This window comes from Lutra lutra, chromosome 2 (assembly GCF_902655055.1).
Source record: "Lutra lutra chromosome 2, mLutLut1.2, whole genome shotgun sequence".
Classification (NCBI taxonomy): Eukaryota; Metazoa; Chordata; class Mammalia; order Carnivora; family Mustelidae; genus Lutra; species Lutra lutra.
The window spans coordinates 119,544,719-119,833,076 of record NC_062279.1 but is presented as its reverse complement, the minus strand read 5'-3'; the positions used below and the strand labels follow the sequence as shown (position 1 = coordinate 119,833,076).

General features: G+C 37.9%; 1 protein-coding gene and 1 non-coding gene across 5 annotated transcripts; one reads left to right on the top strand and one right to left on the bottom strand.

Moving 5' to 3' along the window:
• Positions 1–55,949: 55,949 nt before the first annotated feature.
• On the top strand, positions 55,950–285,845 carry PRDM5 (PR/SET domain 5). 4 transcript variants are annotated; one of them, XM_047718339.1, is made up of 16 exons: positions 55,958–56,618; positions 91,022–91,105; positions 144,841–144,963; positions 171,496–171,670; positions 174,154–174,328; positions 175,914–176,006; positions 176,273–176,394; positions 180,043–180,122; positions 184,606–184,690; positions 185,931–186,088; positions 206,068–206,161; positions 210,501–210,661; positions 214,442–214,535; positions 242,335–242,420; positions 276,124–276,228; positions 285,091–285,845. In XM_047718339.1, exons 1-16 carry the CDS (start codon positions 56,526–56,528, stop codon positions 285,253–285,255), a joined length of 1,893 nt encoding a protein of 630 aa, XP_047574295.1. In that variant the 5' UTR covers positions 55,958–56,525; the 3' UTR covers positions 285,256–285,845. The 4 variants fall into 4 exon arrangements, with proteins under 4 accessions (XP_047574297.1, XP_047574298.1, XP_047574299.1 ...); XM_047718341.1 differs by lacking the exons at positions 242,335–242,420; positions 276,124–276,228; positions 285,091–285,845 and adding exons at positions 215,112–215,163; positions 216,880–217,068 and having other exon boundaries at positions 55,950–56,618; XM_047718342.1 differs by lacking the exons at positions 242,335–242,420; positions 276,124–276,228; positions 285,091–285,845 and adding an exon at positions 218,686–219,397 and having other exon boundaries at positions 55,952–56,618.
• Positions 181,385–181,488, bottom strand: LOC125094574 (U6 spliceosomal RNA). The gene has a single exon (XR_007125589.1). It is a non-coding gene; the product is annotated as a U6 spliceosomal RNA (small nuclear RNA).
• Positions 285,846–288,358: the final 2,513 nt, after the last annotated feature.

The window sequence follows — 288,358 nt, the reverse complement described above, 5'->3', positions numbered from 1 at the left end:
GGTGGGGTGGGAATGAGAGCTTACTGAGTATAAAGTTTCGGTTTTGCAAGATGAAAACATTCTAGAGATCTGTTGCACAACAATATGAATGTACTTAACACTACTGAATGTACACAAAACGATCAAAACGGCAAATTTAATGTCTTTTGTCATCTCAGTACAACATTAAAAATAAAACAAGCAAAAAGCAAAACAGATGAAATTTTGTACCCCACGTGAAAATGTAATCACATTTTAATATAATCACCAACCTCACAGGACATCCTGCTAGTCAGCTCTATTGACGATACTATTACAATAGGCCATCACGAGCAGGAAATAGCAGACGTTCTAAACACCTTAGTAAAATAGTTATGTGCCCAAAAGATACATAACCTGGGAAAGTGCAGTCTCTCTACCCCACCGATTTTTTTTTTTTTCCTGGAGTCTGAGACATAGCAGAGTATGATCTCTAAAATGAAAGTATGAAATATAAATTGTTGCGCCTTGCCCTATCTCCACTATCACCAATAAGGAAAGACAAAACTTGAAGGGCCTTTATAAAGAATTTAGGTTTTGAAAAAGCATATATCACATTTGTGATGACTGTGTGTATGCATATGTATACATACATGTGTGTATATATACATACACACACATACATACAAATATACATGTTTCTCTCTACCAGAGAAGTCATAAAGCTGCCAGCTTTAATTGGCCCTGGGCATGAGAAGTCTTTCCAGCTGGTTCAATGTAAGCATTTTCAAAATCAATGACTGCATACCATATGCTAGGAGGGATATTGTAAATAGAGCACATCTGGAGCAGCGATTACAATTCGAGTCACCACCTTATTAATTTCTAAGAAATCCCCTTTTATTCTCCGAAACTAAAAGCCAAGTTAAAAGGGAATTTGATAGGAAGCACCACCTCTACTTATTTCAAGTGTTCAAAGATGACACTAACATCTGTAATCCTTCCAGAAAAGGGACACTGCAACACTGCGTTGGGTTAACAATTTGATGTGGAAGGATGGTTACAAATGCTTCCTCTTGGCATTTTCATTAGAATAGCCTTACTTCGTAAGTTAGTGAGCCAGTCTTATATTCTGCTAATTGCCAATTATTCCTGTTTAAAATCTACGTAAATAAAGGGAAGAGGATTTGCTCAGTAGGTTGAGCTAGCGACTTGGTTTTGGCTCAGGTCGTGATCTCTGGGTTGTGAGATCTAGCCCTGAGTCAGGCTCTGTACTCAGCATGGAATCAACTTAATATTCTCTCTCCCTTTCTCTCTGCCCCTTCCTCCCCACCTTTTACCCCTCTCTCTAAAATAAATAAATGAATCTTTAAAAAAAATAATAAAGCCATTATGTCACTATAAGACAGTCTTAAGCCCATATTCTTTCTATCACCTGAGCTTCATGCACTGATTTCCAACCAACTGTGATTAGTAGAACACAGTGCTATTTAAGTGACAAGCCTTAGCAACAGAGTAGAGCCCAGCAATCTCTGAAAAAGTCTAGGTACACAGCAGCTTCAGTAAATGGTCACAGGTCCCTTTAGTGATGTGTCACATAAATATCTGCAAACCAAACTTTAGGCCTTATCGGTGTGCCCTCTTCAGTGATGGGCCTCTGGAAATTGCATGAGAAATCATACCTATCTACTGTAATCATTCAAATCACACTGTTGTGTTTGCTAGATGTTGGATATTCTAAAACTTTAGTTAGTTGCTCTTTTTTTTTTTTTTTCAGTTTGATGATCCCCATTTATCCAGTAGCTATCACCAAAGTTCTCTAGAGGAAAGGTCAAAACCTTCTGATTACCATTCCTACCCTCCCACCTACTTTGATAACCAAGCCTGTCTTTGCTCCGGTGATTGAGAGTGGCATTCAGCTGTAAGCCCATTTCAATAGCAATATTTCCTACCTTTATCTCTCAGGGAAAAGAGGTGAGTCACCTCTGGTCTTGACAAGCAAGGTGCAGTGAAGCTTGGGCTCTGGGTGCTATGATTCATCTAAATCCCTACAAATGTCTTCATTCCAATTCTCAGCTTCCCTCACTCCCAATCAACATTCCAAATTCCATATGAGAGACCAAGAAAACCTATGAATGAACTGCCCTTCAGTGAACTAAGAAGGTAAAACCCTGAAGTTTACAGTTCTTCCTTACATTTCTGTAGAATTTGGAAGAAAACATGTTGCCCTCCGTCCTTGTACTCGCCACATAATAGCCCATCACAACAGCCCCAGCCTACCCAAGCCTTGCCTTCAAAGGCTTTTATTCGAGGGAATAATTTAAATAACTATTTTGCTCTTGCCATTTCCCATTTTCCACTGATAACTGGATTGTATCTAATCAAATCCAAGTAAGTCAGATAACCAAGCTGGTTTCCCATGCCATTAAGTGGCTTCAACTCTTTGGAAACTAACAACTGGCTGAGTCAAGATTCAACTGCAAGAAATTAAAACTGCTCTAGCATTCATAAAGAGAAAGCAATCTAGTTGTTTAAAAGTCTTAAACAAAACAACACAAAACTCCAGAAGGACCGGGTAAGAACACTTCAGAGCAACGTTGCTGAACCAGCCTGCCAAACTCTTAGCATTGGCCAGATTGGTTGGAACCAGGGGCTATCAGTGGAACTGTTGACTTTAAAAGCACACAGACTACCCCAGGTTCACAGCAGCATCATTCACAGTGGCCAAGAGATAGAAGCAATGCAAATGTCCATCAGCAGATGAATAGCTACAGAAAATGTGGTTTATACATGTAATGTAATATTATTCAACATTCAAAAGGAAGGAAATTCTGACACATGCCACATGGATGAATCCCAAGGACATTATGCTAAGTGAAATAAAGCAATCACAAAAAGACAAGTAATGCAGGCCTCTGTATGAGCCATTGAGAATAATTCAATTAATAGAAACAGAAAATGTAATGGTGGTTGGTAGGGGCTATGGGGCTGCAGAAATAGAGCATTGCTGTTTAATGAGTGTAGGGTTTCAGATTTACAAGATGAAACAGTTCTGGAGATTGGTTACACAACAATGCAAATATGCTTATTGCTATCAAAGTGTATACCTAGAAATGGTTAAGATGATGAATTTTATGTCATGAATATTTTATAACAATTAAAAATAAAAATTTTTAAATAGCAGATTGCCGTAGCTGAGACCCAGGGATGAGGTTTTGACGCTGTTACTGCCATCACTGCATTGGCTACTAACCAAGGATGTGACTGGATACTTACCGCTGATGAAGAAAAATCCCCGTCTCAAAGATTGTACTTCATAGCAGAAAAGCTGAATAGCAGGCAGATGGTTTTGTCCCCATGGTCCTCAAAACCCTGCATGATTATCACCAACAGCCGGGACCTCCAGCTAGTTTCTGGACACTCTTGCATGGAGTGTAAGAAGGAAGAGTCACCAGAAGGAGGTTCAGTGGATGCTAGGTGCCAATCCACTATCCACCGAAGAAAAATGTTGTTCTACAAAGAAAAAATACTTAAAATACATTTTCAGGACTATTGGTTCTACTAAGAGCATGGTCAATTTAGGTCTGAAATTTCCCACTTTTCCTGAAACCTTACAAAGAAATAAGGGAGAAAAATGAGGGGGACCCTAAAAATTCCCACAAACTGCATTTTCTATAAAACTACAAAATGTAGACACCCCCTAAACCACAGATTATGTGGAAAAGGTGTTACCACAGGCAAAGGCAGGAAAACTGCAAGGCCCAAGAACAGAGTGCTAGGAAGCTAGTAGGGACAGATTTCTGAGTCTCTAGAAAATATCGTCTCCCAGGAGAAAACAGTGTCATAAGAAGAAGCTGCAGAGAGCAGTGTGGAGATTAAACAGAGTTCAATGCTGAATAATGCTCATATCCTGCCCAAGAATGGGGAAAGAGACAGGAAAAACAGGTGAAGACCAGAGCCAAAGGAGCCTATAGGTGGCAGAGCTTTAAAAGATCTAGCACAGGGGTGCCTGGGTGGCTCAGTGGGTTGAGCCTCTGCCTTCAGCTCGGGTCATGATCCCAGGGTCCTGGGATCGAGCCCCACGTCGGGCTATCTGCTCAGTGGGGAGCCTGCTTCCTCCTCTCTCTCCGCCTGCCTCTCTGCCTACTTGTGATCTCTCTCTTTCTCTGTCAAATAAATAAATAAAATCTTAAAAAAAAAAAAGAGAGAGAGAGAGATCTAGCACCATACAGATCTGAGACCAAATGCATTCTCAGAAGGCAGTGATATCTCTTGATGATGGTCAGGAGGAGGCCTCTGGATGGGGAGAAGAGAGAAGGCAAAAGCCCTCCTGAATCAGATATGATGCTGGCTATCGGAGGAGGTATGATTACACAGATTAAAGAAAAAGTCTTTCACTCAAGCACAGTGATTTTTCAACCCAGGGTGACTTGGACAAATCAGGAGCCATTTTGGTTGTCACACTAGAAAACCTCCTGCAATGCACAGAACAACCCCACAAGAAAGAGTTACCAAGCCCCAAATGTCAATAGTTCCAAGGTTGAAAAACTCTGCTCTAGTAACAGAGAAGGGAGCTCTTGAGCTATGAATTTTAGAATGCTACTTTGGGTCACCTCTTCCTCCATTGGAACCTCCTGCTAATGGCCCAGGAAAATCAAATAAATTCAAACATTTTTTGAAAGAAGCAGCACAGATCCTATGAATTATACTATAAAGGGAACTGAAGCAAAGAGGCTCAATTTTTTCCAGAGATAATGAAAATTCTCCTAAAAATATTGTCACAAAAGCGGTGAACATTGTAACCCAACTGTCCTACAGAAATTTTGAAAGCTGATAGAAGACCACACAGAACATATATACCATAATTAAGGGAGGAGACAGACACATGAAGGCATTAGACTACGACTAAAGTGGACCTGGAGACTATAGGTGATTCAGAAAACGCAAGAACTCAAGAAACCACTACAACAAAAATACAAAGTTTCTAAGACTTGAAACTATACTTTTTACAAGAACAAAGAGGGTCACCTAGGTGGCTCAGTTGGTAAAGTGTCCAACTCTTGATTTCAGCTCAGGTCATGATCTCAGGGTTGTGAAATTGAGCCCCACGGTGGGTTTTGCACTGGGCATGGAACCTACCTAAGATTCTCTCTCTCCTCCTTCTGCCCCTCTCCTTCCACTCTGTCTCTCCCCTCTCTCATTAATAAATAAATAAATAAATAAGCAAAGAGATCACATGGTGAAAAACATTTATTGACAGAGAAAGTAATACAAAACTGAGGGCACCTGGGTGGCTCAGTGGATTAAGCCTCTGCCCTCAACTCAGGTCATGACCTCGGCTCAGGTCCTGAGATCTAGCCCCTCATTGGGCTCTCTGCTCATCAGGGAGCCTGCTTCCCCCTCTCTCTCTGCCTGCCTGTCTGCCTGCTTGTGATCTCTCTCTCTCTGTCACCTAAATAAACAAAATTAAAAAAAAAAAAGACTAAGATGAGACATATAAGTATAAATGTTTATTCTCACTTTTTTTGTAGTATTTAACAACTGATTCACAAAACTGATGCAGAAAAACTAAACAAAAATAATCAGCAAAGGTTAAAAAGGCAAATACAAATCAAAATAAATTAAGAGCTAAGATACTGTTATTTGAAGAAAGTTTTACAAGACTCTTGAAGGACACAAAGTAGATCTGAATAAGTGTAAAGACATGTGTTTTTGAGTAAGAAATTTTTATGTTATAAATATGTGATTTTTTTCCACCGGTTAATTTATAAAGTCAACAAAACCTCAATTAAGTTACAAATGTTTGCAACCAAATAAGTTAATCCTAAAGTTATTCTGTAAAAATAAGTAAAAATATCTCAGAAAACTGAAAAATAAGTAAGTGTAATGAGAATGGACTAGACCTGTTAGTCATTTAAATGAAGTGTAATGTCTTAATAAATAAAGTAACATGAGACTGGGGCCAAGATGGTGGAGGAGTGGCAGACTGAAATGATATCAGGTCCCAGGAGTTCAGCTAGATAGTTTCAAACCATTCCAAACACTTACAAACTTAACAGGAGATAGAAGAGAAGAAGAGCAGCAATTCCAGGAACAGAAAATAAACCACTTTCTGAAAAGTAGGATATGTGGAGAAGTGACTCCGAAGTGAACAAAGATAAACCACAAGGGGAGGGGCCAGCTCTCGCAAGTGGTGGAGCAGCAGAGCGCAAAATCAGAACTTTTGGAAGTCTGCTCCACTGAGGAAGTTGCTCCAGAGGCTAAGCAGGGGTGGAATCTTCATGGGGACAGTATGGTCTCAAGTCCCATGGGGTCACAGAAAGATTTGGGGGGGTATCTGAGTGTGGCAAAGCTCCCAGGTATCAGAGTGGGGAAGCCTGCTATAGAGAGCTGAAGAGTGCGCTCTCAGCTTGGGGTTACCTTAACCCATGATCCAAGGCACAGTTAGACCACTGCTCTTCGAGCAGGGACCCCAAAAGTGGCAGATCCAGAGAGAACCCCACCTTCCTCCTCTAGAAGGAGTGGCACAGGATCATGTGACAGGAATCTGCTGGGTTTGGAGACTCCAAATGGGGCTGTGCGCCAGAGATAGAAACACTCGGTCACAGACTGGGTGAGCACAGAGTTCACCAGAGACCAGGGAGACAGGAGGGATGGACTGCTTTTCTCTGAGGGCTCACTGAGGAGTGGGGCCCCAAGCTCTTGACTATTCCAGGCCAGAGATTGGGAGGCCGCCATCTTCATTCCCATCCTCCAAAGTTGTATGGAAAGCATTCAGGGAACAAAAGCTCCCAAGAGCGAACCCGTGAACTCAAGCAGATCACTCAGCCTGGCCCCCAGCAAGGGCAGTGCAATTCCACCTCAGGCAAAGACTTTGAGAATCACCACAAAGGCTCCTCTCCCAGAAGATCAGCAAGAACATCCAGCCAAGACCAAGTTCACCAATTAATGAAAACTGCAGAACTCCAGAGTTAGGAGGAAGCAATGCATAGAATTTATGGCTTTTCCCCCCATGATCTTTTAGTCTCTCAAAGTTAAATTTTTTTTTAATTTTATTTTTTTCTTGTTATATTTTTTTAGCTTTTCCTCTTCCCTCTTTTTAATGTTTTTTAACTACTTTATCTTAACAATAACGTTCTAAAAAAATCTTTTTAAACTTTCATCGTTCTAGTCATATTATAATCCTTTCGTTGTATTTAACCTTATTTTTTTGTATATATATATAGGTTTTTTTTCTTTAAAATTTTGAGATACAATTTCTTCTAATAGATCAAAATATACCCTAAATCTAGCACATGGCTATGTTTTAGTATCCAACCTGAGCACATTCTCATTCTCTCTTCTGTTTTTTTTCTTTTTCCAACCAACGTACCAATTCCTTTCTAGGATTTTTTTAAACTTTCATCTTCATAGTCATAGTCCATCCCCTCATCATGTTTATCCTTATTTGTGTGTGTGTGTGTGTGTGTGTGTGTGTGTGTGTGTGTGTGTGTATATATATATATATATATATATATATATATATATAAAGTTTTTCTTTCTTTAAAATTTTGGGAGGTAGTTTCATCTAAGAGACCAGAAATACACCCAAAATCAAGTGGGTGGCTCTGCTCTATTCACCAATCTAATACATATTTTTTTTTAATTTTTATTTCTTTTTCCCCCTTTCTTCTCCCCCCAGTTTTGGGTCTCTTCTGAATTGGTTAGCACACATTGTTCTGGGGTCTTTGCACCATTTAAGTATTTTATTCTTTCCTTCATATACTCTTATCTGGATAAGATGACAAAGCAGAAAAACTCACCACAAAAAAAAAAAAAAAAAAAAAGAACAAGAGGCAGTACCAATGGCGAGGGACCTAATCAATATGGACATTGATGTCAGAACTAGAGTTCAGAATGATGATTCTCAAGTTGCTACCTGGGCTTGAAAAAAGCATGGAAGATATGAGAGAATCCCTTTCTGGAGAAATAAAATCCCTTTCTGGAAAAATAAAAGAACAAAAATCTAACCAAGTCAAAATTTAAAAAGCTATTAATGAGGTTCAATAAAAAAAAAAATGGAGGCTCTTACTGATAGGATAAATGAGGTAAAAGAGAGAATTAGTGATATAGAAGACCAAATGATGGAGAATAAAGAAGCTGAGCAAAAGAGAGACAAACAACTATTGGACCATGAGGAAGAATTTGAGAGATAAGTGATACCATAAGACAAAACAATATTAGAATAATTGGGATTCCAGAAGAAGAAAAAAGAGAGAGAGGGGCAGAAGGTATACTGGAGTGAATTATAGTAGAGAATTTCCTTAATATGGCAAAGGAAACAAGCATCAAAATCCAGGAGGCACAGAGAACCCCCCTCAAAATCAACAAAATATATCCACACCCCATCCTCTAATAGTAAAACTTACAAGTCTTAGTGGCAAAGAGAAAATCATGCAAGAAGCTTAGGATAGAAGTCTATAGCATACAATGGTAGAAATATTAGATTGGCAGCAGACTTATCCACAGAGACCTGGCAGGCCAGAAAGAACTGGCATGATATATTCAGAGCACTAAATGAGAAAAATATGCAGCCAAGAATACTACATCCAGCTAGACTATCATTGAACATAGAAGGAGAGATAAAAAGCTTCCAGGACAAACAAAAACTGAGGGTTGCTGCGGGGAGGGGGGTATGGAGAGGGTGGTTGGATTATGGTCATTGGGGAGGGTATGTGGTATGGTGAGTGCTGTGACATGTAAGCCTGACTATTCACAGATCTGTAACCCTGGGGCAAAAAATACATTATATATTAATAAATGTAATTAATAATAAAATAAAATAAAATAAAATACTAAAGTAACATGACACTTGGGCAGGAACAGATGGACAGAACAATACTGCAAAGTAGAAAAACCCAAAATAGACTCAGATATGTACAGATGTTTAGGATGTGTCAAAGGACATATCTTTAATTAATGGCATAAAGACAGACATGGTTTGGAACAACTGGATAGCCATCTGAAAAAAAAAAAAGCAAGATTGAATTTTCTTCATAGGATTCTATGGAATAAATTTCACATGGATTTTAAGCATGATATATGAAACTTGAAAGTATCCTATATAGCAAAATATAGGATAAGTGAAGAGAGGAGAGGAGAGGAGAGGAGAGGAGAGGAGAGGAGAGGAGAGGAGAGGATGGGATGGGAGGGGAGGGGAGAGGAGGGGAAGGGAGAGGAGGGGAGAGACAGGAGAGAAAAGAGAAGAGTATGGTCACTTGCTTTTTACATATATGCAAAGATTTCTAAGATATATTGTTAAGTGAAAAGAGTAAGATAAGGAACCAAGCACTAGTGTGCTACCTTTTATACAGGAAAGAGGGAAAATAAGAATATATATGCATAACTACTAAAAGGATATATAGAACATATAAGTAACCAAAAATGATTAGCACTAGGGAATTATGTGAACTGAGAGCATGGGAGATAGACTTATCTACATAAATCTTTTTATAGTATTCTGATTTTGAAACTTGTGAATATAGTACCTGTTCATAAAATAAATGAAAACTGTTAAAAGAATAGGGAAAACACTCATTGGTGTCATCTATAAAACACCAGCCTATACAAATCTTCCAAATTTACTCTAGATCCCAATTCATACAAAGAAGGAAAGAACTCATGGTCACTCTCTACAAATAGTCATAGTTCAGGTGTCAGGAGGATTGTTTAAGTAATGTATATGCAAAGAAAACCAATATTTCAAGAGAAAACAACCAAGTTGAATTTATTTTTTAAATATTTAGTTATTTATTTAGAAAGAGAACACAAGTGGGTGAGGGGCCAAGGGAGAGGGAGAGAGAGAATTTCAAGCAGACTCCATGCTTGCACTCACGACAAGACGCTCAGTCTCACGACCCTGAGATTACCACCTGAGCTGAAATCAAGAGTCAGACACTTGGACTGACTGAGCCACCAAGGCAGCCCTCAAACTGAATTTATAATTATGCCCTGAGGACCTGCTGTGTGTAATTGTCTGCGGTGCATTGAAATGGAACTAAAGGTGTTCTCTTGGTGAGGAAAAATATTTAGTATACCAAAACATACATACAAAATCTCACCTTCCATAGAAAGGCAGCAAGAGGATTGAAGTGGTATACCTACTGAACAGGAATAAAAATGGTAGGCAAATCAGGCCAAATCAAGTTAGAGATAATCATAAGATAGTTTCATGATTAACTATGAAGGGAAACTAGAGTCTGTGGGTCACAGAAAACCCTGAGTTGGGAGTCAGGCTTGAAGAGAAATTCACACTTAATCTACTTCACTCTTTTATATTTGAAGTATTTGTAAGTTAAATTTGATTGGAAAGAAAGACTAATATTATCAAACTTAGATGAGAAAGAGACCTTCAAAGGGGATAACTCAGAAGGGCAGCCCCCCATCTAAGGGTAGGAGACATAGACAAAGCTTTGTAAATGGGACACTTTATGTTTTATGTGCTGACCGTATGGACATCAGTCCCTAAGGTCTTCTGTTAACACCAGCTGCTCGTTCACTTACTTTCTTCCCATGTAGTGTCTGGCTTGTTTCTATAGCAGCCTTGCTTCCCATGTCTAGCAAAGAGTACATGACCTGGGCAGTTGCCTCAATTTATCAAACGTTAAGCACAGAGCCATCTAAGTAAATCTTGAACCTTTCATGGACCACCCTAAGAAGAAACTTGACCTTCTGGGGCATACGCATTATTTCTTCTCTAAGGAATGGGCTAAAATATTAGCTGCAGCATTTTCAAAATGGTTTTATATTCTATATAAGTCAAAACAGCATCTTGTGTATCTTAGAAATTTGGATGCCATCAATGCATATGTGAAAATGTATCATTTTGCTGTAGGTATAGATGCCAGAGACATAATTTCCAAAGAGGGACCAGATTTCAGCATCAAGTAATTGGCTTTTACTGAGATATGGTAGCTTCTTGGACACAATCTCACGTGAGAGGGCAGTAGAGAACCCAGGGATTAATACCATTAATGATGAAATGATTTAAGATAACATTTCACCCTGATTTGGAAAGGGGATTGTGTACTTGTTTCACATTTGTTTTAATTCTGATTTCCTCAAATGGACTTCCACAAAGGGGGACCTTCTGCTTTCAAATCTTACAGCAAAAGAGATCTGGTGATCATCCTTCTTCTTCTCCTTCTCCTTCTTCTTCTTCTACCAATAAAGATGGTTTAAAATAAACTAGTTTGCCTGCAGTGATAGGTCTGGCTGTGAAAGGTTTTCAAAAACTGCAAATTAGCACCAATTTTCTAGCCCAAAGCCCAAAGCCATCCCACCTATGAAAAACCTAAATATTTATAGTCATTGCAGGGATGGGGCCCACTCAGCCTGGCACCATTGGGTTCTTCTATACTAGATTTGTTCTAGGTCCTTGGGAAGCTAATGTTCTTTCTGGGTGAGGAAGGGGATGAAACTTTATGTAGAGCCAACTAGAAGTAACTTTTCACAAAGGGCCATTCAGATATATATAATCAATTACATACACGTGTGAAGCAGGCCAAATGTGAGAGAAGAATGGTAACAATATGTATTTTAGAAGGAGGAAGATAAAGTGTTTCAAGCATGGACACAGCAGTGTGAGCAAAGATCCTGGGGTAGGAAAATCTTCAATTTAGGTGCTGAAAGAAGGCCAATATGAACTAGAGCAGGGATTGGCTAGGGACTGACTTTGCACTATGACTGAAGAGTGAGCAATTGCAAAAGAGACTGTATGGCCTGGAAAGCCTAAAATATTTATTATCTGGCCCGTTAGAGAAAAAGCATGCTGACTCATGACATAGAGAATGGAGATGCCATAGCCAGGACATGACTGATGAACTAGAACCTGAATCTGAATTAAACTAGTTGATTTTAAGTTATAGGCCATGGGAAGCCACTGATGTGTTTTAAACAGAGAGTACAATAACCAGGTAAATATTTTCAAAAGAGCACACTGGCTTTTATGTATGGGAAAGGTAGACAGAGACAGAAATGGGAATGAGGAGACTGGCTAGGCAGCTTTTGTGGTAAGGCAGAGATGAGGGTACATGGGGCTGGGGTGGTATCAGTGAAATGTAGTCTCAGAAGAACTAAAGGAGTGCCTGAGTGGCTCAGTCAGTTACACATCTGCCTTCAGCTCAGGTCATGATCCCAGGGTCCTTGGATCAAACCCCATATCAGGTTCCCTGCTCAAGTGGGAGTCCACTTCTTCCTCTCTGTCTGCCCCTCCTCCCTCCACACCCCCTCCCATTTGTGTTTGCTCACTCTCTCTCAAAATAAATAAAATCTTGAAGAAGAAGAAGAAGAAGAAGAAGGAGGAGGAGGAGGAGGAGGAGGAGAAGAAGAAGAAGAAGGGGGAGAAGGAGAAGGGGGAGAAAGAGAAGAAGAAGGACAAGGACAAGAAGGAGAAGAAGAAACAACTAAGGGAACTCATACATACAGAGAACAAACTAGTGGGTGCCAGAGAGGAGGAGGATGGGACAACAGGTGGAATGGGTGAGGGGGATTAAAAGATACGAACTTCCAGTTACAAAATAAATGTTATGGAGATAAAAAGCACAGCACAGGGAATATAGTCAATAATATTGTAAAAGGTTGCATGGTGACAAATCATAACTACTCTTATCATGGTGAACATCTCATCATGTATAGAAATGTCAATTCACTATGTTTACACCTGAAAGTAATGTAACATCATATGTTGACTATATTTCAAAATTTAAGAAGATGGGAGGGACACCTGCCTGACTCAGTCGGAAGAGCATGCAACTCTTGATCTCACGGTTTTGAGTTCAATCCCCATTTTGAATGTAGAGATTACTTAAATAAATAAATAAACTTTAAAAAATAAAAGGTGGGAAGGAAAAAGTATTAAGGGGGTAGGATACCCAGAATTTAGGGATTGATTTGATGTGAGGATGGGGTTAGAAAGAGATATATAATTTTTTTCCTCTTCCCAGTTATCTTGCCTCAAGAATGTCAACTGAAATTAGGAAAAATGGAACCACAGATCCTTGAGGTCTCAGTTCCAAATGTTCTACTTTTGAGGTGTTAGGTTTACACACTGCTAACTTTGTTAGTTCTGGTTATTATTATTATTTTGAACTTACAATTTAGGGTATGTTAAATATAATTATCAGTTTATAATTATACTCTTAGTCAAACATAAAATGAACATGTATCAAATATATTATTTAACTCATTAATAAATGAAGGACCAATAAAGAGTTGTTACTGGCTCAAAGGACATTTAAGAAATATCTATCTGAAATTTCACAAAGAAATGTTGGAAGAAAATTGCTACATTAGATACTCAACGGGTGATTATCTTACAGGGTAATTAATGTCTGTGGTTATCAGTTCCACCAGACAGAAAATGTTTGTATCTCTAATGGACAAAAATCTGTAAATTCACCTTTGCTTCTACAGAGTTGTAATATACCCCAGACAATCAAACATATCAAGCCCAGTACTACAACAAAAGAACACTCAATAATCTCTTTTCAAGTCTCATATAACTTTTCTGTTATGTACATTATGTTGTTCATAGTGAAATAAATGGCATTGCTCATTTCAACATAATTTAGATTCAGAATAATTCTACTTCTGCTCTGATTTCTGTCATATTCAGATCCAAGTAAAGGATAATCAAGACATCTTGACCATAAGAACAATAGCAGGTGAAAAGTTGAGTTTTATGTAGAATGATGGTTAGAAGACTTCTTTCTGACTTTAAGTAAAAGTTTTCCATTTCTGGGATAGTCACTAAAATCTTAAGTCCAAGAGTCTAACTTCAAGTACATAAACTTGAATTTGTAGTAAGGAAAAAAAAAACCCACCAAACCTCTTCTTAAGACTTAGAGCAGAATTAATGATAACTTATTGCAGCCAAAAACAAGATTTAAGGATATTTTCCTTACTTATTTCATATGACCTTGGCTTGCCTCATTGGCAACTTCATAAATTGAACATGGCTGACTGTGAACCAAAAAACTGACCGGAGTTTTTTGAAGAGAAGATTATCAGGATTGCAGTTTCTAGCACTTATATGGAAGCTTCCTGTTCTTCTCACCTAATACTTGTGGAATGATTTTCCTTCATAGGACTAATTATGAAGCATATATAACTAAATGCTTTAATACTCCTCCATATTTATTTTAATCATGTATGTTTTCTCAAAGCAAATCTTTATGGACAGTAACTTGTACCATTATTCATCTCACTTGCCAGTGGGAAGTCTGAGCCATGAGAAGGAACCATCATGCCTGTGATGTCCCACTAAACAATTTGGAGAAACTAAGAATGTGTTTTCCTGGGAAGTTGAAGGAATCAAATCATGAGGATTTAGAATTGGCCTGGAAATGTATTTTGAATGTCAAAAATAAAAATTCTTAGATGAATAATTTTATAGAGGAATTCTAAGAATCTTTGGCTTTTTAATAGGTGTTGTTCATGACTTATGAGGTGTTCTATTGTGAACTTGGATAAGGTAACTCCCAAAGGTGCTTTCATGCAATAAGGTGGGAAGGAGGCCATATCACTTGTAGGATCAGACTTGGGAAATGAAAATGGAATTGCTCCCAGGGCTAGGATTTGTCTGTCATTTAGTACTAAGTAAGCTCAAAGGCCCAATTCCCTTTCTATTCTTGGTAAAACTAATGCAAAAGGCAGGAGAAAAGCTGTGTCTTACTGAATTCAGACAGTTCTAGAAATAATCCAAATGGTCGTATGATTTCTTTAGCTTGTGGCATGCGTATCAGTTGCCTTCACAAGTTCATTCATTGGGTTATAGTCCTTTGTCTCCCTCATTTTCCACTGGCCATTTAGGAAAACAAAATGGGGCTTTTTCACAAGTGCTTGGGAGACCAGGCAATTTGGAACAATTCTGTCCTGGCCAGGAGGATTCGTGCTGCTTTATACCTATCACAAAGGTAAAAAGTAGAGTTTTCAGTAAAAAGCATTTCCATTATCTAAAACTAATTTAAATTCTTCATTCAAATGTCAAAGGTGCTGATTAAATAAATAAGATACCTTCAAAACAATTTGTTTTAAAATGCCATGGATTTTTTTCAAAGACTAGAGATACCTATGGAATTTAATTTCATATCTAAGGAGGAACTTCAAAAGCAACTTAGCTTTCTTCAACAATATCCATAACACACATATGTAAATATTTTAGCGTTAAGGTATGCATACTTTCAGACAACAGTCACACGTGTTAACTTGACTTCATTTTCCTGGATATATTTACTAGGGAAAGTTCTCTTTCTGTTCTGAGGGGTTAAGAAAATACATACTTGGATCTTTCCAAGTTTAGCATGAAGATATACCACCTATTGTGGTATAGTAAAATCCTATTTATTCCCATTTTCTTCATCTTAAACAGTTGTGAGGTATTCTAAGAAGTGAATAGCAAATCTCAAAGAGAATGAAAACTTCCCTCAAAGGAGACTGAGGAATGACCAAATCTAACATGCTAAAATCTGCCTTGGAATTACTTTTTTCTACTTTGAGAATGATAGTGATAGCAAAGATGATGATGATGATGATGATGATGATAAAATTAATAGTAGTAACAGCAACAGTGACTAAACTTAACCAGGCAGAGTACTAAATACTAAGCATTACCTCATTTATTCTTAGCTGTCATCTCTCTGTGAGATCTGCCTACATAAAAGAACACTCAGGTAAGCACAAGTTATCAAAAAGCAAACAAACAAACAAACAAACAAACAAACATGTTAGGGAGACTTATAGACATACTCCAAAGTGGTTCACTATGTTACAAAAAATTTTTTATGTCGTTTCATCATAATCATATAGGTTAATTTTACAATCTACTTCATAATATATATGCTTTTTTTTACTATTAAAGTAATACATTTTTAAAAGTTAACAATAGAAAATTTACATATGTAAGTACATGTATAAATAGAAGATTTATATATATATATAACCTATAATCAATTTTGCTAATTTGATATTTGAACCTCACTTTCATTGAAGCAGTCTTGCTTATGAAGTTAAATATCATCAGAGATTTTTTTTAATGATGTTACATCAGCTTAATAAGCTAGCCATTATTGTTCAGACAACAGCGAATTAATTCAACTGACCCAAGATTTTTGCCCTTTTCTTCTACCCTTGAAGCTTTCCCCATAAGCTCAAAAACTTTTGATCAGTACCTTCCACAGTTGAATCAAGAGAGTATCCCAAGGCTAACAAAGCAGCAAAGGATTTAAGGCCAGTTCTCCATCTTCTTCCAAGTACAGTTCTTCGGGTCATCTACTGTCTGAGTCTGTTTGGTTAATTCCTCTCTCAGGCCCTGCAAATAGAATCATCCTGGACACGAAACAATTTTGGTTGTTCTGACATTCACCTTTTATTGCCCTCAGTTTAGATGAGTGGAAAGAAAGTGAGACTGCAAGACAAAGGCTGTGCATATCCAATTTTAAAGTTCATTGTCTTCATTTATGTATTCACAAAAGTAAGTCTTCAGGTCCACGCCGCAGAGCCCAGGAAGGGAAAAAAAGTAGATGTGCTTGTATTAAAATTTCTTGGGAGTCTCTAACATCAAAACAGTTTTTCTTCAAACCTTTCAATGAAAGTGACACTACAGAAGGATCTGGCATGACTTCTTGTATCCCAGCGCATTGCTGCAGTGTCTTGAAGGTTCTAACATGCAAATTAAGAAGTCTTAGTCCAAATTTTGTTCAGAAAATTGTCAAAAACAGCTGCCAAGCCTGGGTCAGTTGGAAGGTAAGGATATGTAGTATTTAGTCTACGGCCATACCACCTTGAATGCACCCGATCTCGTCTGATCTCTAAAGCTAAGCAGGGTCAGGCCTGGTTAGTACTTGGATGGGAGGATATGTTGTAGAAAGAAAGAAAGAAAGAAAGAAAGAAAGAAAGAAAGAAAGAAAGAAAGAAAGAAAGAAAGAAAGAAAGAAAAGGAGGTACTTCAAGAGAATTCAATGGAATAAGAGCATTTACATTGTTGAACTATTTCTTCCTAGGACTTAGGACAAACTCAGCCACTTAACAAAGTGAGGGCCTTAGAGATGGCCACCTTAAAGCCTTTCATTCTCTTGCTGCTGGTATGCTATAGAGGACTATAAGAGGAACTTACACTATGTTGACTTGTTGTCATATGTGAACTTCCTGCCTTCAGAGACAGATCAGATAATAATTAGTGAGGTGACAGCCCCTGGAGTGCTTTGGAAAAAGTGGCTCTAGTAAAGAAGAGTAGAAGGAAAGACAGAGTAGGGTGTCCTATAAAAGGCCCCTATATGTTCAGTCAGGGTCAATGACTTCTCAGTCAGGTCAAAGCAGAAGGAACCTATGTGAGATGAGAACCATTGTCATTCCACCAAGATGGTTTTCCACTGTTTGGAAACATTCCTAGCCTTCCTGGTGGGTGAAAAATTTTCCCTGTTGTCATGGAAAGAGGGAGAAGAATGACCCAAGGAAAATAGAGGCAATGTGACTTTAAGCTGTGCTTGGTGATTGATCAAGTTTGTGAGCAAAGCTAGAGCAGAATATAACTATTTCCCCAGTCTCTCCTTTCTCCTCACTCCTCCTCCCATTGACTGACAATTTTTTTTAAAGATTTATTTATTTATTTGACAGAGAGAGATCACAAGTAGAGAGAGAGGCAGGCGGAGAGAGAGGAGAGGAGGGAGCAGGCTCCCTGCTGAGCAGAGAGCCCGATGCGGGACTCGATCTCAGGACCCTGAGATCATGACCTGAGCCGAAGGCAGCGGCTTAACCCACTGAGCCACCCAGGCGCCCCCCATTGACTGACAATTTTGAAGTCTGTGCTCCAAGCACATGGACTGGACATCCTGGTCAAAGGATTCATTACGACTAGTTTTGCTGGCATAATGCGACTATTCCTGCCACTGTACGTTTGTCTTGTTAGCTCTGTCTTTTGAACTTTATAAATAATGAATAAGACATGCACAAGATGGTTTAGAGGAAAGTTGCAGAATAAATTTGTGTAGCCATGGGTTTTAAGGCACACCATCCCAGCTGAAGACGTATTCCATGCAGATCCAGAACAATGAAAAGCTGTCCTCAACTCTGTGCAACTGATAAGCTTCCTTTTCAGTTTCAATTCTTTTTAGAATTAACAACCACTCCAAGGTTGATATGGAATTATGTACAGTGTTTTCAAAGAATTTCATTTTGTCAGGATGCAGTAACTCTACACTTCATCTATCATCAGGAGAAATCTGTCTTGGGGTCCATTTTGCATGACACTCTTCATCATGTGTAGACGGGAATGCAAAGTTGTGAGGTAATATTTTTATATATAGAGTACATCCTTGAAATATTTCTCCCAATGTACTGTTAGTTCTGAAAACACTCAGAATGTGTCCATTCTTCTGCCAGTAAGAATATTACCTCCCTGGCAATTACTGACTATTCTTAAGTCTCTTAAGAGTTCTAGCTATCCTCTGTAGCTATCCATCAACATTCAAATATAATTTAATAAATGTTGTGTTGATTGAAATACTTAACACTTCACATCGAACATAGGTCAATTGGCAATTACCCATTAGGAAAGCTTCAGTTATTAAAATCAACCCACTTCTCCGGGAAATTACCAGCATGGAATTTAAACTTCCATGTCCTGTTCAACAGCATTACAAAAACACTTATGACTGTTAAAGCTCTTTCAAGAGTTCATAATTAATTTATTGTACAGTTATGCTGCTAAAAGTAGAGAGTTAATTGATAGACCAAAGTAGTCCCCTACATCAGAACCTAATTTATGGAGTTTTGCAAAAGGACACTCCTGCATAGGGGGAAATAAACCAAGGCTTCGAAAACACACTGGAGCCACTTAATCACTTGGTTAACTCTCCTACACAGTGAATAACTTCTCTGACTTTCAAGATCGCATGCGCTCTTTTTGTGACTTTTATCGCCTTGCCTGCACCTGCACTTCTGTTGTGCTTGGATGACAGAGCAGACAGCTCTGATTCAAATCATCAAGAGCTCTGTGCAGTTTGGAGTTCTCTTGTTTTCTTTTCTACTCAGTTTTGTTTGGCCTCAGTGACCCAGATGTAAGGTAACACCAGATTTAACGTACTTTATCAAAATTCAGTTCAACTGAAAGAATAACCCTGCTAAGCTTGACTCCTACAGATGTATTAAGAATTTGAATAACCTCTGATCATTGCTCATCACCCTCAAAGTTATTGTATGGGAACTGTTCATTTTTTAAAAGATTTTATTTATTTTTTGACAAAAAGAGAGCACAAGCAGGGAGAGTGGCAGGCGGAGGGAGAGGGAGAAGCAGGCTCCCCTGCTGAGCAGGGACCCTGATGCGGGCCTCCATCCCAGGACCCTGGGATCATGACCTGAGCCGAAGGCAGATGCTTACCCACTGAGCCACCCAGGCGCCCCTATATGGGAACTATTATAGCCTCTGTTAGAGCACTTACTTTCAAATCTCATTCTAAAATACTACCCATCCATTTATCCCTCTATCCATCCATCATACATTGGTGAGGCATTGCTTCTGTTTAAGCCATGGTGTTAGGTGTTATGGGTTCTACTATAATGTGGAAGATAACCGAAGAGAGTATGAGTCTCAGTTCACAAACTCAAGTAAGCAAAATCCAAAATTGTATTTCTTTATTTTCTTTAAAGCCCTCATCCCTCATCCCGTCAAACTGGAAGATAATTCAGCTTCAGTCATTATTAGGTTCCCTGTGCAAAGGTCTTGGGGTTTTATAGATGCTCTGATATCTCAGAGAGATCCTTTGGTTACAGCGGGTTATCTTTTCACACAGGTCACTGAGAAGACACTGACGGTTATGGCCTAAATAGACCCCAAAAGACTGCTCATTCTGTCGCTGCTATTCTACCCTTGGCCATGGACATTCTAGTGGCTCAAAACTGACCTCTTTCAGCATACCATGCACCCATTGCTTTCAAGGGCTGTGTCAGGGAGCAAGTGCTGTTCCCCCGTGCCCCACAGATCCCCATTTTCCCTCAGTCTAGAAGGATCACTTGCTCTACTCTCCACTTCTCCAAGACACTGTTTGTTGGCTTAAGTTTTAGGAAAGCGGAGCCACAAAAGGAAGCATTGAGTGGATATCTGCTTTTTTGCCTTATGACATCAATCACAGTCCCTAGGCAAGGAGAGATGCCAGAATCCCCAGAAATTTTCCTGACTTTTGTGCCGATGAGACCATCCTTGAAATAATCTCCAGAGCCAGGCAAATGTCCCACATTCGGCTGGGCTGAACACAAGTTACCTGCTCTTTGGCAAAAGAGATCAGGAATTAACCTGATTGATTTAGGAATTAAGATTCACTGCTGGAGTTTGGAGGTAAGCCCCCCTTAAACTGAACAGCTACTGCGTAGAGAAGTTGCGGAGAGTGTCTTAATATGTTTCATTACATGGTTTAACAAATTATTTTTATCTTCAAACCTCATATTATTTTCTGGTGACTCTGTATCTAGAACATTTCAATGTCAGTTTCAAATTTGGTAGTTATCCTAGGATACTAAATGAAGTGCAGGAGACATCAGACCTAAAAATCAAAGCTCTGATTACCAACTGCTCCATTACTGACCATGCCCATTGCATTCATTCGCCATTCACTGGACACCCCACAGGTGTCATGTTCTGTGCTGTACACAGAAAATAAAAAAATAAAATAAATAATCCCTGCCCTCAAAGAACCTGAGGTTGTTTTCTTCTCACTGATGGCCTCATATTTAGCATACTGATTAAAAATATTCCCTACGTACCTCTCTCTGAGCCTCTTGCACTTGAAGCAAATAAAAATGTGAAAAGGGTAGTACATTTGAAGACTAGGAGGATATTTAAAAGCTTGCATAACATCCCTAACATAACTTCTGGCAAATGCATTTTCAAATCCCTTTATTCTCAGTGCTTAAAAGCCCAGCATTGCAACAGTTCTGACCACTTTTTAAAATAATTCGAATGTCTGTCTCTCAGTCTCCATCTCTGATTCTTGTTAGGCATTTGGGTCTTCGGACCACTTGGACTTTCTTGAAATTTTTTGTGCCTTGCCTTGGCTTCCAGTTCTCACCATCTGAATTTCTCCTTTGTAATCATTCTTGGTCTTCTCTCCTCTTTACTGACACTTCCTCCCCACCATTGCCAGCTCTGGTTCTGCCTCCCGTCCTGGCTTTGTACCCTCTCATACCTGGAAACATCTCTCCATCTTTCTGGAACCTCCCAAACTTGATGAACTCAGCTAATGCAGGGGTTCAACCATTATTTCTTCACATAATTCCTAAATGAATATCACATTGCCTGTTCTTAGCCTATACTCCAGGTCCCTAGTTCCTGAGCACTGATGGGACACCTCTCCCGAATAGTTTCAGTATTGCCCGGACATTACCACAGCTCGAGAGCTGACAACTACTCTTACCATTTGATAACTTTGAATAAGTCATTCCACCTTCTAGGTCTCAGTATCCCTCCACTACAGCCTGAGGAGGTTGGGCCAGATGATCTCAAACACTTCATGCAATTCCAAAGACGTCATGCAAATTCATTTCCGAATCTCTACCTCAAACTGATCTCTACCTCAAAAAGCACATTTTTTATTCCACTGTCTAGTTTCTGTCCCATTTTACTTTCGAATTCTTTTCTGCCTTTCATATTAACTGTCAACAACATTTTTCTCTCTTCAAAATGTGTCTTTCTTTTGACTCCTACTGTCCTCTCCTCTGCCACTTCAACTACACTTTCATTTAGCCTTGTTTTTTTTTCCCCAAACTTCCTTACACCTTTCCTAAAACAACATTTTTATAGATTTTACTTATTTATTTATTTGACAGAGAGAGAGAGAGAGCAAGAGCAAGCATGCACAAGCAGGAGGAGCGAGCGGCAGGCAGAGAGAGAGAGAGAGAGAAGCAGGCTCCCAGCAGAGCAAGGAGCCTGATGCAGGACTTGATCCCAGGACCCCGGGATCATGACCTGAGCCAAAGGCAGACACTTAACAACAGAGCCACCCAAGCGCCCTTCCTAAAACAGTATTTTTATCATGTCATTCCCTGTGCAAAAATCCTCAGTGCTTTTATAGTCAATGTCCAGTTCCATAGATAAAAATAGTGTGTGCTTACCATTTACAAGAGATCTAAGCACCAACTCTAAGCATTCTCTGTAAGTACAAAAATTCTTTTAAAATATTTTAAAGTGGATTTGTGGTTTACTTCATAATATTTCCACATAATAACCATGTATGATGTAAGAATATTGTGTGTGGTGGTTGCTGCTGAAGGTGTCAAGTGTGTGGACCCTATAGAGAGACGTGCATTTGAATCCCACTCCACTTCTAACCAGCTGGGGGACCTTGGACAGATGACAATCTCGTTGCTTCTTGATTATCCCCATCTGCCAAATGGGGATAATAGCAATACCTATAATATAATCTTGTTCTAAGGATTAAGTAGTGAATGTAAGTGCTCGGTGTAGCTCCTGGCCCATGACGAACTGTCAGTTTTGTGTTTGAGCTCCACACTCAACAATTAGGATTAAATTCTGGTTCCACTTCTTGCTAGCTCTGTGACTCTGTGCAAGTTTCTTCATCTTTCTGAATTCCCTCATCTGGAGGTAAAGATAGTACTTACTCTGTAGGACTGGCCTATAGATAAATAATCTGAAGTGGATTTACCATGAAACTAATGAAGCTTAAGCTTCAGAGCCTCTTAGGTTCCCAGGTTCCTTCCAAAACCTTAATACTTTTAGCAGAGTAGATAGGGGTTGGTGGGGAGGGTTGGTGGCTAGAAATCTACTTGTATGGTTATATGTTCTTATAAAATTTACAAAAATAAGATCCACACTTGGTTATGACTTGTGGTGCTTTCTACTTCAGCTTCACTTCCATCACAGTTCCCCTCTGGGTGGGTCAGGTTGGAGTGACCAATGGCATTTTGGGGATGTAGCCAAGGTAAAACTGAGTTGGTGGGGATTCATTTAGTCTAGGTTTATGGGGATATTTTTGTTTGATTCACACAACTTCTTGTATAGTTAAGTTACTTCTAGTTAAGTTACTTCATGTAGACGTGATTTCCAGAAACACTGCTGTCCCAACCTGTGGCATGACTAAACACTGCAGGGTCAGAGGTCATGGTCTGAGCATGCTCAACAGTGTCCAGTGCTGACGTGTGTGGATAATGGTGGAGAAACTAGATGTAAAATGCACAGAGCCAGGAATTGATGCTTACATTTTGTTTCGGATGCCTATGGCATATTCAATGAAGTTCTAATACATCATTTTAGCTGTAAGTTGGAAAGACACTTCAGAATATTTCAATAGAATAAGTGAAAAATTGTAGACTTTTGATTTGGTCATATCTTTTGTTGTCTTTAAATCTACTTATTAAGGAACTCAGTGAAAATTCTGTAAAAATTAATGAAATTTGAAGGGAAAGTATTAAGGTAAGTGATGAAATCAATGTAAATTATTTTGCTGTTAGAAGAAAATTATAATAAAAAACAGATTATTTCAAAGGCTGCAATTAAAAGGAAGAGACAAGTTTTGAAAACAACAATAAATAGGCTCTTGGATTGTTTGATAATCAGTTCATGAAGAGAAGTGAATCATTTCCATGCTAGAAAAAGATTTGTGTATTTTTTTTAAGATTTTATTTATTTATTTCAGAGAGAGAGAGAGCATGAGGGAGAGAGGGAGAAGCAGACTCCTCACCGAGCAGGGAGTCTGACACAGAGATCGATCCCAGGAACCCTGGGACCATGATGCTTGTGAAGGCAGTTGCTTAACCCACTGAGCCACCAAGGTGCCCCAATATTTGCATTTCTTCATGATTGCATGTTAAATAATGACAGTGACAAGTATATATAAAACACTCATAACCACCGTGGCAATCAAAGATAGAAATTAAAAACTGACTAATTATCAATTTAATGAGTGTGATCTCTCCCTGCATGCACACCTACCCCCACCACACACATAGAATTTGAAATGCCCCAAAGTCTTACAGTTTATTAAAAAAAAAAAAAGAAAATAGTAGGAACCTTAACTGAACTTGACAAAAATCTGGACTATTTCTGTAACTTTACCATTAATGACCTGTGAAGCTACAAAATGCTTTTGTAAACTGTTAGTAACAAAAATAAATCTTAAGTAGGGCTACATTTAAATTAACTTCCTCTTCTCTTTGGAAAATGATATCACTAAATCTTTATCATCGGAAATGCAATCAAAAGGAATACACCAAAAATGAGGCAACAAAGCTATTACAGAAGTGTGTCCAACATATTATATATTTCTCCCCTGAATTTTGGAATGTTTGTGGTTTCATTACCTTTTCAAAATTTGTTTTGGGGTCTAATTTATATACTGCACAATGTGCTTATCTGTTTCTCAGCTATTAAAAATTTATAACCTATTATGCATTTTTTTCATTCTAAGCAAATTTTCGCTTTCATATTCAGTCTTGTGTCTTATCTTTATTCTTTTTCTTTCATGTATCACCACCCCCCACCCCCGCCAAAACACACACACAAACAACTGCCTAAGCTGGATATCCCACAAACCTGGATCCTCTCCTGGCATTTTTTGGAGGAGGCCTCACACAGAGGAAGCGCTCAGTCAGTGTTCACTGTGATTGCTGTCTCTCGTGTTTTTCCTTCTGAGCTTTGGGAGACATCATGCACTAAGAGATGGGGGCATTCAGGTTTGTGACTGACAGTTTCGCTTATCAAACTCAGATTCCTTTGCCCTATATTCAAAGCCTTCATTTCCTTGGTTCTCAACTATCTCTTATGAAAACATTTGCTATTGTCCTCAGGTTGTATCCTTGGTTCTATTGTGATTATTTTCTGTTTATTAATGACACTTTGCCTTTGCTTTAATTGAGGAAAAAATTAAGCTGACGTGAATATGTTGTGTATATACTGTATATTTTCGTGAAAAACCATTTGTAAATCTCAACTCAAGCATACTCGTAACTGTGAAATGAAAGTAAATTTATGTACAGAAAACATACATCTACCCACAATTATTCTACTGGCTATCTCTGAGTTGCATGTGGTTATTATTTTATTCTTTATATATTTCTGTAAATGCTGACTGTTCTATAATAAACATTTATTCAGAAAGACTTACTTAAAATGAAGTGAATGAAATAGATTTTATTCAGTTATTTTTAAAGGGAAGAAAGTGTCTTGAGTAAAATGTGCCTTTATTCAGACTTTTCAATAGGCCATTCTTATGAACGTGGTATTCTAATTGGAGCTTAAAGGCAGGAACCTGGCATTCCTGTGATCTACTCCCAGAAATGGTATTAACTTATTCAGTAGCCTTAAGCTCTTCACTTAACCTTTTAGTTTACCCCTTTATAAAGAGAGGATAATAGCCATTCTTGGCGAATTACAATGGCAAATTAGCTTAGGTTTGTAAAGGGTTTTAAAAACGAGTCTCTGTATTAAATTGCTTTGTAATTTTTGGAATTAGTCAAAGAAATAATGATGATGGTAATTAATTATCTTAAGTGTCTACGTTCCCATGGTAAAAGAAAACAGAACTTTATAATAACGTATAGCGTAAAAGCTTGGGATGGAGGCAAAATGGCTTGCGGAATGAAAGCAGGCAGTCTGGACAATAAAAGTCAGGCAAAAGCATTAGTGTGTGTCCTTTCTCCAGGACCCACAGAATTGGTTCTTTTTAAAATGTTATTTATTTATGTACCTTTGAGTCTGAGTGGTAATCAGGAAATCTGCGTTGAAAGACAACATTCTTGGCAATATTATTTTGATATATGAATAGAATGGAGGGAAAAAAACTCTATAAAATTGACAAATGATTTTAATGAAAGCCTCTTCCATGTGAGGTAGCAAACTGAGAGCATAATGTCACTTTCCTAAGCTGCTTTCTGCTGATCAGAAATAAAATTCTTCAAAGCTGACTCAACCTAAACTTAACTTAGTGGGGGGTGATGATATTCCTGTAATTTCTGAGGTTTAAGAAATTAATGGACTAGATTGAAATACTGATTAAAGTCAAACGGTTTTGAAATAACTTCTAGAGGCAAATGTTACCAATTTTTATCTTTATAAATCATTTACTCATAGCAAGTCAAAATACGTTAGAGGAGAAAAAACATGTTTTTTACAACATCGAAAGTGTAGGCAAAGAAAACAACATTATGGAATTGGGGAGGAGGAGGGGTAGCATTTTCCCTAAGGGTGGAAGGGCCTTCTTAAATACTGACAAAAGGCCTGTTTAATTGTTTAAGAAAGTAGATTATGTCTTTGATTTCTTTTGAGGAACACAAGTTTGAAATCAGTAGTGAACATGTGGTTTGTGTTGAGTTCATGTCAATGCGATTTGTTCCAGGTCTTATATCTCTAACTGTCCTGGTCCTATCAACACCAGACTGTGAAGGGAAAAAGGAGTCATGAGGCTCGATCTTTCAGGAGCAGAACGTAGTACAGGAGAAATTATATGACCTTGCCCAATCCCCTGCAGTGAGACCACATCCTTGCCTTAATCCTTGTCCCTCCCACCAGTGTGGCCAGGGGAGGCCCCCCACCAACCCCCCCCTCCACTGGCCTGCCCTGTGCGGAGCTTTGCTGTGCAAGTACAAAAGCTGTCAAAGGCAATTTTTATAAAGTAAGGTGTCACCTTCCAGACCCGAACCCTAAGACCCAGCCAAAAACTGGCCAAGCCGTTTTCCATACTCTCAGCAGCACCCAAGGAAACTTGTCGCCCATTATAAAAGCTTGTGGGGGTTGGCCTTCCAAGTTATGGCTCTAATTTTGTTCTTTTGAACATTATCTTAAACCTTCCAGGAGTTCCTTGCAGGTTTACAGTTTTCTGATTTTATTTGCTTTGCAGTTCTGACAAACATGAGTAAAAACCTAACTCAGCGCTGGGAAGTATTATTCATGGATTTGTTGAAGTCGTTATTTACGTTGTTCTTTTAGGTGTCAGGAAAAGAACAGTGTTTCAAAAGTCATGGGCTTTTTGTTGTGTTGTGAAAGAAACACACATGTCTAAGGGTCTCTGCCTCTGTTTCAAGGATATGAATCAGATACTCCTTGTCTGATTTTCTGTCTGTAATGTCTCAATCACTAAAATAAAAGGAAAACCTAAGTATGGAAGGAAGGTTTGATTCTGAAATTTCTTATGGTTCCTGCCACTAAATGCTTTGTCTCTGGGGTAGATTTGTGGTGAGTCAACAAAGAGTCATTATTATATGAGGAATATTAATAGTAGTAAAAGATTACATGTTGTAAGTTAAGATGTATATTTTAATAACCTAACATCTTCCACAGTTTGGCATTTATACTAAAGATCTTCATCTGAGATTTTGATATTATCATTTTCAGAGTAATTTTTATGTGTTTTGCATAAACAAACAAATTTGAATATCAATTTAAATTTGAAGTGAACTCTAGAAATGCTTCACAGTTTTCTTTCATCACTAATTTGCATTTACTAATAGACTCCCTAAGAACTTGGTTGGGAAGTTAAGGAATTAGAATGATTGAGTTGCCTGAATAGAATTCAGCAAGAGAGGGCATCAAGAGCCCTTGGTTTTAACATGAACTCTCTCAGTTTACTTTTGAAACAGGGGGGCTGGGTCTGACAACCCACGGGAGGGTCCCATAGGACCAGCTCAAGGGTCTTTGGCTTCTTGCAGGAAAGAAATCAAACATGAGCTGGAGAAAGTGAAAACAGAGTTATTTAATAGCATGAGTGACAGACAGAATAGCAGGCACTGGGAGACTCGGAAAGGAGAATGAGTCTCACCATCATTTGGGGCTAGGAGTGTATATTAGAAAGAGGTCTAGGGTTTGTGTTCCTTCAGGAGTCCAGGGTAGGGTCCAATCACAAGTGAGTGTTCAGTGAACAGTGAATGTTAATCCATAATTTACCCAAGGCAGGGCTATTAATGCGAGCATCAGTTTTGTTTGAAGCTGAGTTTTGTTTGAGGCTAATGTCCTGGAACATGTTCGGAATCTGGCTCTTCTTAGGTGATAGCAGGTGTTTGGAGCCTAAAACGTAACTCAGAGAAGGATTAACTTTCTCACTCCCTTCTTGAGGTGGGAACACAGCTCCTTTGGCTTATTCAGGGGCAAACTATGGGGCATGAGTAAATGGGGCCTAGCAGAAAAACAGTAGAGACGGAGCCCTTCTCTCAGCTTCCCCATCTCACTTTCCCTGGATCAAAGATGCGATCCTGAGACTCTTCCCTCTACCTTATTAATTCCCTTAATGTCATTGTCACATATTCATATAAATGCACTCCATTGGCCATAGATCCTAAAAGGAGAAAGAAAGTTGAGATTCTAGGAGTTTTCATTTAATTCAGCTTCAAGAAACATCTTTTGAAGATAGACATTAAGTATTGTGCCTTATTGATCCTGAGCACACTTTTCAAAGTGTTGACCACAAGTTTGGAGACCATATGCTTCTTCTAATTGTCTTCTGCAAAAGAGGGATCAGCATATACCCATCACACTTTCATCTACACCTAAGTAAAGCTGGGCTTTCCAAGGGAAAATTACACATAGTTTTACATTTTTCATTTTGTTTCTCATTTACCTAGGTAGGGTATTAATGATTACCCATATCTCCGTTGAGTTCCAGCCAGTCACACTCCTGTCCTCTTCCCTGTGTAACTTGCAGTGGACACTGTAAGTAAAACGATGGGCCACTCATGATTAAAGTCCTTGAGATTTTTCTCAAGTAAATAATATAAATCACTTTTGAAAAGAGTACAACGCTGTCACAATCATACATTCTTAGCTGAAATACGAATCTTGACCACTGATTTGCCTTATACTTATAAGTGTTCCTTGGGTAACTGCATTTTAGGAAATAATAATAAATAGCATTTATTGAACACTTAGTACACTTAGTACATACTAAGCTCTTCCTTTCTGTTTCACATTCGTCATCTCAAATGCTTTCTACCACAGCCTCAATAAGTAAAATTTAGGTTAAAGAGTTTAACATTCTACTTGATAATCAGAGTTTACTATGAAGTAAAACAATAATATGGAAACTCCAAGCAATAACAAGATAATTAAGGCAAAATTTTGTATTTTATTACTATTTTGTACTTTATTAAATTATGTAAATCTAGGTAAAATAAATTATTTTCTATGTAGATGTATGCGTACACCTTTAGAAGTGTTTAGATCGTTCAGGTAGTGTTCCGGTTCAATTTTTTGTATCTGAAGAGCTTTTTCTAAGTAATCTAAAAGTTTCTTGCCTTCGTTAGGATTAGTGAGAAAGTCCCTATAGGAATTCAACCAGTGTTTTTCTATTAAGTGCTTCATAAATATTAGCCTCTCTTGTTGCTGTTGTTTTGTTATTCATTCACAAATTTATTCAATAGTACTTACGGAGGACTTTTATGTACCAAATACTGTTCTAAGCAGTAAGAGTACAACAGCAAGCAAAACAAACAAAAATTCCTGTCTGGCCATGAATAATGAGAAAAGATTTTGTAAGATAGGACTAGGCTGGAACTGAGTTTTATAGTAATAGCAACTTCTAAATAATGCTTATTGTTATATCTTACTATTATATTCCTCTCCTGGGCATTGTGATAGTTACTGAGATGTCTGTAATTTTAGCCAATTTGACACTCCTTTTAAAATTTTTACTTTTTAAAAAAAAATTCATTTGGCTACGGGTGCCTGAGTGGCTCAGTGGGTTAAGCGTCTGCCTTCTGCTCAGGCCATGATCCCAGGGTTCTAGGATCAACCCCCATGTCAGGCTCCCTGCTTGGCAGGGAGTCTGCTTCTCCCTCTCCCACTCTCCCTCCTTGTGCTCGCTCTCTCGCTCTCTCTCTCACTGTGTTTCTCTGTGTCAAATAAATAAATAAAATCTTTTTTTAAAATATTTTATTTATTTATTTGACTAGCAGCAATCACAAGTAGGAGAGAGGCAGGCAGAGGCGGGGTGGTGGGGGTGGCAGGCTCCCTGCTGAGCAGAGAGCCCCATGTGGGGCTCGATCCCAGGACCCTGAGATCATGACCTGAGCCAAAGGCAGAGGCTTAACCCACTGAGCCACCCAGGCACCCCAATAAGTAAAATCTTTAAAAAAATATTCATTTGGCTATATTTATAGAGTGCCTCTTATGAGATAGCTATTCCTCTGGAAAGGTAACTAAGAGACATTTAGCACTGAAGTGCTGAAGGTTTGCATTCTCCATTCTTAAATACAGAAAAATCTTGCATAGACACACAAGTAAAATATGTAGTAAGGGGAAAGTATCCAAAATGTTAATACTAACAAGTTACCATCAAAGACAGAGATGGTGACAGCTTTTCACATTTGTCACCTATTGTGGGTGAGATAGTAGCTTAGGTCAGGTATTTATCCATCCAGGAATTGCAAGGAGTCAAGTAGAACTCCTGGGGAATCTGTGGTGCTGCCTTCTTTTGGACCACTGAGCAATGCCTGTTGACCCCCATCCTTCTGTTCTTGAAGGAGCAAAGTTCAGAAAAAGCATCTTACAGATTTTGACAAAGACTCTGAGCCTAAATACCTTGATTTATAGATTCGTGGCCTGAGGTGTGGAAAGAGGTGCATTAGATGCCAGGACAACTGATAAGGGAGCTAGGAGAGGAAGGAGAGGGCAGAACCAGACCTACTTCATGATGGGCATTGAGTGGTGATTGGTGGTAAAGGGGCATACCCACTGGGTGACACTACACAGGACTGTCCCCACAACTGATGAAAGAAAGATTTTGGATAAATGAATCATTCATCCATTTTTATTCTTGGAAGAGCATTTTTCTTTTGTTTAAACTTTTTTGGGGGTGATAAAATTGTATCATTATATTAAGATACTAAAATTCAATTTGAAATTGAGTGGCTTAAAGAGAAAGTATAAAACTCAGCCATGGAAAATAGCCATCAGTTAGAGAAGAGGGAGTGAATTATCTTTCTTAAAATAAAATTTCTCATCACTTAAAATTATAGCCAAAGTGATGTTGGGTTTCAAACATATGAGACATTTGAGAAATTGTTTACATGCTATAGTAACTTATCATGGTATGAACTTCCTTTTAGAAGGTATGTGAAAAATATGTGAGTCAATATGAATAGAAGTGCAGTACTTAAGTAAATGGGGGGCTTGATAATTTTCTTAAATGTTAATATGTACCATACATAAATATCATGTTGCATCAGGAAGCCAACCACTAGCTTTGTAGACAGCAGGGTCAAAAACTAATTAAAGAAGCAAATTTTCAGTTATAGTACACTGTTTCTCAGAGACCTCTATAATTTCCTTTATTTGAAAAATTGTGCAATATCCATATACATATAAAATACTTAAAATCAAGATGTTATTTGCTCATGGAAATCAATAGTAGAACTATAGTAGTGATACCATGTCCATATCTCAGCAATTGTTTTGATATTAAAATAACTTGTGTGTAAGGAAGGGGATATGGTCTGATGAATTAAGGAAACTTCAAGGTTTGGACTGGCAAAAAGAAATGGACAGATTGTTCTAGTTGGGTGGATTTAAATGAAGAAGAAAAAAAGGAATACATACATGACCATAAGAAGATGGGTTTAAGGAAGACAAGAGAAGAAATGGCAAGTGGGTTGTTGAGAATCAATTATAGGAGGGCTATACCTCCTATCATATTAATGTATGAATCCTTTGAAGTATTAATATTTAATATTTATAATTACTGTTTGTAAGAGTTTAATTGAAGAAGGATGGATTGAGTACTCACCATTGATTGAATAAAAAGGTTGTTATAACAGATGAATTCACTTTTGCAGTTAATTTTCTGCAAAATTCTTATACTCAACTATGGTGGAAGCTGTGCTCTCCTCAGGTTCTGGGAAGTTTGTTGAATATCACTGAGTATGAAAGCAATGTACAGCTCCAGAAGACCTGTGCTTCCTAGGGGAAATAACCTAGAATGGTACACCATGATGTAAGCCTTAAGGAGAACCCTTTGGGTGAATGCTTAGACACACAGCCATTAAGTCCTGTATTTATTGAAATTGTTTCCTTTTGCCTGGAAGGAAAATGAGGAAGAATTTAGCTTTAAAATGATAAACTCTTGTGTAAATCTAGTTTAAATGACCTAACCTAATGACTAATTTACTTCTAAAAGAAGACCTTTTATATTTGCTCACTGTAGAATCAAACGCAACAAAAATTTAATCATGGCTTTTGTACATTACTGAGCAATATTTATTTTATTGAAGTAAACATAGAACAACACATATCTATAAACAGTTACTATAAACATATCTAGAAACAGTTACTCTCTACAGTGTACCACTTCATCTAGGGGTGGGCAGTTTCTGTAGTTGAATAGTAAGAAAAAGTTGACTCTTGCGTTCTTCTGGAAGGGGAAGGTACAATTTTGTGTTTTACCACTTCTGGTAATAAGAAGAAAAGAAGTTTGAAGATGAGTAGAAGAGAAAGCGAGAAAAATTATGGGTAGATTTACATGTAATTAATAGAATTGGCAATCACTTTTAAGTCCTCTCTTTACCAATGCAGAATGGAAATGAATTTTAAAATTGTTTCGCATTATGTATTTTGCAAGGTTTTAATTAGCAAAGAAAATCAGCCTTAAACTTGTCTTCAGCAAGTTAAGTGTATCATTAATTAACAACTTGAAAATAGATTTGGACAATGATCTTTAAAAGTCTAGTTGATACATTTCATAAATACTGTAATTTTTATAATTTAATATTAAAATAAAATACATTTGCTGGAAATACAGCAATTTGAAAAAAGCATATGTTTTGTTTTGTTTTACGATTTTATTTATTTGACAGAGAGAGACAGAGAAAAAGCAACAAGCAGGGGGAGTGGCAGGCAAAGGAAGAAGCAGGCTTCCTGCTGAGCAGGGAGCCTGATGTGGGGCTTGATCTCAGGACCCTGGGATCAGGACCTGAGCAGAAGGCAGAGAGGCTTAACCGACTGAGCCTTCCAAATGCTGTAAAAGCCTATGCCTTTTTACATTTTTAGTTACTCCAAGTAATGGGTCACTTTTACACCATTTCAAAAGATCAATACATATTTAGTTGGCTAGTAAAATTGAAATGCTGAGTTACATATTTGTGCATGTGCGAGTATGTATTTTATTTTTTTTTTTTTAAGATTTTATTTATTTGTTTGACACAGAGAGAGATCGCAAGCAGACAGAGAGGTGAGGAAGCAGGCTCTCTGTCGAGCAGAGAGCCCGATGTGGGGCTCAATCCCAGGACCCTGGGATCATGACCTGAGCCGAAGGCAGAAGCTTAACCCACTGAGCCACCCACGCGCCCCGTATTTTATTTTTTATGAACATCTTTGAATCCAGGGCAAAATGATTTAACAAGGACAGCCTGAGGAATACTGACATCTTGGCCAACCAGCGAGAGGATAGAACTTAACTTGTGTGGAGTTTGACAAGAAAGCACCTCTTCGTTTTCTGTGGGAAAGTAAAGAATGGGGGTGGGAGGTAGGGTGGGAGGTAGGGTGGGATGTGTGATGAGGGGCAGGATTCAAGGAAAGCGCAACCCTGAGTCACAAGTTAGACCGTCAAGGTCTGGACCCATGCTAGTCCAAATTTGTGGAGCCCAGCAACCTCTCACTGGTCTTATCTAGTCTCTCCGGCACCTCAGAATTCCTGAGGAAATTTTCAGAATTGGACTATTTGATTCAAAACGCAGATTCCCCCCTCCCCTCCCTTTAGGAAATACAGGCAAGCTGTGCAGGCTTCAGTAAGAGTTTCATGCCACTTCCTGAATTTGACATCAGAATTTGCCTGCGTTGTTACAAAGGTTGAGGGCTGTAGGAGCGCTGGCAGACACCGGTATGAGTCTTGGCTAGGTTTTAGAACTTAATGTGGATTTATTAAATCTGCAATCTCAGAGATAGGCTTGAATGATTTAGGAAGGAGATGAAAGACAGAAACCATAGTATTCTGACAATAAGTTTATTAAAAATCCATCAATGTTACATTTATTACATGAGAAATGTACTTCATATTTGGTTTAAATCCACTCTCCAATCTTCATCACCAGATTAGCTCCAAAAGATATTGCATTTTACAAATTCCAAGAGATTAAAAGGGAGCAATCAACTTGGAAAGAGAAATGCAATAACTTGACACTTGCTTTTCATAGAGGATCAGATTTTCAAAGGGATTTTGTTATTAAGTATCATTAGGGTTAGGCTTAATATCAGGATCCATATAACGAGCCCATGTTACATCCACATTATTATGGTCTGAAAGGGCCAATATGTTTTTGAAATGTTAATAGTTTAGCTCCTGTTTATTGGTAGGGCCTGATAAATAGCCCCCAATGTGTTTTAAAATCTTTCTTATTATATTGTTTTCATGACTTTTTTTGAGTCGGGAGATTACGACCAACTGTCAATTACACTAAGGTGATAGAAGGCAAAGGTAGCAGAAAATTGTGGTACGTTGTTATGACAGCCCTGCTAACTTAAAAACAAAGAGTAAAGAATATGAAATCAGGAAATAAAAACTTATAGAGCCAGGTATCAATATTTAGAATTCAAAGGTGTCTTAGAGATTCATGGGCCCAATTCCCTTGCTCTGCAACTGAAGAAATTGAGTTACAGAGAGAACTTTGTAGCTCCTAGAATGTGAATAAGACAGACCCCTTCCATAAGACCCCCATTCCTGGTCCTCTTCTCGCAATTGCTTGCCATGCTTGGAGAGAAAGGACCTATAACCAAAGTCCAAAAAGCTGAAGGAAAAGAGACCATAGGGACGAGTGCACCTGATGTTCAGATTACACAAACATCATTTTTTCTGAGATGATCAAGGAGGGCCTCAAAGAGGAGGTGAGGGATATATGTGTGTGTATGTGTCTGTGATGTTGTCTGTGTTTTAATTTTTAGGTTTGAAGGATAAGCAAACTGGAAGGCAGGGCGGTGAATGGAGAAGTTGTAGTCAAAGCAAGTAGGCGCACACCCCAGGTGTAGCATGAATGCAGTGGGTGTGTTTGGACAAGGTGAAGGATAAGTTTGATTGTTGGAATTAAAAAAAAAAAAAAAGTAGAACAAGGGTTCCTGTGGAGGTTTAGTAGCAAATAAAATTGGAGAGCTGGCAGAGGCCACGCAGCCAAGAGTCAGCATGGAGAAGGAAGGCCATTCTGTAGGGACAGAGACATTAGGCCTTGCTGGGGGAGGGAATTTGCTTTGATTTGGGGCCCAGGTGTCCCATCTGTCAGGATTCATTACTCTTCTCCCTGGCAGGAGGTCCTTGCTGATGGGTAATTCAGATCTGATTATAACAGCATCTGGAAACTAATATAATTTTCTTCCTGCTTTTGATTCCTCAAACCTGCTCATTTGAGTAAATGCATGTGTGCTTTCTGTATATATGCACAAGAGAGGGACCCCCAGTTGAAGCCCCAAACTATTACACATTTGTTCAAAAAGCATCAGTCTATTCTAGCTGATCTCATGCTTCTCGGGCATTAGAATGCCATGAAAATCCCCACAAGAAAGTGAACCAAAGCCCTTAAGCCCATATGTTTCTTGAGATAGAAGGTTTGTAACTTGCACTATTCCCAAGACGTAGATTGTGTCTTGAGGGGGATTAAATCTATTTATTCCTGTACTTCTCTGAGGGGAAAAGTGTTAAAAGAAATTTTATATTGTGCAAATACTCATTAATTACCATTTTTATTACACATGTATTATGAATTCTTGCAATGTCGATGGACAAATTTGTATATTTAGTGTATTATTCTTGCAAACATTCCTTACAAGCCATTTACATCATGTGCCAGTTACTGCAGAAAGATGGTACCTTATTTTTTCATATTTATATAGGTTGTCACAGGGTGAAGTGTTAATGACTTTATGATACCTTAAGTTGTTGTATAAGGCAAATGACTAATTCTTGAATCAAGGACAAAGCAAATTCAAGGTGATACAATAACACTTCATCTTTATAAGTAACACCTCTGTCCCGCTTCCTCCCTCTGACCCCAAATTGTCAAAGATTTTACAAATATCAACTTATGCTCATTCTTTTCAGACTATTATCCTTTTGTAAAAGAAAATATACAGGTTGACTTAAACCATTTTTTTAAAAAAAATCTTGCAAATGTAATTGCATTTGGACACACAGTTCTTAAGGCCAAGTATTTTTTTTAGACATATTATCACCATTGCTACTTGGGCACTGGCACATTATATTTTAAAGGTAGATTTTATTACTCTGTGGAATTAGGCACCTCTGTGCTTGCATCTAATTCACCTTAAAATAGGTCACAAATAACTAAGAATCTATTTAGTCCCAAATGTTTATTTTTGAGTTACAGATGTTTTCTTTCTTCATTTTTCTACATTAGGTGCATTAGATTCCTTTTTAACTTCATAAACGAAGTTAAATAAATAAATGTTTCCATTGGGAAAATTGGAGAAAAGAATTTCATCAGCTGCAAGCTTCACTGCATTGGTAAATTTATGTTTATTCTGTAGTAAAACAATAATGCATGGCCCTGGCCTGAATTCACAGCTAAAATTTAATCTGTTTAATTGGGTGAGTTCAGTCTGAGGTCCTTCTGTCCTTCATAAAACTGTACTCTGGCAGTTTACGATTCTAACAAACCTCGAAGAGTGAGTTACGGTTTGGTGCTCAAACTGGGAATATCCACAGGATTATTCGGAAAGTAATATCCCAATTGGGGGCACTTTATCTTTTTACAATGGGATATTTAATTTTACTGTGCCCAGAAATATTTGTCAAAGAGGCAAAAAAAAAAAAAAAAAGTTTTTTCAAAGACCTTTGGTTCTTTTCCCTCATTTTCTAAAGTAATTAGTGTAATAATGTTTTAGTTCCTTTGGGGAAAATAAAGTGTTTCAAAGCTGTCAAATGAGTTTTAAAGAGAAGTCAAGGCTGTATACAGGTTAATGAATCATGTCTGAATTTAGGGCTTGAGTTCTCTCCCATCCCCTTGGTCAAGTGTTTTTCAGATAGATTAAATATGGACTGTGAGCCCACAAATTAGGTGCACCCTTATGAAAAACTTTAGCACCATGTGCATGCTCCATTGTCATTTAATGGAAAGAAAATTGGCATTTTTTGAGTACCGACTATAAACACGTTGCTCTGCGTGTTATAAACATTAAATCATCCAATACCCCTCATACATATATCTTTATAGACTTTACATATGTATCTATATATATAGTAGTATCCCCTTTTAGTGAAAAAGGAAACTGATTTTCAGACATTAGATAATTTTTCCACATGGACCTGGAAACTAAAGCATCATTTTTCAGTCTCCAAAGTGTATTCTCTTTTTAACTTCATTTTTATTTTTGAAAATTAAATGAGTATTGCAAAGATCCATTTTCTTTGTAAAAAACTAGAACACTGTGTTTAAAACTAAAATACCTTTAAAACCACCTCTGATCCCAGTTTCCCCCCACTCTGCTGAGACAAACCATTTTATGCATTTGTAATGTGTGTTGTTCAGAACCTCAGTATCTTTTACTTACATACATATAAGTATCCGTAAAAATGTATAGCATAGCTTAGTATGTTGTTATTTTTATGTAAATAATACTGCATAAAGGTTATACAGTTTGCTTTTATTGCTGAAAATTATGTATTTGAGACCCACCCATCTTGAGACACACAGATCTAGCTGATTCACTGTAACTGCTCTGTGACTGTATCATATTTGAATTTATCATTACAATTACAATGAATATTGTGACAACAGTCTTTTACAACTCTCCCTGAACATATGGGCTAGTATTTCTGTAAGAGTGGGAACTTCCCTAGAAGTAGCATTGCTGAGTAACAGAGTATGCACATACTTAGGTTTAACACATACTATTCAATTTCTCCCCAAAGTGGATCTCATACTTTATCTTTGTACAGTGTGAGAGCACCCATTTCCCCACACCTCGCCAACTTTGGGGGCCTTGTTCAGCTTTTAGAGTTTTGCCTCACTGATGGGACTAAAAATATGATCTCACTGTGGCTTCAATTTGTCTTTCCCTTAGGACTATAGAAGTTCACCATCTTTTCAATGGCCATGTACATTTCACTTTTATTTACTTTTTCATTTTTGCCCACTTTTCCTTTAGGTATTTGTCTTTTTCTGCCAGTATGTTGTGTTGACTGTATTGCAAATGTTTTTCTGAGTCCACAACCTTTGACTTTGAATATTATAATGGTTTCTTGAATGGTTCAGAAGTTTTACATTCTGATGTGCTCCATAGTTCCAGTGTTTTACATTAAAAAAATATTCTTTCAGAAGTTTTCTCCACTCTAAAGTCATGGAGATAGTCTTCTATTTTTTCCTCTTGCAATTTTAATGTTTCCATTTTTATGCATAGTTATGTTAGATGATTAAAATCTATCCTGTCTCGCTGAGGGTTTCCAAGTAGTGTAAGGCTAACAGTGGAGACAGATCTCTAAGGAGAACAAAGTTACTAATTTCTCCGAGGTCGAGTTTAAAGGGATCCTTGGCAGAAGATTCCCAGTCTGACCCTAGATGCCAGTAAGGTTACCCTGCTTTGACAGTCTTTACCAATGAGAGAAACAGGGAATTTGGAAACAAAGGGTACTTGTTGGAAAGTGTTCCATATGCTTATAAGTCCACCATTCTGTTCTCATTCCTAAAGGTTGGGGGTAGTGAAAAAGATGTACATCTATAGAAACTTAAGCATGTGCTTAAACATAAAGACTAGAGCCAAATTCTTGTCTGAAGATTTCTGAAGAGGGGATAGCTATAATTGTAACTCATCCTTGCTGGTCATGTGGGGACCAGAGTTAGTCTGTATGAGTCCAAGGTTATATTCTAGAAAAGCCACACCGACACCCTATTTCCCTATAAGCCTTTGAGTATCTGGAAGAGGACTCCAGGGGTTCTCTGTGACTTCACCTAGAAGAGCATGGAGAATAGCAAAGGGAAACTGAGGCCCTGGGACTGTCCAGCTGGTCCTGCAGCTGAGCTGTTGAGCATTACACCTGGAGATCTCTATTGGCATTTGAATGCTGCAGGGCATAAAGTTGCCCCTCAGTAGGGAGAGATTTGTCTGTGACAGAGGTAATTCAGGTAACGAAGAATCAGTCCTTGAGAAAACCAACCCCAAAACAGGCAAGTCAGAGTACAGACACATGGATGGAATTTCTGCTCCCTCCTCTCCTCATTTGCTATATGGAAAGAGGCTATTGTGAGAATTTAGAGTGAGAGTAGGGAGAAAAGAAGGGTATTCAACTAGAGAAAGAAAAGGAGAGAGTAAGGAAGATGATCACATCCATTGTTTCCCTCCCTGATGTCCAAGATGCAAATCCAACAGCTAGGAAATGGGGCTGTTGGGTTCAAATTCCGGTAGGCAGACTTCAACATTGACCTCTTAATGACTCTGCTAATGTTTCTTCTCAGGTATGGTATTTGCTCCTAATTTCTGTTTTATGTCCATTTTTAGATTCTGGACTTTTCTTTTGAGTTCTAATTTGCCAATAATTTTCTTTTTAGAGATTAATATAGATGGGACACCTGGGTGGCTTAGTCATTTAAGCAGCTGTCTTCAGTTCAGGTCATCATCCCAGGGTCCTGGGATCTAGCCCCACAGGGTCCCTGCTCAGTGAGGAATCTGCTTCTCCCTCTGCCTCTGCTGCTCCCCCTGCTTGTGCTCTCTCTCTCTCTCTCTGACAGATAAATAAAATCTTTTAAAAAAAAGATTAATATATGTAAAACTATTTGAAAACTTCAGGCCAACTGTTAAATTATTTTTCTGTTAACTTGATAATATAGGGAATCAAAACAATAGATTTTCTAATACTGAATCACCCTTGCAGCCTATTTTAAATCTGGCATGTTGTTAGGTATTTTCTTAGTACACTGTGGAATTTTATTTGCTAATGTATTAACATATCATGAAAGCCTTTTTAATTCATGTTCAAAAGTGAAATAAAACTATTCTTTTCTTGTGGCATTCTTTGTCCACTTTTTAATTCAGAGTATTATAGACTATGAGATTAGATGGCTAGATTTAGACTTAGACTAAATTATGTATCTGTTCATACAAACGAAGGATTGTGGGCTCCCTGATCTTAAATTTGTCTTGAGCCAGGTGCCTTTTGTAAATTATCTATTGAGCTTATGTTATTGTTGTTCTATTGGGTTTTCCATTATTTCCAGTTTAGGTGATTTATAGCTTCCCAGAAAAATGATCCAATCCATGTAGAGGATGTCCAAATTCGCTGGTGCAAGATTACTGATGGTAGTAACTGCAATCTGGTAATTTTATAAAACTCTTTGAATCCCTAATGGTCCCTTTTATGGCCCAATTATTATTAGTTGCATCCTCACATCTTCCTTGATTATAATTGCCCTTAATTTGTCTTTTTTATTAGTTTTTTTCAAATACCACTTTTTGTTTTAATCAATTTATTCATTCTTTTGTTGTTTTCTCTTTTATTAATTTATTGTTTTACTATGGTTGTATCTGTCCTTCCACTTCTTGGGCTTGTCTTGCTTTTTCCACCCTATTGTTTTTTGATTAAAAGATATAGTTCATTTATTTTTAATACTTCTTATTTTTTTTATATATTCAAGGCTGTATATCTTTTCAATTAAGTACCACTGTGTTTATACCCTGTGGTTTTTTGTTGTGTAGGGCTTTCTTTCTTGCTGGCAAATTTCTAAATACTTGGTTATTACTCATTTTTAATTTTATTGTTCTATTCAGTATGTTCAGTCTTTGTGACATAATTTCAATTTTGTTTTTTTTTCTTAATTAGTATATATTCTAGTCAACTTAGCTTGTGTGTCCTTGCAAGAGGGATTCTGGGAAGTTGTGCTGTAGAGGACTCTGCTTTGGCTTTTATTTTTTGAGTCCAATCAGTGCCTTTATCTCATAGTTTTTTCTTCTTTTTAATAATTAAAAAAATTAATTGTGATAAAAACACATAACATAAAGTTTACCATCTTAATTATTTATAAATCTATAGTTCAGTGATGTTAAGAATATTTACATTATTGTACAACAAATCTGTTGAATTTTTTGATTTTGCAAAATGAAATCCTACACCTATTGAACAAAAACTCCCCATTTCTCCCTCCTCCTAGTCCCTGACAACCGCCTTCAATCTCTAGAATTCAACTATTTTAGTTAGGTCATATGAGTAGAATCATATAGTATCAATCTTCCTGTGACTGGCGTATTTCATTTAACATAATGTCCTCAAGGTTCACTTATGTAGCAGTTGTCAGAATGTCTTTCCTTTTTAAGGCTGCATGGTATTCCATTATATGTTTATACCACATTTTGTTTAAACATCATCTTTTGGACATCTGCGTTGCTTCCACATCTTACAGTTAATTTAAACCCATTTATATTGATGGTGATTATGTCTATGTTTTGACTTTTTCCTCTTATTTTGTGTTTTCTCTTTATTATTATTCTGTGCTTCTTTTTTATTATTATTATTTTTTTACTTTTTCTACTTTTTCAAAATATCCTGAAAATTTTAACACATATACTTAGCTTTTTCTATGACAATATCTAGAGCCAATTAATCAAAATTAGGTCCAAACCTTAACATGCTGTCACTCACCTCTGCTTTCCTCTGCATTCTCCCCATGCCTATGTATACTTCTTATTTGCTGTGTCAACAATGTTGAGAATTATAGGTCTAGGTTGATATATTAACTGATTTTTGAAGTTTTACAATCCAAAATGATGTAATTTTACTTATTTTTTGCTCATCACTGTTAATTATATCATTGCCTCCACTTATTTTCCTTTCTCTTCTTGCTGGATCACATCTTTCAGAGTCTTTCAGTTTTGGAGGAAATCAATGTTGTGAATCCATCTGTATTTGAAAATGTCGTTATTTGCCTTTAGGTTTGAATGGCAACTTGGTTGGCTATAAAATTCTAGGTTCGGTTCTCTTTTCCTTCATTAGTTACCTGTTTTAAGGTTTTGAACATTATTTCTTGGTGTGTGATATTAATAAGAGGACTCATGAGAATCTGATTCTTGTTCCTTCCTGAGCTTTGTATTCTGTTCCTTTTTTATTATTATTTCTTCATTCCTTCCTTCTGAATTTAACTATGATGGTTGCAAGTACTCAGAGGACCTTTTGATGTGAGATTCTGTGGCTTTACAAGATCATCCTGTTAGCTACTGAAAAATCAACTCAACTCAGCCTTATGCTTTTTCTAAGAGTCATATAAGGGTGGAGATCTTGCAGATTTCATTTAAAAATTTTAGTCATCAGACAGGTACAATAATAAAAAATACTCACTAGTTTATAAATAAAGCATAATTAGATCCAAATTGTCTTTCTGGCGAATTAATTAAGTTGAAATTACCTGCCAAAGTTGAAATTACCAGCTAAAGCTTTTTACAGTATTTGTGGAGACTTTGATTTTCCATTTATTTAGTTTCCAAATAGCCCTTTCCTTTTTTCCCTCCAATGTGAACCATCTCCCTAAAGTTTGCGTTTCCTAGAGATGGTTTTCAAGTCCTAGAGAAGACAGTAGGGAATTTATTTCAAAGGCACAGAGAAAGGATGTCGTTTCCTCCAAAAAGGAGTTTTGGGGCATATTAGCCCATTATCTGAGTTTTGGGTAATTACTATGTAAATTTTCCTTCTTTTTCTCACATGTTGGACAGTTCTATTTCCAGTGTCCTGTTCTTCTACAATATCTGCAGTCTGAATAGTATCAAAAGACTGACTCACCCACTCAACTACATTTTCTTCAGTTTCCTTCTTTTATAGGGCCAAAGATTTCCAACTAAGATGGAAATCAAAAGATTCTTATTGTAGGGACCAATTTTATATTTTTATATTTTAGCAAGAAGCTTTCATTGAGGTTAAACAAAAACCTTGTTGCTTAACCCTTCAACTGTCCATGCTCCCCTTCCCTCAGGGGATTCACTTAAAAACAAGTCCCAGAAACCAGCTCCAGGTAACAAAGCCCAGATACAAGGGTGGGTCAGGCCAGGTGGAGACAACAATCAGTGGGGGGATGCATACTGTCTCCCTGGTTACCAAGGAGTATGGGCCCCGCCCTTTGGGAGCCTTTTGGGCTCCAATCCCAACCAAGGTGATAGGCTGGGTCAAATGTCTACTAGGGTAAATTGTAACTCAATTGGTCACCTAGCATCACTGTGGAGTTTCCTGTGTGTGTTACAATCTCATTGGTCACCTGTGCGTGGCCTTTGCCCTTAAAAACTAGACTGTGAAACAGAGAAGGGTCGCCCTCTCTTGTCAGAGGTGCGTCCCTGAACGATCAGTTAGATTCTTGATGCTTGGCACGAAATAAAGCTTTGCTTGACCTTCGCTTTATATCAGTCTCACTCCTTTAATCACGGACCCGTTATTGAGGCATAACACTTATGTTTTAGATTTAGAATTGTGTGTCTTCGAAATATTTCAATAAATCATTCCACAAAAACTTCAGACTGTTCTCTTTCCTTCAGTTCCATTTCCACTTGTAAGAGAAGCCCCCTTTCTACTTCCCCAAAAATTCCTATCAGGCTCCAGTTAGGCCAACTTCTAACCATAGAGCTTCTTATAAAAAATCCTTTCAAACATTTTATTATCAATAAACAAGGCCCCTGGGTGGCTCAATGGGTCAAGCCTCTGCCTTCGGCTCAGGATGTGATCTCAGGGTCCTGGGATGGAGTCCCATATCCGGCTTTCTGCTCAGCAGGGGCCTGCTTCCCTCTCTCTATGCCTGTCTCTCTGCCTACTTATGATTTCTCTCTGTCAAATAAATAAATAAAATCTTAAAAAAAAATTACTGATTAGCCAAGACAAACAATAAATATTCCTGATAGCACTGAACCCCTTTTAAAAGTTTTTTTTTCTTTTATCTTTTAAAACAGAAGTATACATACAGGTTACTCAAAATCAAAACCAACAATCTTTTTATGACTTAACCATGGATGCAAGAGGCCTTCCCAAAGAAGGTATACAAAAGATGCAGTCCTCCCATGATCCAGGGCTACTCTCAAGGACAGCCAAAAGAAAGCAAGAAAATTTCTGAGCTGTTAACAGTTGGGAGGACACAAACCTAAACAAACAGGAAACCAATAGCAATCCCTGGGAGAGAAAGGAGCAATAACCACTGGTCACCCCAAAACCAAATTCAGAAGACTCACAATTCACAGAGCTAATTCTTACACGTTTTTCTCCTGCTAATTAGAATTTGAAAAAGAAAATTCAAAATTAAATGTAACCTTTCTCTGTGGACAGCACCCTACAGACAGCGATCTCCAAGAGCTGACTTTGGTAAGAATTCTTATCCTTCACGGACTTCTGCTGGTTTCCCAGGATTGCATTGTTAAATTAGTTAAGCAAGGAGATCATTAGACTTAATGTGGCTCCAGTGCTGTGGTGGCCTCCATAAGCAAACCAAACTCTAAGTCTGTAAATGCCTCAAGCTTATGAAGTCAAAACACCAAGGACAAGCAATCATGAGCAGCCAAATGGGCTTTAAGCTATTGCCAATCAATGATTTCTTTACTTTGGATCCACCTTTTCTCCATAAAAAGTTTCTCTCTACCTCCCACCATTGAAGAGCTGCTCACTACTTCCCATTAGAGATTGCCCAATTTGAATCGATTTTTGGCCAAATAATGTCTTAATAATTTTAGTATGTTTCAGTTTATTTATTTATTTTTTAAGATTTTATTTATTTATTTGACAGACAGAGATCACAAGTAGGCAGAGAAGCATACAGAGAGAGAGAGGAGGAAGCAGGCTCCCCACTGAGCAGAGAGCCTGATGCAGGGCTCGATCCCAGGACCCTGGGATCATGACCCAAGCTGAAGGCAGAGGCTATAACCCACTGAGCCACCCAGGTACCCCTCAGTTTATTTTTTAATACTATCTGGAGGCTTTGGAACAAGTGGGCTATACACTTCCTTGTCACCAGAATTGTAGTGGAGGAAAAATAATATTTTTCTGAGTTCTTGCCTGAGACTCCCCAGTAATAAAAGATTAATAAAAGAAAAACAAATAAAAGTTTATTAACATAGAAGTATCTCACATGTGCATGTGGCCCAAGCCACCAATCTTTTTATTTTTTAATTCACTTTTATTTATTTTTATTTTTATTTTTCCAAACCACCATCTTAAATACCATCTTCAGCTTAAGACAGAAGATGTTGAGGGAAGAGGAAGAGGGAAGAAGCCAGTTAAATGGGAGGTTAGCAGGAAAAGCATGTTAAGGAGTAAGGTTCCTTATGTGGATTTTAGTCACTGCTTCTCCATAAATGAGCTTCCTGTGACTTAAAATTACCTTTGTCCTCCTGGCACCTAAAAGAAGACATCTTACAAATGAAGATTTCCTTTATAAATGTAAATTTCCCTCGTAGAGAATAACTTCTCTATTTTCAGATCTTCGTCTGGGTCTGCTGTTTCTCAAAAACAATCAGCTCTTAATAATCTTTTATGCTCAAAACACATATTTTGAGATTACTTATTCTGCTATTCCTCAATAGTAAGAAGTCAAAGGAGTCCATCAACTCTTGAGAAACTTTTGTTATAAAGAATTAGAGAAATGACACAAGAAAGGTAGGAAAACATGTGTAAAGCTTATGTGTATTCTGTATACCCGCCAGGTGTTCATAGCCACACAAGTTGCGCAAGACACAGCCCCAAAGGGAGCCATTGTCACCGACTCTGCTCCAACCAAAGCCCTTAGAGGCATGTCATGTATGATGTGGCTCCTCTGTACGCTAGCACTACCTTTAAAGTGGGTGTGCCTGGGTGTTCAGTTGGTTGGGCTTTGGCTCCTGTAGTGGTCCTGGAGTCCCAGGATTGAGCTCTGCATCCGAGCATCAAGCTACCTGCTCGGTGGAGAGTCTGCTTCTCCCTCTCCCCTCTCATGCTTTCTCTCTCTCTCTCTCTCAAATAAATACATAAAAACCTTAAAGGAAAAATAAGTGGGATGCTAGACAAATAAGGATAGAAAATGTAAGACACAGTATCCACCTTTGGAGACCTTAAAATTGGATTAGGTAGATATGAGAAAGAACCCTCCCCCCACCCCCGACACACACCATACACACCTAACAATGTAAGACAGTGATTTTTAAATGCCAAATTGAAAATGAACAGACAGCAAAAACTATGGCTCTATAAAAGTGGGAGAGATCACTTCCAATCTGGGTGATCAGAGATGGTTTCATGGAGAAGATGAAACATAAATTGGACTGGGAAGGATGGCTGAAGTTAAACAAGAAGTTTATAATGAAAGAACATTTCAGGCGATGGAAAAAAGGTAAGCACAGCATTGAGCTAGGGGTGATAAAACTTGAGGAAAGAGACAATAAGTGAATTTGATTGAATGAGGAGTCTAGAAGAATAGTGGGAGTTCATGTTGGAAGGGTGAGACAGAACAAGGCTGTGAACAACCTTTTGACTTCAGGATAAGGATTTTTGGAATATCCAGTTGGTATGTGGAACTATTCAAGTTATTGAAGAAAGAAAACATCAAGATAATATTTAAGGAATATAGCAGTGATGTCTACAAGGCATTCAAACAAAGAGAAGCGAGAGTAGCAAAATCAAATGTAGAGATTTGAAGGTCTAAGCTATGGATAGTGCCAGCCCTATGGGAAGAGGCAAGACAAGAAAGAATGAAATAAATCTGAATCGAAAGCATCTGTTCATCAGGGAGTCAGTATTTCAAGTGCAGATGCTGGCAGAACTGCTTCCAGAGTAGGAAAATCAGTGATAAACATATTGAGGTCGTGTCACTAAAGGTCTAAAACAAACAAGCAAACAAACAAAAATAAAGCCAGTTTGTTTTGGTTATTTAGTTATTTTAGCTATTTACTGTTTGTCACTGTCTATTCTTCCAAGAACCAGTGTTTGACTCCTATGATTGCAACTAAATATCTTATATGGATCAAAAATGTTCTTTCTTAATAAAGTCAGTACTTAGAAATTTTTCAGATTTTACATTGGAGCTAATTGTCGTATGTAATATTGGGATAAGAAATATTTATCCTTTGAAAGAGGTGATAGTATGAATGAATATTTTTTTAAAAGATTTTTAAAATTTATTTATTTGACAGACAGAGATCACACGCAGGCAGAGAGGCAAGCAGAGAGAGAGAGAGGGAGAAGCAGGCTCCCCGCCGAGCAGAGAGCCCGATGTGGGGCTCGATCCCAGGACCCTGGGATCATGACATGAGCCGAAGGCAGAGGCTTTAACCCATTGAGCCACCCAAGTGCCCCTGAATGAATATTTTTAAATGAATGAAAAAGCCCTCTTTATTCAGGGTGTTCTTTAAAATAAGTTAAAACTCTTCAAAGCTAGTTAAATTAACAATTTCTTTTTCAGTAGGCTCCACACCCAGCATGGAGCTCAATGCAGGACTTGAACACATGACCCTGAGATTGAGACCTGAGCTGAGATTGAGTCAGATACTTAAACAACTGAGCCACCCGAAAACTTATTAATTAAATTGCTGTATTATGCTATATTTTAAATTAACTTTATTTAATTATATTATGCTAGGTAGTTAATATAAAATTGCTATGTTTTAAATTAAATTTGTTGTATTATGGATTTTTAATGTCTTCCTTTTGGAAGTTACACAGCTACTATATAACCATAAGCATAAGAAATATTGTACTTACCCTACAATCATTTTAAGTTTCCTGGGCCAAATTCTTCCCTCAGATGTACTTTTTATAACTCACCCTAAAGTGAGTGGAAATTTAGCTAGACTATCTGAGGGCAAAATTTGGAATCACATTTGCAAAGATATTGACTTTTCCCGATTCATGTTTTATTGAGAAATTGGACATTTAAATTGGCTAGGATTATCTGTAATAAAGTATTTGAACTTGATGTCATTTAGACATATTGGGAAAAGAAGAAAAATAGTGTTTTACTGCAAGTTGCTACTTTTCAGATTTTGACTTTCATTTCCCATGAAAAAAAAATATAAAACTGGAGAATTAAACACCTCCATATTTTTCCCTACTGAGCTTGAAAGTTAAAAAGCATTGCGATTGCATGAGTAAAATATTTTTTATAGCATACAATAACACTGGAGCTGCAGGAGACTGTAGGAAAGAAAATAGAAGCGTGGAAGAGGAGCGTACATGTGCAATATTGGACCCAGGAATCCAGATAAGTGAACCAAATGGCTTTAAGATTAACTCATATTATTTCATCTCTACGTTCTCATTGTGCGATCATTACAAAGATCTCATATGGTTCCGGTTTTTTGGGTGTTGACCTTAATTATCTTGGCTAAATATTAGAGGGATGCAGTGTACCCAGACAAAAGTCAGTCCTGTGTAGACAGAATTCTGCCAGGGATTGGCTTCTTATGCCTTTGCCCACTCTGGGCACCAGACTTTTGAGGGCAAAGCACAGAGAGAAGTCATTCAGTTCTACCATTGATATTTAGTTAATTTGGGAGTAACTTTTTCAGTTCTTAATGAAAGATTTGTTTAAGATGATCGTGATCATCCCTTTTATGGGAACGACCTGCAGTTTATTCCTCACACCAATTTATAATTTGCTATGTGCACAGTTTACTACATGTACTCTCTGCATGTGCTGGGTGTCACTATTTGGGCTGTGTCTCTCCATTTCCCAACCTTGTGTGTAAAGAATCACTTCAGGCCTTGCAAATCCTCTTCTGTGTCTACCATGCTTACTATGTCCCCACAATTGTTCTTCCAGGTTAAAGGGTCGTATCAAGTTGTACCTTCAGGAACCTTTCTGCTGGGGTTCATATTCACTTCTGCACTTCCTCAAACATTTTGTCCATAGATTATCAACTGTCATTAACTGATGTCTAGAAGAGGCTTTCTTTTCTCCCATGAGCTCAGCAAGATGATTTGTGTGTTCGTGCAGGACCATAGCACTCTGTCTCTAAAGGGACTGCTTCATATCTCTGTTCCCTTCCTATTTGTAATATACATGCTAGCGTGACAGAAATACGATTAAGTCCTCCTTGTAAGAAATACTTCATTTAAAAAAAAAAAGAAATACTTCATTTCTCCACAAATTACTCAGCCTCCAACTGGGCAAAAACACAGGTTGTGGGACAACCTTCGAAATGCATTAAATAGACTCCTTTTCTCTTCTTCCCATCCCAAAGTAGTAGTATTGGCCACTACATTATTTTCATGCGCTGTTGAGTTTTCAAAGTCCCATTACTTGTATTGCTTATTCTTTGTGCTTGACACATCATGAGTTCTATAAACCCTTCTTGCCAGGAGTCTGTATTTTGAGTTAAAAATTGAAGATCTTGGGGTGCCTGGGTGGCTCAGTGGGTTGAGCCTCTGCCATCGGCTCGGGTCATGATCCCAGGGTCCTGGGATTGAGCCCCACATCGGGCTCTCTGCCCGGCGGGGAGCCTGCTTCTCCCTCTCTGCCTGCCTCTCTGCCTGCTTCTGCCTACTTGTGATTTCTCTCTCTGTCAAATAAATAAATAAATCTTAAAAAAAAATTGAAGACCTTCTACAAAGTTTTAAGTAAATGGGGAGTATAATCAAGGACTTCAAACTGATAAAATTAATATCCTGTAACTTCTGGAAGGTTTATTTCCTCCCTCATTGGGAGACACACGTGGTCTATGAGCCCAGAGAAGAACAGTTTCCTTCAAGTTCTCACTGGAAAATTTTAGTATCCTGCTTATCTCTATGGAAGTATCCTTGTCCTATAGCCAGCATCATGCAGACATTAAGGACACTCTTCTTGTCCAGGAAGGATGATCAGGGGCTGCCATGTGCCATGGTGCAGATTAATAGACTCACTTCTGGGTAATTAGAGCAAAGCCTAGAATGCATGGTGAAGAACACTAGAGTACAGCAATGAGACATAGTCCTAATCCAAGGTAATAATAACAGTAACAATAATTTCTGTTGCTTTTGAACCTGTCTTGTGTCCAGGGTTCTGCAAACTTGGCAGTGTGATACTCACTATAGTTGTAGAGTGGCTATTAACCTTTCCTATGGTCTCATGTTAATACTTCTCAGCTCTGTGACTCAAACTCATACTCTGATTCCCAGAACCTTACTGTTTCCCTGACTCCCTACCACTCCAACAGAGACTGGGAAGCACTCCCAACAGAGAGGAGTTCCCCATGGTAGAAACAAAGGAGGGAGACTATTTTGGCAGTTGTGTCTGGGGAAGAGATTTCCAGAAGCTATTTTTGTGGGTAGCCTATATAATTTACCACAGACTCTAATATGGTCTGGGGGATTTTTTTTTTTTTTAAGATTTTATGTATTTATTTGACAGGCAGAGATCACAAGTAGGCAGAGAGGCAGGCAGAGAGCAAGGAAGGGAAGCAAGCTCCCTGCCGAGCAGAGAACCCGATGTGGGGCTCAATCCCAGGACCCTGGGATCATGACCTGAGCCTAAGGCAGAGGCTTTAACCCACTGAGCCACCCAGGCACCCCTGTGGGATTTAAAAAAAAAAAAAAAAAAAAACTCTGTTTGCTTCCTTCAGGCCTAAGATTTCTTATGGTAAAATTTTGCAGAAATATTCAGAACTGATAACTTGAAGAATCAGCATAATGCCAATTTTTTTTTTTTCCACAGCTGCATAGTGACCTTCAATAAAGAGAGACTTATAGTAACTGAATTCCTCAGGCAAAGAGAAGAGCAAGGCAAAGTCTGGCTGGATTATAATTCACAGAGGAAACATTGGACCCAATGGTATAAGAGGATGTGTTATTTTTGCCATATTTGATTATTTAAATTTTTTGGTATCTTCTCTCCAGAGAATATGCCTGTCACATAGCCAGAAGTCTTCCAATTTGGTTTTCCATATGTTGACAAGTTTCTTAAAACAATAGGTTTAAGTTACCTTCAGGGCAAGCAGTATTGGTAACTTTCAGAATAATATATTGTTTCTTATTATTATTGTCATGTATACAACTTAAATACTTCTCAAATTAAGTTTGGATATAAAAGCTTAAGAGCTATAGACCCACCTTAGCACAGAAAATTTTGTTGGTGTGTTAGAAGTAAGGGACATTAATATATTGTGCCCTAATTACAAAGACTTTTTAAAACACAGGAAAATAATGTTAATGAACTCTACTGTCTTGAACTCGCCTGTTGGACTAAATAAAAATATTCTTCGTCCACATGTAAAATATGTTAATATAGTCCTTGGTTACAATTGGAAACAACTGAAAGAAATTTTAATATTAGTGATAACCAGTGTTAATTTGTTATGATCACACACTCAGCCAGAGAGGATGGAGTTAGATTACCTTTCTAATGATGAAATACTATGTGAAACTTCAAGTTGTTGAACATGAGAAAGAAGCGGTAGAGAGGAGGCCAGATAGAGACTCTGATTCGTTGGGAATTACATCGTTGGTTGTGTATGTGCCCCTTGTGATAGAGAAATCACCAAGAGATTAGCACTCAACTGTGATGTTTATTTAAAATAACATTTTCTAAGGAAAAGGTTGGTTCATGCCTCTCTGTGATAAATAATTAGTAAGATATTACTACAATAATTATTATTTCACTCTCTATATAGTTTCAGAGAGTTTACAGAAAATGATTACTTTAAGATTTCTCATGTCTCATTTTGAATGGTATGCTATGAGGTGCCCCCCCGACAACCCACTGTCCCCTTCATGATACTTTAGCTCTGAAATCACCATTTTATTTCAATAAGGGAAAAGGGAAATCAGTAGAACAAACTGTGAGGTTCTGACAAACATGGGAGAATTGGTATTGCTTTTTGGTTAATTACTGATTCTTTTTAAAATTATCACTTCTGTGGATTAGAAATGTATGAATGAACTAGGCTATGGTTTTAAATAGGCCAAGCCTCAAAATATGTATCAGGTTCAGGGAAACTTTCTTTAAAACCAGTGTCTTATCTGACAGTCATTCTCTGCAGAGGAAATGTCCTTGGAGAATCACAGGACTTGATCTTCTCTTCAGCACAGTTGATTGAACCCAACTGGAGCATCTGACAACAGAGTAAGTATTTTATGGACTTTGGCCAATCAGATTTTCTGCCCAGTTCTAAGGGAGGAGATGGATGGGGCACTGGGGAGGTGGGGTGAGATGAAAGAGGAAAAGAGAGAGAGAGATAAGTGGAGTGTTCCTTCTCTCCTAAAGCCTCATAGGAAGTGTAACTGGAAAGTGAACAAAACTGAATCAGCAGGAGACAGAATCAAGGACATAGGAATCAGCCAGTCCTGGGTTTGAATTACCTCCAGCACTTCACTGAATGTGTGAAATTCATTTATGATTGATCACTTCTCTTGGATTCAGTTTCCTGGTGTGTAAAATGGGTCTAATAAAATTTACTTTGCCAGACTGTTTACAGTAGGACTGTTAGGACTTTAAAATAATGGTTACCAAGAACCTAGTTTCACTTCTGGTATATACTAAACTCAATGCATGGAAACCATTATCCTTGGTTTTCTCCTTGGTTTCCTTGCCTTAGTTTCGTTCTGCTTCCTTCTACCCTTCCACATGCCGCTCCATGAACAGCATTGACTTTTGAGGCTATGACCACTCATTTATCCTTTGGCTTATCTTTTTACAACATTACTCACTCTAGTCCCAATAGCTTCTAGGTTTTTCAAGGTTTTTGTTGTTTGTTTGTTTGTTTGTTTTTGTAATCTCTACACCTATGTGGGGCTCAAACTCATGACCTTGAAATTAAGCATTGCATGCTGTACCGACTGAGCCAGACAGGTGCCCCTAGGTTTTTTCTGGTTAAAGGATTTTATGATTATGTTCTGGTACTGCATCCATGTCTTTGCTATCATCACTTAAAACCAGGAGATTAAAGAAAATTAAATATGCAGACTTTTTCAGGTTTCAGGGTCATCTTTTCATGGTGGTGTTGCTATTGTAGAATCTAAGAATAAATGATTCTAGAGCAAGAATCTAACAACCACACTATAGATTTTATTTTCAGATTTTTTTTTTTTTTTTTGAGTCACACCAAGTAAATCTTTATTCTTTTCTTCTCAGGAAACTTGGCTTCATATTCGTTCACTACAAAATCCTTCTGACTCTAAAGAAACTAAAGACAAATAACCCTCAGTGATTTTTTTTTTTTCCTATCAGGCTTTTATTCTATCATGGCAGTTGGAAACGTCATTAATAACCAAGACACAATCAGAAGAATTCTGGTAAAGTAATTAATTAATATAGAATCATCATTCAAGTCTTTCCTTGTAATAAAAAACAAGGCCTGCATCAGCACAGAAGTTTGAATTCAATAAGTAGAGAGTGCTTTAGGCATATCAATGAAAAGAATTTCCTCCAGAAGCAAATTTGAAAATAAGGAGAAATGTTTATAGAGTCATTTCTCTTGCATCAAAATAGTGCAAAATTTTCTAGAATAAGTAAATCAGGTGCATGGTAGTACTTTGATGTCAATATTTTGATTTTCTTATTTATTTTTTAAAGACTGGATTTAAACTCATGATATAAAGCAGACTTTTAATTTCCCGTTTTTCAAAGATAATATTGAAAGGTCACTTTCTAGCTTTTAAAGTTCTAAGAAGTGACTCATTGTACGACTACTGTCTTACAGGCTTCAAAAGCAAATTTCCGGTCAGTATTATGCATTTTGATTTGGCAAACGTGTATCCTTTTTTATGTGTTGTAATAGGGATTATTATTAAGAGCTTTTTATTACTGTTTTCCATCTTTTAGGCAGATCTTCTGAACATTCCCATCATATAGGTAAAAAGAACATTGTAGTCTTTGATGAAATCTACTATTTGTGCCAGTTGTAACAAAACCCCTGACAGAGATTCATAAAAGATCTGGAAAGTTTCTCATTTTATTACTTTCAGACTTATCTTTACAAACTTTTTTTTTTTTTTTTTTACTATTTATTAATAAAGATACGTACATTCAGAAAGATGAGCATTCTCAAGCTGACAACTTTGCTCCCCAGAAACATAACATGCAACAAAAAGGGAGATATGCCAAACAAGGGTCATCAGTGAATGAGGGTTGTGTCAGACCAAAACCAGAAAACATTTCTTTTCTAATAATCAAAAGCTGTGGAAACTTTTGTGCCCAAACAGACACGGCAGAGCATTTGACTGAAAAGCCAGTGTTGCTTCAGGGCCAGAACTGAAAGGCTGTGTCTGACAAAGGACTGAGTGCTCTGGGGTAAACGCCATGGCCACCCTCTGGATTGTGATCTGGTTCTATCTGCACTCAGGGGACCTGGTCTGGCTTGGGTATAGCACTGGCTTAAAGGACCCCCGGAAAACCGATTTAGTCCAGATTCTTTGGAGGCACTAGTGAAATTTAGGCATATCATTCATTCACTGGTTTGAAAATCTCAGATTAGCCTTAGAATTGACTTTTAATTAAGAAATATTTGCTAAATACCTATTACATTATGTAGATTTACATAGTATGTATTACATAGATGTTATGATTGAATGGAATTCCATTCAAATGAGCTGTATTTACTACTTAGAAGATTGTATTTATTTTAGAGAGAGACACTGTGCGCATGCATGTGAGCAGGGGAGCAGCAAAGGGATAAGCAGACTCCACGCTGAGTACGGAGCCCAACAACAGGCTTGATTTCAAGACCATGAGATCACAACCTGAGCTGAAACTAAGAGTCTGATGCTTAACTGCCTGAGCCACCCAGGTGCCCCAAACTGTATTTATTGATTCATTTCCTCCCTATAGAAGGTTAGATAGCATTTTCAGTGATGGGTTTAAAGCAATGGAAACTCCAGGAATAATTAAGGCATCGTCTTGTCACCCCTGACAAAGCTGCCCTTACATTTTCCAAAAAGAGAATAATTTATTCTATTCTTTGAAATCTCCAAATATTGTTATTATGTGATTTTAATAAAATTCTTCTACTTAAGAAATGAGGAGCTATTTTCATCCCAAGGTTTTTCTAAGTCAAGAAATAGAAATCATTTCCATGATGTGTGTGTGTGTTGCTGAAAGCAAGACAACAGGCTCAAAATGGAGTCACTTATGCTAAGCTCCATGTTACCAAACTGAGATTCAACTTAAATACTTTTGGCTCTTGTAGAAATGTAATTTTAAACCAGTCAATCAGAGTTGCCTGATGAGAACTAGACAGGTAATCTGCCAGATGGATACCTGCCATCCCCTAAAAGAAAGTAACCTTCAACAGCCAATCTGCTTTTTTGTCGAGTATAATTTCCTTGTTTTTGCTTTTTTCTGCCCCAAAGTCTTTCATTTAGTGTAGCTCCTCAATGCTCTTTTCTCTTTGCCAGATTGCATGGTGCCCCATTTATGGATTGTTGAATGCAACCAATAAAATCTTTAAAATTTATTTAGTTGAATTATATTTTTTAACAGTGTGGTCTTTAATGTTGTCAGAATTACTATTTTTAATGGTTTATAAGGAACATCAAATGTTTATAGGGCCATCAAATTAATTCCAAAAGACCTCAGAGTAGAAAATTATCAAGAATATCAGGAGACATGAATAGAAAGCTCCTAGCTTGTCTTAAAGGAGAAAACAGCCTTTTAAAATTTCTTCTGAGCAGTACCAAACTTTATTAAAACGACTAAAACAAGACTTCTGTTGTTTCATTGCTGTGATACAAGATTCTATTTTTCAGGCGTTCCCTCCCAACTCCCCCACCTCTCTTGCTTATGTCTGGTGATCTATGACAGGTCTGGTGATTTTCAAGCAAAAAAGAACTCAGAAATGGTGTTATCTTGGGAACTGTAAGAACTTTACCTGAGTTACAGCACCATCCAAAAATTAGTTTCTGCTGGATTTAAATAATAAATTGTTCGCCACAAATTTTGAATTAAAACGATTATTTGCAGACTGTGTACACCCCCCCTTCACTGATCCTCTATGAATTCAAATCCCTGAAACAAGCATTGTTAAAAAAAAAAAAAAAAAAAAAAAAAAGACGCATAACTTAGATGTGAGAAGCACCCAAAGTTCCGAGATCTCAGGGTTGGCTTTCAGTGGCGGGGCAGTAAAAATACTTTCAGAGTCTGGAATTCCATAAGATTGTTTTGGAGGATGCCCCCAGCTGTGTTACGGCCCCTTTCGTTTTGCATCTAAAAAGACTAAAATTTCCCGCCTAGGAATACTGCTAGTTTAGCGGGCCAAAACCCTAAACGGGAGTAGGGCGGGTCCGTAAACTGCCGCGCGGGGCACGGGGAGCAGGCTGGTCTTCTCCTCCAGCCGGCCTCTAGGTTTGAGGCCCCGAGGTCAGCTCCGCTCCCGGCACCGCGCCCGGCGCGGGTCCGAGCCGCCAACTTCGGGCCAATCAGCGCGCGGCGTCTCTGCGCCCGCAGCGCCCCGGCCCGCGCCCCCCGCGCCCCCGCGGCAGCAATGGCAGCAGCGGCCGCCGCGGCTCCGGGTTGAGCCAGACCCGGGACTAGGAGGGGCTGAGCCGCGGGGGATCCTGGAATCGCCGGGGAGGTGGGGATTCTGGGAGGAAAACTCCATTTCCTCCTTTCCCGCCGGCCTCTCCCCTCCACCCAGCACCCCAAATTTCGATGTGTCGCCGCCCGGGCGCAGGGAGCTGGTGCTGAGCGAGGCGGCGGCGGCCGCGGCCGGGAAAATGCTGGGCATGTACGTGCCGGACAGGTTCTCCCTGAAGTCCTCCCGGGTTCAGGACGGGATGGGGCTCTACACGGCCCGCAGAGTGAGAAAGGTGGGTGACCCGGTGGCAGCCTGCGCGCCCCTGCTCCTGCCGCGCTCTGTGCGCCTCCCGGGGTCCCCCCTCCGCCGGGCTGGGGGCTCCGCGGGCGCCGTCTATAGCCGGGGTTGGCCGGGGGTCCCGCGGGGAGGCCCGGGCTGGCGGGGAGGCCTTTGCCTGCCCGCGCCTCCTGAGCGGGCTGCGCCACGTAAGTGCCTGCGGGGCGCGCTCCGCTGCCGGCTGGTTCGGGGGCGGAACTGTCGCGGGCCGCCCTGCGGCAAGATGTCTTTCCTTTCCCCTGCAGGAAGTGAGTCCGGATGGAGCCTCCCTCTTCCTCGGTTCTGGGAGGGAGCTGCGTCTTTGCGTTGGCGGAGCCGCGCGTGGGCGGGTGTCTTCCTAGGCGCGCACACAGCCCCGTCGCCGCTTTTCCTCCTTTAGGATGAGGAAATGTGGCCAGAAGCGCCCCGCTCTCCCTGTAGGGATTGGAGGCGGCGCCCGGAGCGCAGTTCTGCACAGGCCTTAGGATCTCATTCAGGCCTGCAGAACTGCTTTTCCTCCTTTCAGAATGTGTTTTGTGGATTCTGGGAGGTGCCAACGAGACAATCTTAGACTCTCTCATCTTTTTTTCTCTGCCTTAGGATTTTCTCTTGCTAGATCGCTCCTTCCAGAAATTTAGCGGCAAATGAGCAAGGCAGGCACATTGCACTGTACATACGGAAACGGCCAGGAAACGTTGGATGTTGAAAGCAAAGGCTTAGGAGGAGAGATTGCTGGAAAATTCCAGACCTTTGGAGTTGATGAGACCTGTGTTACAGTTGCGTCACAGAATATGTAAAATTTGGAACCAGGAAGGCAGTGGTGAAATACTCAGGGTAGTGAGAGCCACCGTTTATTGAGCAGATACTTTGGGCCAAGGTCAGTACTTGGAACTTGACCTACATTAAGTAACGTCACCCCTGCAACTCCCTTGAGAACAGTAATCCTCGTGTAAGAGATGAAAAAACAGAAGTACTGCAAGGTTGAATATCCTGACGAGTTAGTGAGTTAGGCTTCAAATCCATGGCTTTTGGTTCCAAAGCGCATGTTCTTTTAAGATCTATCCCTGCCCGGTACTCCCTCCTTGGGCCCTCTCCCGTCCTCTCCCCACAACAGGGATTTTGAAAAATGGAAGTTTGGCGGCAAGAGCAGGTTTGTTTAGGAAAGGTATGCTAGCAAGAGGTTCACAGAATGCACTCAGAGACACTAGGATGCCTTTCCTCTGGGTATAAATCTCCGTCCACCCCCTCACCTGAAGAGCAGGGGGAGGAAGATCGACAGGTGCTGTAGGACTTTCTTGACAACATGACCTATAAGTATCTCCTAGGATAAGAGTGGAAAAAACAAACCCCATATTTACCTTTTAAATGGGAATTTGGACAAATGCTCAAAGGTGAAAACCAGGAATAAACACTTTATCTGAATTTGAGATAAACCTATGAATAGGTGTTTTTGCCAAAGAAGAAAATGTCAAAGTCAACATTCTTTCAAAGTAGAAGTTGAAATTCTGCTTTTAATCTTTTCTCACAGAATATGAAAACTCCCAGATGGGTTTTCTTGAAGGTCTCAGGTCTAAGTGTACTGCTTAAAAAGCAAACACAGTCCTTAAACACAGTTCTTATTTATTGTTATTAATAGTTATAATTAAAAAGTTATACAGCTATTAGAATTATTACATAATCCCTAGTTTTTGTCTTATATTACTGTCAAGTTTTTTAGAAACAGCTGGTCAATGTATTTTCTTTTGATACGTTTATGAATTCAACTAATTTTTCCATGTACTTGATTATTTGGAAGTTTTAAAATTATTTTGGGTATTGAATGAACTGCTTCCAAAATCACCATATATTATTCTGTTTTATTATTGCAGTACTAAATAGACACTTATCTTTTCCTGGCTCTTGTAACTTCAACTTATAGAACACATAGAGATTTTAATCCAGAATGCTTACTTATATTTAAGATGAATATGTAGATGTTTGCATTGAATTCAGATGACACACTAGTAGTGACATAATTTAGTTATGATAACAGGATACTCAGTCATAAGGTTATTGATCATGGACAGGTTCATTGATGCCAGAAAGGACGTGGAGTTAGGCTTTAACTCCTTTGCCTTCCAAAGGCCAAGGTCCATGCTGAAGCTGAGGAATAGATTTTACCTGAGTGGTCAGCCTGAAGCTAAATGGACATGCATCCCTTACCTGTTTGCATGTAGTTTCTTGATTCTTAAATATTTTCCAAGTTACCTTTAATAGGCCTACTGGCCATAAATCAAGGATCAAGGGGCCTGAGAAGACAGTATTTCAGCAGTTAAATTAAAGACCTTACTTTAAAGTTTTCATATTTTCTATTCTAAATAATTTTGGAATATATCACATTATATATATATATATATATATATACTCACACATTGGAATTTACAAATTTGTGTCACATTTTAACACATAATCTCATATAACATTTCTATTAAAAAAAAAATAATTGCAATGCAAGTCATCTATTGATTTCAAATTCAGAGAATCTAATCCGGACTGGTACTGATCTTTCTAGATACTCCACTCTCAGTATATTGATCAGGTCCATTTGAGATGTCCTTAACAACGGGACCCCTTAATCCTTTTTTTCATCCACGTCCTCCCCCCTTTTTTGCAGTGATTCCTAGAGTGGGTTCCCTGCAGCAGAATCACCTAATGTCCTGGCTCCACCTCAGCCCTACTAGGTTTTTCTTTGGCCATTATCTTTTTTTTTTTTTGCAGGCCTGCTGCCTCTCTTGTGTTCTCTTTCTCTCTCTTTCTTTTTTTCTTTTTTCTTTTTTTTTTTTTTTTTTTTGGTAGAAAGTCTGCATAGTGACAATAAAGTGAAAAGGAAAGGATGTCCTTTCCTTTTCTTGCCATTATAAAAATTAGAGGTTAGATGAGGAGAAGGTCCTTTGGTAGCGATTTCTGTGTAAGCCATGAACTGTCCTTGGAGAAAGAATGGATGAGATTGTTGGAAGGCCCTTGAGTAGAAGAAGGACACCTGAGTTTCTTAATGGTTATATACATTGCGGTGCTAATGATAAGGATAGGGTGGACACTTTTGCCTGCCATGTGCCAGACCCCGTTCTAAGTGTCTCTTATGTGTTATCTCATGAGCACAGTTTTTTTTTTTTTTAATAATTTTATTTATTGGTTTGACAGAGATTACAAGTAGGCAGAGAGGCAGGCAGAGAGCGAGAGAGGAGGAGGAAGCAGGCTCCCTGCTGAGCAGGGAGCGATATGTGGGGCTCAATCCCAGGACCCTGGGACCAAGACCTGAGCCGAAGGCAGAGGCTTTAACCCACTGAGCCACCCAGGTGCCCCTCATGAGCAGTTTTAATGCTTCAATGAAGATGTGGAATTTTAGATTTTAAAGTACTATGCAGATTAAAATTAATATTATTACTCAAAGGTAATACATTAAATATACATACAAAAAAAGTTAAGCAAACAAATACCTTATGACATTACATTTTTAATATCATGACCATTATTTATTTCCCCTCATGGCTAATGAGATTAATCAGTGGGTGGTGGTGGTTGACATGCTTGGAACCCAAAATGTGGAAAGGTGAACCACCAGGTTCCTTCAAGCTCTCAAATTCTCTGATTTTATGGAAAGGATTAAGGCAGGAAATACAGTACTGCCAGTCTTCTTTTCCTTTAGGTATGTTGCAGGCAGTTGGTTTTTCTTCTCAGACTTAGTCCTTTAGCCATTCATATGTAGCAGGCACTTTTCTAGGCTCTGAGGGTACACAGGTGAGCAAGACAGACATGGTCTTCTTCCACAAGGAGCTTTTTTTTCTTGTGCAGGGAGATAAGCAGTAAACAAGTAAAAAAGTGCAAGTTATCATGAAGATTATTACGATAATTTCAGCCTGTTTCTCTGGATTGATTCTCCCAGACATTGTATTAGGCAATGGAATTGCTGAATCAGAGTAGTGTTTAGTCTGGTCAAGGAGACAGCGAAGGAAATAGTTTCCATCCGATCTCACTGGCGCTATGATAGTCAACCAAATGAGGCGTGAAACTGTGGGTAAGAGGTGCTGCAAAAGTTCAGAAGGAGAGACCTCCCCCCTGTCCCCCCCCGCCCCTTCATCATTACAGTAAAGTGATCAGAAAATGCAGAGAGAATCAAAGACGGCTTCATGGAGGGGTTGAATTTCTTGGGGTCAGTCAAATTATTATTGTTAAAATATCTGTATTACTGAGCATTTTAAGTCACACATCTGTTGGTGTGACTCTTCCAGAATTACCTGGGTGACACCAGACTAAGAGGTGGACCCATGATCTACTGATTCCTGTGAGTCTGATGAGATTTTGTGCTCTTAATCCATTTGGATGGAGTTGAACAGTTTGTAGGTAGACTTGTTGGGAGTAAAACAGAAGTGGTGTGTTAAGGGCTAGTAACCCTTGTGACAGACTGTATTGCAGACAAGAGGAGTTGTTGAAACATTTCCACTGAAGTACCGTCTTGGAAACTGTGGCAGCCTGAAAGGGTCGCACACAGTCACCCCTTATGAAGTCTGGGTTTTCTGTTCACTGTGTACTTATATACGTTTTCTCATTTTATTGTACAGTGGTCTTCGAAGGTTTATTATTACCCCCATTTTGCAGATTAAATACTTGCTGGATCATTACTTTTTGTCAGAAATTTTGCATTTGTCTTTAGGCTGACCTTTAAAAGTTTTTTTCCTTTCCAATTCATTCTTTACTAGCAGGCTTAAAGCCTTACCTGATCAGATGTGTAGTTATTTTCCCTTCTATCTAGAAGTTCTTTAACTTGCCCAAGCTGAGCTGGGTTTATATTTTTATTTATTTATTTATAAAAGATTTTATTTATTTATTTGACAGAGATCACAAGTAGGCAGAGAGGCAGGCAGGGGTTGGGGGGAAGCAGGCTCCCTGCTGAGCAGAGAGCCCAATGATGTGGGGCTTGATCCCAGGACCCTGGGATTACGACCTGAGCCGAAGGCAGAGGCCTTAACCCACTGAGCCACCCAGGCGCCCCTGGGTTTGTATTTTTATGAAGAACCAAAGACCAGCAGGAAAGCTGAAGCTGCAAAGGAAATAACTAAGTCTAAATGAAATAAAATTATGTCTCTCCCAGATTTTTTGTCCCCCAGTTCCAGAAGAAGCAGTAAAGAGTATTGCCGAGGCCTATTTCTACACCACCTGTAGTGAATTGGCCCCACTGGGGTAGTGCTGTTCCTGGCCCCATTCCCTCTCAACCTTGTGTTTTATTGCCCAAGTGGCTCCTAAGTGGCATCCTGTGCCCATGAACCCTAGGGCAGTGTCCCACTCTACTTTGCCTTTCTCATGGACAAATGTAGGTTCCTAGTTCAAACTTTGTCCAGATATCCTGGGATTTTATACACAGCTACTTTTCAGTGCAAAATTTATTAACAGTGAAGGGTATGAGTTTCCTGTTATTACTGTGACAAATTATCACACATTTCGTGGCTTAAAGCAATACAAGTTTATTATTTTATGGTTCTGGAAAATATAAATCTAAAACGAGTGGGCAGAGCTGATACCTCCTGGAGGCTCTAGAGTCTACCTCCTTGTCTTCTGCAGTTTTCCAGAGGCTGCCCACGTTCCTGTGCTCATTCCTTTACCCCATATCATTCTGACCTCTGGTTTTGTGGTCATATTTCCTTCTCTGACTCTGACGCTTCTTGCTTCTCTTACAAGGACCAAGTGGTTAGATCGGCAGACCCAGGTAATTCAGGGTACTCTCCCCATCTCAAGATCCCTAATGTAATTACATCTGCACAGTCTCTTTTTATCAGGTAAAGTACCATACAGATTCTGGGGATGAGAATGTAAACATTTTTGGTGAGCCATTTTTATCCAACCTGGGCTCCAAAGTATAATTGTTCCCTGCCTAGTTTTTGTGGAACATTATATGATGGCTAGTGAATGGGTCCTTCCCCACATACTGGTCCTGATAAAAAGTACCCATTGCAAATCTGCCACATTGATGAATATTCTGCTGCCTCTTTTCAGTATTTATTCTGGAGAAGATCTTTGAAATTGTCATTCTTGCAATAAAACCTGGATGAGTGGTTCCCTTATAAGGGGGAGGAAAAAGTATATTCATAGAAGTAGAAAAAGAACTTCAGAAGTAATTAAATTTATCCATTCTTATTTTACAAATAATGACACCGAAGCCCAGAGAAGCTTTGCAGGGAGCCTTGCAGCTAACAGCTTCCTCTCAAGCTCCTGTGCCTTCCATAATGCCAACTCCCTCTCTTGCAAATCAAGGCAAACACCTTGCTTCTCTTTGAGGGATTTGCAGTAAAGACATTTAGTGAGGTCAAATCCCGTGAAAAATACCTGAAAGAAAGGTTCAAATCTGAGTTTATGAAAAGAAAATAAGCGGAAAAAAAAAAAAACGCAAGTTGTGTAGAGTTAGAAAAACATATGGGAGAGAGGTACCAGAAAAACATATGGGAGAGAGGTACCCTGAAAGGAAAAATAAGTAAAAGCATAGAGGAAAAATCACCATGCATAAATGTTAATATAAAGAGACTGGATTTTGTGGAATAAAGTGTTTTGTTGATCAGCTTGGAAGGTGAATCTAGTGAAGAAACAATGGATCTTTATGCTAGGGCTAAAATTCTGCCAATGAACGTTTGCTTAGATTTCCTGGTGGCTGATGATAACTAATCTGGAAACATAATCAGTGGGAAAATCATCACCATTGATGCCTGCCATATGTGCTATCTCTTTCTTTGTTTGCACACTGACACTCTAGGATAGTGACTCAGTGCAGCTTTGTATTCCCTGGTGTTATTATAGATTTTAAACTGTGTAACTAATCCACTTAAACTATTTTTTTTTTCTCAGAAACTTCGTATTTTGTTTTGTTGTATGTGATAATAATAGCAACTGTTAATTTTTTCAACAAATATTTATTGAGCATCTGAAGTTGTTAGGCACGGGCCTAGTTGCTAGTGACAGAAGGGGGAACGACTGACCCCACAGTCACTGAATGCGTCCCACAGTTCATATGCAAGTCCTACAACAAGCCTACAAAGTGGCCATTATTATCCTTGTTTTATAGTTGAGGGAACGGATTTTGAGAAAGGTTGTATCAATAATAAGTGGATTAATCAGAATTGAACTCAGATCATTCCAGGGGCGCCTGGGTGGCTCAGTGGGTTAAGCCACTGCCTTTGGCTCAGGTCATGATCTCGGGGTCCTGGGATCGAGTCCCACATCGGGCTCTCTGCTCAGCAAGAAGCCTGCTTCCCTCTCTCTCTCTCTCTCTGCCTTCCTCTCCGTCTACTTGTGATCTCTCTCTGTCAAATAAATAAATAAAATCTTTAAAAAAAAAAAAAAAAAAAAAAAAAAAAAAGAACTCAGATCATTCCATATAATTCCTTCTCACAGAAAAAAAGTTTTTTTCCCTCTATACTGATAAACTTTGTTCATGCTCATAAAACACAATATGGACACACATCCACTTGTACACTTTGAAGAAATTTCTTTTTTTTTTTTTTTTTACAAAATGAGGACATTTTTTGAGTTTTGAACAAAAATGAGAAAAGAGTAAACTGATTTCATCATGGAGCATTTCCCCTTCAATAGTATCTTATGGGAGTCCCTTCAAATCATCTACTTTGGCTGTAATTTATTATTTTTAATGACTAAATATATTTTATGCTCTCAGTATGCCATAATTTCCATTTATGCAGATCGTATTTTACATAGTTATTTGTGATCAAAGTCTGTACTGTTCATTATGAGTACAGTAGTGGACAAAATAGAAATTATGGCTCTTGTGGAGCCTGCATTCTACTGAGAAGAGGCAGAAACTAAACAGCGAACATATTAGATGAATTTTATACTATGTTACAATGTGATAAGTGCTACGGAAAAAAGAAAAGGTAGAGCCAGGTATGGAAGACTTGGCAGAGTGCGTGTATGTGGGTTTGGGGATGTTAGTATGAATAGATGGTCCGGTGAGTCCTCACTAAGCAAGGGAGGTTTGGTTAGTGACTTAGAGGATGGGAGGAAAGTAGACTTCTAGGGGAAGTGCATTCTAGGCAGCAGCCAGAACAAAGGCCCTGAGGTGGGATTTTGCTTGTTGTGGACAAGGATGCTAGTGAGGCCAATGAGGCTGGAAGGGAGTGAGCAGAGACCACGTGCTAGGGGGGAGGTCAGAGAATTAGTGAAGGGAGGTATACTAAGCCATGTTTCTTTCTTTCAGCCATCGTGACGATGTCAACTTTTCTTTGAGTGAAAACAGGGAGCCACTGCAGGCCTTTGAGCAGAGGAGTGACATGATCTGGCTTGAGTTTATCAGGGGTCCCTCTGACTGCTATGTTGAGAATAGCCGGCCACAGGGCAAGTGTGTACCTGCAAGACTTGGTAGGATTCTGTTGCAGTGATCTGGCTGAAAGAAGATGGTGGCTTAGACCAAGACAGTGCCTGTTCTGGGAGGGTAGTTTGAAGATAGCAGTGACAGAATATGCTGATGAGTGAGGGAGACAGAATGGGAAGGATCGAAGATGAGTCTAAGGATTTTATTTTATTTTATTTTATTTCTTTTTAGCATAACAGAATTCATTGTTTTTGCACCACACCCAGTGCTCCATGCAATACGTGCCCTCCCTAATACCCACCACCTGGCTCCCCCAACCTCCCACCCTCCGCCCCTTCAAAACCCTCAGATTGTTTTTCAGAGTCCATAGTCTTTCATGGTTCACCTCCCCTTCCAATTTACCTCAACTCCCTTCTCCTTTCCATCTCCCTATGTCTTCCATGTTATTTGTTATGCTCCACAAATAAGTGAAACCATATGATACTTGACTCTCTCTGCTTGACTTATTTCACTCAGCATAATCTCTTCCAGTCCCGTCCATGTTGCTACAAAAGTTGGGTATTCATCCTTTCTGATGGAGGCATAATACTCCATATGTATATGGACCACATCTTCCTTATCCATTTGTCCGTTGAAGGGCATCTTGGTTCTTTCCACAGTTTGGCGACCGTGGCCATTGCTGCTATAAACATTGGGGCACAGATGGCCCTTCTTTTCACTACATCTGTATCTTTGGGGTAAAATCCCAGTAGTGCAATTGCAGGGTCATAGGGAAGCTCTATTTTTAATTTCTTAAGGAATCTCCACACTGTACTCCAAAGTGGCTGCACCAACTTGCATTCCCACCAATAGTGTAAGAGGGTTCCCCTTTCTCCACATCCTCTCCAACACATGTTGTTTCCTGTCTTGCTAATTTTGGCCATTCTAACTGGTGTAAGGTGATATCTCAATGTGGTTTTAATTTGAATCTCCCTAATGGCTAGTGATGATGGACATTTTTTCATGTGTCTGATAGCCATTTGTATGTCTTCATTGGAGAAGTGTCTGTTCATATCTTCTGCCCATTTTTTGATATGATTATCTGTTTTGTGTGTTTTGAGTTTGAGAAGTTCTTTATAGATCCTGGGTATCAGCCTTTTGTCTGTACTGTCATTTGCAAATATCTTCTCCCATTCCGTGGGTTGCCTCTTTTTTGTTGACTGTTTCCTTTGCTGTGCAGAAGCTTTTGATCTTGATGAAGTCCCAAAAGTTCATTTTCACTTTTGTTTCCTTTGCCTTTGGAGACATATCTTGAAAGAAGTTGCTGTGGCTGATATCGAAGAAGTTACTGTGTATGTTCTCCTCTAGGATTCTGATTGATTCCTGTCTCACGTTGAGGTCTTTTATCCATTTCGAGTTTATCTTTGTGTGTACGGTGTAAGAGAATGGTTGAGTTTCATTCTTCTACATACAGTTGTCCAATTTTCCCAGCACCATTTATTGAAGAGACTGTCTTTTTTCCACTGTATATTTTTTCCTGCTTTGTCGAAGATTATTTGACCATAGCGCTGAGGGTCCATATCTGGGCTCTCTACTCTGTTCCACTGGTCTATGTGTTTGTTTTTATGCCGGTACCATGCTTTCTTGGTGATCACAGCTTTGTAGTAAAGCTTGAAATCAGGTAACGTGATCTGCCAGTTTTATTTTTGTTTTTCAACATTTCCTTAGCGATTCGGGTTCTCTTCTGATTCCATACAAATTTTAGGATTATTTGCTCCAGCTCTTTGAAAAATACCGGTGGAATTTTGATCGGAATGGCATTAAAAGTATAGATTGCTCTAGGCAGTATAGACGTTTTAACAATGTTTATTCTTCCGATTCAAGAGCCTGGAATGGTCTTCCATCTTTTTGTGTCTTCTTCAATTTCTTTCATGAGTGTTCTGTAGTTCCTCGAGTACATATCCTTTACCTCTTTGGTTAGGTTTATTCCCAGGTATCTTATAGTTCTTGGTGCTATAGTAAATGGAATCAATTCTCTAATTTCCCTTTCTGTATGTTCATTGTTAGTGTATAAGGAAGCCACTGATTTCTGTACATGGACTTTGTATCCTGCCACGTTACTGAATTGCTGTATGAGTTCTAGTAGTTTGGGGGTGGAGTCTTTTGGGTTTTCCATATAAAGTATCCTGTCATTTGCGAAGAGAGAGAGTTTGACTTCTTCATTGCCAATTTGGAAACCTTTTATTTCTCTTTGTTGTCTGATTGCTGTTGCTAGGACTTCTAATACTATGTTGAGCAAGAGTGGTGAGAGTGGGCATCCTTGTCGTGTTCCCGATCTCAACAGAAAGGCTGTGAGCTTTTTCTCTTTGAGGATGATATTTGCTTTGGGTCTTTCATAGATAGATTTTATGAAGTTCAGGAATGTTCCCTATATCCCTATACTTTGAAGCGTTTTAATCAGGAACGGATGCTGGATTTTGTCAAATGTTTTTTTCTGCATCAATTGAGAGGACCATGTGGTTCTTCTCTCTTCTCTTACTGATTTGTTCTATCACATTGATTGATTTGCGAATGTTGAACCATCCTTGTAACCCAGGGATGAATCCCACCTGGTCATGATGGATAATCTTTTTAATGTGCTGTTGGATCCTGTTTGCTAGGATCTTGTTGAGAATCTTAGCATTCATATTCATCAGTGATATTAGTCTGAAATTCTCCTTTTTGGTGTGGTCTTTGCCTGGTTTGGGGATCAGGGTAATGCTGGCTTCATAAAAAGAGTCTGGAAGTTTTCCTTCTGCTTCAGTTTTTTGAAGCAGCTTCAGGAGAATAGGCATTATTTCTTCTTTGAAAGTTTGGTAGAATTCCCCAGGGAATCCGTCAGGTCCTGGGCTCTTGTTTTTTGGGAGGTTTTTGATCACTGCTTCAATCTCGTTACTGGATATCGGTCTATTCAGGTTATCAATTTCTTCCTGGTTCAATTTTGGGAGTTTATAGTTTCCCAGGAATGCATCCATTTCTTCTAGGTTGCTTAACTTATTGGCATATAACTGTTGATAATAACTTCTGGTGATTGTTTTACTTCCTTGGTGTTAGTTGTGATCTCTCCCTTTTCATTCATAATTTTATTAATTTGAGCTTTCTCTCATTTCTTTTGGATTAGTGTGGCCAATGGTTTATCGATCTTATTGATTCTTTCAAAAAACCAGCTTCTAGGATATCTACTGTATCTCTAGTTTCTACCTCATTGATCTCTGTTCTAATCTTGATTATTTCCCTTCTTAAGTGTGGAGTTGGTTTAATTTGTTGTTGATTCTCCAGTTCTTTAAAGTGTAGAGACAGCTGATGTATTCTGGATTTTTCAGTTTTTTTGAGGGAGGCTTGGATGGCTATGTATTTCGCCTTAGGACCGCCTTTGCTGTACCCCATAGGTTTTGGACTGAGGTGTCTTCATTCTCATTGGTTTCCATGAATTAAGTTCTTCTTTGATCTCCTGGTTGATCTACGCATTCTTAAGCAAGGTGGTCTTTAGCTTCCAGGTGTTTGAGTTCCTTCCAAACTTTTCCTTGTGATTGAGCTTCAGTTTCAAAGCATTGTGATCTGAGAATATGCAGGGAATAATCTCAGTCTTTTGGTATCGGTTGAGTCCTGATTTGTGACCCAGTATGTGGTCTATTCTTGAGAAGGTTCCATGTGCACTTGAGAAGAATGCATATTCTGTTGTTTTAGGGTGGAATGTTCTGTATATATCCATGAGGTCCATCTGGTCCAATGTGTCATTCAATGCTCTTGTTTCTTTATTGATTTTCTGCTTGGATGATCTGTCTATTACTGAGAGAGGCGTGTTAAGATCTCCTCCTATTAATGTATTCATATCAATATGACTCTTTGTCTTGATTAATAGTTTTCTTATGTAATTGGCTGCTCCCATATTGGGGGCATAGATATTTACAATTGTTAGATCATCTTGGTGGATAGTCCCTTTAAGAATTATGTAGTGTCCTTCTGTATCTCTGACTACAGTCTTTAGTTTAAAATCTAATTTATCTGATATGAGAATCAGTACCCCAGCCTTCTTTTGAGGCCCATTGGCATGAAAGATGCTTCTCCATCCCTTCACTTTCAGTCTGGGTGTATCTTTAGGTTCAAAATGGGTCTCTTGTAGACAACATATCGATGGGTCCTGTCCTTTTATCCAATCTGCAACCCTGTGTCATTTTATGGGCACATTTAGGCTATTCACATTGAGAGTGATTATTGATAGATACTTTTTTATTGACATAGTGTTTCCTTTGGAGTCATTCTTTCTGTAGATTGTCTCTATATTTCTGTTCAATGATATTCTTAGGATTTTTCCTCTTTTATAGAACCCCCCTTAATATTTCCTGCAGTGTTGGCTTGGTGGTTGCATACCCTTTAAAGCCTTGCCAGTCTTGGAAACTCTTTATCTCTCCATCTATTTTGACTGTCAGTTTTGCTGGATAAAGTATTCTTGGCTGCATGTTCTTCTCATTTAGTGCCCTGAATATATCTTGCCAGCCCTTTCTGGCTTGCCAGGTTTCTGTGGACAGATCTGACATTATTCTGATGGGCTTTCCTCTGTATATAAGGAGCTTCTTTATCCTAGTTGCCTTCAAAAGGGCCTGCCTACAATTATAATTCTTCATTCTTACAATTAGTTGTCTCGAGGACTTTCAAGAATCTATAATCTTGGGGGGAGACCGTTCTGCCTTTAGTACATGAACGTGGGTTGCATTCATGAGATTGGGAAAATTTTCATGGAGAACTTGTTCCACTATATTTTCTAGACTTCTTTCTTTCTCCTCCCCTTCAGGGATTCCAATCATTCTGATGTTGGAACGTTTCATGGCATCATTTATTTCCATGATTCTGTTTTCGTGGCTTCTAAGCTGTTTGTTCCAGGCTTCCTCCTGATCCTTTCTCTCTATCTGTTTGTCCTCCAGATCACTAATTCTATCTTCTGTCTCAGTTACCCTAGCTTTTAGAGTTTAGATTAGATTGGAACTCATTGAGAGCATTGTGAGCATCATCCCCAATGGCTTTCAGTTTTGCCCTAACATTGTGAACACTCCAACCTAGCTATTGCTTGGATAATTGTTAGCCTGAATTCCCTTTCTGACATATTGTCTATGTCAAAAGCCATTAGCTCTGTTGCAGAAGGCCCATCCTCTGTATTTTCCTTCTGTTGGCATTCCTCCTCTTAGTCATTTTGGTGAGAGATGGCTGAACGGATGTAGCTGGATGTATTGACCATGGTGCAGTCAGGGTGCACCCTGGAATGCTTCTGAGCAATCAAGAGTCCCCACCCAAATGAAAGAAAAAAGAAAGAGAGAAAGAAAAAAAGAAAAAGAAAAAAGAGAGAGAGAGAGAGGAAAAGAAAGATAAAAGAGAAGGCTCTGCCCAAATGGGCCCCAAGGTAAGATTTATGACGTATACAAACAAAAACAGACAAACAAAAAGACTGATAAAATTATATGACAAGAGAGAGAAAAATATATATATATATTAAAGCAAAAAAAAAAAGGGAACTTGTCAAAAAGAACCCCAAGTATAAGATTTTTTTTTAAATTTTTTTATTTTTTCAGCATAACAGTATTCATTATTTTTGCACCACACCCAGTGCTCCATGCAATCCGTGCCCTCTACAATACCCACCACCTGGTGCCCCCAACCTCCCACCCCCCACCCCTTCAAAATTCTCAGATCGTTTTTCAGAGTCCATAGTCTCTCATGGTTCACCTCCCCTTCCAATTTCCCTCAACTCCCTTATCCTCTCCATCTCCCCTTGTCCTCCACGCTATTTGTTATGCTCCACAAATAAGTGAAACCATATGATAATTGACTCTCTCTGCTTGACTTATTTCACTCAGCATAATCTCTTACAGTCCCGTCCATGTTGCTACAAAACTTGGGTATTCATCCTTTCTTTTTTCTTTTTTTTTTTTTTTTTTTACAGCTTTATAAACATATATTTTTATCCCCAGGGGTACAGGTCTGCGAATCGCCAGGTTTACACACTTCACAGCACTCACCATAGCACATACCCTCCCCAGTATCCATAACCCCACCCCCCTCTCCCAACCCCCTCCCCCCATCAACCCTCAGTTTGTTTTGTGAGATTAAGAGTCACTTAAGGTTTGTCTCCCTCCCAATCCCATCTGTTTCATTTATTCTTCTCCTACCCCCTCAACCCCCCATGTTGCATCTCCTCTCCCTCATATCAGGGAGATCATATGATAGTTGTCTTTCTCCGATTGACTTATTTCGCTAAGCATGATACCCTCTAGTTCCATCCACGTCGTCGCAAATGGCAAGATTTCATTTCTTTTGATGGCTGCATAGTATTCCATTGTGTATATATACCACATCTTCTTTATCCATTCGTCTGTAGATGGACATCTAGGTTCTTTCCATAGTTTGGCTATTGTAGACATTGCTGCTATAAACATTCGGGTGCACGTGCCCCTTCGGATCACTACGTTTGTATCTTTAGGGTAAATACCCAGCAGTGCAATTGCTGGGTCATAGGGTAGTTCTATTTTCAACATTTTGAGGAACCTCCATGCTGTTTTCCAGAGTGGTTGCACCAGCTTGCATTCCCACCAACAGTGTAGGAGGGTTCCCCTTTCTCTGGATCCTCGCCAGCATCTGTCATTTCCTGACTTGTTCATTTTAGCCATTCTGACTGGTGTGAGGTGATACCTCATGGTGGTTTTGATTTGTATTTCCCTGATGCCGAGTGATATGGAGCACTTTTTCATGTGTCTGTTGGCCATCTGGATGTCTTCTTTGCAGAAATGTCTGTTCATGTCCTCTGCCCATTTCTTGATTGGATTCTTTGTTCTTTGGGTGTTGAGTTTGCTAAGTTCTTTATAGATTTTGGACACTAGCCCTTTATCTGATATGTCATTTGCAAATATCTTCTCCCATTCTGTCAGTTGTCTTTTGGTTTTGTTCACTGTTTCCTTTGCTGTGCAAAAGCTTTTGATCTTGATAAAATCCCAATAGTTCATTTTTGCCCTTGCTTCCCTTGCCTTTGGTGATGTTCCTAGGAAGATGTTGCTGCGGCTGACGTCGAAGAGGTTGCTGCCTGTGTTCTCCTCGAGGATTTTGATGGATTCCTTTCTCACATTGAGATCCTTCATCCATTTTGAGTCTATTTTCGTGTGTGGTGTAAGGAAATGGTCCAGTTTCATTTTTCTGCATGTGGCTGTCCAATTTTCCCAACACCATTTATTGAAGAGGCTGTCTTTGTTCCATTGGTCATTCTTTCCTGCTTTGTCGAAGATGAGTTGACCACAGAGTTGAGGGTCCAATTCTGGGCTCTCTATTCTGTTCCATTGATCTATGTGTCTGTTTTTGTGCCAGTACCATGCTGTCTTGATGATGACAGCTTTGTAATAGAGCTTGAAGTCCGGAATTGTGATGCCACCAACTTTGGCTTTCTTTTGCAATATTCCTTTGGCTATTCGAGGTCTTTTCTGGTTCCATATAAATTTTAGGATTATTTGTTCCATTTCTTTGAAAAAAATGGATGGTACTTTGATAGGAATTGCATTAAATGTGTAGATTGCTTTTGGTAGCATAGACATTTTCACAATATTTATTCTTCCAATCCAGGAGCATGGAACATTTTTCCATTTCTTTGTGTCTTCCTCAATTTCTTTCATGAGTACTTGATAGTTTTCTGAGTATAGATTCTTAGTCTCTTTGGTTAGGTTTATTCCTAGGTATCTTATAGTTTTGGGTGCAATTGTAAATGGGATGGACTCCTTAATTTCTCTTTCTTCTGTCTTGTTGTTGGTGTAGAGAAATGCAACTGATTTCTGTGCATTGATTTTATATCCTGACACTTTACTGAATTCCTGTACAAGTTCTAGCAGTTTTGGAGTGGAGTCTTTTGGGTTTTCCACATATAGTATCATATCATCTGCAAAGAGTGATAGTTTGACTTCTTCTTTGCCGATTTGGATGCCTTTAATTTCCTTTTGTTGTCTGATTGCTGAGGCTAGGACTTCTAGTACTATGTTGAATAGCAGTGGTGATAATGGACATCCCTGCCGTGTTCCTGACCTTAGCGGAAAAGCTTTCAGTTTTTCTTCATTGAGAGTGATATTTGCGGTGGGTTTTTCATAGATGGCTTTGATAATATTGAGGTATGTGCCGTCTATCCCTACACTTTGAAGAGTTTTGATCAGGAAGGGATGCTGTACTTTGTCAAATGCTTTTTCAGCATCTATGGAGAGTATCATATGGTTCTTGTTCTTTCTTTTATTAATGTGTTGTATCACATTGATTGATTTGCGGATGTTGAACCAACCTTGCAGCTCTGGAATAAATCCTACTTGGTCGTGGTGAATAATCCTTTTAATGTACTGTTGAATCCTATTGACTAGTATTTTGGCGAGAATTTTTGCATCTGTGTTCATCAAGGATATTGGTCTGTAGTTTTCTTTTTTGTTGGGATCCTTGTCTGGTTTTGGGATCAAGGTGATGCTGGCCTCATAAAATGAGTTTGGAAGTTTTCCTTCTATTTCTATTTTTTGGAACAGTTTCAGGAGAATAGGAATTAGTTCTTCTTTAAATGTTTGGTAGAATTCCCCCGGGAAGCCGTCTGGCCCTGGGCTTTTGTTTGTTTGGAGATTTTTGATGACTGTTTCAATCTCCTTACTGGTTATGGGTCTGTTCAGGCTTTCTATTTCTTCCTGGTTCAGTTGTGGTAGTTTATATGTCTCTAGGAATGCATCCATTTCTTCCAGATTGTCAAATTTGTTGGCGTAGAGTTGCTCATAGTATGTTCTTATAATTGTCTGTATTTCTTTGGTGTTCGTTGTGATCTCTCCTCTTTCATTCATGATTTTATTTATTTGGGTCCTTTCTCTTTTCTTTTTGATAAGTCTGGCCAGGGGTTTATCAATCTTATTAATTCTTTCAAAGAACCAGCCCCTCGTTTCGTTGACTTGTTCTATTATTTTTTTGGTTTCTATTTCATTGATTTCTGCTCTAATCTTTATGATTTCTCTTCTCCTGCTGGGTTTAGGGTTTCTTTCTTGTTCTTTCTCCAGCTCCTTTAGGTGTAGGGTTAGCTTGTGTACCTGAGACCTTTCTTGTTTCTTGAGAAAGGCTTGTACCGCTATATATTTTCCTCTCAGGACTGCCTTTGTTGTGTCCCACAGATTCTGAACTGTTGTGTTTTTATTATCATTTGTTTCCATAAATTTTTTCAATTCTTCTTTAATTTCCTGGTTGACCCATTCATTCTTTAGAAGGATGCTGTTTAGTCTCCATGTATTTGGGTTCTTTCCAAATTTCCTCTTGTGATTGAGTTCTAGCTTTAGAGCAGTGTGGTCTGAAAATATGGAGGGAATGATCCCAATCTTTTGATACCGGTTGAGCCTTGAATTAGGATCAAGAATGTGATCTATTCTGGAGAATGTTCCATGTGCACTAGAGAAGAATGTGTATTCTGTTGCTTTGGGATGAAATGTCTGAATATATCTGTGATGTCCATCTGGTCCAGTGTGTCATTTAAGGCCTTTATTTCCTTGTTGATCTTTTGCTTGGATGATCTGTCCATTTCAGTGAGGGGAGTGTTAAAATCCCCTACTATTATTGTATTCTTGTCGATGTGTTTCTTTGATTTTGTTATTAATTGGTTTATATAGTTGGCTGCTCCCACGTTAGGGGCATAGATATTTAAAATTGTTAGATCTTCTTGTTGGACAGTTCCTTTGAGTATGATATAGTGTCCTTCCTCATCTCTTATTATAGTCTTTGGCTTAAAATCTAATTGATCTGATATAAGGATTGCCACTCGTGCTTTCTTCTGATGTCCATTAGCATGATAAATTCTTTTCCATCCCCTCACTTTAAACCTGGAGGTGTCTTCGGGTTTAAGATGAGTTTCTTGTAGGCAACATATAGATGGGTTTTGTTTTTTTATCCATTCTGATACCCTGTGTCTTTTGATTGAGGCATTTAGCCCATTAACATTCAGGGTAAGTATTGAGAGATATGAATTTAGTGCCATTGTATTGCCTGTAAGGTGACTGTTATTGTATATTGTCTCTGTTTCTTTCTGATCTACTACTTTTAGTGTCTCTCTTTGCTTAGAGGACCCCTTTCAATATTTCCTGTAGAGCTGGTTTGGTATTTGCAAATTCTTTCAGTTTTTGTTTGTCCTGGAAGCTTTTAATCTCTCCTTCTATTTTCAATGATAGCCTAGCTGGATATAGTATTCTTGGCTGCATGTTTTTCTCATTTAGTACTCTGAATATATCATGCCAGCTCTTTCTGGCCTGCCAGGTCTCTGTGGATAAGTCTGCTGCCAATCTAAGATTTTTACCATTGTACGTTACAGACTTCTTTTCCCGGGCTGCTTTCAGGATCTTTTCTTTGTCACTAAGACTTGTCAATTTTACTATTAGGTGACGGGGTGTGGACCTATTCTTATTGATTTTGAGGGGGGTTCTCTGAACCTCCTGAATTTTGATGCTTGTTCCCTTTGCCATATTGGGGAAATTCTCTCCAATAATTCTCTCCAATAATTCTCTCCAATATACCTTCTGCTCCCCTCTCTGTTTTCTCTTCTTCTGGAATCCCAATTATTCTAATGTTGTTTTGTCTTATGGTGTCACTTATCTCTCGAATTCTCCCCTCGTGGTCCAGTAGCTCTTTGTCCCTCTTTTGCTCAGCTTCTTTATTCTCTGTCATTTGGTCTTCTATATCGCTAATTCTTTTTTCTGCCTCATTTATCCTAGCAGTGAGAGCCTCCATTTTTGATTGCACCTCATTAATAGCTTTTTTGATTTCAGCCTGGTTAGATTTTAGTTCTTTTATTTCTCCAGAAAGGGCTTTTATATCTCCCGAGAGGGTTGCTTTAATATCTTCCATGCCTTTTTCAAGCCCGGCTAGAACCTTGAGAATCGTCAGTCTGAACTCTATATCTGACATATTACCAATGTCTGTATTGATTAGGTCCCTAGCCTTTGGTACTGCCTCTTGTTCTTTTTTTTGTTGTGAATTTTTCCGCCTTGTCATTTTGTCCAGATAAGAGTTTATGAAGGAGCAAGTAAAATACTAAAAGGGTGGCAACAACCCCAGGAAAATATGCTTTAGCCAAATCAGAAGAGATCCCAAATTGTGAGGGGGGAGAAATGGGATAAAAAGGGGTTCAGAAAGAAAAAAAAAAAAGAAACTATTAAAAAAATGAAAGCCGATAAAGAAAAAATATAAAAAGAAGAAAAACAAATATATATATATTAGATAAACTATTTAAAAAACGTTAAAAAAGAAAATGGTAAAAGTTAAAAATTTAGCAGAAGAAGAGAAAAAGAAAAAAAAATTGAAAAAGAAAAAAAAATAAATTAACTGCAAGGCTAAAAAAATCATGGGGAGAAAGCCATGAGTTCCGTGCTTTGCTTTCTTCTCCTCTGGAATTCCTCCGCTCTCCTTGGTATTGAAACTGCACTCCTTGGTTGGTGAACTTGGTCCTGGCTGGGTTTCCCGTTGATCTTCTGGGGGAGGGGCCTGTTGTAGTGATTCTCAAGCGTCTTTGCCCCAGGTGGAGTTGCACCGCCCTTACCCGGGGCCGCACTGAGTAATCCGCTTGGGTTTGCTTGCTTTCGGAGCTTTTGTTCCCTGAGCGCTTTCCGTAGAGTTCCGGAGGACGGGAATGAAGATGGCAGCCTCCCGGTCTCCGGCCCCGAGGAGCCGAGAGCCCGGGGCCCCACTCCTCAGTGCGCCCTCAGAGAACAGCGCCCAATGACTCCCGTCACCCTGGCCTCCGGCCGCGCTCCGAGCTGACCGAGCCTGCGACCGGTTCAAGGCAACCCCGAGCTGAGAGTCACTCCTCGGCTCTATCTCTGTAGCCGGCTTCCCCGTTCTAATACCGGTAAGCTCTGCGACACTCAGACACCCCCGATCCTTCTGCGACCCTGCGGGACCTGAGGCCGCGCTGACCCCGCCTGGGCTTCACCCCAGTTAAGTCTCTGGAGCGATGTCCCTCAGCGGAACAGACTTTTAAAAGTCCTGATTTTGCTCCGTTGCTCCGCCGCTTGCCGGGAGCCGGCCCCTCCCCCCTCAGTCTATCTTCCCATCGCTTTGGATTCACTTCTCTGCCAGTCCTACCTTTCAGATAGTGGTTGATTTTCTGTTTCTAGAATTGCTGTTCTTCTTCTCTTCAATCTCCCGTTGGATTTGTAGGTGTTTGCAATCTTTAGATAAGCTATTTAGCTGATCTCCTGCTACCCGAAGTAGTCTCAGCCTGCTACTTCTCCGCCATCTTGACTCCTCCCTCCCAAGTATAAGATTTATATACTATCAGGAAAAATACAAATACACAGAAACACTGGCAGAAGAAAAAGATGGGAGAGTGGTTATAAATTCTCAGTGTGGGCGAGGAAGGTTATTTTGATTCTTCCTGGATGTATCTTGATATCTTTGTTAAAGGACTCAACTTTCCTAAGTTAAAGGGGGATTAAAAATTGGTTTTCCTATAGGGGTAGCATTGATTCGGGAAAGGGGATTATCTTGAAGTTTAACTCTATATGAATATTAAAAAATAAAAATAAAAAAACTAAACTAAACTAAAATTAAAAAAAAATCAAAAAATAGAAAAACAAAAGAAAAACATGGGTATATGTATTCAGGGTAAAAGGTTATTATGGAATTTGATGTACTGGACATCTTATTGTGATGGTAAATAGGTTAAAAAATTATCTTTATAAAAAACAATGAACCAGAATAGTGGGAAGGAATTAAAAATAAAAGTTGTATCTATGAAGTAGTGATGGTGGTTCTCTTGTTGTCTTTTTTTTTTTCTTCCTTTTTTTCCTGGTTGGCTTTCTGTGGGAGGGGCCTACCACGTGGGTTTTCAGGCAATGTTCCTTGAGTTAAGTACTCCCATTCCCTCAAGCGGGTGGGCTCTGAGGAAACTGGTTTTTTAGGCTTTTGTTCTCTGGAAGTTTTTTTTTTTTTTTTAAGATTTTATTTATTTATTTGACAGAGGAAGATTAGAAGTAGGCAGAGAGGCAGGCAGAGAGAGAGAGAGAGAGAGAGAGAAGCAGGCTCCCTGCTGAGCAGAGAGCCCGATGCGGGGCTTGATCCCACGACCCCAAGATCATGACCTGAGCTGAAGGCAGTGGCTTAACCCAGTGAGCCACCCAGGCGCCCCTCTCTGGAGGTTTTTATGTTTGTTTGTTCGTTTTTTTTTTTTTTTTTTTTTTTCCTCTCCTTGGCAGCTTTTGATGGTTTTTGGAGGTTTAGAGGAAAGCAAACTGCACCCCGACCTCCCTCTCAGAGAGAAGCCTCAGTCTATTCCCCTCTGGGTGCCTCAGAGCACATAAGTTCCCCCTCGGCTGCTGGCAGAGCACGTTCCGAGTCGTGGTCCCTGGGGACGCAGGAACTCCTGCTTGTACCCAAAACCACGACAGTGGTGCCTGTCTGGGCAGCTCCGGACCGCCAGAGAGGTTCCAAGCATGATCGCACACTGAGATTTTCCCACTGGCCCTGGGCTGGGAGTACCTGGTCTTTCCGGATCTGAGAGTGCTGGGCTGGCGCCTGTGCACACCTCTCTCGGGAGGACGCGGGGTGCGACTCGGACTCTGATAGCACAGCACGGCACTTGCGTGGGGACTGCAAAAAGGCTCCCAGACTGGCGAGGCTCCCAGCCCCTCACGGGAGCTAGACCCCATGCACTCTCAGGCGCGCTGGTGGCTCAGGGACCAAGACCTGGTTTCTCCGCTGCACTCTCTCTGGCTCATTGCCAGGGGTGGCTGTCCTGGGTCTGGGGACTTAAGCTCCTGTCCCTAACCACCCCGATTCCCACAATTTTCCCCCGCAATCCTTTGCTCTTTTTGAGTGCTTTCAACCAGACTCCAAGTTAATGCTGGTCCCCAGATGCAGGGCACTCTCTTATTAGGGGTATTACTTTCCAGTGGGTCGCCTTTGGTGGCTCCCTCCCCTTTTTGTTTATCTTCCGATATCAGTCCGACGTTCCCACTCTGCTTTACCTTCCCACTGGAGTCTTCTGCCCCCGTAGAGATCCAGAAGTGTTTAATTTTGATCTCAGGCTGATTTCATGGGTGATCGGAGTTCTTTGGTAGGTAATCAGCTCACTTTAGGGTACAGGTTGAAATGGCACCTTCTCCTACTTCCCTGCCATCTTGTCTCCCTCCAAGTCTAAGGATTTTAACTTGAGAAGTTTGAAGGGTTGGATTGTCCATCAGCAGCTGAGACTGATCTTGATTGTGGGTGGAGCAGACTTGAAGGGGGAGGATCAGGAACTCAGATGAAGGCAAATGAATTTTAAGGTTTCTGTTAGACCACAGGCAGACGTGTCAAAGAGGAGGCGAGATACAGTAGTTAAACTTGCAAATCCTCCTTCCTATCCCTTATGCCATTATTTTCATCTATTTTATTGTATGTTATAAACCTTACATTTTTACTATATTCCCTTTAGCTCATCAGTCGACTTTCAGAGCAATTAAAAAATAAGAGAAAGTGTCTTCCTTATTTATCTATATATAAATTTTAACATTTCTGGAGCTCTTAACTATTTTGTTTTGAAATAAGTTTCTGTCTGGTATCATATTCCTTATGCCTGATCCATATTCTTTGAACATTTCTTTTTTTTTTTTTAAAGATTTTATTTATTTATTTGATAGAGATCACAAGCAGGCAGAAAGGCAGGCAGAGAGAGAGAGAGAGGAGGAAGCAGGCTTGCTGCTGAGCAGAGAGCCCGACGCGGGGCTCGATCCCAGGACCCTGAGACCATGACCTGAGCCGAAGGCAGAGGCTTTAACCCACTGAGCCACCCAGGCGCCCCTCTTTGAACATTTCTAATATCACAGTTTGCTGGCAATTAATTTTCTCAGTTTTTGGTTGTCTGAAAAAGTATTTTCCTATGTTCCCAAGGTTGACAGTTTTTTTTTTTTTCCCCATTACATTATAGATGTTGCTTATTTCTTTTTGTTTGTTTGTTTGTTTTGGCTTACATAGTGTCTGATTAGAATTCTGCTCTAAGTCTTACTTTGCACATAATGTCTTTTTTTTCCCCTCACTTTCAAGATTTTTCTAGTTTTCTTTGTATTTTAGAAGTTTAAATATGACGTGTCTGTGATTAAAAAACTTCTTTAATATGTGGTTTGATGTCTTTTATCATTTTGTAGTTTATTGGCCTTTTGTATTATAGTTTAGGAAAGATACTCTTTTTAAATTCTTGCTGGATATTTAACTTTTAAAGTTTTCAAAAGAATGGCTTTTTTTTTTTAAGATTTATTTTTAAATAAATAAGAGGGAGAGGGAGAGAGAATCTTAAGCAGGCTCCGCACTGAGCATTGAGATACACATGGCGCTCAATCCCACCACCCTGAGATTATGACCTGAGCTGAAACCAAGAGCTGGAGGTTTACCCACCTTTGTCACCCAGGTGCTCTAAAATTAATGGCATTTAAAAAATATTTTTACTTTTATTTTTATTTTATTTTGCTTTATTTCAAGTTTTTACTTAAATTCTAGTTAGTGAACATGTGGTAAAATCGGTTTCAGGTGTAGAACTTGGTAATTCATCACTTATATATAACACCCAGTGCTCTACACAAGTGCCCTCTGTAACAGCCATCACCCATTTAGGCTCTCTCCTGCCCATCTCCCCCCATCAACCCTCAGTTTTTTCTCCATAATTAAGAGTCTCTTACGGTTTGCTTCCCTCTCTCTCTTTCTTTTCTTTTCCCTTCCCTTATGTTCATCTGTTTTGTTTCTTAAATTCCACAGTAAGTGACATCATATGGTATTTGTCTTCCTCTGACTTATTTCGCTTACCATAATGCTTTCTACTTCCATCCATGTCATTGCAAAATGGCAAGATTTCATTCTTTTTGGTGATGGAGTAATATTCTGCTGCGTATATATGTTTATACATATATGTATATATACACATATATATACCACATCTTCTTTATCTATTCGTCAATCGATAGAAATTTGGACTCTTTCCATAGTTCGGCTATTGTTAATAAGGGTGTTGTAAATATCAGGATGCATGTTCCCCTTTGAATGTTGAAAACCCAAAAGATTCCACTTACTATTTATATTACTTAATCTGTCCAGTTTTGAAAGAGAGATTTTAAAGTCTCCCACTTTAGTTCTTCGTATGTATGTAATATACATATGTATTATATAGTAGATATATATCTTTTTTGGTGAAAAGTTGGCTAATTTTTAAATTATTTTGATAAAATATACATAGCTTAAAATTGGCCATTTTAACCATTTTTTTATTGAACTATAATTAGCATACAGCCTTTTATTAGTTTAAGGTATACAACAGATTGATTCAACCACTCTGTACATTACTCAGTACTCACCACAATAAGTGTAATCATGTCAGTTACCATACATCATTATTACAGTATTATTGACTGTAATACCCGTGCTGTATTTTTTACCTTCATGACTTATTTTATAACTGAAAGTTTGGGCATATTTAGTATTTTTTAAATTTTTTTTTAAATTTATTTATTTGACAGACAGAGATCACAAGTAGGCAGAGAAGCAGGCAGAGAGAGAGGGGGAAGCAAGCTCCCTGCTGAGCGGAGAGCCTGATGTGGGGCTCGATCCCAGGACCCTGAGATCATGACCTGAGCCGAAGGCAGAGGCTTAAACCACTGAGCCACCCAGGTGCCCCCCATATTTAGTATTTTTATACTTCTGTTTTCTTACTCTTTTATCTTCTTCATAAAAATGTTTTTTTATTACTGTATAATAATTACTATATAATTCTGTTTACTGCATTCAGCAATTAACTTAATTCTTGTCTGAAAGCGACACTGTTGCCTTTTTTTTTGTATCTCTATCTATTCATTTAAATTCACTTTTATCATTTTCTTTTATATTTTATAATCGTGTAGCTAGATTATATTTCATAATTCAGTATTACAGTCTCATTTAATAAGAGAATTTAACTCCTTCATATTTAGGTTAATGGCTGCAATAGCTGATTTCATTCTTGTCATCTTTCTTTATGCTCTTTACTTATTTTATATTGTAACTTATTTTATAATTTTCCTTATTTTGCTGTCTGTTCAAGTCACTGTTCATTCTTTTTTTGCCTCTAATTACTTTGTTAATTCTACTCCTTTAATGATTTACTTACTCTTTCCCTGTTTCACAGTCAGATGGATGATTTTTTTGTCTGATAGGTAGAGCTTAGCTATTTTCCCCACAAAAACACAGTTTCTTCTATGAGGTGTTCTGTTGCCCTCTCTCTTCCCTCTTCTTCTTCCCTCCCCTGCTACCCCACATGGTGTGCAACTTTTGGGGATGGTTTTGCCTTCTTGCTGTTCTTCCCAAACAATCCTTAGGTTCCCATGAAATGGTGTGTTACTTAATAAAATATCTTTGAAAAGTATATCCCTGTTGTTTCAGGAGTTGTTAGTTAACCCTACATAGTCTAAATACTCTCTTAATTGTCATTCATTTGTATGCCTATGCCAGCTACTCATTTTTTTTTTCCTTGCCATTTTTTTTCCTTTGTTCTGGTTCATTTGTTTAGTTGGAGACTTTTTGTGATTCTTTTTCTCATCATCATGTGGCTAATATTCTCTCTGAATCTGTGTATATCATCAAGTAGCTCTTCCTCCACCTGACTATAAAGGATTTCCTGACTGGGTGAGTGATTTTCAGGTTAGTCTATTTCTCTTTCAGCTCATTCTCTAAAAATATTTAGTTGGAAAATCATGGCTTTTGTTTGTTTTTTTCCCTGTTAAAAGTGTGTGTGTGTGTGTGTGTGTTTGAATACTCTACTTGAATCTCTTTAAATTCCCTTCTTCTCTTGAGGTATTTTTTTTTTTAAGATTTTATTTATTTTTTTGACAGACAGAGATCACAAGTAGACAGAGGGGTGGGCAGAGAGAGAGGAGGAAGCAGGCTCCCTGCTGAGCAGAGAGCCCCATTCGGGGCTCCATCCCAGCACCCTGGGATCATGACTTGAGCTGAAGGCAGAGGCTTTAACCCACTGAGCCACCCAGGTGCCCCTTGAGGTGTTCCTTTTAATTAAAGTATTCTGTCTCCTGCAGAAGTTCTATTTTACAGAGTGTGGTTCTCATTCTTCCTTTCTCTCTCAGGAAGCTGGGCCTCTTTGTATAGGCAGTCTGCCTTGGTTGTTTTTTTTTATTTTTGTTTTTGTTTTTTTTTTTAAAGATTTTATTTATTTATTTGACAGAGAGAGATCACAAGTAGACGGAGAGGAAGGCAGAGAGAGAGAGAGAGAGAGAGAGGGAAGGAGGCTTCCTGCTGAGCAGAGAGCCAGATGTGGGACTCGATCCCAGGACCCTGAGATCATGACCTGAGCCGAAGGCAGCGGCTTAACCCACTGAGCCACCCAGGCGCCCCTGCCTTGGTTGTTTTACTGAAGCCCAAGATCAGGGGTTAGAAAACCCTCTGTGGTGTCAGTCCTTCCTTATATGCAAAGGGGTCTGTATTGCCATGAACCTGCTGTCATTTCCCTGTTCCTTGGCTGTCTGGTCTCCTTGTACTTTCCTGCACTGCAAGCCTGGAGAAGACTGGGCTGTGGCCCCCTCCCCCATCTCTGCATTCTCTAGTTTCCAGCCCTCAGTGCTGGCTCTCCTGCTGTTTTCCAGTTTATTACTTAGTCCACTGGAGAAAATGCCTCACACATGTTCTTTGCCAGAACCTAAGGCTTCACTTAGGTTCGGTTGACCAGACATGCTAGTAGCAGTTGTTTTGCTCAGGAGAAGCAAGTAGCTTAGGGTTGGAGTTAACAGGAAGGTGCTCTATGCAAGGCACCATATACCCAGGATCTCTTCTTCCTCACAATTCTCTGGCATTTCCCATTTCATTTTTATTTTATAAGGGACTCGTTTCATAAAGAATGATTCTGTTATGTCTTGGGTACTAGTGCATTTCTTTTCCTTGACATTTGTTCTATCAGCTGAGAGTGATAGAGACAACTACAGTAATCTAAACCTTGGGGTTATGTTCTCCCTATTACAAGAAGTTGGCATGTAGGCATTTACTGCTATCAGTTCAGTGGCTTAAGATGTTGGGGTGGAACTGTTTGCATTCTCTTAGCCTCCAGGTGGCTGCTTTAGCTCCAGCTATCATGCTTTTATTCCAGGTGGGGAGAAAGAGGTAGTAACCATGGCCCTAAGTTATGCTTGCCAGCTGACTTAGCTCTTTTGTTAAGAGCTTTTGTGGTGGCTCATATAATGGTTTCTGCTTGCATGTTGTTAGCTCTCTTCCCTATTTAAGTGGGAAGCTGGTAAATGTAGTTTTTCTACCTATATACATTAGTACCTTCAACAAGGTCAGCATTGCCGTACTAAGGAGTATGGATATAGTGAGGCGATTTGTCTCTGCCCTGATAGTCATAGTAGAGAAAAAAGATTGGCTATTTTTCATACTGAACTTTTTAGAAACACACTTTGCTGAAGGCCTAATTGTACTGCAAGAGCAACACATGCATAGTAGTTTAACACTGAAATATAATTATGTTCCAAGTGGGACCCTAGACTTCTTCTGTGAAAAATTACCGTTATTTCACATATGAATGATTCAACTGCAATTGATTCACTTTAATATAATTTATTTCATTTTTAGGTATATTTTTTTAATTCGCTGAGCCAGTTCAAAGTAATTACAGACATTACGATAATTTTTTCCCTCAATATTTCTGTATGAGGACATTCTCCTAAATAGCCATAATATCATTTTAACATCCAACAAAAATAACAGTAATTTCCTAACGTCTTCTAATTCCAGCCCATATTCAAATTACTCCAGTTGCCTCCAAAATGTTTTTATAGCTGTTTGGTTTTTGAACCAGGATCAAATCAGGGACCACCGATTACTTTTGGTTATGTCCATCAGATCTCTTAACTGTCTCTCTTTTCCTGTTCCCCTTTTTAATAATAGTGGCTTTCTGAGGAGATCAGGCTAATTGTAGAGTATCTCACAATCTGGATTTATCTGATTGTTTTCCCAGGGCTTTATTTAATGTAAATATTTCTCTTTCTTCTGTATTTTGTCAAATCTGGAAGTTAGGTATAGATTATTTTACTTTTTTTTTTTTTTTTTAAATGCACTGATGTTGTATATTAAGCACTTCTCCCTATCCTCAGGAAACTTTTTACATTGCAATAAACAATGCAGTTTTATCAGTAGGCATCATCGGAAGCATCCACCTCACTCTCATATGTGTTTTATCCATGTGTTCTCTTGCTGGCTGGCTCAGATCTCCCCAGCTGCTGGGTGAGAGACAGGACAAGGGGGAAGAGGTCTGCGGGTGTTCACTTGCCCTTTTGCCTCTGGAGGTGCCTGGAGAGTTCAGCAAACACCCCTCTTACGTTCCTATGTCCACACTGGGGAATGAAGGGCTAGAATGGTTTACTTAAGACTGCATTCTAGCAGGGGGTATATAATGTCTTGTTTTTCCCACTGTTAGTAATGCCGACACTGGGGTAACGTAATTTTTCCATTTAAAGGGACCTTGTGCTTAAACTAGTAATCTGTGAGCTGATACTAGATAATCATCTATTTCACCATCAACCTTTTACCTAATGGTCTTAGCATCCGTTGATGACCCTTGCCTGAATCAGTTAAATTTTTAGGGATTTCAAAATGGTGATTGCATTCAAATAAATGGTGCTTCTTTATTTATAAATTAGCATTCCTCTGTAAAGAAGAGCTTTCCCTCTATTTGCTGTTGTCTGCTTCTCACGAACTAGGATATTATTGGGAAGGTAGGACAAAATGTTAGTTCTTTTTTCCTCTACTAATTTTTAAAAAGGATTTCATTTATTTATTTGAGAGAGAGCCTGAGGGTATGTACTAAAGGGCTGAGGGAGAGGGAGAAGCAGGCCCCCCACTGAGCAGGGACCCCCCCCCCCCCCAACATAGGGCTCCATCCCAGGGCGTTGGGATCATGACCTTAGCTGAAGGCAGACACTCAACCAACGGATTCACCCAGGAGCCCCTTTCCCTCTAATAATTTTAACAAGTTGTTACCTTCCAATGATGGCACATGATGTTTAAATTTTTTTCTTTCTCAGAAAATCATTAAGAATTAATGTGTTAATGTGTTTCAGTCAATTACTGTTTTGTTCTCTTTGATTTCTCAGATTGTTTTATTTGGGCCTGGGGAAGCTCTTTCTAATAGTATTTAAGAGCTGGAAGGAATCTTAAAAATCAGGTGCTCTAAATCCCTACCTTTTATAGGTGAGGAAACCAAAGCTTAGAAGTTCGTGACATCCTAATGTGTCACAGCTGATTAGCTGTGCAGAGCAGGGATCAGGGTCCAGATCTCTGGAAGCCTCAGCTAGTGCTTTTCTCACTGTTCTGAGACAGAGATCTGCAGTAAATCTTGCTTTCAACTTCTTACCAATATTAAACAAAATGAGAGAAAATGGCTCATGTATAATCATACATTTTTTGTTTATTAAAAGTTATTGTCTAGTCCAGTGGGTGGCCTATTGGGTAGATCCATTAACTGCCTTGTTTAGAAACAGCAGAGAAGACCATTGCAGGCTGGGAACTGGGCAGGTCTGAGATGTGTTTGCCTTGACCATTTCACTGTCTACAGGTTGAATTTGTCTTGTGGTCACACTTTGATCTGCAGAGTTTTGAAAACTTGGAATTCATTGCCAACTTAGAAAAGTAGTGATTTCGTGTACATGTTTGAGTTGTCAGCGTCTCCAAAATACTTGTAGATACCTAGCAGCATTGTGATACAGCAATATTTGATTACAGTAGAAAAGCTTGAGTGGTCCTGTCTTCCCAGCTTGCCTCCCAGTCCTTTCCTTTTTTTTTTTTTTTTAAAGATTTTATTTATTTATTTGAGAGAGAATGAGTGAGAGAGAACATGAGAGAGAAGAAGGTCAGAGGGAGAAGCAGACTCCCCAAGGAGCCGGGAGCCTGATGCGGGACTCGATCCTGGAAGTCCGGGATCATGACCTGAGCCGAAGGCAGCCGCTCAACCAACTGAGCCACCCAGGCGCCCTCCCAGTCCTTTCCTAACATGTCCTTTACATGTTCGTTATTGGATGACAGATCCTGCGCTGCTCTCGGGCCTGACCTTGTAAGCATTTGAGATAGTGACCCCTTAGAGAGTGACCTCTTGACATAAAGAATCCTAGGAAAATTCTTGGCAATGAAGGTAACGTCAATAATGTTAAAATCACACATGAACAGCAAGAAGACAGTACAGCTGACAGTCTTCCTGCTGCTAATAGATCAACAGCTTAGTTAAAGAGACTAAAACCAATGATCTCAGCCAAAATTTTTTGAATTTTCAAGAAGATATAGTTTGAAATACTGGTTTTCTTCCTGTCATTGGTTGTAAACCTACCTTTGGTGTTAGTTATGCTAATGCATATGTATATATAATTTTTATTATAATGAATCATATGAAAAATTTTCATTTTGTAGGTTGAAAATGTCAAATATTGGTAATTTCATATTGTTCAACTAAAAAAACGTAATCACATATAGATGGGGTGTGTACCCCAAATCTTCTTTTTACAGGTGGGTTACCCAAGCAGATTTGAAGCCCACTGAGGTAGAAGAGGCTTACTCTTAGGTTAGACTTTGCATGGGAAATGGTTAGTGAATAAAGCAGAATATGCAATAAAATTACAATAAGAAGAAAGTGCAGTTTGTATGGCAGAAACAAGGATGAACAAGGAGTTAGAAAAGGGGTGGATAGCATGGTAGGATCCTTAGGGAGATCTTCAGAGTGAGAGTGGGTCCAGTAAGTACAAAATTTCCTCTAAAGTCAAATATAAATTGTTTTAATTATTTGTACTTTTTTCATATCATAAGCACTAAGGATAATTAAGAGTTGGCTATTTACATTTTTGTAGTCTTGCAGCTACAGAAACTCAAGTTTAGTTGATCAGATCATGCTAATATGCTCACTGGCCTACTTAGAAATTTGCCTTCTCTTTGTATGTTTTTTTTTTTCTTTGTATGTTTTTATGTCAGTGTTTCTCAAACTGGATAGCAAGCTATTAATGAGTCGTGAAGTTAACTTATTGGGTCAGAGCTGGTATTTTTGAAAAAGTGAAGTGAAAGTGCATAGCATACTGGAAGAGTAAGGGTAGTATTGTTTCAAGAAATTTATATTTTAGCTTTATGTGTGTGTTTCAGTGTGTTCATGTGACTGTGCCAAGTTGCGATACAAAATGTATTTCTTACTGTGGGTTGAAGAAAAAAGTTGAAAACCATTTTATTCTAGTTTGGTATTTTGAGTTTAGGATAGAATGCTTGTTCACTGTTAATAGTGAGGCTTTAAAATCAAGAGTCCTGATTCGTATTTTGAATTTTCAGATCTGTAATTCTTTTAATAATCTTGCTAGACACCTAACCAAGCAGTCTTTTTAACCGATTCCAGTGCCTTTATTTGGGTTCCCATCCCTCATCTTCAGTCCTTTGAACACTGCTGACTTGATTTTTTTTTTTTCCCCTTCCCAATTTGTACTGCAGGGAGAAACTGACTGGCATGGGTAGATCAGTTGCATTAGAAAGTGTGCACTTAGATTATTATCTTCTGTAATGATTGAGAAACTCTAAATATGTGGTTAGGTGGAGTGAAAAGGTGAACTACCTGCATTAATACCAAATCCTCAGATTTATAACCAAAAACACACCTTATTTTTTGGTCTGTCTTCCACATTGGCTTTAACAGCAGTCCGTCAGTTTCTTCACAAGAGTCCATGTATTGAGTGACTACTATGAGCAAGGCAAGGATGGCCCACGTAGTTGTTAAAGGTTGTAGTTAATGGAAAGTGAGAAGAGAGGGGTGAGCTGCCTGGGCACTGGGTCATCCAGTTATTGTGAGGGTTTTGAGTGGTGGTGTGGTGAAGCAGACAGTGCCTGAGCAGAACAAACCAGTGGTTCCTAAGCTTTTCTCTGATCTTTGCTGGGTGGTTGACCTTATCAAGTAGGTTATTTAAACTGTTTGATTCTCCATGTCCTTCACTGTTAAATGGGGAAATTCCCACATAGAGTTATTTGGAGTGTGACCCATAGTAGTTCACGTATTATGTATTAATTATATTAAATGTATTAATTCCCCTCCCCTAGTCTTTCATTTCTTTTTTTTTTTTTTTAAAGATTTTATTGATTGATTGAGAGAGCACTTGAGCCCACGCAAGTGTGCCTATGTGCGAGGTGGGGATGCAAATGTCAGGGGGTAGAGAGAGGGAGAAAGAATCTCAAGCTGACTCTACTCGGAGTGCAGAGCCTGACACAGAGCTCTATCTCACGACCCAGAGAATGTGACCCGAGCCTAAATGGGGAGTCAGATGCTTAACAGACTGAGCCACATAGGTGCCTCGTTTCTTCAATTACTTATACAGCTTTCCTTAACTGCCATTAAATAGTGATAAGGTCCCATGTTGAGGTGAAAAATGACTGCTTTTAAAAGGAAAGCATCTTTGGGGCCATGGTAGCTGCCTGAGAATTGATGCCTAGTGCTTAGTCTTAGCATGAAGTGGCTAGTGAGGCAGGAAGAATGGAAGAAGCAGAGCTAGCTTCCAGCCTCTGAAATTTGCTTGCTAAACTTTGTATTAATAACTCCATGTTACTATAAATAGCAGTCTTTCTGTTTCTTTGGTCTGCTTGTGCCTGGGCTATTTAGGATTATAATCTTGATTTGGGGAATCTCTATAGCTATTTTTTGGCCCTAAATTAACATTAAAGAATGCATTTTCTGGGTGCTGCCATTTTGATAGCTTCTCAGGACCCCTTATCTTTATTTGTAGAATGAAGGGCTGGGTTAGTTAGCTGTAATTCCTTTAAGCTTTAACATGTTACTATTTCCAGGGGTTAGGTTTTCTATTGTTCATTAAGTTCATTCCTGAAAGCATTGCTTTGGTTGGTGGTTGCTTTTCCCTCCAACAGTATTTATCAAGTTCCCCGGAGATTTTTTTTTTTTTAAGATTATTTATTTATTTATTTGACAGAGATCACAAGTAGGCAGAGAGGCAGGCAGAGAGAGAGAGAGAAAGGAGGAAGCAGGCTCCCCGCTAAGCAGAGAGCCCGATGTGTGGGGCTCGATCCCAGGACCCTGGGATCATAACCTGAGCCAAAGGCAGAGGCTTTAACCCACTGAGCCACCCAGGTGCCCCACTGTGGAGATTTTGTTGGAGTTTTCTTCGTCTTAGGAAGGGAAGGGTTCCACTGAAGACTAGCATAGGCGGGTTTGGAGGACTCTCAGGAAGGCACACATGGCTCTGTGTTCTCTGCACACATTTTGCAGAAGGTGTGGCTGGACAAACCCAGCCCCACTCCGTGGCTCTCCAAACTCTGCTTTGGTTGCCTTTGTTGAGAATACAGTGTCTCTTGCCCTGGAACTTGACTCACAAGCAACTGCAGGAGCCAGCCCCTGGTGCTTCTCACCTGGGAAACTGAAAATGCAGCTCCCCATGCCCTACTCGAGCGAGTCTGATTCTAATAAGCCCAGGATTCTGAATTTGAAATAAGTGTCCATGTTGATTCTCATGCCAAGTGGGCTCTAAAGCCTGCCTTTTGAGAACCTCTGGTTTCCAGTGTGCTGCCTTGGCTGTTGGAAAGATTGACAGGGGAATTTAAACTTTATTTATGAATAGTCTTCCTCTGAGAATGGCAAGCCTACTTCTTTCTTGTTCATAATTGGGATGAATTTGTGATTTTTATGGAAACCAGGTGATTTTCTGCCTGGTGGGCTTGTCTCTCAAGTCAGGCAAAACTCAATGCTTGTCATTTTAAGACCACTTGCCAGAGGCCTTGTCAGAATTTGAATGTTATACAATTTAACCCTTTTATGTTGGCTCCTGTATTGTGGATTCAGGCTCTTAAGCTAAAAACAGATTAAGTTGGATTTTAATATGTAAATATTTTGTGTTGTATAAATTAGGTAATACTTTAAATGTGTCTCACTCATTGGGCATGCAGATTTGGAGGAAAAAAATAAGTTTATTTTAGTAACTTGATTATTGCACTAATCCCTTTTTAATGTAATCATCACTACTCAGGGTGAGAAGTTTGGACCCTTCGCTGGAGAGAAGAGAATGCCTGAAGACTTGGATGAAAATATGGATTACAGGTTGATGTGGGAGGTAAGGATGACCTTGTTATTTTAAATATTTAATGTTTTTCTTTATACTATTCAGTGCATTTACAAGGCTAAGTTAATGGGTATTGATTCCAGTCAACTATTTAAACACGGGAATGTTTCACTTTTAAGGGACCCGAGTAACTTTAAAGTTTAGCATTGAAAAAATGCTGTTGAAATATCTTACTAGACAATTCTTCTAGAACTCTGAAGTTTACAGTTCATCATTGAAAAAGAAGTTTTCCATGCATAAGGATGTTTGGATTATAAAATAAGCATGTTCTTGGACTGGATTAAGAATTCAATTTCTGTAAATGAAATTAGACCTTTTCTTTAGCTTTTATTTCCCAGTTGTAGTTCTGATTTCTTAGAAACAGTTTCTGAGCTCTGTGTTGGAATGAAAACACCACTATATTTCAAGAACTGTGATTTTGTGGACAGTCCTTTGCAATCTGAAATTTCTCTAATGTAGGGATCTGTATATGCAAATGTACATCTGTATAAGAATTTTCATCTTAGTTTATGCCAAGTATATTTGTTGCTGTTCTTTTCTAGTCATTAGAAAAAGAAGGGCCTGAGGGATAGAAATAGAGAAGTAAAGGTATAGAGATTGTTGAAGCAAACACTTGGAAAAAACTCATTTCCAAGAATTGTATTTGGTGTGTTCCATGAGTAGGGTAGGGCTGAGAAGTAGGATCAGTAAATCGGAAAGGGATAGAATCAAGAGGTAGAGACTTAGACATAAAAAGTGAAATTAAGTCAAGCAGAGAGTCAATTATCATATGGTTTCACTTACTTGTGGAGCATAAGGAATAACATGGAGGACTTTGGGAGATGGAGAGGAGAAGTGAGTTGGGGGAAATCGGAGGGGGAGACAAACCATGAGAGACTGTGGACTCTGAGAGAGGAACTGAGGGTTTTGGAGGGGAGGAGGGAGAATGGGTAAGCCTGGTGGTGGGTATTAAGGAGGGAATGTATTGCATGGTTCACTGGGTGTGGTGCATAAACAATGAATTTTGGAACACACACACATATACAAATAAAATTAAATTAAAAAAAGTCTTTGTGTATTTATCAGTTTGAGTCTGCAGAGCAACAGAACCAATAGGTTGGAGATATATAGATATAGATATAGATATATAGATTTTTTTTTTTTTTCTAAAGGATTGGCTCACATGATTTTTAGGGTAGCAAGTTGGAATCTATAGGGCAGGCTTTCAGGCTGGAAACTCAGATAGGAGTTGACTTTGCAGTCTTGAGGCAGGTCTCAGTTGACAATTAAGGCCTTTGACTGATTGGATGAGGGCCCGCCATATGCAGCATTGGTGATAATCTCCTTTACTTACAGTCAACTAATTGTAGGTCTTAACCACATCTGCAGAATACCTTTACAGCTACAATTAGGGTAATAGTTGATAAATAACTGGTTACTATAGCCTAGCCAGTTTGACACAGAAAGCCATCGTAGTGTATTACCTGCAAACAAAATGTATATATGTTTTTTAAAGATTTTATTTATTTGACAGAGAGAAAAAGACCGCAAGTAGGCAGAGAGGCAGGCAGAGAGAGAGGGAAGCAGGCCCCCTGCTGAGCAGGGAGCCCATGTGGGGCTTGATCCCAGGACCCTGGGATCATGACCTGAGCCGAAGGCAGAGGCTTAACCCACTGAGCCATCCAGGCGCCCACAAAATATATTTTTAATCATCATCCATATTGCTGAAACTGCTGGTGGTGGGGACGGTGTTTGAGGAAGAGATTCTTGAAAGATTTCTACAGTGCAGGTGATGGAAAATGGAAATTCATACTATAGTCCTCACTAGAAGTGGAAAATGTTTTTGATTTGCCTAATTTAACAAGCTGTTTTAGTTGTTTATTTTATAAATATAAACATATTTTTGGCGTCTTTCACTATTTTTCTATAAGGTCTTAAAATTTTCTCAGTAGTTAATTTTTTTTTATTGTGACGGTTTTCAGAAATCAAACATCTATGTGACAAAAAGATTGCCTAAATAAGTCATAAACATACAAATAGCAGTTACTTAAGAGGTTGTTAATGGCTTTTGATGTTTGTTCTGAAAATTTTAGTGTGATGAGTTCATGTTTTGCACAGCTAGTTATGAATTGTGAAGCAGATAATGATTGTAATTTTTATTTTGAAAGAAATCCTTGCCTATAGGAAATGCAGGCAGGCTGTTTGTGAACTGGTCCGTAGCTGACAGTGCAGCAGCGGATCACCTAGTTTTATATGACCTATTCTCCTGGGCCTTTAATGATTTTACATTAGTACTTGTTTTCACACACCCCTATCCCTGTCCTCTCACTCTGCTGCCCAAAGAACTATTGATTTTATACATTGTAGGTTCAGGTAATGTTACATTCACTTAGTGATTGCTCTTCTCTGTTTTATTTTACTTGCTATTTAATATCTGGATTTTGAATAAGTAATATTTGTACTTTTTATGCAACTCAGAAGAGTATTGATAAGAGTCTCCTCTGGTGAGCCTGTTCTTTCACCTAAGACCTTTGATTCCTTTAAGCCCTTAGTTCACATGGCCTTCTACTCCTTCCTCTAGTTCTTCCTCTTCCTAGTCTGGTTTTCCGTTTGGATAGTCAGCCAGTCTTTGCTCTGCTTCTGGTGGCGGGGAGGGGGTGGGGGGGTGGGGAGCTGGTGGGTCTGGGGGCAGGACAAGGGAAAACCTCTCAGTAGTTTGCCTTCTGGGGGGAACATTTAAAAAACAATTAACATCTTTTGAATTCCTAGCCTTAATACTATTACTTTTAAGTTAACCGAAGGAGCTGCTTCTCAGCCTTGCGTTTTACGAGTGAAGTCCATCGTTGTTATTTGGCTTTGGAGGTGCCAGACTCAGAAGGAGCAGAGAGAAAGGAGAATAACTGGTCCTTCTTCAGTCTTCCCCTCATGGAGCCATTCGAGTCTTCTAAGAGGGAAGTAGTGAGCTTACCCTCTCCGGTGGGTGCTTTGGGACTGGTTATTTAAGTCATTTCTAATTTGGCAGATAGCTACGAAGTGAACCACCTGGTGTTCTCAGACAGGTTGTCCTTCTCCAGCCAGTAGTTAACCTTGTCTAGTTTGGTTATGGGACATGAACCAGATCCTTATGACAGTCTAGAAAATGGTGTCATGTGAGAGAGCATGTAGCATAGCCCTTCCTCAGTCTCTCTCTCTCTCTCTTTAAAAAAAAAAAAAATTAATTAATTAATTAATTTTTAAAAGATTTTATTCATTTATTTGACAGAGAGAGATCACCAGTAGATAGAGAGGCAGGCAGAGAGAGAGAGACGGGGGAAGCAGGCTCCCTGCTGAGCAGAGAGCCCGATGCGGGGCTCGATCCCAGGACCCTGAGATCATGACCTGAGCTGAAGGCAGAGGCTTTAACCCACTGAGCTACCCAGGCGCCCCCCTCAGTCTCTCTTTACACTTGGCTTATGGCCAGCAGTTCTGGTGGAGAAGGCCAGGAACCCTTAGGTGGCCATTTCATGCCAAGAACTTGGAAGGCCCAGTTAGGAATGAGCCTACATGTGTGTGCGAGCCCCCGTGGGCTCGGGACAGGATATAAAGGGATCGAATGGGATCAGTTGATACTGTCTGCTGCAACCTCCTTCTCTTCCTCCAAAAGTACAGGTAGGAAATTTATTGATGCCCACTGCTTCAGAGAATTCACCAGCACCTCAGCCTCGTTCTGTGTTGGCCACCAGAACTTGAAATTCAGGTCTGAAGAGACTCAGTCTCATCTGTCCTTAAGGCTTGTTGGTAACCTCAGAATTTTGCTTTTCATTTAGAATTAAGTGCCTTGGTAGAAGATTTCTTTCTTTCTTGGGCCTGAGGGCAATCACAGAGCTTGAGGTTGGAAACCAGTGCCTGATAGTAAATACTTCCTTCCCATGGACAGTATAGTGGCATGAGCCCAGGTGTCTGTATTGCATTCTATTCTGTAGAACAGTCTTTTCGTCTACTTCTTTCCAGGTCATTTGGAGCTTGAGGTATATTTCCTTCCAGTCTGTACCTGCTCCAACTTGCTCTAAGACCAAAATCCAATCATGTACTGTGGCTAAAACGCAATCATCCTTTGTTTTGTAAATCTCCAAGAGCCCTTTTTCTATAATACCTTCTTCAGTATTTCAAGGCATAGTGCAAATACTTCCTCTTTAGGCTCTGGGTTATTATGCTTCTTGCACATACATACCTTTATATTTTGGTACCTGTAGAATACAATACAGATTGTACTTTTTCCTCACCTGCCTGTTATTTAGGTATTCCAAAGTGGCTGCTGGTAAATCCAGTGTCTGCTTGAATCCTCCACAAACACCTGTGTTCTGTTTTCAGTGGGTCTTCCTTTCCTTTTCCAAGGCATCCCTTTGCATAGCCTGTAAGAATTTTTTGTTTAGAAACTGGTCTGGTAAGTTCTCAAAACTCGGTGTCCTCCTTACATTTCTGGTGGAGTCATTCATTCCTATACTTTGTATCTAGTGTGAGATCACAAAGGACTCAATCTCATCCCCTTTCTCCCACTCATGCTGGGTGCATGTTCCTGTCAGTCTTTGAACAGTTCAGCAGGTGTAGTCGGGTACTCAGTGGTGTGATCTGATGCAGGTTGAGCCAGAATACGTGCTACAGTTTAGTAATACTGATGGGTAGTAATACAGAGGATGTGCCTCTGGACAAAACGTTCTTGCTGTTAGCTAGTTAAGAACTCACATGCAGAATCCCAGAGAACCAGGTAAAGCCTGGAGAGTCAAGTGAAATATCTAAATTCTGGGTGATGTTTTTATAGGAAAATATAAAATCTCTCTGACTTAGATACGGGTTGATTTCTTCCTATTAAGTCTTAGAAGAAAAGTGTCTACAATTTGGTAGAAAAGTAATCTCTATGCGTTAAGGAGACAAGCAATGCAAGACTTAAACTTTGCTTTTTGAGAAGTCTGTGCTCCTACTCTTCAGGAGCTTGTGGTTTTGTAAGGATTCCAGAAGTAACACATTGTAGGGTGCTAGTATGAGCATACCCTAAAGTATGAGAGGAATCAGCTTTACCTGTATGATTGTGACTTAATGACATTTTAAAAATTTTACATTTGTTTACATTTCTAAATCTATTGCCTTGAGGATTGATGAGGAAAACTACATTTTTTACATCTGAGGCTAGCGGAATTACCAGGGCTATTAGTCATTACATTCTGCTTGGTAGTGGTATATTACAAAATGCAAAATATCAAATAATCGTAGTTTTATTTATTTTTGTCAGCAGAAAAGATTTTGTACCTCTGGGTAAATAACATGCTTTCAAAAATACAGCTAGGGAAATATGATTACAAGATTTGTAAGTGTTTATAAGAATTGTTGATGTCCGGGGCGCCTGGGTGGCTCAGTGGGTTAAAGCCTCTGCCTTCGGCTCAGGTCATGATCTCAGGGTCCTGGGATCGAGCCCCGCATCGGGCTCCCTGCTTGGCAGGAAGTCTGCTTCCCCCTCTCTCTCTGCCTGCCTCTCTGCCTACTTGTGATCTCTCTCTCTGTCAAATAAATAAATAAAATCTTTAAAAAAAAAAAAGAATTGTTGATGTCCTACAGTTAGAGTAAATTATTATTTCAAAATAAATGTATATACCAGGTGAACTGGGGCCCCTTCAGTGATTGCTCTTTAAATATGGTTTGTTTTGGGGAACTTCTTTCCCAACCCCCAGACCTTACACACTGGTGATGTGTCCTAATTAATAACCCTTATGTCTCTCTTTGGTTCTAGCCAAGGAAGAATAGATAGGAGCAAGTTGAAGATTAAAATATCTACCTCATTACTGAGCATTGAGTAACTTCTAAGTTCTTGGCTCCAGAAGACCTGGATTGGAGAATATGACTGGAACCCACGGTCAGAGTGGGGACTTTATATTCTGCTTCTTAAATCCTGGTCTTTGCAGGCAAGAGGGGCCTGCGGAGTAGATTCTGAATATATTTGCCCTTCAACTGCGATGAGAAGTGTGGCCTGACTCCCAGGCGCTGTTTGTAGCAGAGTCAGAATGTGGGAGACCAGAGAGCCTGGATAGAGACAGACAGGTCTGCAGCCTGCTGTAGAAGGCACATCCTGTGACTGAGGGTAGGTCTCCTTACTACAGTAGAGAGTCAGGCATAGAGAGGAATGACCATCAAGGTCTCAACAGTCAAATGAAGGCAAGGAACCATGGAGGAGAGAAACCCAAGGAAATATAGCTCTAATTCCTCTCTCTTATAGAGGAGAAAGTAAGGAAACATGAAGAGAGGGGAGTAAGAGTTTTTGACTAAGAATATGTAAATGTAGAATTAGTTTTTTTCTTCTCTCATACTGAAAAACAATAAGGACATTTGGAATATTTACAGAGAAAAATATAAGCATTATCTTTTTTTTTTTTTTTAAGATTTTATCTGTTTTTTGACAGACCACAAGTAGGCAGAAAGGCAGGCAGAGAGAGAGATGGGGAAGCAGGCTCCCCGCCGAACAGAGAGCCTGACTCAGGGCTTGATCCAGGACCCTGGGATCATGACCTGAGCTGAAGACGGAGGCCTTAACCCACTGAGTCACCCAGGCACCCTGGCATTGTCTTTAGATGACAAAAGTAGTCATGATAAGTGAAGTATGATAGGATGAGTAAGAATACCAGGGTCAGTCAATATTCAGCCTGATTTTACCCTGAGGATTCAGTAAAGCCCTTGTTCTCTTGGGACTTACGTTTTAGTAGGGAAAGTTAAACATAAAACATCCTTAATATGTAATACGAGAGAAGTAGTGATGTGATATAAAGAAAATAAATGATACCGAAGAAATGAAATGATATAAAGAAAATAAAATAGGGCAAGAAAATGCATGTCAGATAGGAACTTGAACACATCAATATTACTGCTGAGATCTATGAAGACAGATTCAATACAAAAATGATTTGCATAACATCAGAGTTATTGTAGCAGGGAATAGCAGAATGTTTAAGGTTCTAGAGGGAAAACGTGGAGAGGTAAAATGACAACCTACAGCCTCTTTTCACTTGGGAAATTGGATTCCGGATTATAAACAAGAGTCTGAACATCTCGTGTCAGCCCATGTAGAGCTGAGTTGTTTGAGCATAGACAAACAGGTAGAGATTGGAGCTAAAAACATTGCTGATTCCCCTTCAAGACATTTGCAGAATTATGAAACTGCACAGCAGAATGCTAAAGTTCAGTCACACACTTTCAAAAAGTGGAGTGTATCGGTGCCTTGGTGGTTTAGCGGTAGAATTCTCACCCGCCAAGAAGTGGAGTGTCCTGCAGTTTCATTTTGCTGAGGAGGGGCTCTCTGCACAGCGCTTTCAGTTGGAAGCACTGCAGTTCTGTGCTGTAGGAATGTCCTTGACTGAGAGTGGCTAAAGCCCGTCACACCTGCAACTCAGCCTCCAGTGAACTCACTCCCTAATTAGTTTGTGATGAATGCTTTCTACTCTGCCTGGCAGAAGTCAGAGTAGACCTACTCTGGAGAAACATATTACCTGGATTCTCCAAAGTTTCTTAATATACAGCATCCAGCACTTAATTAAAAATGACTCAGTGCTAAGAGGGATGTGCCTGGGTGGCTCAGGCACCCCTGAGCCCAATCTGACTCTTGGTTTCAGCTCAGGTTATGATCTGAGGTCATGAGATTGAGCCCTGTGTTAGGCTCCATGCACAGCACAGAGTCTTCTTGAGATTCTCTCCCCCTCCCTTTGCCTCTCGCTCTGCTCTTTCTCTGTCTGAAATAAATAAAGCTTTTAAAAAAATGACTTGATGCTAAGAGATGGGATCATATGACTAAATCTGAAAGAAAAGCTGGACAATGGAAACTGGCTTAAATAACATATTTCAGATATTGTATTCAGATATTGATTAGAATTAGCAAATGAGGCCTTCAGAATGATCATGATTGATATGTTCTAGCAAATGAAGGAAAGATGAAACAGATGAAATAATGAGATAGGGAATTTTGCCAAAAAAATTAAGATGTATAGATGTCAAGTGGACATTCTAAGAGAGAAAAAAATATAATAACTGAAGCTGAGAACTCAGTATTTGAATTAGATATTAGATATGACAGAGCAAAAGATAGGTTTAATGAGTAGAAAAAAAGTCAATAGAAAATAATGAAAATGATGCACAGGGACTAAAAATAAATACATGAGACAGTGAACATATCTAATATATCTGTAATGTTACGACTTTGTAGCATTTGAAGGGCCATAGGAAGAAAATGGGACAGAAGCAAATTTGATGAGATAATGGCTGAGAATTTTCCAGAACTCTTTAAAAACCTTACCTGAAGAAGCTCTGTTAGTCTCAAGCAGCATCAGTGAATAAAAGCAAAACAAAAAAAAAAACAATCTACCTAGATGTATCTTAGTAAAACTGTTGAAAACTAAGTCAATCTTAAAGGCAGCCAGGAAAAAAAAAAAAAGAGAGAGAGAGAGAGAGAGACCTTACCTTCGAAACACCAATAAATAAACCAAAAGATGATTTTTAACAGAAAAGATAAAATGGTGATAAATATGATGAACAACTGTATAATATCTTTAGGGTGATAAAAAATAGTTGCCAATCTAGAATTATATACCCAGCAAAAATATTAAAAAGTGAAGGCATGGGATGCCTGGGTGGCTCAGTTGGTTAAGCAGCTGCCTTCGGCTCAGGTCATGATCCCAGCGTCCTGGGATCGAGTCCCGCATCGGGCTCCTTGCTCAGCAGGGAGCCTGCTTCTCCCTCTGCCTCTGCCTGCCATTCTGTCTGTCTGTGCTTGCTCTCTCTCTGACAAATAAATAAAATCTTTAAAAAAAAAAAAAAAGTGAAGGCATAGTTATTTGAGCATCTTCAAATATAAACATCTCCCTGTGTGACTGGTGTTTTGGATTTATCTCACAGCATTAGTCTTAACCTTAAGTCTTTCTTTACCGTCTCTTCAAATGAGCAACCCAAGACCACTTCCAGATCCTGGCCAGGGGAAAAATTTGCCACTCTAGACTCACTGAAGAGAGGGAAAAAACAATGGTAGGCATTTATATACACAGATGTGTAAATTGAAATAGACTTTACAAACAAGCCAGTGAGAAAACTTTCAAAGTAAAACGAAAGTGTAATGAACTTTGCAGACAGTTAATAAGAGGCCATAACTGATTTCCCTAATCCCAAATTTTGGGGCAATGTTTGTCAACTGTGTGCAAAGGACTACCTTGCTCAGGGATAAGAAGGAAGAAATACTGAACTATTTCTGAAAACTGAAGTGACAGAATTTGAAGATTTTGAATCATAAATTTTTTTTTAAATTTTGCTGAAAATCTTTACTTTAAAATACATTCATCTCAGTAAGAGTGGGGACCCATTTTCAGTGTTGACTGAGATCAAATGGGAATCTAGGAAGTACTTGATGAAATATTCATGTCAGATACAAAATAAAGTTTTTTTGAAGAGGTACCATGAAAAATCTCCAACTTTCTTCACCTTGTTCACCAGTGATTTGGATTCAGGAGCAGGTGAATTAGGAGACTTCATAAAAAGTGCTACTTGGTCAGATCTATTAAAGTACAGTTTAGCTTCTTATATGGATGATAGAGAAAGGGAGGGAGAAGAAGCTGATTTTCATAATAATAAATAAAACTTGTAACATATTGATGATGAAGGGGATGAGGATAAAGGGAGAAGGAGGTGAAAATGGCGATGATGTGGAAGAACGAGAAAGACTAAATAGGAAGACTGGAAGTGGGTTAACAGAATACTAATAGATTCCAGCCTTTTATTTCTCAAAATTTTATATTTTCTGGGAGCAAGTTACCATCTTCTATATTTTTTGCTTTTGTGTTTGATTGCTTTGTTTTAATGAGTTGTTTTTTTTTTCTTAATGTTTTTCTTCTCTTTATGATATGACTCTCTACTTATGGGAGACTATCTTGAGCAAATATAACGGGAAAAAGTGTCTATCCATTTCTGATCCAAGTTACTTGTTATCCCTTTTTGTCTCAAAAATGTGAATGCACTGGTGTGGAAATAACGTATTATCATGCGCTGTGGGAAAGAAGAAAATTTTCTCTGTTTGCTCTCCTGAGATCTGGGGAGTGTTCATCCTTGTGCTTAAAAATCCTTGACTTCTACTTCTTTCTCCAAAGGGCTAGGAGTGTATACTGTGTCTCTATATAAATATGGACATTTAGCATTATCACAGTATATCCTATACCACCATTATCACTTTGCTAAATAAAAAAAAATCCAATGAAATGGAATTATATTAAACAGGGAAAGGCTAAGTTTGAGATGTTTGGGTATTTAGTGTTAAAAAAAGGGGAGAGAGGATGGGCAGCTGCAAATTTGAAAAGATAATGGCATTAAGTGGGTATTTAGACAACATGACTTGTCTTTGGGCATGCCTAATTAAATTTATCATTGTACCTTTAAAATAAAATTTTTTTCTAATGATGACGAGTTCTGCCACTTGATGAAGAATCATCCAAATTGTGTAAGATTTTTTAGAATTGACATTTTCTGTTGTAAATTTCTTCCTGTTTATTTTTAAATTGTGTTTTTCTTTCATGGAAAAGGAAAGAAAATAGCTCTAAATCTTAAAAGTGTGTATAGATTGCTTTGTTAGAGTAAAACTAATGTATATATAAAGGATTTGAAGCTTTTTCCTTAGCCAATTTAAGACCTTCCAGATTTGATTTGCTTAATAAGTAGTTTTGATTTCCAAATTTGATTTTCGTAATAAGTAGTTTTTGTCAAAAAATTAAAGGCAAATAAAGATGTATTCAGATAGGCAAAACCCAACTTAGCCACACCAAAGAAATCCTAGAAAATGAATTCTGATGGAAGCATGGAAATGCAGAATAGAGTAAATAGCAACAGAGGGTAAATATTTGGGTGAATAAATATAAATGTTGGTGGTACTAAACAATTATAATATTTTATGGGTTTAAAAATATGTACAGTTTATATAATGATAAGAAAAAAATTGAAAGGCAAAGGGAAACAGGGAATTTAAGAGTTAAAAAGTTCTGGCATCATCAAGTAGATTTAACTAAATTTTCTAAAATAAAAGTAAAAGATTATTTAACTAACAAGTAAATTAAAGGAAAAAATTGGATAATAAAAGAATTTTCTTAATGCAGAAATCAGGCAAGAAGTGAGAAAAAAGAAACAATTGGGTCATATAGAAAGTAAACACTAATATGGTAGCTATCCAACTAGATCAATAATTATGTTAAATTTAAATGGACTAAATATTTCAATTAAGAGACCATTATTAGTGGATTGAATGCAAAAACCAACGTGATATTCCTTAATGGACAATTTTAAAATATAAAGGCACAGAAAGCCTGTAAATAAAAACATGAAAAAAGTTATATCATGCAAATGAAAAGAAATCAGATGTAACTTCATGAGTATTTGACAAGTAGACTTTAAGGAAGTGAACATTACTAGAAATGAAGAGGGTCAGTATACTAAAAGATATATATATATATATATATATATATATATATATATATATAATATATAATATATAACATACATATAATCAAATGGGAAAGCAAAAACTGAAAGAACTAGCAAAAGACATAGACAAACACAATCCTAATGGGAGACTTAAACATATCTGACTCAACTGCTGAGAGAATAAGCAAGAAGATAAAACTGGAAAGGGCAGAGAAGTAATCTGGTCAATGTAATTAATAGACATGCCCTAACTGACATATGTAGAATACTATCCTATGACAGTTGATCAAATGCACATGGAATGTTTACCACAATTAACCATATACATAAAGCACAAGTCAGTAGATTTCAAAAGATGCAGTCCCATTAAAAATCCTAACAAGTTTTATTTGGTTGGTTGGTTGTTTTGGTGGAAACCATTTGTAAAATTGATATGAAAATCTGAAGGGATATGAATTACCAAAGCAGCCTTGAAGTGAAAGATCAAAACTGGAGGACTTACACTATCAGATATCAAGACTTAATATAAAGGCATTCTAGTTTAATACTGTAGTATTGGCACAAGGATAAGACAAGTAGACACTGTTTTTCACAAAGATGTTATCAGTACGGTAAGGAAAGGATGGAATTTTCAATAACAGTGTGGGGTCAGAATGATATCCTTATGGAAAAAGAGTTATCCCCTAACTCATGTTTTATATGAAAAATCAATTTAATGTGATTATAAATGTGAACCTATAAGGTAAAAACAATCAACCTTTGGAAGAAAATGTAGGAGAATGCCTTTATGATCTTAGGGTAGGTGGTGGTTTCTTAAATTAACAATAAACACTGTAAAGGGGAAAATGACACATTGGATAGCGTGAAATTAAGAGCTGTTCATCAGAACATACGGTAAAGAGAATGAAAAAGCAAATCACAAAGGGGGAGAAATTTATAATGCATATGCCTGAAAAAGGATTTGTATCCTGAATATATTAAGAACTACAACTTGATTTTAAAAAAAATTAAAAATGGGCAAACACTTGAATAGGTACTTCACACAATAAGTTATCCAAATGGCCAATAAACATGAAGTGATGGTCAGCTTCATTTGCCATCTAGGAAATGCAATCCAAAAGCATAATGAGATGCCATGATATATTCACCAGAATGACTAAAATTAAAAAGACAGATCATGTCAAATATTTGCAAGGATTATCTGAAATTCATTTACACTGATTCTGGTTTATTTATTTATTTATTTATTTATTTTAAAGATTTTATTTATTTATTTGACAGACAGAGATCACAAGTAGGCAGAGAGGCAGGCAGAGAGAGAGGGGGAAGCAGGCTCCCTGCTGAGCAGAGAGCCTGATGTGGGACTCGATCCCAGGACCCCTGGGATCATGACCTGAACTGAAGGCAGAGGCCTTAACCCACTGAACCACCCAGGCGCCCCAAGATTCTAGGTTTTTTAAACCAATACGATCACTTTGGAAAACTATTTAGTGGTATTACTAGAGCTGAATATGATACAATGTGGCAATTCCATTAAGTGTATTCCCAGTAGAAATATATTGATACATTTACTAGAAGCCATGTGCAGGAATTTTCCTGGCAGCATGATGAGAGGTTGTCCCAAACTGGAAATAACCCAAATGTCCACTTGTCAATAAATGGTCAAATGCAGTGTATTGTAAAGGTTTGTATTACAACTGTGCTTAAACAACATGGGTGAATCTCAAAAACATAACGTTGCGTGAAAGAAGCTGGAGACAAAGAGTCTACATGATTTTGTTTATATAAATTTCAAAAAGTAAGGCTAATTTATGAAATTATAGATCGAGATTGCTGTTACCTCATTGTGAGGATATTGACTTCGGAGCAGGACCTGGAAGGTCTTCTGGGTGCTGTTTCTTGATCTGTCTGCTAGTTATGTTGGTGTTTCCTTTGAGAGATTCGTTTATCTATACACTTAATGTTTCTGCATTTTTTTTTTGGTAATTATGTTACATTTCAACAAAAAGTTTACTTTAAAAAGTAGAACAGAACAGTGAGCTAAAATGCTCAGCACATGAATTTCTACTTTCTCACTCTAGCAGGGCTGACAAGTTGTGAGGAAACCTAAACACTGAGAGCACAGCTGTATGAAGAATACCTAGATCAGGAGCCCGGGGAGGAGCAGAGATGTCAATAAATTTGGGCTGTTTCAAGGCCAGAAACAAAGCCAGCATGGCTAGTGGTTAGTGCATTAGGGGCCCCATGTAGGGCATGGGGTTTGAGAGGTAGCTATAGGTCAGATCACAAGGTTTATTCCAGCAGCTGAAGGACTGGACCAGGAGAATGATGTGGTCCTCTTCATGCCCTTAGAAGAATACTGTGTCTGCTGGGTGGTGAACAGGCTCCGGGAGGGCGAGGCAAGAGTGGAGCAGGGACACTGGGTCTGGGACTGTGGTCCAGGAGTGATTTGCTGGCGGCAGTGACCTGGACCTTAACAGTCGGAGTTGGTGAGAGGTGATAGGCTTCTGGGGTATGTTGTTGGAGGTAACTAACACTGATAAGGCTTGCTGATTGATTGTGTGTTGAAAGGGAAGAATTCAGAATGACTTTTGAGTGTTTAGCCTGAACCATATGGATGGAAGGTGGTGACGGATGTGAGATCAGGCATGTGGAGAGTGAGAGTGAGGGCATGGGGGATGGGGAGATTACTACATTGTAAACTTTGGAAGACCTGGCATTGTCGTATTAATCTGTACCCCTTAGGTCTTAGCACAGATCTAGGACATTAGTATTATTGAGTAAAAGTTAAAGTCATTTAATAATATGGAATAAATCATTCATATTCCATAAATATTTTTTATTGAGGTATAATTGATATATAACTTTATACTAGATCGAGGTGTATGGCATAATGATTTGATATTTTTATAGAATGCAAAATGATTACCACAATAATTTTGGCTAACATCGATATTCAGAAATATATTGAATAAATGTATACACAATTTTACCATTGGCATTCTTAGAAAAGATGTAATTTAAAGGTTAAAAAAGAAGAAACTTCTTTATTTCTCTGGTCTTTTACTGTGTTGGGTTTGCCTACTTTGTAGATATTTTTATTTTCACTGTTGTGAAGATGATGATTTGACCAAAATACGGTTTTTAAAGGAGTTGATTGGTTGGATATTAAATTGGACTTTCTGTTTAGATGTTTTTTTCTTTCTTTGCAGTTATTTTGTGATTACAGCTGTTCTGATGTTTGGGAACTTGATTCAGCCCCAGCTTTCCAATGTGTTTCAGTTTTTTGAAAAAATGTTTTCAATCTTTTAAAATCTTTTATTTTTCTTTAATGTTTATAGAAGTCCTTTTAGGTGCTTGGAACAAAGAAGTCTCTTTACCAAATGTTTTTCTTTTGTGGATGATAACATTTTGTTTTAGGTTCCAAATGGAACCACTTAGTGTAGACATTAGTGGGAGGATACCACCTAGGAAGCCTTGTAGAATGCTGGAATCCTAAAACAAATGTTACAGTGCATCCCTCCTGACACTAGTCCTCTAATAAGGGATAAAGCAAAGCAATTGAATGTTACATATCTTTTGGAAATTTTACTTCTGGAAGTTTGTTTTGTGGTTGTTTTTTTTTTTTTTTTTAAGAATTTTTTTTTTTTTTTTTTAATAAAATTGTCAGAGAGAGAGCACAAGCAGGCAGAGTTGCAGGCAGAGGCAGAGAGAGAAAGCAGGCTTCCCGCTGGACAAGGAGCCCGATGTGGGACTCGATCCCAGGACTCTGGGATCATGACCTGAGCCGAAGGCAGCAGCTTAACCGACTGAGCCGCCCAGGCGTCCCTTGTGGTTGTCTTTCATCTGTTCTTCACAAGCTGATTCCTACCTGAGTTTGTCAACCAACTTATGGTCATTCAGCCAAACCTGAAGTATTATTAGAACAATATTGGGAATCTAGGCAGAGTAGTTTGGTTAAAAAAACAAAACAAAACAAAAACAACTCAATATCTGTATTGGGGTATTTTCACCGTATTTGTGATTCTGATCAACTTAGAGCACCAAATGGATACATTTGGCTGTAAACAACAGCAACTCCAACTTATTTGAATAAAGAGGGCATTTCCTCAAATAAGAGGAAATTCAATAATTAAGCAGTCTTTGGGGATGGTTGATTAATTAGCTTACTGATGTTACCCAAGTTCTTTCCACCTCTTGGCTCTCTACTTGCAGACCTTCATAGTGGCTTAATTCTCAAGCTGATGGCAGGTACCAAGCAGGTTTCAGACGAGATAGCGTCCGTAAGAAGCAAGTACACCTTTTCAAGAACCTGCTTCCTAACATGTCACATGCCCATTCTTGAATAGGCAAAAATGCTCTTACCAAGTCAGATATAACCTGGAGCTGTTGTAGGTCAGCTTTTTGATAGACTTTATAGGTGAGGGTGGATATTGGAACAAGTTTAGTGTTCTTTGAGGGAGGAGGGTGGATAGATTGTATACTCCCCATGAGAGTGATGTTATTGGTTCACTCAACAACTCTGTCTCAATGCTTATTCTGTTCCAGATGATATATTAGGTGGTGGGTTTACCAAGAGATACCAAAAATACCTGACAGAGAAGGTAGAGCTCAATATCTGGTAAGGAGTACAGTATATGTATTTTCTACTATTTCTATATTCTCTAAATTTTTTTTTAAGATTTTATTTATTTATTGGAGAGAGAGACTGAGAGAGAGAGAGAGAGAGAGCAGAAGAGGGGGGTGGGTCAGAGGGAGAAGCAGACTCCCCGCTGAGCAGGGAGCCTGATACGGGACTCGATTCTGGGATTTCAGGATCATGACCTAAGCAGAAGGCAGTTTTCAACCAACTGAGCCACCCAGGCACCGTCTCTAAGTGTTTTGATTGGGGAGCATAGAAAGCATACTAATTTAAAGTCTTTGGTTATTAGGACTTTAGAGTCTTTGGTAATCAGGTTAAAAGTATAATTCTAGATTTTAGGGCAAGTATTTCAAGTAGAAAGTGTACAGGAAGGGAGGGATAGTGTAAATGAAGAGAAATGCATGTATCAACCAGATTATTATGTTTTTAAAACATTTATTATTCATTACACAAGTCACATATGACTACATGATATAAAAAATTAGAGCAATATACATGCAGCTAAAGTCCCACATTTTCTTTTTTCTGTGTCTTCTCTTATAAATCATTTTGTGTGCATTTCTATACATATGTAATAGTAGTAGGAATTACATGAATTTTTTATTTCTGTCTTATTTCATCATATGCAGCAGCGAATATTGCACATCTGAGATGTGATTACTGAGAAAGCCTTGTCTTCTTCACTAATAGTTTACATATAAAATGTAGGACGCATTTGTGAATGCTTTTATATAGCAGCTTTATTGAGATATAATTCACATATCATAAAAGTCACCATTTAAAATATACAATCCAGTAGTTTAAAGTATGTTGATAGAATGTAGAGTCATCAGCACTATTTGACTTTAGAATATTTTCATCACCCCAAAAAGAAACCGTGTACCTATTAGCAATCATTTTTGAATATTTTTGTACCCATCAGTATCTTATATAAAATTACATTTTAAAGAGCCATATTTCTCTAAATAATTTATTGAACACTTTAAGTCCTTATAGTGAATGTTCCATTAACTTCTTAGGACTAGTTTCAGGGAAAATATTTCAGATCCTTAGAAAGATCTCTGAGCAATGAATATATGCATTTTTTGGAAGTAGAACCTGTAGCAGTCCTGGGAATTTTATTGGGACTTGTTAATATGTTTTGGTTTTTATTGCATAAGTAAAAATAAAGAAATTACATGAAATTAGTGGTAATCACATTTCCTGTGTTTTTAGATTTCTAGCTGCATGATAGAAAAAGAAGACATTTAAAAAAATAAGAGAAAATCAGTTTGAAGAAAGTACAGTGTTAGGGCATTAGAGTAACTGGTATTTGTTACCTCCTAACCCTGTAATAGTTAATAACTTTGTTTCTTTGTACTGAGAGCTAAAAGGATGAGGGCCAAGGGGGACAACCTGAGTGAGTATGTATTGACATTAAAAGATTTTAAAAGATCTTCTAAAATAACACTTTAGTAATACATATTTTTATAACATATATATATATATTTAATAATAAATATTCTAAAATAACACTTTAAAAGCACCTTATTTAACCTTAAGTGTACAAACCTCCACTGTCCAGTATGATAGCAACTGACTACATGGGTGGGGCTGTGAGCACTTGATATCTTGCTAGTATAACTGATAAACTGAATTTTTAATTTTATTTCCTTTTAAATAATTAAAATTTAACTTAAAAAACTAAAGCAGTGTAAAATATTTTTCAGTTAAGCAGTGCTTTATTTTTTGGTAAGACTGCATTTTACTTTTTTGTTGCATCATGTGAGATATCATTGTACTGTGGGTGTGTGTCAAGCCTGTGCATTGTTTTTTAATATTTTATAGAAAGCACCAGTTTATTTGGTGTCAGCAGAATAATTCAAATGGTTTTCTGAAACTAAATCAAATGATTATATTTTACTCACCCATGCAACATTATAATGTGTTTATTTTAATATTTTATGTAAACAGTATGAGTTACAATACTTTTTTGATTGGTAACTTTATAGAACTATTTGTTATACGTTATGTGGTGTATGTATTTTATATGTATTTATAGACATTACAGTGGTTTAGTTACTATATCATTAGCTTTCTAGTGTAAAAATGTACAGAAAAATATTTAAGCATATGAAATATACAACTGATGCAAAATTGAGTAGAGATGTAGAAACTAGAACACGAAAAGATAGAACAAGAATGGGAGAACATATGCCACAAATTTCACAATAATGACAGTTTTATTTTCTGGGATTGAGTAAAAAAAGCTATTTTCTTATTAAAAAAAGAAACAAAGGTAGTAAGGATGACTATACGAAGAAGAATTTTCAGCAATTACAGAGTGAATTTGATAAGTTTCTTCTCAATATTAGAAAAAGAACTTATGAAATTGGTTGCCAGAAATCAGATTTAAATGTATGATAAAAACATATTTGATTTCAGCAGTTGGCAGAATATAATTCTGGCCACCTTTGTTCTCACTCTAAGGAAAAAGAAAAACATTTTCAGTTGGGGAGATTATAGGAGAAATTATTTCAGTTATCATATTTTTTTGGGAAAATTACAAGGAAAAGCCTAACAGTGAAAGCTCGAGCAATTGCCTGTAGAATACATGGTCATTCTGACAATAAACATCAAATTGAGCCAAAGTTTGAAAAATTGCACATATTTTTCTTTGGCTTTAGATGAGTCATGTGACGTGAGGTACCACCCAGTTAATACTTTCCACATAGTTTGTTTCAAAGGATTTCCAAATTTACAAAGAACTATCAATATGTGGCCTAAATAAGTGAACTTGGGGTGTAGATTAAAAAAAAAAATGTTTATATGGTTAGTTTTTCATAGAGGATGGTACTTCAGGTATGATAGATCAAAATATCATGATTTATGGAATTTTTTAAAAAGATGTTTCCCGGGGCGCCTGGGTGGCTCAGCGGGTTAAAGCCTCTGCCTTCGGCTCGGGTCGTGATCCCAGGGTCCTGGGATCGAGCCCCGCGTCGGGCTCTCTGCTCAGCAGGGAGCCTGCTTCCCTTCCTCTCTCTGCCTGCCTCTCTGCCTGCCTGTGATCTCTGTCTGTCGAGTGAATAAATGGGATCTTTGAGAAAAAAAAAAAAAAAAAGATGTTTCCCATATGACCTAATTCTACTATATGATACCTACTGAAAATATTTGCATTCAGTTTTCTGAAATAGAGTGTATGAAGAGTATTATGGATTCAGTTACTAATTTCATTCATTTATGTGCAAATGATTTTAATCATTGCCAGTTTGGAATTATTAAAAACAGTAGAAGACAATGAATTTAATGATTTTGTACTCTTTACCAGTACTCAGTTGTTGAGTTATGGAAGAGTTTTACAAAGAGGACTGTACTTCTAACTCTTGAAAAAAGAAGAGTTAACAAATACTCAATAATCAAAGACAAAGAATAATTTCATTGTGATTTACATTTTCTCACCAATATCACACTGCATATAAGTGAGCTAAATTCGAAGCTCCAAGGAAAAGAAAAGCATTTTTATAACCTAACTGGTCATTGAAATTGAAAATTTCAATACAGATCAATAACAGTGTCTTTATATGTCTTAAAAATGGATAATTATATAGATCATTTTAATTATAATATACACTATTAGTAGAGTTGCTGTAAAAAACTACAAGAACAATCTGATGAATGGTTTGTTAATAATGATAAATGTAGACTTTTCCATTTGTATAGTCTCTCTGAATTCAATTTAATGAATACTTTGTTGATATAAAAGATAATTAATTTACATAACTTGGATAGATGTAGTTTTGAAACTGATATGCATTTTCTTCATAGTCCAATTCTTATAAAAATGTTGAACCAGTTGTCAGTGTGGATGTGCACATATAATTTCATTATTGGGAAAATTTTAAGTATCTTTCGAACAATTTCATGAACTTTTTTTAAATTATAAATTTTATGAAATCTAAATGGAGATAAAGTATTTCTGATTTAAAATATAGCATACAAATTATTGTGTGGTGTGCTGTAAGTGTAAAATACACCCAGATTCCAACGAGTTTCAATGAAAAAGCATGTAAAATGTCTTATTAATGACTTTTATGTTGATTACATGTTGAAATAATATTGTGAAATTTTAGGTTAAATAATATATTATTGCAATTAATTTAATCTTACATTGTTATAATGTGACTACTATTAAAATTGTATATGTGGCTTATAGTATATTCTGTTGGATAGTACTGGTGTAGACCATGTCAGGAGTAACCTGAGCTCCTCCTTGGGGCTTACTTCATGACAGAATTGGATAGCAGCAAAGGTCATATTTTTGAAGAAAACCTCAATATTTTAGTTTGTGTATCCTTTACTTTAGGATATACATTTGGTGCTTGATCTTAGCTTCAGCTTATTTCTTTTTCTTTGTGTGTGTGTATGTGTGTGTTTAAATAATAGACCTTACTTTTTAAGGAAGTTTTAGATTATAGTGAAATGGTCAGGAAAGTACAGAGAGTTCTTATGTAGTCTCCCTTGCCCTGCCACACACATAGTTTCCTTTATTATTCACATCTTGCATTAGTGTGGTTCATTTGTTACAGTTGATGAACGAATATTGATACTTATTATTGAGCTCTGTAGTTTAAATTTGATTTCTTTGTACATTCTATAAATGTTCTGACAAAGATGTATATCTTTGTATTGTACATTCTTTGTGTTGACAAATGTATACTGATGTGTCCACCATTACAGTGTCATATAGAATAGTGGCATTGCTCTAAAAATCCTCTATGTTCTACTTATTCACCCCTCTCTTCCTTCACTCAGTCATAATAGTTTTACTGTATCCAGAGTTTTGCTTTTTCCAGAATGTCATACAGTTGGAATAATATGGTAAGTAGCCTTTTCATACTGGCTTCCTTCATTTGATAATGTGAATTTTAAGCTTCCTTCATTTCTTTCTGTGGCTTGATAGCTCATTTATTTTTTATTACTGAATAGTATTCCATTGTATAAATGAACCATAGTTTATCCATTTACCTCTCAAAGCAACTTCTTAGGTTGCTTCCAAATTTTTGCAATTATAAATAAAATTGCTATAAATATTTGTGTGCAGATTTTTGTGTGGACATAAATTTTTGACTCATTTGAGTAAACACCTGGTAGCATGATTCCTGATTGTATGATGAATATATTTAGTTTTTTTAAAAGCTTTCAAACTGTTTTCTAAAGTAGGTGTACAATTTTGCATTGCTGTCATCAATGAGTGAGAGTCCCTGTTGCTCCACATCCTTCCAGCATTTGATATTGTCAGTGTTTTGGATTTTGGCCAATTCTAATATGTAGTCCTATCTCATTGGTGTCTTAATTTTCAATTCCCTAATGACATATGATGTTGATTATTTTTTCATATGCTTATTTGCAAATTGTACATCTTCTTAGGTAAGACATCCATTGAATCTTTTGCTCATTTTGTTTCTTATTGTTAAAGTTTTAAGAATTCTTTGTATCTTTTATATACCAGCAAGGAATTTCTCCCAGTCCATAGTTTATTTTTTAATTTTCTTCACAGTATCTTTTCAGTGCAGGAATTTTTTTTTTAATTTTAATAAACTTTACTCAGAATTTCCTTTCATGGGTTGATACTTTTAATATTGTATTTAAGAAAGCCATCACCAAACCCAAGGTCACTTAGGTTTTCTCCTATGTTATCTTCTAGGAGCTTTATAGTTTGCTTTTATATTTAGCCTGTAATTCATTTCCAAAAATTATTTTTCTGGAAGGTGCAAGGTCTATGTCTATTTTTCTTGAGTGTATGTCCAGTTGTTCCAGCACCATTTGTTGAAAAGAGTATCATTCTTTTCCATTGACTTACTTTTGCTCCTTTTTAAACAACTTATTTTTTTAATGAAAAAATAAGGGTTTTTTGGAAAGATTTTGACACAGAAAGAACATGAGTGGTGGGGCAGAGGGAGAGAGACAAGTGGACTACCTGCTAAGCAGGGAGCCCGATGCGGGACTCGATCCCAGGACCCTGAGATCATGACCTGAGCTGAAGGCAGCGGCTTAACCCACTGAGCCACCCAGATGCCCCCAGACTGCTTTTTAAATCAAGAAGTGACTTCAATGAATTTGTTTCTTACAGAATCATAGATACAGTAAAGTACAGAGATAAAGTTTTGTTGATGATAGCTGCTCAAAAATCAAGTTACTTTTGCTGAAAAAAATTATACTACTCTCTATGGAATGCTTAGTTACCATTATGGGAAATATAAATAATAATAATATAATATAATATGGCTTAATATAATATGATTTATATTATATATTATATATATTATAATATGATACAATAATATAATTATTGACAATAGGTAATATTTATTTGAGATTTCAAATTTACCTGGGTGACTTCACTGACATCTGATCTGAAAGCAAAGTTGTCAGTTTTTAAAAAATATTTAAAAACTATTTCCTTATTTTATACTCTGTCTTGTCATGTGGCCAGAGATCTGTACATACCACATTTTATGACTTCCTGGGCATTAAACATGAAGTTAGTATAAAGATAAGGCCATTTTAATTGAAATAATTCAGACAGCCTGGAATTAACTTTGGTACCAGGAGTGGAAAAACAACTGAATTGCTGAATTGGAAAGTTATCCCAGGAACAGAATATGGTTATCACAGCAGCTGGCCGCATAAATGTCTGCTAAGCTAAACAAATGTTAACTTGATTAGTTCACTGGCAATTCCAACTTGAATGATGTGGCACATGAAAGAAGCCATGATCAGAAATATGGGTGTTTGGGGGAGAATACTGTTTGCTATTTGTAAAGGTCATATGTGTTTCAAGAACAGAGTCTTCTGTTTATTTGGTGCTATAAAAATATAGGTGAACTCACCTCATGCTCTTTTATTTATTAAGCTTATGATTCTGCACTCCGACTTGTGGAACCTACCTTGTCTCAGTTAGGATTGGAGTCATTTTCAGCAAGCAAGTCTTTATGCTTCTTATAAAATATTTTTCATTTATAATAAATTATATGTGATACTTCTCAGATGAGGTTTTTCTGGATAAGTCTCAATGACACAACTCTTTTGAGTCTTAAAATGAATGCCATATAAGAGTTTGTTTTGTTTTTAAGGATTCCTGTGGATTTGACTGATTCTATATGACATTATAAATTTCTCTCCAGTATTTTACTTAAGTTACATAAAACAGAATACATCCTAGTTCCTGTAGCAATAGAGAATGAAGGTGGTTTTTATTTTTCTAAAATTTTACACGCATTCCTTTGTGTCCTGGGGATTCCGAAGACTTGTTGTAAGTAGAATACTTGGATTCTTCATCAGATGTATCTCCACTAAATAAAGCTTATAAAATTTTAATTTTTTTCCTGAAATATACATCAGACCTGGGATTTATTTCATGGTCAGTTTTTTTTTTTCCCCCAACTTTTTTACTCTGTAGGGTCTTTATGTTTTTGGATCTTGTTTCTCTTCAGCTATTTGGCTGTATAGTCAGGCCTGCTATAATGTGATATGTGTGTTCCCAGAATTCAGTGTGCTGTGCAAAATTGCTCAGTAAAATCTATGAGATTTATGGGAAAAATGGGGTTAGGGACCTGATGTGAAAAAATTCTCCAGTGACATATAAAATAAAATATAAGAATCTAGTAAAAATGGTAGTAGTTTTACACATATTAAATGGTTAAGCAATATGTAAATACTATAATAAATATGTCATTTTGCTTTTAAAAAGACCTGAACTGTGTTTGTGGAAGTATATGTCAGGAGGGTTGCAACTTGTGAGTTCCAAAGAGGTGGTGGAGGGAGGATTATCTGAGATTGGATGGAAAGTTGTAAAACCCAAAATGGGTGGGTATGTCTCATAACACAGATGGTAAACTGAGGTAGGTGGTAGATATTTGAGGTGGATGTGTTTCGTGTATTTCTTTGTGGCTCAGTTCAACTAGGTGCAGTTTTCTTCATCCACTTAGTGTTTCTGGGGGACAAAATTTGCACAAGCAGTTGCAAAATTTGTGTTATGCTGAAATTTTTCCGTAGTCACACTGGACCCCAACTGATACTTTCTGAACAAACATCATAGCAGAGCAAACTGTATACACTTGAAATACTGATGGTTTTATAGCTTCATAAAAATGTTTTAGAAATGACTTTACTTAAATTACTTATCCAGTCCAACATGGTACCTACTGTTTAAACAGCTATTCGCTGTAAAAAGAAATACCTGGAAGCATTTTCTTGTTTAAGGAGTAGCTACCAAAACGCTCACCCATTTGTACTTTGCTCCTTGTTTATTGCTTTTGACTGAATCTGTCACTAATTTCATTGCTCTGTCCACATTACACTTTCCCCTTGCCCTTAGATTAATGATTTCCCAGCATATTTCCTTTGACATTTAACTCTGGCTTAGTCTTTCTGTATGGCCAGTTTTCTCATAGACACTGGGGTGAGTCCCATGCTAACTTGGCCTCGCCCCGAGAAACCATGCTCAACCTTTTTCGTTGCTTGACCTCCTGGGCACAAGTGAAACCTATGGCTTCAGGGTTGTCCCTGAGTTATTTGAAGTGTTGGGACTGACCGACACTGGCTGGGGAAGAAACCCCTGACCTATATTTCTAATTCTGCGTCTGGTGAAGGCAGCCTGGCTGCCTTCTCTCCGGATCATCATCAGCACAGCACTCCAGGCAGGCACCGTGGAGCAGCTGGAATTGGCATGCAAGCTGAAAGCTTTCCCTATCTTTGTTTCAGTCTGTTTTCCGTGTTTGTGTGGCACAGGCTTTGACTTCCAGGGTGGCCTGAACCAGGGTCCTGGCTTGGTTAATAGGGAGATGCAGAAGGTTTGGCCACATTCCTTCAGTCACCTGATTTGGCCACACAGTCCCCTTCGGGTGTCCCAGTCAGTTCTTCAGGGGGTGCCTCTTGACATCACCATAGGCAAAGAGCACTGTCGATCCACTGCCTTCTAGAGTAGAGAGCCCATCCACAGTCCCATGTTGTGACCTGCTGCCTGAGAGCAAGACAGATGATTCTCCTGCCTGCTCCACAGGCCACACTTACGTCAGGAGCCGCCTTCTTCCTCTTCCTTACAAGGCACTGCCATTGCCTCTCGTCTCAGGCCCTAGGCAGTAGGCCCGGAGGCTCTCGTGCTTCAGAAAGACATAGAAACCTATAGCCAGGGACTAGCTTTCTCAGATGTACCTACAAATGCTTCAGTACTGGACAAGAAAAAGGAAGACATTTTCGGAACAGTGTTAACTAATGGTGGTGTGATAAGTAATCTTGTCTTATTCCTGATTTTAATGTCAACCTTTATGTGTTTTACCATTAGGTACATTGGCTGTGATTTAACTTGGCTCTTATTTTCATATTGAAATAATATCCTTTATTGTTAGGAAGGCAGTGACAACTGAGACCAGTCAAATGGAGTTAAATCAGATGTTTCATTTTTAAAATCTTCTCTTGAGATTTTGAAGCAGACATCCCATTTTAAATTCTACATATTTATCTCTTTTTCATCTAACAAGTAAAGACAAAGAAAAGATAACATTTTACTACCTCCACTTCCTATTCCCGCTTTCCAAGTTTTGTTGTTCTGGGATGAAAGTCATTAGTATGGACTTCATATATTAATCTTCTGATTCAAATAATGGAATTTTTACTGTTGGATTTTTGAGTTCCTGATTTTGATTACTTGATCAGTTGGGAAAATCTTTAATGACAATAGCTCCAAATCTGGATAAACATTTTATAAAATGTAGATAATATCCCAAGATGCATGAGGAGCTAGTAAGAAAGCACCTGTTTAAATTAAATTCTCTCTGCAGTTCCAGAAAAAATAATATACTTGGTGCTGAAAGAAAAGCTGTTCTTGAAGAAACTGTTTATTATTTTTTGAGAAGTCATGGAGAATAGGCGAAGAAGTCCCCACTGGGGAAAAGGTAAATTTTGGAAATGATCAGGTCTTCAACTATAGAGTTTTGGAATGAAATACCAGACACATTGCTTGGAAGTAGTTAAGTTAGGAAAGTGGCAAACACTAGAAAGGGGTAGGGTATGATAGAGCTTGAGTTAGGTCAAATATTTAATGTTTAATGGTTATGTAAACCCAGAAGAGGCTTGCAAATCTGAAACTCTGTACCCATTAAACAGCTCCTATATCCTCCTCTCCCCAGCCCCTGGTAACTGTCATTCTACTTTCTGTTTCTATGAGTTTGGTTACTTTAGATACCTCATGTAAGTGGAATCATACAGTGTTTGTCTTTCTGTGGCTGTCTTCTTTCAGTTTGCTTAATGTTTTCAAGATTCATCCATGTTGTAGCATGTGATGGGATTTCCTAATTTTTAAAGCTGAATTTTATTTCATTGTGCGTGTACACCCTATTTTGTTTATCCATTCATCTGTTGATGGACATTTGGGTTATTTCCACTTAGTTATTGTGAATTGTGCTGTTATGAACATGGACGTGCAAACCTTTTTTTTTTTTTTTTTTTTGAGATCCTGCTTTCTATTCTTTTGGGTATATACCTAGAAGTGAGTTTACTGAATCATACTACTGGATTTATTATTTTTTTAAATCTTTTTAAGGAACCTCTATAGTATTTTCCACAGTGGTTGTGCCATTTTACCCACCAGTGTTGCACAAAGGTTCCAATTTTTCTACATCCTTGCCAAAACTTGTTAGTGTTTTCTTTAGTAGTAGCCATCCAAGTGGGTATGAGAGGTAGACAGTGTTTTAAGATATATAGTTGATATTCAAAGGCTGTTATTAAGTAGAATGATAGACCAAAAGCTTATGTGATGAAGTATGGCTAAATGTAAAGTCAATTTTTGAAGTCTAAGATGGGGATACCAGACTTGATATTGACTCAGATGTAAGTGTCTTAAGGGTTTACTTGATTTATATGGACATTTTGGTTAGCAGTATTACTTAGCAGCTAGATCAAAAACCTAGGCTGCAATAAAAGAAGTAGAGTGTTGAGATCATGGCAGAGAATAGTGCTTTTGTACTATGCACTGGTCAGACTGTATCAGGAGTGTTGTGTCATATTCTGCGTGTTAGCTGTGGATCCAGAAATTGATAAACAGCTGACGTTCAACAAAGAGCAGCCATACACGGGGTTTGGAAACTGTGACCTCTCAGTCAGTTGAGAGAACTGGGGCTCTCATCATACCTGTCTTCTTGTGATTTAATATGTTGTCATGAGGAAGATGGTGGTGGTTTAGCTTTCCTGTTGAGGACAGAGCTAAAAAACAAAACAAAACAATACAACACATGTGGGACTGGAGGGAAGTATGTTTCTAATGAACATGAGATAAACTTTTCTGTCAGAGGAGTAGAGTTCCCCTTTGATGGAAGGGGAGGGAACTTAGGCCAGGAGGAGGAGGAGGCAGCTGTGCAGGATAGTCCTCTGCTAGATAGAAACCTGGCAAGATGGAGCTATACAAAAACTCTTTGTGCCTTCTCCTATGAGCAAAAGAGACTGAGAAGCTAGAAAAATACCAGTACCAGCCACAAAAAGCCCGAAATCTAGTAGTGTCCATTTTTGCCTGCCCAGTCTGAACCCTGCCTAGAACTCTGAGCTAATAAATTTTTCCATTAGGAAGAGTCTGGACTGCCAAGAGTCTACTCTGGGTTGATGGTGAGCTACATACACTCTTTTTCCAAAGTGCATCCAAGTGCCATACAGAGCCCAAGAACTGGCCCACCACTAACCTCTCTACACTTGTCCTTAATATTTCCTGCTTCTCACTGAACTCTTTCATTATACTTTTTAGTGCTTTAACCCCCTGCCACCTATCTGTGCCTTTGCTAGTCTCTTTACTTGGACCTTGCCCTTTTTTCCCTCCTTTCCTGCCCCTTATTGCTGTCTAAGAGCCTCTCCTTACTGCTCTCTGAATACCTCAGGCAGGTTACGGTTCCTGACTTTACTGCACTTTGGAATATCTGTCTCCACATGCTGGACTGTGGAATAATAGAAGAATATATGTATTTTTTTCAGTTTTAGTCATAACATCCTATTGTTCTAGAAACCTCAACCTTAATCTGGTTGAAATGTGTAGGCTGAATCTAGGAGTCAGAGGCTAGCTATATCCTCTCACCTCTTCTCTCTTTCTTCTCCTCCTCTTGCTTCACTTTCTTCCCCTTTGCTCCTCTACCTACTCCTTGTTCATCCTCTCCACTTCTTCCTTCCTCTTTTGTCTTTCCTTCCTCCCTCCTCTTTGTTTTTAAAAGATGTACCGTCTCCTTACACGGTGTTCTCAGGTAGAGTTTGGCAGGCTTTTTCTGTTCTGTAATTCACACACCCCTTAACCATGCCTGTGTATTTCCAAGACCTCAGATGTGTAGATCCTAACAGAGATTCCAGATCACTTTTGTGTTGACATGAGAGTTTTTTTTTTTTTTCAATATGGCAAATGAGGTTCAGACATACCTTGTTCAATTTCTACACATTTGTCTTTTTATTTACTTGTCTTTCCAGTTTTTTGTATTTGTGCCAGTCTCCTGATGCCAACCATCTGTTGATTCTTTAATATTATGGTGACACAGGCTCTGTTTGTATTCAGGATAGTTTACATTTTTGTGTTTGCCAAGACATTTTGCTGTTACTATGTGGTAAATTAAACGTGAGAACAACAGGCAGGCTAGGAGTCTCTATTAGCAGCTTGATGGATTTGTATCTGAGTATATAAGCTCTTGTGTGGTTACTCAGTTTTTGGTCTGTTTTAGTTAACAAATTATGGCTCTAATTTATGTTTAATATAAAAAAGTAGACAATGAATTTTTCCTTAAGTTAGGTGTGGTATTTTCTACAAGTCAAGAATACTAGCTTTCATGTAACTTCTTTACATACAGTGGAGGCTCTCCAAACATCGTTGAAGGTTTGCATAAAATTCTACCTGAGGAATTCCATGTTTTCTTTTTATATAAAGAAAATTAATGTTCATGGAATAGAGTAAATTTCATCTAATCATTTGGCCTATAATTTCTTTACTGTATGATAAATGACTATTCTGAAAATGCTTTGTTCTTTGAAGAATTTTTAGGACAGCTTAGATAATTAATGCTTTGATGTGCATATTTGTTACTTTTTAACTTTTGATTAACAAATCATGTTTTTCCAAAATCTTCCCTTCGGTTAGGCCCTAGAGATCAGTCGAAACACGTATTCTTTTGTCCACACTTAAGATGGTTTTGTATTTTATGAATCTCATAGAAATTTCGAAACCCAAAAGAAGGCTATGTTGACATATCACCAGGATTTGGAAGTTGTCTCCAATTTGCATATTAATAAGTAGATTGCAGGGGACCGGGAGAGGAGTATGTGCTCTTGTTTGGAAGAGACTGGATCTTAGTATTATGTCCTATTTTTTGTCTATGGACACTCCTTTCTAGATGAAAGGGAGTATGGGAGTAGTCCTCCACAAAGAAAATCTGTTTTCTTAAGAGTCGTAGTGCTAAACAGTGCTAAACAGCGCTATTATAGGGTACCTACTATCCATACAATCATGTACAGATTTAGCATGTTCAGATTCTCTGTTCCCACATTTCTTTAATTCTGTGGCATTGCATTTTCCTTTGGTACCATTGCCAGATCACCTGCCATCATTCTGATAAATTTATCATATCTCTCTAGAGAAAAAGGACTCTAATGGGTTGTCTAAACACTCTTTTTTACCTCTAGGTTTGTAGACCTTTATTTGGAAATCTGAACTCCAAAAAGCTCTGAAAACCAAATTCCTGAAAACCAAATATAAGTAAGATATCTATCTTATTTAGCAGCAAAACCTGACTTGAACTCATGTAAGGCTAAGCCTTTTGTTTTTATCCTATTTAGCATGACTGTTCATACATTTAGTGCAGAGATGTGAATGTGTCTGATTATGGGACGCTGCTCCAAACTCTGTAGAAAATGTTATGTAAACAGTATATGCACTATATTATCTTTCTAAGATAAATTTAAAAAAAATCAGCTTTCTGAAACATCTGGTTAAAGAGCTGTGATGTTGGATAGGAATATTTCCAATTTTTGTGTAGGTAAAAGCTCAAGAGCTATAGGTATTTCTATAGGAGAAAACCATTAAAGGTAAGTATAGTAGGCTAACAATATTGAGTAAAGCAGTAGATTTTAGAGTTAGTAAGGGACTCTTTGTTACTGAAAATAAAATGTTATGTATATTCGTGAGATAAAACATGATATAAAACATGTTATGTATATTCGTGAGATAAAACATGACCTACATGTATAAGGAGTTCTGTTTGCGGGAGTTCATTGCTTCCGACGTTCTGATGTTGTTGTTGTCTTCCCCAGTGAACAAATTTGGAAGGCGATGTCATGGGTCTAGTGAGCTGATCACTAGAGTTTAATATTAGAGCTTTTGTGTATGCATAGAACAAGTTTTTCTCACTTTGTGTTAACAGCTGCAGGTGAAGTGATATTTCTGGACAAAGAAGGTGTTGTTACCACTTTGTAATTTTAGGTGACTTACCCTTAAAGGTCGTTTGTTGCAAACTTAAAAACACTCCCTCAAGGAAAGCCCTAGATTTGTAAGCACATGTTTAAAAACCTCAAACCAAGATTATATAGTACCCTTTGAGCATCAATTTCCCCAACTTCTTTTCTTTTCTTTTTTTTTTTTAAAGATTTTATTTATTTATTTGACAGAGAGAGAGAGAGAGATCACAAGTAAGGCAGGCAGAGGAGGAAGCAGGCTCCCCGCTGAGCAGGGAGCCCAGTGCGGGGCTCGATCCCAGGACTCTGGGATCATGACCTGAGCCGAAGGCAGAGGCTTTAACCCACTGAGCCACCCAGGTGCCCCCCCAACTTCTTTTCTTTATTGTGTTTTACATCTGTATTTTTAATGGTTTAGTATGTCTTTATAAGGTGTAAATATAATAGAAAAATATTTATGGTAAGTGGTTTCCTTATGTATTAAATTCTTAATGCAAGTTTGATATCTGTTATACTAATGAAAGTATACTGGCAGCTGTATAATAAATGTAAAAAAACATAATTGAAGGTTTCATATTTGGGAAAAACTGATGAAATGGGAAATGTAGAAACTTTTTTTTTTCAATTTTATAAGAGAAACTGATTATCTCTGTAACCCAAGAATTAGTGTTAAAATTTATAAATAATATGTAGTAGGTCCCTTCTCTATTCTTTTCCTCCCTTCCTTCATTTAATATAAGACTAAATCCCTTACATTAAACATTTATATTCTGCTTAAAGGCATTTGCATTATTTTTATGTAGCTAATATAATGTAGATTGTAAATCACCATTTATCATCTCATCTGAAGTGAAAAAAGCAAGACAGTGAGGATCTTCCTTGGTCATATAGCTTCAAGGAGCTGGAATTTGGCCAACATCTTGAAGGGGCTTGGAAGCCGATCTCTACAGTCTTCCCCAAAACTCCAAGCAGAGAATCCAGCCATACCCACTGAGACTTCTAACCTACAGAACTATGAGACAAGATATGAGTATTGTTTTAAGCTTTTCTGTTTGTGGTAATCTTGGTGCAGCAGTAGAAAATGAATGCAAGGTTTGGTACCAGGAGTTGGGTATTAGTTTTTTGCTTTTGCCCCTAACAAATCACCATATCCTTAGTGGTTTAAGACAGCACCCTTTTTTAAGTTTTACTGTTCTGTAGGTGAGAAGTCTGCATTGAGTTCTCTGCTTAAGTGTCTTATGAAGGCATATCAAGGTGTTGCAAGGCTGGGCTCTCGTCTGGAGGTTTCAGTGATCAGTTTGCTTCAAGCTCATTCAGGTTCCTGACTGAATTCAGTTCCTTGGGGTTCTAGGACTGAGGTGTTTGTTCTGTTGCTGGCTGCGTTAGAGGCAGCTTTCAATCCCTAGATCTCTTAAGGTTCCCTATCAGGCAGCCTTGGAAGATGGAAAATCCTTATCATGTCAAATCCTTCTCATGCTTCCTGGCTCTCTGACTTCTCTGCTTACCAGCCAGAGAAAATCTGAGGGTTTTAAATAGCTATGTGACCAGTGAGGCTCCCCAGGAGTATTCTCCCTTTTGTGAGATAGCATGATCATAGCAGTGATATCTCACTGCCCTCACAGGTTCCACCTCCACGCAAACTGGAAGGTGTTCTCGACGGTCATGAGGAGTGATTCTTAGAATTCTGCTTACCAGTTGGCAACTAGGGACCAAGGTTGTAAGGATATTGAGTTAGTATAACGTGATGGGATCTGGAATCAAACTGTCCCTGTTTGAAACTGAACGTCAATATTTAATGAGCTGTGAAAACTTAGATAAGTTATTCTGATCATGTCTCAGTTTCGTTATCTTTTAAGTGTGGTTAATATGTCGCACCTACCTCATGGGCTCGTTTTGAGAAATGTATATTATGTGTAAAGGTGCTTATTAACCAAGTGTGTGACACATAATAAACACTCAATAACTGTTAGCTATTACTACTTTTTTGTTTGTTCTTTATTATTTGTTCTTTAAAGCAGGATCCTTTTATGTTTCAGTTTTCAGAGAATGAATTTGACTAAATACAAAGCATGTGTTCGGTAGAAGTAACATGATACTCATCCAAATGGGAGACTTTCATCATTATGAAATCTGACTCACGTGAGCATCTCAGATGGAAACGTGAGTGCCATTCCCTGCTCCAGACAAGGGGATGTGTGCTTTTAGAAAGCCTGGGACAGGGTGTGTGGGTGTGTGCTTGTGTTTAGGTCAGTCTCAGCCTATGGATAGTAGTGCTGGGTATCCCGGAGGAATTCCTGGGGGCATTCACCTGGGTCCATGCTACTTTTTGGCTAGCCTGTAGAGACATTTCCCCAGCTGGGGACAATGTTGTGGCTGGACTGGTCCTTACGGTTCTTATTATGATCACAAGATGAACCTCAGCAACAACCATCAGGGAACTTTGAAAAAATGTTTATTACTTGTGGGTCCTGGGGGTACATGGCATACCTAGGACCACACAGTGAGGTCTTGGGAGAGAGATATTGGGTATGAAAGTACATGGAAACTGGGGTTCTGCCTTTTTTGGAGTTAAGGGTGGGGTGTCCAGGGTTTTGTGGGTCCACTCTTTATGAATTTAAAATATAAGAGTGGGTGGGGAATAAAGCATGGGAAGGGAAAAACAAGTGGTCAGAAGGTCAGTTATCTATGTCTACCAGAGCTCTCTAAAAAGAGAACTTTATGAATGGGGCAGCCAGGCTCTTACACTGTGTGGTGGTCAATGTCGTCATTCAAGATGGAGGTCTTTGAAATAGATGTTGGGGCAGTCAAATCTTTTTTTTTTTTTTTAAACTTACTGAATGTGCTTTATTTTATCTTTAATGACAAACATCTATCATTCTTATAAAAACAGTATATCTCTTTAAATAAGTAAATCAATAATTTATAATTAATAAAGATATATTTGAAGTAAGTGAATAATTACTATTTTGTCTTAGATACAGAGTAAAAGTTAGGTTTTACTGAAGAGGTCATGAACCCTCATCCTCCCAGTTATGAAGCCTTCAACATAGTGTGATATTTACTCTTCCATATTATAGAACTACTACTAATGCTGCAGGAAATACCTATAGAGTTAATACCCCTCCCTAATCTCCTGGCAGAGGTCCAGGAAGTATACTGGAGAGCACAGCCTTTTTTTTCTTTTAAATTTTGCTTTATTTATTTATTTATTTTTTCCAGTGTTCCAAAATTCATTGTTTCTGCACCATACCCAGCGCTCCATGCAATACATGTTGGGGCATTCAAATCTTAATGTCAGGTATTTACATTACAGTCAGAAAAACTAATTATCAGGTGCTCACACTGAGTCGTCAGTGCAGTGGGAAGAGGGTAGAGTGGCTTGAGCTGAGAAGAGACAAGTCAGCATGTGAAGGCCTTGTATGTCATGCTAAGGAGTTTGGACATTTGATGGGCAATGGGCAGTTTTTAAACAGGCAATGGTATGAGGAGATGTGTGAATTACAAAGAGAGCTCTGAAGGCAGGGTGAAGAAACTGAAGATAGATTTTGAATCAATGTGGAAGAATACTCAATTATGAAAATACTATAAGAAAAGTTTAGGAAGCTTTCCTGGAGGTGAGAAGGTTCAGACTAGGGAAGTTTGGACCAGGTGGTGGTCCTGGTGGATGCTGTTGGCCAGGAGATGTGAACATCTGAACCAGAAACAGGTCCAGGTTTGAGTAAGATTTGAGTTCAAGGGTAGATGAGAATCCAGGAGATTGGTCTATGAGTAGGGTCTAAATTGATGTGTGGGGAGTATAATCCACCATTCTGGTTACACACCCCAGAGAAGTGGGACCAGTGGCATGTAGAGGACCAAGGAATTCCAGCTGGCAGGGCAGCATTGACCTTCATTTTCTGTCCTGGGGCAAATCCAACAGTGGGGCTGCAACCCTGTCAAAAAAAAAAAAAAAAAAAAAAAAAAAAAAAAAAAAAAAGGTTGGGATTGAGGAAAAGGAATCCAGTGACTAGAAGGACTACACAGGCTATAAAGCAAGCAGGGTAAGAGCCCAGTCATTTAGGGACTAGATTGATAATGAGAGATTGTGCCACGAGAAAAATAAAAAATGTAATTTTAGGAATTTACGATAGAGAGTCAAAGCAGGGTTGAATGTCAAGGTTGAATCTGCAACAGCAGACTGAAAATTTCAGTGTCCATGTTCGTAAACAGTCCATGAACTGGCCTCAGGCGTGAGGGGATTGAAGAGTGAGCACTGAGGGGCTCGGAGTAGAGTACGTAAGTAGAGTCAGAGGGCCCACCCAGGTGGCCCAGTTATAGGCCTGCATCTCTGGAAGTGACCACACTTCCTGAAAGATCCCCTCGAGTGGCCAAGAGTCCTTTTCTGAAGGGCTTCCCTCCAGGATGAGTTCTTAGTTCCATTGACTCTCTGGTTCCCTGGATATATAAGACCAGCTGCAAGAAAATCCGATCAACGGAAAAGCCCCAGTTTTTTTTTTTTTTTTTTTTTTTAAAGTCAGAAACCATCCTCAACTGCAATATTTGTGTCCAACGTTTGGATGGCATTCCTTGCCAGGCCTTTTGTTGCCAGAGCAGTTATGGGTGCCAGACGCAGTTTGGTCTGTAACAGGGAGATATCCCAATTCCAGTGATCCTGCCTCCTGGCAACATGAGACTTTTGGCAGAATTCTTGAAAGTGAGCTACAGTAAGACAGAAGCATGTACAACATAGATGTGTGGCCCCTTTTGAGCCAATTCTTCTGTTTATGTTTGATGGTAGGAAGTAAGAGCCTTGGCTAGAAATTTTGAGTGAGGAACCTAAATGTTTCAGGAACAAGTAGAGATCAGCTTCTTGGAGAAGACTTCTTTTTCTGAACACAACTTAACTCAGGTGGCATGCTGCAAATTACCCTTACTGGTACTGTTCCGTGTCATGTAAGGGCCTTCTGTGACTTATACGTGAGGGTCATAGTTTGCCATCTTTCCACTGTGTCATTATATGACTTAAAGATGGAGAGTTGTGAACTGTTGGCCAACCAACCCAATGGGCTAGATGTGTGGAAGGAAGATGTGAGAATTACCTACTTTCTTCTTTGTTGCATGTAATGTGTACATTATTTAAATTCTGTATTTGTATTCCTTCCTGTAATTACCTGAAATATGCCTGTCTCTATGGTTTTGTCTGCTTTGGGAACCAAAGCTTCTAGAGTGTTAGTTTGTCAGATTTTCTCCTTCTATACTCTATTTTTTGGATATTAGGTACCAACATTCAGGGCTTCCAAATCAACACTTAGCCACTCATCTTTCATTCTCTCCTTAACTCTGGTTTTTAATTCCAAAGGGACATTTTTTTTCAGGTCTCCTTTTTGTATGTGAAAGTTACCAAGTTGGTTTACAGTTTCCTTCATGTAGACATTGGCTTTTCAGTTCTTGTTAGTATCCGTAAGACTGATCACTCAGGCTTACAGTTTTGGAGTATTTGCAACTTTCCTTGGGTTCTACCTCACATCAATTTCATAAGTAGATTATACCCAGATATTTATTTTGCAGTTACTCATTGCTTTTATTTTTATTTATTTATTTATTTACTATGATTATTTTAAAAATTTTTATATATTTGACAGAGAGAGAGACAGCAAGAGAGGGAACACAAACAGAGGGAGAGGCAGAAGCAGGCTCCCCATTGAGCAGGGAGCCTGATGCGGGACTCAGTCCCAGGATCCCTGAGCCTATTGATTCACATGAGAATCAATCATGGGGGGGGGGGTCAAGATGGTGGAGAAGTAGCCAGCTGAGAGGACATCAGGTAGCAGGAGGTCAGCTAGATCGCTTATCTAACCATTGCAAACACCTACAAATCCAACAGGAGATTGAATAGAAGAAGAGCAACAATTCTAGAAACAGAAAATTGACCACTTTCTGAAAGATAGGACCGGCGGAGAAGTGAATCCAAAGTGACGGGAAAATAGACTGTGAGGGGGAGAGACCGGCCCCCAGCAAGCGGCGGAGCAACAGAGCACAAAATCAGGACTTTTAAAAGTCTGCTCCACTGAGGGACATCGCTCCAGAAGCTAAACCAGGGTGAAGCCCACGTGGGGTCAGCATAGCCCCAGGTCCCATGGGGTCACACAAGGATCGGGGGTGTCTGAGTGTTGCAGAGTTCACAGGTATTAGAGCAGGGAAGCCGGCTACAGAGCCAGAGCCGAGGAGTGAGCTCTTAGCTCGGGGTTACCTTGAACCGGTCGCAGTCTGGGTGAGCTCAGAGCGCAGCCAGAGGCCAGGAAGATGGGAGTCATTGAGCGCTTTTCACCGAGGGCTCACTGAGGAGTGGGGCCCCAAACTCTCTGCCCCTCCTGGCCAGAGTTTGGGAGGCCGCCATTTTCATTGCTGTCCTCCAGACTCTACGGAAAGCGTTCAGGGAACAAAAGCTCCCCAAAACGAACCTGAGCAGATTACTTAGACTGGCCCCTGGTAAGGGTGGTGCATTTCTGCCTCTGGCAAAGACACTTGAGAGTCACTACAACAGACCCCTCCCCCAGAAGATCACAAGAAATCCAGCAAAGACCATGTTCACTTACCAAGGAGAACAGCGGAATTCCAGAGGAGGAGAAAGCAAAGCATGGAATTCATGGCTTTCTCCCCATGATTCTTTAGTCTGGCAGTTAATTTAATTTTTTTAATTTTATTTTTTTTTCTTCTGCTAAATTTTTTTTAAAACTTTTACCCTTTCCTCTTTTAATGTTTTTAAACTAGTTTATCTTAACAATACCTTTCCTAAAAAAAATATAATAATCTTTTTTGAACCTTCATTATTATAATCATATTTATCCTTCATTGTATTTAACTTTATTTTTTGTATACACATAGGGTTTTTTCATCTAAAAAATTTGGGGTACAACTTCTTCTAATAGACCAAAATATACCCTAAATCGAGCTCCAGGCTTGTTCTAGTCTCCAGCCCAAGCAAATTCTCTCCACTTTCTTTTCCTTTATTCTCCCAACCAACTTACTTTATCAGCTCCTTTTTCAGAAATTAAAAATAAATTTTTTTTTCATCTTTATAGGCATATTCCATCCCTTCATTGTGTTTAACCTTATATATGTTTTTCATTCTTTAAAATTTTGGGAGGTAGTTTCTTCTAAGAGACCAAAATACTCCCAAAATTAGGTGGGTGACCCTGTGCTAGTCACCAGTCACCAGTCACCATATATATGTGTGTGTGTGTGTGTGTGTGTGTGTGTGTGTGTGTGTGTGTGTGTATATATATATATATATATATATATATATATATATATATATATTCTTTTTTATATTTTTTCTTTATTTGTTTTCATTTTTTAATTTTTTTTTTCTGAACTTCTCTTTACCACCTTTCTCCCCCTCCCCAAGATTTGGGGTCTCTTCTGATTTGGTTAAAGCGCATTTTCCTGGGGTATTGGCCACCCTTTTAATATTTTATTTGCTCCTTCATATATTCTTATCTGGACAAAATGACAAGGCAGAAAAACTCACCACAAAAAAAAGAACAAGAGGCAGTACCAAAGGCTAGGGACCTAATCAATATGGACATTGGTAATATGTCAGATCTAGAGTTCAGAATGACGATTCTCAAGGTTCTAGCTGGGCTCAAAAAAGGCATGGAAAGTATTAGAGAAACCCTCTCTGGAGAGATAAAAGCCCTTTTGGAGAAATAAAAGAACTAAAATCTAACCAAGTTGAAATAAAAAAAGCTATTAATGAGGTGCAATAAAAAATGGAGCCTCTTACTGCTAGGATAAAAGAGGCAGAAGAAAGAATTAGTGATATAGAAGACCAAATGATGGAGAATAAAGAAGATGAGCAAAAGAGAGACAAACAAATACTGGACCACAAGGGGAGAATTCGAGAGATAAGTGACACCATAAGATGAAACAACTTTAGAATAATTGGGATTCCAGAAGAAGAAAAAAGAGAGAGGGGAGCAGAAGGTATATGGGAGAGGATTATGGTAGAGAATTTCCCTAATATGGCAAAGGGAACAAGCATCAAAATCCAGGAGGTGCAGAGAACCCCCCCCTCAAAATCAACAAGAATAGGTCCACACCCTGTCATCTAATAGTAAAATTTACAAGTGTCAGTGGCAAAGAAAATCCTGAAAGCAGTCCGGGACAAGAAGTCTGTAACATACAATGGTAAAAATTTTAGATTGGCAGCAGGCTTATCCACAGAGACCTGGCAGGCCAGAAAGAACTGGCATGATATATTCAGAGTACTAAATGAGAAAAACATACCGCCAAGAATACTATATCCAGCTAGGCTATCATTGAAAATAGAAGGAGAGATTAAAAGCTTCCAGGACAAACAAAAACTGAAAGAATTTGCAAACACCAAACCAGCTCTACAGGAAATATTGAAAGGGGTCCTCTAAGCAAAGAGAGAACCTAAAAGTAGTAGATCAGAAAGGAACAGAGACAATATACAGTAACAGTCATCTTACAGGCAATACAATGGCACTAAACTCATATCTCTCAATAGTTACCCTGAATGTTAATGGGGCAAATGCCCCAATCAAAAGACTCAGGGTATCAGAATGGATAAAAAAACAAAACCCATCCATATGCTGCCTACAAGAAACTCATTTTAGACCCAAAGACACCTCCAGATTTAAAGTGAGGGGGTGGAAAAGAATTTACCATGCTAATGGACATCAGAAGAAAGCTGGGGTGGCAATCCTTATAGCAGATCAATTAGATTTTAAGCCAAAGACTATAATAAGAAATGAGGAAGGACACTATATCATACTCAAAGGGTCTGTCCAACAAGAAGCTCTAACAATTTTAAATATCTATGCCCCTAACATGGGAGCAGCCAATTATATAAACCAATTAATAACAAAATCAAAGAAACACATCGACATTAATACAATAATAGTAGGGGACTTTAACACTTCTCTCATTGAAATGGACAGATCATCCAAGCAAAAGATCAACAAGGAAATAAAGGCCTTAAATGACACACTTGGCCAGATGGACGTCACAGATATATTCAGAACATTTCATCCCAAAGCAACAGAATACACATTGTTCTCTAGTGCACATGGAACATTCTCCAGAATAGATCACATACTGGGTCATAAATCAGGTCTCAACCGGTATCAAGGGAATGGGATCATTCTGCATATTTTCAGACCACAATGCTCTGAAGCTGGAACTCAATCACAAGAGGAAATTTGGAAAGAACCAAAATACATAGAGACTAAACAGCATCCTTCTAAAGAATGAATGGGTCAACCAGGAAATTAAAGAATTGAAAAAATTCATGGAAACAAATGATAATGAAAACACAATGATTCAAAATTTGTGGGACACAGCAAAGGCAGTCCTGAGAGGAAAATATATAGCGGTACAAGCCTTTCTCAAGAAACAAGAAAGGTCTCAAGTACACAACGTAACCCTACACCTAAAGGAGCTGGAGAAAGAACAACAAAGAAAGCCTAAACCCAGCAGGAGAAGAGAAATAATAAAGATCAGAGCAGAAATCAATGAAATAGAATCCAAAAGAACAATAGAACAAATCAATGAAACTAGGAGCTGGTTCTTTGAAAGAATTAATAAGATTGATAAACCCCTGGCCAGATTTATCAAAAAGAAAAGAGAAAGGACCCAAATAAATAAAATCATGAATGAAAGAGGAGAGATCACAACCAACACTAAAGAAATACAGACAATTATAAGAACATACTATGAGCAACTCTACGCCAAATTTGACAATCTACAACTCTACTCTACAAATTTGACAATCTGGAAGAAATGGATGCATTCCTAGAGACATACAAACTGCCAAAAGTGAACCAGGAAGAAATAGAAAACCTGAACAGACCCATAACCAGTAAGGAGATTGAAACAGTCATCAAAAATCTCCAAACAAAAGCCCAGGGCCAGACGGCTTCCCAGGGGAATTCTACCAAACATTTAAAGAAGAATTACTTCCTATTCTCCTGAAACTGTTCCAAAAAATAGAAATGGAAGGAAAACTTCCAAACTCATTTTAAGAGGCCAGCATCACCTTGATCCCAAAACCAGACAAGGATCCCATCAAAAAAGGGAATTACAGACCAATATCCTTGATGAACACAGATGCGAAAATTATAATCTAAATACTAGCCAATAGGATCCAACAGTATATTAAAAGGATTATTCACCACGACCACGTGGGATTTATTCCAGGGCTGCAAGGTTGGTTCATCATCTGCAAATCAATCAATGTGATACAATACATTAATAAAAGAAAGAACAAGAACCATATGATACTCTCAATAGATGCTAAAAAGCATTTGACAAAGTACAGCATCCCTTCCTGATCAAAACTTCAAAGTGTAGGGATAGAGGGCACATACCTCAATATGATTAAAGCCATCTATGAAAAACCCACCACAAATATCATTCTTAATGGAGAAAATTGAAAGCTTTTCTGCCAAGGTCAGGAACCCGGCAGGGATGTCCATTATCACCACTGCTATTCAACATAATAGTAGAAGTCCTAGCCTCAGCAATCAGACAACAAAAAGAAATTTAATTAAACAAAAAGAAATTAAATTGGCAAAGAAGCAATCAAACTATCACTCTTTGCAGATGATATGATACTATATGTGGAATACCAGAAAGACTCCACCCCAAAACTGCTAGAACTTGTACAGGAATTCAGTAAAGTGTCAGGATATAAAATCAATGCACAGAAATCACTTGCAGTTCTTTACACCGACAATAAGACAGTCAAAAGAGAAATTAAGGAATCAATCCCATTTACAGTTGCACCCAAAACCATAAGATACCTAGGAATAAACCTAACCAAGGAGGCAAAGAATTTGTACTCAGAAACCTATAAAGTACTCATGAAAGAAATTGAGGAAGACACAAAGAAATGGAAAAATGTTCCATGCTGATGGAGTAGAAGAACAAATGTGAAAATGTCTATGCTACCTAAAGCAATCTACACATTTAATGCAATCCCTATCAAAGTACCATCCATTTTTTTCAAAGAAATGGAACAAATAATCCTAAAATTTATATGGAACCAGAAAAGACCTCGAATAGCCAAAGGAATATTGAAATAGAGATCCAAAGTTGGTGGCATCACAATTCGGGACTTCAAGCTCTATTACAAAGCTGTCATCATCAAGACACTATGGTACTGGCACAAAAACAGACACATAGATCAGTGGAACAGAATAGACAGCCCAGAAATAGACCCTCAACTCTATGGTCAACTAATCTTTGACAAAGCAGGAAAGAATGTCCAATGGAAAAAAGACAGCCTCTTCAATAAATGGTGTTGGGAAATTGGACAGCCCCATGCAGAAAAAGGAAATTGGTCCATTTCTTTACACCACACATGAAAAAAGACTCAAAATGGATGAAGGACCTCAATGTGAGAAAGGAATCCATCAAAATCCTTGAGGAGAACACAGGCGGCAACCTCTTCGACCTCAGCTGCAGCAACATCTTCCTAGGAACATCACCATAGGCAAGGGAAACAAGGGCAAAAATGAACTATTGGGATTTCATCAAGATCAAAAGCTTTTGCACAGCAAAGGAAACAGTTAACAATACCGAAAGACAACTGACAGAATAGGAGAAGATATTTGCAAACGACATATCAGATTAAGGGCTAGTATCCAAATCTATAAAGAGTTTAGCAAGCTCAACACCCAAAGAACAAATAATCCAATCAAGAAATGGGCAGAGGACATGAACAGACATTTCTGTAAAGAAGATATCCAGATGGCCAACAGACACATGAAAAAATGCTCCACATCACTCAGCATCAGGGAAATACAAATCAAAACCACAATGAGATACCACCTCACACCAGTCAGAATGGTTGAAATTAACAAGTCAGGAAAGGACAGATGTTGGTGAGGACGTGGAGAAAGGGGAACCCTCCTACACTGTTGGTGGGAATGTAAGCTGGTGCAACCACTCTGGAAAACAGCATGGAGGTCCCTCAAAAAGTTGAAAATAGAGCTACCCTATGACCCAGCAATTGCACTACTGGGTATTTACCCTAAAGATACAAATTTTAGTGATCTGAAGGGGCACATGCACCCAAATATTTATAGCAGCAATGTCCACAATAGCCAAACTATGGAAAGAACCTAGATGCCTATCAACAGATGAATGGATACAGAAGATGTGGCATATATATACAATGGAATACTATGCAGACATCAAAAGAAATGAAATCTTGCCTTTTTCGATGTCGTGGATGGAACTAGAGGGTATTATGCTTAGCGAAATAAGTCAATTGGAGAAAGACAACTATCATATGATCTCCCTGATAAGAGGAAATGGAGATGCAATGTGGGTTTTTGAGGGGTAGGAAAAGAATAAATGAAACAAGATGGGATCGGGAGGGAGACAAACCATAAGTGACTCTTAATCTTACAGAAGAAACTGAGGGTTGCTGGGGGTAGGGGGGTCGGGAGAGGGTGGTGTGGTTATGGACATTGGGGAGGGTATGTGCTATGGTGAGTGCTGTGAAGTGTGTAAACTTGGCGATTCACAGACCTGTACCCCTGGAGATAAAAATTCATTACATGTTTATTAAAAAAAAAAAAAAAAAAAAAAAACCCTAACGTAGGGTGTTTAGAGGGCTTCCAGATTGCTGAACACACTGAGGTGCTGGGAAGAAGGTGTATCCAGAGAGACACAGATGCTTTGTACCTCTTCTGCATACCTTTCCCTATGCATCTCTTCCAGCTGGCTGTTCCTGAGTTGTATCCTTTGGTAATAACCTGGTTTCTAGTAAGTAAAAAAAAAAATAAAATAAAAATAAAAATCAATTATTGGTTTAATTTTTTCTATAGTGAATCTTATCTTATGAAGGCTTAGGTTCTGAAACTAGTTCTTAGGGCAAGAACCTCTTATAATTAAAATTGTGGGCTGTGAAAAGGAACGGTCCTTACTATTCAAATTTGTTTTCTTTCTTTGATTTTAGATTTTATTTTTCTTCATTTCCTATTTCCTTTGGATGAACGGATATAGTTTAATTTGTGTAAGTTAAATATGTGTGCGATGAACGTGTTGATTTTGAAATGACCTTCTGCATCTTCTATTGACAAATTTGTATCCATTCCTTCAGCACCTGGCCTGAAGTTATCTTGTGTGCAGGGGTGCATGGGGGTGGAAGGGTGCAGGGCGTTGGGGGTCTCCAGGACCCACTCCCACATTTGGAGATTCACTAGAAGCATTCATGGGATTAAGCATACAGTTTTACTCTTGGCTAAAATTTATTGCAATGATCTAGGAAGGTTATATAGCCAGATCATAAGGAGAAAGGGCCCAGGAGTCTAGAGAAACCCACGTGTGGATTTTTTTATGCTCGCTCCCTCCCATGAGGGATCATGTAGAGCACATTCTTCTCTCACTAGAGAGAAGCCACATGTGATATTTCTGTACAAGGAAGTCCGTTAGAAATTTAGTACCCTCAATTTATATTGGGGACTTGTGGGTTTTTTCTGCCTCACATGTTACAAAATCCCAGATTTGGGGCGCCTGGGTGGCTTAGTTATTAACATCTGTCTTCAATTCAGGTCATGATCCTGGGGACCTGGTATCGATCCTGACATTGGGCTTCCTGCTCAGTGGGAAGCCCGCTTCTCCCTCTGCCACCACTCTCCATGCTTGTGTCAACCCCCCCTCAAATAAATAAGTAAAAGCTAAAAAACAAAAAAAGCTAAAAACAATCCCAGATTTATAGAAGAAGAGCAGGTGTTGAGTGTAAACTAAATTGTTTACTCAGTGTAAGCACAGTGAGCCACCCTTGTCCACTAGTGTAGACTAGGAACACTCTGAGAACCCGAGTTCCCACATGCCAGCCAAGGGCCAGTCTTAAAGGGTGACTTTCTAAGCCTGATGGTTTCGGGCCTGCTAAGTTTATTCTTTTTGTACATCTACTTGATTGGAAGCTTTCTATAATGTACTCTTCTCTGCTCTGACATTGACTTTACATTTTGTTCCATTCTTGGGACCTGGCACTGTATTTTGCTTTACACCCATGGGTACTAAATGATTTTGAAATGAATGAAGTTCATATATATATGCCACCTTATAATAATCAGTACACATTGCTTTGTGAGTTAAAGAAATATTTGTTTTCTCTTTCCTCATTAATACTGAAGATGTTGAAGAAAGAAACTGTCTTCTAGAGTTTAATTTCTGCCTTTCATAGTACATTTTAAAATAACTGACAAAAAATGTACAGTAAATGTTGTTTACTGATAAATGTCACTTTTTAGAATCTGTTCATCCCAGAATTATGGAAAGGGAAAGGATAAACTTTAGTAATGGGAAACATCATCGTAAATTCATTCTTACATAAAAACAACTCATTTGGCCTGTATTAAGTTATGTACATTTTAAAGATGTGAATGAAGAGAATATAATTAATTTAAATGGATTGGGTAAATTTAATTTTAATTGCCTATAGAAAAAACCATGTACTTTAGAAAAAAGTCTGAAAACATGTTGACTATAGCAGTGGAACTTGGGTTAGAAGATCAGGATCAAAGGAAAAGTAGATTTTTTTCTTTCATTTTTTTTTTTCTCCCTGTGGACTGCACTCTGCTCTTTGTTATTCAGTGTTTCCATAACCTTTGCCTGGAAGTTCAGATACAAACCATCTTATGCTACCATCAAACTGTGATCTCTGAATCTTGGAAATTATCATTGTTCTTTACACAACCTTTCTAGTGATTTCATGTCTGATGATTAGAATTTTGCTACTCAAATTTGCTTATTATTATTTGGCACATTTTGTTTATCCTTTTAAATAGGCCTCAGAGAATGTTCTCCTGAAGCTGACTTTAAGGCTTTAAGTCTGTGTAAGTTTTAGATCTATATTAAAAAATTGAGCAATACTGTAGTTTCATAAAACTAATTAGATTTGAAATTTTGTGAATTATTTCTGATGGATCTGATGGATGTTACCAAACTGTCAGGAGACATATTGACCTTATTAATATGGTTTTCTAATTTGTCAGTGAAATAACACTTCAGTTATAGAGAAGTCATTTGCCTTATGATATTGAAAAAATCAAAAAGTAAACAAATAAGCCACTAAGTTGTCAAAATAGATGCCACAGTATTCACACACTAACCCTTACATATCATTTACGGAAAACCCCTAAAGCAATGGGTGTAATCAGCTAATATCAGCTGAATTTACTTTATCCTTTTTTGTTAAGATTTTATTTATTTATTTATTTATTTATTTATTTATTTATTTATTTACAGAGTGCGTGGTGGGGGGAGCTGTGGGAGAGGAGGCCAGATGGAGTGGCAGAGGGAGAGGGAGAGAGAGAGAACCCGAGGCAGGCTCCACGCCCAGGATGGAGTCCAGCATGGGGCTGGGTCTTAGAGCCCTGACATTCTGCCCTGAGCCGAAATGAAGAGTCAGACACTCAACCGTCTGAGCCCCCCAGGTGCCTGTACCTTATTCTTTATGCATAAAGACTTTTCTATCCAAAAATGTCATTGAAATCCGAATACCTGAACATGTTTGTAAAACTGTAGAAAGGGACCATGGCTACAGTGTGAAGGCTGTCTCATAAATTTACTGTGGAAAAGATATGCACTTTTGACTGTATCTTCCAGTTTATATCAGTTATTCCTTCTTTAAAAAAAAAAAAAGCTCAATTTTCAAAGTAACTTTGAAAGGCAAGGCGTGACTCAAAAAAGGAGTGCTTTTAAAAGTTTTACATTAAGGGGCACCTGGGTGGCTCCGTAGTTAAGCGTCTGCCTTCGGCTCAGGTCATGGTCCCTGCTCGGCGGGGAGACTGCTTCTCCCACTCCTACTTCCCCTGCTTGTGTTCCCTCTCTCTCTCTCTCTCTCTCTTTCTGTCTCTGTCAAATAAATAAAATCTTAAAAAAAAGTTTTACATTAAGTCTCTCATTACTCTCCTAAGATATTTTTGAACTTTAAAAGGAAATAAAGGCAATGGCAGTTTTTAAAAAAGACTTCATGTTTACAAAAAATTAGCTGAGCTTTTAGTGAATAAAATACTTAAAGACCATCCCCAGATAAAAAGTTTCCAACCCGGAATGGTCAGTGGCCTAAGTGTAGATAGGATTTACTTACCTACATAAACTTGACCAAGGTGCTCAGTTAGATTTGTCTTTGTGTCTGACTGTATCTTGAGAATGTGCTTGATACAGTTTAGTTGATTATAAAGGCAACTTTAGTTAAATGTAAGGTATGGAGCCAAAAAAGCCTTTGTGATTTTAAGTTGCATCGGTAGATGTGACGCCCCATAATGGGTCATCTGGCTGTTTGTATGCCATATTACGTCCTGTGTTAAGAGAGCTTTGGCAGATTCCTGTGCATCCACAGAGGACAGCCAGGACAGCGAAAGAGCCTCAGTGAGATCAGACAAGCGGAGCATTACCTGTCTTGCAGAAGAGAAAACAAAGAGAAGGAGGGACTCTGGTCTTCAGAAATTTGAAGGTCTGTAAGTGTAAGAGGAATTAAAACCACTGAAGAGGACCGGGCTGGAGTTGATGGCAGTTGGTCACAGAGCAACACGTGCCACTTCGGCTGATTCAGCTGAGGTGGTATCTGGATTTGTTCCCAACTTCTAAAGCCACCTGCTCGTACTTCAGGGGTTGAGGTAGGGACTGTTCAAATATGTGTTTGGATCTGAATCGTGGTATTTAGGATGTCTTTCATGTTTGTTCCTTGGAAGAAGTTAGGACTGCAGAAAAACGGTACAGATGTTTCTGGCTGTGCCATTGGAAAGCGGCGTTTGTGTTAAAGGTGTCTGTGAGCCACCGTGAGCCTCCATTTCCTAGTACTTTGGGATTGCAGATATCTGCTGGTGTGCAGTGCTGTCCTGCATTTTGCTTCATTCGGTGCTCGCACGGTTTCTGTGAGGTCCTGGAGGAGGGACTGTCAACCCCATTTTGGAGCCCAGGATGCTGTGGCTCAGCTCCGTGAGAGGGAACAACTCACCCGCAGTGATATAGTCAGAGCTTGTGTAACACCAGCGTTTTCCCCACTCCAGAGTACTTTTCTGATGTTCCTTTCAGCTTGACATATTTAGAGCACTAATTATTTTTAATGAACAACAGACTTAATTTTTCACATGAATCCTTTTAAGTTATTTAACTTCCTGTGCATTATGTTCTGAATGCTGTTCCGTTAAAGAGACTGGGATCTGTAAAAATCTGTTTCTCTCTGTCTGCTTTTCCACCTGAAGATGGGGGAATCCATGTTTGGGGTGATTAGATGGTATGGGGGGTAGATATAAGCAGATACGCCTCAGTGATACGTGTGTGTTTGTGTGTGTCCGTGTGTGTCTAAATATGTGTGAGTGTGTGTATAAGCCCAAAGCAAGCAAGAATTTTAAACAGAATCCTTTGAAAAATCAACAGAAAAAAACCCAAAAAACAAAAACCCATTCCCTTTGTTTAGGAGCCCTAAATCACTAGTTTCCTAGGACAGTCCTTGTTGATTTCTGAAAGTGGGTCTCTCTGTAGCTTAAATCTGACAAAGTGGGGCGCCTGGGTGGCTCAGTCAGTTAAGTTCTGCCTTTGGGTCAGGTCATGATCCCAGGTTCCTGGGATGGAGCCCCGCATGCGGCAACCTGCTCAGCAGTGAGTTTGCTTCTCCCTTTCCCTCTGTGATCTCTGTGATTGCTCTTGCTCTCACTCTCTCTCAAATAAATACATAAAATTCTTTAAAAAAAATGACAATGTTATGCTGTCAGAATTGATTAGGTGAGCAAACTTGTTTTTTGTGCTTCTGAAGATATCCTGGAATCTGTTTAATTAGACACTGAAGGCAGGGCATCTGACCTAACTTCAGTTAAAAACAATCACAGAAGAAAATGCCTGTATTTTAAATATAAAGATATGATGACATTGTATACTCTAAAGATATCCATACCTTAAATCTTAGTACTTAAAACTAGCTTCTTTGAAAAGCCTTGTTGAAAGATAGGAAGGGAAATATATTTATTTAAGAAGTATACCTATAACATGCTGGGACTTCTCATTAAGGACATTATTACTATATATTTCGGAACTGACTGTGCTTCACTGCCATTACATTTTACCATATTTAAAATAAAATTCATTTGGTTACATTTGGCCATGTCTGGGGACAAATATGACTGATTAGCTTTGCCCTGATGTCCTGTTATATAGTCAGTAAAAAATTCCCCAGGCATTCAGAATAATAGAGAATAGTAGAGTAAATAACACTGTGGATTTTTTCTTGTGAAAATTAACTATCCACGTAGTAAATGAGCTCTTCTGTCTATAGTTGACCCAATTTAACACAAAAAATATTTAAATTCAGGAGAAAAAGTTTGTACTGGTTACCTATTGCCATTTTTTTCCCTTTAATTTACAAGTTAGGGGGCGCTTGGGTGGCTCAGTTGGTTAAGCATCTGCCTTGGGCTCAGATCATGATCCCAGGGTCCTGGGATGGAGACCCTCCTCGGGCTCCCTGCTCAGTGGGGAGCCTGCTTCTCCGTCTCCTTCTGCCCTCTGCCTCTCCTCCTGTTGTGTGCTCTCACTCACACTCTCTGCCAAATAAATAAATAAAATCTTAAAAAATAAAAAACAAAAAACAAAAACAAGCTAGGATTTTTTTCTTATTGAGTTGATTTTTGTTTGTTTTTGTTGTGATTTCGTCTGTTCTTTACTGGGTGGGAAGATAAAATCAAGTGTGACTTATATTTAGTACTACTAATCTCTGCTATGAAAAAAAAGGGAGAGAGCCATAGTAGCATGTTCTCTTGGACACTTCAAAAATGATGTCAGTAGCATTTAACAGAGACTAGAACCTGCCAAATTCCTACATAGTTGTAATTTACACTTACTATTAAGTGGCAAATTCATCGACATAAAAACAACTATTTGGAAGTATGAATGTTTTCGTTTTTATATGAGGATTTCTTTTCCCTTCCCTTCCCTACCTTAGCTAATTGTTTTGTGTAGCTGGCTTATGAAGTCTGTGCAGATCAAACAGCGTTTGGGAGTGAGATGGTTTTTACTTCAAGAGAACGTTTACTTCATTATAGGCCCCCAGGCATGCAGAAGACGATCCTTTTAGGACAGTAACCAATACACTTCATTTTCATGAAAATTCAAATGAAAGATGATGGTATTTGGAAGACCAGTTTCGACAGGAAAGAAAATACACTTTTGGCTCCAGAGCTTAGTTAGATGTTAGAACATGATACTAAGGAATATCTTCTTCATTTGTTAGACTTTAAAAATGTTCAATTTATTATCTCAGCGTTCAGTATTAAATTAGAAATAGATAAATGGAGACTTTAATAGTAGCCATCTGTCTGGAGAGTTTTTACTTGATTTCTCTGGAGAGGAAGGATGGCTTAGATGATCTTTGAATGTCTCTTTTAGATATTTCATGAGGAGAATGCTGTAGTTAGGGTGGGAAGGTATAAGTCATGTGTGCAGATAATCTAAGAGTTTCAGTGAAGTGTTGAAGACTGGGATAGGGGAATGAGGCATTTGAAAGTTGGAGAAGACAGGTGGCCTGCAAAGATTGTGGAGGAACTTGTAAGTCATTTGGGTAGGGTGTTCAGAATAAAATAAACAGGCAGTGCGTCTGTTAGTGACCAAAAAACTTATTTCAACTATGAATATGTAAGCAACTATAATACATGATAGTGTTGTTATAAGAATATAAGTAAAAGTGAATCAATATATAAATTTGGATGTATTTAGGGACGCCTGGGTGGCTCAGTCGGTTAAATGTCTGCCTTCGGCTCAGGTCATGATCCCAGGGTCCTGGGATGGAGCCCCGCATTGAGCTCCTTGCTCAGTTGGGAGCCTGCTTCACCCTCTGCCTGCCACTCCCCCTGCTTGTGCTCTTTCTCTCTCTGAGACAAAAATAAAATCTTAAAAAAAAAAACTTTGGATGTATTGAAAGTGACCGATTTCATTGGGATTTTAATATGAAATTAAACTGTTCTTGTCTCTTAAGGTGTAATATGGTGTGAGAAGGTTATAAATAACCAGAGAGTGCTTACTTACATCTAATGGACTGGAAATGAGTCACTAATACTGAATAATTGGACATAGTTGGAGCCAAAGGGCCTGGGAGAAAGCTGAAGTACACAAAGAACAAACAATGCCCCTGGTAAAATGTGCTTACTATAATTCACAGAGAAATCTTTGTTATATTTCACATCTTTGAAGAAAGAATTCCAAATGTCAAGCACATTTGATATATACTGTACTTAATACCAGGCGACAAATGTATGACTTAGAAGGGCCATTGACTGTTTTGTGTAAGTAGTGCTATCCTCTCAAACTGAGATATGTCACTGACAGAGCCATTGGTGTTTCCTGACATAAAATTAGCTGGATTGTGTGGATTTCAACAGTAGTGGTGTTAAGGGTGAGAGAGAGTCTGTTGTGTGAATGGAGGTCTCAGTCCTTGGATTCCCCAGAAGATTTATGTGGGGATCTGCACTCCAGTAAAGATAGCCAGAAGGAAAGCAGCAAGCACAAAGCAGTTCAAAGCAGTTCGTTAAAGCAAACAGACACTCTCAAGGTGGGAGAGGGGACATCTGCTGGGAGATGAAATCCCGCCCTGGGTTGTTTTGGGATTAGATATTATTGGGTCTCTCTGGGTGGGGAGGAGCTCTGACTTACAGTGGGCTGGTCTCTAATGAATAAAGGCTGCTTCCAATCATTTGGGAAACTCCTCCCACAGGTTGGGAGGGAGAGTTTGACCCTGTGAGGTTTGTGCCAGAACCTTCTTGGCAGCCTCCTCCTGGGGGGGGGAGGATAGGTTGTACCCATAGTGCAAGTGAGTTAGGATGAGTCTAGGGGTTACCCTGGGGCAGAGGTGGAAGAAGAGAGGGCATGCTCTGCACTTTGGCTCTTGATCTGTCCGCCCCCAGGTCTTGGAAGCCACAAGGTCAGGATGTTTGTATTCCCAGGCTTTTAATGTGTAGTTTATTTACCACCCCAGCTCCTGTCTCTGTAATTCCTCTTTAGGGATTTGGGACTCTGCCTTGGGGTAGTGCTTCTACTGCTAGAGTCTAGCTTCTGCCTAACAGTTGGTTCTGAGATTTTTTCTTTCCAGTATTTAATGGCTTTGCCATTCCTTCTGCTTAATTTAGCTGTTTGTCAGTATAAACAATTTTGTTATTGTCGCTGTGGAGGAACCAGGAAAGGAAACTTTATACCCAAATATTTAAAATAATTTATTTACTCTGCTTAAAGAAAGTTGAGCTGATGTCCTCTTTGAGGAGAGGTACAGAAGGTCCTTTTGATCTATCAGTAGGCAGTGAGGCTGTGGGCAGTGAGGGTTCCACCTCAAGGGGTAAGCAGGAACAGTACAATTTTCACTTGCCTCCCAAAGGAGATCTCAGCGTGAGTTTTTATCATGAGAAATTACAAATTTCTATAGCTTCACCTAAACACGCGAGAGATAAATAGTAGGTGTGTATAGTCCTAAGTTCTTCTTTTAGCAATTATAATAACAAAAATTAAATTCCTCCTTCTTAGTGAGGTCTGGCATCTCATTAGCAAGATCTTTAAATGATTATTGAGGGTCGTTTGGTATTGAAAAAAAAAACAGGAATTGTTTGAGAAACATGGCAGTGAATGTATAAGGTAGTAGGAACAGGCAAACTCTTTTTTCTGGACAATATATGCTAAAATCCTGATACACAAGTTTTTGTAATGTGCAGCAGATTTTTCAGTGTCTAAGTTTTTGGGGGATAATGTGGTCTCTGTAGATGGCTTCCTAGTCTGTACATCAGTGTGTGACTCGGCCTGTGCAATCTTTCTGATCTCAGTGCCCCTCGTGTTCTCCGTGGCTCATTCTGTTCCACTCACAGAGCCTTTCTATTTGCCTTTTCTGTGCTGTTCCATCTGTCTGGGAGCACTCTCTCCAGCTCTCCCCTGGCTGCTGGCGGTGCCTGCCTTCATTAGAACTCTTCTCAGTCTCCTCTGAGATCTCTGGGCTCTCCTCACTCTGCTTCCTCTCTGCATTCATTGTCTTCACAACTCTTCTCTTTACCTGAAGTTATATTCTATGCTTGTTTGTTCTTAAGTGCTGCGATGTTAAGCTTCAACTGTCTTGTTTACTGAAAGATTCCCAGTACCTGAAGCTGGCCTGTGGTAGGAATCAGTAAATTATGTCCAGTGACTGCATGATTGGCCAAATGTGTCATGAAAATACATACCTTAGTAGGCTGGTTGTGCTTTATTTTATCAAATAAGATTTTGGAAATGTAGAATTTGTTTATCCCCACACCAAGTCTGCAGAGATGAATTTTTGTTCATATATTTGCGTTACTTGGTGTTAGAGATCTGAAGTGCTGATCACTCATTCCTTCTTTCCCCCTCCCCTGGATTCCAGTTGAATATAAACACAGAGTGAGTTGGATGGAGATTGACATATGCATTACTGAACTGAGCAGTGCCTGACAACCTATAGTACAGAGGCTTTGGAGAAGCTCCATTTGAAGCAACTTGGATTCAAGAATGTCCATTGGACTATCCACTCCTTTCAGTTTCCTCCCTCTCTCCCACTGAATCTTGAGTGGGTCTGACCAGGAGGGTTTATGGCACGAAACAAAAGACAGTGGGCCCACTGTCTTCAGCAAGCCATGAGTAGGCCATGAAGAAACAAAATGGAACCTGTTTTATTCATCAGCTAGTTAAAAATGTGAAAATGTGGCTCAGTGGAGTCTGCTTGCACTGGTTTCATTAGCAAGTTCTCATCATATGGAAATGATTCAGTAAACAGGTGGAGAGAGAAATTGAAAGGATTACTCCAGCGCCATCCCCTCAACTGGGAACCAGCCTCTTCTGTCAAAAAAAGGGGACAGGTTGCAATTATGGTTATCCCCTGAGTGATTGCAGTTGCAACACGTATATTAAAATATACCTACAAACAAATAATTTTAACCAGAAAAGAGCTATCAACACAGGATGTTTCTGAGAGTTGCTTGCAATTGTGAGTCATCTAGACATCTGCCAAATAAAATAGGAGACTCTATTTGTACACATGTTTAAGGGGAAGACTGGATGTTAATCCAGCATCTATTCAACACCTGTCAATAACAAAGGCATATGCTTATGAAAAAATATCATATCCTACCCTTGATATGTTTAGTATGACCAATACTGACTTCAGGTACAAACTCAGGAGCTTTTTATGTTTCAGGTTCGTGGGAGTAAGGGAGAAGTTCTATACATTTTGGATGCTACCAACCCACGACACTCCAACTGGCTTCGCTTTGTTCATGAGGCACCATCTCAGGAACAGAAGAACTTGGCTGCCATTCAAGTGAGTTTATTTGCTTCTTATTTGTACTCTGCACTGTGAGGGGAATGAACTAATTTATAACTGCATTCCCTGTTTTAAATTTATTCCCAATGACCTGCTTCAAATAACAGTAACTAACTCATAAAGCAGAGAAATCCCATCCATTCAGCTTATGCAGGAAAGGGGCAAGTCTAGTTGTAAATTGACACCAGATCACTCTCTTTATGAGAATTCTTGAGGGAATGAATTATATGGTCTGATACTGTCCTTAGCAGATCTCATTTTCAAGTACTTTTAATTCATTCAGTGAACATTTATTGATAGTTTCTTTATTTGATGGTTTATTTGGCTCATATTGCAATATTCTGTGTTTTTTTGGGAAGGGCTCCGTGGAGAAAGTTTACGTGGGTATATCCTCATGAATGGATTTTGAGCTTTTTGAAGATAGTGTATTAGTCAGGGTTTTCCAAAGAAATAGAACCAGTAGGATATCTATATCTATCTACCTATATCTATCTATCTATCTATCTATCTATAGAGAGATTTATTCTAAGGAATTGGCTTATGTGGTTACGGAGGAAGCTGGCCAAATCCAAACTCTGCAGACCTAATGTCCCACTTTGAATCTAGAATCCACGGGCTGCTGTAGAACAAGGAAGAACCAGTATTCCACTTCACATGCTGTTGGGCTGGAAGAGCAGGTATTCCGGTGTGAAGGTCATCAAGCAGGAGAATTCTCTAATTTGCAGGGGTGGGGTGGGAGGTAGGGGGATGGTTTCAACTGATTGGCTGAGCCTCACCCCCACTGTACAGGACAATTTGCTTTACTCAAGTCCATCTACTTAAATGTTAATTTCATGCCAAAACACCATCACAGAAACACTCAGAATGATGTTTGAATAACTATCTCGGAATCCTGTTGCCCAGTCGAATTAACATGTAAAATTAACCATCCTAAGTAGGAACCATATTTTATTGAATTCTGTATCCCTGTATTCTAGTATAAAGCTTCATATAACATTGGGCTCTGATAGAAACTATATTTGAACTTAGGTGATTCCTCAGTAGAAATTAAACCAGGAAGAGAAAAAGTTAAGGCAGTACATTTTTAGAGGGGTCCTCTAATTAAAACTCTTTGATCAGATGATTAGCAGAAAAAGAAACATTGCATTTTGGGGGGAAATTGGCTGATCACATGTGAAAACACAGCTTCTGGATCCTAAACTGCAAAAGAAAGAGCAAAACTATGGTTGGTAGAAGTAAGAGAGAAGGAAAAGAATAAGGTATTTCCTTAAGTATTTACCATGTGTACTATTCTAGAAGCTTCATAAATATCGTGCCATTTACTTAGATCAGAAAAACTCTAGGTTTAATATTTGCTGAAGGTTATGCTGATTTCACTCAAGTGTAAAACCAACAGTCACAAGAGGGAAAATATGCAGAATTAGGTTTTAAAGTAACCAGAAAAGATGGTCATCTAGAATATTCCATTTCCTGATGTTACTAGCTAACCACATTTTCTCAGTATAAATAAGTATTGGATGACCAATGTGATTACTGTCTTTTTTGGTCTGGATAAATGAGAGATGCCTCTTAACAACAGGCTAGGTTCAGCTGGAAAACAGGATCTTTCAGCAGTTAGAGATATTCAAGCCATTTTTTATTTTATTTTATTTTTTTAAAGATTTTATTTATTTAATTGACAGAGAGAGATCACAAGCAGGCAGAGAGGCAGTTAGAGAGAGAGGAGGAAGCAGGCTCCCTGCCGAGCAGAGAGCCCAATGCGGGGCTCGATCCCAGGACCCTGAGATCATGACCTGAGCCGAAGGCAGCAGCTTAACCCACTGAGCCACCCAGGCGCCCCTCAAGCCATTTTTTAGATGACCCATGACATACATTGATCTAACCACAGATTTCAATTGATTTTTTAAAATGTGTGAACATTAACTTTTATATATATTTTTTGTGGCTTCCTGATGCAATCATCTCACAGCATCTCCAGTTAACTCATAATTTTAGTTTATAGACTCAGTTTTAGTATTTCCTTGTGAATGTTACCGCTATCAGAAAGCCTACAGACCCATGAAATTTACTTTAGTCAAACCCATTGTTTTGTGTTCTTTCTTTATTACTGTTTTAGAGACTGTTATTCTATTTAAACTAGATTCTTTTCTCCTTATGCTTAAATAATAATTTTAACCTTTGCTCAGATGCCTTTTGTTTGAGACATTTCTTCCTACTGGCTGTTACTTCTGTAGCATCGGTAACTCTCTCCATTTGCCCAGAGTTCTAAGGTGTTGCCCGCTCAGCTTTGAATTTTGTGTCAGGCTCTCTCAGATAAGGCTTGTTGAAGAGTTACCTTTCAGTGTACATTTTGCTTGTCATGATCCCTTTAGATAGTGGAATACTAGGTCAGTAGGTATTTATCTCCATCTTCTCTTAACCACATTCATGACTCCATGCCCTGTTTATTTATTTCATGATATGGGACCACCCACATGTCTCTCTTTTTGAGTAACCACAGTTGCTAAGACTCACACAATTTTCATGTTCATTTGGGCCTTCAGTCCAGTGTTCTTCTTCCGCTGTGCTTCTTTCCTTGGAAGAGAGGAGGAATCTGCAAAGGGATGACTGTTGCAACTTTGATATTCCCAGAAGTTATTTGATTTAGAGGAGGTGAAGCAGGGTGGGATTGGAATAGGATTCATAAACTAACTAGAGGCTCTGTGAAGTTTCACCCTTGAATTTAATTAGAATCTGTTCAGAGGCCACTGGGGCAGTCTTTTGGTGCACAAGTGATGACAGTGCCTTTAATTCCTTTTAATGTTGTTTTGGCCTTTCCTTTGAGGGGGTTGAGTGCACTGTAACCATGTTACTTGCCCAGAGCTCAGTGTGGATCTTCGTTAGCTCCCTTGGTGGAATGTCTGTTTTACTTGAACGGTAGCTGGAGTAGCAGAGCGTTCAGAGTTCAAAATCACATCTGAGCTAGGGGCAGAGGACATAATAGTTGGGTCACAAGGCTGACGGTGATGTCAGCCTTCTGATTCATTGGGATAATCTCCTGTGGGTTACATTCCAGAAACATTGAGTTGGTAGGAGAAGATCATAATGTTTCCTGCATAACATTATGAATCATTTACATTCCAAATTGTATCTGAAATTTGGGGTATTCAGGAAATTTTTTATTTGAGCTGTATGTCCCAGGAGTGGAGTAAATGAGAAACATTTGTGGCTATGTGGCTTGCTTGGTGGAAAACGTCAATACTTGGTCCAATTTTTTTGGACAAGGGATTAAGAATTTGAGGTCTGTTTTGGCAGAGGTTTGGAACTCCTTTTTGGAGACTTAGTTTACTTGTAGTTTTGCAATTTATCTGATTTTGGAAAATTTGCTTTGGAAATGATGATTTAAATGTATGAATTATTAAAGGCTCTTGTAAGCAACAAAATTCTTCCCACATGCACACATTTCAGAATCATTAGTTGAGCTATATGTTCAGGTTTCTGAAAAATATTTCCAACTGAACCAGAAAATTCTAAGTGTGAAAGACGTGGCTTAAAATGAACCAAAAAATTCTTAGGCTACATAAAAAAAATGGGTGACTCTTATTAAAAATTAATTTTGTTACACCAAAGGAAAAGAAGTAATAGTTAAATAAATATTTGACCTACTCAGGGTTTTACAGGCTTTTAAAAATTTCTTATCTTTTCATAGAAAATTATTTATTTAGGTACAGAATTATATTATTCAAAGTTGAGACTGTGAATTCTTGGGATATTTTATTTTGTTTTTAAAGATTTTATTTATTTATTTGACAGGCAGAGATCACAGGTAGGCAGAGAGGCAGGCAGAGAGAGAGGGGAAAGCAGGCTTCCTGCTGAGCAGAGAGCCCGATGTGGGGCTCCATCCCAGGACTCTAGGATCACTACCTGAGCCGAAGGCAGAGGCTTTAACCCACTGAGCCACCCAGGGGCCCCAGTGGGATATTTTAGAGATGTATTTAGGACATATTTCCAGGCATCCCTTCCTTGGGACTTTTTTGCAGTATGTTATTAACATAAATGAAAAGGTGGCTTGGTGTCATAAGAAAAAGGAGCATATGGAAAAACATTTGGGTTTTGGTACACCTCACAAGGGATGTCAGGTTGTGTGGATTGCCGAAATAAGTTAAGAGAGCACCAGGTATTGAGCCAAACTTGTGATGTCAGCATAGCTTTGTCCCAATTCTGATGTCAGTTTAGTTTTCCCATTACCAGGAGAGCTATTTTATTACATACTATTTTCTCTCCTTCCTCTGCCTTGTTGCGAGGTCTTAGGCAGCCTATCCTGGAGTCTTCTGGTGACATGTGATATTTCAGAATGGTGGAGCTGGGAGATCAGATGTGGATTCCCTAAGAGAGAAGCAACTTGAATGTTTTTAAAGCACAGACAAGACTTTCTCCGTTGTCATCGAAACAAGATCCACAGGCTTATTGAATGGTGATGCAGCACTTATATCACAGTGGTACCAACCTAGCACCCAAGCAACCAAAAAAAAAAAATTGAAAGGATTTTTCATTTATAAAAATTATACTTTTCTTGGGGCACCTGAGTGGCTCAGTGGGTTGAGCTGCTGCGTTCGGCTCAGGTCGTGATCTCGGGGTCCTGGGATGGAGTCCCACGTCAGGCTCTCTGCTCAGTGGGGAGCCTGCTTCCCTCCCTCTCTCTCTGCCTGCCTCTCTGTCTACTTGTGATCTCTGTCAAATAAATGAATAAAATCTTAAAAAAAAAATTATACTTTTCTTTAATTCAGTTTCTTCTCTAGTTCTGTTTTTTTCTATCAGATTTATGTAAATGGTATTTTTATAATATTTTCTAGAATCTGTTATAGAATATTAAGGTGCAACCGTCTAATGATTTCTTCAGTAACACCACAAAAATATCAGTTAAATAACTTGCAGATCTTTTAATGGATTATCTTATAGTAATGTATGTATTTGTCTTTCATTAGGTAAAAGTTTAAACTGAGGTACAATTACAAGCAGTTGGGCCTATGAAGTTTTTTTTTTTTTTAAAGATTTAATTTATTTATTTTACAGTGAGAGAGAGAGAGAGAGATCACAAGTAGGCAGAGAGGCAGGCAGAGAGAGAGGGGGAAAGCAGGCTCCTCGCCGAGCAAAGAGCCCAATGCGGGGCTCGATTCCAGGACCCTGAGATCATGACCTGAGCCAAAGGCAGAGGCTTAACTCACTGAGCCACCCAGGCGCCCCAGTCCTATGAAGTTTTAAGTATTAGTCCTACTGTGGCCACATATTCTCATGGGAAGTATTGGAATTAATGTATTACTTATCAACTTATTTTTTTAATTCAGTTTGTAGTTTATCGGCAGGCCAAATGAGTATTTATAGAAATATCCTTTTTAAGTTATGTGTAGTGATAATGTATCAGTTGATACTTGAAATGAATCAGTTAATCCTGAATAATGATGATGGTGATGGCAGCTAACTGACTACTTACTGTGTACCAATAAGTGGTTAGGTGTGTTATAACCTTAATACTTACCATGATCCTATGAGGGAGGTGCTATAATTGTTGCCTCCCTTTGCCAAATGAGGTTGTTGATATTCAGAGTCTAAGTAAATAGCCGAGGCCACACAGCCACGAGTAGCTGGGTAGGAATTGAAGCCAGGTTATCTGTCTTCCCTGCCGGCCCTCTAAAACCACTGTGCTCTAATACCTTAGAATTGAGATAATTTACAAAGAAGTAAATGCAGATTTTAAAAACCTGCCATGTTTCTCAACTTACTATTTGGATATTTTTGAAACTACTGAACATTTGCTGAACAGTTTAATTTAAAGATATACGTATTTTAGAGTTATTTATGTCAGGTATTCCTTGATCTTAATGTTAAGTTCTCAAACTATCCTGAGTTCATTCAAAACCATTGCACCTTCTTTTCCTTTATACAGAGGTCATACTTAGGCAGTATCTGTCCTTGCCTCTTTTTCCCTTTATTTCCTTTTTCCTCAGCTTCTAGCTAACGTGTTAAAAATGTGTTAAAGTTAGCATTTAGATCTCTTGAAATTAATGATAGGAAAATTTCAGGATCAGAGCATGTCAGTTTGGGTGTAGGGAAAAGTTTTGAGTAGGCGGGACTTCCTGAGCTTCTCAATCCAGAAACCATACAGGTGGTTTCTTCTGCTACTTCCATTCAAGACCAGTTCTGTTTCCTAGTATCCATGTCCCACCCAGCAGCAAAACAAACTGTGCTGTTGTCTTTTGACTATGAGGATTCTGTGAATCACTTTTATTAGAGCATGACTTTTGAGTTATTTTTCAGAATGATTTTCATCTAGCCTAAATCTTATCTGTATCTTTTTTGTGATTGTATTAGTTATCTATTGCTGCATAATGAATTTCCCCCAAATTTTGACAGCTTTAAAACAGCAAATGTTCATTATTTCATACATTTTCTGAGGATCAGGAATTTGGGAGCAACTTTCCTGGGTGGTTCTGGAGTTCTAGCTAAGGACTATTGTAATCAAGTGTCATCTGGGGCCATTTGAAGCCTCTAAAGACTTGATTGGGGTAGGGATTCTACTTCCAAGATTACTCACATGGCTCTTTCACCATGTGAAGCTATTCTCATGACATCGCAGTTGCTTCTCTGAGAGTGATGTGTGTTAGGTCCGTTATTAAATGAAACGAGACTGAGACAGAGTGAAAGTTATTTAAAACTTTATTTTATGCCAAGTATTAGAAGTCAGACTGATTGGCCAGGGGAACAAGACTGAAACAAATTTAAAGTTATGCAAAACTTTATTCTATGCTAAGCATTAGAAGTCAGACTGACCGGCCAGGGCCGTCTCCAAAGAGAGCGACCACCCCCAGCTTACAGGCTCAAGAATTGACTGACCAGTCAGGGCCGCCTCTGAAGAGAGCGACCCCTTTCAGTCTCACAGACTAATTTTTATAGAGCAAAAGCTTGGCCAGACGTAGGTGGCTAATGAGATTGTAACATACACAGAAAGTTGCATGGTCATGTTAGGTCATATGCAGGTGGCCAATTGAATTACAGTTTACCCTATAGTAGCTGTTTGAACTAACCTATTACTCTCGTTAGAATTGGCGCTCAAGTTTGGCCCCCAAAAGGTGGAGTTTACATTCTTTGGTGGTTAGGGAGACAGTATGTGTACTTTTACTGATTGGATGTCTCCACCTGGCCTGACTCGTTCTTGTATTCTGGGCTTTGTTATCAGGAACTGGCCGACCTGGCCTTGTATTTTGGGCTCTGTTATTAGGAACTAGCCGACCATATTTTACTGGTTTTCCAGAGTTGCTTCTTAGTAAGTTTCTCTGGGGGCGGGGGCAGGGTCAGTTTAAGTTTTACTGCACAAACAACAAAATGGCTTTTAACCAAGATGGAGTCACTCTGGCTAAATAGGTCCTTACAATGTGTGTGTGAGAGAGAGAGGCCATCTTTTATAACCTAATTTTGGAAATGACATACTGTACCATTACTGCCATGGGATGCTGTTAGTCACATAGACACAGACCCCAGTACAGTGGAGGGGTGTCAATCCCAGGAGGTAGGGCGTCATTGGGTGCCATCTTTAAGGCTGGCTCTGGCAATGGTCAGTGAGGGTAATTTGCTTTGTAGGAGGATGAGGAAGGCTAAAGTCAGTGGACAAAACAAGCACTTGATCTAGAATCAGAAGGAATGCAGAACTGAGCCTAGTTTGGATACTATTAAAAAAGGCAGTTTAAACAGTAGATTCCTGGCTCTGAGCCTTGCTGGCTCAGTTAGTTCACTTGATGCATTTGTTCAGCTGATAGCTCTCAAGCATCTGCTTCATGCCAGGGCCCATGTTGAACACTGAAATACTATAGTTCATGAGGTGTCTTGTCACTGTCTCCATGGGGTAAGAATAATCTTGGAACTCCTCCTTTTTGTGAAAAAAAATTTTTTTAGAGATTTATTTATTTATATATTTATTTGACAGGGGGAGAGAGAGAGAGAGAGAGAGCGAGAGAGGGAAGCAGGCTTCCCATTGAGCAAGAAGCCTATGTGGGGCTTGATCCCGGGACCCTGGTATCATGACCTGAGCAGAAGGCAGACACTCAACGACTGAGCCACCCACGTGCTCCCCTTCTTGTGAATTAATGATCACTATACCTACCTCACTGGATTTTGTGGCGATTAAATTAAACGAGATAACATAAGCAAAATACCTGGACCCTGTGCGTGCCAATATAATTTAGCAAGTATTTTTATCACAGCTCTGTCAATTTATAGTTTTTGTCTCTATAGATTTGTTTCTATATAGAACTGAGCAAAGTCTGTTTTGTTTAGTCTAAAATCTTCTCAGGGTAGTTAGTGTAAACACCAAGCATATCGGAGACGTGCTAGCAAATAACCACTCAGGCAACAGCCTGCTATGCGCCATGACTAAATCCTGTTGGGCCTGCCCCAGACCATGGCAGCAGCAGCCTGGTGCCCTGCCCCTCAGCTCCTCAGTTGTTGGATGCCCAGGAAACCATATGTCCACTTAGGCCCCTTGAATACTGTTTACTGTGCCCTTGTATAGGCTGTGGTTCTGTGATCTGTCTTCTCTTTGGAAAGATTGCTAGGAGTGTCCTGTGGGGATGGTGGCTTGTGCTGTGCAGAGACCTTTATTAGCAAGAGTGGTTTGGCAACCTCAAAGACAGGTTTGAGATCCTTATGATGATGTTAAGCCACTTTTCAGCGTTTGTAGAGAAGCGGGTTTTGTGCATGGCGATTGTTTCTTAGAGAACACATAGACTTTCTTTCTGCCTGCTCTCAGCTGTGTTTCAGAATGCAGAGTGCTGGGCGCCTGGGTGGCTCAGTGGGTTAAGCTGCTGCCTTCGGCTCAGGTCATGATCTCGGGGTCCTGGGATCGAGTCCCACGTCGGGCTCTCTGCTCAGCAGGAAGCCTGCTTCCCTCTCTCTCTGCCTGCCTCTCCATCTGCTTGTGATCTCTCTCTGTCAAATAAATTAAAAAAAAAAAAAAAGAGGCCAGAGGGTCTTTAAAAAAAAAAAAAAAAAAAAAAGAATGCAGAGTGCTGTGGGACGCCTGAGTGGCTCAGTCCTTAAATCTGCCTTCAGCTCTGGTCATGATCCCGGGGTCCTGGGATGGAGCCCTGCATTGAGCTCCCTTCTCTGTGGGGAGCCTGCTTCTCCTTCTCCCTCTCCCTCCACCTGCAGCTCTGCTTACTTGTGCTTTCTCTCTGTCAAATAAATAAAGTCTTAAAAAAAAATAGAATGCAGAATGCTGGTTGTGAGTAGGTAGGGTCTCTAGAAATCATTTCAGAGACTCCCGTGCTTTCATAATTCCTAAGCCAGCAAAGTCCACCTCTGTGACATCAAAGAGAAGCTGGAGTGCTGGAGAATGTTCGTTTCCTGATTGATGTGGGACCTTTGTTAACAGGATTGGTCATTGTGAAAGTACGAAGTAGAATTTATTTTTTTTTTTTAAAGATTTTTTTATTTATTTGTCAGAGAGAGTGAGAGAGAGCGAGCACAGGCAGACAGAATGGCAGGCAGAGGCAGAGGGAGAAGCAGGCTCCCCGCCGAGCAAGGAACCCGATGTGGGACTCGATCCCAGGACGCTGGGATCATGACCTGAGCCGAAGGCAGCTGCTTAACCAACTGAGCCACCCAGGCGTCCCCGAAGTAGAATTTAAAATTGGGATTTTGTGAAATTATTCTTCTGGGAGGAAAAGTGCTGACTCTTCTATTTTATATTTAATTTAAATTTATTATTACTATTTTAAAGTTAAATTCTATTTAATATTTACTTTAAAATTTTTAAAATTTGAAACAAAATTATTTAAAATGTTCCCAATATCTCCAGAATAGAAATCCCAACTAAGTGATATAGCCGTGGGCTGACTTAGAGAAATGATTAACTTCTGTATGTGTTTCTGTCACTGGGCTAAGTTCCTCAAGAACCGTCTGTTTCCGCTCTCTTTGTTTTCCCCCCGCCCACATGAGCAGGGGTGTATCCAGTTGGGGCTCAGCAAGTGCCAGGTGACCTGGCCTCCTCTGCTCTCTGTCCCTTCTCTCCTGATGTGGGACACCTGGCTGAAGTTGCCTTGTCAATTTGGAAGAAAGCTATGTCTGTTTCCTTTGAAATAACAGAAGGCAAATGCTTCCACTTGAACTCTGGTCTGTAATCTAGGGACGTGAGAGTATTTGGTCTGGCAAAGTGTTGCATTTTTACTCTGTGAGTGCAGGATATGTACTGGTATGTGTGTACACGGTTCAGTCTACTATAAATACCTTGTCTCTTAGCCAGACAACTGTGTGGCCAACAGCACCTTGTTGTTAAGTCCTAGATCTTTTTTTATAGTTGTTACGACCGATAATCAGAGCCTTAGATTGAAGATAATTCCATTGACTAAGAACCCAGCAGTCCAGCCTGGACTAACTTGGAAACCTGGATATAGAATAGTGAAATGGCAAAGGTTCATGGGAAAGATGGTATTTGCTGTGAACTGGTAGTTTCTTTTGAATTACCTTAATTTTGAATTATTCTTTTGAATAAATAATAATAATGAAAGATTAGTATTTAAAAATTAATCAACATTGCATTAAATACACTGGGATTGTGCTATATCATTACAAGGTTTAAGAAGAGATATGGTAAAGACTAAAAAGAAGAAAGTTTAAAATTTTTTAGTTGCTAAAAATATAGTGAAAAGAAGAGGCATTGGTATTAGATTCAGTAAAGCAGATAACATGAATACCCCATTTATCAGAGGAGGAAATTAAAATAATACACACACACACATATTTAAGTCTTAAATCTAAAATTTAGACAACTAAAATCAAGCATACATACCACTCGTTTCCAGGCAAGATTTTTTTTGTGTATGAACATAAAGAAGAAAATGGCTTTTTAAAAAAAAATTGGAGATACATTTTATTATGAGTTTTACATTTTTTTAATGATTGGTATTAAAATAGTCAATAAACAAGCTGCAAAGTGAGGTTAATTTAATGCATAAACATAAAACACTAGAATTAGTGACAGTTCTTTATGAAGGGAAGTTGAGTTTTCTAGGGAAATTTTTATTCAAAGAAAAGTGTACGCCATCCAGTACATGAGTGAATTCTCATAAAAGGTTCAGCCACTACTTAGCAATACAAAAAATATATGAAGTTTCATGTTCCATTACTGGATTAATAAAATATTCAAAAGAAGGTGTAAAATTTGTCTTGGAATTTATATGTCTTTCAATTCAATTCAACAAAGATTATAGTAAACAATAAAGTTATACTGTATTCAGCTAAGTATATTAAATTCTGAGAATTTGAGAAACCGGCTCACAGAACCTTAGGAAATATGTTTCTTAGAACCTAATCTAGTCATCCTTAATTGTGTCTTAGTCCTCTTGGGAAGTCTCACATGATTCCAAAAAGACTGCTTGAGGAAAGGGAAAAAGGAAGATTCATTACTGAGTTGTAGGCCACTCTTTGTGGTGCTTTATTGCATCGGGAAGGTGCAGAGTTGAATGAAAGAGGAGTTCTGAGTTTTGAGTTGTGGCCTTCCCTTTTCTGGAGTTTAACAAGAGTCTAGGAAGTAATTAAATATATCATCATCATGGCTGACTTATGTCAAAACTATACACACTTTTTATTATACTTAATTAAATGCATAATCAAATGACTAATGTTTCATTATTTCTTAAGTTGGTATTTAATGAACGTTTTATTGAATTCTTCTCAATGAACAGAGATTAAAGCACCATTTCCTGGTTTCTTTTCCTGTGGTTAAGTAAGTCCTTTGACATATGGCTACGCACAGTTAATGGTGGTTTACATATCCGTCTGTTCTATTAGTTTGTTTTCTTTCCTTCTTCCTTCCTTCATCCCTCCCTCCCTTCCCTCCTCCTTCACTTCCTTTCTTCCTTCCTTCCTTCCTTCCTTCTTTCCTTCCTTCCTTCCTTCTTTCTTTCTTTGCATTCTATTAGTTTTTCAGGATGGAAAAAGGAACATGGTCACTCTGCTGAGAGTTAACCTGACTCTTCTTCTAGCAATAGCATGTAAACCAACTGGGCTTCTGAGAGCTTTTCCTATGTGACTTAACCCCATGTGCACATTTCTAGACTTTGGAATGTAGTGTGCTTGTAAATAGCTTTTTTTCTCTTTCCTCATTTTTTTTTCTTTATTAGATTTAAAATCATATTATTGGGCATTTTATGCTTGTAGTAAACTTCTGTAAATATATTTTGCTTTGTTTCAATTCATGGTATGACCAATGCCATATTGTATGTGAAAGTGATATATAATAATCCCTGAAGATACTTCACATCTTGTCATTCAATAACACATACGATTTTTAACTCTTTCGACATCATCTAAAAGCCAGAGGAAACCCTATCATAATTTTAACCCCTAGAAAGTCAATCAATAACTAAAACCAAAACAAAATAAATAAAAACTGATTATCTGTACTTATGAAATGAGATTTCAAATTGCTATTTTGGTCCGTTATAAAAATTTGTCATATTTTTGCATCAGCATTATCTCACTTAATTTCTTAACAACCTCTCTCCCTGCAAAGGAGTAGTATCCCCATTTTGCAGATGAAAAGGCTGAGCTCAAGTTTATCGAGCCTGGAAGTAGGGGAGCAGAGCTTTTCATCTGTTGTGAAGTACTCTCCTCTCCTAGCCACTCATTTTCATTCCGTTTTTGCAGCTTATACTCGTTTTTACCCAGCTATTAAATGTCCCAGATCTTTCCACTTGTTCCACACATGCATTTTCCCTTTTCCCTTTGCTACATTCCTCTGTTTGTATCCTTCAAATCTGAGCTAAGTCATCATATTGCCAGGAAACCATCCTTGAACTCCGGTTGAGATCAGCTCTCTCCATTATATACTCTAGAAGCACCATGTTCTCACTGTCTTTGGATTCATTAGGTTATCTTCCATTTCTTTTTATTTCTTTTGTGGTTGATTAATGGCATACAAGATGGTGGGTGATTAATGGCATACACTTAGTCTATAAGCTCTGAGGTTGAGTGCTGTGCGCAGTTTATTTCCCTGTGGTATACTTCGTCCCAGCATAGCTCTTGGCACATACAGGCTCAATTCTTTTTTTTTTTTTTTTTCTCAAATGAATTACTTATCTCTATTAGAAGTGCTTCTATCGTCATTAAAATGAAAAGAAGTAGAATTAAAACCTATTGATACTGAAAGATTATTGCTCTGAGATTATCTGTAGGTTATTTATTGTTACATTTTTGTCTAGGTTGATACGTTTTCTTTGACTAGAAGTTATATCAAATGTACTTTAGTTTTTTATCATATAGATTCTATTGTAGCAGTGTAACAAACATCTTAAATTTCAAGTTTGATTGTATTCGTCAGGGTTCCCCAGAATAACAGAATCAGTGGATATGTGTGTAAAGGGACTTATTGTAAGAATTGGCTCACATGATTATGGAGGCTGACAAGTCCCAAGATCTGCAGGGTGAGCCAGCCAGCTAGATACCAAGGGGAGCTGATGTAATAGTCTGAGTCTGAAGGCCAAAGAACCAGGAGAACTGAGGCTGTGGTTTAAATCGGAAGACCCTCAGGCTTGAAACACAACCCATGTTTCAGCTCAAGTCCAAAGGCAGGAGAGAGCTAATGTCCCAGTTTGGAGGAAGTCAGGCAGGAGGAATTGTCTTTACTCAGGGGAAGGTCAGTCTTTCGTTCTGTTGGACTTCAACTGATTGGATGAGGCCCACCCATGTTGGGGAGGGCAAGCTCCTGTTTTCAGTCAGTGAATTCACATGTTAATCTCATCTGAAAATACTCTCACAGATATACCCAGAATAATGTTTGACCAAATATCTGGACACCCTGTGTTCTACTCAAGTTGACATATAAAATATACAGTCATATTGATTGGTTGAACAAAATTTCTTCTAGGTTTCTACTTTTCCACCTTTTTTTTTTTTTTTCCTGTCTCATTAGTGTGAGGTAGTTGCCTTATAATTTTCTTCAAATGCTGCAATTCACAGGGCACGTTCCATCTGTGCCTGACTTCTTGGTCACTCACACATCAAAGCTACCTTTTTAGTGGACTTGTCTGCAACTTTTCTGCAATACCTAGGGTTACAGCTAGGCTTGTTGCTTGCCATAACCTAAACCACCCTTTGCAATGCTGTGACTTTGCCAACATTGTTTTCCCTATTTTTTTTAAAAAAAGATTTTATTTATTTATTTGACAGAGAGATCACAGGTAGACAGGGAGGCAGGCAGAGAGAGAGGGAGAAGCAGGTTTCCCGCTGAGCAGAGAGCCCAATGTGGGGCTTGATCCCAGGACCAAGCAGAGCCAAAGGCAGAGGCTTAACCCACTGAGCTACCCAGGTGCCCCATCATTTTCCCTATTCTAATAGACCCATTCCCTCTCGATCTTATCTTGTCCAAAATTTACCCAGCTTACAGGGTTCAGAGTGAATTTTAAATGCTGTTGTGGAACTGCCTCTAAAAATTGCAGAGCTGCTGCTCTCTGTACAACTGTCTTGGGCCCTTTTTGCTTTGTGGTAATTTAACCAGTTTCTATTCCTTTTCCACCAGGAGCATGTAAAGTTCTACAGAGTAGGAACTGGCTTGGGCATTCTTGTGAGTATGGGTCTCTGCAGTCCTATGTGCATTATGTGCAGCAATAGATGTGTTGAATGGACATTTAGCTTCTCTCCTAGGTTTTTGAGTTGACTTTTGGTATGTTGAGTGGAGTGTGGTTGGCTGCTTCTGGTTCTCTTTCCAGGAAGCACATCTGCTTGTCTAATCTGTTCTCTTATTTCCAGTTAGTTAAAACACTCTCAATTGTTGGCTAAGTTTTGAATTCTTAAGAATTCATTGGGAAGGGGAAGTTGATCCCCCAACCCTTTTTGTAGCAACTTCCACTTCCCTGAATGACACCCTTGCCTTTATGGTCTTATTAATTCAAAAGGAAAGGACAGTTATTTTTCTCTTACTTAGTTCAGTTCAGTGGATCCTTTGTGGATCGCCTCAATGAGCAAGGGGTTGAGTCAGGTACTGATATATCTACGTAGGTGAATATGATGTAGGGCCTGCCCACAGGGAACCAGCGATCTTTGGGGAAGGAGAGACCTGTGTTTAGCTAATTCTGATCCCATTTAGAATAATAAATATTTTGGGAATGATAATTTACATATAATTTGAGGTTATAATCTCTTCCCCCATGGAGCCTATAGCCCAGTTAGGGGATAGAGCTAAATAAATACAGATCAGGATGGTAAATACTTTGATAGGGACAGCATAGATGGTTAGGGAGGCATGTGTGGGGAACTTTTGCCCAGACTCGGTTATATGATAATTTGGTTGAAATTCTCTTTTCTGATATGATATGGACCAATACTTGGTCAGGTAATAGAAAAAGTTTGTGCTAGTAGGGAGCATAGAATTGATATTTCAACCATTTTATTTTAAGTTTTATAAGTATACATTGATTCTTTATTTTTTTTTGATTTATGACCAAAGCCATCTTGATTCTTAGTATAGGTTTTCTCACTAGTGTTTGCGATCATATTTTTTTCATAACTATTCCTTAAAGTATTCAGTTTTGCTATTTTTAAAGTAGTCTGAGTAAATCCTCTTTCTTGTAAAGCAACCTGAGCGCAGTCCAGATTTATGATTTTCCCCCATCTTTTAGATTTGCTTTGCCTTCTGTATCTTGACAGTTTTTTTTTTTTTACAGCCTTACCTTGAGTCTTTTCAAAATATACAACTGACTTTCTTAGAAACAATTGCATTTTTTTCTCACTCATGTCTTTTGTTTATGTAACATTTAGTGAAGTTACTAATTAAATAGCTTGTACAAGTGACATTAACCTGTGGGAACAAACACAATGGACTCTTAGGATGCAAGCACACAAGTCAAGTGGTGAGGGCAGAGGTGTGTGGGCAAAGCAGAGAGCAGGCTGCTCGCTGAGAAGACTTGGGGCATCGTTCGGCAGATTTGATGCAGAGTGTTGGGTAAATCTGGGGGATGTGTTAAGTGGAGGTCGGTTAAAAGAGATTCTGTTGTAAAATAGAGCAAATATACTATGCAAACACATTTAATTGATTGTGTATAAAATAGCCGCTCGTTTCCCTGTAGCATAATCTTATTTTAAAGTGTCTTAGTCTATCAATATTGATAACTTACATCTAAATAAAATAGCTGAGTTACAGGTTTTTTTCTGTGAAGAACCTCTGTTTCCCAGGATCAAATCATGTGTTTTCTATGTAGCAAAATTTTCTTTTTATTCTTCTGGTTTTTTCTGTTCACTTTTTTCTCCATGATGTCAGATTTGTTCTGTAAGATGCTTCGAAGATAACTATTTTTGCTTGAGCCCCTCAGAGAAAGATAGCATATATGTTAGTGATTAGTGATTGTTGTTTTTTATTTATGGACTTAGTTTTTTGCTTAATACAGTATCTCATTCCTGGGAATCATATTAAACAGTTTCTTTGCTTTGTGGCTGATTATGAGCTGTGATTAGAAAAGAGACCATTTGAGTGGCTCCTGGGCGGCCCAGTTGGTCAAGCATCTGACACCTGATCAGCTCTGGTCATGATCTCGTGGGTCATGGGATCGAGCCCTGTGTAGGACTCTGCACTCAGCAGGGAGTCTGTTTCCGCTCTTCTCCCTCTGCCTCTCCATGTGCTTGTTCTCTTTCTCTCTCTCAAATAAACAAATACATCTTTTTAAAAAAAGAAAGGGGACCATTTCATTTATATTTGTTTAAAACTTCATTTTTTATAGGACCTGATTAATGCACCATAAACATGAAATTAAATTACTTTACACAGTTCACTCTTTAAAATATACCTGTCATTTTCCTGCTGCATGTGATTTGCCTTGATTTCAAGACATTTTCTTCTTATTCACCAAGAAAATAATTTAAAAAGGTATTATTTTGTTGAAGTCATTGTATCAGTCAACTTTTGCCAAGAAGACTGGTCTAACATGTAACCTTGAAGTCCTAGTGGTTAATAGCAACAGAGATTTAGTTCTTGTCCACACAAGTGCAGGCTATTGGAGGCTGTGACTTTTTCCAATGTTCGGTTCCACTTGGTTCTAGAGGAACAGTCCTTACCAGAGACATGCGTTTTCCTGGAGGAAGGGAGAGAGCAGTCACCCAAACGTGATGACTCTCTTAAAGCTTTCTCTTGGACATGGCTCACCTTACTTCCAGTCACGTTTCATGGGTCGATAGAAGTCACATGGTCAAGCCTGATCCAGTACCCACCTCTCACAGACACCACTGCAAGACTCTGAGCTACATCGCTACTTGGTACAGTCCTCCCGGGATGGGAGTGAATAAATAAGAATGCGATGGTCTATTACAGTTAGACCTTATTTTAAAGGTTTTTGGTTTTATTGTTACATGAGTATTAATATATTTTGTGAAATTTACTGTGGAAATGAATTTTTACTGATATTTTTCAGCTTTGTACATTGAGCTCTGCCGAAATGATACTGATACACAAGTGGAGACTGAATTAGAGTTTTTGTAAAGAAGAATTAAGTGAGAGGATAGTAAATATGGAATTCTTCCTATTTCATTACATTTTGTTTTCTCCACTTTTGTCACTTGTCTCCTCCTTCTATCGGTAACTGGGTTGGAGTCCAAACTTTTCTTTTCATCCACGCTGGTAGAGTTTCAGTTTGTAACCTCTAGAATTTTGAAGTTGATTTCCTATTGCTGGAGAATCTGAATTCTCACTACTTACTACCTTTTTAATACAATGAACTGTGTCTTCGCCAGTTTCACAATCACGATTTTTTCTTACATCATCCACATGTGCACAACAGTCTGCCAACAAATAAACAGAAACCAAGCTGCAGACAGGCGCAGCTGGAACACCGAATCACGCTTGGCCTCTTCTAGAGTTTTATTTATTTGCACACAGTGGGGATGACATTTCCTTGCAAAATGAGTTATTTACTTTTGCTGTTTTGAAATAACAGAACTGAACCTCAAATGCATGAGTTCATGAAATCTTTCCTAGTGGGGCATGGTACTTGAGAAGGGACAGTAGGCAAATTGTCAAAGAAAGCTGAGATTTTTGAGGTTTTGGGTATTGGAAGGAGATAGGAAATTTGAAAAGTAGGTACACCTGTATATCCAGGAGTAAATGCTTTGTGATATTGATAGAATCGGAAAGAATTAGACTGGAAGGCATTGTGAGTTTATTTGGTTCTAGCTACTGCCATAATAAAGAAGCAGTCACTTTGAGAAAATCTCATTAAGTGGTGGCTTTCATTATTCTGTGTAATTTCAGAGAAGCCCCCTCCCCCAGTCTTACAAGGTTGTGTACCCAGCTTTCCACTCTTAATTCCTCTTCACAGGGTGAAGTCTGAGAGGAACAGCAATGATCACATCATTCTGTATGCATGCTTCTCTCTTTAGCTTTGTTAACTAGTGCTTCAAAAAGAAATTATTTCACTTGTGATTGAATCTAGCTCTGGAAGGGATAAGATAATGAAGTCTACCTCCATCCTTTTACAGATGAAGTAAAAGAGTTCCAAAGATGGTAAGAGACTCGTCCAACATGAAAGGGCCCAAGTGGTAAAGGCAAGGCCAGAAGAACCATCTTGACTCCTAATTAAGGGTTCTTACTTTGTATATGGCATATAATTGGCTATTTTAAGAGTATATTAATATCAGATCTACATAACAGGATATAAGGTTTTCCTGTGGATGAGATTGAGGCAACATAGTAAATAATAAGTGTCTGATCTTTTCCTAAAAAAGGAAATTATTTTGTGAGTCATTGAAAAGTAAGCAGCAAAAAAAAAAAAAAAAAAAAAAAAAAAAAAAAAAATGTGAAGACAAATTCGCTTTAGCTCTTAAATGCATTGGGTTATTTTAGGCTCCGTTAGGAAATATTTTATCCAGTAAAATTGAAATTGTAGCTGTAATGATTAACTAATTCCATTTCATCCTGACCTCATCGTGCCAGTTCTCACAGTTCTAGTTCTAGACTGGCTCTAGAATTTACTAAGTGTGAGCTTTGCAATTTATTTATCATCTATGAGCCTCAACTTTCCCATTTGTAAAATGTGCACTGGTTGGAGGAGTTCTTCTGGGAGATGGACCCTGATGCTGACCATCTCTTAGGTGCCTACTGTCTTTATCACGCTTACTTTATATACTCCTTATTTTTTAATCTTTTAGGTAGGTGCTATTGATCCCATTTTGTAGATAAGGTAATTAAATGAAGTTAAGATAACCTTTCCTAAGGATACGTTGCTAATAAGTTGTGTGCTAGAATCCCAAGTTAGTTTATATGATTCCAAAGTAGAATCTCTTTGTCCAATGTCCTAGGAAATTCACTTGACATTTCCATCTGTATCTTACAAGGTTACTGTGAAAATCTGATGAAATAAAGTAATTGAGGGGCGCCTGGGTGGCTCAGTGGGTTAAGCCGCTGCCTTCGGCTCAGGTCATGATCTCAGGGTCCTGGGATCGAGTCCCGCATCGGGCTCTCTGCTCAGCAGGGAGCCTGCTTCCCTCTCTCTCTCTCTCTCTCTGCCTGCCTCTCTGTCTACTTGTGATCTCTCTCTGTCAAATAAATAAATAAAATCTTTAAAAAAAAAGAAATAAAGTAATTGAAATCTTTAGAAAACTGCAAAGTGCTTTACTGGTGTGAGGTAGTATTTCTTTTATGTGTTTTTAGCCACTTACCAGAAATTAACAGTAAGATCCAAGGCATAAATAAATTGTATTTTTTCTGCTTTATGGATGAGGCAGTTGAGGCCCATAGGGATAAGGAAGGATGCCTACATAGGCAGAAAGTGACAGAGTTGTGTCAGTTTGTAGTCTGATTCTAAAGCCCTAAAGTCTAAAGACTGCCTCCTCATGTTCCTCTCTAGATCTGAGTTTTTACTCTGGCATAGAGGCTGATTTCATCACCCCTGGGCTCATTCCTGTGATGGAACTTCCCAGCCGGTGTGCTAAGACACTCAGTGGGCTAAGAGTAGGTTACTAGCATGGAAAGAGATAATGACATTGATGATAGTATTTGTTTTTAGGACCATATCCATACAGTTACTCATTCAGACTACATGACAGTTGAATATAACAGTATTTATATGGCTGCCCTTCTCTACTTTATGAATTCAGAAATGGTTATTTTGGTGCATTAGGATTTTGGTGGAGCACCTGCCTCAAGAGAATGCTCTGTAACAGCTCTACCACATGGCACCATCTCCAGCTTTCCTGTTGAATCATCCTGGCCAGGTTACTACCTTTTTTCTGGATTTATTTATCTTCATTACCTAAATTTGTTTAAAAACCCTGACAATGAAGATATTCAGAGAATCTCTTGTGTGTATAAGTTTGTCTCTAAATTTGAGTTCCATATATGATGTTACCAAAATGATGACTCTAATAAAATATAAGCCACAATTATTTTTTTTCAGTATCATTCAGAGAAACAGATAATGTTCTCCCATACTTTACTTATCTGAGTGGATTGTCTCTGTTCAAAGGAAGAGCTTTGAAAGTAGTTTATAACCTAAAATATTTTTTTTCAATTGGGGATTATGAACCACTCTTACTTTGCAGATTTGTTGAAGAACAGTAATTAACCTTAAAAATGGCTGCATTGGGGATGCTTGGGAGGCTCAGTTAGTTAAGCGTCTGCCTTCAGCTCAGGTCATGATCCCAGGGTCCTGGGATTGAGCCCTACATCGGGCTCTCTGCTTAGCTGGGCTTCCCGCTAAGCTTCCTCTCTCTCTTTGCCCCTCCTCCAGGTTGTTCTCTCTCTCTTTCTCTCTCTCTCTTTCTCTCTGTCTCAAATAAATAAATACAATCTTTAAAAAAATGGTTGAATTTTTAATATTTTTAAATATTAATTTAATAATTTTTAATAATTAATTTAATAATTTTTAATATTCTTGGGCACCTGAGTGAAGGACCATGTGAAAATATATTTACATCTACAGAGAAGATACAGATTCAAAACAAAAATCTGTAAGTTGGTGTTTTATTTTGGACCTTAAGAAGAATAGTTATTAAATAGAGTAACATCTGTGAATGCTTGAGGGAAAACTGTAACACCAAGGACTCATCTTCGACCCTTCTACTCTCATACTGCATATATATTCTGTCAGGAAATAGCATCTGCTTTCTCTTCAGATCATACTTAATACTTCTCACCATCTCCGTTATTTGTCTGCCATCATCCTCCCAAGTCACCACTATCTGTGACCTGGTTTATTTTAATAGCCTATCACCAAAGGCACATAAAGGAAAGTATCTGCAAACATTTTACTAATAAGTGCTTTTCTTCCATAGACACAAGCATTTTAGTATTCTTTTGTACTTTTCATTATTTGTAAAATGTTGAGCAACTGTTATGAGTACAGCTTATGCTGTGGGCAACACATGGTAATTCTTATTTGCTGCCTTGAGGAAATTATCTTTGGGAAGATAAGATCAACACATATTAGAATTTCCTGATCATATGAATTAAATGACAAAGCCCACAGAAATAAATTATAAATGCCCAATAAAGTTAAAGCATTTCGTATAGAGAAAACCCCTGGAATCTACATGCATTTAGTAGATTAGTGAAGGTTTCATGGAGAAGGACGAAAATGGTCCGTGCCTCAGACGATGCTAAGGAGTTGTAGCAGGGAGGCCACGTGGTGTTTTTGCAATTGTACTAAGGCAGGAATGAGGCCAGTGTTTTCTGAGGGAGTGTACCAGTTGGCCTAAAGAATAGGATGCAGTTTCATTTGAAGGATAGTTGAAGATGAGAGGACAAAGAGAGTTCAGATTATGGGAGTCTATTTAATAAGACTTTGGAGCCATATTTGGAGATATGACTCATTCTATAAGTTGAAAACCCTCAGTTGGAGCTGGGGATTGAGGGATGGACCCAGTCAATATTATTGATAGGAAATCTTAAGTAGAGTTCAGAATGTGGTTTTGGAGAATATGATGGGTATAGTTAGGGTGATCAACTGTCCTGGTTTGCCCAGTACTCTTTCAGTTTTAACTGTGAAAGCCCCATGTCCTGGGAAACCCCTCAGTTGCAAGCAAAGCAGATGGCTGGTCATGTTAGGAATAGTTCAGACGGGTGACTGGGATCGAAGGTCCAAACCAGAGTGACGCATTAGTGTGTTAACAAGAGAACAGAGCGTGACAACCAGAAATCCAAAGTAATTCAGAGCTCTGGTAGGCAGTCAGTAGAATTGAATTATATTTTGGCCGAGAGCAATTTGGCCAAATGAAATTTAGTCAAAAGCAGCATTGTCATAGCAACTTTATGTGGCACTTGGGTTGAAATAAATTTTGAGAAAAAGGACTGTTTTAACCACTGTCTTTCAAGTTTTATATCATGATGAAACAATAATAATAATAATAATAGCAGAGCTGCCATTCATGAATGCTTATCATATGCCAAGCACCTTACCCGATTTTACAAATATTCTTTTAATTCTTACAACCAACAAGCCTGTGAGATAAGCATTGTTAATTTTCTTCATCTTGCAAATGAGGAAACTGGTGGTTTGAGACTTTGAACCCTGGCCGGCCCAAAGCCTGTGCTGTTTAGTCCCTATGAGGTACAATTTCAGGGTATCAAGAACCAGGTCTGTTTATTATTTATTGTAACACCTGTTAATTCTAGAAACACTGTAACGTCTGGACTAGCAGAAGATTCTGCAAAATACTTAAAATTATCCCTTAATTATCCATTAATATGTTTGTTTACATCTTTTTCTTCGTGGGGGCACATTGTATGTATGTGTGTATATATGTACACACATATACACACACACGTATGACATATATATTTTTTCCCATCAAAATTACATTTTGGTAAATTTTAAAACCAATTGCTAGGTATTTAATTTATTCCAACTTCTGTTGTTGGACATTTAGGCTACTGCAGCTTTTTGATGCTACAAGCAGCTAGCAGTACAAATAATTAGCTGAAAATGATATACAAAGATGAAGCAAAATGAAACAAGACTAAGAAACAAATTCAGAATGTTGGGCAGTAATGCAGGAGATGGATAACAATTGTATCACCACTCACTCTGTGTTGTATACTGATTACCAACACAATGAAAACCACTGGCTGAGGAATATTTACTTTTGGGGTGCCTGAGTGGCTCAGTTCGTGAAGTGTGGGACTGTTGGTTTGGCTCACGTCGTAATCTCAGGCTGTGAGATTGGCTTCCCATCCTGTGGGGCTGTGAGCTCAGTGTAGATTCTGTTTGAAGGTTCTCACCCCCTCTAGTCCTGTTCTCCCCCTACTGGTGCTCACACACACACTCTGTCTCCCTTTAAATTAATTTTTTTTTTTTTTTTTTTACAAAGGAATATTTGCTTTTGAACAGGTCATCATGTTGAACAGCCTTCTTTCAACCAAAGCATTTTTTAAAAGATTTTATTTATTTATTAGAGAGAGAGAGCATGAGCAGGGGGAGGAGCAGAGGAGGAGGGAAAGGGACAAGGAGACTTAGCACTGAGTGTAAAGCCCTACCTGGGGGCTCAATCCCAGACCTCAGATTGTGACCTGAGTGGAAGTCAAGAGTCTGACGCTCAACCGACTGAGCCATCCTGGTGCCCCCAGCTCAAGCATTTTCAGCAAAATCGCCAGGAACCCATAACAGGAACCATAAGCAGGACCCCCGACCCCAAGCAGAGTCCAGAAGGGTGCTAAATCCTAACATGTAAATGTAAGGAGTGATTTTCTTATGGAGGGATCTATGTTCAGGGGAATAAGCCACAAACCCAATGATCAGAAATGGTGGCTATAAGAAGAAGTAAATTTCAGGATCTGAATATTAGAATAGTCATCAAAGCTGAAACGCAAGGTCAGAGCCAGGCTAATGACAACAGGGAGTTGATGCTGAGTCCCAGGACTTTGGGTCAACACCTTTTAAATCCTTCTTGCCAATTGACATGGAATTGGGCTTGGGGGTGAGCCTACAGGTGAGGAATATGCCCTAAGAGCTCAAGAGAGCTCCAGTGATTAGGAATCTGGCAGGTTCTGGCAATGGAAACTTTTGAAGAAGGAGAACAATATTAATGAAGAGTTGTTATGCAATTAAATTAGTGAAGTGTATGGAAGGAAGCTTCTAAGAGGATACTTCTTAAAATTATTATGATAGCAAATGAAAGGAAGAGATTCTTGGACTGGGTAGTGGTAGGAATTATACATAGAAAGTATCTATATTTCTATAAAATAAATAGATTGGAATAATACCTGTAATGATAATACCTGTAATGTAATACCTCTTCGTACCATATTTTGGCATACAGACAAGACATGTAGTTGGCCCTTGGTGGCTATATTGCTATTACTTTTATTAAATTGAGATTTTAACTGGTATATTAATTTTTTAAAATTATGGAGTTCCTAAATAGGCATGCTGTGTCTTATGATTACAGTTTAAGTGAATGTTATCATGTTTTAAAATTAAAAAATGTTATCTTTTCTTGGTGCTATGAAGGCCATCATAAAATTGATGATTAAATATTCTGGAGAGATGGTTCAATTAAATTTCTTGTCTATTGATCAGATAAGCACTAAAATTTCTTTTTTTTTTTTTTTAAAGATTTTATTTATTTACTTGTCAGAGAGAGAGAGGGAGAGAGAGCGAGCACAGGCAGACAGAACGGCAGGCAGAGGCAGAGGGAGAAGCAGGCTCCCTGATGAGCAAGGAGCCCGATGTGGGACTCGATCCCAGGACGCTGGGATCATGACCTGAGCCGAAGGCAGCTGCTTAACCAACTGAGCCACCCAGGCGTCCCTAAAATTTCTGATTGTATTCTGAAATCTTCATTTGTTGCTTTGGGTAACTTTTGGCAAGTGGTTTCCAAACTCTGGAAATTGCCACTTCTGAGTTAATTTAAAAAGAGACCTCTCTTTTATTGAGTGTCTGTGTTGTTTTTCGTCTATTTTTGTTGCACAAAGAGTAACAATTGTATAGAAGTTAATTGTGTTCTTAATTAGAAATAACTTTTTTATAGTTTTTGCAGGTTTGAAATTCAAAAAACTTCCAAGGATGCTCTAAATATTATAGAAACATGTTTTAATTAACTGTAGCTGATGGTTAGATTTGTTCAATAACTCGAACTTTTGCATCAAGCCTTTCTTGACCAGAAATGATGAATATGATCATTTCCATTTCTTGCATGGAATTTTCTAATATATATTGTTCTAAAAATTACGAAGATTCTTTTCATTGTAAAAACCAAAACAAAAAAACATATAATAGTATTGAATATAGACTACTTTTCCTCCCAGCCTCCAAACGATAACTATGTAACAGTTTGATGCATATTTTTCCCGACTTTTCATGAGGGTTCTGCTTATGTAAAAAGACATACACAAACAAATACATGTCTTACACGTTCTTCTCCCTCTCCTCTTCCTTCTCCCATTCACCTTACCTCTTCTTCCTCCTCTTGTCTCTTCCTCCTTAACAAGAATGTGGTGATAATGACAACAGAGGGAAGGCTTTGTTCTTTGTTCTCTCCGTTATTGAATTTCACTCTTTGGTGGAGCTTATTGTCCTTGTCCTTCCCTCCCCTTGCCTACCACCAAGGTTCAATAAATTCAGGCTATGCTTTGCTTCTCTTTATCCTCAGCAGCCAAACTAGGAGCCCTCCCAGAACAAATCCTCAACTATGTAAAAGACAGCAATTCTGGGTGTTTCTCCTGGGGACAGCGAGCTAAGCAGCCCCAGTTCTGGCCTCCCTGGTGATTGGCCGAAGGCCCAGAGGGGCTTTTTGTACCAGTTCATTCCAAGTGTGAAGTTTCTCTGGGGTTTCCTTGGGAAGTAGGTTCTTTGTAACATTTTTCTTGTGTCTGTTATGGGTTGAAATTTCTTCTGAGTAGTTATCTATCATTTCAACCCTGATTTCTAATCTTCTAGAATTCTGAAAAAAAAAAATTGATGTATTGATGGCAGAACTTCCTTTCTTTTCTGCTCTCCTGTCATTTCAGTGGAATTTAGGTACACAGGATGATTTAGTCAATTCTTTGAACCTCTCAGGTGCCTGGTCTTTTTTCTGTTTCTGCTCTAGGTTTTTTGGAAATTCTTTTAGGGTTCATTTGCTGTTCCTCTGGCTTATATTATAAATTGTAATTTTTTTCCTTCCAGTTTTGGATTTAATATTAATCATAATTAGGTCATTGATAGCACATTGTTCTCTGGGTGCAGAAATGACACCATTACTTAACAAATTTCTTCTTACTGCATTTACGGACCTCCACAAGGTATTACTGTATTAGGCAAATTAACAATGTGAAATTCACTTTTAGAAATATAAATAGACTTTCAATTGATATCTATAAATGTCACTATCTGTAATATATATTTGTATTTTATTTGCCAGGTGACTGAATGTTGTCAGTTTCCTTTTTCAGTACCTAGATCAGTTGGAGATATAAAAACGGGCACATGGTACTCAATGTATCTTAAAATAATTTCTTCATTACTATTAGAAACAAATGAGTGGATCAACATTTTTAAAATTATTTGTCATACAACAGCATATTTTTAAATTTTGTCTCAGGAAGGAGAAAACATTTTCTATTTGGCAATTGAAGATATAGAAACAGATACAGAGCTGCTGATCGGCTACCTGGACAGTGACATGGAGGCCGATGAGGAAGAACAGCAAATTATGACAATGATCAAAGAAGGGGAAGTTAAAAATTCTAAAGGACAATCAACAGCTGGCAGAAAAGGTATTGCCTCTAACTGGTGATCTGAGAGAATGGAAGTTATAGGAGAAATACAGTTTGAACTGTGGATGAATTATAGTTGCATTATCATAGGGTGTTGTCAAAATAGTTGTGGTTAGAACTACTCTCAGAGGATATCCGGCTGTAAGCCCATCTTTCTTCCAGCGGGAGGAGAATGGAGGGCGTGGGTGATAGATGTACCCTATAGGACAGCTAAGGTCACTGCCAGCTCCTGGCTCTCACTGCTCTCCCTGGTATGTCTGGGGTGGTGAGCAATGAGGAATTTTGTACTCCAGCCCTGAATCTGCCACTAGTCAGTCTTGTAACTGAGCAAGTCTCTAACTCTTGGAGACGTTACGTTCTCATCTGCACATGGGGAAGGGCGAGTGCAGAGGTGTCCAGAAGGCACTGCTAGATGGACCCTCTGGGATTATTCCTTGCCTCCCTCTTGTTAGAGATCCTTGGAGAATCTGGAGCTTCTGAAAATCTCTTTCTGTTCTAACTGTAGAGGCCTGCAGAACTGTTAGGTTGTTTCAGCTGGGTAACCAGAAACAGTGTGTGGACTGTAGGTCTGACCCGCTTTGATCAGGCCTGCAATCCAGGGATGTCGCTTGTTTGCCATCTGCTGGGGAATAATCAATTATTATTGGGACTCGTTTCTGTTATGTTGTGTTTTACTCCTTCTGGGGTTTGAAAGAAATATGAATGATGTTATAGGTATTCACATTTTGTAATGGGCTGAAATTTACCAGAGGGTGTTTTTCCATTTTGTTTAGCAAAGCCATTTCAGAAGTGACACTAGTTTCTTTAGTCACCATGGTCGTAATGTGTTTCATATGAATTTCCTGTTCAAACTGTATGTTACTGGCTGAGAAAGTATAAGGATTCCCAGCATTGCCAGCCTCTGCTTGTGTTTTTTTATTTTAGTTGGATTATTTAAGGGGAAGATGAGGACAGACTTTCTATCTTTCAAATATGCATTTTGCAGTTTTGCATTTCAGATTTTGGGTGATGGCGACTATTTCTGATTATTCTGTGTTTTCTTTTTGAGGGGTATTTATTTATTTATGTGAATTACAATATTGCTGACTATTTCCTATGATGTACTTTTAGTATTTACTTTATTTATTTATTTATTTATTTATTTATTTGACACAGAGAGAGAGAGATCACAAGTAGGCAGAGAGGCAGGCAGAGAGAGAGGGGGAAGCAGGCTCCCTGCTGAGCAGAGAGCCTGATGCAGGGCTTGATCCCAGGACTCTGAGATCATGACCTGAGCCGAAGGCAGAGGCTTAACCCACTGAGCCACCCAGGCACCCCAGTATTTACTTTTTTAATGTCACACCCCTTGGGCATGTTATTATTGTGTCCACTATTTTAGCTTAAAAATTAGTCTCCTGCTTATTTATTATCATCCTGATTTTTCTTCAGTTAACAAATACCAAATTCCATTACTTTTGTAAAAATAATCAACAGAAACTTAAAGAGACTTAAAACGTATGAATCAGGTACTTACATTATTAATATTATTGCTATTTTTATTTTAGAAATTAGTTTTTATTAATAAAAGCAACTCGCCCAGTAAAAACCCAGAACATAGATCAACAAACCCACAACACAAAAGAAACAAATAATCCACTCAGATGTCAAACCATGGAGAGTTTAGTTAAATAATACGGTATGCTATTTTTTTTAATTGAGAAAATGTTGAATGGAAAAAAGAAACAGACGGAATTGCATAAAAAGTATGATCATAAATGTAATTATCAGACTGTGCGGAAGATACGAATAGATAAAAGACAAATCAGACTTGAGAATATATTAAGTGGTTTTCTCTTCCTTACAGGGTTCTTGGTCATTTTTATTTTCTTCACATTTTCTAAATTTTCTAAATCTCATTTTATTTAATAAAACTTTAATACAGGAAAAAAATCTGTAATGTAAATAATGTACTTTGAGAAGTTTGGGTGGATCTGTGACGGTCCATAGGGACTGACAAGCCAGAGACACAGTGGAGCCTCACTACACCTACCATAATGAGTGCTGTTTTTATGACCTTGGTCTTTTTCACATGTATGTGACATTCCCCTTGGTGATTCCACGTAGTTTGCCTTGGTTGGATTTTTTTCTCCTTGTGTACTCAGTGAACTCAGGATGACCTGTCTTATGGAAAGTTTTTGCTTTCTCATTCAAAGTTTGTAATATCTCTTTGATGTGAAAAGTGAACATTTTAGGGTAAATTAACAATTGATATTTATTTTGTATTAATTTGCTGGAACATGAGAAAGGAATTAAATGATAATGTATTTCTCTCTAGTAACACTTCCTATTATTTTTCATGGACAATATTATTAATACTCATAGAGATAAGCATTTATTATTCTGATATTGTTAAACACAATTTTGATTTTAAAATGAAGCTAAAATTGAGCAATTCTTGGCTCTTAATTTTTGTCTTATAAATCTGTTTCCTTGTCAATGTGCAGATTGCCTTGGCCGTAAAGAGGACTATGCTTGTCCCCAGTGTGACTCGAGTTTTACCAGCGAGGAAATTCTTGCTGAGCATCTTCAGACATTGCACCAAAAACCTACTGAGGAGAAAGAATTTAAGTGCAAGGACTGTGGGAAGAAATTCCCAGTTAAGCAGGCTTTGCAAAGACAGTGCGTATAGCAAAGAATATTAAAATTATAAGCTAATACTTCTTTAACTATTCCATTTAATTTGTTTTACAGTTTCTAACTTGTGCATGTGCGTGTGTGTGCATGTCAGAAAGAGATAGGGAGGGAGGAAGATAGTAAATATTCTATGTTGTCATTGTCGTTAACTTATCTTAGTTTAGTATGTTGATTTTGAAACATTCTGATTATGAACTTCACCGAATGAGCATTGTTTATGCTAATAAGTCTTTGTCCATTTAATTATTTGCCATTAAATATCAAGCTCACTGGTTTACTAAGCTGAAGTTCAGTTATGCAAAATTTAGTGCTCTGAGGTTACAGATCAAGTTTCAGTTGTCTACGTTTGATCTTCTCAGAAATCAGTAAAAGAAAAGTTTAAGAAATGGAGAGAGTTCAGAGTATCAAGGAAATGGACATTTTGGAAAAGAAGCACTGTTTATTTCATGACAACTAAGAGGAACAATTTAAAGATGAATAAGTATAGGATATGACATTAAGATGCATTAAATGATCCCACACATTGCTCTGCATCCTTTATTATTTTGACTTTATATTAATAGCATATTGTCTTTTTACTTAAATATTTTACACTCATTAAAAGTGAGAGGTAGATACATGTATTTTTATTTTAAGAATGTCACTTTGGGGCTGCCTGGGTGGCTCAGTGGGTTAAGCCTCTGCCTTCGGCTCAGGTCATGATCTCAGGGTCCTGGGATCAAGTCCCGCATCGGGCTCTCTGCTGGGCGGGGAGCCTGCTTCCTCCTCTCTGCTTGCCTCTCTGCCTACTTGTGATCTCTCTCTGTCGAATAAATAAAAATCTTAAAAAAAAAATAAAGTCACTTTGTATATGAGCAAGAAATCTTTAATAGAGACTTACTATTTCATTTTTTTATTCATTAAAGTAAAATTCTGAAGCATGCTATATTTTATAGTAAGATAATTTTCACATATTATATGCATCCGCGTTGCTTATGAAATTTGCGATGAAGAATTTCTGCTCAAAACTTAAAAGAACTTTTATAATAGCAATAGATTAAACATTTGGAAATTCTGTTATAGGCTTTTGGGGAAAAAAAAAAAAAAAGCATGGGCTATATACTTTTTAGTGAATAGAAATTAAAACTGTAGTCCAGGGGCTCCTGGGTGGCTCAGTGGGTTAAAGCCTCTGCGTTTGGCTCAGATCATGATCTCAGGGTCCTGGGATAAGCCCTGCATCAGGCTCTCTGCTCAGCGGGGAGCCTGCTTCCCTTCCTCTCTCTCTCTGCCTGCCTCTCTGCCTACTTGTGATCTCTGTCAAATAAATAAAATCTTTAAAACAAAACAAAAAACCTGCAGTCCAGTCAGCTTTTATTGAATCTATACCAAATATACTTTTGTTGAGCTGGGTCTTACAATGAAATGAGGTACTGATCAAAATTTTACAGGGCAAAAGACAGAGTGAAAACAGAGATCACAAATATAATTCTGTTTAGAGAGATTTTCTTAAGTTTTTGTCTTACATTTCCAGTTTTTATTTATTTATTTGTTTGTTTCTTTTTTTTTTTTTTTTTTTTCTGTCTTCCCTCAGTGTTCTTCAGTGCCCGGCGAGAAGCAGTCTGAAGGAATCTTCACGAAGCTTTCAGTGCTCTGTTTGCAGTTCTTCCTTCAGTTCAGCATCGAGGTTTTGTGTCTTGAGTTCTCAGATGGCTGTTACTTAATTGTGGGTCATTTTTAGCATGCGCGCTTTCCATGCTTTGTCGTGACTTAGTATCACGAGGCTGCAATGGGAATTTAAGTGTTTCCTTTTTACCTGCCCAGGTAGTGCATGAAATGACCCAGAAACTGCTACAGAGCTCGCGTTGCAAAAGCTTGGCCATGATGTAATAATTAGTTAAGTATGGCCTCACCATCTCTTCTCCCTTTTCCCCTTGCCTGGTTGTCTTGCAGTTTTGAGCAGCACCAGGAGACCTGCCGGGGAGATGCCCGGTTTGTGTGCAAGGCCGACAGCTGTGGGAAGAGGCTGAAGAGCAGGGATGCTCTCCGAAGACACCAGGAAAATGTCCATGCTGGTGAGAAGTCCCTGCAGGGTCGTTCTTAAAGGGGCCTTCTCTCCCTGGGCTGCAGTGATCTGTTTTTAATTCTTGCTCTCAAGAAGAGAGCTTGCTTTTCCATCGGACTCACACAGATGTGGAGCTCTGGCAGGGGACTTTTTTCTTTCACTGAACACTGTTTCTTGTTCAAGTTGATTTCGGCAGTATTTGTCATTTTTCCTATGTCTAAAGTAATCATAGCTGGAAACCTAAGCTAGAACCTACTGGCGCTTGTAGGGAGGTGTATTAAGAATTAATATTGTGACAATTTACAGGTGAAATACGAAATTTCTCTTTACGGAAACATATTTTAAAACTATTGCGTAATGCTCTCATGCCTTAATATTTTTACAGTAAAATTCCATTTTTTAAATTTATATTTCTTCTATATTGGAGAAAATTATTGCATTTTGACATGGGAATTGAATGTATTTGAATTAATAAAGCAGATACTATTTGAATGCCTTCTAATGGGAAGCTAAACAATAAAACAAAGACAACAGTTGACTGTCACTTAGATTGTATCTGTTTAGCACATGGTAAATGTATTTTGGCTCAGGGACCAAATCTATGGCGCCGAGTTGAACAGATGGCTGTATTGTCAGAGTTAACTTTTCGCTTCCTCGGTGTCTTTTCCTTAAAGGAGGACGACCTTTGTGGAACTCCTCATATCTGTCTGTACCTACGCTTTTCTCATGTGTTTACATTTGCCCTTGGCTTCTGGGAAATGTAAGGAAAGATGTCTTTCTGAATATGGGGAAAGTGGATTTCTCTTCTTCTATCTTGTTTATTCTCACATGCGTGAAAACAGGATAATCAGTACTAAGCCTCCATATCCTATGTTCATTGTCCAAAAAGTATCTCCTTTAATGTTAAAGTTATATAGAAGCGATTATGAGTGTGACTGCTGGCTCCCACTTGGCATCCCTGGGTGGGCCTCGTACTACGTCTGAGCTCTGTATGGAAGTTCTAAGCAGTAGAACGGATGGCTTGCAAAATACAGCTTCAGGATGCTTTCAGTAGGACTTTACAGTGTTCTGACTTGTTTTTTTCCTTTTGAAGAATATATGGGTGATTTAGGGAAGATGGCATTTTCCTGAATTCATTATACTTGGGCCTTCCCTGTGCTTACAAAAGGCAGGCATAACTTTTTGATAGACCTGTCTTCGTAGTTTTTTTTTTTTTAAGCTGTTATGTTTAAAATGCTGTTCTTAATTTTCTCCATCCTTGTCTGCAATGTATTATAACAAATCTTTCATGTCATTTTTAAAGTTAACTTTGCTGAACTAAGTAAAAAACCAGATGCATACTGAAACTCTGGAAACTTGCATTCTTGTCATTGGGCATGTGGTCTTCAGGCTGTGTTATAAGCGTAATTTCTTTGAGGCTTCTTGTAATTGGCCTTGAATATTATAATATTACTGATTCTAGAAATTCATGTTGACTTTGTAGGAAATAATTTATAAGGATTTTTTTTATATTTCTATGTTGTGGAAACATACAAAATATGGAACGTACTATTATTAATTAGAGGTTACTATATGTACCTTTTGTTGGGATCAGTACATAATAGGTCTCTCATTCATAGCCCCTCTTTTGCTTCTCCCCTTTCTTCGGTGTGATACACAAACATTTGGAGGAAGAATATTCCACATTCAGAATAGCAAAGCAAAGCAGTGTTCATACACATGATTGTAGAATGCCTGGCAGCATACCTAACCCATATTGTACTGAAATTCACAGTACTTAGATGACTATGTATTCAGTACGGTTGTATTAATTTCTCATACATCTTCTACCATCATAAATAATGTGTTCCTGAATGTTTTTGAAAGTTGAATCTGAAAGTCAAAAATCAGATTTACCTGAATATAGCAAAACTAAAATAGTATAAAGTGTAGTTACGGTTTGGTAGATGCTCTTGTCTTTCAACCTAGGGAAGCTGGTAGAGTGGTGAGGACCTTCAAGTTATCCAAGAGGAAACAGAGGAAACATAGAAAGGCTGGACTTCCTTAACCCACTTCCATTTTTTTCTTCTGTTTAGGTTCTGTGGATATTAAAACCAAGAGGTTTTGTATTTATGGGAGATAACATTTGTCTGTACTCTCATGCAAATTGTCATAAGCTTTAAAAAAATTTTTTTTTCTCAAAAGAATTGGCATTTTAGTCCTAAAGACATGAGGAGAAAAGGAAAGGTTGCAGGGTAGGGATGAGGGTATGGTATACTGCCTATGATAGCTGGAGGGACAGTGGCAGGAAGATGAAAGTAAAGTAAGAGGTAAAGTAAAGAGTAAGAGGTTGGGGATGTCTCACTTCTTTTTTCTCTTCTCTCCCTCAGCCTCTGACCTATCTGTTTGGAAAGGATAGGATCTAGTCTCAAGGGGCAGCTGGTTTGAGGGATAAGATAGAGCAATAAAAGATTATGGATTGAAGGAGGGAAATGCCAGCTAGTAGGAGCTGGAAAAGAAGGAATATTCTTTCTCAGTTGACCTTCATGTATTCAGTCTATATGTACAGAGAATACTGATTTTGTTTGTGAGAATTTTCTCCCTCAGTAGCCAAATTACTTGTCAATCACTAAGAAAAATTTTCTTGGCTATAATATTCAGCATGCTAAAAATAGTGCTATTATTTTTGAAATAAGTAACTTGAAGAATAAGACCAAAATTCATATTTTTCTTTTTCTAAAAGTGTTTTTCTTTCATAAACATAATCAGATGATAAAATCATTCTGTAAAACTTTAAAAATAATTTTTTTTTTCCAAAATAATAGATAAATGGGGGAGGAGATGGAGTTGCGGTAGAGGCAGGAATAGCGTCAGATTTGTCATTGCTGGGGCTAGGTGATGGATACACGGTAGTTCCTCATATTATTTTTTACTTTTTGTATATTTGAAATTCATTAATTACACATTAAAAAAACCCACTCCAGTTATTTATGGTAGTGCAGATGGTACTATTATTACATCATATTTGAAAAAATGTTTTATTGAGTCTTCATTCCTATAACCACTGTGAAATTTGAAATTTGAAATGAACTACTATAATCACTATGTAGGAAGACAAAATTGGGCTTGTTTTGATTTGTATATTAATATGAGTGCCAGTATAATGTTTTATTGTACTTGATTTTATTTTCTGGTTTTTAATATTAATATGAGAAAGTATATGTTCATAGATTTTGCAGGAATCTAGTTCTGGAAAGAATAATATATGAATTCCATCTTAAGAAATCCATATGATTAAATGAAATATTCTGTTAAAATTTAAAGCAAGTAGCAAAATCAACTTATGAGTTAATAAATCCCATAAGTTTTTTTATAAACACATTTGATTAATTTCAAGTACAACTTTCCATATAAGCATGCTTTTAAAAATTTTACATTAGTTTATGGAAAGGTGAAAGACTAATTTATGTAGAAAGTGGTATATCATGCTGAATATTTTTCAAATTTAAAAAGAAAGGGTTTAAAATGCAGTTTAATGGATGTAATTATAACACTGAAAGTTTTGAAATTATAAGATGAAATACCTGTTTAGAAATTATGTATCACCTAGAAACATTGTATCTGATGCTCCTTCTAATTTTCTCATTTAAATCATGACAGCATTTTATTTTCATTTTAGGAGATCCTAAGAAAAAGCTCATATGTTCAGTGTGCAATAAAAAGTGTCCTTCGGCATCAGGCCTGCAGGAACACAGAAAGGTCAGTAAGATAAAGATTAATGCTCATCAGAATATAAGATCTTTTAGTCATTTATAGTGTCTGCCATGAAAATTTTTAGTTGATTTTTTTTATACTTACAGAGACAGAGTTTTGTCATTAATTTATATACTAACATATTCTAAAATGCAAGACCAATAATGCAGAAAAGTAAGCTCTTGCAAAAATAAATTTTGAGTTGTTTATCACTCATAATTAGTAGAAATATTTCTCCAGTGCAAAGTGTGACATCTAGTTGAGCCTGTCACTGCAACACCTCATCCTGTTTCAAGCTTTGTCAGTTGCTGTTTGCTCAGGAAATACCATATATTTGATGAAAACATATAGTTCTGTGCATTTATAATATGCACTATAATAGTACTTAGCTATTAAAATGGATGCATATTATGGTTAAATCTGGCAAAACAAAAACAAGAGCTCCATTTTTTTGAAGAACTAAAAATAATGTACAAGTATGTCAAAGGGTTGTTACCAGGAGCGAATGGTTATATTTGCAGAAAATAAATTTAATACATTTTGTAATAAGCATAAAACTTACTAAGTTACTCTTTTTATGTGGAAATTTAACCTGAAAAATACACTGTAGTTATTAACCCTAACAACAGTAGCCCTCATTAATAGAATTTACAATAGAACTAAAGTAGAATTGCAATTTTTGTTTTTATTATAGCAAAGTCTAGAAAAATTCATACTATATCATATTGTCTTATATTGTAATAACAAAGAAATGATTATTTCATAATTTCACATATTGTCAGAATATCTAAGAACATATAATATTTTCTTTTAGTGATTTAATATTGAAGAAGAAAAGAGATGGTACTAGTGAATATAAAATTTTACTTTTCTTGTGGTTTACAAAATTAATTTATCTTTTTATTTGTATATTGCTATAGTCCAAAGTAATCTGACAGACATTTAAAGTTCATATGATATTCAATCTGATAGCTCTAATCATGTGCCATGGATTAATCTACAAACACGTGAGATAGATGGAAAAGATGTCTGAGGTTATATTTTATATGTTGGGTGATTGTGATCCTCAGGGAGAAATAATGGAACAAGCAGTGGACTGAGACTGAGGACAGTGGGTGTCATCTTCTTCTGTCCCTAACACTCCGTGTACATGGGGTCTCTGTTCTCTCTTTCATTAAATGTGACTTGGAACTTTTTTTTTCTCTGAGTACCATGAAACTTTTTTTTTTCTTTTCAGTTTCCAAATGGTTTTCTTATGGGATTGTTTAAAAATTATAGAACACTTGAAGAATTTGTACATAATTCTTGTGCACGGACCATGCTTATCTTCACTGTATCATTCCAGTTTTAGTACTTGTACTGCTCACTTCACTGGCATGGCTTCTGAAGAAGAACCTGGTCCAAGGCAAAAAGATTAAATCCAATTGAATAGATATTTTCTAATATCTTTATACTTGTATGTATTTCCGGTCTGTTTAAATCTTAAGAAGTTGAAGTGTAAGATATTTTGCTAAATTAAAGATTTTGCCCAATAGAATGTTTCAGCAAAGTTGGTTGTAGGGTATATTTCTGAAAAATGTTCTACTTTCCATTTATTTTTTTCATAATACAAGAATCTTTTCCCCAAGGAATATTTTGGCAGATCTAAATACTACCTGGTGGTGGTAGAACACAGCACCCAAGTTATCTCTGCAAAATGCTATTAACTTATTAGGTGAATGTGGCACTTCATTCTAGCATGGCTCCTTTAACTTAGCCTTTCAGAACCCATAGGCAGCTTTTACTGACTACCATTTTTGACTCTTAACCCCTGCTATGTTGAATGTCTAATAGAGTTTGGTTGCAGTATTTTCCCTTGCCAGTAGAGGGTGCTTTATGAATATGCCAAATTACATCATAATCTAGACTGGTATCTTAATTACTGTACTATCCTGTGTTACAGTTAGACATATTATGATCCTTCTTGAAAATGATCTAACTAGGGACTTCAGATTGTAAGTTATTACCCACCATATCAATTAGTAAGCTGGAGATTTTGAAAATTGTGCTTTATTTAGCATTAGGCATAAATAAATGGTGTTATTACCTGTCCTTTTCACTTGAAATCTGATTGTTTTATTCAGTTTTTGGGAATTTTTAAACATAGCTTCGACCTGAATTTTCCACTGTGAGTAAGATAGTCAATACAAAAATGCTTTCCTGTACAGTAAAAATTCTATTTTGTGATTATGGAAAATCAGTTCAATTGAACCTTTAAAAATACTTCATGTTTCAGGAGCCACTAGAGTTAAGAAGTGAACAAGTATGGGTACTATGCTGCAGTATTTTATTTAACAGTTAACATTTTATATATGGATGAATAATTTTAAAAAGTTAGTTATTAATATAAATTTCATATTAAAATGAAAATAAACTAAATATATTTTCATTTATGTGTGGTTTAGAAGGCACATCATCTTTTTTAAGGGTATGTTGTTATTATAAAAGGCACATCTTACAGAAACAAAGAGTTTAAGCATAAGAATCTCTTCATACTGTCTTTAAATAGACATTACCCATAATATCATTGCTCCTTAAATATAGTTGTTCAACTAAAGCCATGGTGAGGGTCTTTGATGATTGAAGAGGCTGTCTTTAAAATGGCTCAGCCTGAAAGTTTTTCTTCTGTACTGCATAGTTCTTGCTTTCTGAGTACTTGTGCAGAGCCCACATTGTTTTCTGAGGAATCCTAGAACTCTCTGGACTCCATATATTCACTGACTGAGATGAGGTGGCACTGTATGTAAGTGGGGATGTAAGTTAGACTCCAGTGGAATGACATCGTTCTGCCTGTGCCTTGTTTATCTACCTTTTCTCTGCTCTTCACAGATGAGGTAACTGACTCACCAAGAGTCAGGGCTGACTGAAGCAGAGGGTGGGTAGGCAGTCTCAGACCTGCCGTGTGATTGAGCACAGAATTAAGGCACAGACTGCAGACCTGGGTTCTGTTAACTTTCCCCTAGCTTTTGTTTCCCTGCCTTATCCTTTCTTTTTACTCTCTCTATCTTGAGCTCTTTCATGGCCACTTAGATCAAGAGAGTCACTCACTAGAATGCAACCCAAGCCTCCCCTCATGACTCACTGCTGTTCCAGTTCATGGTCCTCTGCCTTGATTTCTCTGCAGGGGCCCTACTTATTCTGCAGGGATAAGCATAGTACCCGGCTTTCTGTGGAAGGGCCTTTGCTTCTCTGATGTTTAGTATTGTGAGCTCTACCTTTCATGAGGTTGAAACAAAAGCACTATTTTTGAATCTTTGGCAAAACAAAGATGCTTTTGTCATTGGGGCGGTTGATATTTCTCATACAAGACTTCTTGCAGTACATTCCTTTTAGAACTTTGTGCATTGTTTCTGATCATAAACTGGGCTTCTACTTTTTCATACCACCTATATGATTTCTCTGATGTAGCGTCTGGGAGGGAAAGCTAAATTTAATATCCAATTATAATAATTATTTAGCCAGTTGTTTGCTAAGGTTATGCTCCTCCTCTTCTTACTCATTATGGTTTTTGAGCTTTTCTTTCTTTTTTTTCTTTTTTTAAAGATTTTATTTATTTATTTGAGAGAGAGAGTGAGAGAGAACATGAGAGGGGAGAAGGTCAGAGGGAGAAGCAGACTCCCCACAGAGCTGGGAGCCTTCTGTGGGACTCGATCCCGGGACTCCAGGGTCATGACCTGAGCCGAAGGCAGTGGCATAACCAACTGAGCCACCCAGGCACCCTGAGCTTTTCTTTTTATTGTGGCCTTCCTGTCATGTAAGAATCTCACTGTGAGCTAAATGTCTTTCAGAATCATGTATCTTCTTGCCTTTCAAGTATGCTTTTCATGTATCTTCTTGCCTTTCATGTTTGGTTCTGTACTATATATATTTAAATATAAAATAGTTTGACTACTGTAAAGGGAATCTTATTACCTATAGGTTACATATTTCCAAATCTAAATTTGTGCATAACAGAGAGTTAATGGATATTAGGTATAACTTTTTACAGAGTGTAGAAATGTAATATGCACTAAATGGGTCAGCTATTTAACATATTTAAATAGTGTGCTGCAATCTTGTATTTTATTTCCTTTTTAAAAAATTTTATTTATTTATTTGAGAGAAAGAGAGAGGGTGGGGAGGGAGAGTGAGAGGGAGAAGCAGACTCCCAACTGAGCAGGGAGCCCAATGCAAGGACAGATCCCAGGACGGATCAATGACCTGAGCTGAAGGCCGACACTTAACCAACTGAGCCATCCAGGTGCCTCTCCAATCTTGTATTTTCTTTTAATGATGTTTTTACTTGGTAACATGTTCATTGCATTTTCAATTTATATAAGACACTGTGAACAAATTAGGGCTGAATTGTAATACATTGATATTACAGTAACAGCTATCCACATGTTTATACTTTTGCTCTAATTTATTTGGCTTTGACAGTTGACTTAACTGTCCACTTAACCTTTTGCAGATTCATGAAGTATTTGATTGTCAAGAATGTATGAAGAAATTTATTTCAGCTAATCAGCTAAAACGTCACATGATCACTCACTCAGGTAAAATATATATTTTCCATTCAAATTGAAATCACTGTGAAGGATTCACTTTGTCATTTTCAGGAGCTCTGAGAGTAGTAATCAGGAAACCTGGCCCTTAGTGCTAGATTGGTCATTAACTAGTCATGTGATTTTGAACAAGTTACTTAGCCTCTCTAGACCTGTTTGTTTATAAAGCCAAGGTGATTGGACTAAATGATACACAAAATCTTCAGAGTCACCATTTAATTTTTAATCTACTCCTGTTTGAACCTTAGATTCTGTTCTTTATCTGTGAAAAGGTATCCTACCTTTCAAATTTGCTGTGAAGATTAAATGAGATCATCATGTATTGTGCTAGTGCAGTGTTTGAATTTTAGGAGGAATTCAGCAATTATGGTTTCTACCTTTCTACATATTTTTATATTCTAACTAAGGTACTGATAAATGTTAATGAGAAATTTATAAATGCATTTTGAGAATATGTTTTTAAAGCTACAGCTTCACTTTAAGCAAGTTTGAGTAATAGGTCTGTTAAACAGATTTTTCAAAAATTAGGTCTGAGAATAAATTTTGTTTTATGAAGTATCTTTCTGTGGTTTAGAATGTCTGTCATTGGAGGCCATTGAAGTCAGAATGTTTTTGAATATCCACTTTCTTGGAGACAGATATAGATATTTTTGACAAATGAAAATAGGAGATCAGACACCCGGGGTCTGTTCAGATATGCTTTGTTTGAAACAAACAGTGGTTTTTAAATCTGGTGATCAACATTACATGAACATGGCACAAATATGGATTTTATACAACAACCTAAGTGTGTCAATTCTGCTGAGAATTGAAGCTGTGCCCATATGGGGTCCACTTGTTTGAGTAGGAGGCAGGTCTGTCTGTTACTTTTATCACTGTCAGGCCACTCTTGACATTTAGAATTGTGACTTTGGTTTAAACTCACACCTACTAGTGGATTTTTCATCTGGAAGTAGGGTTTTTTCTTTGATTTCAAATTTTATCCTTAGATCTCAGCTGCTTTATGCATGTAGTTTACAATATGAGTCTATAAGAGAACTAGCTCACATTTCTTTTGTGAATAGGCTCCTATATCTAACAGAAATGGATTGGTAAGTAGATTCTTTTTCTCAATTGTTTTAATCATGTTTTGGTTGACTTATCCCTCAGAAGTAGTGTAAGGTAAGGCTATTTCCCTTTTTATCCTTTACCTTTATATAGATATGAGATTGTCTCCACTCATTTTTCACAGAAAAACGACCCTACAATTGTGAGATTTGTAATAAATCTTTCAAGAGACTCGATCAAGTGGGCGCCCACAAAGTAATACACAGTGAAGATAAGCCTTACAAATGCAAGCTTTGTGGAAAGGGATTTGCCCACAGAAATGTTTACAAGAATCACAAGAAGGTAAAACCTTATTAATATTATTATTTTTGCTGAGTTGCTGATTTGATTTCTAATCATTTATTTTTTAAAGGGTTTTTTGTATATCTGGACATGCTGTACATGTGGAATAGTTAGAGGACGATGTTGCTTATACTTTGTACCTCCTTACTCATGCCATAACCCCACCCCGGCCTTGTTTCTGTCTTCCTCCTCCTGCTGAAACTGTTCGTAGAGCAAAGTGTCATCCAGTGTTTCCCGGTGTTGTACTAATTGCAAAGTCTTTTCTTCTTTTCCTTTTTTTCTCTAAAATTTGACACTCTTGTTCATGGCAGCTTTTTTGAAATTCTCTTCATCTTTGGTGTATACTTGGCTAGGTGTTCTGCCAATTTCTCTGGACACTTTCGTGTCTCCTCCCCCAGGAGGTGGACTTCTTCTAGGTTCTCTGTGTCAGCTACATCCATGACTTCAGCCATCGACTCTATATCAGCAGATCCCAAATGATTTCTTTCTTTAACCCAGTCTTCAGACTCACATTTATTTTTCTTTATTTGATACATAACTGGATATCTTTTAACCTAATGAATTTAGCATGTCCCAGAATGACCTTTTCGTTCTTTATGCCCCAGATAACATCTCTTCTGGAGATTCTCCTTTCTGTTAATGAGAGAAGCATATACTTACTCCTGTCTGTTTCTTTAGTCTTAGACCCTTTTTAAAATTAGAAGCCAGCTCTTTTTAAAAAATTGGTTTTATTTTTATGTATGTATGTATGTATGTATTTATTTTTTTTAGAGAGAGAAAGAAAGTGACCAGGGGAGGGTCAGATGGAGAGGGAGAGAGAGAATCTTTTTTTTTTTTTTTTTTGAGATTTTGTTTATTTATTTGACAGAGAGGTAGAGAGAGAGCACAAGTAAGCAGAGCAGCAGGCAGAGGGAGAGAGAGAAGCAGGCCCTCTGCTGAGGGCTGAGGGCTCTGCTGAGGGGTCAATCCCAAGACCCTGAAATCATGACCTGAGCCAAAGGCAGCTGCTTAACCAACTGAACCACCCAGGTGGCTCAAGAAAGAGAATCTTAAGCAGGCTCTATTCCCAGTGCAGAGCTTGACTTGGAGCTTGACCTCACAACCCTGAGATTATGACCCAAGCCAAAATCAAGAGTTGGAAGCCCAACTGACTGAGCCACCCAGGCACCCTTAGAAGCCAATTTGTAAAGATTTTACCCTCTACATTGGCTCATCACCCTCATGGTCATTCATTCCTTTGCCATCCTATCATCCTGATTATTGCTCATCTTCATTACTTTAATACCCATGTAATTAGATTCTTGCTACGTGTCACTTTCCACTTACCCATCCTTGTAGATAAATTTTCCACAGCGCAACTCTGTCACTCTTGTACTCTAATATTAGGAGTAGATTTCCAATGACTATGTAAGTTATGGTGCATGCATGTTACCCTGTCATTCAGAGTCCTCTACCCATGACCTTAGCTTATTTTTCTAGATTTTTTTCCTTTTCTCTGCATTAGTAATACCTAAGACAATTTGACATTTGTCTTCAGTCAGCATGACCTAACTTCCCCTTCTTCTTTTCTTTCAAGTTTTTATTTTATTTTATTTTTAGCTAAACTCTTCACCCAAAGTAGGGATTGAACCCATAACCCTGCAGTTAAGAGTTATATGCTCTACTGACTGAGTCAGGCAGGTACCCTACCCCTTCCTCTTTTCTGATAAGACTCCAAGTTATGATCTCTGAGCTTTCTTAATTAATTTTTCTTTGCATTTCCTATGCTTTACCTTTACTCTGGTTCCTATTTCAGAATGTATTAATTTTATCTTATCTACTCTGTGTTGATAATAAATAATGTTTTAGTTGAATTCAGAAAATTTGTCCAAAGACATTCAACATCTTAATATAGATTATTAAGATGTATTATTAAGATGTATTTATGATGTGATAAAAAATTGATTTTTAAAAAATGGTTTTATTGAGGTATAAATGGCATACAGTATTATTAGTTTAGTGTATACAAATAATGATTTAACATTTGTATATATTATAAACTGATTACCACAATAAGTCTAATTACCATTTGTCATCATATAAAGTGGATACAATATTATTGACTGTATTCCTTATACTGTACATATATCCCCATCACTTATTCATTTTATAACTGGAAATTTGTGTCTCTTGATTCCCTTCACCCATACTACCCCTAAAACCCCCTCACCTTTTGGCAACCACCACTCAGTTCTCTATCTATGAATCTGGATTTTGTTTTGTTCTATTTGTTAGTTCTTTCTTTCTTTCTTTCTTTCCTTCCTTCCTTCTTTTTTTGGATTCCACTTATAAGTGAAATTATTAAGTATTTGTCTTTCTTCATTTGATTTATCTCATCTAGCCTAATACCCTCAAGGTCTATCCATGTTGTCACAAATGACAAGATTTTATTCTTTTCTGTGGCTGAGTAATATTCCATTGTATAGACATGTACTGCATGTTCTTTATACATTCATCTATTGATGGATACTTAGGTTGTTTCCATATCTTGGCTATTGTAAATAATCTTACAGTGAACGTAGGGGTACCTATATATTTTTTTAAATCAGTATTTTGTTTACTTTGGATAGATACCCATCTGTGGAATTGCTGGATCATAAGGTAGTTTGTAATTTTTTGAAGAAATTTAGTACTGTTTTCCATAGTGGTTGTACCAGTTTAAATTCCCACCAACAGCATATGGGGTTTTTTTCCTACATTCTTTTCACCGCTTGTTATTTCTTGTCATTCTGATGATAGCTTTTCTAGTAGGTGTGAGGTAATATATCATGTGGCTTTGATTTGCATTTCCTTGATGATTAGTCATGTGATCATCTTTTCCTGTTGGACATCTGTATGTCTTCTTCAGAAAAATGTCTATCCAGATCCTTTTTCCATTTCTGGATCCTTTTTCCATTTTTTAATGGGATTTTTTTGTTGTTATTGAGTTGCATATGTTCATTATATATTTTGGATATTAACTTTTTATCAGATATATGATTTGCAAATATCTTCTCCCATTCTGTTCATTTTGTTGGTGGTTTCCTTTGCTGTGCAGATGTTCTTTAGTTTGATGTAGTCTTGTTTGTTTATTTTTGCTTTTGTTACCCTTATCTTTGGAGCCAGATTTGAAAAACATTGCTAAGACTGATGTCAAGGAATTTACTGCTTATGTTTTCTTTTAGGAGTTTTATGGTTTCAGGTCTTACATTCAAGCTTTTAATCCATTTTAAATTGATTTTTGAATATTTGGTAGGATAGTGGTCTAGTTTCATCCTTTTGCATGTGGTTGTCTAGTCTTCACAATACTGTTCATTGAAGAGACTAGTCTTTCCTCATTGTATATTCTTGCCTTCTCTCTTGACCATATATGCATGGGTTTATTTTGGGGCTCTCCATTCTCTTCCATTGATCTATGTGTCTATTTTTTGTTAATATCATACTGTTATGATTATATAGCTTTGTAATATAGTTTGAAATTTGGGAATGTGATACCTCTGACTTTGTTCTTCTTGATCCAGATCGCTTTGGATATTTGAGGTCTTCTGTAGTTCCATACAAATTTTAGAAAGATTGTTTCTACTTCAGTGAAAAATGCCATTGGGGTTTTGGTAGCAATTGCATTAAACTTATAGATTGCTTTGGATAACATGGACATTTTAACAGTATTAATTCTTCCAATTCATTGTGTCTTCAGCTTTTTTCATCAATGTTTTACAGTTTTCAGAGTACAGGTCTTTCACTTCTGGTTAAATTTACTCCCAAGTATTTTATTCTTTTTGATACAATTGTAAATAGGATTGTTTTCTTGATTTTTCTTTCTGATAGTTTCTTATTAGTGTATGAAAATGCAGTGGGTTTTTTGTGTGTTAATCTTGTATCTTGAAACTTGACTGAATTCATTTATTAGTTCTAATGGCTTTATAGTGAAGTCTTTGGGGTCTTTTATATATAGCATCATGTCATCTGCAAATAGTGACAGATTTACTTCTTCCTTTCAATCTGGATGCCTTTTAGTTCTCTCTTACTAAATTGCTTTGGCTAGGACTTCCAGTATTAAGTTGAAAAAAGGAGAGAGAATAGACATCCTTATCTTGTTCCTGATTTTAAAAGAAAACTTTCAGCTCTTCATCATGGAGTTTGGTGTTAGCTGTGGACTTGCTATATATAGCTCTATAATGTTGAGCTGCATTCCCTCAATACCTACTTTGTTGAAATTCTTATCATAAGTGAATGTTGAATTTTGTAAAATGCTTTTTCTTCATCTCTTTGGGATGGATGTATGATTTTTAACTTTCATTTTATTAATGTGGTTTATCATGTTGATTGATTTGTGAATATTGAAACCATCCTTGCATCTCTGGAATAAATCCACTTGATCATGGTATATGATCTTAATGTGTTGTTAACTTCTGTTTGCTAATATTGTGTTAAAGATTTCTGTGTCTTTTTTTTTTTTTCCTGGTATATTGGCTTATAATGTTTTGTTTTGTTTTTTCCTCATCTCCTCCACTTCCTCCTCATCTTCTTTTTCTGTGGTGTCTTTGTCTAATTTGGGTATCAGGTTAATATTGTCTTTGTAAATTGGTTTGGAAACATTCCCTCCTAAACAATTTTCTTTTGGAAGAGTTTGAGAATGATAAGTATTAAATCTTCTTTGAATGTTTGGTTGAATTCACTGATGCCATCTTGTCCCGGACTCTTGTTTGCTGGGAAGTTTTGATTACTGATTCAGTCCTCTTAGTATAATTTGTCTATTTTTTATTCATGATTTGGTCTTAAAAGTTTATTTCCAGGGGTGCCTGGGTGGCTCAGTGGGTTAAAGCCTCTGCCTTCAACTGAGGTCATGATCCCAGGGTTCTGGGATCGAGCCCCACGTTGGGCTCTTTGCTCAGCAGGGAGCCTGCTTTCTCTTCTCTCTCCCTGCCTGCCTCTCTGCCTACTTGTGATCTCTGTCTATCAAATAAATAAAAAAACTTAAAAAAAAAAAAAGTTTATTTCCAGGAATTTTTCTATTTCTTATAGATCATCCATTTTTTTTGCATGTAATTTTTTGTAGTTTTATGATGATTTATATTTCTGTGGTATCAGTTTTAACATCTCCTCTTTCTGATTTTATTTATAAGAACCTTCTAGTTCACTGATTTCCATTCTGATCTTTATTATTTCCTTTCTTCTACTAACTTTAGGTTTCATTTGTTCTTCTTCTTTTTTTTTTTTCCCTAATGGTTGGGAAAAATGTGTGATAATGATTTCAGTCTTTCCGAATTTTTTGAGATTGCTTTGTGACCTAGCATGTGATTTATCCTGAAGAATATTGCATATGCACCTAAGAAGAATATCTCTATATCTGCTTTGGGATGAAATGTTCTATATTTATCTATTAAGTACATCTGGTATAATGTGTCATGTAAACCTATATTTCCTTATAGAGTTTCTCTCTATATGATTTCTACTTTCTGTCTGGATGATTTATCCATTGGTATAAATATGGTGTTAAAAAACACTACTGTTTTTTAATGCTCTTGATGTCACATTTCACATCTTTTATGTATCCCTTAACTATTGAGTTACTTTTATTACCTTGTCTTTTAACCTTTATAATTGCTTTATAAATGATTAATCCACTGTTTTTACTATATATTTACCTTTTTCAGTGAGATTTTTACTTTCATATGTTTTCTTGTTACTACTTAGTGCCCTTTCTTTTCAGGCTAAAGAAGTCCCTTTAACATTTCTTTTAGGTTTTGTTTAATGGTGATGAACTCCTTTGTTTTGCTTATCTGGAAAATACTTTAGCTCTCCTTCTATTCCAAATAATAACCTTGCCAGGTAGACTATTCTTGGTTGAGAATTTTTTCCTTTGCAACTTTGAATACTTTATGTCACTGTCTTCTGGCCTGCATACTTTCTGCTGAAAACTCTGCTTATAGCTATATGAAGTTTCCTTTGTACATAACACATAATTTTTCTTTTGCTATTTTTAAGATTCTCTCTTTGACTTTTGACATCTTAATTATAACGTGGGTTGGTGTGGATATCTCACTGGGCTTCCTGAACCTACATGTTTGTTTCCTTTCCCAGATTAGCAAAATTATCAGTCATTATTTCTTCAAAAAGTTTTATGTCTTCTCCTTCTAAGACCCCTATAATGTGGATGTTATTCTGCTTGATGATGTTCCATATGCTGCTTAAGCTGTCTTTACTTTTTTAAATTCCTTTTTCTTTTTTGCTGCTTTGTCAGGGAGAGTTCTGTTGTTTTTGTCTTCTAGCTTGCTGATCCATTCTTCTGTTTCATCCAGTCTGCTGTTGAGCCCCTCAGTGTATTTTTCAGTTCAGTTATTATATTCTTCAGTTCTGTGACTTCTGTTTGGTACTTTCTTATATTTTCTATCTCGGCTTTGGAGTTTTCATCCATTCTTCTGAGTTCATTGAACAGCTTTATGATCATTACTTTGTTTTCATATTTTCACTTCCAATTTTACTTATTTTCTCTCCTTTTTTTTTTTTTTAATGGGTCCAAAAGTTCATCAAGTCTGTTAATTTGTTCAAAGAACCAGCTCCTGGTTTCATTCATCTCTTCTATTGTTTGTTTATTGTATTCTCTATTTCATTTGTTTCTCCTTCAATCTTTATTATTTTCTTCCTTCTATGGGCATTGGCCTTTGTTTGTTCTTCTTTTTCTAGCTCCTTCAGGTGGAAGATAAGTTTGCTTTTTGGGATTTTTCTTGCTTCTTGATTGTAGGCCTGTATTACTATAACTCTTAGGCCCAGAAGTATAATCCCCATGGTCATGAGATTCCCCCCAGCCCCAGATATTGGAGAGATGTACCCTTTGTGGGCCTTTTGTGCTCACTGGCTGTGGTGGGATTGCAGTTGAAGCTTGGGGGCTTGGAGTGCTTGCCCAGCTGGCTATGGCACTGCTTGCTTATTGATTTTGGTTAACATATTTTAGCATGCTGTTAAGTAATATGTATATAGTATCTTTTAAAATAACTTGTTGCTTATTTTTCTCTTATATCAGTCCATTGGAGTTATAGTTATTTCAATATTTATTGAGACTTCAAAGCATCATTCTTTCTATTTTAAATCATTTAAAAAGCTAGTGACATAATTTTAGCTTTAGCCTAAAAAGGAAAAAAAAAAAGTTAGATTTGCCAGAAAATAAAAAGAATTGATTGATAGTGTCCCAAATTGTCTCTGCCTAATTTCTTGCTGACTGCCCTTAGGTTTAACTCAAGCATTAAATGATCAGGAGCAGGACCACATTCATTACTGCTGCTTTGGAATTGCATGACTATAAAAAATTATCTGGCTAGTTTCCTGCTCAGTCTCTGGAACTCTCTTGCTCCATTCTTTGATGAAACTGATCTACCCACATTTACGAGTTTTTCAGTTTGGCTTATGTTATATGCCATATGGGAATTTGGCACAGGATCTTTGCACCATCTCGCATACATTAAGCCATAAATCAAATGAAAGTAATAATGATGTCTTGGGAAGGATAGAAACAATGATGCCTATAATTTCCAAAGTGGAAAGCACATTCAATCCTTCTGCTATAGACAAATGTGATTCTGACTGTATGATCCTAGCATGTATTTGGTATGGTTAAGTGAAAAAGTCTAAAATATGCTCCAAGAGTTATGTAGAAAAAGCAGATAAACTTTTTCTTCCATCATTATTCATTAATGGCCAGTTAGGAAACTGAAAAATAAGGATATGCAAGGAAATTAGGGGGAAAAAAAACCATCTGAGTCTAACTGATCTCCATCATATAGCACAACAAAGGTGGTTATTTTATTTTATTTTATTTTATTTTTTAAAGATTTTATTTATTTCTTTGACAGACAGAGATCACAAGTAGGCAGAGAGGCAGGCAGAGAGAGAGGAAGGGAAGCAGGCTCCCTGCTGAGCAGAGAGCCCGATGTGGGACTCGATCCCAGGACCCTGAGATCATGACCTGAGCCGAAGGCAGCGGCTTAACCCACTGAGCCACCCAGGCGCCCCAAAGGTGGTTATTTTAAATAAAATAATTGTTCTTTTGGTTTCTTTGGTTATGTAACTTTTGCATTTTTATTATACTTACTTTATTCATTTTAGAGTCATTCTTCTCTTAACATTTGGATTTGCTTGAAAAGGAAATATTATCTTTCAGTGTGATTATGGCAATATCAAACTTTAAAGGGGCGATTTTTGTTTCTAAAACTTAATAACTTGTTCCATCATTTTGCCAATTATATAGGCTAAGTAGGTCAAAATTAGTTTTTCCTCTCCCTAATCCTTTCTGACAATTATTTGACCTGAATACTAATTGAATTTTTTGGATCTAGTTAAAATAATGATTGTTCATCTGGATCTAACTAGATCTATAAATCATAACTGGACAGTCACTTTAGAACTTGTAGTTCTAGTCAAGTAGTCTTCACCCTCCATTTTGTTCCTTATCAAATTTATTGCAAAGCAGAATGAGAGAAGGTGTATAGTGCTCCCCTCCTCCTGCTATAGGCAGGACCTCTAGATGGACTCAGTCATCCTGGATCATGAAGCTGGCACTACATGCTTGATGATGGAAATGAATACAGAGAGGTTTTGTCCTGATGAAGTCATAAACAAGCTTCAGGGGACAGAGGAATGTCTATTCAAATAAAAGGCCTTTTCTGACCCTTTACATAACCCTCCAGAGATGAACTTTAGAAGCCTATGAGGAACTCTGGTCACACCCTTTCATGGAATAATTCCATTGGGCCTTCTATATTAATATCTCAATTCAGGGATTTCCAAACTTGGGGCCATGACCACTTTGTGTTTTGAAATCAATTTACTGGGTCATGAATGGACATTAAAGAATAGAATAGAAAATATAAGAATAAGGGCAATTTAATGAAATAATACATTCATGTGTGTATGTGTATGTATGCTGAATTTCAATATAAAAAGTATTTTTTTGGTCATGGTCTGTTTGACAGACATTGCAGATCAGATTTTGCCCATGTAAAATTTTATTAAGCCTTCTTTAAAGGAAAGCATAAGTCTCTCCATAAATGAATCATGGATTAGATTCTAAAACTATATAAAATATGGCATAAATTTTATATAATTAAAAAACTCTTTGAAAATCTCTAAGGAAGGTGTCATGTTGTAGACTGAAAGAATCACTCAGTAAGTCCATCACAGTCATTTTTTCCTTTGACTTTGTACCACATTTCTCACCCTTACATCTGCTATAGGTAAAGCATTCAAGGTGCTGAGTTGTACAAAATTATCTATTTTTGTTTTCTGGAAGCACATTCACAATGATGAGATGCTCACACTGAGCGAGGCATGCAGGAATTGAATCTGACAGAGAGAAACAAGAGATAGATGTTTGTCTGAAGCTTATTTAGCTAATGGCAAATCACTTACCCAATTAAAGCAATTTTTTCTGCAGTGCGTGATGAGATAGCACTGTATACTTTCTAACATAAGCACTTTATTTTCCAGATTAAACTATAAGTTTGAAGATAGATTCTGTACTTTAATTTACTGGCCACATTGTGCTTTGAATGTGACATAAATAGTATGGATAAATAAAATCCATAAAAAGATCATAGCAAATAAATAAGATTTAATGTTCTTAGTAGTTGTTGTATTATATGAGATGTGATTTAAAATATACATATATTTGCAGTACATTTTGCCACATTTGCAGTGCTGTTTGTATACTCTTCTTCTTTCTTGATTTTAAGAGGTTTAGTGATACACTGGGAAATCCTTGTTGTATTCATTCTACACTAATTGAGTTTAAACAGTCTGAGATACCTAAGTACTACTCTTTAAACCTTTAATTTGAGCTGTTGTAATTTTGAGATAAATACTTGACTTGTTTACTTACTGCCACATCAGTGATTCCCCTTTATTCTTGGATGTTAATAGAGAAACCTCCCTCCCAGCTTTATTCTACTCCCTCCACTCTCCCCACCCCCAGATATTAACTGAAGAGTCACTGACTGGAGACCGTACCTCCTAGTGTTTGCCAGAACCAAATCATTGCTCATTGCCCTTCAGAGCTTCCTTCATCCGTGCTCCTCTGGGAATAGGGTCTCGACTCCTAAACCTCTGGCCTCCAAGTCTTGTCTCTGCCTTGAAGCTTCAGACTAATGCTTATCTCCTGAGCTCACCTTAAGTGGGATATCGGCTTTACTCTTTGCTGTGCTTTTTACAGCCTAGCCCAGCCCAGTCCAGGGTTTTGAACTTCTTTCACTTAACCTGCCTAATCAAGTGTACATCCCTAACCCTCTTAAAACCTCACATCTGGAAATATTGAAAGAGAGGAAGATGACATTTTTTGGATTGTTTTATTTTATTTTTAAGATTTTATTCATTTATTTGATAGAGAGAGACACAGCAAGAGAGGGAACACAAGCAGGGGGAGTGGGAGAAGAAGAAGCTGGTTCCCCGCTGAGCAGGGAGCCTGATGCAGGGCTCCATCCCAGGAACCCAGGATCATGACCTGATCTGAAGGCAGCCAAAGGCAGATGCTTAATGACTGAGCCACCTAGGCACCCCTTTTTTGTTATTTTTTCAATTTGATTAACATTTTTTTCCTTTTTTTTGTAGTAGATATCTTAAGAAAGTAAAATCTCAAAAACACACATGAATGCATGGGTACTTAGTTATGTAACTTAGGTCGTGATCCCTAATAGCACCTTCCTTCCCTGGTCCCCCACAATTCTAGTTCACTCCCCTGTGTATACATTTTGGGGTTTTCTTAAATATATTAAATCTGTACACATTATGTCTACAAATTGATAATTATGACCACATTTACTACTATATCCGAAGGCTGGTGGTCCTAATAATTAGAGGTTATTTTGTACAGAGTAAAATATAATTGTTATCCTCAGTATAATGCCTTTGACATATTTTCTCACTGTTTATAATGGGTTGGAGTGTGGAAGATTAGAAATGAGAAGGTGAGAGTTGTGTTTGGGTAGCAGAATTGGAAAGATAGTCTAGGAACAGGGAAAACCAACTATTGGAAACAGATTCCACAGTGTTAGATAAGACTTGAATTTTTCAAGTGCAATGCATACCAGCCATCTCCTTCATCTCCTTAGTCAGATCTTCAGTTACTTCCACATGTCACACTGTTGTTTTTGTATAAGAGAACATTCTTCTGGATAGAGCTTGGAGAAAAGCACAAGGTTTTAGCTGCCCGTCTGGGAGATAAGTATATTTAAATGTAAGTGGTATTAGGACATAGATGTCATCTGGAACTTACTTCTTTGCCTTAACATGACTTGGAGAGTTTTTCAGGTAGGTCCATATAAAGCTACTCATTTTTTGTAACTATTACTATTTTGAGCAATACTTCAGTGAACATTCTTTTACATGAAACTTTATATGTATATCAAGAGCATTAGTGCAAATAGATCTTAGTTATGAAATTTATGAATAGTAATAGCTTTCTTTAAAGTTTTTCTTTAATAGAATAGTAAGTTTTGCTCCTGCCCAACTGCCTTCTGAAAAAGCTCTTTCACTTAGCAGTGATTCAAATGCCCCTTTATCTGTACAGTCAACGTTTGATTTTGTCAGGGTTTTTTTTTCAGTCTGAGAATGGAAAAGTGATATTTCATTGCATTTAAGCAATGTTTAGTGAAGTTGTATTCTTTTTATAATTTTATGTTCCATTCACATTACTTTTTAGAAATGCTTATAGGTTTCTCTTCATCCACTTTTTTATTGGACCATTTGGCTGTTTTCTCATTGGTTTCTAGGAGCTCTATAGGTATTATGAATGTTAATCCTTTGCTATTTTTGTTTCTAATATTTGTCTCCATCTATCAATTTGCATCATTTGAATAAAGAGGTTTTACATTTTTATGTTTTGAAATATGACATGGGTTATGAGTTTTATGGCTTCTGAGTATAGACAGCTTCTGAGTTTTAGGTCTTATTCAGAAAACTTTCTTATTCCAGCACTACACAAGCATTTATCAATGCCTTTAAAAGTTATATTAGTTTCCTTTTTATTACTGTTTTAATCCACGAAGAATTTGTTTTTAGGTATGGAATGAGATCCTCATTTATTTTATTTATTATTTTCAAAGATTTATTTATTTGAGAGAGAGAGCCAGTCAGGGGAGAGGCAGAGGAAGAGAGAGAATAAAGAATAAATCAAGCTTCTGCTCAGCACAGAGCCTGATGTGGGGCTTGATTTCATACCTCTGAGATCATGGCCTGAGCTGAAATCAAGAGTCAGCTGCCCAACCAACTGAGCCACCCAGGCACCCCTGAGATCCTGATTTATAACCACTGCTCTCATATTATTCTCTAATGAATTTTTAAATGATATCAGAATTTTGATGGTAGGTAATATAAATTTGGAAGCTAAGTTAAATGGAAAGCTGTATATTTTTGAAAAATAGATACTCTTCTCATATAACAATTTGTACCACAAATCAAAACCACAATAAAATACCATTTCAACCCTGTCAGAATGGTTAGTATCAAAAAGACAAGACACATGTTGGTGAAGATGTGGAGAAAAGGGACCCCTTGGGCACTGTTGGTGGAAGTGTAAATTGGTGCAACCACTATGGAAAACAGTATAGGAGCTCTCAAAAAATTAAAAATGGAAATACCATATGATCCAGTAATTTCACTACTATTTACTGAAAGATTACAAAAACACTAATTCAAAAAGATGTATGTGCCCTTCTTATTTACAGAAGCCAAGATATTGAAGCAACCCAAGTGTACATCGATAGATGAATGGATAAATTAGATGCGGTATATGCACAATGGAATATTATTCCGCCATAAAAAAGAACGAGATCTTGCCATTTGTGACAACATGAATAGACATAGAGGGTATTATGCTAAGTGAAATAAGTCAGGCAGAGAAAGACAAATACCATATGATTTCACTTATATGTGGAATGTGAAAAACGACAAATGAACAAAAAATTTGTATTATACCAGCAAATGTCATAAATCTGAACCAATGAAAACTAAAAATGTACAAATGAGAACTGTATGTTATACTTAAAATATGCTGAAGTACACTATTTTCAGTAGAGAATAGACTTTGAACCTAATATCCCATCTTGGATGTTTTATATTTAAAATTAGAAACTGACTCTAAACTGTAGTTTGTTTTTTTTTTTTTTTTTAACTGTAGTTTTTTTGAATTTAGTTTATATCTGTATTAGGTTGAAAAATAGATTAGTTTTTATGAAGGTTTCATTGAGAATATGTCCTCTGGTGATGTGACACTTAGATAATTGGATAGAACACACAAACATCACACACACACACACACACGCACTTTTTTTTTTTTTTTTTTTTAAGAGAGAGAGAGATCACAAGTAGGCAGAGAAGCAGACAGAGAGAGAGGGGGAAGCAGGCTCCCTGCTGTGCAGAGAGCCTGATGTGGGGCTCGATCCCAGGACCCTGAGATCACGACCTGAGCTGAAGGTAGGGGCTTAACCCACTGAGCCACCCAGGCGCCCCCCACACACACATTTTAGCATTTGTCTATTTATCTATCTATCTTGTCTGGCCAAATATTTGAATCCTATTTTTTTTAATAATAATTTTTATTAACATATAATGTATTATTTGCCCCAGGGGTACAGGTTTGTGAATTGTCAGGCTTACACACTTCACAGCACCCACCATATCACATACCCAGCAATAGCACTACTGGTTATTTACCCTGAAGATAACAAATGTAGGAATCTGAAGGGGCACGTGCACCTGAATGTTTATACCAGCAATGTCCACAATAACCAAACTATGGAAAGAGCCTAGATGTCCATCAACAGATGAATGGATAAAGAAGATGTGTAGGAGATATATACAATGGAATACTATGCAACCATCAAAAGAAATGGAATCTTGCCATTTGCAGCGACGTGGATGGAACTAGAACATATTATGCTGAGTGAAATAAGTCAATCAGAGAAAGACAATTATCATATGATCTCCCTTGATATGAAGAATTTGAGAGGCAGAATTGGGGGCTAGGGGGGTAGGGAAGGAAAAAATGAAACAAGATGGGATCAGGAGGGAGACAACCATAAGAGACTCTTAATCTCAGGGAGGGGTGTGTGGAGAGAATCCTATTTTTATCTTATTATTTGTTAGTTTTTATTCTATTTTTACTATTATTTTTCTATTACATGTTAATGAAAACTTTCTTACACAACTGGTATTAATTTTTAGAGAGTATAATTTTATATAAGATTAGAATCCTATAAAATCCAACAATCCATTGTTGTCTGTTTGTACTTTAGGTATCTGCACTTGTTTATTTTTGGATGGCACATAAAGTTCATTGCAGAATTACCGATTTACTTAGCCATCTTGCACAGCAAACGAGTTACCCACTAGAGGAGCTGGTATAATTGCTGTGAGTTGTTCCATATGAGTTATAAAAATTAGAACGCGTACTTCTATTCAGAAAGTTCTGCTTTACAATTCCTGTGGTGTGCCCGACAGCCATATTTTCATGAATGAAGCTGCAGGTGTCTGGTTATTACAACCATTTGTGAAGGGATATGATTGCTGTTTCCATATATTCAAAAGAGGTTTCTTGTGGGAGAGAGAGTAAACTTATTCTGTATGACTCTGGGCTACTGTAATAAATAGTGGCTATTGCAGAGGCAGAACTTTTAAGTTAATGGTCAAGTCAGCTAGCCTGAAGGGTCATGTGTTTGAAGCAGTATTTGTTAGAAATGTCCTTGGTTAGAAATATGAGATGCCATGTTTTAGCAGTATTGTAGCGGGGAGAACTCCCTGAGTGGTAGTCTGAATTGCTGTCCTCCAAGGAAGACTTCTATAAGTCTGTGATTATTCCTTCTTTTAGCAAATTCCCTTTGCCCTGATCCGGGTATAAACTTGAGTCTTTAGTAGTTGGCTCCATGGAGTTATGGCTTTGTACTAATGGAATTGTGGCTTTTCAAGCAGAGGAAAGGTTGGGCTTGGTCATGAAAGGCTATACTTTTGTAAGAGCATAACCTCCGTTTTATAATCTTAACTTATCTGTGTGAAATGAGCTACCTTTTCCTGCACTGAGCTGCTTTTTTTGATATCTCTCTAGTTTCCATTCATTTTTGTGAGGACGAGGCCCTTTAAGGAAGCCAGTTATAAATCTGACAGTAAAAATTTAATCCACGGACCTTGTAAACAGCCAGATGACACACATTTTATGCAGCTTTAGGTTTATTATGTGACCCAGTGGGATCGTAATATGCTTATGATATGCAGACTTGAGACTTCAATAACAAAACTCTTTTTTTTTTTTTTTAAGAAAAAAGAATAGTTCTGACACATATATCTCAGGAATATTTTATACAAATTTATTTTATCTCTGTTATTTCCCCTGAATTTTAAGATAGTTTCTTGCTTTGTACATGACCCAAAGAAGAAATATCATTACCAATAATACTGTTACTACAGAGCAATATATATTGGTGATAGTCCAGGTTATAATTTTTAATTGTGAATGGGCCCAAAGAGAATTTTATTCTGTTCTAATGAAATTAATATTTGGTTTATACAGCTAGAAACGTGCTAATTTGGTGATGATTGTATAAAAATTATGTTGAAAACCTGAAGCAATCTTGAGACATTTTATTAGGTGTTATAAATAGTGGAACACATTTTCTTATGTGTTTTCTACATCTGCAACAACAATCAGACTTGGTGCGTAAAAAGATATATGATATGATACATAATAAGATATACGTACAGTTCATGGACAAGTTCATTTGTTATGTCATCAGTGACTTGGCATTTAAGTGGGGGGGAGGATAATGTAATTAATAAGTCAGTGAAAAGTTTGACACCCTTTAGTGATGAAAAATGGAAGCATAAGCACCCTTTAGAAAGTTGAATTTTATCTGTACTCATAAAGAATATTATGCTGAGACTTTGACAGGTCATGCCATCACAACTCTGTTGGTGGTATTGGAATCTTTGACAAAAATATTTATTCACGGGCGCCTGGGTGGCTCAGTGGGTTAAGCCACTGCCTTCGGCTCAGGTCATGATCTCAGGGTCCTGGGATCGAGTCCCGCATCGGGCTCCCTGCTGAGCAGAGAGCCTGCTTCCCTCTCTCTCTCTCTGCCTGCCTCTCTGCCTACTTGTGATCCCTCTCTGTCAAATAAATAAATAAAATCTTTAAAAAAAAAATATTTATTCACCTGGCTGTGCACTAACAGCTTAACTGCATAAAATAGCTCTTGATTTCAGGCCATATCTAGATGTTGTGGCTTTGGTTTGGTTAACAGAGGTGTGAGCCTTCATGCTATCCCAAGTTATTTCATCATCAAGCTACTAAATCATAACCACACATCATATTGTCCTAGATTTGGAAAAAGGGAAAGAATAGGTTAGGGTGGAATATACTTTTGGAAGACTAAAGCAACCCTTTGTTCCAATATGGATGCTCTAAAGACAAAAGCTTCTTTTTGTAATAATATTATCTACCCTTTGTAGAAAACTAAATATCAAAGAAAGGTATAAAGAAGAAAGCAAAGGTTCCATCAAATACCACTCTCTGCTTTACTATGAAAACCCTCCTTAGTGTTTCGTAGGACAACTTCCCACACCCCATTCTACATGTGTGTATGTTTGTGGCCTGTGGTATTCTACCTATAATGGTTTGCATTGTTCTTTTGACACTCAAAATATGTTCTAGTGGGTTTTCCATATCAAAATAAATATACAGTAGCCACTCAAATTTAGTTAACCAGGTTTATATCTGTCAGTAGGTATTTAGCTGGTTTTTTTTTTTTTTTTAAGTTTTTGTTTATGTAAATAATTGCCAGATCTATGTCTGCCAAGGGAGTTGGTTAGTCAAAGACTGTGTCTGTTTGTCATTTTGGGTCAATAGAGCCACACTGCCACTCAGAAAATGTACATTCCCGGTTACAAGAGATGAGATTGCTCTATCTTTTCCTTTTGTCAACAATGAGTAATATCCATTCTCCTTACCTCTGCCAATCTGATATACCACAGAGAGTTGTTTGTTTTTTTAACTTTCATTCTCTCATTATATTTATGGGTTTAAATACCGAAACTATATAATTTTTTTAAAGATTTTATTTATTTATTTGACACAGAGAGAGATCACAAGTAGGCAGGCAGAGAGAGAGGAGGAAGCAGGCTCCATGCTGAGCAGAGAGCCCAATGCGGGGCTCAATCCCAGGACCCTGCGATCATGACCTGAGCTAAAGGCAGAGGCTTAACCCACTGAGCCAGCCAGGTGCCCCAAAACTATATAGTCTGACATCCCCAAATGTTCTACACTATGATGCAGACTTGAAATGTTCCACTGTCTACTAGACATCTTTGACTAGTCATTTGAACCCACCCCAAACAGCCCCTTATCTTTCAGCAAACCTGTTTCTTGCTTGCTCTTCTGGTGGCTGATCCATCCTACCGTTGCTCTGGTCACAATCTTAGATCTTCTTTCCTGTGTCTCATGCTTCAGATTCAAGTCTCTCCACAAAAACCTGTTAACTTTCGTCATATATCTGGAAATCTACCACTTCTTTGTATGTTGGTAGCTACCACTCTGATGGAGGACTTGATTAGCTCTTGTTTGGTTTCTTGCTGTTGCTTCTCTGGGTTCTCCGCTTTCCCATGTCCCCCTCTCTCCTGTTCTCAGCACACCCACCTTAGCATCCTATGAAATGTCATCGGCTCAAGACTCATTTGAGATTTTTTATCTCTTCCAGTAAAAAGCAAAATTCCTGCAGTGCCCAACCAGATCCTACACGATTTGCTTCTCCTTCTCCTTCTTTTCCCATTTTTTTCCAGCCTCATCTCCCCACTTCTGTGCTTCTTCCTCTCACTCCACCACACTGGCCTTCGTGGTGTTTCCTGCCCAGAGGCCTCAGAGGGAGACGTGCCCTTGTTCCCTCAGTTCCATCAGTTCTTCTCTCGAGTCACCTTCTCAGCTAGAATTTCTGCTTAAATTGCTATCCCTTTCTTTGAAACTTTTGCTATCCCCTTTCCCTTCTTTATTTTTCTCTATAGCATGTACTTCATGTTTTATGGTTTGTTCATTGTCTTTTTCTCTTCGCCAGTGGGAGAGCTCCGTGATAGCTAGGACTTAGTCTTCTGTTTTTACTGCTATCTCCCCGTAAAACAGGACTGACACATAAGGGCATGAGGTGCATAGCATGGCCTGGGCACAAAATAAGTAATGAAGGAGATTGCAAGAGTGCTACTTGGAGGAATCTTTTTGCCTCTTTTTTTTTTTTTTTGAGTTTTCATCTTTTCCTGTAAATGTGCCATAACTCTTTATATTAGCAGCTTAAAATATTTATTTCATATTGCAAATATTCTTTGCCACCAAACATTTTTGCCTTATGATTTTAAATTTAATGACTTCTCTCATCTGCATATTTGAGCTTCTGCCATGCTTAGAAAGCCTTTTCCTGCTCAAAATGTATTTAACAATTCACTCATATTTTCTTCTAGTATATTGAGGATTTGTTCTTCACATTTGAAAAAAAAAAGCTGAATCGAAATGGGCTTTATTGAAAGGGGTGAATGAATAATAGATAGTTTAATTTTTTCCCAGATATCTATACAGTTGCCTCAAAACCATTTACCAAACTGTCCACTGTTGTTCTACCAATTTGAAATGCCGTGTTTTGCTATATTAAGTGTCCATATATTTTATGTAGTGAAAGAAACTTACTCTTTTTTCTATTTTTTCCCAGTTATCATGTTCATTTATAAGGCTAAATAACACACTTGAATACGTGTAATTTTTCTCAAGTTTTAAATATTAGCTCCCCTCATCCTTTCTCTATATATTTTACAACTGAAAACAGACATGGTAATCCCTATTCACCAACATTATGTTAATATGTAATATGTACATCTTGAATATTACAATGTACATTAAACTAAGAAAATTTTTAAATCTTTATGCTGTGAATAAAGTGCTTTATTTATTCCCTTTATTTTTATGCCACATGTATCATAAAAACTAATGAATTATATGATGTGTTTTATTATATAAGAGAATATAGTTCAATTTTTGGTTTTTAGAATTTATCTGAATAAATTCTAATGGTAGAATAGGATTTTATATACTGACTTGTGCCAAACAGGTTAATACTGATGTGTGATTAAAAAAACAGGAGAAGTGACTAAGTATACTGTTTTGTTGTTTGCTTTGTTTTCATTCCTGGTTTCCTGTTGTTTATTGTTTCTCAGTGTATTTCTGTTTGTTCCGTGTTTAAAGGTACTTGCTGCGTCTACATTGTTTGATCTCTGGCAAGTTATTGTAACTCTTTGAGTTACTGTAAAATGGGGACAGTAATAGTATACTGTCCATCAAATTAATGTTAGAATTAAGTGAAAAAATTCATGTAATATGTTAAGTTGAGTGTAGCAGTGACACAAAATAAATATTTAATGAATGTTACTTGGTTTAAGTATGAGTAAATGTTCTAGTTTAATTTAGGGGGAAATGGTATCTAGGACTAAAAATTATTGGAACTTATTCAGTGATGTTGAGGGGAGAAGGTGGAAACTGTCTCCTTTTACCAGTTTCCTTTGATTATTTTGAAAGTGTTATACTACCATAGTGAAAGCCTGTCCAGTAAGAATGAAGGTTTAGACTTCAGAGAAATTATAAATCATTTTACTCTGCAGCATAAATCCTGAGAAATCTGGGTATATTCAGATTAGCATTTTGAGATTAGAGAAACAATTTCCTTTATTATTTATCAAATATATAATTAATGTGAGAATTTAAAAATAGAGTTGTTTTTCTCCTGTGAACATAGTGTATTTGTGTTTATGGTTTTATGGTAAAAGAATGTCACCAGAAGAAACAAGATACTGTCTACCTTCCCCTTCCTCTCCCGCATCACGAATACAAGTTCCAATTATTGTCACGACTAGATGATTCTAGACCCCCCTGATTCAGTTTCTTTCATCTGCAGACGCATTCTGAAGAGAGACCGTTCCAATGTGAGGAATGTAAAGCTTTGTTCCGAACCCCATTTTCTTTGCAGAGACACCTGCTCATACATAACAGTAAGTCACAATACAAGCAGTTGAGGGCAAATTGAATTATCTCAAACTTCGTTCTTATAACTCTTGAGAATGTTGGCGTCACAAAAGTGGACCTGTTTATAGTTACATGATCTGCTTTTGAATGTAAAAAGGTCTGGTAATTCTGCCTTTCTCCTTTTCTTGCTTTATTCTTGCTTTATTTTCCCACATAAAGATAAATTGTTTTATGAGACATTTTATTTTATATCATTTCTTTCCACTATTTAAGTTTTGTATATAAAATCTTATGTTCAGTAAAGTATCTTTGAAATTTGTCTGAAATAGACATTTTTGTTCCCTTTTAAGTATAATGGTTAAAATATGCAGATGTCTGGCATGATTTTATTAGCTCACAGACTTTTCAAGTTGGAAAGGATCAGAGTGCACATCTAATTTAACCTGTTAATGCGAGGGGAGTAGAGAAAATGCAGACCCAGAGAAACATGGTGACATACGCGGGGTTCTAGCTCTGGAGACAGCATCCAGATTCAGTCAGGTGCTTTCTCTTCTTACTATATGCTGCCTCTGACTTCTTAACTTTTTTTGGCAGGAACACTTCTTTTTCTTTTGGGAGAAGTTATACACATACATACTATGCAAAGAGCTATTTTTAGAATACAACACCTTATACCCACATCACTGAAAGGACACTTTATATTATGTTATTTCAGAGAAAATGCTATTGCTAAGCTGAGTTTTAAAGTGAGTTCTGTGTTCAGATATGGAAATAACCAGACATTTGTTACATTACTGTATCTAAAAGTAAAGAAAAATGGCATAATGTAGGCGATATTTGTATTGTTTGCTTTTGAGTTGTTTAATCCGTGGAACATCTTCTGAAACAAAGTTGCTACTGCTGATTAAATTTTTAATATTTCTGAGGAAAGTAAAACAATTAATCAGTTATGACAACAGTACAGATAAGACAGTATCTTGGAAGAAATTTTCTCTGGTCAAGTAGAAGTGTCTACAATTCAAAATGCCAAAGATAGTAAAGTTTTTTTTTTTTTTTAATTTAATTTAATTTTTTCATCAGTGTTCCAAAATTCATTGTTTATGCACCACACCAGTGCTCCATGTAATCCATGCCCTCCTTAATAGCCACCACCAGGCTCACCCAACCCCCCACCCCCTCCCTTCCAAAACCCTCAGTTTGTTTCTCAGAGTCCACAGTCTCTCATGGTTTGTCTCCCCTGCCCCGATTTCTCCCAACTAACTTCTCCTCTCCATCTCCCAATGTCCTCTGTGTTATTCCTTATGCTTCACAAGTAAGTGAAACCATATGATAATTGGCTTTCTCTGCTTGACTTACTTCACTCAGCATAGTAAAGTTTTTGAAAATACTAAGTGGTAAGATCATGACGAAATGCCTCTTTTCCTACAGAAAAGATAGCGTTAAGGTCCGTGCCACTCTGCATTTGACCTTACAGCTCTGGAGAATTGGTCAACACAACTTCCTCTTTCTTTATTAAGGACAGCCATGCATTTAAGAAATAAAATTTAGGGTGCCTGGGTGGCTCAGTTGATTAAGCTGCTGCGTTTGGCCCAGGTCATGATCCCAGGGTCCTGGGATCAAGTCCTACATTAGGGCTCCTTGCTCAGCAGGGAGCCTGCTTCACCCTCTTTTCCCACTCGTGCTCTCCCTTGCTATCTCTGTCTCTCTCTCAAATAAATAAATAAATCTTAAAAAAAAAAAAGAAAAGAAAATTTGCCCTGTAACAGCAGTAATTTCCATCCCATCACGCTCTCATTTGATTAAGAAAAAAAGTCATTATTGGATGAATGGATTTTTGAGTAGGAATTGGGGTGAGTGAACCTCATTCATACTGTTAAGACTTCTGTGGCCAAATTTGGCCTGTATGCTCAGGAAATTTTTGTTTGGATAGATGAAAATTAGTTTCAATAACAACAAGGAATTTTTATTATAAGGAACCTACTAATTTTGATTTCTGCTGATTGGCTCCCATACACTTGAAGCAGAGGATTGAAGCAGCGGTGTGGACTGTGTTTGCACATTCTGTATTTAATATAATGTTGGTCAGCACATTAATCACAGGCTTTATGAAGCTGCACCAAGACTTTTGGCTGGGAAGTCAGCTTTGTAGTTGACTGAGCAAGTGGGTTATTGAAGGTAAAATTAAACATCAGATAAGGCAAATGAGCTAAAAGGATGGGAAAAAACAGAAGGAGACAGAGGAAGACAAAATACTAGATGTTATCTTACACAGTATGAAAATGAAAACCTATTTAACTTCAAAACATGCAGGCTGTTTTAGAAACTTTTATCAGTATTCTGGCTCAAAATATGAAAAATAACGTCATAATTATTTTGGAAATTACTGCTATTTTCTAACATATGGAAAACCAAAAGGCAGGTTACTAGCTTGCTTCTTGGTTTTAAGATAGGAAAAATCCTATCTTTAATCCTATGTTTATTTCTTTAAGGCAAAGAAATCTGATAACATCAGATAAAATCTCTTCAGAGTTAAAAAATTCTGATAAGCTTAAAACAAAGAAATCTGGAATTAAAATTTGAAAGAAGAAAGGTAAGGACTCCCTTGGTATAGCTTGATGAGGTCTTTGTATAGGAATCAATATTTTGATTCATGTGATAGTTTAATGGAATGGAAATGCTTTAATAGGAGAAATCTTGGAGAATTACTGTTTTGTTTTGTTTTGTTTTGTTATTTACTTAATTGTAAACATTTACTCATTTGAGGACAGGGAGAGGCAGAAGGAGAAGGAGAGGAAGGGAATCCTAAGCAGACACCCCACTGAGCCCAGAGTTCTAAGACACAGGATTGGACCCAGTGACCCTAAGATCATGACCTGAGCTGAAACCAAGAGTCTGAAGCTTAACCTGCTAGGCCATGCAGGCAACCCTTGTTTTTGTTTTTTCATTGTTCCTGAGTTGCTTTGCTTTATTTATAATCTTATGTCATTGATCATTTCTTTTACTATTACTGATTATATATTTTATACAAATGAGGTATTTAAATCTAAAATGATATATAAAGACAAACTAGATTATAGTGACAGTACCTAGCAACAAAAATGCACAAAGGCAACATATAAACATAGCTCTGAGAATCTCCACAATTCTTGCATGGTTTGGATGTAACTTTGTTCCAAGCATCAGATTCCATCAGGGCTCTCCAAGATTTTAAGTTAAAGAGCCATAATTCTGTTTGAAAAGCATCATTTGTCTTTTTCTTTTTTTCTTTTTCACCTCTTTTTGTCCTTCCTTCCTTAAATTTGGTATGAAGAAATAGTAGGATCTTCACATTTCTAAGTCTGTGTTGGTTAATTAATGGAGGGAAGTAGGAAGTAGGAAATTGAGGTAATCTATTTCAATGTAGAAAGTTATCTTTTGTCTCATAGTGAATATAATATGTAAATCTGTACTAATATAATTGTTTTTTAAAAGGGGAAGATATATTCAAATACTAGTCTGTCTTACTTACATAATCATGTACTTCCATGCATATGCAAGTTTAAAAAATACCATACCATACATCCCGAAACAGAGTTTGTGGAGTTGCTTTCCCTGTGGGCCGAGGCTATAAAATGAGAACAAGGTGAATATCCTCACAGGTACCCAGGGGCTCTAGGGTAGAAAAGGATAGTTGCCCCAGTCCAGCTGCCTTTCTGAGAGGCAACCCCCCAACCTGTCTGATGAGAGCCTGGAAGGTAATTAAATTAATTAGCAGACCAGGGACCATGTTAGGGAGCCTCTAGTCCAAATTCCTGAGATAGTGCTGAGGAAGGAAGGGGAGTCGTAGCCCTCTCCTGTCTTAGCAGGGGTCTGTCTCTGACCCATTTCTGTGTGCCTGCGGGGGCTTCACCCACACCTCGCTACCCATGACCCTATTCTGCCCTGTCCCTTAAAGGCCACAGGGGCTGTGGTGGGAGTGAGGAGAGTTTAGGAGGGGCCCCAAAGGCCACTTACTCTGCTTGACAGAAGCCTTTTGTCACCATGAGAATCTGCTTCAACCCTGAGCCACTGCCTTAGAAAGACCTACTACTTCTAAAGAAAGTTTATGGTTCCTTTAGAAAGTTAGCTAATTGAGTCTCCACCTTTTCCAGTTAAAGAGTCTGAGAATGTAAGAGGGTTCAAGCACTTCCCGCTGGTCACACAATGAATGAGCAAATGTGGAATTGAAGGATGTGAAAAATTACCTTTTCTGGCTATAATAAATTGTTAGTAATAAGACTAAATTTTTGGAGAAAAGAACACTATATCTGGTACCCATGAGGGGGAGATAACATCATTCGGCTCTTGCATCTGATCTTTCTTTTATTTAATGTTTTCATTTCTAAGGTGAGAGGACTTTCAAGTGCCATCACTGTGATGCTACCTTTAAAAGGAAGGATACCTTAAATGTTCACGTCCAGGTGGTCCATGAAAGACACAAGAAATACAGATGCGAGCTCTGTAATAAGGCGTTTGTTACACCTTCAGTGCTTAGAAGTCATAAGAAAGTAAGTAGAAGCCTTCTGTATGTTTGAATGAATTACATACTTCAACAATATGGGCATGCATGCTAGTTGTAATGTGATAATCAATTTTATATTAATTAATCAACATATTTCCTCCAAATGACAAGGGATGCATGGTTTATATGAGCTCTTCAGAAAATGTCTGTTCTCTTTACTTTTTCAGAAGAGGTATAATCTTTCAGATGAAGGTGAACCTAGATTGAGGTGTGAGTTCTTCACCACAGCACTGAGCTATGGTGATAGATGGGTTGTACAAAGTATTTGATGAGTGAAAGCTTGTCAGTTTTTGTAAGTTTTTGAATTATTGTAGGTTTTTACTTAAAAAATGATCAATGCCTTAATTTTACTTTTCAGAGATAATTCAGGTATTTATTGACAAGTTATTAGATTGAGCTCTTTTCTAGGATTGGAACTGTTCTTCTTCATCTTGCATCTCTAGGCCTAGGGAAGTTCTGGTACAGAAGAGGGACTTGATAAGTATTTGCTTAACTCAAATAAAATGAGGTTCTTACAGTGATTTGGAGATTATCTTTTTTGTGTTATGCTAATTACTTTAAGCAAATCAAGAGGTTATTTTTATTTGGTTTGTAAGTACATTTTAAGGGTATTTTCAAAAATAGCAATGTTCATATGTAACAAACACCATTATAGATTTTAATGTTGACTTTAGAAATGACTATGAAGTGTCATACATGCGGCTACTTAGTGTGCACTGCTAAGTGAATGTGAGGAAGTGACTCGTTTTTCAGTGTGAATTTTATTTTGGTACCTGTCTTTAGTGTGGCTGTGTCAAAGGACTGAATTGTCCATTACCTGTTTCTTTAAAGTACAGTAATAATATTGTCTACTCTTTTCAAATTTCTGGAGAGGATAATTTTTCACCTTTCTTTGCTTGAATTATTTTTTTGTATGAATTTAATAAATTTGTGTCTTGTTTAATCAACCTGGGAAAAAAATAGTGAGTTTTCAAGAGAGATAATAGTTGTTTGTCCACAATCATAGATTGTCGTGGCAGAGCATTATTTGTGTTTGTCTCATACATTTACCAATATTGTCATAGTGATCTGTTCCATGCTTTCTTATCTATATTTAAGATATTTTAATGTTATACCTTAAATGTCTTTTAAAACCAGTTAACCAAATTCCATACCTAATAATAAGATATATTTTTGAATTAAACCAAAGAAGCATTTTAATTCTTTTCACTATTGTTGACTGAATGTTGTTTGGTTTGAACCTTGTACCACTGACAAGTCAGGTCATGTAAGTGAGCAATGAAATACTTATGTAGCAGCAAAAGAAATTCTGTGGATTTTGTAAAGATATGATAAATAAATTGGTAGTTGCCTCTTTGGAATAATCCAATGTTTTAATAATAGATATACACAATTTCTAAGCAACCGTATACTAGTCAAGAAAGAATTGATGTATCTTGCCCCTTCTGTCAGGGAATGAGAAGAATATAGGTCTGCTCTATGTTAAAGTGCTAGACCATTTCCTCTAAAATGAGCCATAATGGGAACCATGGGAGTAACGGCTCTTACTATAAAGAATGTATAACTGTTTTGTATAAGAACTTAGAGTGAAAATGGAAAGTTAAGTGCCTGCCAAATGGAGAATCAAGGAGATGTCTGTTGTAGCCAGTGTCATTGGCTAGCGTGGCAGTTGGTTAGACTAGATTTCTGAAATTTGAATATAATATAAATCATTTTCAATGGAAAAATATTTAAAAGGACACTGATGTTGACTAAGGTATTTAGTTTATAACTGTTTTAAAAACCACAAATACAATAGTATCTATCCAAATGCAGATTATAATTCAAATGTGGAAATTTTCAAATTAAATGCCAATAAGGCTATGAAACTAATTATATTAAAGTTAGCAATTAATATGGAGACTGTTTTGCTACACTGGTTGTTTTCTGAGATGAGACTGCCCTACTCCTTTCACTCTATCCCTGCCAGTGTGTCCCTTCTGGGAACATATTTAAAAAAAAGAAAAACAGGGACGCCTGGGTGGCTCAGTTGGTTAAGCAGCTGCCTTCGGCTCAGGTCATGATCCCAGCGTCCTGGGATCGAGTCCCACATCGGGGTCCTTGCTCATCAGGGAGCCTGCTTCTCCCTCTGCCTCTGCCTGCCATTCTGTCTGCCTGTGCTTGCTCTCTCTCCCTCTCTCTCGCTGACAAATAAATAAATAAAATCTAAAAAAAAAAAAAAGAAAGAAAAAGAAAAACAAAAAAACTTTCCCATTCTTTTTACATTAGCCCATGGCAATGCCAGTAATTTGCACAAACCTAATGCAAACACAGGCCCTAGAAACTCTGTGTTGTGGTAGTAACCCAGATGATCTGCTGTATGCTTTCGTTAATGTGTAGGTCATCATTGAAATTAAAAAAAAAAAAAATTTATGAAGTGTCACTGACAGTGTGCAGATATCTGAAGTAATTTCCCTCTTCTCCCTTCTTTTCCCCTTCTCCTAAGTTTGAAAAACAATGGGACTTGAAAAGTAGCTCTGACATCTCATTTATTGGAATGACCTATTTTGCATGCTGGTAGAATAAGGTCTCCTGATGAGATTGTGAGACAAGTTTTAAAAGCTCCATCTGTCTCCTTTTTTTTATTTTTTTTTTTATTTTTTTTTAAAAGATTTTATTTATTTATTTGACAGAGAGAGATCACAAGTAGACGGAGAGGAAGGCAGAGAGAGAGAGAGAGAGAGGGAAGCAGGCTTCCCACCGAGCAGAGAGCCCGATGTGGGACTCGATCCCAGGACCCTGAGATCATGACCTGAGCCGAAGGCAGCGGCTTAACCCACTGAGCCACCCAGGCGCCCCTCCTTTTTTTTTTTTTGGGGGGGGGGGAGAGCCTGCTCTTTTCTTTAAACTCTAACATTCTGTCAAAATTCACTTTTGATGAGGGGCGCCTGGGTGGCTCAGTGGGTTAAGCCTCTGCCTTCGGCTCAGGTCATGGTCTCGGGGTCCTGGGATCGATCCCCGCGTCGGGCTCTCTGCTCAGCGGGGAGCCTGCTTCCCTTCCTCACTCTCTCTGCCTGCCTCTCTGCCTACTTGTGATGTCTCTGTCGAATAGATAAATGAAATCTTAAAAAAAAAAATTCACTTTTGATGATACATATTCACCTTTCCTTGTGTGGTTGTTTTATGCTTAAATTAAAGGTATGTTGAGGGCAAGGATGTTCTTTCAAATTGACTGCTCAATTAACACCTGCTGATTTTCAAGATCAAGTCAGATTTATATTCCTTTCTGCTTTGCCGTAAAATCAATCCAGTCAGGCAAGCGTAATGCAAATAACAGATTACTTTATTGAGATTAATTCTGTCCTCGGGAGTTAAATACACACAAAGAATGTGAAAAATGCTTCTAAGGAAGTATTTCTTGGCAGCAGTCAAGGGAGCTATAACCCCATTTTGATTATGTGGTTTTGCCAGCATATACTGGTTTTGTATAACTTAATCATTTTTACTTGGGGGCTCCATAAAGGCTTAAAAAGTAAACTGCAGAATTATTTTCAAATTAGCACTAATGCAGGAGTCTAAGGTTTTGTTTTTTTTTTTGTTTTTTTTTTGTTTTTTTGAACCAGAGGGAATACTCATGATAAATTGTTTAAAATCTCATTGTGATACTAAATCATTTTAATGAAACATAATCCTGGAAAAAAAGGATTAACCATTGTCAGAGGCACTTAATCATTTTTACCTAATTCTTTATATTTATCCTTGATCCTTTTTATTCCTTTCCGTTTAGACACATACAGGAGAAAAGGAGAAAATCTGCCCATATTGTGGCCAGAAATTTGCCAGCAGTGGTACACTGAGAGTTCATATCCGTAGTCACACAGGTATGTAGATTGTAATTGGTGATAAAAACAACTTAAATCAAATTCTTTTAAAAGTAGAAATATAATCTTAGCTGTTTTCTCTTCCTTCTAATTTTATAGAATCCAGTCCCTTACTGGAGAAACATTTTAAATAAGTTTACTTTCCCAATTAAGTTAAATATCTGAAATGGAAATAATTTGGCTAATGTTTGGTTGTGATATAATTGTGATTTACTGTATATTCTGTTCTAATAGAGGAATAGGGAATAGCAGTTTGACTTTTTATAGAAGGCTAAGGGCCTCCTCTTAAAATTCCTTCCTATAACTGACATCAAATGTGGCTTTTTTAAATTTAGAAAGTTCTTGGAATATTGCCTGGACGCTGTAAGATTTTATTGGATATGAGGGTGATGCAACCATAATGTCCGGTATGCCATGGATTACTTCCTAAAGGGATCGTCCCTTGATTTCTTCTGACTTTTTGTGCAATTTCTCCCATGAAAGAGGACTGTGCCCTAGTGAAGCCTGAATAAACAACTAAATATTCTTTTTTAAAATTTTAACTGAAGTATAGTTGACATAGAATATTTGTTTCAGGTATACAACATAGTGATCTGGTAATTATATGTGTTATAAAAAGCTCACCATGGTAAGTCTAGGATAAGTCTAACATACCATCTGTCACCGTACAAAGTTATTACAGTATTATTGACTATATTCTCACTGCTGCACTTTTTATCCCCATGATTTATTTTGTGACTGAAGTTTATTCCCTTATCTTCTTCACCTATTTCACCCATCCCCCACTGCCTTCCCCTCTGGCAATCACTAGTTAGTTCTCTATGAGTCTGTTTCTCTTTTTGTTGTTGGAGTTGGCATTTGTTTTTTTGTTTGTTTTTTAGATTCCACATATAAGTGAAATTGTAGGGTATTTGTCTTTCAGTTACTTAGCATAATATCCTCTAGGTCCATCCATACTCTTGTAAATGACAAGATATCGTTCCTTTTTATGATTCGGTCATATTCCATCATGTATATATACCACATTTCTCTTATCCATTTATCTGTCAATAGATATTTACATTGTGTTGCCTCCATATCTTGGCCCTTGTAAATGATGCTCCAGTGAACATAGAGGTGCATACATCTTTTTGAATTAATGTTTTCGTTTTCTTTGGGTAAATACCCAGAAGTGCAATTACTGCATCATATGGTGCTTCCATTTTAAGTTTTTTTGAGGACCCTCCAAACTGTTTTCCAGAGTGGCTGTATCAACTTACATTCCTACTGATAAGTTTACGAGGGTTCCCCGTTCTCTACAGTCTCACCACCACTTGTTATTTCTAGTCTTTTTGATACTAGGTATTCTGACAGATGTGAGATATCTCATTGTGGTTTCGATTTGCGTTTCCCTGACGATGAGTGATGTTGAGCATCTTTTCATGTGTCTGTTGGCCATCTGGATGTCTTCTTTGGAAAAATGCCTGTTCATGTCTTCTGCACATTTTTTCATTGGATCATTTGTTGTTTTGGTCTTGAGTTGTATGAGTTCTTAGCATATTTTGGATATTAATCCTGAACTGGGTATGTCATTAGCAAATATATTTAAACAATTAAATATTCTTGACAGAACCTTGTCTGGATTTTGTCTATCATGTAGAGAAATACTTGAAAAAACTTGAAAAAAAAACTCTAAATATTGAGAGCCAGATTATTTTACCTGAATCTTAATGGTTTTCAGTAGCTGGACTGTATATGATAAAATGTAACTGGATTACACTGCTGAAGCTTCCTATTCAAGAGGGAGAGTATTTGACTTTATCACTGTACTCCCAGTACCTCAGGCAGTAGATGTCTAGCATAGTAACTATTTTATGGGTGAGGAAATGTTAGCTTACTTAGGCCAAAGAATCAATAGTACAGTTATTACACATAGGCAGAGGAAAGGACAACAGTGGAACATGATTTCTTATTCTGGAAATTTTTTGGCTAAAGCTAAAAGACATAATGTCAAAGTAGTATTTGTAATCTTAGCGTGGCCTCTTCAATACTTTTAAATGAAACCTATAATCAAGAACATATCAAACATTATACATGATGGATGTAGAATAATGGATATCCTAATGAGAGAAAGGAGGTCTTCTTGCTTAGAAGTATCCAGGGAAAGTGAAGTTTTGGGGACCAAAACAGAAGCAGAGAACAAAAAAAAGAAGAGAGAGAAGCAAAAGGAAAAGAGCGGTAGAGAGCCATGTTGAGGGCCGGTGGACTTAAAATCATGCCAGAGGCTTAGCACCATGTCCTGATTGTATAGAAGAAACAGGTGATTGATATAATTTCTTATATTATTGTTCTCTCCTTTTCTTAGGTTTTTCCTTCTTACAGGATATCATCCTGAGAATATTATGTTCAGTATCTTTCCTTTTCCTTTCTTTCAAGTTTATCAAGATCCTAAATCATTAAATATACTGAAACTTTAATAATTTATAAACATAATCTTGATTGACTGTTGATAAGAAGCTAATTTACTATCATGTTGTCTGTCATAAATAATCACGGGATTTTCAAAATATGTATTACCCTGAAAAATGCATTTTTGTTGGAAAAAATGCATTTAGGTGGCTGTGTTCCTGATTAACCAGACCTTTTTGTTTAATAAATGTTGAAAGAAGGACTTGGTTGGAAAAATTATTTTTAGTGGTGTTTTAAATTCTGAACTATGTGTTTCTCACCAACTTCTTTCTTAAAATTAAACTGTAATGTTCTCCAAGATAACCTCTTAAAAGTTTAATTTACCTTGTCACATCAAAAGTTGTCCTTGGGGGCACCTGGGTGGCTCAGTGGGTTAAGCTTCTGCTTTCGGCTCAGGTCATGGTCTCAGGGTCCTGGGATCGAGCCCCACATCGGGCTCTCTGCTCAGTGGGGAGCCTGCTTCCTCTTCTCTCTCTCTCTGCCTGCCTCTCTGCCTACTTGTGATCTCTCTCTCTCTCTCTCTCTCTCTCTGTCAAATAAATAAAATCTTTAAAAAAAAAAAGTTGTCCTTGGCTTTTTATCTTCCTTATTAGGCATAAACCCATAGTTTACTTGATTTCTAAGTCCACAAGGAGATCATAGGCAGTAAAATTTGTTTAAAAAAAAGAACAGTCTCCTGTTCCTTGAAGAGCTGTTGATAACAGTGGGGAAAAAATGGAAATAGAGCTTGCAAATCCAACATTGAGAAGACTGGTTAAATAAATTACAGTATATCTATAAATTAGAATATACTGTAAACAACAAGAGCAATATGATATACTAGTACATCATGTATTAGTTACCATGAAAAGAAACATAAGTTACAAAAAAAGGTATATTTTTGTAACGATTATATATATATATATAAAGGCCTTAGAGGTTAAGTGCTAAATCATTAGCTGGTTATTTCTTCTTATTATAAATATGGAAAACTTGAATTTTCTTGAAGATTTTCTGTGTCTTCACATAATAAGTTTCTTGTCTAATAAAATATTTGAAATATATTAACATTATGATTATACATGTACCTGCTATTATTAGATTTATGCTAAATTATTTAGACCTGGGATGTCTGGGTGGCTCAGTTGTTAAGCGTCTGCCTTTGGCTCAGGTCATGATCCTAGGATCCTGGGATTGAGGCTCACCTGGGCTCCCTGCTCAGTGGGGAGTCTGCTTCTCCCTCCCCCAGCCTGTGCTCTCCTGCTTTCTCTGTGTCAAATAAATAAATAAGATCTTAAAAAATAAATAAGAATAAATAAGAAAAAATAAATTATTTAGATGTGACATCTTTCTGCATCTGACTCTCAAATGAAGCAGCAAAAAGAAGTGCAAAAATATATTTTAAAAAGGGACAAATGAGAGTGAGGAAGCAAATATGGTGACATTAAACCCAAGTGAGGATATATATGGCTTATTGTACTATTTTTCCAATTTTTCTGCCTGTTTGAAAATTTTTGTAATTAAAAGTGGGACTGTTCTTTCCAGTAAGAACAACTGAGTGTATGCAGATGCCAGCCAACTGCTGCTAAGAACTGTTTCCTGAACATCCAGCTTCACAGCTTACATCTTGTTCAAATGTCCCTCAAAGCCTAGTTCTTTCAACAGGAAGACTTCTATTCTTTAAATATAAACAGACTTTCTATTGTTCTGTTTTGTCACTTACAGTCATGCCACTCAGAGAAAACTCAGATTCTTCTGAAGAAGCAGAACTTCATTACTGCATGCTTAGTCATCTCTAAAAGGGAATTCCATGAAATTTGCAATTGGCGTAGAGTCTTTAGAAGTTTGTTTGGTTTTTTTTAAATACATTGTAAAGTATATCTGTTTTTTACAAAAGAAGGCTTAAAGAGTTGGTAAGGCTTACCCAGTCACGCTGTTATCCGACTGACTATAAATCTCGTGGTTTACCCTGGCTTTCTGCAAAATGACTGTCCCTTACCTATCACAAGACTCATCAATTATTAATTCCTCTTCCATTTGACATTCCAGGCTCACTTATTAGGCTTCTTTCACTTTTCCCGAGTCTACAAGTAAATGTAACTTTCTCCATGATATGTCACGTGACCATCCCTCACTCCCACCACATTAGGTGGGTATGCTCTGTCTTGTACTTCTCTCAACACAGCACACTTCCAAGTGCTCATACTTCTTTGGTCATTCGTAAGTTCTCTGTTCCCTTAGAGCTCTGCCCATATCTGATAACTCACTTGTTTACTATGCCTGGCATGGAGAAAGAAACTAGTAAATGCTTCTTGAATAAATGAAAGAAACTACAAACAATTATTGTACCTGTGGGGTGGTGGAAAGAATGCTGGCTTCATAGCGAGAAGTCCTGGATTTTAATGTAAATTTAATTGACCATAAAATCATTTTTTCATAAATTAACTATACAATCATGGAATTCACTTTGAGAAATGTTAGAATCAAAGAAAAAGCTTACCAAATGTATAAATATATAATATATAAATATATATATATTTTATATATATATGTATATATAAAATATATAAATATAAAGTTGGGCCCTTTGCTCTCCTTTCCGTTCTTTACCCCATTGCTTTATCATGCTATTGGTTGTAAACAATTGTATAATAAATAACAGTTAATGTGTTGGTTAACTAATAGTTAAGATTTAGCTCACCAATATATGTAAAGTTACAGTGCTTAAATGAAGGAATAAAGAACAATATTTGGCCAAATAGCACTAAAAACTTACCATGACTCTTTTTAACTTGGACTTGCCTAGTTTTTAAAATTCTTATTAGAAAAAAGGTAGAGGAAATTGGTCCTGACAAATACCCTATCCATTTTGTTTGACAAGGTCCACTCTACAGGAACTGGAATAATTACAAACAATTGTGTAGGATATTAAAGTCTCTTGCTCTCCATAGCCTCTCATCTAGTAGAGATTTGGGGATTCCATTGCTTTCTATATATAAACATCTCTTTTCAGTTATGATATTGTACTTACTTTGCGTATCTGCTCCATGACTGGATTCTGAGCTGAAGGCCAGGGCAGATCAGTCTTGGGTTTTTAATCAAGCTTATTGAAGGAGAGAAGCTCTTTCAAATATCTGAGTTAATCCTTCCACAGTAAGTGTGATAGGTTTCTAAGACCATTCTCATTTTCTAGTTAAGGAAGATGAGATTCAGAGAAGTAAATGACCTATCGAGTCAAGGTAGTAAGACCCAAATCTTTTGACTATTTTATTTCTATTTTATTTTATTCTGTTTTATTTTATTTAGTTCTATTTAATACTTGTATTATCTCTTCTTTTTTGCTAAACAGCTGCTACACAGTTGTTTTATTATTTTTTATTTTTTTATTTTTTTTTTTAGATTTTATTTATTTATTTGACAGAGAGAGATCACAAGCAGGCAGAGAGGCAGGTAGAGAGAGAGGAGGAAGCAGGCTCCCTGCCGAGCAGAGAGCCCGATGCGGGCCTCGATCCCAGGACCCTGAGATCATGACCTGAGCCGAAGGCAGCGGCCTAACCCACTGAGCCACCCAGGCGCCCCTACACAGTTGTTTTAATTACAAGAATTACACACATTCTATAAGTTCTCCAGTATAAAAGACGAATGGAATTCTCTAAGTCACATATTATTTTAGTAGTATGAAAATTTTACCTTTTAGAGTGAAATGGAAGGGGTGTGTGTGTGTGTGTGTGTGTGTGTGTATTTTGCATTCACGTGTTCATTTTCTCCTGAGTCACCTTTATAGGGGGCAATAACATACGGAGAAAATGATAATTAAATTTAATTTTCCAGATTTTTTGCCTTTATTTTTTAGATTTGCCTTATTTTTTTAAGATTTTATTTACCTTATTTTTAGAATATATTTATCTATAAATGGCTATAAATATATCTAATATTTATTTACATATATAAATATATATAATTGCATATTATGTGTATAATTATAATATAATAATATAGATATAAACATCTATATATTTTAGTTTTAGGTTCACAGTGAAATGAGGAGAAGATCCAGAGATATTCCCACCTACTCCCTCCCTCCACATGTATACCCTCTTCTGTTATCAACACCCCCAATGTGATATGTGTTATAATTGATGAACCCACATTGACACATTTTAGTCACCCAAAGTCTATAGCTTACATTATGGTTCACTCTTGATGTACATTCTGCGGGTTTGGCAAATATGTAATGTGTCTTCATCAATATGATATCGTACAGAGTACTTCCACTGCCCTAAAAATCCTCTGCACTTTGCCTATTTATCCCCCACCCTCAATGCCTGGCAGCCACTGATCATATTACTGTCTCCATATATTTGTTTTCCAGAAAACCATTTGATGTTTATATAATTTGACATTTTTCAGAATGCCAGGTAGTTGGATAGATTACTTTTTTTTTTTTAATTTCTAGGAAATAATTATTGATAGTTGGGATTTTTAGTGAGTGGATGTACATTTGAACACAGTGCAATGTGATAGGATTTTTATAGAGATAATCTTTTCACGGTTTTCCCATTATGTTGAAGGTGTCAATTTCATTTTATTTTTGTAGTATTCAAAGTGTCCACCAATATTTTGGGAAGGTAATTCTCTCTTTTTTATAACATCAAATAACATTACATTTTATGAAGAGAAAACAGGACTCCTGTCTGTGTTTCTTCCTTCCAGTTTGCCAATTGGTATCTTTCATCATTTCCTATTTAGTATAGTGATGGTATTGCTTTGTGGAATATTAAAGGCAGTTTCCTTCATATAAATTTTCTCAGAACAGGTCTTATTTTATTGGCTCATGACTAATGGCCATTCTATAAGACAGTGAGAATATAGCTATTGGATTACTGCTGTTAGTTCTGGGAGGAGTCTTAGTATTTCTATCTCTATTGTAATTTTTTGTTAATAGTGCTTTTAAAAAAATTTTAAAAACTTCTGCAATTCACATTTTGATTGGTTTTATCCTTTACTACCTTAAGTAATCAACTAGTTGTATCCTCACTTCACCTTCTTTCCCCTCCTTTTCCCTCTCCTTCCAATTACCTCCATTTTGTACTGCTAAGGTGAAGTCTGGCAAAACTTTGTGGGTTTTTTTTCCATTAACTTTGAAAATGTTACCTTTTACAAACCCTGTATTTACCTTCTGAAGTCCATTCATTCTTCATGATTAGATGATTAGAATAAGAACATGCACAGCGAGTGTGCACAAGGCGTTTGCTTTTGTTGATTATTAAAGTACAGTACTCTTCACTTTTAAAATAGAAAAGAATTTCATAAATTTCTAGTTCAAGCCTATTCACTGAACCCATGCCCTACAAAATGTAGTGACTTGCTAAGGTTACACTACTTGTATATTGTTCCTCTAGAGCTAAACTAAGGCTTCAACTTTGTTCAGTGTACACTTTGCTAGTATTTTTAGTTCTTATTTTGATTTTTACTGTTACTCTTGAACTTACTGTAGAATTACATACATTCTTTCCATAATGTTTGATGATAGTATCTTGCTGATATAGCCATCAGTTGAGGTTACTAATCTTGACGTGGAAGCTTGAGATCTGTAGTTTGTTATTTAATTTCACTTATGGAGAAACTTTGCCACCACAAAGTGAGCTATCTCCACTTCTTGGTATTTAATACCTATTTTATATCTGAAGTATGGATCCTGGAGTCATAAGCTAGGCTTTCAAATTCCATTTTACTCCTTTCCTCCCTGTGTGAGCTTTATAGTAAATTGCTTAACCTTTCAAAGCTTAGTTTCCTCATCTAAAGAACAGGGGTAAGAACAGATCCAGTGGGAATGCCTGGGTGGCTCACTTGGTTAAGCATCTGCCTTCTGCTCAGGTTGTGATCCCATGGTCCTAGGATCAAGCCCCACATGGGACTCCCTGCTCAGCAGAGTCAGCTTTGCTCTTTCCCTCTGCCTGCTGTTTCCCCTTGCTTGTACTTTCTCAGTGTCAAATAAATAAATAAAAATCTTGAAAAAGAAAGAAAAAAAAAAAGAGTCCCAGCATCATGGCATTGCTTTGAGGAACAAATGAAAAGTCTATGTCAAGAAACCTTGCCAGTGCCTAGCACAGTATGTGTATGCGATATGTGAGCTGTTGCTGTCACGGCTGCTGTTTGCTTTGTCTTCGTTATTCCTGTCCGTATTTAACCACAGTTATGCAACCTCCCTTGATATATGGTCTGACCTTCTGTTCCCAGTGTCATCATCATCATCTTTTTATAACCTTTCGCAGCAGAATATAGATCATCTGTAGAACATAGAGGAGGGTTTGCTGTCAGACATGGCTGGTTTGGGGTGACTGAGGGTGCATGTAGTGTGTTTTGCTGTTGCCATCATTGAAGGTGAAATGTTTAGGTCTGTGCCTGGCAGGCAGCTCTGTAATTTATCATCCGATTTCCTATGCTACAGTGACAGGGATGGCACTCTGTGGGTCAGCCGAAATAGTAGAGCACATTCTCCTGTTGGTTTATAGCTTCTTAGGGTCAGTGAGAGCTGGGGTTAATTCCGCAAGGGAATCCATGCACTGTGACATAAATTCCATCAGTTGTTCATAAATTATGAAAGAAATTCTAGGAACTGCTTTTGGGGTTTTAAAGCTCTGGGCCAGAAGGTTAATTACTTGCCTACAGTTCCAACCAACTTTTCATGTTAATAGATACCGGCTGTGTTGGCCCTTCTGTTCTAGGCTTGCTTGCACACTGTTGTTTGACTATAGTAATAAATCATTGTTTTAGGAATTAGTTTTTTTTTTTTTTTTTTTTTAGTAAATATGTGTGATCAGCTTAGAAATAAAGGATCAGTATATTATAATTTGGTTATACTTGGATTTTAGCCATTGTTTTTCTAATTCTTTTTCTAAAGGAATTTATTCATTCTTTTTAGAATATTTGTTCAAAATTCGGGGCGCCTGGGTGGCTCAGTGGGTTAAGCCGCTGCCTTCGGCTCAGGTCATGATCCCAGGTCCTGGGTTCGAGCCCCACATCGGGCTTTCTGCTCAGCAGGGAGCCTGCTTCCTCCTCTCTCTGCCTGCCTCTCTGCTTACTTGTGATTTCTCTCTGTCAAATAAATAAATAAAAATCTTTAAAAAAAATATTCAAAATTATAAAAATGTTAGCTATAATTATAAACAACAAGACAGTGTGACAATTATTAATAAATAAAAATAGACAATTAGCAAAGTCATTATGAACACAAATGAAAATTTAATGCATGTTTATCACATTTTTATAAGAATAAGATAACTTGCCTGTATTGAGAGGAAGCTTATTTTGCTATATTTATTTTCTAAGTGGTTAATTACTAACATTAGGTCATATTGAATGTTCTCTTACCTGCAGATAAACTAAGAATTCACAGAAGAGTTGAGTGTAGAATCTGCACAGAAGTAAATGATAGTCTCAGCATTACACTTTCAGAGCCTTACATTTTCCCTAAGAACTCATTTGTAAAGTCTTGAATTTCATGATTTTTGTTCTCCATATTATTTTGACATTTCAGATAATTTTTGAACACTGATCACATCAGTGGAATGTAGTGTTTCTTTCCTATTCTTTTTTCTCTTTCTGTACTTTGCTCCCCTGGTTGATTTGGGAGGTTAGTGACAAGTGCATATAACAACTTAAAAGAGAGAGAGGGAGAAATATCCGTTTTGATTTTCATTGACAGTATTATTATCTACTTTTAAGTATTTTTTTCAAAAATATCAAAGGCCCTAGTTTCTAATGCAAAAGCTATAATGGTTATGTCAGGGTTTGTCAGAGGGTGGATAGAGGCACAGAGGGAAGAGTGAGGGAGTGACATTGGTCTTGGAATGTAGTATCATGAACCAAATGAAGTAGTGAAATAAAGACTCTAAAAAGAGGGATCATTTAGAATATATTAGTGTGGGAATAGCACTAAATTCATATCTTTCAAAAGTTTCCCTGAATGTAAATGAACTAAATGCCCCAACAAAAGACTCAGGGTATCAGATTGTATAAAAAGACAAGACCCATCGATATGCTGTCCACAAGAGACTAATTTTAGACCCAAAGACACCTCCTGATTGAAAGTGAGGGGGTGGAAAACAATTTACCATGCTGATGGACATCAAAAGAAAGCTGGGGTGGCAATCCTTATATCAGACAACTAGATTTTAAACCAAAGATTATAATAAGAGATGAGGAAGAACACTATATCATACTTAAAGGGTCTATCCAACAAGAAGATCTAACAATTGGAAATATGTATGCCCCTGACATGGGAGCAGCCAATTATATAAACAAATGAATAACAATATCAAAGAAACACATTGACAATAATACAGTAATAGTAGATGACTTTAACCCCCATCACTTAAATGGACAGATCATCTAAGCAAAATATCAACAAGGAAGTAAAGGCTTTAAATGACACAGTGGACCAGATAGATGTCAAGACATATTCATAACATTCCATCAAAAAGCAACAGAATACACATTCTCTAGTGCACATGGAACATACTCCAGAAGAGATCACATCCTGGGTTGCAAATGAGGTCTCAACCAGTACCAAAAGATTGGGATCATTCCCTGCATGTTTTTGGACCACAATGCTTTGAAACTAGAACTCAGTCACAAGTAGAAAGTTGGAAAGAACTCAAATATGTGGAGGCTAAGGAGCATCCTACTAAAGAATGAATGGATCAACCAGGAAATTAAAGAATTAATAAAATATATGGAAACATATGAAAATGAAAACACAACTGTTCAAAATCCTTGGAATGCAGCTAAGGCGATCCTAAGAGGAAAGTACACAGCAATACAAACCTTTCTCAAGAAATAAGAAAAGTCTCAAATACACAACCCAACTGTTCACTAAAGGAGCTAGAGAAAGAACAGCAAAGAAAGCCTAAACCCAGCAGGAGAAGAGAAATCATAAAGATCAGAGCAGAAATCAATGAGCTAAAAACCAAAAGAATAGTAGAACAGATCAATAAAAATAGGAGCTGGTTCTTTGAAAGTATTAATAAGATTGATAAACCCCTGGCTGGACTGACAAAAAACAAAAGAGAATGTACACAAATTAATAAAATCATGAATGAAAGAGGAGAGATCACAACCAACACGAAAGAAATACAAACAATTGTAAGAACATATTTTGAGCTATTCTATACCAGCAAATTCGATAATCTGGAAGAAATGAATGCATTCCTAGGCACATTAAACTGCCAAAAGTGAACCAGGAAGAAATGGAAGACCCATAAGCAGTAGCGAAATTGAAGCAGTCATCAAAAATCTCCCAACAAACCTGAGCCCAGGACCAGACGGCTTCCCAGGGGAATTCTACCAAACATTTAAAGAAGAATTTATACCTAGTCTCCTGAAACTGTTCCAAAAAATAGAAATGGATGGAAAACTTTCAAACTCATTTCATGCGGCCAGCATTATCTTGATCCCCAAACTAGACAAAGACCCCCTCAAAAAGGAGAATTACAGACCAATATCCCTGGTGAGCATGGATGCAAAAATTATCACCAAAATACTAGCCAGTAGGATCCAACAGTACATTAAAAGGATTATTGACCAAAACCAAGTGGGATTTATTCATGGGCTGCAAGGTTGGTTCAACATCTGCAAATCAATCAATGTGATACAATACATTAATAAAAGAAAGAACAAGAACCATATGATACTCTCAATAGATGCTGAAAAAGCATTTGACAAAGTACAGCATCCTTTCTTGATCAAAATTCTCCACAGTGTAGGAATAGAGGGTATATACATCAATATCATTAAAGCCATCTATGAAAAAAGCCACAGTGAATATCATACTCAATGGAGAAAAACTGAGAGCTTTCCCCCCAAGGTCAGGAACACAACAGAAATGTCCACTATCACCACTGCTATTCAACATAGTATTAGAAGTCCTAGCCTCAGCAATCAGACAGTAAAAAGAAATAAAAGGCATCTGAATCAGCAAAGAAAGAAGTCAAACTCTCACTCTTTGCAGATGATATGATACTTTATTTGGAAAACCAGAAAGACTCCACCCCAAAACTGCTAGAACTCATACAGGAATTCAGTAAAGTGTCAGGACCTAAAATCAATGCACAGAAATCAGTTGCATTTCTATACACCAACAGCAAGACAGAAGAAAGAGAAATTAAGGAGTTGATCCCATTTACATTGCACCCAGAACCATAAGATACCTAGGAATAAACCTAACCAAAGAGGTAAAGGATCTGTACTCAGAAAACTATAGAATACTCTGAAAGAAATTGAAGAAGACACAAAGAAATGGAAAAATGTTCCATGCTCATGGATTGGAAGAACAAATATTGTGAAAATGTCTATGCTGTCTAGAGCAATCTACACATTTAATACAATCTCTATCAAAATACCATCAACTTTTTTCAAAGAAATGGAACAAATAATCTTAAAATTTGTGTGGAACCAGAAAAGACCCCAAATAGCCAGGGGAATGTTGAAAAAGAAAGCCAAAGCTGGTGGCATCGCAATTCTGGACTTCAAACTCCATTACAAAGCTGTCATCATCAAGACAGTATGGTAGTGGCACAAAAACAGACACATAGATCAACGGAACAGAATAGAGGTTCCAGAAATAGACCCTCAACTCTGTGGTCATCTAATCTTCGACAAAGCAGAAAAGAATGTCCAATGGAAAAAAGACAATCTCTCCAACAAATGGTGTTGGGGAAATTGGACAGCCACATGCAGAAAAATGAAACTAGACCATTTACTTACACCACACACAAAAATAGACTCAAAATGGATTAAAGACCTCAATGTGAGAAAGGAATCCATCAAAATCCTTGAGAACACAGGCAGCAACCTCTTTGACTTCAGCTGCAGCAACTTCTTCCTAGGAACATCGCCAAAGGCAAGGGAAGCAAGAGCAAAAATGAACTATTGGGACTTTGTCAATATCAAAAGCTTTTGCACAAAGGAAACAGTCAACAAAACCAAAAGACAACTGACAGAATGGGAGAAGATATTTGCAAATGACATATCAGATAAAGGGCTAGTATCCAAAATCTATAAAGAATTTATCAAACTCAACACCCAAAGAACAAATAATCTTATCAAGAAATGGGCAGAAGACATGAACAGACATTTCTGCAAAGAAGATACCCAACTTTCCTCTTGTGATTGAGTTCTAGTTTCAGAGCATTGTGTTCTGAAAATATGCAGGGAATGATCCCAATATTCTGGTACCAGTTGAGACCTGATTTGTGACCCAGGATGTAATATCTTCTGTAGAATGTTCCATGTGCACTAGAGAAGAATGTGTATTCTGTGGCTTTGGGATTGAATGTTCTGGATATATCTGTGATGTCCATCTGGTCCAGTGTGTCATTTAAGGCCTTTATTTCCTTGTTGATCTTTTGCTTGGATGATCTGTCCATTTCAGTGAGGGGGGTGTTAAAGTCTCCTACTATGATTATATTACTGTTAATGTGTTTCTTTGATATTGTTATTCATTGTTTATATAATTGGCTGCTCCCTTGTTAGGGGCATACATATTTCCAATTGTTAGATCTTCTTGTTGGATTGATCCTTTAAGTATGATATAGTGTCCTTCCTCTTCTCTTATTATAGCCTTTGGCTTAGAATCTAATTTATCTGATATAAAGATCGCCACCCCAGCTTGCTTTTGATGTCCATTCGCATGGTAAATTGTTTTCCATCCCCTCACTTTCAATTAGGATGTGTCTTTGGGTCTAAAATGAGTTTCTTGTAGACAGCATATCGATGGGTCTTGTTTTTATATCCATTCTGATACCCTGTGTCTTTTGATTGGGGCATTTAGCCCATTTACATTCAGGGTAACTATTGAAAGATATGAATTTATTGCCATTGTATTGCCTGTAAGGTGATTGTTACTGTTTATTGTCTCTGTTCCTTTCTGGTTTACTGCTTTTAGTCTCTTTCTTTGCTTAGAGGACCCCTTTCAATATTTCCTGTATGTGTTGGTTTGGTGTCTGAAAATTCTTTTAATTTTTGTTTGTCCTGGAAGCTTTTTACCTCTCCTTCTATTTTAAAAGACAACCTATCTGGATATAGTATTCTTCTTTTTTTTTAAAGATTTTATTTATTTATTTGACAGAAAGAGATCACAAGTAGGCAGAGAGGCAGGCAGAGAGAGAGGAAGGGAAGCAGGCTCCCTGCTGAGCAGAGAGCCCGATGCGGGACTCGATCCCAGGACCCTGAGATCATGACCTGAGCCAAAGGCAGCGGCTTAACCCACTGAGCCACCCAGGTGCCCTGGATATAGTATTCTTGACTACATATTTTTCTCATTTAGTGCTCAGAATATATCATGCCATTTCTTTCTGGCCTGCCAGGTCTCTGTGGATAAGTCCACTGCCAATCTAAATATTTCTACCATTGTATGTTATGGACTTGTCCCGAGCTGCTTTCAGGATTTTCTCTTTGTCACTAAGATTGTAAGTTTTACTTTTAGATGACGGGGTGTGGATGTATTTTTATTGATTTTGAGGGGGGTTCTCTGTGCCTTCTGGATTTTGATGCTTATTCCCTTTGCCATATTTGGGAAATTCTATACTATAATTTGCTCCAGTATACCTTCTGCCCCCCTCTCTCTTTCTTCTTCTGGAATCCTAATTATTCTAATATTGTTTCATCTTATGGTATCACTTATCTCTCAAAGTCTCCCCTTGTGGTCCAGTACTTGTTTGTCTCTCTTTTGCTTAGCTTCTTGTTCTCCATCATTTGGTCTTCTATATCACTAATTCTCTCTTCTGCCTCATTTATCCTAGCAGTAAGAGCCTCCATTTTTTATTGCACCTCATTAATAGCTTTTTTGATTTCAACTTGATTAGATTTTAGTACTTTTGTTTCTCCAGAAAGGGCTTTTATTTCTCCAGAAAGGGATTTTCTCCTATCTTCCATGCCTTTTTCGAGCCCAGCCAGCACCTTGATAATCATCATTGTGAACTCTAGTTCTGAGATATTACCAATGTCCATATTGATTAGGTCCTTAGCCAGTGGTACTGCCTCTTGTTCTTTTTTTTTGTGGTGACTTTTTCTGCCTTGTCATTTCATCCAGATAGAATATATGAATGAGAGAATAAAATACTAAAAGGCTGACAAAGACCCCATAAAAATGTATGTTAACCAAATCCTAAGAGACCCCAAAACTGGGGGGAGAAGAAAGTGGGAAAAATAAAAATGAAAAAATAAAAAATATTTATAAAATATGTATGGATATACTTTAGACTGTTGAATAGAACAGAGCTGCCCACTTGATTTTGAGTGTATTCTGTTCTCTTAGAAGAAAGTACCTCCCCAAATTTTAAAGAACAAAAAACACATATATACAACAATAAGGGTAAACACAATGAAGGGATGGAATATGATTGTAAAGATAAAAATTAAAGAAAGATTCTAAGAAAGAATTGATAAGTTGGATGGAAAAAGAAAAAAAGAAGAAAGAAAAAGAAAAAAAAGGAGAGAATGTGATCAGGCTGAAGACTAGAACAAAGCCATGTGCTAGATTTAGGGTATATTTTGATGTATTAGAAGAAATTGTATCCCTAAATTTTAAAGAAAAAGAAGTATATGTATATCAAAAATAAAGTTAAATGCAATAAAGGGATAAACTATGTGTATAACAATGAAAATTTTAAAAGTTTTTTTTTTTTAAAGATTTTTATTTATTTATTTGACAGACAGAAATCACAAGTAGGCAGAGAGAGAGATTGGAGGAAGCAGGCTCCCCGCTGAGCAGAGAGCCCGATGCGGGGCTCGATCCCAGGACCCTGGGATCATGACCTGAGCCGAAGGCAGAGGCTTTAACCCACTGAGCCACCCAGGCGCCCCTAAAAAGTTTTTTTAAAAGGTATTGTTAAGATAAACTGTTTTAAAAAAAACATTAAAAGAGGAAAGAGGAAAAGTTAAAAAAATAGAATAAGAAAAAAATAAAATTAAAAATATTTAACTTTGCAAGACAAAAGTATCATGGGGGAAAAAGCTGTGAATTCTGTGTGTTGTTTTCCCCAGCTCTGGCATTCCACAGTTTTCATTAATCGGTGAACTTGGTCTTGGCTGGATGTTCTTGCTGATCTTCTGGGGGGGGGCCCTGTAGCAGTGATTCTCAAATGTCTTCGCCCGAGGTGGAATTGCACGCCCCTTGCTAGGGGCCAGGCTAAGTAATCTGAGCGGGTTCACTCTCAGGAGCTTTTGTTCCCTGAACACTTTCCATTCAGCTTTGGAGGATGGGAATGAAGATGGTGGCCTCCCAGTCTCTAGCCTGGAAGAGCCGAGAGCTCAGGACCCCAGTCCTCAGTGCACCCTCAGGAAAAGAAGTCAATCCCTCCTGTCTCCCTGGCCTCCAGCACACTCTGTGCTCACCCGGCCTGTGACCGAGTATTTCTATCTCTGGCACACTGCCCCATTTGGAGTCTCCAAACCCAGCAGATTCCTGCCATGTGCTCCTGTGCCGCTCCTCCTGGAGGAGGAAGGAGGAGTCTCTCCTGATCTGCCACTTTTGGGGTTCTCTGCTTGAAGTGCAGTGGCCCGACTGTGCCTTCGATCATGGTTTAAGGTAATCCCAAGCTGAGAACTCTCTCCTCGGCTTCTTCTCTGTAGTCGGCTTCCCCTCTCTGATACCTGGGAGTTCTGCCACACTCAGACACCCCCGGTCTTTCTCTTACCCCATGGGTCCTGAGACAACACTGTCCCCACCAGGGCTCTACCCCGGCTTAGCCTCTGGAGCGATGTCCCTCAGTGGAGCAGACTTCTAAAAGTTCTGATTTTGTGCTCTGCTGCTCCACCGCTTGCCGGGAGCTGGCCCCTCTGCCAGCAGTCTATCTTCCAGTTGTTTCAGATTCACTTTGCATGTCCTACCTTTCAGAAAGTGGTCTATTTTCTGTTTCTAGAATTGCTGCTCTTCATCTCTTCTATCTCCTGTTGAGTTTGTAGGTGTTTGGAATGGTTTGATAACTATCTAGCTGAACTGCTAGGACCTGATGTTATTTCAGTCTGCTAGTCCTCTGCCATCTTGTTTCCTCCCCATTTTTTTTTTTTTTAAACTGAGATCCTAAAAAATGGAAGTGGCCCAGGTAACAGTTTTCATGAACTATTTCTCAGCAGCTTTATCTATTAATCCATTACTACCTAATATTATATAGCTACCTCTGTTAAATTTGGAATACCAACATTGTCCTTTAGTTTAGGAAAAGTACAAGAGATTAGGTTTCCTCTGATACTTGCTTCCTCTTGCCATTGCTACCATTTTCTCCCCTGAGACCAACTTTTCTGTGTGTTGTTTTCCCACGACTCCAAAGTGTGCATCAGGGCTGGGGAAGATTTTATTCCTTTTCTAATTTGGAGGTAAGGTGAATTCAGGACTTCCTGCTGCTCAAAGTTATATACTCTTGATTGTTCCTTGCTGGCACTGTTAACAGAAAGCCCCTCCAAATGCAACTCCTGAGAGAGCTTCATCACCCCAGGACCACTGTTCCCAAACTATGCTCATAAATATGGGGCTAAATAAAACTTCTGGCAGAAATTCCTAAACACGGGGAACTGCTGGGTGAAAGGATTAGTTTTCCCACTGAAGTCTGACTGCCTACCAACAAAACCAAATCAGTAATTACCTTCCCTTTCTCTCCTTACCTACCTTACAGTGTCCCTGTACACAGTATTAGGGAGAACTCATGTAGGAGTTTTTCTTTCTTGGTCAGAACATTGAAAACTTTGCTAGTGTCTGGATCATTCAGATGTTTCTCCTGTTTGTGAAGCAGTCCCCTTTGCTTCTGTTGGTGTGCACATGAAGGACTTTGTGAAGGTGGTGTGCTCCCTCAGACAAATCACATGTAATGGGTATCATTTATACACCTGGTCGACTAAAGCCTTGAGTCGGGAGTCTTTGACTTTCTTTTCCTAGCTAATTATATATTTCTAATTATTCTTTAACTCTTGTCCTTTTTTATACTGCATTGTGTATTCTGTTTTCTTTACATCTATAAAACTCAGTTTTTATTTTGCCTTCAAGCCATAAATAGTTATGGCTCTTTATTTGAGACTAGAAAATTAGTGAGCATGTGACTCTCCTATTTTTCTGATTCCTTATGACCCTCATCTCATTTGACTTGGCTTCTCTTCAGAAATGAGGGATGGATACTGTTAACTGTAAGATTCTTAAGGAAAAGACTGCATCTTTTACTTTACTTTTTTTTTTTTCTTTTGGTAACTTCATTCATAGAACCTTGCATTAAAAAAAAAAAAAAATGGGGGCGCCTGGGTGGCTCAGTGGGTTAGGGCCTCTGCCTTCGGCTCAGGTCATGATCCCAGGGTCCTGGGATCGAGCCCCACATCGGGCTCTCTGCTCTGCAGGGAGCCTGCTTCCTCCTCTCTCTCTCTCTGCCTGCCTCTCTGCCTACTTGTGATCTCTCTCTGTCAAATAAATAAATAAAATCTTAAAAAAAAAAAAAACGACTTGATTTGTTTTGATTCAGGTGGCAAAAGTATTTTGAGAAGTAAAGATCTCCGCATTTAGTAAATTTTTATTTTTATATTCTATTGCCCATTTCCTTCTAATAGTTAAACTCTTTACTCTTTAAACTTTTAAAAATAGAGTATCTCTGTAAATACTCAAGGAGAAAATGTCAAGTTCAGACTTTGTTTTTCTTTCAAAGACGGTGTCCTTGGACTTAATTTCTTCAGATCAAGTGAGATTTTTGCAGGATTTGATTAATAGGAGAACTCCAAGAGTAACGGTGTGAGGTTCAGTGAGGTGAGTGGGGTTTCGTGACTTTTTTTGCTACAGGAGAAAAAAAGAAGTATTTCAAATGATAGAAAAATGCCAAGAAGAACTTGAGCTACTTCCATCTGTCAGGGTAGCATTTCACTTCTCTCTGGTGTAGTTTTAGTTTATTAGATGCTCCATAAATTGAGGGGATTGGAATGGTGGAATTGGAAAAGTGATTGGTTGGTGCTTGCCCCATTACATTTTTGTTTAATTTTTATTTAGAATAAGTCACTTTGATGTCTTATAACAATTACCTTAGTCCACAAAAGCAAAACAAGCCATTCTCATGATAGGGTGGAAAACAAATTTAACATTCTAAAGAATTCCTATATAAAGCTTGTATTTTGAAGTTTAACAACATGGAACCGTCTTATTTTTCATGAAACACACACTTTCAAGGTGAAAATTGCCCTCTCCAAAATTGATTTTTGTCAGAAAAGTCAATGTAAAAAAAAAAACCTCAATGTAAAAAAAAAAAAAACCTCTATGTTTTGTCAAAAAACTCAATGTAAAAAGTGCTCCATATCACTCGGCATCAGGGAAATACAAATCAAAACCACCATGAGATATCACCTCACACCAGTCAGAATGGCTAAAATTAACAAGTCAGGAAATGACAGATGCCGGCGAGGATGCGGAGAAAGGGGAACCTTCCTAAACTGTTGGTGGGAATGAAAGCTGGTGCAACCACTCTGGAAAACAGCATGGAGGTTCCTCAAAATGTTGAAAATAGAACTACCCTATGACCCTGCAATTGCACTGCTGGGTATTTACCCTAAAGATACAAACGTAGTGATCCGAAGGGGCACGTGCACCCGAATGTTTATAGCAGCAATGTCTACAATAGCCAAACTATGGAAAGAACCTAGATGTCCATCTACAGACGAATGGATAAAGAAGATGTGGTATATATACACAATGGAATACTATGCAGCCATCAAAAGAAATGAAATCTTGCCATTTGCGACGACGTGGATGGAACTAGAGGGTATCATGCTTAGCGAAATAAGTCAATCGGAGAAAGACAACTATCATATGATCTCCCTGATATGAGGGAGAGGAGATGCAACATGGGGGGTCGAGGGGGTAGGAGAAGAGTAAATGAAACAAGATGGGATTGGGAGGGAGACAAACCATAAGTGACTCTTAATCTCACAAAACAAACTGAGGGTTGATGGGGGGAGGGGGTTGGGAGGGGGGTGGGGTTATGGATATCGGGGAGGGTATGTGCTATGGTGAGTGCTGTGAAGTGTGTAAACCTGGCGATTCGCAGACCTGTACCCCTGGGGATAAAAATATATGTTTATAAAGCTGTAAAAAAAAGAAAAAAGAAAGGATGAATACCCAAGTTTTGTAGCAACATGGACGGGACTGGAAGAGATTATGCTGAGTGAAATAAGTCAAGCAGAGAGAGTCAATTATCATATGGTTTCACTTATTTGTGGAGCATAACAAATAGCATGGAGGACAAGGGGAGATGGAGAGGAGAAGGGAGTTGAGGGAAATTGGAAGGGGAGGTGAACCATGAGAGACTATGGACTCTGAAAAACGATCTGAGAATTTTGAAGGGGTGGGGGGGGTGGGAGGTTGGGGGCACCAGGTGGTGGGTATTGTAGAGGGCACGGATTGCATGGAGCACTGGGTGTGGTGCAAAAATAATGAATACTGTTATGCTGAAAAAATAAAAAATTAAAAACAAAAACAAAACAAAACAAAAAAACTCAATGTAAAAAAACTGTGGTTCCAAAATATTTAAATCTTATTTAATTTAATTATTTAAACATTATTTAATTTGGAGTACTTGGAAGTGAGAGTTTAATTTTATTCCATCTTAAATTACATTTTCTGTGTGTATATATCTTTTTCTCTTTTTAGAAAATTATGAGAGCTCTCTGAAATCTTACAGATTTTAAACATGTGTTGACAAAATAAAAGTTAAAAGTATTAAACTGTTTTCTGAAAATAATCCATTTTTATTTTAGTCAAAATCTCTTAAAACGTATACATTATATATCGAAGCTTTTCTGCTTGTACGAAGTCTTTCAAAACATAGGGCTCATTGGCATTACACTTCTCTTTTAAAATTGTGGTAAAATATACAGAACATAAAATTTATCATTTTAACCATTAGTCATTTTAACACTTTTTAATTTTCAAGGTTGATCATGGTCATTATTGCTAAATGTGTTGTATTCAATATGTTTAGTAGCTTGAAACAAAATTTGATCTCTGATCCCCTTTATAGAGTGGTCAAGTTTATTTCTTAAATCAAATCCAGGGGCTAATTTAAGAATATCAAGGTTTGCAAGATTTTGTTTTATTAATTTCATATTACATAAACATAGATCTTAAGAAAAGACTTGGGTGAATATGTTGAATATTGAGTTAGTTTGGAGCAATAGATGGGTAGTCAGTGATGCTTGGCTTTAAGATCCTTTTCTCATGGAGATGCATGCTAATGTGTACTCCCTTCATGCATTTTAAGATTCTGTTTCAAAATTAATATGTTAGTCCCTTGGTGAAGGTTAGAATTCTTTCTGATGTCTTTAATTAAAATTATATTTCATAAGACAGTGGTAACATCAAAAAATCATTGTTCAAATGGCATATATTAAACTAGAATCTGCTTTTTCCAATTGTTTTTAGTTATATTTGCCACCGGATGGTTGTTGTTGTAGTGCATTTTCTTCTTCAAAGACTCAAGTTGGGTAACTTGTTTTAGGGCCAGCCTGGACTTTCTAAAGTGTTCCATGTGGCATCCTGGTGTCCCCTCTCATTATCACTAGCTGCATCCAGAAGGCCATCTCCAGTTGTCTGGAGCTCTTTTCTGGACATTTTCCACACTCCTCCCCACACATTTCAGATACTTTTAAGCTACTCCCATCTCAGGTATGCCAGCAGTGAGAATTTGGAGGCGCTTATTTCAAGCCCAGTAAGCTTAAATAATTCTAATTCAAATATGAAGAGTTTAAAAAAAAAAAAAGTGCGCTTCAGTCATATGAAGTTAACATCAAAGATTAGCATTGGTATTCACTTACTGCTTTTGCCTTTCATAACAACCTTAGCTCAGTCCTTAGGTCCACTCCCTTAGAGGTCTTCCTTAAACCAATCTCCTTGTTTTATTTTCTTCATGTAATTTATCAGTATCTGAAAATCTTGGGATTTTTTTCTACTTTTTCTTGTCTTTCTCACTACACTAGCAAAATTGAAAAGACAGTGACTTTGTGGTCTATTTGCAGCTGCATTCTCAAAGCCCAGGACAGTAATGAGAAGAGGATATGTGCTCAAAAAATATTTAATACATGACTAAAGTAGCTTCATGGAGTATCCACTTTGGGGTATCTTTGGAAATCAAGTTAAAATTAACCTTCTACAATTGCCATCAGTGCTTCTGTTTGTTCCTTGGTACATTTGAAGAAAACACAAGTGGATTTTAATGCTTAGTGTCAGAACATAATTTAAAGAAAAAAGCAATTGCAAAGAACTCATCTATTTTCCTTAGTTAAATGAAAAATATTTTGCCATTATGTACACATCAATATTATTTGTGCTACTATGGTCATTAAATTTGACTATTGGTAGTTAAATATCATAGATATTTGCTAGTATTATATTTACCTTCTAAATATTGAAGGTGGCTACCTATATATAGTTCTCAATGCACAGCTTTATATTGTGTTAGTATTTGCATTCACTTGGGACCTGCTTTGAGACCTAACACACATTCCTGACCTGCCCCCTATTTTTTCTTGAAGAGCTTTGATAAGTAAAAGAATGCTTGAATTTACCAGTCAGAAAGATCTGGTTAATGTTAACTGCTATTACAAGAAGCCGAGTTTTTGTCAAAAACTTTAGAAAGGCTAATCTAATTTATGCAAAATACTAGCCGTATTATTAATTTATGTAATGGCATAAGAGTTAAGGGTTAAAACTCTGATTCCACCACTTTATAGCTATGTCATCCTGAGCAAAGTACTTATCCCTTTAGTGGTTTACTTTCCTCATTTGTAACTAGGAATAGAATACCTAGATCATAAGGTTGTAAGAATTAAAATTGCTAATGCACGTTAGGCATTCTGAACAGAACAGAGGTTCTATATGTTTCAGCTATTATTATTTCCATTTAGGTTGGTTTTTAGCTATCGTTTTTAGCTAATTCCTAGATTAATTAATACTCAAGTTAGTCAAAATTTGAACATTTTAATTAGCCTGAACAAAATGAAGACAATGTCTAAATCTATCAGAGATACTATCAGGTGCCTGGGGCACCTGGGTGGGTCAGTCAGTTAAATGTCTGACTCTTGGTTTTAGCTCAGGTCATGATCTTAGGGTCATGAGATCAAGCCCCATGTCAGGCTTCTTGCTTAGCAGGGAGGCTGCTTCTTCCTCTCCCTCTGCCCCTCCCCTCACTCACGCACACACATACTCTCCCTCTCTCTCTCAAATAAATAAATAAATGAAATCTTTAAAAAAATAGTAGTTCCTTGGATTTGCTTCATATTGTACATCAGAATCTATATACTGGGGGTGTTCAAGTAAGAAAGAAAGATTTATATTCTCAGGGTTAACTCAAATTGAAGATTGGTTGCTGTTTGCTCCAGAATAATTTTATGTGTAGATAAAAGTGTTTCCCAGAGATTATTCATCACAGTAATTTGAAATAATGAAGGAAGGTATCATATGTATAATGTGAAAAAAAAGAAAAACAGCTTCTTTTAGTATAGGAAAATTAGGTGAATGACTTTAGTAGTTATTAGCATGTTGACTTATACAGGTAACCTGCAGCTTCAGATTCTGTGGGACCGAGAATCTGTCCTCAGAGTCTTAAGGGCAGGATTCCTGCAAAGGTGCTCCAACCAAATGCGTAAAGAAGGTAGCAGTTTCATGTACAGTATGGGCTGATTTTCAAACCAGACACTCTAGATTTCAAGTGCATTTTGTTTATCAAAGCCATTTACCCAGGGACATCCTTTAAAACTGGAGTTCTATTCTGGGAGAGTAGAATGAATGAGTAGAGTTGGACTTCCTCAAGTTTCCCAAACATACCAGCTCAGTATGACTGGATCTCAGAGTTGGAGAAGGGATGGGACAGAGAAATTCAGTCCTGTACAGGTACCAGTTTCCCTCTGGGTAGTTTGCATAGGCCTCATGAGCAGCAGAGAGGTAGACATACCTCTCTGAAAATAATAATAGCTAACATCGTGAATCGGGTGACTGTTAGTTTGCTACGACTGCTGTCACACAGTACCACAAACTGAGTAGCTGAACAATGGTTTGTCGTCTCAGGATTCAGAAGGCTTGAAGTCAGAGATCAAGCTGTGGGCAGGGTCACATCCCCTCTGAAGTCACTAGGGAAGAATCTGTGTAGGGCGTGGCTTCTGGTAGTTTTTTGCCTTGTGGCAGGGTCGCTGTGCTCTTTACATGGCATCCTCTGTGTGTGTCCCTGTCTTCGCATGGCCCTCTTCCTATAAGGATGCCAGTTAGATTAGAGTAGGGATCCACATTACTCAAATACCATTTCCAAGGACACATTTTAGAAGGGAGAAGGTTAGGATTTCAACATATGAATGGAAGGACATAGTTCAAACCATAATAGTTAACTGGGTATTTTTATTGTCCTAATTGGGACACTAGTGAAAGTGAAGGGAGTACTGTTAATCATTTTTCTGGGATAACCGGCATAAACTGACTGCCTTAGGCAAACCTGAATATATGGTCACTGTCCCTATGAGATAGATACAATTTATCCCATTTTTCAGAGGTTCAGTGAGGTTGAATAACTTCCCCAGAGTTATAACTAGAAAGAGGACAAGTATTATTCAAATTCAGGACAATCAGATTCTAAAAAAAGGAGAAAATCTGTGCTTCTAACAAAAGGTAACGTTTTCATGTCTATAGAGAAAATTTCTATATTATGACACTAGGTAAAGTAGGGAATGAATTTGTTATGCTCCATTCTCTAAAATTCCTTAACTATATCTCTTTCCTTGCTTAATCATTTTAGCTATTATGAAAGAAAATAATAACCAGGTATATGTTATATTAGGCTTAATTAACATATAATTCACCTGATGACTATGAGTCTTTGATTTTTGTTTGCTGGCTATTCTGTTGGTATTTGGAGAGCAAGAAAACACCTAAAGCTATACAGAGAGAATAGCTACGAATATTAGATTATATTAGGCTTGCTAGAAAACTTTTGAAATGACTTTTTGTAAGTGTATACCACTTTACTGTTTTTAGCATGCTTTATTTGTAATCTAGATTTGATTTGTTGATTGACTTATTAAACATTTAGTGTTCTTCATTATCACTAGAATAAAACAAACTTTGAAAATCTAAAAGACTACTTTGCTCTTCATACTTTATGAAGAAGGAAGTAAAAAAAACTATTTGGAATTCTGTGATTCTGGAATTACCACCATCAGCATTAGCATTTAGCTGTATGTTTCAGTTCTTTCTTTGTGAGGGATGTATGCATGGTAAAGGTTAGATGGTCAAGAATTCAATAAATGAGAGTTGTTGCTACTACTCCTTCTACTGTCAGTGCTGTTGCTACTGCTGTTAATATTATTTTCATTTTTATCACATCCTCAAGGAGAATTCTAGAAATATCAGAGAAGGGCAGTCAGTGTGACTTAGAGACTGCAATGTAGAAGGCAGTGAGTAAAAAGAAGTTGGAGGGCTAAGTGTCTTATTTGGTAATTGGGTGAGTGTGGTATACCTAATCAGGGCAGGATATGTAGGATCAGAAGTTGAAGACATGAATTCAGAATGCTGTATTTCAGCTGTTTATGGAATGTCCAAATGAAGATACCTGGTTGACATATGGCTATCTCAGACTGGGTCTCAACAGAGATGTCTGGAATTAAGATAAATATATATTATCAACTCAGTGTTAGAATAAGATTATACTTTCCATTTTTTTCAAAGAAATTGGACTCTACACACCTTATTCTTCTGACAATGAAGAAACACCTTCCTAGGGTGGTGATTATAATAAGGTCAAAATTTCCATTTCTACTGACCTAGTATAAAGGTTGATTTTTATATCATGAAGAAGTTGGCAAGTCTAGATAGTTCTTTAAAGAGTCCTGTATCTTTACTGCCATTGTAACTTTATTTGTTTATTGGTTTATTTATTTCCATTTTGGATAGTTGTCATCATTTTATGGTGCCCAGTTCAAGGGGAGAGTCCTGGGTGCTCCCTCTCAGGGAGAGGCTGGGAAAATGCGGCTGTGCTGGGGCCTCTGTATAGTTGCTCCCCCGTGATGTTACTGCTGAAAACACACAGTTCGTAGAGCAAGACCCCTCAAGAATGGCACTGTCATCTTATGAAGCAGTGTCAGGGACTAGGGAGAGGTCAAGGAAGACCACAATGAAAAGTGACCATCGGAGCAACAAGGAGTTCATTGTTGACCTGATAGGGGAGTTAGTTGGAGTAATGTGAGTGATACCCAGATTGAACAAGAATAAGGATCAAATGGGACCTGAAGGAATAAAGGACTAACATGTGCTGCTTATGAAAAGCCCTGTCCTGAGGGGAAAGGAAAGACATACAGGAAGTTTTACGTCTTTGATTGCAGCGTCCAGCATCCTGCAGTGTTAAGTGCATTGCTAAATGAGAGAATAAAGAATAAGTAGTGATTTGAGTTAGTGTTCTTCCTAAATAATTAGGCTTTGACTAGAGGGTAACTTCAGATTCCTCCTGGAGACTAAATTTTGTCACATTTCTTCTGTTTCATAATAGAATTTTTTTAATGTGATGTGTATGTTTACTTGTTTTAAAAAAAATGGCATGGCTCTTTTCTAAATAATGATGACCTCTAGATGCAAGAGACTCAGTTACATCAGCAGATATGGATCAATTATTAAATGCCAATGGTTCTGTTTAACCTGTATCAATGTGTGAAATTCTTTTGAAACTCATCACCCCAACTGAGAGAGAATATGAAGTCTTTGTTTTTAAAACAAAGAATCAGTAAACCAATTAAAGACCCCTGAAATGAGTAGTACAGTGACAGAATGAATGGATTAATGTAAAATCCTTTTAAGAGATTCTTAAAATCAGGAGATTTAATTTGGGCTCAAGTATTAAAAGGAATATGCCAGGGCACCTGGGTGGCTCAGTTGGTTAAACATCTGTCTTCTGCTCAGGTCATGATCTCAGTGTCCTGGAATCAAGCCCCGTGTCAGACTCCCTGCTCAGCAGGGGAGTCTGCCTCTCCCTCTGCCCTTGCTTTTGTGCTCTCTCAATCACTCCCTCTCTCCAATAAATAAAGTCTTTAAAAAAAATAAATAAAAATAAATAAAAGGAATATGCAGGAAGCCTGCTCCTGGCCAATATTGAAACACACTCTGGGCTCAGTCCCTCTCTGCAGCTCAGTCTCTCTCCACAGGAGGGGAAGGCATAGTCCATTACCCTGAAGCCCCCACGGTGTGTCAGCCCAGGTGTGCAGGGAGCCTCTTTTTGGCAGTGCCAAGAGTGTATGTGGTGATGAGGCTACAAGTGAGGGAGTGGCAGTGCTTGCTTTGCTGGTTTACTTTTTTCTGACTTGAAGACTTCCTTTGCAGGCGAGCGGCCCTATCAGTGCCCTTACTGTGAAAAAGGATTCAGTAAAAATGATGGACTGAAGATGCATATTCGGACTCACACCAGGGTAAGATGATTTTCTGTCTCATTAATATTTATTATAAAACTATACTTAGTTTTTTTGAGAAGACATTTAACTTGACATGAGAAAGTAAAAGTGATATATCTAAAATTATATGTTTGTATTTATGATGGATATTTGGGGATCAATTCTTAAAAAAGACAAAATAACGAAAGAAGCAAAAGTCCAAACTCCAAATGGGTCCCCATTCTTTGGATTAGGAATAAGTGCTTAGGAGTAACAGGAATTATAAACAGCAAACTGCCAAATAAATAGATCGCAGCGTTTTAAGACGGAAAAGTATAAAAGACGCTGCCTTGCAGAGCGTTTGCCAGTAATAGGAACATTCTTGAATAGAGGCGTCTGTAAGCACGTGACCACTATTTAATACCCATGAGCAAATACCTTTGCAAGAAAGATGTTGAAAATAATGTAAGTTATTGGAAGGGGCAGAAAACAGGAAAGGACAACTCACTGCTTCACAGGGTGCTGCCTTCCATTCTTTTCCAAGGGTGCCCTGTGTTCTTTAGCTTGTCAACACCTCTCATTGCACTGTTATCATTCTGTTACATACGGCTTTCCCAAACTCAAGCATGTGCCTCCCCAGCTATGTAAAAACCTGGGAGCAGCTTACCCTCCATCCAGCTACATTTCTTAACTCACTATTCTGTTTAGGGCACAGTGAGATACTTTATATGAACTTTCCATTTGGAAATTTGATGTTTTGAGTAGTTCTTGATTTTGCTTTACCCTTCTTTTCACTGCATTATCTTCCACCCCGTTCCTTCTCAGTCTGACCTTTTAAAGGTGCTTATTGTCTGTACATAAATGACATGTTTTTCAGCTTTGAAGAGACTTGCTTCATCCCCTAAGAGCAATTCTAATTTCAGCCTTTCCTGGATTTCACTTTTTACCTTAGCTCTAAAATAAAAACGTTAAAGAAAACACATAATAATAATAGCCTTTCCAGTATAATAATATTCTGGCCTTCCACTTCAGTTCTGTAGGCCATAAAAGATACCCCAGAGGTCTTGTGAAGAAAATCACTCTTTTTGTCTTTCTGGTGGAGGACAGAGGCAGCTTCTCTACTCATTAAACCAAATCCATAGCAGGTTTCTCCTTCTGGTTTATAACATCATATTTATATTATATGAATATTAGTAATTGGAGTATTTACTGAATATAAAATTACTTCATAAACAATAAAGGATTAGACAAATATGACTGCTTATAATGATATGACTTAAATATTTACTTCACCTTGAACATTATTAAAGAGATTTAAGTTACTTTAAGTTCAGCTTGGGAAGTTATCTCATGTGTGCAGTTTTCATAGTGGTGTTAATAAGATGTTTTAAAGATGCCAGCGCACAAACTAAGGGACCCTGGTTCTTCTCAGCCAAACTAGCGATATTAACCAATATCTGGGCTTGATGGGGTACATAACTATATTATCGCACATGATTACTGATGATAGATAGGATTATATGACAGAAGAAAATCACTGCAGGAAAAAAATTACCTTTTGGGTCCTCTAAAGAGAGTGCGATATTTCCAATTCAGTTAATTAGTTTTTTACTTTGTTTTAATATAAAGTTTATTAATGAGGCCAATACAAATAGTTATAAATACAAGACCACTAATCCCATGCCAGGTGCTTGTCTGGACCCTCATATTCATTTAAGAAGCCTCCCAAAATTTAGATCTCTTAACAACCTGTTTAAATTTAAAAATTCTTTGAGGCCTCTATAAGGTAGATATTATTATGATCCCTTTTTTAAAAAATGAGAAACTGGGGCACGAGTCAGTAAGGAGCCCAACTGAGATGGGAACCCAAGCAGATCAGCTGGAGAGTCGACCCCCTTACCTAGTACATATGTTTGCCTTTTATTTACTTAAATATTTTGACTCTACTGACTGGTATACTTTCTTGTGTATTTTTAAACTAAACAAACTACAGTAACAACCCCAAATTTAAAAGCCTCATGTTCATTTGAATATTTGAGCCTTGACTCAAGGAAACTGCCTGGAGGTGTCCAGGTGCGGTGGTACCTCTTAACAGCTCTCGAGCACTAAAGAAAACAAATCCCAGTCTTTGATTAAGGGAACACCTGACAGGGCCTCAACTAGAAGCACCCAGATTTTAGACAGAATCCCATACAATTAGTGGAGCACTCCAGAGGAACAGGGTAAGTAGATCTGAGCCTCTCAGGTTTTGCCTCAAACTCTTCCTTAATTCTTTTTCATGCATTATTTGTATATTATCACAGACAGCTTTAGTTTTGAAATTACGTTTCCTAAACATTGAATGGATACAGATATTCTTCACATATTAGTGCAGCTTTCCAAAAACTGATTATCAACTGATACAATCAAATTAATATCAAGATCCAAGAGACTTTTTAAAAAAAGTTCTAGAGGAACAATCTGTGCAAATTCATATTTTTCCCAATAGTACTTGGGTTTTATAGAACCAAATACAAAAACGATATTATGACATTTGGACCATAACACATATCAGTTTCAGTTTTGTATTCACATTACATTTAGTATTTAGATAGTTCTAATTCTGGGAGTTTTTGTCCTATTTCAAAAGATCATTTTAATTCTGCTACAAGAACAACAACAAAAACTGTACTATTCAGCAAGTTAAATCTTTGAGAAGTTTTGGTTAGTCTGCACAAAATGCCATGCCATGCCTGCACCCTCAGATTCGCATTCTCTGGTTACTGCACGGAAGCCTTAACAAGGGAACACAAAATGCTTTCACTCCAGTTATTGTTTATGTGGTCCAGTAAGGGCTGCAAGTGTGGGAGACGATTTTGCTAGAATCCATATTTTACTAAAAGGCTAAATAGTCATTGGTCCTTTATGGAGAGGCTAAGTCCTTTTATCCATTTCCTTCAATGTAGTATACTTTCTCCTTATTTTTGGTTTTTAACACTATGTTGGGCTAGATGTGTTTTTCTTTGTATCCGTCCTGCTTGTATCTACAGTTTGTTATTAATAGCTATATTTTGGAAAACTCTCAGCTATGTTTAAATATTACTTCTTTGGTCCCTTTCTTTCCTTCTTCTTCTTAGAAGATTTTGAGTACATGTGTTAGATCGTTTGATGTTCCATAGCTCTTGATAGCTCTTATCTGGTTTCTTTTTGCTTTGGTTGCTTTTTGATTTTTAATCACCATGTTTTTCTTCTTGTTGTTTGTGTTTCATATAATTTCAGTTTCACTGAATCTTTCCTCTGTTGTTACCAGTCTGCCTGTTGAAGGAGTTCATCTTCGATACCATGTTTTTCACTTCTAATATTTCCATTTGGCTTTTAAAAAATTATTTCCACATTGCTGTTAAAATTACCCATTTGTTTGTGCATGTTGTCCACCTTTTCACTGGATTATTTAACACATTAATTATAGTTATTTTAAATTGTCTGAGAGTTTCACCATCTGGGCCATCCTTTGATCTTGTTGTGTTGTCTGTTCTGCCTGTTGATAATAGGTTTGGGTGAGTTGCTTTTTGTATGTCACACAAAATTTTTATTCAGTACCTAATTACTGTATGTAAAAGAATAGTAGACACCAAGCTAAATATTATTTATACCTAAAAATAGGTACACCTCTCTTTCTTCCAGGCCATTAATGTAAGGGGTTGAGCCAATCTAGTCAATAGTTGAATGAGCTTTGGGTTTTATTGTTGCTATAGGTACTGTGGGCTATAAGCTTCTCCCATGTTGGGCTGCAATTTTGACATTCTTACTGGGAAGTCTGGAAGTTCAGGGGTTTTCTACAGTAATTCTCCTCTACCAAACAGATGCTGTATGCCTTTGCCACAGTAGAAGTTTCTCTCTCTCTGTCATTGTCCCTTTACTGGTTGCAGTCTGCTAGTACATGTTACTCAGCATGAGATGTGAGTGGGACAGAAAGCTCTCTTGGTTCTCCTGCTCAAGCAATAGAGTGAGGCAGGTGCTATATACCTGAGCCTCTGAAATGGAACTTTCTCAGCATTCCTGCCCTTGGCCAGTGGTGGGCAAATTCTGCCTCTGCTTTTGTTCAGGTCTGGAGCTGCAGTGTCCTAGGCACAAGCTACATGTGGCTATTGGAAATGTAATTGTAATTAATTGTAAATACATGGAATTGGAATTTAATAAAAATTAAGGCTGATTCATAGAATGCATAGCTTGTGGCTCCTGTATCAGACAGCACAGTTATAAAACATTTCTGTCATCACAGAAGAGTCTATAGCACAGGTCTGAAAGGGCAGGTGGCTGAACTTGGCCTTGTGTTAGTGAAGAGTTTTAGGCATAAGTGAGGTTGCTGCTCCTCTTCTGGCAGTGGTAGACCTCTTCTTCACATCAGTGTGTATCTCCGGCAAAAGCAAGTCCAAGAGTGCCTCCCCTTTGAGTTCCTGCAGGGTGCAGGGTGTGGGCAAGCTTCTGTTCTTCCCCAGAGGCAAAGCCCTTCACCTGGGACCAACGTGTGCAAGGGACTCCTGCCTCACCCCCAGTCACTGATGGCTTTTGCCTCCTGATAAAGATAAGAAGTCTTGGCAGAGACTGAAGTTGCTCATTTCCTGAGTCAGAAGGGCCTGTGGCCTTGTGCTTATACCCTGGTAGTGGCCAGTCACCACCTCACTGCCACACAGTGACCAGAACACAGATGAGTGCCTTTTGGTGGGCCTGTTCCACCCTGAAACCGTGTCAGGCCCTGCAGCCTGCATCATGACGGGGCTCTCCAGTCCTCCCAACTCTCCCCTCATCTTTCTCACCAGCACCTGGTGGCGCCAAGGGAAAAGAAGCTGTGGATGGTGTGGACTTCCAGTGTCCTTGGATCCCCCCATTCTGATCTGAATCATCCCGATAGCCCACCGTGGACCTTTAAGAATCCTTTAAAGTTTTACTTGTTTTCTTCCTACCCACTGACTGAGCTGACAGCTGCCTCATCCTTGGTGCTGTGACCAAGGGGAAAGAGTTCTCGCGTTCTTCCTCTCAGGCCTTCAGTTCACCTTCTTGTCTGGGGACTCACAAAACATCCCATGACCTTAGGTTCAAAATAATGATGTAGATTATCCAATGGGGTTTTTTTTTTGTTTATTTGTTTTGTGTTTTGTGGGTTTTTTTTCTTTTTAGGGTTAAAGTGATGTTCTTTTTTTTTTTCACATTTTCAAAGCAGTAATTTATCTTAGCTGTCTAGGTTTGTTGGGATAACTTCTTGTACTTAAAGTCTCTAGATTAATTTTCTGCTTGGAAAGCAGGTGGAAGCAGAAAGCCTTATACTCCATGACCAGTCAACACCTCCATTTAGTAAGGAAGCATCCCTGTTTATAGGCCCATGTGGTTTAGGCCATTGTGTTAGGTTTGGACAAAGGGATTCTGTTTCCCAGGATGTGGCTGAGGTCACTCTGCCTCAGGGCAGGGCTTGGCAGGCCTCCCACGGGGCAATGCATTATGAACCATTTCTCATCTCTGTCTAGGTTCTCTCCTATCTAACTTTGCTCCTTCCCATTCATGGGCTGGTTTCTTTGCTTGGGTGTTGAAGGAGACAGCTTTTTGTGGAGAGGAAGACTTCTTTTGCATGTGGGTGAGAAGGATTCTTTAGTTTGGACACTGTGGCTTCAAACCAAGCCTTTTCAATGAAACAACCTCAGAAGGCAGTGTTAATTTCCCCAGGGATTTTAAGCCTGGAGGTGCTCTAAGCACTCTGGCCAATCCTCCCTTCCTTATCGCTCTAGTCCTTTTGTCTAAAAGGTCTTCTTGAGCACCCTAAATTATATCTGAGGTAGATATCTTTATGTGTAATGTCTCAAGTCCCAAGTTAGTATATTACACTTAGGAACAAAAATCATCTGGAAATTATGGACCTTAGGTTTTTATTGCCTTAGACACATTGAGCCAAAACACTCTCACTGAAGTGTGGCACATTGCTCATAAATATCCATTTTGTAAACATTAGGTTCAAAAGGAATTGTTTTTGTAATTATTTACTACAGAAGGCTTCACATCTTACTTAATCACTTTTGAATTTCAACATGGAAAGCACCTGGACCAATTAGAAAGTTATTTCAGTCTGCCTTTTGAACACCACATAGAAACCTAATTAACTTACGTAAGTTTCAAGATCACAGCTGTCTGTCCAGCCTTGTTTGCGGGAATAGCCAGATTAATTCTTACAAATAGGAAAACGCAAGTAATTGCCAGTGGTTAACAGTAACAGCAAGTCTTTTATGTCGTTTTATATTTTGTTAATTTTCCTTCATGAAACGTCCTGTCCCTGATCCTCAGGTAGTTCAGGTTTTGGGTGGGTTAAACAAACATGTGCACTTGGCACTTTTTTCCAACACCATGCAGTGAGACCCTGGGCCCTGAGACCAGACCAAAGTGGGACGTCTCAGAGTCCCTGGGCATCAGGCACTGCTGAATTTTTCTGGAGGCTCTGGGGTGATATGCCAATGAGGCAATTTGGAAACTCTACAAAAATATCCAACCAGAGTACCCATCAGGCACACCATGTGGATGTAATGTAAGCATGAAGGAAGGAGAAGCATTCATTCATTGTGGGTGCCAATGCTAGAGGAGGAGTGAGAAGTGGACACTGAGAGGAAGAAGAGGCAAGAAGAATTTTCCCAGCTACAGGAACATTATTTAGGATTTTTGTAGCCTTGGTGGAGAACAAAAAGGGATCTTTTAAGGGTAAAAATCAGCTTACAATCTTCATGAACACATTATGAGGCATTCCTTAAAAACCTAGAGACAAATGCAGAAGCAAGCCTGTTGAATCAGGAAGGGGTGGGTGAATTCATTCCAGGAAACGCTAGAGAGAGAGAATGGTATGTGAGTTAAGCTTTGAGGAATAGGGAGGAGGGCATGCTAGGCAGATGTAACCATGGGGAGAAAGAGAGAGAGGTAGTAAGTAGCTCCAGATCCGGTAGGGTGGCCTCTCCACCGTGACTGAGTGTGAGGATACATGTCGGAGTCCGGCTGCAGTTGCGACAGGCTAGGACTGAGGAGCTGAGATGGATCCTGGAAGCGAGTTATTTTGTGTGATGTGTTTTATTTTGAGTAGAAGGATGACACGATTTGCTCTCTTTTAGAAAGACTGCTCAGAAGGTGTCTTCAAGTGCGAATGAAAGGAGGCCATCCTAGAGGCAGGGAGACCCAGTCAGGAGGCAGGAGGGAGCCATCTGTGCTAGACAGGGAGCCCACACCAGGTGGCCATCGGACCTGATAGTGGAAACGTATATGAGAGACACCTTTGAAATAGTATCAAAAAATATTTGAAAAAATATTGGAAAAGTATTAAAATAGTATTGAAAAGTACATATAGACATGTACTGCGTATAGGAGGTGAAGACTAGGGAGGAGTCCCAGATGAACCTGAAATGCTTGGAAGGGGCACTTCAGGATATGGTGATGATCCATGTAGAGAAGGAAGAGTAGCTAGTAGATTTAGAAATTTAGATTTAGAGTGTTTTTATATCTAGAAAAGAGGAAGATGTTAAAAACGAATTTAATAACCTTTTAAAAGTTTATTATGACTTGAGAAAAAACATTGAAATGTGTTTCTATTTTGGATTTTTCTAAATTTCACCAGCTTTTGTGCTTGTGGGGACAAAAGGGTATGGCTCGTTGCCACTCTTCTTGAAAACATCTTTAATGCGGTTTTGGAATTAATAAATCTTTGGTTGCTTCTACACATATTTCTTGGGGAATTTTAGAGGCCTTACAAATGAATCATTTAAGATAAATGGCTTTGAGATACTGTTGTATTTTATTTGGCTCAGAAAATGCACCTGCATGAAATTGAACATTCTTATTCTATCGCAGTAAGCTGCCTTTCCCTTTGTAAAAGGGAAATCAGACCATGTGAAAAATAACTCCCCTTTCAGGGACTGACAGCATCATTTTCTCTTTCTTTTTCCCTTTTTCTTTTCTGTGAAAATTCTTTTTGATGGTCATCGACCCACTTGGCAGAGCGCCTCCTTTTTTAATTCTCTGGGCAACTATGCTCATGAGCTGGTCAGCTCTCTTAAAATCCCTAGCAAAGAAACGTTTCGGTTCCCTGGTTAGGGATACTTTTCTGGCACATCAAATGATGTTCCCAATTTTAAATAGGACTTCTGGTCCAGACATTCTAGAATGTGATGATTGGTTCCCTGAATTTCTGTAGGCTTTGATAGTAAGAGATGAAAACTTAAATTGCATTTCATACTTTTGACAAATTTATTCAGTAAGTAAATTATCCTATAGGAAAACAGACAAAAGTCTTTTGTGAGTTTTAAATTCTTTTTATTGTATTTAGGGTTACAAGGGTAGAATTATATTTATCTGAGGGACTGAAGTGGTTGCAGGCATCAAATGTGATTTTTATGCAGAGGTTTTTTTTGTTTTGTTTTGTTTTAATGGTACTTACATTATCATTCAGTATTTCTCTAACTTAACTTGATACTTTGGAAACAAATGAACAAGCTTAGAACCCTTCACCTGAAACATAATGTATGTTAGTGTGGTAATGGTGTCTTCAAGATGGTTGGCGTCACTCTTCCCTTCTTGCATGCACATGCTACTCTTTACGTCCACAGGTAGAGTCTAACTTCCCTCCCTTTGAATGTGGGCTGGCCGCAGTGACTTGCTTGACCAATACTAGAATGCAACAGAGTTAATATTCTAGGAGTTCAGAGCCTCCATCCTGAGAAAGTCTGTAACTTTTGCCTGTGTCTCTGGGAACCATGCTGTGAAGACTGCAAGTCCTGTGGTGACGTCACAGGTAGGCGCTCCACACAGCAGCCAACACGAACTGCCAGGCATGTGAGGAAGCCATTTTGGACACCTTGTCTAATTGAAACCTCAAATGACTTCAGCTGCAGCCAACTGACTGCAATTATAAGAGAGACTGAGAACTGATGTCTCTAACTGTCAGCTCTCAAAACCATGTCAGCCCACATTCAGTCCACAAACCCAGTCCACAGAACCATGAAAATAACTACTTACTTTATGTCACTAGGTTTGGGGGTGGCTTGTTATGCATCAGTAGGTAACTGGAACAAGTGCTAAATGTTGCACAATGCTGAGTAAGTACAATCTTAATTGTATAATATGCTTCTGCCTTTTAAAGTGGTTGACATTTCTGGACAAAGTGCTAAAGTAAGCACATACAAGCATGTTCCTAAGCATAAGTTAGCTGTTGGATTGTGATATCATCATTTAGCAACGTTTAGCAATGTTTTGTAATTGGGGAAATACAATTTTTAAAATATAGTTTAAAGAATAGTACTAACAGTTGTCTAAAAGGTATATGGTGCTCTGAAAAGGACTCTAGAGATCAAGAAATGTGTGACCACTAAGGCTCTCATGATACTTACGTACTACTTCAGTACTTTGCATTCAGAGTCTGATGGCAAATCTGCTTACACAGTATTTAAATTTATATAAATGAGCTAAAATAAGACCTTTCCTTTAAATAATAGGCCCTATAATATGTGTGATATTGGGATGGCTAAAGTGAACAGGTTCATCACCATCATAAATTTTCTTTGCAATGCTTTTGAGAAAGGGAAATGATGACCGTAGAATGTGAAACTGGGTTACCTGGCAGTGTTATGATCAGGAATGCTATCTGTTTGGGCATCTCAGATGTAATTCAGAATATGTAATTCTTGCCTTTGGGGCTGGTGGTCTGGCAAACACAATTACGGGTAGTCTCTGCTCCCATGTAGTGATCATGAATAAACAATTGGGACATCTCCTGTTTGGGACTTCTTTCCTGATGAGGAGACTTTCTGACTGAAGCTGTTTAAAGTACACAAACCTCAGTTTTTTTTAATTTAACAACTTACTGTTATAATTTGTTTATATGTTTCTCTTGTTTAGATCTTGACTTCCATGTAGACAGAAATCTTCCCAGTCCTTTTTCCTTAGCATCTGTGTGCCAGACTCCTAGTGGTTATCAGACTTTTGAATGAATGAAGTAAACATATATCAGAAGTAAACTGTATTAATTTACCAACAAATCTATAGCTAACTAAGATGTATGAATTCACTCATTCATTTATTTAGCAAACATTTGTTGAAGGACTACAGGGTGCTACAGACTAAGAATACAGCAATAGACAATTCAACCATTATCCCTACCCTCAGTGTTTGGAGCCCTTCTGTGATAGGAAGTGTAATTCTTGCTTAATCAGCCATTTCTTCTCATACTCAAAAGATTCAAGAAGACAAGAGCATGTGTATTTAGCAGACATTTGTGATAGTGCCCACTGTGTGCCAGAAACTGTTGTGTCCCAAGCCCTGCCTTGTGTCCATCAGGAAAGATAAGCAATAAGGACATTATTTTAAGTCATAAACAATAACGGGTGTACAAGTGATGGAGTAGGAAAGTACCGGGTCCCAAGTCTATAACCAGCGCCAAGCCTCATCCTGAAGTCTGGATGCCTTTGTCATGGCCCTCTCCTGTGCCTTGCTGGACCTTCTTTGTTGTGTTGTTGTCTGTTGTTACACCTGCATCTCTGCCTTTCCCTAGGTTACAGTGAGCGGGAGGCAGTCCTTTCTGTCCAGGTGGCAATGGATGACTAGACACCTGTTGCTCTGTGCTTTGTGTACCATGTGGATGTACACTGGGCCAGCTTTTCCCTGATTGCCCTCTTGGGCTATTCTTAACTAGCTCTAAAGACTTTGTCCTCAGAGGTCTGTTTGCTGAAGAGGAAAGCTGAAAGTCTGGGGTCCTCCAATGGAACCACGCTACTCCATTTGTCTGCCCTGACACACCAGGCATACAAAGCTCACGTGGGCCGTGTGTCTCAGGCTGCAGCATAGACCATATACAGTCCTTCGAGCTTCGGTCTCATCTCTAGTGGGTCATTGTTCATTTAAGACAGCATTTGGATGGAGATCAATGAGAACAGTGTTACTAGGGAGTAACATGAAAACCCATCTCATTCGCAGAAAAGAAAGTAGGTAATTTGCAAGTTTTAGTACTCTGTTAGTAATGAGAGATCATTTTACAAATAAAATATATCACTATGCCAAGGAATTGAGGTTGTGACCATTGATCTAAAGGTTGTCTCTCTTAGATCCCAGGATTTAGGAGAACTTATTTCTTCTGCCCGTGTTTGTTATATATACTGTGTGCCAGAGTTATGCTCGGTGCGAGGGATACATGGTTCAATCTATAATACAGGATGCCTGGGAGTTTCAGGTAATTTTATGTGATTTTTTATCTGATAGATCATGGCATACATAATAATAATAATAATAATAATAATAATAATAATAAAGGAGGCTTCCAGAGTGGATAGAGGGGATGGATGATGAGACCATGGAAAAGCCCTGGGAGGTCTGTGGCCTTAGAATATTGGCTCTGTTAGATTCTGCTAAATATTTTGTTTCTAGCTGATAATTGGCGAGTACCAGTCCCACTCGGATTATCAAATTACTTTATTCTTAAATCTTAGAGATCTCTTTGTTCTCTGATTCAGTGATCCCCTGGACTCACTTCAGCTTGCCACTAAGTTTTGATTATTCTGCGCAGGGAGTTTTGGGTAGAGATAAGGGAGTGTTTCAGGAAAATACTCCCAGGCTAACCATTCCTAGAGAAACAGCAAATCCTTTTCTAGTGGCTTTTTCCTAGGATCCATTTGGTCTCCTTTTTCCCACTGCTTTAGAACAAGGAATAAAACAACTGTGCCTAAAATCAAAAGGCTTCATTTCCTATCCTCCTTCCAGATAGGATGGGAGAGCTCTTCTCAGCAGCTTAAGTGAGCAACTCTTTCCTGCCCCAGCAGGGTACACAAAGACAGATGTAAGTGACTTTTTTTTTTTCCCCATCTGTCACATAACCTTCAGTCTGGGACTAGTCCCACAGCCGAGACAATATTTTAACTGAGGTATTGATGAAGCTTTGAGCTTGTGAATAATGTAAAATTTAGATGGATTTTCATTTGAAGGGATTATTTATGGAATATTTGGTTAACTGATTGACATTAGTGTTATCCTGAATGATGGAAATAAAATCAGATCCCTGTGTGTAAGTTGCAAATACTTGTGATGACATACGGTTTATCTTGGTTATCTCACATAAAGCCTTAAAGATCAAAAATGAAAAGAATTTATCATAGAGGTTTCTGTGACAGTTTCATTTTAACTTTGCTTAACAATGACTTCAAATATTAGTTGCATATATAGAGGACTCCTGATTAAAGAAACGTCCTTTGACCAATGTGGTAGGTTTCTGATTGCAACTCTTTAAGATTTAGGAGAGCCTACGTTTAGTCTCAGTTGGCCAACGAATGTTATTGAGCCAACTTCTGTGTTATGTACTGTGTATTCAGGAAGGGTTAAGAAAAAGTCCTAGCCCTGAAGGATTCTGGACAGAGCAGCTGAAGGAGATGATCAGCTAGAGCAAGGCAGGGCCTGTGATAGAAGTGTCTCCAGGGTACAGAAGAGGGACACCTGCCTCACTCTGGGACAGGAGTGCAGGCCATGAAAGGTGTCAGGAAAAACATGGGAATTTAGTCTGTGGGAATAGAAAGCTCATTCCTGAAATCTCCATGGATTGAAAAGAAAATGACTGAGCAGCAGAACATTTTCCAAAAGGAAACCGAGGAAGAGCAGCCAAAGTAGCTGAAGGAGAACCAGGAGAAAAGAGATGGCATTAAAGCCAAGGGAGAGGAAGTAGTAGCCATATGTGCGGTCATCCTCTTGGAATTCTGTCATCTCCGGAAGCCTATTACAGGTTCTGGAAAGCCCAGCAGTAAAGATACCTCTTGTGGTTTGTTTAACCTAGCATTTGCCAAGATGATTTAAGCAGAGTGAGTGAGTGAGTGAATGTGTGTGGGGGGATGTATGTATGTTCTACTGTATCTCACTGGGGCTAGTGTTCGGTAAAACACAATTTGAGAAATGCTGGTCTAATCCATCCCATGTATGGCTGCCACAGTCATATTTACAAAGGTCTGATTTGATGACGTGTCTCAGTTACCAAAGAAAACACAACAGACAGAAGCAACCCCAAAGGATCTCTCACTACTTCAGGTCGGTCCACAGACAGGGTAGCCCAGGGTACCCTGTGCCCGACTGGTCATATACCTGCAGCTCCCCAGTCCAGCCCTCCTTCCCCCGGAGCGCACGGGCGCGCGCGCACACACACACACACACACACACACACACACACACTCTGAGCTTTGGCTGGTCTAGACCAGGCATCTTTATCCCGAGGTTCACAATGTTTTCTGCTTCAGTGTTTCTTGACGGTGCAGATAGAATTATCCTCATTCCCTGGCCTCTTTGTTCCTCATCCTCTCCCCTTCTCCCACTTCTGTCTGTGGAGATCTTAGCTTCTTAAAGCTCCTGGTCAGAAACCACTTTCTATCCAGCCTTCTCTACCACCTCTGCCATGGACATACTTTACTGATACATTATATTATATTATATTTGTTCTTTTCTTTTTTTTTTTTTTTCAGTTTTAGAGCCTACTTTTCCTTTTCTTTCTTTTTTCTTTAGAGCTTATTTCATTTAATCATTCAGCAATATAATTTTATGTCTTGTAATTTTATAGCTAACCTAGTATTTATATATCTTTTCTGTAAAAATGGACTTTCTAAATAGGTCTTCATTAGTGGTGAAGGGGCACACTTTCTAAGACTTATTCTCAGCCACCAAGAGTTTTCTGTATACCCGGAGGGGAGACAGACTCTCACATTATTAAATGGATCTTCTTCCAGAGAGAGGATCCATGTGTAAGAGGAATGTTGGAATGTGCAAAATATAGCAGCTCACTTTGCCCAAGGGAGACCAGATAGAGTTCACTGAAGAAGTCTGAATTGGGTCAGAAAACAGGAGTATGAGCTTTCTTGGGAAAGAAGCGGAACTGGGGGTAGGGCATGCCAAATCAACGGAGCGCTGTGTGCAAAGTCATGAAGTTGTGCTTTGTGAGTTGTTGAGAAGCCCAGTGGGGGAGCCCGTGGTGTGTGTTGAAGAGAACTGAGCATAAGGTGGGGGACTAGGCAAGTTCCACAAGACCACGAGGAGATTTCTGTGCTGAGACAGGAAAATATGATTGATTCCATAGCCAGTAATGAGTCAACACAGGCTTTTTTTCCCCCAGTGAGGAAATGAAGGAAGTAGAGAAGTAAGAATCCTAGAGGTTTTCTGCTTACAAATACAAAACTGTGAAATAAAGACAAGTGTTTCCTCCAGTTAACTCTGTCGCCTAAACTAACATGTTGTTCATCTTTTGTATCAAAATTTTTTATACGAAAACTATCTTTCATATTAAGACTAACAAAATGTGACTCAAATGCTAAAGCTGTAGTTACTACTATTCCTACTGTGAGAACAAAACATAGGACACAACTGTCTCTTCATTCCCCATGGCGCCCTCAGTGGAAACCTGGTGTATAATCTTGGGGTTGCTCTCTCCAGTTGAACTAGTTTCTATAACGGCTGAGGCAGAGTGGTGTCAGAGAAAAACTTTATCCCCCTGGCTTGGGCAGCCCCTTTGCAATAATAATGTCGTTATTTCAGAGACATCTACTCAGTTCCTTTGTGAACGTGCTGTATCAACAAAGAGTATATGTATGGCAGTTTGCAGATTTAGCTAAAAGAAAACTCTATAAATATTTGGCATTTCTGCTAAATGATGATTGCTGCCTTGCTACCACTATATTATCTTTAGACTTTAATAATATACTTCAGGATTTAAAGGAAAGTACATGCTGTGTGACATGTATAAAGAGAATTTTTCTTTGTTTTTGAGATAGGCAATATACAATTAATTTTTCAAAGAAATGGGCCCATTATTCTTAGAAAAGTAACACATTTTCTATTCTAGTTTCTCTCTGAAACAGAATTTTATATTCATCTTGCACTCTATTCAGGGACTTTAATTACTAAAGTATCATAGGAATCTTGAAATAAAGGGCTATTTATATGAAGGTTCCATTAATGGATTTCAAGAACAATGCTCTATCTAGGTTCATACATAATTTCCTTTCTTCATAAAATCACCCCAGGTATATCTTCATAATTTGTGTGCCTTTTTCAATTTTGAATTACATTATTTATGTGTGTATTTTAATAATACATAGAAAAAAGCAGGTTAGTAATATATAAAATACCCTATTGAATTCTTATTATGAGCCAAGCATGACATTAGGCAAAATCCAGTGACACAGTATAAAATCTCATGTTCCAAAGAGGGAAATAAGGTTTAGAGAGATTAAGTAACTTGTCCAGTCATATGACTAGTGGGCAGCACAAAGATTAGAAATTAAATGCCTTTATCACTAAAAATCTTTATTCTTTCTCTCTCTCTCTCTCTCTCTCTTTCTCTCTTTCTCTCTCTCTCTATATATATATAAATATTTAGTTATCAAGATGTTCTAAAGGATTAACTTCCAGGTTGTATGAACCCATCTTTTACAAATACTCCAAGAAAGCTGGTGCTGAGTTCTCATTCAGTTCAAAAACAACTTGTTGCTGCTAAGTACCTTTTAAGTCCACTGCTGTCCTTTCCTCCTTCCGCATTGCAAAGTCCCCAGGGTTCGTGCTGTGAGGATGTTCCAAGAGGACTCTCACAAGGACACTCCTCATCAAAAATTATTCCACAGTACCAGTATGACCTCTACAGGCATTTTCCCTTCACTTGCACTTTTTAAGCTGTTTTCAGTAAAAAATATTCTTAATCCTTTGAAAGCCATCAGAGAGGGATGTTTCATGCCCTTGTAATCCATCTTAATAAGTGAAGTTTCAACGTAGGAAGATTTACTCCTCACATTTTACCTAAATTCCTCATTTGTAGTTGCTCTGCATCATTGGAAATTAAAACAGCATTTTCAATGTAAGAACCTTTCATATCTTTGAGGGTCGATTTTCAGCATAATATTTTAGACTATTTTAGATATATTCCTCCAGGAAAATACATCTAGGCCAGAAGTGACTCCCAGTAGGACATATGGTAAGTTGATATGAAGGCCAGTGGTCAGGTTGAGTGAATTATGGTTTTGAGGGACGTATTGGGCCTCTCAGCCATACTGCCTTCATCTTAAGGAGGTTGTGAATATTTTTTAAAAGCCTTGATTTCAGTAATTCTAGGTATTTAGGGTGAGATTTATTCTTAAATTCATGAAGGAAGCAAAGGGCCTTTAGGATAGAGGTCATTTATTCTGGTTATAGTTTAAATTATAGTTATATCCATAACTTTATTATATCCATAACTTTAATCTAGTTACATCCATAACATACCCTTATTCTCCATAAAAGAGGTGTTATTCTTTGATTTCAATATTTTTCACTATAATCTATGAAGCAGTTAGTGGTTCCCAGAATATATCATTATAGTCTGAACCAAACCATATTTATATTGAAGTAAAAATCTGCTTTCCCTGAGAAACATTAAACCTCTGGCTATCTCTTTCTTGTCTTTATGCTTCAGATTAAATCCTTATTCTCTCTATCAGTTGTGATTCAGTAGAGTGAAAATCTCCTTCTGGGGTGTGAGAGTCATAGCTGGTAGACAGGCTTCAGCCACGCTGCTCCTGAAGAATATTTAAGTGTGCTGCTTGCCAAATCCCATTTTTCATCAGTCCTAATCTCAACTTCAGTTCTCAATTTTAAATTATCTTTTGTGGGGGCCATAGATTTGGGTATTTTCTAGTGAAATGATATTTGTTGTGTATTTTTTCTATGTAGTTAGTTTACTTATTTTAGGAAATCTGTGATGCAGATATTATCCTTTCTTGTGACTTCAGTTCTTTCCAGAGAGTATTTAAGTATGAATATTAAAAAGTTAATGCCATGGGGGAGCCTGGATAGCTCAGTTGGTTAGGCATCCAACTCTCATTTTGGGTCCAGGTCCTGATCTCAGCTCAGGATCGTGAGATGAAGCCCCAGTGTCAGGCTCCACACTGGGCTCTGCACTGTGCTTGGAGCCTGCTTAAGATTCTCTCCCTCTCCATCTGCCCCATCACTCCTGCAGGTACCAACTCTCTCTTAAATAGAAGAGAGTTAAAAAAAAAAAGTTACAGGACAGCTGCACCCCAATGTTTATTATAACAGCAGTGTCCACAATAGCTAAACTATGGAAAGAGCTCAGATTCCCACTGACAGAGGAATACATAAAAAGATGTGGTATATATGTATATGCAATGGAATACTACTCAGCCATCAAAGATGAATTCTTGCCGTTTGCAATGACAAGAATGGAACTAGAGGGTATTATGCTAAGCAGAGTAAGTTAGTCAGAGAAAGACAATTATATAATTTCACTCCTATGTGGGATTTAAGAAACAAGACTAATGATCATAGGGGAAGAGAGGAAAAAATAAAACAAGATGAAATCAGAGAGGGAGACAAACCATAAGAGACTCTTAATCTTAGGAAACAAACCAAAGGTTGCTGGAGGGGAGGGGCTGGAGGGATGGGGTAACTGAGCAATGGACATTAAGGAGGGCATGTGATGTAGTGAGCACTGGGTATTATGTAAGACTGATGAATCATTGACCTCTTCCTCTGGAACTAATAATACATTCTATGTTAATTAACTGGATTTAAATTAAAAATAATATTAAAATAGTAAAACGAATCAGCCAACTAGTTAACAAACGAACAAACAAAAATCAAGTTAATACCATGATCTTAAGGCCACACAAGGCAGAATATGCAGGTGGGCTGGGTGTTGTTTGCTGGAAAAGTAAAAGATAGGAGTTTCTATAAAAGAAGGACTATAGCAAGTTCTATGATGTCATGTGCTTATAAAACAAAAACAGAATTCACTTAAAGAATAAGTGAATTGGTCTTTTTCTTTTTATGAATGTTTGGAAACTCCTAGTGTAAGTGTTCTCTGAAATCATCGTTGTATGGAGTCAGAATATATATTCTGATTCTTTTACATATAACAAATATATGTCAAATAAATATATAAATATATATATAATGTTTATAATTTTCTAAATATATGAAGATAAATAGACTTATAATAATTTTACAAATATACAAATAAAATATAAATATATACATATATTTTAACTTAGTTCCCTATATGATTATATGTTCAAGATTATCAATAGAAATAGTAGGAACCAAAATCGAGAGCAATTTTTCAATGAATTTTTGTCATGAAATGTTATTTGTACTTTTTTATTATTTTTAAATTTTATCTGCATTTGAAAGACCTATCAAACAGAGGTATTGTTTTTTCTTAAGTTTTTCTTTGTAAAACTCTGCTTTACAGTGATTATGATGGTGCTCATTGTTTGTGGTCTTGTTGCCAGATTGTAACAGATGCATGGGACAGAGTACTGATTTCAGATTGGGTGTTCTGGAAATCGTGAGGCAGGTCAAGAAATTCTGGAGGCTGGTAATCAGACCTGCAGCCCTTCTCTCTCCAGGGTTAGTGGTTGAGCTAGGCTAAAGTTGGGAATGACAGAAGCCACTCATCCAAGGACTGATTGTTATCATGCCAGAAGACGGGTGGTCTGAGCTTCTTCAGTGGTACTTACAGAGTGGAAAGTACCTTCCGCCTTACCAAACAGTGACAGACGCTTGAAAACCTCCTTGAGATTGACGACTACCTTGAGGCTCCCTGACTGCCTCGCTGCCCAGCCTTAAAGCCCTAAAGCCTGGACTTACTCCAGGTCTCAAACATCCCAGAGCATTTGTGCCAGACGCAGGTGGATCCCAGCACCAAAACTCAGCACATCAGTGAGAACAATTCTAGAGGTTTTCCTAGATAGTAGATAGTAGCCTCAAGATGCATTACATTGAATTAATTCTATTTATCTCAAAACTTCGTCATTATCACGTCCATAGTATCTATATGTATCGATCTCTGCAAGACTATACGTATATACACATATATGCAGAGACCTTTGTTGCGTATGTGGCTGCTGTTTCAGCTCCTCCTATTCAGGGAGTGAACATACTTGGTTTATTCTCCAGTATAAATTAAAAGCAACATTTTGCTGGAATGTGATGTGCATGACTGCTTTAGATCTATAATATATATTTGGCTTTGTAGAGGCAACAGAAGTGAAGGAACAAAAATTAACATGTGTTTTTAGACATGTAAGTAGCATACCAAGTCATTGCCAAAGAAATGACATTCCATCGACAGCACAGTCTTTAACATGCGGGACAGTTTATCACCAAGTAATATATGACTCAATGGCTAAATTTTGAATTTTCAAAATATTAAATTCTGTTTATATCTCCCCGTTGGCAGGACATGAGTTAGTTCTTGAACATGTGTCCTGTTAAGAGCTGTTGCCGGAGTTGTGGCTGCCGCGTGCTCGATGGCTGTTCCTTTTCACGCAGTCCTGAGTCTGGAGCACCAGAGGCCTGGCCTCCTGCCCATCCCCACCCTCATTTTTGTGTCTTGAGATGACCAGTGTATGTTCTTTGACCCCTCTTTGGGGAGAGGTCTTTGGAGATCAGTTCTGTACTTAATCTGAGAGGAAATCCGTGCACTCACTGACCTCTCTCTGGAGATTTGGGCCTCTCTGTGGCTCATTTCCTTTGTGCACATAATAAAAATCATGGTATTTGAATCTTCCACCAAATGTATTATTTACATTGATTTGATTTAGAGGATATCTGGCTACCAGTAGAAAAACGAATGCCACTGCAAGGATAAAAGGAGAGAACAAATTTCTAAGAGATTGTTCTGGCAATTCTTTTCTTAAATGTTAGCATCTTCTGAGGGGACTGGTGTATGTAAACCAAGGATCGATTACAAAGAATGAAAACATTAAACAAGATCATCTCAATATGCAAAGGAATGGGTCAGAATTGAGATCTGCAATTCTATTAGGCTTTCTGTGCCTTGCAATTTAGTAAAAACAAGGAAATTGCCTCAATTCGAAGTCTTTTCTTTTACCTAATATGTGCTGAGAGAGAATGTGTTGGATGATTTCTGAGTAACTCTGACAACTCATAAGTAGCTCTCTCTGTCAAAATGTTCTTTCTTTAAACAAAACAACAAAATGAAACCCACCTTTTTTGAGGGGGGGGAGCATTTTGGTTGGCCCAAGCAAAAACTTGGCACTTCACCCTGAAATACTGGTCTTCTTATTCCTCAGCCTCCTTTGTCCTTCATCTTCCAGCATCTTAACTTACGGCAGCTGGGATGAAAAGCCACTCTTCTCATCGGGGACAGTCAGTGCTCATCCTGAGTAGCTGAGTTCATCCTGCCAATGAGGTGACAGACTTTGACTATTTGTACCTGGAGTGAGAGAGCAGGAGAGAGATCAAGGAGGAGTGTAGGCAGGCCTTGTGTTACAGAAACTTTCTGTTTAGTGTATTGTCCTATCAAGTGACAGCGGAGCACATCTGTTGGGGTGATTCCTACAGTCCCTCGATGGTATGTAAATGGGCCGTTACAACTGGCCATTATTCCTAAATGCAGGCAGTGGTGGTGTTTAATGTAGAAACCGACTTGGCATCATCTTGCACTCTGCCACACTGAGGAGATTCCTCAGGTGTGGAGCTTCCAGGGCCGAACCCCAGCTCGTCCCAGGTAAATGGGGACAGTTGGTCATACTAGTCAGAGTTCTTAAACTAACGAGAAGTCTCTTCTGAAGGAACATACCAAACCCCAAACAATCAGAAGCTGGTGAGTGAGGTCACCATTATCTTAAAAAAAAAAAAAAAAAAAGAGGCAAAATCAGATTTGTTACTGGTTACTGTTGATGACAGTAGGTCATTTTGTTTTGGGGGTAAGAATGGTATTTTGCAAAAGGTAGGAAGTATATATCAGCCTGTGGAGTCTGTGTAGTACCGCCAGAGATTACAAAAACTTTTCACAAGATACTTATCCATTTGTGAAAGAAGACTGAGCTCAAATTTACCTGCAGAACAAAACCATTCAGATGAAAAGGGGAAAGAGTGAAGATACTAATTTTATGAGTAAAAATAATGTTCTGTGGTTGCCATTGATTTAAAAATGTTTATGATATTTAAATTTGGGAAACAAAAATATTCCCATTTATTATAGTAATCCTGTTCTCTCTCCCTTCCTTCCTTCCTTTCCACCTTCCTCCCTTCTCTCCTTCCACCCTCCCTCCCTCCTTTCTATCTTTCTTTCCTTTCCTTCATCTCTCCTTCCTCTCCTTTTTCTCTCCTTCCTCTCTCCTTTCTGTCGCCTTGCTTTCTCCTTCCTCTCCTTCCCTCCTTCCCTCCTTTCTCTTTCTCTCCTCTCTTTCCCCCTTTCTTTCCCTCTCTCTCTCTTCCTAACCTTATAGACTAACTGACTTTTTGTCAAAACATTGTATGACTTGAGCACATTCAAATCTAGCAAGATCTTTGCCAGGACAGCCTTAGAATCCTCACCTGTGCAAATAGACACTGTTTTTTTCAACATTTTTGAGGTTTGAAGGGGTGGGTTTATGCTACCAGCTCGCTGCCATCTGTGGAGTGTGTTGATTCAGAGATGTAATTTATATTGATGATATGATTTCCTCTGACTTCTGCCTGTGCCTTGATGGTTGTGTTTCACCTGTTGACATGAACTTGGCTGAAATGAATGCTCCGTTGGCCATGGGCGAATTAGTTGCATGTGTAATAGCACCTTTCTGCTGTGTTCTTATTATTTTCAAAGTTGTGTAATGGGATAAGTATGTTATTCCTTTAGAATTAGATATTCCTTTTCTAGGGCTTTGCATTTACATGGAATTTACAATTCCTTTCTCCTTTAGACCTCTGAATAAAGTTTGTAGTTTTGTCCAAAGATGGATTACACTTGCCACCATCACATAAGTCAAAAAGCATGCTTGTTATTTTTGGAAGTAGGCAAGTTGAATTAAATCACTTCTCTGTGGACTAATTGGATCTGTTTCTTAAATGTGAGAGTCTGTGACTATATTGTGTTCTCATTTCACATTTTTCTTTGTAGACCGTACCACTGTATTATGGCCCCTTAATTGACAGGGATATTTGGTATTTGCTGCATATTATATTTCAAATTGTGTAGCCACAAAAATTGAAGGTTGGTGGACAAGTAAACCTCGACTCCATCTACTGCCTCTCCCCTTTTTGCAAATCTGTTAAAGTCTTCTTGAGAATAAGGATCGTGTCTCAAAGCTTGTGTCCCCCACAGTGTCTGGCTCAGTACACAACAGAGACTTTTGCAGATGAATTTACCCTCAATTACACCACCATCTAATCATGGTTTTTTTTCTGATTGCTGTCAGATTACTTGTAAATAGAGCTAGAAACATTTAAATTAATGGGTAGGTAAGCTTAAACTACTAGTCTAAATGTAGAAAAGGATGTTTTTTAAAGGAAGTAATTAGTATTTTTTTTCCTAAGTTTGCCTTTGGTTGTGCATTATTGTGTCTTGAGACCAAATTTTTCAGAAATATCCCATAGGTAAATGAAACAACCTAGAACATCCCCCCCAACCCACCAAAAAAAAAAAAAAAAAAAAAAAAAAATGAGGCTGTTTCAAACCTCTAAGAATTACTTTGATTTTCATTAGCAAATTTTTAGGATACAACAGAAAAAAATATTGAAGACAGTACGTAACAAACTAATAAGGCAGTCACATTAGCGTCCTGTGTTCTCACAGCTCAGCTTGTCGTGTCATGACTGACTTCTTTTCTTTTTTTAAGATTTTATTTATTTATTTGAGAGAAAGGGAACACGAGCAGGGTGAGGGGCAGAGGGAGAAGCAGACTCCCCACTGAGCAGGGAACTTCATTCCCGGCTCCATCCTGATCCTGGGACTCCTGGATCATGACCTGAGCCAAAGACAGATGCTTAACTGACTGAGCCACCCTGGCACCACTGATTGGCTTCATTTCTGATTGTTATATGAAACTCAGTATTTTTGGACACTCTATGTATATTTATCAAAACATACAGATATAAATATAGATGCACATACACATTTATCTTTTCCATATATCCTTTATATTTTTATATTTATTTCCCTCTACTCCCGTCTACTTCTTTCCCTAATATATTCTCATATTTTTGTTATAATTTGCATTTATATTTCAGAGTTTCATTTATAATTTTGTAAGATCATGAGAATAACTTTTTCCTTATTATAAAATTTTTGTGTTCATATGATTAGTCTTCTTTTGTAAGATTTTTGAGAAAAAAATCTAAATAGTTATTAGGCAGGGAAAGGAGTCTCTTCCCTTTAGATAATTTAAATAACAACACTCTTTCACTTAACCGGCATTCCTTTTCTTTCAAGGACTACAAAGAACATCCTTTACAATGCCCAAATCTCACATTGTTCTCAGACTTCTTATCAGCACATACATTTTCAGCACCTTTCTAACTTTCTTCATGTGTATCAGAAAAGTGCTGCTGTCCAAAAGAACACTCACTCCCATCTTTAGAGCTGAGGCTCTTAAACTAGGTTGTACATGGTCATTTTTAATAGCCAGCCACTGACTTTGAGTTTTTGATTTTCTGTTGTAGCATTGTACTTTAGTCTGAGCAAGAAGTTTCGGTGTCACTAGCATGGGGCTGTTGGAATATGGCACAATGATGAGGAAGAAAGAAATGGTAGAATACTTTCATTCCTCAACAACCAGAAGCCCCACTGAAAAGGTCTTAGATGATAAGAGATTTAGTAAGTCACATAACAAGAATTTAGAGTCAGGCCACCTCCTGGTTGGCGAAGACGGTGGCTCCACAAGGTCTTCAGTGGCTCAGGTTCCTGTCATCTCCTTCTGTCCTCGGCCAGCTCCTCTCCTGCTATCTCGTGGCTGCAGCAGCCCACGCTTCACATCTGTACCTGGTCAGCTTCAAGAGGCCAAAGAACCTCTTCCCAAATCCCCCATCAACTTACTTCCTCTGCTCAGGAACCACAGTGGCGTGACCTGCTCCGATCTAAACCCATCCCATCACTGAAAAGGAAATGGAATTGCCATCACTATCTTAGCCCAGCTGTTCCAAACATGGGTCCACACTAGAGTCACCTCTGATCCTCTAAAAATGCCAAAGCTCAGGCCACACCACAGAGCAATGAAATCACACTCTCTGCTAGGGGGTGGGTCCCAGGGATCAACATTTTTGGAAGCTCCCACGTGATTCCACGTGCAGGCAGCTCAGCCTTATCAAGATTCTCTCTCTTGGCTGGGCTCAGGAGCCTCCTCTTCCGCAGTGCTTGACCTGGAGGAAGGGGTTCGATGGGGAGGAAGCCGCAAGACAAGGTCACTATAGACATTGGTGCTGAAGTCAGCATGCCGTAATTTGAGTTTTGCCCTCCCTACCCGATCATGTAACCTTGGTCATATTTTAAAACTAATACTCCTTCATCTGCAAGTGAGAATAACTGTGCCTAATGTGTGGCATTGCTTAACAGTTTAATTGAAAAAAAGATGCTTCAAGTTCCTAGCACTTCACCAGCCAACATGAAATAGACATTCTATTAACATACACAGTAGTGCCTTGGTAGGAGAGAACCATAGGAAGAGGAGGGGAAACAGAATTATTGTTGCTGCTGTTGTATTTATTCATAGTAGTACCATTATTACTTGAGAGGATGGTGGATCTAATTGGAAGTTCTCACTTCTGGTTGCCCATTAGAAGCACCTCAGGAGCTTTGAAAAAGGCCCCAGATGAGCTAAGTCAGGCTTTCTGAGACTGGAGCCTGGGCATCAGCATTTTTGAAGATTCCCTGGGTGATTGAGGTGAGCAGGCAACCACAGTCCACAGGCCAGAGACTGGAAGAATACGAGGGAGAAATGTAGTTAGTTAGGTCCATTTGCCTCTTAATTCCAGATGACCAGTCCAAGTCACCAGTGCAGCCCTAGGAAAACAAGGTTTCTGAGCTGGTTTATGCTTCTTTGCTTGCTTGATGCCAGACAAGCTCTTCTGTCACCTCCGTGCAAGTGATAGGACTTTTTCTAGCCATTTAACTTAAATACATTATTCTTTAGGCCTCAAGAGTGGGTTAAAAAGGGACCGAGTGCCATCTTGTTTCTATTTAAAGTTTGTATACAGCACTTTAATATAAGAATTATATTCTATTTACTGTGCTTATTTTTAGTTTTCTGTATGTGAATCGTGCAGTCATTTTCCTAGTTTATAGGAAGTGTGTTTTCCATTAGCTCCAATGCAAAACCAATTATGGATGTGTTATGTAGAAACCTGCTTTAAATATTCCCCTAGCTTTCTGTAGGCTTCCCGAAGAGTTACAGTTTCTAGGTGCGTTGTTTACTAGGCCATGGGTATATTTTGTCATATGTTGAAAGATCACACCAGCTATAAAAATAAGATGGTGAATAAAAAGCCACGAAAGCTATAAACATCTGTAAAAGAAGTTCTCTAGGCAAGGCTGCTCGTTAGAGGGAAACTCGGTGCATTTTGATTGTGTGCAGCTGGTGGCACATGAACTTCCAGAAACGGGGCCATTAAGGGGAGCTGTTAGATATATGGCAGCCGCCCTATGGGCCATAGATCTGTCCCCTCAGCTGTGTGTAATAGCAGCCTGTGGGGCCGCTCTCGTGAAGCTTCCCCTGATTCCACCTGCGGCTCTGTCGTGAACTGGATGTTTTATGGAACTGGGTAGTCCTCTTTTGGTCACAAAACCAGTCTTACCAAGAAAATTAGCTGGCTCCTAGTAAAGTGGAAAAATCTGGAAATATCAGCATGGGCTTCACAGTTTCTGCGACCCTGAAGAGCAGATGTCCAGGCTGACCTCTGCTCCGTGTCAGGGCCACCGCAGGATGCTTGCTGCCTGGAGGTCTCATTTATTTTTCTTGGAGGACCTTTCATGTGTAATACCACGTATGGTACGATGCTGAGCCAACTAGACAAACGCACAAGAGACCCCCTCCTCTGGACAGGAATCTGAGTGAAGAGCACGGGTGTGCGGGTCTGGGGGGAGAGGAGCTGGATATCAGGAATCTACTTGTGAGAATGTGTTTCTGTGGCTGGCAGTGGGACCAGGCCTTGGAGCACTGGTCTTCTCTGAGCAGGCATTTCTGAGCATTTCTGACTTCTGAGATGATGAAATGTTTACAGGATCCATCTTTGTGAGACCAGAAATAGTTTCCCTAAAAAAAAAAAAACAAAAACACACACACACACAAGATCTTTGAAGCAGAGGGAGAATGATGATGTTTTAAGTTTTAGTATAAAATGAAAGCAACTCTTTGTAGTTTCCTTTAACTTTTTGTAAGGAAATATTTAAACCCACAGAAACAAAGAGAATAGGAGAGTGAATCAACATGGAGCCTCACTCAGATACAACAAACATTTTTTTTCCATTTATAACCTCTCCACTACCTCAACCATAAAATTTAGAATTTGTATATATAATACTAAAATGACATTTAATCCAAGATTTAGATGTAATTCTCTTGGTAGTTATCTTTTATACAAGTTGTATGACATAATTTGTTCACTTAGAAGATGACACAACTGAATCATGGGGATCTGTGATCAGACATTTTTGGTCTAGACCCATGCTAGCCAACGTGTGGCTTGAAGACTGGTACCGGCACACAAACTCTTTGTTTCTGGCCCGTGGTGAGATAGGTATAGAAATTGTGAGGAAGTACTGAGGACTTTTGTAACATTTTGGCATTGTTGTACATCCAAGTGCATGATCATTTTTTTAGTAATTCAGTTTCATCCTACTTTGCCACTGTATCAGTCAGCAACACACTGAGAGAAATACAATCTTTCACTGCAAATAATTCAGGAAGTACTCTTCTGTATGGCACTTCTGTGATTTTGCCTTTGAGAGGACATTTGACAACATCTGGAGATTTTTTGAGTTGGCACGATTGGAGAATAAATTTGGAGGGGAGAGGTATGTGCTACTGACATCTAGTGGGTACACAGGACAGCTCCCTAACACAAAGCATTATCTTACCCTAAGTATCAGTGGTACTGAGGTTGAGAAATCCTGCTCTAGACTACTGTGGAGGGCTTAGGCTATCTGTGCCTTGCCTAAGGAAGGTTTGGCAAATGGGTCTTACCAGGCTGACAAGAGTCTAAGGCTGTTTGTATGTGACCTGCCCTTACATGAGAGTCTCTACATTCTGCTTTGGAAATTAGCGAGACCTTTTGTAGATCGAAGAGTTTGATGGTTAAATGATTTTGTCCCAAATGTTATAAAAATATGATGCTTTTACATTTAGTCACAAGTTGTCCGTTTCATCTCTGCCAGGGTTTGTAATGTGCCCAACAGAAGAAAGTCAACCACTGCTGCAGCAGCTGAGAAAATGGGGAACTAGAGATTTATAAAATTTTTGTTTATTTAGAAATTTCATATTTAAGAAATTTATGCCAAATCCCTGTGTCATGAGGTTTTTAAGATTTTCTTTTAAATTTAGAAACGAGAAATAATCTTCTGACAGAAGACATCATTTTTCTGAACTCTGATAGGGGAAATATTAATAGCTAGAAATATTTAGTCTAGAAAAGATAATCAAACGAAGTTAATTTGGAACAAAAGATAACTTTTATATCCTAATATACTTGTGTGTATGTGTGTGTGAGAAAGAAAGAAGACAAAGAGACTTATTTCCACATCTGATTCCTCTTCGGTGAGTTTCTTCTCTCAGATTGTATTTGATGTTCAGGTTGCTCACGTGGAAGTTATTTCATCAACAGCGTGGACACTCTGGCCTTAGTATAGCTTTGAGCAAGACAAATAGAGGAAAGGTTTGTCCATCAAGTATATCCACATATTATATAACAACCAAGAAGCCAGTGTTTCGCTCATAGGTTGAACCCTGTCATAAGCCAACTGTGTTTATGTATGGTCAAAATACCACAGGTTCTGCCTGTCTTTACCATCCTCACTCATTGGGCTGTTTTAATTGCTTACTAATCTTTATTTCTCAATTATCGGAATCAGGCCACCAGGGTCATGAAAGAACATTTATTAACCATCGTTCCTTGACTTCCTTATACCATTTACCTGACTACAAGGGGAAAAGCTCACTTGTTATATTTTCTGTTTCTATTTGATTGGGCCTAACATAAAACAATCAAGGTAATAGTCACAATGCCTACCTATGGCATGAAGATAATCTACCCATGATCCATTCTTATCTTTGTTAGTCTGTAGTGGGGGGCATGCTTCTTTATCTCCTGGCAAGCGATCCTTAGCTAAACTAAGAGGAAGCCTCCGATAAATTACTATTTTAAAGAACTTCAACATTCAGATTCCTCCAAGATTTCTTAAAAATGTGACTTTGTTTCTAAAATGGTTCTGAGATTTATTAATTCAGTTCGTGTTGGGAAAAAAGATAACATTTGAAGTTATTTTTTTATATAGATGGTCATTAGCAATACAAAAATAGGACTTATTATTAGCTGCATAACAAGGTACAAGGTGTAGAGCTCTATAAATCTTACCTTCTGAATGAATTCTGCCAAATGCTGTTTGATTAAAGAGAACTGATTAGACTACTGATTAATTCTGCTTTTGACAGATTACACAGTTTAACTGACAAATAGATTGCCTCCATTTAGTAATGATTCCCCAGTTATGATGACAAAGGACAAGCTATTTGTCAGTTAAACTATGTAATCATTCAGAAACAGAACTAATCAAGGACCTAATCATTTTGTCTCCGGTTAAATCCAGCTAATGAGTTAAAATGTGTAATTTATACTACATATTCCCCTCAGAAATAGTGTTACAATTTCCGTGATATTTTATTGAATCAGATTTTGTGCCCATATTAAAGATTTTTGTAATGGAGGGAGAGATGGAGGAAGAGAATTAGTGGAGTTAGGAGATGGTTAATGTTAAAATGCTGCTAGTGTATGGGTTCTTCGCGGGGGAGGAGCAACGGGGCCTTTGGAAGTCCATTGCTTTCCGAACTTGCTTAAACACTTTTCAGCCACACCAGCCTGTAGATTGTGGAACAGTGTGTACTTGGGAAAGTGGCAGGTAACCTCAGCCTTACCTCTGCTGCCTAACCTGACTATAAGAACTCAAAGATTTCTTAAGCTTTCTGTGTCACATGGTCTCTTGCTGCATCAACCACTACGTAGCTGTCTAGTCCCTGTCATCCTCAGTGAACCTTATAGTAAGGGCAGACAGCGAAGATTAGAGACTGAAGTTCTCTTCCTTCTTTGCACACAAGCGTGGATTCTTCTAGACTGAGAAGTTAGGGGTAGGAATATTTAGGAATGCTCTAGAGGTGACATAGATTTTTTTCACAATTCCCAGAGAAAAAGAGAAGAAGAACAGGTTTAGGTGTCTTTGTACCACTCAGCTTTCTCTCTGTGCCCAACTATGTTTACCTTAGGAGAGGTGGTATTTCTTTCATATGGCAGACCAGGAATAATTGGGAAGAAATTAATAAAGAAGGGGGATGAGGGTTTGGTTTTGTTTCTCTTTTTCTGAAAAATAAAATGCACTTTTTTTCTTCTTCCTATTTCTGTTCATTTGGTTTTCTTAAATTTGAAATGAGTGACCGGTGATCATCTGGCTCTCCCTTTGGTATAAATGCTGGTAACTGGGTCAGGAATTCCCTCACACTTGCTTTGGTACCATTCTCTGTAAATTGGAATCTTTTCAGGAATGCCTGAATGGCTCAGTTGGTTAAGTGTCTGACTCTTGATTTCAGCTCAGGTCATGATGTCAGGTTCGTGGGACTGAGCCCTGCATCAGGTTCAAATGCTCAGCACAGAGTCTGCTTGTGATTCTCTCTTCCTCTGCCCCTCCTCCCACTTGCTCTCACACACTTGCAGGCACACATGCTCTCTATCTCTCTAAATAAATAAGTAAAATCTTAAAAAAAAAAATGGAATGTTTTCAAGGGTGGGCATTAAAGTTCTTTCCAAGAAGCGGTATATGGCATTCTCACCAAATCTGTCAGGAATTATAACTGTCCTTGCACTATCTTCAGGAAAACTACAGATTGTTTAAGACTTGGGGATAAAAGAGATGGACAGATATATGAAAGGCAATCATGGGTTCTTTCTACTATACTTGCTACGGCCTAAGGACTTAAAGAACCTTTCTTTCTAGACTGACGTATAAGTGTGATTACAAAGTCCTTTGTGAGCTAATAATCTTAGGACAAAATCCAAGGGAATCTTTGGCTTCAAATGATTCCTGGTAGAAAAGAGTGAATCCAGGCAGACCCAGAACTACTTCATCAAATGGGTCCCTTTTCCAACTATAATTCTCAATTTTTTGAAATTAGAGGAACCTAACATTATAAATTTCAACTCCACCTCCCTGCCAACACACACATAGAAGCACATGATTGTTCTTTTATAGGTGAAAATGATTAAGTGAAGGTAATATAATTTCAGAGGCATTTGTAAATAAAGTGTATTAAAATAATCAACAGTGATTATTTGACAAAGACCAATTTGAAAAATACTAATATATGAGGGGGTGAGTGTGTGTGTGTATGTGTATGTGTGTGTGTGTATGCGTGTGTGTGTGTGTGTAAATGTTACTTATTCAATCCGAGCCAATGCATAATACACATTTGAGTTTTTGAAAACTTGTGATAACTGCAAAACCCTTGTCTTGCCAGAATCTCCATATGCTAGCTCAAAACCTTTCTCAGCACCCATGGGGCACTGTAGGGTGCTTACGCACACAGTACCTGCTAAGAGGAAATTTAGGAATGAATGAGAAGAATGTTCTTTTTTTTTTCAAGATTTTATTTATTTATTTGACAGAGAGAGATCACAAGTAGACAGAGAGGCAGGCAGAGAGAGAGAGAGACAGAGGGAAGCAGGCTCCCTGCTGAGCAGAGAGCCCGATGCGGGACTCGATCCCAGGACCCTGAGATCATGACCTGAGCCGAAGGCAGCGGCTTAACCCACTGAGCCACCCAGGCGCCCCGAGAAGAATGTTCTTAATCAGTGATGCTCAGACCTTGTTTTTCACTGCCTTTTTTTTTCTCCTGGAAACTTCGCGTCACTCTCTTAGGATGTCATCCCGATAATTGGTCCTGTCTTGGGTTGTTTTCTGACAGATACTTACCTGTCATTGCAGTTGCCACAGTGATGTGCCTCTTACTTCTTTACAAGATCTTGTTCTGTGGGTAAATTGTGGATAGGGAGAAGAGCTTTCCTTTTTTTTCTTTTCATATACATCATATTGATATATCTTTATATGTTTTTAAAATATAAGTTTAAGTAAAATGTTTGGATATAATACAAGTCCCAGGAACTCCAGGAAGTTTCTGATTTAAATACTTACAGTTACATTTTCAAGTTTTTCTTAAAAAAAAAAAAAAAAAAAAAAAAACCTGGGCAATATTTGAAGAAATAGGCACCAAAAACCATGCAATATGTGAAAAGAGATTGTGTTGATTTAGACAAGATGAAAAAAGCAGTAAACATATTTTTTGGATGCCAGGAAAATGTAGTGTTTTTCTGTTAACTTTGAACAGTCGTTTAAAATATAGAGGCCCTATACAAAACACCTATCCTTGCTGGATATATTAAAGCAAATAGCAAATATCTGAGCTTGTGTGTGTGGCGGGGGAGGTAACAGTAATCCCCAGGATCCAACAGAGCAAACTACAGCCACATGCCAGAGTGATAAGGTGAGGTTGAGAATGAGAACACCTTTGGGGTGTTTGCCGGTATTTGTAAACTCAAGTTTCAGTTTTTAATGGTGATGGAAAAGGAAGCAAGCTCTGGGCTTAGGTTATAGGGCAAGATGGAACCACATCCCACCACAGTGCTGGGACCCTAGAAAAATGATACTCAAAATGAAATCAGGAACTGGAAATAATCTACCTTGGCAAATGGACGTGCTTTGTACATTTAATTGTCTCAGAGTAATTGCCGGCTAGAGAAAGAATTCTCCTTAGAGTTTGTAACCACAGTCTTTCCCTCAAGTGTGTTTAGAGTTCAGACTTAAAATGCTTCCCTGACCAGAAAACCCTAAGGCAAGAAATAAACTTAAAATGGTCTTTGATTGATAGCATCCCAGAATGCCTGGCAGAAGCAAACACAAATGCTGTCTGGAGGGACTTACCCTCAACCTAGGGGTCACAGAATTTTAACAGATAAAGACCACCAAACATGAGCCCATGATTCCAAATTCCAAAAACACCCAAGGAAACAAGAGCCATGAGCAGGAGACAGGAGAAACCACAAATAGCAGAATTAAATTTCCAAAAAACTTAAGATAATGATTTATCAGATGAGGCAAATTATACAAATGTCTAGAATATTTTGAAATAGACATAAGCAAACGAGTAAAAAATAAGATTTTGTCAAAAATTAAGCATAATCTCTCCTCTCTCTCTGCCTGCCTCTCTGCCTGCTTGTGATCTCTCTGTCAAATAAAAAAAAAAAAAATTAAGCATAATTGAAAAGAATCAAATAATTTACAAAAGTTTAAAATATAATATAAATTAAAAACTCAAATGAAACTATTAACAAGTTATTCATACCTGAAGATAATTGATCAACTAAATCTAAAGAAATTACATGTGGCCCAATACAAAGAGATGGAAATGGTTAAGAGACATGAAAAATAGAGTCTGTTATACACCTAATTGGATTTCTAGACTTTCATTTAATAACAAATGAGAAATAAAGTCATTTTCAATCCAATAAAAACAGAATTTACCATCATCAGATCCTCTCAAAGTCAGATAAGAACGGATGAGAAGTGAAGAAATTGTTAAGCATGTATAAATCTAAACCACATTGGTATGTAAAGTAATAATGATTCCGTATCAGGATTAAAAATCAAGACACAAATAAAATACTGCTACACATAACATGTAAGACAGGAGCATTCTTCAGGACTTGTTATTCAGTAGGATAAATTTTAAATTGTGTTAAATGTATATGGTAGATTTGTTAAGGATAACCACTAAGAGAAATAGTGCTCATAACTTCTGTGATAATACGGGGGGTGGGGGGGAAATCATCAATCTAAAGCATGTAAGAAAATATAGGGGAATCCTGAGATTAAGAGTCTTTTATGGTTTGTCTCCTTCTCTGGTTTTGTCTTGTTTCGTTTTTCCCTCCTTTCCCCTATGATCCTCTGTCTTGTTTCTCAAATTCCTGATATCCGTGAGATCATATGATAATTGTCTTTTCTCTTATTGACTGATTTCACGTACCATAATGCCCTCTAGTTCCATCTGCATCATTGCAAATGGCAAGATTTCATTTTTTGATGGCTGCATAATATATATATATAATTGCAAATGGCAAGATTTCATTTTTTGATGGCTGCATAATATATATATATATATATATATATATATATCTAGATATAGATATATATATCTCTCTCACATCTTCTTAAACTTACCCTCAAAATCTGAAGACAATGTTGTCCTGAAGTTTTCATTCCCGGGAATGCCTCTGAGATAGTGAACAATTTGCACCATCTAGTTTAGGGGTTGCAAACTCTCTTGGTCCATGACGCCCTTAGTATCTCAGTGAAATTTTGCGGCCCACCAAACCAGAAGAAAACCTAAGAGTTCAGTTGTTTTAGTAGTTAGATCATGTCAATCATTCAGAACCCAGCCTTGCAAAGGTATGATGTAATTAAAAGAAATGTCCCACAGTCTCATGCTGGAACTGTGAACTGCCATGAGCAAGTAGTTCGGTTTGTCCAGCAGAGGTTGAGTAGTGCTGTTCCTCACGAGCATTTAAAATAACTCATGGTACCCCTCTGGATTTGCTGTGGCACCCTATAGAACTAGATAAAATACCACCCCACTGCCAGCATACCTTAGTAGGGAAGGCTCTAAGTTCACTCAGATTCATGGTGATCTCTTTCCATTGATTGCAGGAGAAGCCATACAAGTGCTCAGAGTGCAGCAAAGCCTTCAGCCAGAAACGAGGCCTCGATGAGCACAAGAGGACGCACACTGGAGAAAAGCCTTTTCAGTGTGACGTGAGTTTGGTTTCTCTTTTCTTTCCCCAGTGTCCTCCAGTAACAGATGTGCTGGAAGAGAGTGTGCGTGTGTCTACGCATGATGTGTGTATGTATGAGTGTGTGTGTGTATGTTTTGCAGGCTGGTCTTTCTGTTGAGATCTTGTGCTGCTTGTATGTTTTGATTGCATAATCCATGTAACCACTATGGAGTCGTTTTGTTCATCCTAGTTTGCTGCCAGCAAATAAACTCTGATTTTCTTTAAGGCACGCTTGCATCCTTTTTTAATGCAATTGAGTTGTTCTTTCAAGATATAAGTGTGTGATGATTCAAGGCAGCTTTCATGTGTCTACCCAGAACTTTGATAGGTTCATGATACTTAAATCAGAGATTCAACTGGTCATAGATACTATTTATTTCATTACAGCCTAACCATCAATTTCTAAAACATGAACAAACTCCTTTGTTTCAATAATGTTGCTAATTGTTTAGATTTTCTGCTAATGACATTTGAATTGAAATGAAATTATAAACACAGTTGTTTACACTATTTATGAAAGGAAAAATACTACCACCGTCAGTAAAATGAATCTGAGTGTTAACTAATTAAGGGAAAAAATTGGTTTCTCAATAAACAGTATCACAATTCTGTTATAAGATTGACAGCTGACAGAAGATTGACACAGGCTTTAGGGAAAACACTTGGATGCTTATTTCTAACACAAAAATAGCAAGAAGAGCATTAATGTACCTAAGTAGAAGAAGGAACATTAAAGTTGTAGTGTGTGAAATTGCACAGTAGAGAATTCTCTTTAAATGTGGAGGGAAACTCGAAGACTTCGTCCCATTAGCATATCGCAACGGATAAAGTACGGTGTAAGCAGTCCACATGAAAGGAAACTCACAAACGCAAGATGTTTTCCTTGTCCATCCATGAAACTTTGGTGGTAAGGTTAAGGCAACAATGTACTCCCAGTGGGCCTACTCATAAAAATACCTGTATGAACAGTGAAATTCTTTAAGGCAAGAAGTACTTGCAAAGAAAGAAATGTACACATGTAGCTCTATCCTGAACCGGAGGTATAGCCCCAGCTTCATAATTTCAATTGGTTTAATTCATTAGTGCTTTTATTGGAAACATTTTCATATAGGCAAAACCTGTTTAGATTACTTAATTGTACAGCTACACAAATAACTGATGGGGCATAGAATTTAAATATTAACTATATACAGACACCTTCCTACCATCACATTCAACTTAAATTTCATTTTATGCTCAATATTTTTTGTCAACTACTTCCTAAGGTAAACGAGACCATGATGTTATTAAAAAAAAAAACAACAACACTGTAATGTTACAAGCATTATTTTTTTAGATTTACTTCTATCTCATCTATTTCTATCCTTTTTTCAGAAGTCTCTGGTTCTTATTTGTGGCTTAAACTGGTCCAGTGAATAGAGATTGAGGGCCTCCAGAACCTCCCTGAAATGCAGCCTCCTTAATAGAGGCTATCTTTGTTCCAAAATCTTACCCTCTTAACCTACTCATTTTGGATAGAAGTCATCCTTTCTCACCCATTTCCCGTCTTTCTTTTTCCTAAATAACACTCAAATCTATTAATTCCTCTCAGTTTCCAGTCCCACTAGCAGTGCGTAACCTGCACCCTCCCTGTGTTCTCCACCCAGCCAACGTAATTTTTTTAACTTGAGATAAAATTCACATAACATAAAATCAATAATTTTAAAGTGCACAATTCATTGGCATGTTGTGCCACCATCACATTGTGTTCTATCTCATTGTGCTCTATCTCATTCCCAGACATCAATGTCCCAAAATAAAATTCTGTACCCACTAAGGAGATATTCCTTACTCTCCACAGACCCTGATAAGGACCAATCTTCTTTCATTTCAATAGATGACCTGTTATGGATATTTCATGTAAATGAATCATATAGGATGTGACTTTGGTGACTGACTTCTTTTACTTAGCATAATGTTTTCAGGGTTTATCTACTTTGTAGCTTGTATCAGTACATCACTCCCTGAATGGTATTCCATTGTATGTATATATCACAACTTGTTTATTCATAATTGATGCACATTTGGGTTGTTTCTCCCTTTTGGCTGTTGTGAATGGCTCTGAGACAAACATGTGCCTACAGGTATTTAAGTACCTGTTTTAAATCCTCTGGACCATATACCTAGGAGTAGAATTGCTGTGTCAAATGATGATTCTGTTCGATTTTTCAAAGAACTTCTGTATTGTTTTTCATACTAGCTACACCATTTTACATTCCCATTAGCAATGCCTGAGAATACCAGTTTTCCCACGTCTTTGTCAATGCTTGTAATTTTCTGTTTTTTCAAATTATAGTCTCCTTAGGGCATGTGAAGTGATATCTCATTGTGGCTTTGATTTAAAGTTCCTAAAGGATTAATAATATTGAGCATCTTTCTATATACTTGTTTGTTGGCATTTGTATCTTCTCTGGAGAAATAGCTATTCAAGTCTTCTTCGCATTTAAAAATTTTGTTATTTGTCTTTTTGTTGCTGAATGTAAGTATTCTTTGTATTTTCAGATACTAGACATTTTCTTACATTCCATAAGTTATCTTTCACTTTTTTAATAATATCCTTTGATGCACAAAACTTTTCAATGTTGGGGGTGCCTGGCTGGCTCAGTTGGTCGAGCGTGCAACTCTTTATCTGGCGGTTGTAAGTTTGAGCCCTATGTTGGATGCAGAGATCACTTAAAAAAAAATAAAATCTTAAAAAATTTTTTTTCAATGTTGAAATCCAATTTATTTGTGTTTTTTTGTTTTTTTTTTTCCTTTTTCTCAACATGCTTTTGGTGACGGATCTAAGACTTGTCAATTTCAAGGTTATGAAGATTTACTCTCCTGTTTCTTTCTAAGTCTGATAGTTTTAAGTCTTACATTTAGGTCTTTGATCTGTTTAATTTTTGAATGTAGTGTGAAGTAGGGGTCCATTCTTCTGCATTAGTTTCTAGTTTTTCACCATTCAATGTGATGTTAGCTGTGAATTTTTTATAAATGCCCTTTACTATGTTGAAGAAGCTCCCTTCTTTCCTAGTTTTCAATATTTTTATCAAGACAGGATGTTGCATTTTGTCAAAGGCTTTCCTTCATCAACAGAGATGATAATTTTTTTTATCTTTTGTATTGTTAAAGTGGTGTATTACATTGTTTGATTTTCTTATGTTGATCAACTGTTGCGGTCTGGATAAATCTGTTTGGTCATGACTTTGAATATGGCCTGTTAGAGTTTTTGTTTTTTTGTTTTTTGTTTGTTTGAAGATTTTTGCATCTATATTCAAAAGGTACATTGGCCTGTAGTTTTCTTTTCTTGTAATATTTTTGCCTGGCTGTGGTATTAAGGTAATGCTGGCCTCACAGAACAAATTAGGAAGTATTCCCTCTTCTTTGTTATTTGGGAGAATTTGAGGGGATTATTGTTAATGCATCTTTATATTTTTGGTGGAATTTATCTGTGAAACTGTCTGGTTCTAGACTTTTCTTTTTTGGGAAGTTTTTTTCTTGTTTGGTGGGTTTGTTTTTTTGTTTGTTTGCTTGCTTGTTTGTTTTTTTTATACAATCTCTTTACTTGTTACTGGTCTCTGGAGTTTTTCTGTTTCTGGAATCAGTTTTGATTATTTGTGTTCTTCTAGGAACTTGTTCATTTCATCTGAGTTATCTAACTTGTTGGCATACATAGTATTCTCTTAAAATCCTTTTTATGTCCCAGTGTGATTGTCTCAAAGTAAACCTAATCATGCGCTTTTTTGTGACAGTGTCTCACAACCCATAGAGTAAAATCCACCTTCTTACATGACTGAAAAGTTAGTTATTCTGGTTTTTGTCAATTCTTATTACTAAAATTTCAATAATCTCTTATCTTTCAGTGGTCTGCATTTTATTTGTATGAACTCTGAGTCTCCTGAAGCAGTGATGCTGTTCTGCATCTCTGTCCCTTGTCCCATGTGGTATCATGCACCACTTCCTCCTCCTGGAAAGTCCTCTTTATTTCTTGTTCACACTTCCTGACTGGCATTTACAAACACACAAAAAAAACACACACATGTATGACATTTGAGTGGCATTTGAGCAAAACTGTAAAGAAAAAAACTGGTATATGTTGACCTCAGTTCTTTATAATATTGCTCAAATGCCACTTCACTCATCAACACTAGCCCCTTAGATGCAGTCATTCCATGCCGTGCAGCAACCCCAATGTGCCACAGGTATTGAGCTTCTGGTATCTTTGCAAATCTCTCTTTCTCCTGCCTGGGTTTCTCTTCTGAATTCTAGGCAGATACTCTGAAGCTGCCTGGAAGACATCTCTCCTATATTCCAGACTGAAATCAGTATCTCCCCAGCCTTCTCAGTCACTCAACATGTTCTCTTTACCTGTACATCTTTCTGAGGGCCCCACCTTCTCCATATAACCCAAACCAAAGTTCTGAGCCTTGTGCCAGACATTTTTTCCCTAAGCCGTGACCAATAGCATCATCTAGTTGAGCTTCTATTATGAGAAAGACACAGTGATCCAGTTTATATATATTCTTACTGATCTGCCCTGTACCCCAGAAGTACCCAGGTGTGATTTCCACCTCTGTGAAGCAAATGAGGCTCACTGAAGTTGAGTGACCTACCTCTTCTCTACCACTTATAACTGGCCAAGTCAGGATTCTAGGGCCCAAACCCAACTAGCTCTCCCATTCAGTCCCGGCAACTCCTGACAGTCTTTCCTTCTATATATTTCTCAAACTTATTATCTTCTTTAAATTTTCATTGCCACTTTCACTCTTCTCTTTTTCTCACCTCTGACCTCCAATCCACTAGCAAATCTGATTGTCTGTACATTTAAAATAAGTTGAGAATCGGAACACTTTTGACAACTCCCCAGCTACATCTTAGTCTCCTACAGTAATGCAGTTGTTCCTTAATTTATCTGTCTTTGATCTTTGCTCCTCCCAGTCTGTCCTAAGCTTGCCACACAGAGTGATCTTTCTAGAACCTGATTCAGATTTTATATATTTTAGATACAGATTGCATATGTATTATATTTCACTCCTTTGCTCAAACCCTCCAATGACTGTCCTTCCCATTTAGAGTGAAAACCGAAGTTCTACCATGGTCTGAAAGTCCCTACAGATCTGTACCCCCACCCTTCTGCCCCTACCTCTCTGACTTCGCTACCACCACTCACTCTGGCCACATCAATTCCTTGCTGTTTCAGACACACTAAGTATATTTCAATGAATAGGGCCCCTTTGTTTCTTTCTTTCTTTCTTTCTTTCTGGCTCCTTCCCTGGACTGGAATACCCTTCTCGGGTATCTTTATAACCCTCTCCTGTACTTATTTCAATTCTCTGCTAAAATTCTTCTCTTCCTTATTTCCATTACTTTCTTAACCCTCACACCATATTCTTCTTCACCTTCATGACACTTACATCTACCTGAAATATTACATATTTGTTGGTTTAATTATTTATCATCTATTATGTAAGTTCCATGACAAAAGAGCTTTTTTCTTTCTTGTTCATTGTCATGTCCCCAGGCCTAGAACATTGCCTGGCATATAAAGAAACGTTTAGTGAATATTTTTAAAAGCATGCATCAATGAAACAGTAAGTGCTATCTTAGTTGATATCCAAGTAATTTCTGGCTTAGAGTAGAATCATAGTACTGGCCGTGCTGACTCCAGAGGCATACTCTGAGCTTGGTACTAAATGATATTTTCGTTTTAGTCTCTGTTCAGAATCCTTTAATGAATCCCCACAACTTGGAGAAGATCTTTCCAGTGTCTTATGATTACCAGGACCTCCAGAGTTTGACTCCAGCCTTCAACTCTAACTTCTTTTTCATGTTTTTTCTCTTACTTATTTATGTCAATTTGTTGCTCCAATAATCTATTTCTTCAGGCTTAGTGAAATGTTTTCACCTCCCCACCTAGGCCTTGCTTCTTATACACCTGTACCTTTGCATGTTCTCTTCCTTCTCCCTGGGATATCATTCCCCACCTTACAACATGACAACATCCATACATCCAGGAAGACTTGATTGTCCTCTCCTCTGTTCCTTCTCCTAGCGATATGTTCATGGCATCAAAAAATATTTCTCTTTAAGACTATGGATTCCACAGGGCAGGACAGAGTACTCTCTGTCATTCTGTTTCTAACTGAAGTGGCAAGGAACATTGTATGTTATTGATAAACGTTTACTGAAGTTGTTTGTATAGAATTCTAATATTATCTCTCAAGGTACTTTGATAAATGTGTTGTTTCACTTCATTTTAAAACAAAATCAGTTTATTGCCAGCCTAGAGAAAGAAAAAACATTTTCCTATTCTTTGGCAGGTGAATTAATACTAATTTGGAGTAGGTGGATGGGTTGGCTAAGAACTTAAAGTGGAAATAAAGAAAAGGAGGCATCCCTGTTGCACTATTTGAATTCTTTCATGCTTTCCCATAATTTTAAAATGACCATGAATGTCATTGCGTTTGATTTATACAGAACATCATTTTGAAATCTCTTAGTTCATGAAAACATAGCTTTTAATGTGTAGTTAGTCACATTCACAACTGTGACATCAGCTACTCTCTGCTGATACTTAATCCTCTACCTGGCCCTCATTCAAAAATCCATTGGGTTGTTCTCATCACAGCTCCTATATGGAGCTTCTAGGATTCCTTAATTCAGATCCATTATCAATGACTTCAGGATCTTGCTCAACTTCCTTTCCATTTCTTCAGCTTGCTGCTGCTGTAATTTTCCCATGGTGACCCTGTAAGTGAACTTGACTTATATCCCTCACAATACACTGGTGGGCTGAACTGAGAACCTCCTTTATTTTTTCAAAGAGGTTTTTATTTCTTAAAAATGGTGTCAGCCAGGCAAATGGAAAAAGTACAGTCAGCTCACATATCTTTGTCTGAAGTTCGAGCCTTTAATAATAGTCTGTCCTTGGGGTTGTAAAAACTCTGAACCCAGACTGCGTGGGTTTAAATCCTGGAAACTTCCTAGTTCTGTGACCTTGGGTAACCAGCTTGAGACACTGAAGTGACTGTGTCAGTTTCCTTCTGTAAAATGAGGTTCAGAGTACTAATATCTGCCTAAAAGGGTGAGGTGAGGCTATCATAAGTTAGTGTTTATAAATTGCAAAGAGTAGTTCCTGGCACATAATGAAAGCTGATGTTAGCCCTTCAACCTAGTCCCTGTGCCAGACATTGAATTGAGACAGTGAACTAGACACTATGTCCCCTCTGCTCACAGAACTCACATTCCTGTGGGATATAGACATTGAACAAATAAACCTGAATAAATACCTAATTGCATTCTGTGATAAAAACTGAGAACAATTTTAAAAAGGAGAAGGGTGAGGCATAAAAGAATACTTAAGAAAGAATTCTCTGAGAAAGTAACTCAAAGTAACCTAAAAGATGAGAAGGAGTCAGCCACAGGGAAGAGAACATTCCAGGCTCAGGGAACAGTATAAATCATGGCCTGTAGGAAGGAACTGAGTCTGGGTATTCGGTAAGAAGGCATGTGCAGCTGGAGCATCGTGAGAAAGAAGGGATGCAAATGAAGTTGGAGAACAAATTGATGTGCCTTTTCACCATGGTAAGGAATTTTTATTTTGAATCTACTTTCAGTGGGAAGCCAGTGAGGAATTTGGTATCTATTGTTCATTAATTGTTCATTACATGGGGCTTAGAGAAGGAACCAGGGAAATAGAAAATAGGGGATACATTGTAATTCTGTGTTATTTATGATAACAAATTTTGATTATACTTGTAAGGCCGTTTGAAAACTTAGAGTTTCTTTTACTTGAAAATAATCTCTATAGTTACCTTCTTCGATCTCTGGAATTATTCCACAGCCTTTGATGTACTTACATTGCTCATAAGACTTTTACCTATCTATCTAACATCTTTTCTACCTTTCTTTCTTTAAGTCAACAAATATTTATGGAATGACTACTCTTACCCTAATGTTTCTTAGACCAGTTAGGAGGCGATTTAAAAAAAAAAAAAATCACCTAATAAGTAATTATATTCAGGGTAAGTGTTAAAAGGGAAAAGTAAAAACTACTATGAAAGCAATTAACAGAGCACTTCTGGCAGACAGATCATATAGGCTTCCCTGAAGAATCAGTAAGAGGAAGCTACCTCAGGAGAAGTGAGAAAGTACTGACGCAGGAAGACCTTACATCTTCTGTGGTAATTTAATATTTTTATTGGAATATTAATGTCTGTTGGGCCAGGTGTCAATGTGGTAGAGCTTATATGAAGTAAACATGTTAGATGACTTAGTTAAATGAGTGTATGTAATAAGAAATCAAGAATTAGAGTTGTGGGTAAAAAACTTCCACTTAGGGTGCTTAAAGCAATGTTGACCTTTTACTTCATAAATGGGACTAAATCGAAGGGATCACTGGTAAGACATGTCTTGTGCTATTTATGTCATATGGAGCAATGCCCTCTGGGCCATTAGGCTTTTTGTTTAACATGTTTAATATGAAATTGTCAATACACTCCATCATGGGAAGAAAAACATTGGTCCTAAGGAGTTATATTTCTAGACATATTTAAATACAGTAGCAGATGGGGAGGGAGGGTGGCTAGGGTATAAAGGACACACACATTAAATGCAAACAGCTTTTAGGAACTATAATTAATTTTCTTTACCCTTTAGTTGGGATGTTAAATTCCATTTATTTCGAGCAATTTTTGTTTTTGTGCCCGTCAGTACATACTTGATAATAGGACGATGCATAATGTATATTGTATAAATGATAAATTGGCATATCTTCAGGTTTTTCAGCATAATATGATTGGTATCTTTGGGTCTTTTCTAGGTTTGTGACTTGGCTTTTAGCCTAAAGAAAATGCTGATCCGACACAAGATGACTCACAATCCCAATCGTCCACTGGCAGAATGCCAGTTTTGCCATAAGAAGTTTACAAGGAATGACTACCTCAAAGTGCACATGGACAATATCCATGGTGAAGCTGACAGCTAATGGTAGCTGTAAAGGAATTAAACCATTTAGAAGGGCTCCTAATATGAAACCCAGATTTCTGTCACCTGATTAGCATAGCAGAAGTAGCTTAAAGTAATTCACTGGTCTCATAGTTCTTATTTGCCTACCTTTAGAGTTTGTAGATGCTTATGAAAAAAAGAAAGAAAAGGGAAAGAAAGGAGAAAGAAAGAATGAATATCCTACTTCTACCAAAAAATGGTACAAGTTTGTAGCCTTGCAAAATACTACTTGTGCTCTATTTTATAAAATGGAAAAGGGAGTCGTGGCTTTCCTTCTGGGCCACCTCTCTGTAATGAACTTTATTAACACACTTTTTATTGGGCCTTTTTATTTTATTGTCATCTTTGTGTGTGCACGTGCTGGTTATTACAACTGGCTACTACTGATTTAGCCAGAAAGAAATTAATATACCAAAATGTTTCATTGCAGATGAGGATAAGGTCAAGAGTTTTTAAAGCATCAAGCATGATAACAGGATAAAACTTGCTATTTTGTGAAACAGACCAAAAGTTGATCTTATTTATAGCTCCCTACAATAGTTCAGTTTAAAATAAAGAGATATTTAAGAACTAAAGCATCTATTGAATTATTTTCATTTTAGACTATTCTAACATTATTTCCTCTAATCATTTAGATACAGACACTCATGGTCTGTAGTACTTTCATAAGATCTGTACAAGACCGTACATTTAAATATATATGGAACTGATCCTTCTGAGTTTATACCAGTTATCTTTAGAAATTTACAATATACAAATCTATGTAACTAAAAATTGAAACAAAATAGGTTCTCAGTATTTGTTGACTGACAGTGTCAGCCCATAGTGTCATTACAGTATTAGTTATGATGAACCTAGCCCTTTACCTTCTCATTCAGAACATGTTGGTGCAGATACAATAGAGTCCCCAGAGCATTAACATTCTGTTTTGCAAAAGACGTTTTCCAGAATCTTGGCAGTATGTGATTCTGAAACACTCTTGAATTATCCTCAATTGTCCTATATAATTAGGAATCCAGAATAAAAAGTACAAATCTGGCAACTGTTATGGTTGAAATTATCACTGGTGCATAAGGGAAATTGAAGCAAGAAGCTTAATCTCTTCCTTTAGGTTATATTTCAATAACATACTTGAGAGCAACATACAATGAGCAACTTGTTTTGAGAGAAGGTTTGATAAAATGTAATAATGATGTCAAAATAGCATGAAGGGATACAAAAACCAGAAGAAAATAAAAATGAAGTCCAAATCATGAATTTTTCTACTTAATGCTCAGTCAAAAAGAGGAAGTATAGTTTTAAGGGAATTGGTTCTAATGTTTTAAGGAGAAAGGTTATCTGAAGACACATTTCTTTGAAGTCAGGAATCTTGTTTTAGAATTATATTTTTGCTCAATTCAGTTTTAAAGAGAAACATAAAGATTCAGTATAGAGATTTAAACTCTAAAAATACTAAATTTGAAATTCACTGGAGAAAACTTTTAAAAAATGTAAATCTCAGATCATAATTTAGAAGATATCTAAGTATGGTTGTATGTAGCATTTTTTATCTGAAATTATAGACTATATTTTATAAAAATAGATTTTGGTCTTGTTTCTCACTATGTCATTTGTTTCAACAGTATATTTTTGGATCTAAAATGTTTTCAATTTAACATGACAGTATGCTTAATATCATTTGAATATAAAAGGACAGCTGTAAAATTGGGTAGTGTGTATTATTTAAGCACATTCCTTCCTTTGGGTGCTACCTCCTCTGTATGGGAAGCTTCATATCCCGATTATGTGATGAATGTGAAACTTGAAAAGAAGCCAAATCCAATTTTGTATAGTCTCAATGACTCAAAATTGACAGATCTGGTGTAATTGAAAATTACCCTTGAAACCATGTTGTCACCATGTTGCCGAATAAAACTGATGAGGAAGAGGTACTGGGCCTTATCAGACTAAGGTTCATAGTCAAGTAAACTTGAGAAAATGGTGTGGAAAGACCTACTGGTCCAGAGTCTTTTCTTTTCAAAGCCCTGAAACCAAAATAAGTCCTAAGAAGGCTAAGGTGTTAAGAAGGTGTGCTTTTACCTTTATCCAAAAGATGATTATTTATAAGCATTTTAGATATATTAGTATTCACATCCTACAACTTTTAAATCACTCAGCAATGTCAAAAAGATGAGAACTGATTTTTTTTTTTTAGGCTTGATTGAGAATTAAGAATATAAATAGTCACAGAGGAGAAGTCCTATTGGCAAATTGAAGTACAGATACCCACTTGGAAGTGTCTTTCTTTGCTTTTCTGCTATAAAAGACTATGGCTCAAGTACTTTCTTGGGAGCAGGCCAAAGTCTCAGGTACCCATGAAGTCAGGGCTACATAATTTTAAGAGGTATTCAATAATATGGATAGGTTCAGATATCCTCTTATAATCATTGCCTTTGGGTATTAACATTCAAGATATTTACATATCTTGAATTCCTTCTTGTTTCACAATCACTAGCTTATATTATTTTCCATCTTGTTTTTTTGTTGTTGTTATTTTTGGCTAGGTGGGAGATTTTATTGGTTAATTATGATCAACAGTTGCACCATAAAAGTATTCATTGGTGATTCATTCTTAGGGTTATACAGGATAGTTAAAATGCTACTTTTAAGAAACATGCTTCTTATATCATGGGTTTATGTGCATCTGCAGAGGATCACTTCTATTCAGTGCTTTACAATGCAAGTACATTACTCTGCTCTAATTCTTCTGACCATTTGCAGCCAATTCATTGGGTATATGTGAATATAGATCACAGGTCTTATAAACCTTAATTTGTGCATAAAATTCTGTGTGCTTTTGTGTCCCAAAGCTGGAAAGGAAGAAAGGAAAGAGGTTAGGTATTGGAAATATTCACTTTTTTCCTTCACAAATCTAAACATTGCTTATGAAAACTTATCTTATGGTTGTGAGTATACAGAGATGGGTGGCTGGGAGGAAATGTGCCTCTTTAAAACTATAAGATTTTATCATTAATATTGAGGTATATGTGCATGTATATAAATGTAGCATTGTAAATATAGCAGAACTTCAATAGCATTTTTAT

Coding starts and splice junctions, on each gene's coding strand:
- PRDM5 (XM_047718339.1), top strand. CDS start 56,526: ATGCTGGGCATGTACGTGCCGGACAGGTTCTCCCTGAAGTCCTCCCGG. Junction 56,619..91,021: donor CGGCCCGCAGAGTGAGAAAG/GTGGGTGACCCG, acceptor ATCACTACTCAG/GGTGAGAAGTTTGGACCCTT. Junction 91,106..144,840: donor ATTACAGGTTGATGTGGGAG/GTAAGGATGACC, acceptor TTTATGTTTCAG/GTTCGTGGGAGTAAGGGAGA.